General features: G+C 39.4%; 17 protein-coding genes across 23 annotated transcripts; 8 read left to right on the forward strand and 9 right to left on the reverse strand.

Annotated features, from left to right (window-relative positions):
* The first annotated feature begins 3836 nt into the window (after positions 1-3836).
* Positions 3837-8277, forward strand: LOC6567650 (G-protein-signaling modulator 2). The gene is made up of 3 exons (XM_001993754.3): positions 3837-4705; positions 5162-5743; positions 6312-8277. The coding sequence occupies exons 1-3, from the start codon at positions 4025-4027 to the stop codon at positions 7035-7037; spliced, it is 1989 nt and encodes a 662-aa protein (XP_001993790.1). The 5' UTR covers positions 3837-4024; the 3' UTR covers positions 7038-8277.
* Positions 8278-8874: 597 nt separating this feature from the next.
* On the reverse strand, positions 8875-18421 carry LOC6567649. The gene is made up of 5 exons (XM_001993753.3): positions 18334-18421; positions 13190-14265; positions 12589-13021; positions 10842-12503; positions 8875-10386 (listed from the first exon to the last, which is right to left on the reverse strand). Exons 2-5 carry the CDS (start codon positions 13997-13999, stop codon positions 9077-9079), a joined length of 4215 nt encoding a protein of 1404 aa, XP_001993789.3. The 5' UTR covers positions 14000-14265; positions 18334-18421; the 3' UTR covers positions 8875-9076.
* Positions 18422-25219: 6798 nt separating this feature from the next.
* LOC6567648 (attractin-like protein 1) lies at positions 25220-35619 on the reverse strand. Its single transcript, XM_001993752.3, has 8 exons — positions 34966-35619; positions 30719-30955; positions 30484-30641; positions 29360-29507; positions 26389-29227; positions 26239-26325; positions 26093-26174; positions 25220-25780 (listed from the first exon to the last, which is right to left on the reverse strand). Exons 1-8 carry the CDS (start codon positions 35409-35411, stop codon positions 25623-25625), a joined length of 4155 nt encoding a protein of 1384 aa, XP_001993788.1. The 5' UTR covers positions 35412-35619; the 3' UTR covers positions 25220-25622.
* A 1203-nt stretch (positions 35620-36822) lies between these two features.
* On the forward strand, positions 36823-72139 carry LOC6567646 (tubby-related protein 4). 3 transcript variants are annotated; one of them, XM_032740104.2, is made up of 11 exons: positions 36823-36853; positions 44562-44800; positions 64909-65073; positions 65137-65596; positions 66373-66905; positions 66965-67193; positions 67758-68023; positions 68086-70074; positions 70140-70481; positions 70546-70737; positions 70960-72139. In XM_032740104.2, the coding sequence occupies exons 2-11, from the start codon at positions 44705-44707 to the stop codon at positions 71074-71076; spliced, it is 4389 nt and encodes a 1462-aa protein (XP_032595995.1). In that variant the 5' UTR covers positions 36823-36853; positions 44562-44704; the 3' UTR covers positions 71077-72139. The 3 variants fall into 3 exon arrangements, with proteins under 3 accessions (XP_032595995.1, XP_032595996.1, XP_043070753.1); XM_032740105.2 differs by having other exon boundaries at positions 68089-70074; XM_043214818.1 differs by lacking the exon at positions 36823-36853 and having other exon boundaries at positions 44493-44800.
* LOC6567647 lies at positions 56478-60082 on the reverse strand. Its single transcript, XM_001993751.3, has 4 exons — positions 59706-60082; positions 57576-57981; positions 57186-57313; positions 56478-57109 (listed from the first exon to the last, which is right to left on the reverse strand). Exons 1-4 carry the CDS (start codon positions 59934-59936, stop codon positions 56651-56653), a joined length of 1224 nt encoding a protein of 407 aa, XP_001993787.1. The 5' UTR covers positions 59937-60082; the 3' UTR covers positions 56478-56650.
* Positions 72137-73364, reverse strand: LOC6567645 (probable enoyl-CoA hydratase). The gene is made up of 2 exons (XM_032740075.1): positions 72497-73364; positions 72137-72310 (listed from the first exon to the last, which is right to left on the reverse strand). The coding sequence occupies exons 1-2, from the start codon at positions 73362-73364 to the stop codon at positions 72189-72191; spliced, it is 990 nt and encodes a 329-aa protein (XP_032595966.1). The 3' UTR covers positions 72137-72188.
* An 80-nt stretch (positions 73365-73444) lies between these two features.
* Positions 73445-77475, forward strand: LOC6567644 (ras-related C3 botulinum toxin substrate 1). Its single transcript, XM_001993748.3, has 5 exons — positions 73445-73829; positions 75421-75558; positions 75630-75862; positions 75936-76096; positions 76177-77475. Exons 2-5 carry the CDS (start codon positions 75443-75445, stop codon positions 76252-76254), a joined length of 588 nt encoding a protein of 195 aa, XP_001993784.1. The 5' UTR covers positions 73445-73829; positions 75421-75442; the 3' UTR covers positions 76255-77475.
* Positions 77476-78735: 1260 nt separating this feature from the next.
* On the reverse strand, positions 78736-101825 carry LOC6567687 (microtubule-associated protein tau). Its single transcript, XM_001993747.3, has 7 exons — positions 101083-101825; positions 87252-87295; positions 85041-85230; positions 84772-84977; positions 83643-83828; positions 81530-81688; positions 78736-79222 (listed from the first exon to the last, which is right to left on the reverse strand). Exons 1-7 carry the CDS (start codon positions 101339-101341, stop codon positions 79157-79159), a joined length of 1110 nt encoding a protein of 369 aa, XP_001993783.2. The 5' UTR covers positions 101342-101825; the 3' UTR covers positions 78736-79156.
* An 817-nt stretch (positions 101826-102642) lies between these two features.
* LOC6567686 (myosin light chain alkali) lies at positions 102643-105343 on the reverse strand. Of its 2 annotated transcripts, XM_001993746.3 has the most exons (6): positions 105253-105321; positions 105070-105097; positions 103691-103996; positions 103534-103620; positions 103175-103221; positions 103029-103080 (listed from the first exon to the last, which is right to left on the reverse strand). In XM_001993746.3, the coding sequence occupies exons 1-5, from the start codon at positions 105253-105255 to the stop codon at positions 103178-103180; spliced, it is 468 nt and encodes a 155-aa protein (XP_001993782.1). In that variant the 5' UTR covers positions 105256-105321; the 3' UTR covers positions 103029-103080; positions 103175-103177. The 2 variants fall into 2 exon arrangements, with proteins under 2 accessions (XP_032596222.1, XP_001993782.1); XM_032740331.2 differs by lacking the exon at positions 103175-103221 and having other exon boundaries at positions 102643-103080; positions 105253-105343.
* A 2371-nt stretch (positions 105344-107714) lies between these two features.
* LOC6567685 (protein unc-80 homolog) lies at positions 107715-125095 on the forward strand. Of its 2 annotated transcripts, XM_043214956.1 has the most exons (31): positions 107715-107757; positions 108551-108769; positions 109834-109860; positions 110173-110193; positions 110249-110390; positions 110511-110701; positions 110765-111064; positions 111124-111258; positions 111322-111638; positions 111697-111899; positions 111967-112148; positions 112376-112488; positions 112676-112693; positions 113189-113333; positions 113392-113815; positions 114019-114216; positions 114857-115199; positions 115431-115536; positions 115596-116213; positions 116325-117057; positions 117208-117348; positions 117414-117712; positions 117878-118053; positions 118123-118696; positions 119253-119807; positions 119862-120165; positions 120654-121603; positions 121666-123132; positions 123655-123823; positions 123875-124545; positions 124601-125095. In XM_043214956.1, the coding sequence occupies exons 2-31, from the start codon at positions 108563-108565 to the stop codon at positions 124826-124828; spliced, it is 9957 nt and encodes a 3318-aa protein (XP_043070891.1). In that variant the 5' UTR covers positions 107715-107757; positions 108551-108562; the 3' UTR covers positions 124829-125095. The 2 variants fall into 2 exon arrangements, with proteins under 2 accessions (XP_043070891.1, XP_032595911.2); XM_032740020.2 differs by lacking the exons at positions 107715-107757; positions 108551-108769; positions 109834-109860; positions 110173-110193; positions 110249-110390 and having other exon boundaries at positions 110500-110701; positions 123884-124545.
* A 683-nt stretch (positions 125096-125778) lies between these two features.
* On the forward strand, positions 125779-132480 carry LOC6567684 (eIF-2-alpha kinase GCN2). The gene is made up of 11 exons (XM_032739762.2): positions 125779-126134; positions 126194-126366; positions 126969-127474; positions 127557-128187; positions 128246-128830; positions 128901-129113; positions 129176-129384; positions 129440-129735; positions 129812-130858; positions 130919-131868; positions 131933-132480. Exons 1-11 carry the CDS (start codon positions 126078-126080, stop codon positions 132057-132059), a joined length of 4794 nt encoding a protein of 1597 aa, XP_032595653.2. The 5' UTR covers positions 125779-126077; the 3' UTR covers positions 132060-132480.
* LOC6567695 (polyribonucleotide nucleotidyltransferase 1, mitochondrial) lies at positions 132463-135238 on the reverse strand. The gene is made up of 4 exons (XM_001993743.3): positions 134996-135238; positions 134516-134935; positions 133238-134458; positions 132463-133168 (listed from the first exon to the last, which is right to left on the reverse strand). The coding sequence occupies exons 1-4, from the start codon at positions 135112-135114 to the stop codon at positions 132646-132648; spliced, it is 2283 nt and encodes a 760-aa protein (XP_001993779.1). The 5' UTR covers positions 135115-135238; the 3' UTR covers positions 132463-132645.
* An 8802-nt stretch (positions 135239-144040) lies between these two features.
* Positions 144041-205750, forward strand: LOC6567694 (G protein-coupled receptor kinase 2). Its single transcript, XM_001993742.3, has 12 exons — positions 144041-144058; positions 171606-172133; positions 200618-200713; positions 200790-200910; positions 200979-201551; positions 201618-201723; positions 202474-202663; positions 203636-203884; positions 203961-204118; positions 204198-204407; positions 204470-204733; positions 205252-205750. The coding sequence occupies exons 2-12, from the start codon at positions 172082-172084 to the stop codon at positions 205342-205344; spliced, it is 2112 nt and encodes a 703-aa protein (XP_001993778.1). The 5' UTR covers positions 144041-144058; positions 171606-172081; the 3' UTR covers positions 205345-205750.
* A 2046-nt stretch (positions 205751-207796) lies between these two features.
* LOC6567693 (lysyl oxidase homolog 2A) lies at positions 207797-208987 on the reverse strand. The gene is made up of 2 exons (XM_001993741.3): positions 208142-208987; positions 207797-208068 (listed from the first exon to the last, which is right to left on the reverse strand). Exons 1-2 carry the CDS (start codon positions 208893-208895, stop codon positions 207836-207838), a joined length of 987 nt encoding a protein of 328 aa, XP_001993777.2. The 5' UTR covers positions 208896-208987; the 3' UTR covers positions 207797-207835.
* A 414-nt stretch (positions 208988-209401) lies between these two features.
* Positions 209402-214496, reverse strand: LOC6567692 (methylthioribose-1-phosphate isomerase). Of its 3 annotated transcripts, none has more exons than XM_032740116.2 (6): positions 214478-214496; positions 212464-212647; positions 210597-210832; positions 210291-210520; positions 210051-210214; positions 209402-209966 (listed from the first exon to the last, which is right to left on the reverse strand). In XM_032740116.2, the coding sequence occupies exons 2-6, from the start codon at positions 212593-212595 to the stop codon at positions 209637-209639; spliced, it is 1092 nt and encodes a 363-aa protein (XP_032596007.1). In that variant the 5' UTR covers positions 212596-212647; positions 214478-214496; the 3' UTR covers positions 209402-209636. The 3 variants fall into 3 exon arrangements, with proteins under 3 accessions (XP_032596007.1, XP_043070964.1, XP_001993776.1); XM_043215029.1 differs by lacking the exon at positions 214478-214496 and adding an exon at positions 214203-214305; XM_001993740.2 differs by lacking the exon at positions 214478-214496 and adding an exon at positions 212708-212922.
* Positions 214497-214646: 150 nt separating this feature from the next.
* On the forward strand, positions 214647-216428 carry LOC6567691 (isochorismatase domain-containing protein 1). Its single transcript, XM_032740117.1, has 3 exons — positions 214647-215037; positions 215099-215308; positions 215396-216428. Exons 1-3 carry the CDS (start codon positions 214900-214902, stop codon positions 215675-215677), a joined length of 630 nt encoding a protein of 209 aa, XP_032596008.1. The 5' UTR covers positions 214647-214899; the 3' UTR covers positions 215678-216428.
* A 49825-nt stretch (positions 216429-266253) lies between these two features.
* Positions 266254-271709, forward strand: LOC6567688. Its single transcript, XM_001993736.3, has 6 exons — positions 266254-266730; positions 267991-268151; positions 268298-268499; positions 268629-269818; positions 270385-270600; positions 271065-271709. The coding sequence occupies exons 1-6, from the start codon at positions 266288-266290 to the stop codon at positions 271157-271159; spliced, it is 2307 nt and encodes a 768-aa protein (XP_001993772.1). The 5' UTR covers positions 266254-266287; the 3' UTR covers positions 271160-271709.
* Positions 271710-288358: the final 16649 nt, after the last annotated feature.

Below are 288358 nucleotides of genomic sequence, written 5' to 3' on the forward strand. Positions count from 1 at the left end.
CGATAAATTAAGGCTTGTTAGCAAATATTTGATAACCGCATGTGGCCTTTGCATTTATGTAAATTTTAGCCCACATTAACATATTTAAATATATATATATACATTCATGTGTAAGTGCGGAAGAAAATATAGCATCAAAAGAATAATCAGTCTTTGTTAGATGATATTTTTCAATAACACACACCTATTGAGCTTGTAAATTAATATAATAAACTCCAAACATTAAGTACTCGATTTGTTGGCCTTTGAACAATTATTTTGTACGAAATTAAATATTGATTTGTTGATCCCCTTAAATTATATACGAAAATACTAAATCACAGCTGACAATTGATAACAGGCCTATTTTTTGTGCCGGCACTGTATTTGTATATCACTCGAACACTTCACACAATTGTGTTAATTTGCAGCGGATCTGGCAGCACTGGGTTGATTTGAGTAACTGCTCAATCGAAACTTGTTAATTGGACGAGAGCAGGTTCGGCATTCAGTCAGTCAATCAATTAGAACCCGTTCATTGTTACCCCTGTCGCGTGTGTGTGTGTTGTCCAATTGGTATTTTAACGGAAATAGAACAAACGTCCAAAAATGGAGCGCCCTCTGTGGGCAGGTGGGCAGACACAGCAAAGCAAGGCGGCCACTTCCGTTTCGTTGTGTTTGTTCGCTCGCTCTCTCTCTCTCTCTCTCGTTCTCCTTTGCGGCTCTCCGTTGAAATAGGTAAATAAATAAATAATTGGCCTACCTCAGATTCGCAGCGGAATTTTTATTGAAATCACTTATTCACACACTGCAAAAACCGATTTTATCGTTAACGAAAAAGTTGCACTTTGTTCGCATCTGTATTTTCTGCGTATGTTTCAGTTTTTTATCCCAAATGCGCGCTTAAAAGCAAGGCACGGCAGGCAGACAGGGAAAGGGGATAAATGCGACAACACATGTAAAATACAAGCGACGACTGTGACGGCGACTGCGAAACGACGTGGGCAAAGACGTTGAATGGCGACGGGTGGGCGTAGGGCAGGCAGCAGCCAGCAGCAGTCGTCGTCGCACACAGATCTTGTTAAAGCGAATGCGGTGCTAAAAGCAATAAGACGAGAAGCGAAAAGCAAAACACAGCAGCAAATTATGAGTGTGCGTATGCCTGTGTGTGTCTATGTGTCTGTGCTCGTTTTGCATGTGTGTTTGTGAGTATATGGTAATAATGTAGGTGAAATATAAGAATCAAATACGAACACAAACAAAAAATGCCAATAAGAATGACGACGTGTGCTAGCAAGCAATGACAGCAAGACAGAGCGAGAGAGCGCACGCGAGCAAGAGTGAGAGAGAACAAACACTTTAAGCAGAGCAGCTGCTTGAGAAGAGATCGCAAAATCAAAAAAAAAAAAAAAAACGACTTTGATTTCAATTTGTAGACACTAATTTTTTTTTTATATACATATTTGTATATATATATTTTTTTTTACACGGTAGTTAGGTAACGTTTTGTCTACATGAGTTATGCTGCTCATAATCTTAACACATTCTTTATAGCCTGTGACGACACACACACACACATATAAGCACACACACACACACACATACACGTACACACACACACATACACGCACACACACACACACACGCATATAGACAGGCATATATACTAGCAAACATACAAAAGTGTGTGGCTGCTGCTGCTGCTGCTCTGCTGCGAGCAGCCAACAAAATCGATATTCTAAAAATAATATACTTTGAAAAATACAAAAAACAAAAACAAAAAATAAAAAGGAAAATATAAAGCACAAATGAATTTCAATTGTTGCCAGCAGCAGCGACTGACTGCCGGTTGCCCATCTATGTACATATATACATATGTATGCATGTGTGTGTGTGATTGTATTTGTAATTATGCAGTACATACAAATTGATTTACACTTCTACAATTTAATTGCGCACTTAAGAAGAGATTTGCATTTAGTTTTGTAGGATTTGCTTGCAAAATATGTTTAGCTTCTTTTTATATTTGATATTCTCTTTCGGATTTCGTGCACCCAACAACCGACGACGACAGCGACGTACGGCAACTAAAACGACGTCGCGACATCGCTGCTGCTGCTGCGGCACAAAGAAAGCCGTTTTTTTTTTTCTTCTTTTTCGGTTTGCGCTCTCTGCTGCTGCTGCTTCTACATGCATGTATATGGGAGCGTGTGTATGTGTGTGTGTCTCCCCTAAAGCTCGAGAGCCACACACACACACGGAACGGGGACCAAAGCAAAGATACAAGAAATAGAAAAAGCACTTGGACTAAAGAAAGAAGAAACGGAAAGAAAGAAAGAAAGGAAAAAAAAGCGGCAGCTACGCGAGTTTATTTATTTTCATGTAATACGGTAACACTGCGAAAGACACAGTGCCGTGTTTGGCGACAGGTGGAGAAAAAGAAGAAGCAAAAGAAGAGCAGCTGCACTCGTTCTTGTTTTTGTTGTAGTGTTGTATAGTAAAAGTAGCGAAATGTGTAGTAGAGATAATTTGTTGGGGTTGTTGCTTTTGTGAATCACTAACACTAACACACATACACACACACACACACGCATACACATGCAAATGCTGAGCGAGCTCCAAAGTGGTGTTCTCACCACTATGTGGGGTGTGGTGAGTTCCAATTGAAATAACATCTGAATATGTATAGTATATTTTTCTTGGACACAAAACATAAGAAAACGTATGCCAAAAAAACACAAACAGGTAGTTTTAAAAAGCTGAAATCTAAATTTAGCTTTTAACACAGATTTTTTGCTTGTAAGTTATAGCTTAAGTTTAGCCGGTCGGTCGGCAATTAAAATGTTTTAAATATCATCCTGGCAACAACAACATTCACAGCAACTCACCACAAATGATTGTTTCCGCTCTCCCGAACTTTAGTTTGAGCGTATGCGTATGCGGGTTGTGTGTGAGTATGTGTGCGTGTGCTACTGCGCGCAATCTCTTTCTCACTCTTGCTCTTTTGGCTGCTCCCACTTGGCAGAATTTGAACACAGGGCACAATTATTTGACTTATTGAGCTTCTTACTTAATTTTGTATATGATTAATTTTAACACAATCCTGACAACGTCGCTTGGAAAGCAAGAAAAATACCTTTGCTGCATTAAATGTTTTTGTACATGTTGCGAAACACACGAAATATGAAATATATATTAATACAAATTCACACCTTTAATTTTTGTGTTAGAGCAGCGCAGCTGCCGTGCAAAACGCGGCGCACGTACACACTCAAAGCGGCGACGACAGCGACAGCGACAACGACAGCGACGACGACGACATTCGCATTTTTTCACAGTGCGTTTGGCGTTTGCTCAACCACTTTTTTTTGTTGTTTTTCGTTTATGATTTGCATTGACAATGGCGAACACACCTGCCACAATTTCAATTGAAAATCATTCCTGGCACTTTCATTTACACTTTGCGACTATTTAGTGCAGCCGGTGATTAAATTTTATGCCAAAAAATTTCAATTTTGTCAAGCGGCAACTTGCGATTGTTCACACAGACACAGTAGAAAGTGACGCCATCTTTAAAGGGGTCGCTGGACGTTCAGTCTTGTGTTAGTGTTGGTTATTACGCCGCAGATTTCTGAGCGGCTGTTTGCCCTCTTAAATATCGATATATGGTATTGAAAGATATTTTGAAAATATTAATTAAAGATAAGTAAAAGTTTGTAATTCAAATAGTATTTTCAACTTGATAACAAATAATCAGCAACAATGTGCACAATTTAAATTGCATCGATCTGGCAGCATCGTAACGCACGAACTCGCTGGCAACACCCTGTTCGATAACAAGTAATCGACTGGCAAAGTGAATCAGAATGAAATAAACGAAACTCAATTGATTAGCAGAAACGGTAAAAAAAAGTGGTTAATTGGAGTAATTTGGCATAAAGCAGCAGCGCATTTTGAGCCAAAACTCTCTCGGCGTGCCCCGCAGTTGAAAACGGTTTTACGAGTAGCCCGCGACGAACAGCAGCAACAGCAAAAAACAGAAAAGATGTCCTCGCTATCCGCATCGGCGGAAAATGTGTCCACAATGGGAATTGGCAGTGGACCCGATTCCAATTCGCATCATGGATCCGATGGTGGCTCAAGCATGTGCCTGGAACTGGCGTTGGAGGGTGAGCGTCTCTGCAAAGCGGGCGATTGTCGGGCGGGCGTTGCCTTCTTTCAGGCAGCCATCCAAGCGGGCACCGACGATCTGCGCACCCTTTCCGCCATCTACTCGCAGCTGGGCAACGCCTACTTCTATTTGGGTGACTATGCCAAGGCGATGCAGTATCACAAGCATGATTTAACACTAGCCAAATCGATGAACGACAAACTGGGCGAGGCCAAATCCTCGGGCAATCTGGGCAATACTCTGAAAGTCATGGGCCGCTTCGATGAGGCGGCCATTTGTTGTGAACGACATTTGACCCTCGCTCGCCAACTGGGTGATCGTCTGTCCGAGGGACGTGCCCTCTACAATCTGGGCAATGTCTACCATGCAAAGGGCAAACATCTTGGCCAACGTAATCCGGGCAAGTTTGGCGACGATGTCAAGGAGGCATTGGCCAAGGCAGTTGAATTCTATCAGGAGAATCTGCAGCTGATGCGCGATTTGGGTGATCGTGGAGCGCAGGGACGCGCCTGTGGCAATCTGGGCAACACATACTATTTGCTCGGCGATTTCCAGGTGAGTTTAATGACTAAAATTACCAACAATCTGTCAGGACTCAAGTACAAAACTCCTCTTATGTAAAACTTTTTTAAATGAATTTTTGAAAGTATTTGAAATTGGTCTTTCAATAATTGGTAATTTATTAAAATATTCATATTCAAGTCTTCAATCTTAAACTATTATTTTGGAAATATTTTTTTAACTTCTCTGTTTGACATAAGTTTGAACCTAGAAATTTTCCAATTTCGTTTGGTTTTTCATGCAGTTTTGCAAAACATTCTAAAATTAGTCTTTACTAATCGTTTCATTCAAAATATTCCTCATTCACTATTCGCCTTTAATTTTTGTAGATTTGGGTCAGCTACAGAATTGACTTAAATATATAAAAATCATTAACTTGGCTTTCTCAGTCTGATTATTTATCTGCTTTGCTCTATATATTTCGCTAATATCCTCTCAATCTCCACACAGGCTGCCATTGAGCATCATCAGGAGCGTTTGCGCATCGCGCGTGAATTTGGGGATCGGGCTGCCGAGCGTCGAGCGAACAGCAATTTGGGCAATTCGCATATTTTCCTCGGCCAGTTCGAGGATGCCGCCGAGCATTATAAGCGCACACTGGCCCTGGCCATGGAGTTGGGGGAACGTGAAGTGGAGGCGCAATCCTGCTACAGTCTGGGCAACACTTATACGCTGCTGCACGAGTTCACCACAGCCATTGAGTATCATCATCGGCATCTGGCCATTGCCCAGGAGCTGGGCGATCGCATTGGCGAGGCGCGTGCCTGTTGGTCGCTTGGCAATGCCCATTCAGCGATTGGGAACAATGAGAAGGCGCTCCAGTTTGCCGACTCACATCTGCAGCTGGCCAAAGAGCTGCGCGATCCCGTTGGCGAGAGCACGGCTCGTGTGAACATTTCGGACTTGCGCAAGCTGCTCGGCTTGCCGGAGGCGGAGCATACGCCCACACAGGAGGAGGAACGCTCCACTGCCTCAGATCACTCGGCCAGTGGTCATCAATCAGACAGCTCAGAGAACTCGCAGACTCGCATGGTAAGTGCTGGATTCGATTCGAAGTCGCTTTGCTTAAAATTTGTATTTGAATTTTATTTGCTCAATTTTACTTCACACTTTCGTTTAGAAAAAGTAAAAAGTAACTTTATCAAGATCTTGGCTTTGTCAACTTTTTTTTCTTTGTTTGTTTATCTGTGATTCATAATATAATTAAAAAAAAAACATTGCTTATCTAAAATTGCGATAAGTTTGCTTTATATCAAGCCGGAAACTAAAAATTGAGTTTCTGTCGTGGCACAGTTTACTGATTGCTTGCAATAATATTGCATTTTGTGTTGCTTATTTTTTAAAACGAAATATTTAAATTTAAAAAAGCAAATCAAATTCGAACTAATAATTAATGATATTGTTAAACAACAAGTAGACGGAGCTATCTACGAATGGGCAACAATTTTGAAAGCGAAAAGTTTTTATGTAGTTTTCGAACTTTCCAAAGTAATTTTAAATTTCAATCTGAATGAATTCAATGAAATTGCTTATTTCAGCAACATCAACTTGTCGCATTCGATTTCTCAAGCATTATTAAAACAATTCTATTTTTGTTTAGGTACGCGTTCGTCGCCAGAGCATGGAGCAATTGGATCTGATCAAGATCACGCCGGATGGCAAGCGTTTGCAGGAGGAGAAGAACAAGGCGACAACGGCCGCCCACACAAAAGCCAAAGAGGATGATTTCTTTGAGATGCTCTCTCGATCGCAATCCAAGCGCATGGACGATCAGCGCTGCTCGATCAAAATCAGCAGTGGAGCAGCTGGTGGGGCAGCAGCGACTGGCGCCACACGCAAGCCGTTGGTGCAGCAAAATTCGCTGTTTGTCGACCCCACCAATTTGCCGGGTCTGAAGTCGCCGTCGTCGACGGTGGCGCCGAGCAGTGGACATGCACCACTGACGCGCAGTGCGACGACCACTCAACAACCGGATGATGCGTTCCTCGATATGCTGATGCGTTGTCAGGGCTCACGTTTGGAGGAGCAACGCTCCGAGTTGCCACGTGCACACGTTACAATGGATGTGGAGGCGCCACAGCTGCAGGCGCCCGTGGCAGCCGCCGCGACTAGGAGCAGCGGCACCACCGTGCCCGACGAAGATTTCTTCTCGCTCATCATGAAAGTGCAGAGTGGCCGCATGGAGGATCAGCGTGCTTCGATACCCTTCGGCGGCTTTAGCAATGCTCAGCGTAATGCGCGCAACAACAATAATAATAACAACAACAACAATAACAACAATGCTGGCCGAGGTGGTGGTGCAAGTGGTGCGGCTGCCTCCAAGTAAACGCTGTCCCAAATTTCTGTCCACGTTTTTTTTTGCTGGCAGCTGCTCTTTTATCATCATTTTGTTATACATCGCGTACATTTGGGCCATTTGGGCCGTTCTTGGCTAAGATTTATTTTATAAGATTTATATACATTGAAATTGAAACAGTTTTTGTTTTAGCAACTAAACAAGTAACCAAATATTTATATTGTTTGGGTTATGAACTGTGCCCAAATCGTGTGCATCGCTGCTCTTCCACATTTCGATGCATTTGTTTATTACTCATACCAACACCCATAATCGCACACACCCACAACATAAACAACATTTACATAAGATAATACATAAATATGCAATTATACAGATATACAAAGCTATACTAATATGATATTGACTTATTTCTCGAGCATGCTTCTTAAATGTCCACACACAATTTTAAAGATATTAATGTTTGAATTGCATGTAACTAGTTGTTAAGTCAAAAATAGTCCAAAAATATCGCATTAGAATGCAGCATAATCGATTATATACAGTGATCGCTAGAAAAATGCATCTTGCAGTAATTCAAATCTATGTGTTTTAATCAATCTAAAATGTTTTGTTTTATATCTTTTAAAATATGGAATGATTCGATTTTTATATATATATTTTTTTATTGTATATAAATGATAGATTTACGGAAATTTGTATAACTAACACAAATCGAAATCGAAACTGGTTTCATTTTCTAGCGATCACTGCTCTTTTGCTATTCTTATTGAGATAATCGCGACTTTTTCCAATTGTAATAACTCTTTAAAACTCTAAACAAATCCAACAAACTACTTTCATCCAGATAAGCAATTGCATTTTCAAATACTTTCCAATTGTAACAATGAGTATTGCATTTTTCTATTGAAACATTTCTCTCGAATATACTAAAGAAATTTACATATATTGTATGAATTGATGTATTTCTTTTTTTCGAGATATTGACGGTATGCTTGGAGACTGCTCTTTGAGATCCGGCGCCGTTTTAGCATATAGCCTAATATACACATATACATATACAAATACATATACACATACACGGATATATAATTATCTATATACAAAGAAAAACAGATCGATGATGATCAATTGATTGATTTATTGATGAAGTGAAAGCCAAATTTATGAATGTTATTAATGAATGTATATTGAGAATGATAATTGGAATCAGATCAGATGAGTACGTAACGTATTATTAATTATTAAAATCAAACTTGTTTGCTGACAACTTGGATGTTTTTCTTTAATTGTAATGTTTTCTAATTTGCTACCTTATAGCAGCAAGAGCAATAGAAATATTGCTCTGATATTGCTACTGCTGTGAACTTCAACAGAGCCAACTGAAATGGATGCTCTCAAAATATACAATAGCAATAGCAGTAGCAAGAGCACAAAAATATCCCTTCTGCTCTCTGCTGTTGTAGCAATAAGCAATAGCACTCGGAACGAGAGCAGAGCGAGAGTTTGTGCTACTGCTACAGCAATACCTTATTTTCGTTGCTCTTTTGCTCCACGTAGCTGCTACTTTTTTATAGTTTTTTAAATTTTTAAATAATAATAATCCTGTAGCAGGGAGCAAAATAGAAATTTATTTGCTCTTGCTTCTGATATTTCTCTGTCAAATTTCAGAGCAAAAAGAGCATTTATTTCAGTTTTCTGCTATTGGCTGGGCGATTGCTCTGCGAGCAGTAGCAATTGTGAAACCAAAAACTGCAAATCAGCGTAGCATTTTCAATCAGAATCGTTAAACAACTTTCATTTCTTAGGCGGGGAAAACGGGTGAAAACTGTTGGAAAACACATAATCAAAAAGTCGATAGTTCGTTTTTAAAGCTTTATTCATAAATTAGTCGTCTTACAAGCCTAGAAAGTACATACAAACATACATATATGATAAGTGCCTGGCATGCCACCAAATGCAGCGTGGGGCATGCACCACTCGGGTGTGCAACGGAGTGGCCAAAAATTTATTTACAAATTGATTTATATAATTTAAATCTTAACAACAACAAGTGAATCAAGTTTCCCCTACGCCTTGCCACCCTTAATACTCTCCGGTTGTGTGTCCTCCAGCACGAAGATGGGCAGCGAATACTCCAATGGCTTCTCACAGCTCGTTGCCACGCCCTTGGGATAATCGTAGGCGTTCTTCTGGAGCGTCTTGTGCCAGCCCCGCTTCAGCATTACATAGACCACAAAAACGCTGACGAGAAACGCCGAACAGCTGGCCATCACAAACATGGCCAATTGCACGGATTCATCCGGTGCGGTGGCCGCTTGTGCCACTGGTGGGGCAGCGGTGCGATGTACAAAGTGTGAGCGCGTTAGATCCGCTCGGAAGTGACCACCAACGAGTTGAAAGCCACCCGAACTGATGGCCGTCTCGATGGCGAAGGCCATGTCCACCTTGGCCTCATTGTGCAGCTCGAAGCGCACAATGACCGATCCATCAAAGTTCTCCTGGACACGCAGATTCTCGACAACATCGCCCAGCAGCTGTTGCAGTTCACGCCGTATCACATCGTAGACATTGCGTACACTGCTCCCCCTGCTCCTGTTCGTCATGTGCAGCTCAATGGAGACGGCCTCGATGGGCACATGATCGCATCGCTTGTCACCCTGCCCGAAGACGTGTGTTGCCTGCAATTGATTGCCGGCAGCATCGACGCACCAGCAGCTTCTTCCGTTGCACTGCAGCGGCCGGAAGGCGCCCGCCTCATCGCAGTCCACCGGGAACGTGGCAGTCTCTGCCATGGCGCGACAACGTGTCGTGTTCAACTGCATCGGTGCGATTTCCACGGAGAGCTGTGAGTCGAGCAGTGAGTTGGCCAATTCCATAACTCGTTCCGTAACAGTGGTCGCTGTTGTTGTGGTCTGCAGCTTGGTATCCACTTCATCCAGATCCAAATCCTCGTTGGCCACATCGTTCAGCTGTGTTAGTTGGCCAATGAGCTGCTCCATCAGCGGATCACCCAGATCGTAATTCTTGCGATTGCGCGCCTGTCGACTGTTGCAAATGGGCTCAATGTCGCGGGTCAGTGTGCCCTTGAGTGGTGCACCCTTGCGATCCGCACACCAGCACACACCATACGGACTGGGCGGCTGCTGCTCCTCCTGCTGCTGCGTTGTCGCCACTGCCATGGGACTGGCAAAGGCGCGACTCACAATCTCAGTGGGACGTGGTGTGCTTGGCAGAGCGGGCTGTTTGCCCAGGCACTGCACGGGACTCCAGTGGCCGGTGATGGGATCACAGCGTGGCTGGAACCACACCGAAGAGTGTCCACTGCGCTGGGCCGCCAAGCTGTTCTTCAGCTTTAAACGTTCGCACGGGGTGAGCACTGGAAGGGGAAGACCGGGTTTAAGGATCAGATAATTTATCAAAGTAAACAATTTTGTTTTTAAGTTTATTCCTTTTGGTTATAAGTATAAAATGTATTTGAATTTAATTTAAATTTGATTTAATTTTATGTATGAAAACTGTTTTATTTTTCTGTATCAAAAATTGCAAAAAGCTGTTAAATTTAAATGAAATTTTATTTTCAATTTAATTAAGAATTTTATTGTAGAAATTAAACTAAAGAAAATCTTTAACAATTTTTCATTTAATTTTAATATGATTTAAAAGTAATACTTTATGGAATTGATTTAAATTTATATGGAAAAATATTTGTTTTCACTGTATTAAAAATGCTTTAAGAATTTGTGATTTATTTGAAATTTTTACAATTTCTATCAAATCTTCTTCACTAAATGTCCGAAAAGAATAACTGAAAATTTATCTTGTTTTTCTCACCTGGACAGACGGAGTTGCAGGCAAGTTCATTGTGGAATAGATTCTTGGTCTGGCAGGCAGCCGCCTTCGCATCGATGGCCACCTGGACGCACTTGTTGGCCTTGGGACTGAAGCGATAGCGAGTGGAATTCAGCTGCGTTGCGGCGCTGGCGAGGCACAGATTGTCCATGGACTCGAAGCAGACATCGCGTGTCTTGGAGCAGCAGACGCCACGATTGCTGACCGGATTCAGCTGGCAGGTGTGCGTCGTGGGACACGCCTCGTGCTCGTTGTGCGGACCACAGCTGACATCGAGATCGCCCTGCTGCAGCGGATTACCCTCGGCACAGACCGATGCACGACGCGGCACACAGATGGGCATCTTGGGGCAGGGACTATCCACGCACTCGACACTAATAAGTTGGCATTCCTCGTCGCTGGCACAGCTCACTTCATCGCAGTAATTGCGACACGAGCAAGTGGCGCAACCATTGGCATCCAGTTGGTAGCCGCTCTCACAGCTCACCTCACACTTGGACTGCGGACACGCGTAGCTGGAGTTCGCCCGGCAAATGGGTGTGGCCGGTGACTTGACCCTTGTGCCCGCCAACGGCTGGCCCTGTTCATCCACGCACCAGCAGTGACCATCTGGGGAGCATTGCACCTGCTCCCATTTGCCGGTTGCCGGCTCACATTGAGCCACCGTCATTTGGCGAGCGGGTATGCCCAGCTCGGAGCTCTGATGCAGTTGTATCGACTGCAGATGCTGGCAGGCGGTCTTCAGCTGTGGCTCGACGCACTGCGTCCCGCAGCCGTTGGAGCAGCAGCGACGCGAGCCCTCGCAATGAGCATCCGTGCGACACTCATAGGCACAGATATTCGCATCCAGATTATCAGTGGGACCGGGTGGCACCAGATACGGACACTGTCCCGGCTTGCGCGGCAGACAGGCGGGCACTGGTGGGCAGTATTCACCTTCGCAGCTGACATCCACAATGCGACATTCCTTGCTGTCGCCGCAGGTGACACCGTCACAGGGATCCCGACACTGGCAGGCGGGACAACGTGTATTCGGATCGAGTGCAAATCCATATTCGCAACCCATGCGACAGGTGAGATCCAAACAGTCCAGTTCCTCGCGCAGCTGCTGGCAACTCTCGTCGCTCACATTGTAGCCCCTCGATTGGGGTATCTCAGTGCCAAAGCTATCGACGCACCAGCACTGCTCCACCTCCATCTCAACCAGATCGTCAGCGTCTGCAATGGGCCGCTTTGCTGCTGGCGCCACCTTCTTCAGATCCGTCTCGAATAGCTGGCCCAGACTCTGCTGTCGCTCGGCGCCCATGTCAATCACCTTGGCACTGCGTCCCATTGACATCGCTGGCGCCACTTGAACCCTGAGCGCACTATCATCCACCCGGTAGAGTTTCAAGCGTTCCGCATTGCGTTTGCTGCGCTTGCTGGACACGCTCTGTGCCGTGCTCAATAGCATCCTCATGCGGCGTATGGTGTTCTCCTCGAGGATCTGTCGCTGTTCCGCTCGCGTCACGCGAATCTTGCGCAGCTGACACTGTCGTCCGGCATAGTCACCCTCATCGGTGCAGCGAGGCGCTGGCATTGCCAACTGCATGCCCGCTTCGGTGCCCTCCATGCGCTCCGAGAAATCACGCAGATATTCACACACTGCACAAGGAATAAAGAAATGGGAAATTGTAATCGATTTGTTGAGGATTACTATGGCATTATTCCATATCCATTGAACACTTACTGGTTTGCTGGCGTGTCGTCTGCTGATCTTCGCCAGCTGTGCTCTGGTCCGGCACCGGGCAGCAGACGCTCTCCGTTTCACGATGCAGTTTGGTGCACTTGTATTGTTCGGGGCACATGATGTGATTGCTCATGGATCGGCCCTGCTTGGACTCTGCCTCGGGCTCAAAGAAGGCGGTGGGCTGGAAACTTCTCGCCTGACGCTCCTCAAAGCAATACATAACCTCGCCGCTGACGGTGTCCGAGAGTGGTGTGCCAACGTCACAGGGATTGGAGTAGGCCAGATCTGGCTTACAGACGGGCCAAGAGGCGCACAGCGAGGAACCAGACTCACACAACGGATCGGTGGCCACCTCACAGTGTGAGCCAAGGGCACACTTGAAACCCTCACAGGGTTCCGAGCATTCGCAGGTGGGACAGCCATTGTGATCGTTCTAGAAGGGGAATCGGATCGAATCAGAGGAATATCAATTAAAATCTGTCTAAAATATTGGCTTAAGTTTGGTAGTAAATTTAGTTTAGTTTTAGTGGCAACTTTATGGAATTATAGGTTTAATTTGGGCCAACTTATAATCTATTTTTAAGCCTGCTTTTGGACTCACCTTGAATCCATATTCACAGACGGCAGCACAGATATTTGTGTCGCACTGTTCCATCTGGAAGCTGCGGGCATAGGAGCGACTGATCATGTTCTCCCAACCATCGCAGTTCACACTGTTGGCGGCGCCCATGGACTCCTTGATCTTGTGGCCGGTGCGAGGATCGACACACCAGCAGACGAGCCCATTCCGTGAGCATTGCCTGGGCGAGTACTGGCCACCAGGTCCATTGCAATCGGGCACATAGCCGCGACCCTCGCGCTCATTGATGGCCAGTATGTCGGAGAGGGCTTTGGCCTGATGGCATCCAGTCACATTGGTTGCCTGCTGACAGTTGAACTGGCAACCCTTGGTGAAGCAGCATTTCTCCATGTTGGCACACTCGAGATCATGACTGCAGGGCGATCCACACATGTAACCAGTGCTCTTAGTGAAATGCGATTGTTCCGGTGCCGGGCAGACTCCCGGTTTGTGGAAGGTCAAGGCGCTGGGACAGCAGACGCCATAATCATTGCCCGACTCAACCATGCACTGATACAACGGCGGACACTGCGGCTTGCCCGAATCCTGTCCACACAAAAAAGGTCGAACACTATCCTCGATGGCCAGCGGCAGTCCGGCTGGACAGTAATTGGCCAGGGAACGCGCCTTTTTACAGGTGGGCAACGGTGGACATGGCTCCGATTTGCATTGCACCTCCTGCAGCTGGCAGGTTTGTCCGTTGGGACAGTCGAAACCATCGCACGGATCCCGGCAGCGACACACCGTGCAACCGGTCTGCGCATCCCTTGCAAATCCCGAGGGGCAGAACATGCGACAAGCGGAGGCAGCACAATGCGCCGGCTCCTGGCACTGCACTTGGGTGCGATTCGTATTCCTAGTGCCGGGCAACTCCACGCCATACTCATCGATGCACCAGCAATCCTGGCCAGCTCGTTCATTGCTGCACTGAATTCGCTCAAATTCGCCAGTCTTCCTGCAACGCGGTATCCGCACAGATCCTGCGGCTGCCCCAGATCCAGCTGCCTTGGCTCGACGCGACTCTGCGCGTCTCAGATGCTGGCAGGCAGTTAAATTGGCTATATAATTGGGGGAAAATGTGAATTATTGTTTTGTTTTTTTCTTTTTTTTCATAATTAGCCAAAAGCTTAACTTTCATCTGTGACCCTAAGACTAATTCTTAGTTTTTAGTGCTGCCTAATTATATGAAATCACTAATGAGAAAGTTAAGCAAATAAAAGTAGAAATCGAAGAAGTTTTAAATACAAAGCAAATTTCTAAAATGTTCTTCAAAACTAAGAGTGTTTTTAACAAATTTTCTATCAGACTTGGCTGTCAGCAAAACAAAGAAAAATAAACAAGAAAAACTATTATTGGCAGTAATACATCCAAATGGTCAACTAGGTCACATCTGAGTTTAGTTATTAATTAATTCAATGATTGAATACAAATATGACTCAGCATTTTGAATTTCACTTGAAAGTTTCGCTCCACTTGAAATAGATAGGAAATAACGAGTATTTTACCAGAGTCATCTAAGTTTTGATATACATTTTGTTTGATATATATATTTGCATAATAACCGACATATTCTTTCGACTGATGCTCGTCATTTTTTTATCATTTTTGGTTTGGCTAACTTGGTAAACAAAAAATTGTTTCATGCAGTTCCAAAATATCTGCAAACTGAGCAATCTTTCAGATGCGGATGCTTGTTGGTCAAACGTGAGTAGCTGGTTTATTTGAACACACTTGACAAATTGGAGAAAAAATGTGTAAACTTTAGGCTAACAAGGATGAAGACGAGGTACTTAGCTTTGGTTTGGCATACTTTCGTGTTATTCAACTGCAGTTAACACAACACAGCATATGAAAAAAAACCCAACAGCGACATCAGTTTCACTTTTCGCAAACGTGACGCGTTCATATTGACAGATACAACAACAGTAACAGCAACATCTATGAGCAACAACAAATTGAAATTAAAAATTGTGTATAAATGGCAGCAGCTGGCAGCGTCAATTGGTTGTTTAAATTGTTGCCCGTTGTTGTCGTTGTTGTCGTTGCTGGTTGTCTCAGGGCCAACATTGAGCGCTTTGTATGCGCATGGCGCGATCGCATACGGGTTTGTCTCTTGGCCAAAGCGGCGTATGCTCAATTTGCTGAAATGGTCCGAGCCATTAACGCCGCTGAAGCCATTTTTTCATTTGTGATTTGTATTATTTTTGTCGTTCATAAGGCACACTCATTGTGTCTATTGCCTGGCCAATGCTTGTGTAATGGAGTCATCATACTCTGCCCACCCACCGACCCCCCTTTCCTGCACGCAACGCTGCCTTTAAGGGGCTTTCGCAAGCATCGACGATGCGCTCAGTGAGTTTTGGTTCTTCGTTGTCCACTTGCCACTTTCGATGCAATCCAATTCATTCGCCATGCAGTCTGCAATGCAACTGGAAATCTTCGACTGCCACTTGACTCAAATTACTTGTGTGACCAATAATTAGCCCTTATGTCATTTGTAATCAAATAGTAGCAAAGTCAATCAAAATACGATTTACTGCAATTCCCATCAAAAATAATCTAAGCAGCTTAGTTTAATGAGACTTTGTGGGACTTCGAGATGTTCGGCAGTGATTACAATTCCCACACTGATTTTAATGCCTCTTATACAAATGTGTAAATATAATTACCGTTAATGATTAAGCTCTACACCTCTCTACCATTCACATGTAGACACAATTCAAAATTTTTGCTCTCAGATTTTTCAAAACTTAACTGATTTCCAAAAGCAATGACTTTTTGAAGCATTGTTTTTTAAAAACAAAATTTCAGCATTTAAATACAAATTTCAATGAGTTCAACTAAATTAAAAATATACCAAAGAATGGATTATTTAAAAAACTCTTCAAGTTGAACTTGTGAAGAGTGTTCAAACCTTAAGCTAAATACATTTATTTAATTTTTTCGGCATCATAAAATATTGAAAGGGACAAAAAGTTAGCTAGCATTTTTGAATAATTCGTTGACAATTATTATAATTATTAAATCACTTATTTCTTTTTTTTATTTAATAACCATCAGTTAGGCATTATAAAATATTGATGGAGTCAAAAGTTAAACAAGTATATTTTAAAAAATTCCTTGACAATTATCAATAGTGTTCCTAAAATGTTACTTTCTATAGAAAGTATACATTATATTTTCACATCGGTATATAAATAACACATTCCTTCAGGCAATAAAGTTCACTTTATACTAAATACCACAAGCTCTTCTTATCATCTTTATGTTTTTCTGCATACGCGCTTCTCTTCTGCTTTAGCAATATATCATCGCCTTATCTTACAAGGAGATATTATATTATTGTCATATACAAACATCCGGCTTGCATTTTCACTGCTATGTTAATTGCTGTGTTTTAACCATGCCTTTTTTTTTGCTTGCAAGTTTGGCTTTTTGAGCTCTTTTCACCAGAAATTAAATGAAAGTTTTATGTGTGTGGTTTTTTGGTTTTTTTTTTTTTTTTTTGGCAGCGCCTCGCATTCATCAGCTGGCCACAAAAGCAACAATTTGGATTAGGTATTTCGTATCGAATGTCTGTCGCTATTCCAATTTCGCTTCATGAATGAAAACAAAAACCAATTAAATGAAAATAATAATAATAACAACAGAAACAGCAACAGCAACAAAAGCCACATGAGAAACTTGATTTATTCTACCTACCTGGTGGTAGAGCGAAATCAAGTTTGTCGCTTAAGTCTTTCGGTCGAAGCGTAACGAAAACGAAAACAAAACCCGCATAGAAGAATAACAACAACAACAACAGCAGCAACAACAAGAATTGGCTCCCCGGGGGCAAACGTGTTGTTAACTATGGGGAGCAGAGGCAAACCTGACCGACTGACACACTGTTTGCGGCACACAGTCATAGTTGCCTTTTATTTCTATATTTTGTTTTTTGCTGCTTCTGCTTCGGCGGCTGCTGCTGCTGCTTTTGCTTCTGCTAGTAACGGTTTTTCGGGCCGTCTATTTCAAGTTCGTGCACCGTGGAGTCTTTTGGGGCGGGCTAAGCGTTTTTTAATGATTGCGTGCTATATTTAGCGTCAGAGTTCTACAACGAATTTCCACATGCTAATTGCCAGCATGCATTTTGCAATTGCCATTGCAATTTCCATTTAACGAGTTGCGAGCGGGCAAGAGGTAAGCCTCTAACTTGCTCCACATACAACTAAGCGGTTCATTGACTTGCCAAAAAAAAAAAAAAAAAAAAAAACAAACTAAAAGACAAACAAGAAAAAACTACAGCAACAAGAAGAAGTCATTGACTCTGCCGCGTGTGCTACATAAAAAGGGTCCCATCCTGCTGGGCGCGCCCCTTTTGAAGTTTTACTCAGTGTTGCCAACTTTTTGAGTTTAAAATGGAGATAAAGGTAAAAAAGGCAATTTTCATGTCGAAAAAGTTTGAAACCCAGGTAACTCAGTTTAAAAACAAAGATACATTTTTGATGAGGCTAGAAAACAAGTGCATGATATTTCGCTGCCCTATATACATATATACTTATTTATTCAAAGAAAGAGATACGACTTAAAGAAGGCAGTTTTCATTTTGAAAAGGCTAACAAACTTTAAAAAAATAATTTGTTCAAAAATGCTTGAAAACAAGGGCATGATAAAGATAAAGCTAAAATAAGTCAGAGTTTAATAAAAAGTTTAAAAACTATACCCTAAACAGATATATATTTATTGAAAATAATAATTTGCAAAATTATTACTGTGTATCATTATAGCTATCATAATTTGAAATTTTTTGTACACTCAATTAAATCAAAATTAGCTATTTTCCAAACCTCCCAAGTTATTAGGCAGTAATTTCGTTTTTTATTTTGGAAAAAATGTGCTAATAAAGTTACCTAGTTCTAGATGATTATTACTGGCACTCAATTAGTTAAATTGTATCTACATTATAGTCATAATTTAGCTATTTGAAAAATTCTCTAGCAAAATTTGAAAGCTTGAAAAAAACAAAACTCTTTTTTTAATTCAGAACCCGCAAAGACTTTTTTTTTTAATTTTTCCCATCACTTAACTTATAAAAAATCAATTTTTGAGTGTAAAAAAGTTGAATATAAAATGTTGATTCTACATACCATTTGTGCGCTTTGCCTCAGCAGCTTGCAACAAGAGCAGCGAGAGCAGCAACAGCAGCAGCCAGCTTGAAAACAATTTCAGCCAGCGTTGTTCACAATTATGCGGCATGATGTTGATTCGCAGGCATTCAAAAAGTTGCCAAAAATGATTTCCTGTTTTTTTTTTTTTTTTTTTGTATAGCAGCAGCAGCTGCAAAAGAAGAGAGTTCATATTAAGTACCATATATGTATGTTAATGTGTGTGTGTGTGTGTGTATGTGAGTAATGTTTTGTGGCCAGCGTCGATGGTTTGTCACGTTTGACGTCACACGCTCGGGCGCTGCGCTTATGAGACCGAAACCGGGCACATGAGAAACTCAAAAAAATTCAAATTCAAATATGCATACAAAATACTTTCACTAGTCTATGCTTATATATTTTATTTTATTTTTTTTTGTGTTTGTTTGCGGCCAAAGAATTCAACCCAAAACATGTGTAACATCGAAAGAAAAAAAACATAAAAATAAATTTGGCTGCATAATATAGATGCTCTTTGATTGCGCAATAGGCGGAAGAGTTCAGTCGGAGAGCAAGACCGAAAGAGAGAGAGAGAGACAGAGAGAGAGGTTACAAGTACAACTGGGGTCACGGTGCTGCCGCCATTGTCTGCACTTTTTCGGCGCTTCCCATAGCATTTAGCAGCTGTTGTTGTTGTTGTTTTAGTGCTGCTGCTGCTGCTGCCGCTGCCGCTGCTACCATTGGAGGCGAGTGATTAATCTGCGCTTTCACTTTGGCATGCGGCAAGCAGCAAGACAACACCAACTTCAATTGCCGCAAGCGTATACAATTTTTGCGCCAGCACTGTTCGAAAAATTCACTTTTTTTTTTCGTACGTTTTCCGGTCCATTGAAAACGACGTCGTCGCCCAGCTTTAATCACACACAGCGGCTGCTCAATCTTCTGGCATTTTCTCTAATTACGTTGGCCACGCAGCTGCTGGCCAACAATGGCAACAGCTGATCGGCTAATAAAATCCAAAGCACGCCAAGTGCTAGAAATGATAAGTTTGTTGCCTAAGTCTTTTGTTTGCTTTGCCGTGTTTTGTTTTTTTTTGGGTGAAAAGCGTTGCGGGCATAAAAATGTGGCAAACGATGTAGCAGCAACAACAACATATTTTTACAGTAAAAACTGTACATAAATTTTTTTTTTTGGCAGTTATTATTTCTTTAATTTTTTGTGGGTTGGTTTTTTGGGGTGGTCGTGCAAAAAGCATGTCAGCTAACTACCTACTCTTGGTTCGCCTGCTAAAACAAATTTCTCACAACTTTTGTGAATGAAAGCAGTCTCAGCTAACTTGAACTTGAAGGCAAAAATGTGATTTCTGTCGAGATTCGGAGATTTCACCATGACCAAAAAACAAGTCAAGCAAAAAAATCAAAACCTGGTTGTTTGTCATTGAAATGCAAGCAGGCGAGTTGAGTTAAGTGCTGGGTGGTTTGACCCTGTCACATTAGCTCCTATGATATGCCTGGCCCGGCTTAAAGCGTGTGACAGTTAGTAGAGTGTGAAGGTTTAACGATTGGTGAAATGGGGTCACATGTCAAAGTCATGTTATGCCTACTTACACACATGCATGCATTTCGCAGGCGTGGGCAAAAGAATCTCGAGTGCCCATTGACTAAATGTACTGACAGAAATGCCACTTTAGCTCATTGAGCTGTCCAAACTCTCTAGTTTACTTCCTAGGCTCCAAGCACAAGCAGTGTATTTTTAAGCTGTTCCACTTTCGGAGCCTATACAAAAGCTGACTCATATCTTGATTTTCGGCACTTTTCGTTTTGTAAAGCTTTTTTCAGCGCTGGTTTTTCTGCACAGTTTTCTGCTACAGTTATTATTGCGTGTGCACTCACTTGCGAAATGTTCCAAGCTCTGACTTGGCTTTTGATTTTTGTTGGTCTTGGTCTGCCTAACGGTGCTTAGTGCTGGTCTTTTTGCGCAGTTAAAGTCTTTTATTGTAGTTTTTTTTTTGTTTTGTATTTTGGGTACATCTGAAATTGCGCACATCGCTGTCTTGACTCCCTTTTTAACTGAAAAGTACTTAACGCTGCGCCCATTTACAGTATTTGTTTATTATTATTAGATTAGATCATAAGACCAAATGATGTGGGCTTATGATGTCAGCCACGAAAATATTTCATTCGTGCATATCGATAAGGAAGTTCGAAAAACTCGAACATGTTTCTCCAAATCGAAACTTTGGTTGAACACCTCAAAAACGCCTTTTGAAAAATTGAATGAATTGGAAGAAAAGTGAAATCTGCATATCAGTAATATAAATATGAGTTCATATATATTTCATGCTGGCTTCTGGTTGAAAAATAGATTTGTATTATAAATATAAGTCAGCAAACAATAAAAAATTTGAATTTGTGCAAATATGAACTTCGAAATCAAATTTGGTTTGGTAAACTTTAAATGTTAAGCTTAGCAACTATTTAAATGAAATCACTGCATTGAAGTATAAATGTAATTTAATGCTTAACATAAAAAAAATATATATTTTGTGCAAGCTTATATGGGAACTATACAATTTTAGGAAAAAATGTGTGAAGATAACCTTTGCAAGTTTCAAAATTTTCCAAACTTTCCACACATTATGTGCACCCCTCGTAATGTGCGCAAATATTTATCTCGAAATTCAAATGCGAATTTGTTAGTTTTTTTTTTTGTTTATTAATTTTTTTATTAAGCCCGGGGGGGAGGGGAGACTGTGTTATTAATATATGCACAACGCATCTTCATTCAGAACGCCAAAATGCCAATAGTTTACCTTGAGCTGTCAATTAGGAGATCATAGATGGAATATGTTGAACTTTACATTTGTCATGTTTATGTTTCACATAAATATAAAATCGCAGTTTCGGATTTCAATTTACGAGCTAAGAGTTAAGAGGAGACCATTGCTCAACAAACCTGTTTAATGTGGCCCAATCAGACGGAGTCTCCACTGGCAGCAGCTAATCCAATAAAAAGTGAAATTACGTCTAGTCAACAAATATATATATACCTATATATATATATATATATCCACAAGTCAAGCGCCCGTACCGATTTTAGTGCTTTAATCCAAGTGCACGGCTTGAACGTTGGGCTTTAAATTTGCAATTTTCACAATTTCACTGCAGACACAAACACTCAAACACACACACAAATTTGATTTTCACTTTGAATTTCTTCGTCGTCACTTAAAAAACTCTCTCGTAACGTATTTTTTTCCACTTTTTTTTTGCGGCTGCACAATTTGAAATTCGCGTGCGACTTCAACGACGATCGCTGTTCATTTGAGCTGTAGAAGGCGTAGCAGTGGTGCTGGTAGTGGAGTCGTCGTTGTGGTTGGCAGTGCTGTGGTTCGATCCAAACATGTTGCAAACGAGACGAATTTTGAGAAAAACCTTCAGCAACAACTTACTCATTTGAATATGTTTAATGCTGTTTGCTTTGGACAGTTTTTCGCTGTTTGGGAATTTTGTAGTCAGTGGAGCTTTGAGGTGCGTCCACATTCATTCATGCTCCAATTGCACGCACCACCGCACCGCTCTTTGGTTCTGTCCCTCGATTCATAGAGTTCAGTTAATGACATTACTCTACACAGAGAGAAGAGAGTGCTAGACTAGCCAGTCAGGAATTGAACTAAGACTTCAATTAATTAAGCTGAGCACTTTGCTTTTATTTTAAAAATTGCAAGTGTTTTTAATTGAATAATTGAGAGCACAAAAGTAAGACTATATTCATTATTTAAATTATATTCCAAATTTTCGAAAAATTTGTTCAAGAGAATGTTATTCAAACGATCGATTCGAAAACGTATTGATAATTTTATAATAATATTTAATAAATCTATGACGTGTTTCAAGAATTTGCGAGCAAATTTTTAGTAAATCTTACTCATGTCAAGTATGATTTCCTAGTTGTGTCATTCAAACTTACCCGTTGTACAATATTTTTTCGCTTAGTGCATTGGCCCCACTTCATCTAGTGCGTGACAGCCTTCGCTGGCCAGAATTAGCTTGGCTACGGGGTAAAACCGATTTATGTCGATTTACCCGATGGCCCCTGTAGACCCCTTGGCACGTCTTGAGTCCGCTGAGTCAGTGCAACGTCAGTTGTAGTTACGGATATCGCCTCGTGGTCTTAGCCAAGGGCAATGATTTATCACCGAACGTTGATTTTTGTCAAATTATTTTGTTGTTGTTGATGCCATGTCAAAACAGTTTTTGTTTTGTGCTTAAATTGCAGCTTCCGCTTTGCATGGGTTTCGCACGCTTTTGTCATAATTCAATGACTTTCTTTCTTAATTTCATTAATAAAAGCGAGTTGCCCCAAACCGCACCTCCTCTGAAACGGGCTTCATTAAATTAAGTGCAGCGCGCGAAGTTCCGTCTCACGAAAAAGATACGCAGAAATATTGCGGCCAAAAAGATACAAAAAGCGGGAGAAGAAAGAGCCGCTTTGATGATACTGTACGCAATTTTTGGGCGGTCTTTACATAATGTAGAGTATAACTGTAAAGTTAACCCGGGGCATATTTGCAATGGCAGACGTTTAGCGACAGCACTCTTTGCTCATAAAATTAAATCATAGATTAGATGATATTTGCAAATTTCAATCATTAAGCCATTAATCTTGCAGCTAAGCCTTGACAAAAGTAAATATTTGTTTATGTAAAACACTTTTCAGCAAATACATTATACCGTTTTTCACATAGTTGCAGTGTATAAAAAATCTGGTCAGTTTTCATAAAGTCGTAAAGTATTTGGAGCCTTGAATTTTATAATTATTTTCCAAAGATCGCATAAGTTACTGAAGAGCTGACAGTGATAATGCTTTTGACCCCTGAATTTATTGTGTTCAATAATACAAAAATAATATTAACTTCCTTTAAAAATTGGGTATTCTCAGTTAGCTCACCTATACAGAATATATATCTTAACTTTAATTTTAAGTTTGTATTTTTTAAAAATTGTCGACTATTTTCATCAAATAAATAAATAATCATGCGAATCGAGCGATTTATGTTTACACCGTTCATCAATAATACAATTACATTCACACTTTTGTTGAATACATATATTGTTCCGATTCGACATCGACTTCAATATAACCTTAATCCTAAAGCTACTAGTTTCCATAAAGCCAAAAAGTGAGCAGACTAATTACATCGATTTCTAATACTGATCAAGTGACACATACAAATAATTTGTGTGGTGTCGGAGATGTTTCCCCATTGCATTACCCATTTTCTCTTTGCCAACCAAAAATCAATAAATTGATGGAATTTGTTGTAAGCATTGTGTACCATTTCCACTCAAGTCTTGGTAAACTCTTCGAACAACTTCAGCTTCCGAAGCACATCAGTTCGAGATCATCTCAACAATTTGGCCTTTTTTGTTTCGGCATCGGATCACAGTCAGCGCGTCATACTTGCGCCTCTTTAAGGCCACGCCTTCAGCTTAGCGGCCGTAGTGAAAGTGAAAGTTCTGTGAGACCGTCTTTAATGACAGCTACACAGCTACGCTCAGGCATCGCTCCGATGTGACTCGAGTTGAGGCGAGTCGGTCAATATCAAAACGATGCTAACGAGTTGTCAAAAGAAACCCAATTTGCATATACATAATAATATACATAAAAGCCCTTCGTGTTACATCATTTTTTTTTCAGTGTTTTATTTGCTCACATATATATATATATATATATATATATAAATATATATTTATTAATGACTTTTATCTAAATTTATGTTGCTGTTCAATAATATTTAAAACAAACAAGACTCGATTTAAATTGTTCATTTATTTCCTTTACATTTCTCACTTATGTCTTGGGAGTGGGTGGTGGTGGCGGTAAGTGGGGAGTAGGTAGGAAGGGAGTGGGGCAGGGAGGTAGGGAGTCAATCAGTTGCCATTTTACAATTGGATTTCGAAAACGTATCGTGTGAGTTAGAAGAACTTTACAATTAGCTGTCAACATCTGAAGAGTTTTTAAGTTTTCTATTTAAATATATAATATTAAAAGTGGTTTGACAAGTGTCTTTTGATTCTGTTTCATTGCTGTTTCTAGTTACAAAGTGCATTCATTGTTTTTGTTTGTTGTTCTTGTTCTTGTTTGCTGTTCAAATTTGTTATCCAAGTGGAAACCTTACGCTTAGCTTCGAGTTTGAGTTGGTTTTCTTGTTCTAATCAATTGAAATTGTTTGTTAATTAAATTTGTTGCATTTCATAATCTAAATTACATAACTGATTTGTTTTGGGCGCGATTTCCTCTATATGTACTATACATATGTGTATATAGTCTGTATATTTTACGTATGTATATATATCTATATTTATATATATATATATATATATTGTTTTTTTTTTTGTATTTATATGGTATATATTTACAGACACATGTATTGGTTGCTGCCATTGTATTTGTTTTCGCTTTATTTTTTTTTTTTTTTATTAATTCTTGTTCGTTCTTTGCTCTTTGTTGTAAATATCTGCACAGAAACAAAATACTTCTTTTTTTTGTGTGTGGATTATTATCAATTATGAATGAACACAGTATTTGCAGAATATTCCACATCCATCATTTTTGTTCTTCTTGTTCTCAATTCTGTTCTAAACATCACCATTTGTTTGCTTTGTTTTTTTTTGTTAGTAATGAATTAAATGTCTTTTGTTGTTCCTAGCAAAATCGCAAAAAAAAGGAAAACATTATTAATTGGATAAATAAAGTCTAACAACACGCTTAAGCTATATATATATATATGTATATATATATATGTCTGTATGTATATAGAAAAAATGATTAGACATTGCTGCCGTTGCTAAAAATTAGTTTACATTTGCTGTATAAATAATAAATAAAACATTTACAACTATTTGCAACGCTACACGACCTATGAACTATATCAAATTGTATATATAACTCGTATATAAATATGTCCTTTTGCTAAAAATTATCGTTATTATTAATAATCTTTTCTTTTATAATTATAATTAATATTATTATTATTATTATTTGCATCGTTCTCTCTCATATCTCTCTTTTTAGGGTATTAAACTAATTGCATTAAAGTAGTAATAACTGCGGATTATCAACTTGCTAGCTGCTGGCCATTTGTTGTGTGGTGTGTGTGTTAAATAGATAAATAAAATCAGAGCAAATATGCTAGGGTTCTATTATCTATTGTTTACAATCACTATCTTTTTAATTATTATTATTATTATTGTGTGTGTAATGCGTGTGTGTGTGTGTGGTTATCATTATTATGTACAACTGTCTGGATGTTGGCTCTGCTTGCGTTTCGACTTTGGCTCCTTCGGATGCTGGTCGATCGACGGGCGACGGGGGTTGCCAAGCGTGACTAAAGCACTGGCCACAGCCAGTCCGGCTGACTGACCAGCAGGCGCTTGCGAAAGGCCACCTAAATACAGAAGAAACATCATTAATTTAATATATCTTCAATATAGTCACAGGTAACTTCACCGAAACCAAAATCTAAAAACAAGTTTTTATGTTATATCAAAATTTAAATCCTATTTTGCCAATTCTATCAGAAATCTTCGTAATTAGCAGACAATATTTTAAATTGCATGATATTTAAATGGTACATTAAGGAACTCTATATACGAAACTATTTAAAAACTCAAGAAAATGTTTCTCAAAATTAAGCAGTTAAAATTTCTGGTGTTTTCTAGTTAAGAGATATCATCACTGTATCACATTCATTACGCACCCGTGGGCAGCCGGACTAGAAGCGATAGCACTGCGGCTCGATTGCCATTGCAAGGCTCCAAAGCTATGGGACTGGGACACTCCTGGAACATATATATAAATAGATAAGAAACATTTCAACATTATTCCCACATTTCTTGCACTCACCTTCTTGCGTTTCTTGGACATGTTGCTGATGCCTTCCAGCGTCAGGCTCAGATCAATCATTTCACGCGCCTCGATGTCGACCAGAACCTAGAGAGTAATATGCAAGGATTAGCAATCGATTTAACTACATGCTTGGTGGCAGCACAGTACCTGTGAGAATGGTCTGCTCGCCATTTGCTCCATTTCGACAAACAAGCGCTGGCGACGTCGGAACATGTCGTATTTCTGTTTGATCTTCCACAGGACGGCGGCCATGAGAAGCAGCAGCAGGAAGCACGAGGAGAAGGTGATGAAGAACTGTTGCAGATTGAGTTTGGGATACTGCGAGAAGGCGATCTGTATCCAAATGGGCGGCTGAAAGTCGTGCACAAACACATAGAATGTGGTAAGGGAGCTATTGTCATCGGACTGGCCAAACTGGTATTCGGTTTTGGGGAAACGATGTCGGAACGTCGAACAATTGATGCCCACCAAAATGAGGCGTTCCGGCATCCCGGCACGCTTCACCGATATGTCCATTTTGGCCGGGACACTGCACGTGATCGTAAAATCGGCATCAATATCGGGTTTACCCGGCGAATTGCGAAAATTGATTTGCGTAAAATGACGGTCCTCCTTCTTGGACAGATTGAACGTGAACTGATAGTCGATGGTCAGTTCGTAGTAGCAGGAGCCACGCAACGGATCACCAATGTAATGATTCTGTGAGTCACACTTCTCGCAATGATCCCCGACAATGCCCTTGGTATTGCAATAGCATTTGCCCGTATCCGGATGACAATAGTCGCCCTGATTGTTGCACTCGCAACGCTGGCATTCGCCGCCATTGATCGCATTGCCCCAGTACCCAGTGCGGCATTTCTCGCAGTGTGCGCCAATTGTCAGATTGTTGCACGGCTGCTCGCAGTGCTGCTGATCATTGCAATAGGAATGACCGTTGCAATTGCAGCGCGGACACGACGTGAAGAACCAGTGCTTCAATGCACACTCGCTCTGATCGTACGGCGACAACGCGCCGCCAACAACACACTTGCCCAGGCCGGTGTTGGAGCCGTTGTCGCACCAGCCGCACGCCGGATCATCCAAGCACTGCTGACAGCTATTGTAGTAGCCACACTGGGCACTGGATAGGGCCGTTGTGCCACCAGCACTAATCGAATTCGCTGGCGCCGAACGGCACTTTGAAATGAATGTTGTCCACTCGCGACACTGGCCATAGGGGAAGCTAGCCGTATATGCATTGCGATCGACGCAACGCTGCTCATTCTGACACCAGATGCACTCGTCCTCCGTGCAATTGTGACAGTTCGTCTGGGACGCACAGTTCGGACGACAGAGGCTGTCGTCGTGGCTGGTGCGATTGAAGGGCGCACCCGAGGCGGAGATGTGGCTGCGACAGCGATTCGGTTCGACATCCCATTTGCAGTGCGGATTCGACATGCACGCCTGGCAGCTGTGCTGCTGCTCGCATATGGATTGCACAAGGTAATCTTCGGCTGCGGGACAACTCTCCAGTCGCTTGGCATTCAGCGGTGGCGTCACTGTTATTGGCGGCTGTGGATGTCCGCCCTGTTGCGTTGCTGTTGAGGAGTCGGCATAGAAGATGGATGCCACCGAGGTGGTCTCACGGCAACGTTCCTTGCTGCACACCCCATTGCCACAGTAGGTGCAACCAAAGGCGGTCGAGACACACGAATGGCAATTGTTTAGCTCCTGGCAGCGCTGCACATGATGCAGATGCTCCGATGTCATTGTGATGCGACTCTTTGATGGACACGCAACATAATCGTATTGTTCCCGTCCGTAAATCGCCGAGCGTTGCACACGCATTATGTTGATGCAGCGCATCAGTTGCACATCCCAAATGCACTTGACACCCGGCCGGGCACTCGTGCACTTCTCCTGCTTGGTATAGTAGCTACACTGTCCGGCATCGTAGCGCAGCATATCGTTCAGCAGCTGGCCATTGAAGCCACCATAAATGTACAGCGCATCCTCAAACACGACAGAGCTGTGGCCGAAACGTGCCAGATCCGCCTGCAGGTGAGCGGGCATCTGGTGCATGTGCCACGAATCACAATAGACATCGTAGATGAGCAGATCCTGACTGTAGCACTTGGCCCCGTAGCTTTGAGCCGTATCATTATGGGTATTGCCGCCAAAGACCATCATCAGGCCAGGATTGACAAAGTTAGCCGTGTGCAGGAGCCGTGCGCTTGGTGCCGACGACAACAGTGTCCAGATGCGTGTCGCCGGCTCGTAGGCAAAGAGACGTGAGCTCAACACCTGACTGGGATCGCTCTCCGAGACGATGCCACCGTAGACGTACAGCTTCTCCGTGAGCAGATCGTAGGCGGCACTGTGTCCGTAGCCACCCTTGACCACATAGCCGTAGGTCTGCACAATTCTCCACTCGCGTGTGCCAAAGTTAAACTCTTGCACCGTGTTGAGGTAGCCGTATTGTGGCGAATGTCCAAATATCACCACCATATACTGATAGTTGTTCTTGTCCCCAAATCCGGGCACCAATGTCGCCGTATGCCCCGCCACATGCAACGGACCGCACATCGCATGGTGTGTGCTATTACACGGATCCGTCTTTACGGTTATATTCTCCCAGGTCTTGGCGGACACATCAAAGGCCCACAGCTCATTGGTGATGCCCTTCGATTTGATGACGCCGCCATACATGAATATCTTATCACCATACATGACGGTGGAGGCGCCATAGCGTTTGTCGGGCGTGGCGCTGCCATCCTCCGGATGCATTGTTTCCCACACATTGCCATTGAAGTCATAGGTGCTCATAAGCTCGCCACGCCCATACGCCTCGCCGCCAATGATGTGCAGGGTGTCGCGCCAAACGGCGGCGCCATGTGAAGCACTGCCCGATGGCGCCACCGAATGCTTCGGATGCACCGTACTCCACACGCCGTGTGCCCGCACCTGACCACAATCGTCGCCGCCAAAACCCTCGTTGCATTCACAGCTAAACAAGATTACAGAATGTCAATGTTGATAAATAAATGGCATTTCTCTCTCTCTCTCTCTATATATATATATATATATATATATATATATATATATATATATATGTATATATATATGTATTAAGACTTACCGCTCCTGTGCACTCTTACAAATGCCATGACCTCGCGACTCTGTGCAGTTATTGGGACAGGCGGCCACATTACACGCCTCTCCTCGGTACATCGGATCGCAGAGGCAGTCGCCATCGTTGCACGTGCCATGACCAGAGCACTCCACATCTGTGAATTGTGCAAATCCATTGGATTTCAACTTCAATTAGAAACTTAGCAATCAATTTATAAAATTTTATTAGTTCTAATAGGTTTATTACCACCTCCCTTGGCTTCTTACGCTCGTTATAAAATAAATAAAGCGAATGTTAATTGCTACAAAATGAAAATACTATTATATATACAGATTAGAGCACAATTTACGTGTAATAAACTAAAAACTTTTTCTTACAATAAAATATGAACTCGACAAAAAGAAAAAAAGAAAACAATTAGCGGAACCTAATTATTATTGTTAGGAAAGTACACATTTTTGAACACGCTTATTTATTTCTCATTTCTCATACACATTATTTGTTTGAGGTTCTCTCGTAAACAGAGACATGAGTGTTTCTTATCTTGAGTAGTCTGAAAGAGGCTCAATAAGCTCTATCGCTGGCAATACTATAAAAACTACTTGTGAATCACTTTGGAAATATTAACTCGTTTCTCGAATGAACGAAATGCATGAATAGAATGTAAATAAAATATTATAAGATAATATTATAGTATATGCACATCTATATAACATTAGCGTAGTAAATGGTGTACAAATATAGGAAAATATTTAAATATTTATAGATTAGCTAACAATTTTCATTAACTTAATAATCTATAATATAAGAAATACTCATAGCTTATAGTTAGTTTTGAGATCTATAGTTTTTTTTATGGAGTACCACAATTCGTTGCCGATTAATAAGGATAATTGCTAATATAAAAGATACTCCTGGTTATATGAGCAAATTATAGTTCTTAGATCTATATTCTAACCTAAGGATATATGCCAATAAAGAGCTCGTAAGGAAATTCCAAGAACAATATTGCCAAGCTATACTCTAGTCCTGTTTAAATGTCTGCTATAATTTTTTGTGGCAGTTAAAAGAGTCTCTGCCCAGTCAAACTTATTCGTGTTGATATTGATGCAGTTGCAATTCACTCTTACCATCGCTATCCGTTGGACAGCCGTTCATTTTGTATGTGAGATTGAAGCCGGACATGTTGTAGGCATCATCGCTAAAGAAATGTAGCAGCGCAGTGCCCGATCTGGCGATGACCTGCGGCACGCGTCGTATCGAAAAGTTGCCCCTGTACATGAGGCCACTGCAACGACGAAGACGAAGACAAAGACGAAATGATTAGCAAATAGATGTGATTTGTGGTAATTGCAGTGCACTCACCTGAAGACCGCGAGTAGCGGTGAATCGACGCTGTCACCATCGTATATATACAAATGATCCCAGCCGCATTCGGTGGCAAATTCGCGCAGATGGATGCGTATGTTGGCGGCGCGCGACGGATTCACACTGTGCCGGCGACCCCAGTGCGGATGATGGGCATCGATTAACCAGCTGCACTTTACGCTCACCGAATAGTTGCCCCAGCCATCGTGTATCGTGCCCATGGGATGGTACATCCTAGATGGGAATAAAAAAACAAAGACATAAACAGATTGAAGAATGAAGAGATGCAAAATGTGCTGTTATAAATTGAATTTTTGTGGACTTTTTGAAGTGGCATCACTTGGCTTCAATTCAGGCTCACAATTACATATGTAAATTGTGGCCAGATGCGCGTATTGCAGCTGCCAAGATAATTGAATTTGCCAAGCTTCATTCAATTGATGCACACACTCACAAACACAATGGGTATGTGTACAAGTGCAGGGGAATAGTGGGGAATGTGCATCAGTGCCAGCTGAAGCACCGCAAATGCCACAACGTCATTCCACTTTCAACTCATTGCCACAAGCAATCCGCCTTTGTTATTGTTATTATTATTATAATAGCCAGTCCGTCATTTCGTTAGTCTGTCCGTCACTTCGTTTCACATCCGTTTAAAAATAACTGCTTTCTTTTCATTTGCCCCCCCCAACCACTTGGCCACAACACTTGGCCCCAAACTAAGATATTGATGATATACAACCACTACGACTACGACTACTACTACAAGTTGTTGTTTATTTATAAACTTGAAAAACAATTGACTGCCATTGGCCCCCAGACGCTAAAACGCAAACGCAACTAAATACTACACACATAGAGTAAACATATAGAAAGATGTTGGTTTTCCAGAAAAACCTTGCCAGTCGACCACCCCCCTCAGCTGCTCACCTTACAAGTGCTCTTTGAACTGTAAGCAAACACCCAGCCTGATGAAACCAAATATAAGCACATATCAGATTGCAAAAACAGTCAAAGCTCGAATTTAAACTGACAAATAATAATTTGAAATTTTGAAAAATGTACAAATTGAATATGAAACTTTTTGTTGTTCATTCATTAAAACTCTTTTTCCAACACTTATGTGAAAAAAAGCTTTTGAGTTTGTGGAAACTTTTCTCCTCTCTTTGTGTGGAAAATGTTTTCAAGTTTGCTTGGCCTATTTGTTTGAAGAGTTCGATCGTTATTAGACTCATTTTGACAGCTCTAAATAAAAAGTTAATAATGGAATTAAGAACTTTAGAAAATCCAGCCGCAATTTGAACTGGTCAGCAACTATTTTCTAAAAATGCACAGAGCATCAGTCAAACTTTTATAAATAGCAAAAGTTTTAGACAATCCACAAACGAATAGAGGAAAAAATGTCGGATGAGATTAAATGAAAGAAACTTGAAGCGTATGCAAACTAAGCTTAAGGAATATATTTTATATAACAAAGTATGCATGAATCAAGGTCAGAATAGTTTAAAATGTAAATGACAGCATATGATGTAAACCTAAGCCGTAACAGGCACTTATACATTTGGCATACATATATGTACACATACATACATATATGTACATACATATGTTTTATAAAACACTTGCTCCAACTATATCTATGATGATCTTAAGCTGCTCGCTTTCACATTTTGTACACATTTTATCTAAGTGCAATAAAAAAAAAGTACGATAAACATATCTTAAGCTAAAAGAGTCTCGACAGAAACAGAAAGGAAAGCTAATAATAATGGCAAAAACAAATAAAAGTCGACGCCCAAAGATAAATTTCATATTGTATACGCTTATAATTCGCAACTGATACAGGTGCTGATTGTATGAAGTTGTTAAAGGAATTAATCACATTTTAGAGCTTGTTTGGTTAAGTTTCGTTTAGTTTAGTTTACTGGTTCTTTTTTGTTTATCAGCTGTTATCTTTTAATAAAAAAGTTGTGCTATCTAGTACTCTCAACATGTAAGTAAATCAATTCATGATCTTTTATTCGCAACGCTTTCTTATTATTTATTATTTGGCCAAGATCATCCTCATATGGGAAAACCAGTTTGTAGTTATTGGTGAATGGGAATCATTTCAGATGTTCTCTCTTAAAATGGCGAATTATGGGTATTAAATATGGGACAGGTGCAGTTGACGAGTTAACTGTGCTGGCCAAAGCGAAAATCGTGATAAGCGAACGCTTTTTGCTATTGCTGATAAGCTGGCCAAAGTGGGTCTACACCATATCAACTGTAAATCATCAAACTACACATATATATATAGTAGAAATATGTATGACTATATATAGCAGCTCTCTCCCTCTCTCTCTCTCTCTCTCGCGCTGCCTCTCTCGCACGCATATCTTAAGAATGGCAATCGGTCAATGGAGACAAGAAAGAAAAAGCAATGCCAGCTGCTTTCAAACTACCAACGTGCAAACTGGCGCTGACTTGTGACGGTGCCAGTTGCCACAAAAACTCAATAAGAGCGTTATAGAGTGCTCGACGTTTGCAATACTCTGCTTACAATTTAATAACAACCAAAAGGCGGCTTGACTTGATCACAATAGAAATATATATATAGACAACGTAATTAAATAAAACCAATAAACTTAATTCTGTTGCAGAATTAAGATTTACCTTAAATTATTTTCTGGAATTTATATAAGTTATATAAAAAACAAAAACTCTTATTCATAAAATCAATTTGGGAATTTTCATACCTTCAGGTTTTAATAAATGTGAGCAGACAATTCGAAAATTATTCGCCTAAGCCGATGTATTCTAGTTTATCACCGATAAATGTATACTCTTTTTCCACTTTGCTGCACAATTAAGACTTGAAAACTAGATTTTTTTCAAATTATTTATTTATTTCAAAAGCAAAACCAAAACTCTTCTTCATAAAATCAGTTTGTTCTTAAAGAAATTTGAATAGAATAAATCGGAAACTTAAATAGCGACCCGAACCGAAGCGAGCTAGTTTTCTAACGACAAATTTGCACTCTTTGTTTTATTTTGCTCATTTCGAGCACAGAGCTTCAAGGCAGTCAGCCAAACAAGCAGTTGTTGGTTGGGTGGGCAAGTGCGGGCGGTAGGCGTGAGCGTAACGGTTTTGCGAGCTAAATACATTACTGTCAAGATAGTGAATGCCCTTATCGAGTGCGCGCTGAGCAAATACCCGTTATTAAGAAACATAAACAATGACGACTTATGAGCTTTATGATGAACGTTTTCGCTAGCAAAAACTTCTGATTAGACTAAACGTTGACTTGTCAAGAACTACAGTTTGTCGACAGAGAACGACGACGGTGAGGGGGGAGGGGATGGAGGGGCAAGTTCAAAGCCAAGTCAGGTAATTAAATCATGCACTCTGATTGGAAATGCAATGAGAAATGAGAGAGAAGAGGAGAGGAGAGTCGCATCAGAAACGGGAGTGAGCGTGTAGAAAGCAAGCTGAAAGAACGGAATGAATGGAAAGGTGAAAGAAGACAACAACAAAGTTAAGCAAAGTGAAGAAAAGAAACGAGAACTGAAACTGGAACCTGTCTAACGAGAATGGGCAGCAGCTCAAACTAAACCGTTGCTTGACACAAATCGGACAGAGGAAAAAGAGTGCAAAGCTTATTGAATAATACAGTGGAAGCTCCAAAAAAAAAAGAAAAAAATATAAAACGTTAATACGATTATAATTCGTGCATAATACCCATTTCTATAAGCCATTTTCCCAACAACAATAAAAAAGTACGATTGTTAAACGAGTATAATAATTTAATGATATTCACAGACGACTTTTCATAATTATGCAAATACAGTGAACGCTCGATAATTAGACACAGACGCTTGCTGGTGTATTGAAAAATAATATCCAACCAACGATGAATTATCAATTAATGAAATGTTAACAAAAATATATATTTTAATGTTTTATAGGCAAGAATTATGTTTTAAGAATTAAGCTTACAGGTATTGAATTCAAGTCCTAAAAGATTTCTATTGGCCAATCAATATTAATTATCGAGTGACCACTGTAAGACAACTAGACAACTAAGCGTTGATTTCTATGGTTATTGCCGTTGTTCTTGTTGTTGTTGAAACCATGAATCATGCTGCGAAAGCGATAACTAAATTGGCCTATTTGGCGAAGCAAGGAGAGACAGAGAGAGAGAGACAGTGGTGCGTAGGGGGAATGGGGTGAGAATAGGATTACTCATGTAAAGAAAACTTACCGCACTTTGCCGCCACAGAATTGGCAGGCAGGTCCTTGCCAGCCATCGGCACAGATGCACTGCCCGTCCAAGCACTGGCCATCGTTCTGGCAAGGATTTGTGGTGCAGTTGTAGGCACTGGCGCTATGCAACCCGCTGAAGCAGCCGTGAAACAATAGCAGTGACAGCAGCAGCAAACATTTTCGCCTATATTTGGCGTTAAATGTGGGCGTCGTTGTGCTGTCACAATGTTGATGTTGCTGCTGTTGTTGTTGTTGTTGCTGTTGCGTGTTTATATCGAGGACGCCAGTGTTGTTGATGTTGTTGTTGTTATCGTTGCGATTTGAGCAGAAAGTTGAGGAAGACGACGACGACGACGTTAGTTGTTGTCGTTGTTGTTGCTTTTGTTTGTTGGTTGTTGTGGACGAGAGCTTAGGCTTTTTCCCCGCATGCTCCACCAAGCACATTTTCTCACTTTTTATTGAATTTTCACACACACGAATGCGAATGCGAGTGCGACTTCTTCGATTTTCGCAGCGTTTGCATTGTGAACTGCGTATTGCACAAATTTGAAATGCTGCAGCCTGCAGCAACCTGAACGCACTACAAAAAACACATATGCAGCAGATGCAACGCCAAAATGAACACACACAAATTGCACAACCTGATGGCGTATAGATGAAAAGGAAAACACTGCTGTATTAACTACGCTGAGCAAAAACAATATATGTACTAGTCGATAGAGCTGCACGACAGTTATCGACGATTCATTCATCGTGGTGGTGGTCAATCGACATGCATGTTATTATTCTACGATACTTTCAACACTGGCACTATCGATTAACAATAACATGCATATCGATGTTAGTGCAAAATGAGGCTTATAAAAAAATTGATCGGCGTTACATTTCCATAATTAAAGGAGAGATGTTGGCAAACGATGTTATACATATAACGTGCTTATTGCTTTCCGTTCATTGTCTACTTTGCCTGCAAATATTAAATAAGTCAAATATCAGTTTCCCCAAAACTTAATATCGATAGCGTTGGCGCTTATTTAAAATCCATAACAAGTTCGCTGTTAACAGCTAAGGAGAAAAATGTAGAATGATCTGATTATGAATGGCGCACAGATAACATAACATAATATAAACATGAATCCAATGTTATCGAGCTAGTTGCGCTCCAATCAGGGAATTACATAGCTCATTTATGCAGTGCAGCCCTCGCATGCGTTATAAACGCAAGCGAAATAGCAAACAGAAATATAGGCTGGAATAGATTTTGTGTAATTAGTGTAATTTCTGACTGAATGTAGAATTTTTTACGATGCGTCCGCTTAATGTGCATGCAATGCCGATTATGAACGTGCTCTAAAACACCTGCAACCGCCTTTTAAACATATCATTAGAGAGTGAGTCCAAAAACATAAAATCAATACAATATACAACAAAATTGAACAAACAGTGTGTAAATTCCGTTAGTTTGACAGTTTCAGTTTTGCCAGCAGTGATAAGAAATGCGACGAAATGCAAAACGCATGCGCTCTCAACGGTTCACGAGCGACGACGAGCTCTCTTCCTAAATTCCTGTTGTAATGGGCTCAAAATAGTCGATGCTCGGAACTCGATGTGCACGGTTGCCTTGTGCGAATTGCTAACGGTATTTCGCGTCAGTGCCGCTGCATGTGCGTGTACTGTCTGTCTCTCTGTGTGTGTGTGTGTGCCATCAGTGAGTGAAAAAGATAGAATAAATACACACATTAGCTACAACGATTGCCCAAAAACACAAGAACAAATAAAGCCTAATTGCTGCAAAACGTTAATAATTATATTGACAAAAAGCTAACAGCACCAAAGGAGCAGCAACCGCAACAGTCGCAGTCGCCGTCGTCGTCGTCGATGCGCAGGTGAGTTGCGGAATTTTTGTTTCAATGCAGCAGCAGCAGCTCACTTGAGATTATTTTGGGTGGTGGATTTTCACCCGCAGCCCAGACGAATGTCTATACAGGCGATGTGGGAGCTTTGCTCTTATTGTTGTTTGAAATGAAGTTCGGGGTTTTTTTTTGTTGCTATTATTTCTATCAGCATTTGTTGATTTTAATATTAACATTTCAAGTGCAAAGCCTTTTCGTAGCATTGCAGAGCCAGTTCGATTAATACGCTTAACATTGACAATGAAAATCGATTGGCATTGGAATTCCGTTACCTTTTCGTATGCATAATCGAACAGTGGTTTATAAAAGGCCACGCACAACAACAACAGCAACAACAACAATATCAACAAAGGCAGATGCAATATTTATGCGTGAAATTCTTGCGCTGCTTGGGCGAAAAACATAATACACAAAAGCCGCATTTAATTTGCAGTCGACGGCAGCGGAGGCAGCTGCCACCCACTAATTTGCATACACACACACACACTCCTACACATGTAAATGCACACAAACATCTGCGTGTGTGTCAGTTGCGTCCGGCAATTTCTCACTTTGCATAATTTCAATGGCGCTGTGGACGCTGACGCTGGCGGAGATGGCGGCGGCGACGCCAACGCATGGCCGCCATTTCTTGCTCTTGATCTGCTTCATTCCGCGTTCTCCGTCTTTGAGAAATTATTTTTAAATTTTTGTTGCTGTTCTTGTTCTTGTTGCTGTTCTTGTTCTTGTTGCCGCTTGCCACTCAAGGTCGTTACATTTGTTTTATTCGATGTGTTTGCTGTTGTTGGCTTTTCTGTTTTCTTTTTTGTTGCATTATATAATTTGAGTTGCTTGGCGGTTTCTCTGCGGCAAGTTCAAGTGCAATGTGTGCCAAAGCCATACGCCCCTTCTCTGCAGACGCCACCCTATCACGCCCCGCCTACGAGGCATAGGTTAGCAGCCAATGTTTTGCCAATATTTTCGCCAATAGCAATAAGCCGCTTCACAACCTTGTTTTTTTCTAATTGTTGTTGTTTTCTCCATTGTTGTTCTTGTTGTTGTTTGGGGATACTTTGGTAATTTTTACATAAAGCGTCAATAACAACATCCAGTGAATAATGTAATGCAAATATGTTTTTTGTTGTTGTTTTTGTTGTTTAGTTCAGAAACGTGCCACACAAAGATTATGCTAAATCAATTGCAATTTACAATTGATCGACTGCGGTTTATCCTGTGAAAATTGAATGCTATTAATCCAGTACAGCCCAAAAAGGAAATAGGAAGTAATAACTATAAATTCTAATATAGCACATTGCAGACATAAAAACCACATTTCAATATATCTTATTATTTTTAAGTCATTACATTTCTTTTGAAACACAGATATTTTCAATACTTTTTTTTATTATAGAATTTTCGTTAACCCTATGAAACTGCCTTTACCATAAAAATTAAGTGAGTAACAAGCCAAGTTGATATAGCCATATCTGCCTGTCTGTTTATAAGTGGCTATAAGAAATCAGTCGAACGATGAGTTTTAAATTGTGTGATAGCGATACAACTGATAAAATATAACTATATCAATCAAACACTCATTTCACAAAAAACATAATACTCGTCATAATGTACTTATATTAAACTTGACTTTTAAAAACGTTCTTAATATTTGCTTGAGCTATAGATAAATTTAAGTTTCTACAAGCATAAAGTTTCAGTTATTCCATGGAATATTGATATTGAAATTACGCTTTGTTTTTAACGATATGCAAAGTTTAAAAATTGAATAGATTTGTTTGATGCAATTCGAGAAAATCGCGCTTTTGGCGTTTTTATAATGGTTAAAATTCTCATTTTCAAATCCTCGGAAAAATTATTCGATATATTCAATTTTAATCAGTGTTTTCTTTATCTTTATTAAGTCTACCTTCAAACTTGATAATTACTTTTTTCTTTTGATTGTCTTGATAAAAATCGCGAGTCGAGCGATTTTACCAAAGTTGAAATTCGCATTCCCTTAATCTTGGGACACACGTCAGCTAATCGATATTTAGTTGCAATAATTTCAGCAACTTATAATTTATTTAGTAGTACAAGGGCTCTCACGTAGCAACTGTCATTGAACTATTAACCACATAATGGTCGCAGTGATTGCAGGGTATATTAAAAATAAAAAAATCGGACACGCAACAGCGACAACAACAACAACAACAACAAATTCGTGTTTATTTGTGTGTGTTGTTAGCGCCACTGAGGCGCACAATTTTCCAGCTTGCGACAGGCGGAGCAAGGAATGGGGAGGAGAGTGGGGTGTGGGGTTTTTGGTTAAAGCAGAAACAAATTATAGGATACCACACCCCCGCACAAAGTCAATAAACAAGAGACAGCAAAAATAACAACAACAATGGGGCAGCTTTTGTATTTCCCAGCGCTCTCTTGTGCCGCAAAGCTCAGTTCACAACAACAACGACAACAACAACGACAACAACAACAGATTTAACCTACCCGACAAACACACACACACACACACACACACACACACACACACACACCAGAAACACAAAACCCACCCAACCCCAGCTCAAACCACGCAATTCAGCTGCGCCTCCCCCACCCCAATTTGTTGTTGTATTTCTTGTCAGAGTTGCTTTTCTTTGCTGTCATTTATTTCGTCATATATGCAAAACTTTATTGCTTTCTGTCTGTTTTGGACTTGGTTTTGAGGGGTTTTTATTGTTTCATTTTTCTTTTTCCCAGCTGAGCTATTTGGCTATTGGCCAGTTCAAGTGCATCAATTAAGTGCATGCAACGCATTATTTATTTATTTATTTTTTATGTTGTTTTTGATTGCTGTTTAAGTCAGATTTGTTTTTTTGTGCACTGGCGTGTGGATAATGAAAGTCCAAAGGCAACTTTCAACTTCAACGAAAAAGCTCAGAACAAGAATTACACAGAGTGAAAATATCAAGTACATATTGGCGTACTTGAAATATGAGCAAAAATATAATTTGCTAAAGTAGAGCATGAAGTCTTCCAATAATAACAATAAGTACTTGCTCAGCTTGAATCAGGACTTGAACAGATACAATTGGATTATGGTTAAAGTTACGATTTTACTTCTTAACATATAAAGTCACTTAACTTTATTTAGACCAGAATTGGACCATTGTGCTCGGATACTCCTTTGTTTTCGTGACACTGGCTAGTAGCAAGGTGATCAGAAGGGGGTTCCACCTGATGTGTTAATCAATTTAGCAATTTTCGTTTTTCATAGATTTGATAGATCGGCTGGAAAGTGGCTTTTCTTACAGGAAAGTGCCAGTATCTTTAAGATTTTCTTTGCTTGTTTTAAGATATTTGTTTTTAATCATTATGCGTTTGTTGTTCTTATATCAAGTATACTGTAATGTCAATATTATTCTCGCTGTGTAGAACACTGAAACAAGAACTAACTGTAAACGTACTTGAACCGATTGCAAATTAGCACTTGGGGCCATTTTCAACTACCACATTCGCCTGCGCTTTGAACTCCTTTGAGTCAGGCCAACAACAACCAGAGCCAAAGTTAAGATAATTATGCGCAAAGGCGAAACTTGAGACCTAAAAGTGAGGGAGAGAAAGGTAGAGTGCGAGTGGGACAGCGCAAGAGTTAGATCCTTGTCGAGGTGGCAGCAATCTTAGATTCTGTGGTAACATGCAACCATGTAACAAGAGCAACGCACACGAAATGGTCTACAAAATTTGAGTTGTTTTTGGTTTTGTTTTAGCCTTTTGCTTCTTTGGCCCATGCTATTATGTTATGCATGGCTGCATTTTCATTACGCAGAGCCTGAACTAGTTTAAAGCAGCTCAAGGACACGACTCAACATGCCTCGCTTGACATGTTGTCATCATCAACATCAACATCCACAGCAGCAACAACAACCACCACCATAATAACAACATCAACCAAATATCTAGCAACAATGGCGCCTTGTAATTAAAAATGAAAAATAAGTGCATGTCATGCGAACACTAACTACTCAAAGACCATAAAATTAAACGCAGCTACACGCCAATTAATATGCAGCAAGGAGTTTAAGATCGAAAGATTATACAGCAAATATGCATATATGTAATGAAAGTTATTTGACATGGGTAGTTTATTTTAAATATGTTCCTTTGTAAAGTGTTTTTTTTGTATCATTTAATATCGATATATTTTGAAACTCGTCGGAATTTGTCTTCAGGGAGAGACTCACAGCGTCCGTTTAGCCAGATCTGTAAGAAGTTAGTTTAAAGTTTGTTGCTGTTTAGAGAAATATTAAGTGTCTATATGCCTTTGATTGCCCATAAAGTATATCGCTTGATTTTTGAAGGTTACTATTTATTATATTTACTGCATTATATTTTGTACAGAGTGAGAGAGAGAGAGAGAGAGATACAGATAGAGTTTTATGACATGTAAGCACTTTAGCAAATAATAAAGACTTTTTAATTTAAAGCACTCATACAGCTATTTATAGTTTATTGATTAGAATTTTTGGGGGCGTATGTAAATTAAACAAGAAATTACGGAAGCCAATAAAAAACTGGCAAGCATACATCATGTGTATATATACCTTATGTAATGCCTTAATTGCTACGGGGTATAAACATGCGTTGCGCATAAAAATTCTTTGAGTGCCGAAAGGCGCCAACGAAGTCGCTCAACTTGCCTTTTTACAACAGCAGCAAACGATGAAAGTAAGCAGTTGGCATACGGCAACAAAACGAAAATAAGCAACAACAACAACAACAGCAGCAGCAGCAGCAACAAGAACTTAAGCGCCTTAAACGCTTGCTATGCGTACAATGGGGCGTATGCTTAATCCTATTTTGGCAGTTTAATTGCAACGAGCGAGCGAGTAACAAAAGGAGACAGCTAAAGCGAGAGGGAAAGTAAAACTAATGTTAAACTTTGCTTGCCTTTAATTTCAGAGATTAAGCGCTTGTGTGCATATGTGTGAGTGTCTATGTGTTTATGTGGTTTTGTGTGTGTGTATGTGTGTGTGTGTGTGTGTGGCAGCGTTTCCACGTAATTAACTTTTAATGGCAAGGCCATGGTTAAAAATGTTGCCTGCTTCTGAGCGTCGCGGCGCAAATTTTCTGTTGCCTACTTTTGAACGTCGACCAATATTTTAACTCAGCCAACTATTTTTGGGTCTCTTTTGGACAGCCAAGGACAAGGTTAACTACCAATGCTGTTGTTGTTGCACCTTGTTTAATGCACATTTCATGTAGTGGATGCAACAGCGCACACCTGCAACAATCGCTACGTGACGTGACAAGTGGCAACTGCTTGACACTTCGACAGTTTTTGTGACGGCGGGCTCATGAATTTTGCCAACTTTTCATGGTTTTGAGCCACAGCTCAAAGCGATAGACAGCCAAACAGAGAGATAGAGAAAGACAGGCAGAGAGCAAGAAAGAGAGGGAGGGAGAGAGAAATGCGAGCAGTTTGTGCAATATTAAAGCAGTCAAACAATGGTTTTGTGTTTGTTTGCAAGCTCTTGCACTGAAAAAAGTGTACCATATCAAGGCATGACTTAAGTGAATTTCATTTTTATTTTTTTGTAATAACAAGTACTAAATGCAATTTGGTTGTACACATCCAAAAATGAATAATTATGGAATATTTCAGACGTAAAATTACTTGCTACACATAAGAATATTTTTAAATCATATTTTGACTTGTTATTTTTTTTCAAATTCGTTATGAGTTATAAATCGTGTTGAATACGCCTGATATTTGGGATTTAAGGCGCAAATAGGGCAATAAATGTCGATTGCAGCTTGAAAGTCTATTTGATAGCTGAGTAACACAGAGAATTAGTAGCCAATCGGCTGAGAGTCAATTTTTAGTAATACATGATTCAAACTATCATTAATTACTTTGTGTTTCATAAAAGTATATTTTAAAAATGAAATAATTGAGTCTAGAAAATTTGTGTTTGAATCTCAACATTTTGGTAGCTTAACCATAATTTTTTCATTATCTTTTTTTTCTTCTGTGTAGCTTGCCTGCACATCTCAGTCTGTCAGTGTGTTTGTGTGTTTGCCATGCAGATAAAAGTGGCTAAAATAACACGTACGAAATATGGCTCGTGGCATATGTGCAATCATTCGTAGCATTTGCGCCGCTTTTGGCTTTGATTGTTCGACGCTCACGTCCTGCTTGACTGGCAATGTTCTTGGCTTGTAATTGAAATTTAATTCAAAGAACAACAATAACAACAACAACGGGAAATAAACTACAGTTGGCTTTCATTCATATTTAAGCCGTCAGCCTTTTAACAAAAGGACAACAAGAAGAGTAGTCTGCCATCTCCCACTGCTGCTGTCAACATTTCCAAATGGCATTAGTTGCCAACAGAATAATGATGTCTCATAGGGGTTCGGGTTTGGGTTGTGATTGGGGGTTGAGTGTGCTACAGCAACCCCAGGCGTATACGCAATCAAAAATTGTATATCATATGACAAATTCAATCAGACAAAGGGCACAACGTAATTGAAGTGTATGCTTTGCCTGTGGCTCGTCATTGCCAAAGACAAATGTTGATGTTGACTTACTGCCTAGACACACACACAAACGCACACGAAACAAGACTAAAAGCCAGACAAGAGAAACAGTAACAACAGCAGCAGCAACAGCAGCACCAGCAGCAGCATCAGCTCAGCAGCTTATCAATTATTCAATCATATTTTGAAACATTGTCGTGCTAAGTGCTATGACACAGAAATCACAGGTATAATTGACTATGAGTTACCCTGTACTCAGCTTAAATCCGTTTATTTCATTGATTCTCTCTTCTTTAGTAGTTCAGAATCGTAATTGTCAATTTTGATTTCAAATAATTGATTTCTAGCATTCTTATATTAGTGAAATCTATTTTTTATCTGAAATACAATACAATACAATCGGAAATAAACCTCTTCTCAATTTGCTAATATAGGCATGTAATACATATATATATATAAATATAAACAAATGTATTTATATGTTTTTATCGGGCTGTTGCTCACATTTGCATACTTATATTTGATGTAATCAAAGCACACTTTTAATTAGTGCAGGGTATAATCAGAAAGCTGATGGGAACTTCAGTTGACAAACTTTTTGAATTATTAAAACAAGCGAACAACTTTTCAACAATTTCTAGAATTTTAAATAATTACTTCAATAAAACCTTAAACTTTCAACTTGTCTGATTGAAGTTTGTTGATGACTGTGAGTCTGACAGTGTGTGTGTGTGTGGATGCGTGCAAGTGGGTTATCTGTTGCAATAGCAGATAGGACATGCACATGCTGACATGTACTCTGATTACTTTGGCTCTGGCCTCTTTTGCTGTCTGGGGGCAACGTCATCCACTTACCACTAATATCCAATTAGCGTACATCGGTCGTGTCCTGGAAAGTGTGCGCTACAAATTATATTTGCTGCGTGCTGCAATTTGTCAACCCTTAAGCGAGCGTAATGGCAGGCAAGCATATGCCATAAAACACACATATGCACACACACACACACACACACACACACTTACACACACACATGTATATGGGCTGTGTGCTAACTGATAAGGCAGCTTCCATAGCATTAGCTTTTATTGTAAATTAGTTATTGGCTTGTCAAACTAAACGATAATAACCCAAAGTCTGAAACTCCATTCTTCTGCTCTTATCTAGCAACATGTGCGTGGCGTAAATCTGAAATAGAAACGGAGCAGAGCGGCAGAGACGCAGAAGGCTGTGTGGCAACAACAGCTAAGTAGTTGGCTACCATTGTTCTTGTGGCGGAAGCGGAAGCGGCGGCGCTCGTTACTTGTAAAATGCATTTACACTTTGAACGCAACATCAACACAAAATGCGACTGCACAATACTATCGCTATCGTGGATGGGCAAGGTGCCCGATGATATACCCGAGGTAAGTCAATTTACTTTTAATGCCGGTCAAAACCTATTAGTCCAGTCAGCAGGCAACTGCTGCCAGTTAATTTGTGTCATCCTACATCCAATATACAAATACAATAAATACAGACAATGTCCATTAAACTGTCGAGCACTTTAAATTGCCGCCTGCCGACACTATTAACGAGTGGCGGCGGCCCAGGGCCATTAGATGAGCTCAACTTGAGTGGGCGGAAGGGTGAGCAGGGAGCAAATGGATGAGTGGGCTGGTTGGCGGTCAGTCTTTCAGCTTTAACAGCATATGAGCGTGACAATGTATAAAATAACTGACTAATGGCAATGGATATGTAAAATCTTTGCACACACAGCATTTTACCTTTAAGGCGAACGACATGCATACAATTAAAGGATTAAGAGCATACATTTTTAAAGCCAAGTGGAAAAAGTTGGTACACAAAAATAAATGAAATGGGAGCAAGGGATTTAAAGATTATCTACAAATAGATTTCCTCGAGTTTTAGAGTACAAATTTAAGTTAAATATGCCAGAGTGAATAATTGTGTTTTCAAGATATTCCACAAATCTATTTCCCAGAATTTTAGATAACAAGCAAAGAAGACTTTCAAAAATGATAACATCAAATTTGTTAGACAAGTCGAGCGCAAAATACAGATTCAGAATTGTTCACAATTATATTTCCCAGAATTGTAGATTGCAAGTTAAGCGTAAAATGTTGTTGCTGACAAACAGAAAGAATTAAACAATATATATTACCAGGAATTTAAATCGATACTCAAAGGGCGAAGCATGAAATTTGTTAGACAAAGATGACAGTTTAATGCCGATAAAAATGTTCTCATTTGAAAACTTAACAGCTTATTAACTCTTTGTTAATATTTAAGCAGGGTATTTGGGCTGCAAGCGAAAAACGTGCCACAAACTTTTTGACAGGTTTCGTTTTGTTATTGATCCGGTTTCCATATCACTCGGTTTTTGTTGATTTTTTTTTTTTTTTTTTGTTGATACGCCTGAGTTCATTTCAGGCATTTCTCAAGTGGTTCCAATTTTGTTTGTCGCAATGGATGCGCACACACAATGGCCACACAGGAAGTGCTGGATTGAGTGGGCGTCCAGGAGCTCATGCCTATTTATAGGGCGCCAACGCGTCCAGTTTGGTTTTGTTGTTTGCTTGCCGCTGTTCGAGCTTAAAATTGATTTTATATGCGGTGGGGCCGGGTGGACGCCTGGGCTATGGCATTAAGTTTGATGCCATGTCTGAGGTCTTAGCTTTTCCAATTATTATGAACGTTCAGTGCCTGCATAACAGACAAACGCCATATAAGCCTTTTTATATTGAATATAAAAATCCAATCACGTTCAATGCGTCTGCGTCTAGAACTGAGCTCATGTGACTGTAACCTGTATCCGGTTCCCGTATCCTGTGTCTTGTGTCTTGTGGCGCCAAATTATAGTCGAGTGGGCGCCTCAAGTGGTGCACCTGCACCGCCAAGACCAACAGCAACTTTACCCTTCTATTGGATCTCCCCCATTCTATATATATATATATATATATATATATGTACATATATAGCTATCTGTTTGTCATTCAGTTTACCCATTCGTCTGGGCAAATGTTTCCCTATGCATAGGAGCAATAGCAATGATTTAATGAACAGTTTTCAATTTCATTTTCAATACACTCGACTCAGTCTGTGTGTGTGTGTGAGTGTGTGTGTGTATCTGTGGGTGTGTGAATTGAAGAGCTCGTGTGTGTGTTTTGTATGTGGTTAAAGGCACGTGTCGGGGTTAGCGCGTGTCGATTCTTGTTCACATACCATTCCCATTCGGATTCCCATTCCCATTTCCAATTCCATTTCCATTCCCAATCCCTATTGCCCATTGCCAAGCGCATGGAGGCTTTCGTTTCATTTTCTCGTTATGTCTTTGCGGCAATTTACGGCCTATACCCTGTTACCGTTAAGATGCGTTGCGTAAGAAGGCGTTTTCGATAAGTATTCGAAATATCGTGTGGGTAATTTCTGGAAATGTTTTAATCTTACGAATTAGATATGCCAAAGTTAGGGAACTCGGTATGTGGATACTCTCGAATTATATGCACCTGATGACAGCGATATCTAAACGAAAAACGTACTCTAAAAACTGATCTTGTCTATTATCTTGGGAAAATGTGTCTTCTTATGAATTGATAAATGAAAGATTATTACTGTTATTTGGCCTTAATATCAGATATCATAACAGCTAGAGATTTAGAGAATTCGACATTATTTTCAAATTTTATGAGAGCTAAGGATTTTTTATTTAACAAATGGGATGCCACTTTTAAGTATATGTATATATTTTTATTGAATTATCGCATTTGATACATATATATAAATTAAATTATATAATAAATTAAATGATTTTGATCATGATATGATATATTAACTCAATAAATTATCGTAATTGAATTAGAGTTATAATAAAAGAGTCCCATCTCTGCTTCTTATATCAATTTCATCTGAATGATTTGCTGTGCATATAGAGTAACCAGGCATTGTAAGATGGCAGCCGGAGGTAGTATGACTTTCCACCTTACATCTAGGTGATATTTCCGAGTTTGAGTTCACGTGGGAAATGGTTGAAGCGTAATATAAGAATAATTATTGTTACAGGGCATCTTTTAGTCTATCTTACTCAATGCACTTGCACTTATTTATCTGGTGATAATCAGTTAACGCAGACGCTTTCAATTCAGTAAATGCTCGAAGCCGCTGGGAGTTGTGACTTTGTTTTCATATAAATCATCTCAGCAGAATGCTTTGCGCTGCTCGACGCTCTTTAAATATTCCCTCAGCGCATGCATTACATCAAAGTATTCGTCAAGTCGCGTTAAGTTTCAAATATATATATATATATATATATATATACATATGAAAGTTACACAAATATATACATTTTTATATTTTGATAGCTGGACTTGGTCCTGGCTGTCATAATGTTTTAACAGGCACATTTCATTGCTGGCGATTTCAACTTGAACTTTTACCGACTGATTGCTTCTATCTCTATATGTATGTATGTGTGTGTGTGTGAGTGTGTTTGCTGTGCCATCAAGGGCCAAGTGTCAGAGACGATCATAAAACTCTGGTCTGTCGCCATGGCAATCAAATTGCCGGGCACAATAGACGAGGCCTCAACTGTAGGCACTGCCAGTGTCAATCTCGAAGTCAAGTGCACAGTGAACAGTGAACAGTGAACAAACTGCACACACATGGAACACACCCTAACCCCCTCTCTTACCACTACCCCCTCAACCCCAACACTAGATCTGCTTAGGGGTTGCAAGTGGCTCAACGGCATTTCACATACATAAATTGACACAACAAACTGATGCGGCGTTTACGTTTCTGACATGCCCCGAAATTAAATCGTAAAATGAAATTCAATACCATTGCATATATGTATTTGTATCTGTATCTATATCTGTGTATGTGTATAAAGCATGCCATGTGGGTGGATGGGTTTGAATGGATGGGTTTCCCCGAAAATCAAAATCAAACTCAGTCGAATGTTGAATTGCATAAAATGCCATTGTCATTGCCTGTCGCCTTCATGGTCATTATGCAAATGCCTGAATGCGCCCAAAATCTGAATTTTAAATGAAATGCTGCCTATATACACTGTTTGTTAGAGAAAAGGGGTTTACTGCTTTCCAACTCACTTTAATTCTTAACATTTCGCTTGGCAATTTTTATAATTATATTGTATAGATTTTGTTCTAGACAAGTGTGTATTACTTGTATCAAGATTAGCAGAGTTGATACAGTGCAGCCATTAGAGAACCTCACAGCCTGTCACGACTAAACTTCAAATTCCAACAAGAATATTTAAGTAATCTCTCGTGTCAAGGAATTTTTAGAGTAGAGGTGGTATTTCACAGTACAACTGTGTGTAACATTTTATTAAAGAGTATGTCATGCGTAAAGACTTTGGACATATATCTAGAATCTAGACAGCAATAGTAGTTCAAAGTGTAAACTGTATATTTTATGAAATACTAATCTGTGCATTTAGAGAAACATTATCTGAGTGCTTTCAAGCCGATAACTAAATAAATTCCCATGACAGGACTTAGCTGTTCTTTGTGTCGGCTGAATTTTAAATTTCCTTTGAACTTGCCACAGAGTGTTGCCCAGTCGCATAGTTCTCACATTACGACACTCGCATTAAATTCATAAATTCATAATTTGAAGGCATAAGCGAATTGTGAGTGGCTTTTCTGTGCGGAAAGGCTTTTCCAAGCCGTCTGCTCAAAATGTATTTTACATATTTATGGCGCACTCGAAAGTATGCTACAATTTTTGCTCATACTTAAATGCCCTCAGATTTTTAGATTTCTGAGCTGACGGCAACTTTTAATAGGGCAAATAAATTGCAAAATACGCCAACTAAGCCGAAGAAATGCCATCATCATCAACTGAGCTGAAGATGAGAGGCCAAAATGCTTGGCATCGCTTCCCATTATTAACTTGGCAAACTGTGCTGATGAAGTTCACCTCGCACCTACTGCAATTATATGTATAGTCGAGAGTCGCTCCTCGGCTCCTGTTTCCTGTTTGGCTTAAGTATTAGCTGGCGACTTAGCAGTAGCTTCATTAACCAAAGCACTGACCCAAGAGCGCTAAGCATCATTAATAAGTCCTTTTTGCTTACGTTGACTGTTCAACTCTCCATGCTCTCACTCACTCTGCATTTATCTCTCCCTCTCTCTCTCTCTCTCTCTCGCTCTCTCGCTCTCTCTCACTCTCTTTCGAGCTTTGCACTGTTTTAATTATGTGCCGTAAAAAATAATCGAGTTCTTAGTTCCATTCAATCCGAGTGCACGGCAAATGACAGCTGAGAACTGGTCACTGACCAGTGAGTAGGGGATGGGCTTGTGGACGAAGGGAGGGAGAGGGAGAGGAGGGTGTTTGTGGTAGCCAATCCCTCTCAGCATTTCTTGCTAATTATGTGCACTAGACTGTGTTGCTCATGCTGGCGGCATTTTTATTTCATTTCGTTTTGTTTCATTCCATTTTGTTTTGCTTATGGCCAAGGGGCGTGGCTGCTGCTTTATTTATGTTTGTTTCATTGCGCGTGTTTTTATTTAATTTCACAACGACCATAAAAATGACAAGCTGCAGACGCTGCTGCCGTTGCCGCTGCTGCTGCTACTGTCGCTGTTACCTTTGGTTGCTGGCTTGCGTTTATTATACTCGTAATGAGCTCCGTGTACCCTGTAAGTTAATCCACATACAGGGTGCTTGAGTGGCTGGATAACTGAATGGTAAATGAATAGAAAAAGTAGCTAATGCAGTTACTCTTTTTAAATTGATCATTTAAACGACATGATAAAACAGAAAATTATATATTTCATAAATAGCTAACTATTAAATAAATAAACTAATAATAATTGTTAAATGGTTTTATTACTTTACTAACGAACGATAATATGAATTATCTATAGGAATGGATATAAATAAATAATAATATTTATCATATTATATATCTAAACTGCTTTACTTATGACATTTATCGATATTAATCGATTGTCTCAATTTTACAACAATGCTGCAAATAGTATTTCATGTTATTGATATTGCAAAAAATATGAAAAAATCAACTTCTTCGATGTCAGCTTACAAGCAACGACTTACAAATAAGTTAAGCAATTTCCTGCCACTCTAGTATTATATATAGGGTATTTTAATAGCTAGACTTTATGGCTATTGCTAGCTTTAAAGCAAAAAGTTTTTTTTTGCGTTTAACAACCCTGAACAAAAGTTCTGCACACCATGTTACCAAACTCAGCTGCCCGTACACACACACACACACACACACACACACATTTACGCATAGAAACACACGCATATAGAGCTCACAGCTCTCGCTTTATAAATGTGTTACGTGAACAGCCCCACCCGGCCCGCACCCTGCGCCCAGCCATTCACAGCTTCGGTTGCCACGCTTAAGCTGATTTAAACATGACGCGCCGAAGGGCTTTTGTTCGGCTTGTTGAACAGGTGCCGATTACAAGAGCCAATTTCGCTGCTGCTGCGAGTTAATTGAAAACTTTTTAATTGTTTAGGCGAAAATAAAGTCGACTTAGTTTTCAGATTAGGCAGCAGCCTGATTTATGGTCACGTCTTGCCTGCTGCTGACAGTTTCAATTAAGAGTCGGCACGCGCATTGAATCTTTGTGCCTATTGAGGTGTATACATGCCTCGATCTCTCCCTCTATCCCCCACTCTCTCTCTCACACACACACACATTCTATCTCCCACTATTGCAATTCAAACCAGGCGGTTGACCATACATAAAGTCTGCATTAAGTCAGCTCTAAAAAGTGTAATTTTTCTGTGAATATCCTAGTCGCAAACATACTCCTCATACACACATTAATACGCACACACACATACACACACACACATTTACACACAAATCACACTCAGCTGGCTAGTTCAATCTTGGCCAATGTCTGCTCCCAGCTGCTCGTGCTCTTTACACTTGGCTAACTCGTTGTGGCTTTCAGTTGTGTCCTTGATTGGTTTACCCAGCATTTTGTTTGTTAGCTTTGGCTTCGGCACAGTGGCTGTCATTGGTGTTGTGTGCGGTTTTTGTGCCTGCCACTTGCCACTTGTCACTAGCCACATTGCCGCATAGACACATGGCCTGGCTATGTGGCTAGCCTCACAATGGCCGCACACATTCAATTGTTGCACACCAAATCAATCAATTATGTAAGTGACCAATCTTAACCATTGCACAATGTTTGCTTCTCGTCGCTTAAGTGCCATTTATTTCGATAATTTGTTTGTCTTACTTCTTTTGCCTCTTGTTTTTTTTTTAAATTTCTTTTTACCAATTTTTCACTTTGAACTTTGGTTTCCATTAGATTAATTGAGTATTTTTTAGGCAGCTCTTTTTAGAAAAGTGCTTTCTTTTCTTTACATTCTCAACTGAGACAACAAATTACGCATTTTTTCTTGAGTGACATTTTCAAGCGTTCAACTGGCAATCCTTCTCTGCTTTAAAATTGTTATTGTTGTTGGCTTTCAGTTTATAAATATAAAATATACACTTCTTGAACAATCAATTGCTTTCTGTACGATTTGCGATTCACTTGAAAATCTAAAAAAAACTATCAAGGCGAATAATTGATCAGTTTTTTTTGTTTAAAATATAAACATCAAATATTATACTATTGTTATAATTTAGCCTTTGTGCGGCATCCTTAGGAGCTTTACTACAGCTCAGCACATCATTTCTGGAAACAGCATGCATCTAGGCTTTCTTATACACATATATATGTATATGTACATACATATCTCTTTAACTTTTCATCTGCTGACTTATGTGAAGCTGACAGCATATGTGAAGCTTGCTTTTTTTTATTAATATTATTTTACTCTTTGCTCCGTCTTATGCATTGTTTAGGTTTTCGCATGGTTGCCATCTGTTTCCATGTCCATAAGCTTCTTTATTTTCAGAAATTGTGCTCTGGTTGTTTCTTTGGTAATTGCTTTAATACTGTTCGTATCTGCATATGTGCATTGTAGATTTCGTTCTGCCCTTCTATGTTGCATTACGCATCCGCCACGTGCACGTCGCTTTGACAAGCAGCAAAGCATAACATCATGTGGATTGGATTGGGAATTTCGGAGAAAGGGTTGACTTGTGGCGTTATATATGCTACGAATATAACGGCTGCTACGAATATGCATGGCTACTGACATAACATATATCTCATGCTCCATTTGTCAATGCTGGGGCAGCAACATGCAAAGCTGCAGCAGCGACATGTGAAAACCATTTGCAACTAACGTCTCTGCATCTATCCATGTCTGTGCCCCTTATTTTCCTCTGTTGCTGTCTCATTCTGTATGTAACAAAAGATGAGTTGCACTTGAGCATGCTAAAATGCGTTATTAAGTGCATAAATATGCAATGAGCGGAGCTTTTGCCACCGCCCTCCACCCTACACATCTAGCTACCGTTAACAATGACGCTCAGGTGAATAGGGTCGTCCAGGTATGGGGAGAGGGGTGCTGGCAAAATGTGCGAAGAGCTTTTGAAATTTAATAAAATGCAAATGCAAATGCAAAGCCTGTGAAACAGACATATGCAATTTAAAATGCCCCGCCCTTAAGCCCAATGACCCTGCTTGCCCCATTCCCATCCCGCCTCCTTTGTCACGCTAATGAGTTGGCCCCGTCTCGTTGCACACACAACACACAACGCCGGCCAAAAACGACAACAACGACGACGACAACGACAATGAGCATTGTATGAATTATGCAGCTCGCAGGATCAAGAAAGGATGTACTGAAGCGCTTGCTCCCCGCCACCACAAATTTGCGGTAATGGCAAAAACATGTCCACAATTACCTAGAGCCGAGTGTGCCAAATACTTGTATTCAATTATTTTAAATGCAAATGTGAAAATAAACTAAGCGACGCAACCCAAAAAAAAATTAACAAAAAGCTGCAGAAAAAAAAATCGATAATTACAACTTTTATGGCTGGCATGGAAAAGGATCAAAAAGGTGAGCACGTGCACACCGCCAGCAGGCAAGCACACACTCAGATTACACACACATACACACACACACAAACGCAGACACCTGCCAGTCGTCATGAGCACGAACCAAATGGGTTGGTCTCTCCGAGCCTTTGGCTTTTTGAACGAGCTAAAGAGCAAGAAGATAGTGAATATGCTGCAACGCGACACAGCATATCGAAACTGAATTACTCTTGCCAATGTGAATGAAAATAATTGCAAGCAGAAATGTATATATTTAGACATATAATAAACAACAAATAATTTATTATTGTAACGTGTAACGTGGCCATAATGTTTAAATGTTTTCAAGGTTGCGGAAGTTGAAAAGCTAAAAGAAACATTCCTAAAGCATTTATAAAAGACATACTCTTCTTAAAAAAAAGTGTTTAAAATAGTTAGAAGAATTATTATTATTATTTGTAATATCGGAAAAATAATTTTAAAAAATAGCCCAGCTATTTTTTTTTAACGGATGTCAAGATGTTATGTTAGGAGAAACACTCCTCCATTATTTGGGAACTGTTAAAATGAAATCTTTATCTAAAATGATAATAAAAAAACGGATGTTAGAAATGGATTATATTACTTTATTGTTTGGAAGGGTAAAGTAAATATATAAATTTATTAACATACATTAAGGGAGAGTAAAGTAAAAAACAGTTTTTATCATTATGAATAAACTTATAATCCAAATCGATTGAGATAATTAAACAAGAATACAAAATTGGATTGCTTGAAAAATGTTTCAGTTCTTAAAAGGCTTTTTATATGCTTATTTCATGTAATAAATATATTATTTGTTGTCCATATACTATAAGCTCTTCAACAAAAATACGACATCGTTGCTATGGCAAGAGTATAAAAAAAGAATTCCACACACGCCCGTCCCCCTCCCACTCTCCCACTCTCTCTCGTCAAATGCTCAATTCACAAATTCACTGCTAGCGCTCAAGTTGTGAGCCCTGAGCCCTGGGTTCATGGTTCTCAGCTGTCTGCTGTCGACTGTCGACTGTCGAGACTGTCAGGTTGTCAGGTTGTCGGTTGGCGGCTGTGCCAAGCCTTTTCACACTTGGCCCAAGTGGCAAAATGTTGTTACGTGAGCATTAAACCATATTTTAAGTTATTAAGTTATTGACAAAAGCACACGTCACCCCTTTACTCTTCATTTTTTTTTTTTTTTTGTTCACCATTTGCCAAGGCTCGCCTCGTGCGCTCGTCTTTGTCAGTGGATGTGAATGGGGGTGTTGGTGGTGCTGGGAGGGGGCTGGGGGTTGCTTGGTGCCCCAATGGCAGCCAGCCAGTTGCCAGGCAGAGGGCAGGGCGTGTATATGGATGACACTTGTGCGCTGCTTATCCGTTGTTGTTTACAATGCCAATGCCACGCCTTAGAGCTACAGCTCTACACACACACACACACACCCATACACACACACACACACATACATATAAGACAGTCATAATGCCTGTATTATATATGTCTGCACATAAAAACTGTAAGCGGCACGCATAAAAAGAAATTTTCAATTTGGCCCAAGCTGCCGCCATAGGCGCCTCCAGTCCACCCCACTGCTCCCTGTTTGTTTTTTTTCTGTTTTGGCTTCGGTCTTTTGGGAACTGCGGCAAATTTGTTAAATTTTTACAAATTTCTGTTTTGAATTAAACATAAATATGGTCATAAGTTACTCCCTAGGTACAACTGCCCCTGGCTCCCTTCCTCCTTCAGACATAATCATCTGCTTTGCCTGGTCTGGCTTCATCTTTCATCTGGCTTATGTCTTGGACAACTTTGCTGCTGCATTTTTTTCTGGCGCTCAGTGGATTTTCTGGTGTTTCTTTTGCCTTTGTCACATCGCATATCACCTGCATTTTATTACCTTTATACCCATGTGGTGTGGCAAGGAAACAGTTACAACCCTAATGGTCATCTTGTGGTTAGCGGATTTCGTATTTTTTTTGTGCAAGCAGAGTCAACTTATGCCATCCGCAGACTGCTGTAAATAATTTAGTCCTTAGAAAGTGTCAATTTCTGTAGTTGAAAAGTTTTCATCTTTGCTTTCTTGATTTTTTTTTTGTATATGTTTTGACTTGTTAGATTAAAAACGTGAGCAAAATAACTTTTCTTGATACAACCATTCATGCAAAGATGGATTTTATAAATGAAATTCTTCTTCGTTTTGCTTTTATACTAAGTTTCAGTTTAGCGAAATATTATTCAAATAATTAAAAATTTACTTTGAATTTTTTCTATGGGAACTATATTATAAATATATAATAAAGTGTCCTGATTGTGAGCAGTTGAATAAAATACCCACGATGCTTTAGACCTCTATATAGAGTATCACCAAGTCGGGGCGAATCCACTCTACACAATTGTACTTGTTTTATATCTGCTCGGGTCGCCTGCAAATGGCTGGAAACAAAGCGCATAATATACAGTTTGGGCAGCACACTTGGACATGTTTTTGAGGGGTTGGTGTCGTCATGGGTGGATTGGGGTTTTGAAATAGTTTTGTAGAGGCATCTGCGATTGCCTGCTGGTCGTGCTGGACATGACGGCCTTCACAGCAGCCGCACCAGCAGCACATTGAGTTAATTTTGTATATGAAAGCAGCAGAGGAAGCAGAGGTTTTTAAAAAGTTTTTCACATGTAAGTGGCAAGTGGCAGCAGTGGCTGCCGGGAGGCACTACGAAAGAGGGGTAGGTGCAGGCAAATAAACAGTCAACAGTGCTGGTCAACTGCCGTTTAGCAGTCCAAAGAAAAATAACTCTATGTTGTGTGTGTGTGTGTGTGTCTGTTTGTGTGTATGTGTGTGTTACATACGTCAGCAGAGTTTTACACTTTTCCTTTTCCTTTTCTTGCGCTGCCAAATCAACCACCGTCGTCGTCGTCGCAGTCGCAGTCGTCGCCGCAGTCGCCGTCGACGCAGATAATTTGCCAAGTAAGAGCGAGAAGGAGTAGAAAGAGAGAGTGAGAGTCGTCTCAGGCGGGGAGGGGGGGTGGCGTTGAAGCGAATGCCATGACCTACTTTTGTGGCAACTTTTTCAATTTGTTTGTCATCGAGTGCGCGGGTGTGGTATGTGAACACTGCTATTAACTTGGCCAAAACCAATTCGTTTATTTGGATTAAAGATTACAGAATATGATACATATATATATATAAATATATATATGTGTTTAAATATATATATGTGTTTATATGCCCCTAAACACTACTCAAAAAGCTTTTTCTAACTAATATACCCAAAATACGAACGCTCATCGAATTATGCAACAGCAAATAGCATTAGACCCAACATTGAGGCATACAGTCGTTGCTGCACCGGACGCTGCTGATCCAAACCAGCATTTGGTATGCTCGGCACCATGTCCTCGGCTCGTATCGTATGCATTACGCCATCCTCCTCGGTGTCCTCTGAGCTATCCTCCTCATCCTCCAGCGGAGAGAGTGTGGATTGTCCTGTCAGCAGGAGTAGCTGCATTCGCTGCAGCGGTGTCAAGTGCGCCGTGCGCGGCACACCCGAGCTACTGCCTGGTTCAAGGAAGGGCCTATAGTCTGGTGGCGGGACATCGAGCCCCCGATACCCATAGACAAACATTTGCACAAACAGCGAGCTGGTATTAAAGTCCGTAATGGTCGCTTTCAGGGTGCTTGGCGAATAATGACTGTACTCGGCAACGGGTGCCATATAATCATCAGCGGTGGCTAACTTGTTCGTAAAGTGCTACAGATAAGAGGCGAAAGAGTTTGTGAATTAACTTGTTCAAAGTCATCATCATCATCACCATCAGCCTACTCACATCGAAGATGACAAACTTGATGTAGGTGATGTAATCGCTGTCAATGTAGTAGAAGAGTACGGTGCGATTTATCTGCCCCTTGGGCTCATCCGAAGATGTCTGAAATGTTTCATACAACAAATCGTCACCTATTAGGGAGAAACAGAGAAAGTTATTGACAAAATTAAATGAAAACTTAATATGAAATTATGTTCCACACTTTAAATATCTAACTCTTCTATAAAGACAGACGACAGATCGATTCGGCCGATAAAGAATCTTGATACTTTCTGCCTGTTATGTGCTTTTACTCTTTTTAACTATTTGCAATGAGTTCAGTTTATAACAAGGCTGATTGTTGGAATTAGTTGGAACTCTGAAGGAGTAGCTCGAAAAGCATATTGTAGTTACCCTCTTGCCGTTCGCCAATTTGAATGATCTTGTCCTTGTGCTCAAAGTCCGGTGGAAAGGTGGGTGATTCGCTGCTATCGTCATCATCATCATCATCGTCCTCATCCATGTCCACTAGCAGTTGCTCGCGCTTGGCATTGTCATAGACATCGTCGAAGACCTCCTCGTACTCATCATCATAAGGCTTCAGCACGCCCTCGAACTGTGTGTCCCGATTGACAAGCAGCGCTGGATTCACATTCAGCATGGTCTGATTAAAGCCAAAGATATTGATGATCACATCAAAGGCCGACGACAGATCCTCAGTATTAGTCGCTTCGATCTCACTCTCATTGTTAGCCAACATACGGACCACGCCCACAACTAGACTGTCCGTATAACTGAATTTCACCTCGGCCGAAATGTTCTGCAAATGAGATGATTGATTATCAAGTTGTTCAATTAGGCGATTTAATCAAGCATGCCAAATGATGCTTGCCATGCCTCGCTGACATTCGCATCTAACGTCAGCAACGCTTTTTTCTACTGTTTATGTTTTTCCAAAAAAAGAAGAAAAAAATTAAAAGAAAAGAAAAGAATATATATATATATATGCATATATACTCAGTCTCGCATTATAAATACTAGTTGGGGCATTGTACATATATTGCACGGTTTTCTTGCGAAATCTGGCGTCATGAGTAGCTCAAGTATTGCCTTATTTAAAAAACATTTACACTTAATGTACATACTTATTTGCATTATATATATATACATATATTTGTGCAATTTCCTCTGCCCATCTCAGAGTGATGCGGTCCGAGACTCAGTCCCAGTCCCAGAGCCAATGCCAAAAAGTCAAATAGCCAAATTGTCAGCTGATTTGACATGTGTACTATATACTCATATATATATATATATATATATATCCTAAAAGAGGGTATAACCAAAGTGTCACGAATTGTGGAAGTCTTTGAAGAAAATTAAAGGATAATAATTATTCTTTGACAGATTTTGAAATAACATCCGAAGCTATCTTCATTAATTTTGACACATATTCATATTTATACCGTAGGAGGCTGTCGGAACGGATTACTATATGCAGCTGCCATAGGAACGATCGCTCAAAGACAAAGACTTTAATGAAATACATTTTGGATATTCAAGCAAAACTTTCGCCTTATGCGTATAAATATGCTTCTAATATTTGGATAAAAAATCACAATATCGAAAAAGGATTTTTTGTAAACAAAATTTTGTTGTTTACCCCGTAATTTTTTTACCAAACACAGTTCAATAAAAAGATCATTGGAATCGGACTACTATAACATATGGTTCTCAAAGGAACAATTGAGTTAATGTGTGAAAAAGTTTTTTATTTAACAAATTATAACCAAATCATGAGTTATTCTTGTTATTATGCTCTTCACAGTTGCACCACATATCAGATTACTATAACTATGTCATATAGCTTACCTAGGAACAATCGGTTGGCTTTTTACATTTAAAGTATAATTAACTTTTCGACAATTTGAGTCCGTCTACAAGAAACTACGAAAACCCTTCGTTCTTATGTGTACTCAATTATTCTTAGGAAAATATGATTTAAACTGTTTCGATTTTAAGTGTAGTCTGGCAACTATGGAATGCACATATTTCGAATTCTGTTTAACCTAATCTATTTGGTAATGAAAATTTTTTATGGCTAATATTGTACAGCATCTGGCACAGGCAACTGCTTTATATAAGCCCGAAAAAAACATTAAAATCGAGTTAATATGCATATGTTGTTATATTTTTATTTTTTAATTAGTTTGTCGCATTTGCTCGCCCATGTGGCCAATTTGTATCCAACTAATAAACGAACTCGATCCTAAGGCAATAATCTGCGCATCTAATGGCCAAACAAAATGATATGGCAAACATTGGGCTGCGAGTGCCGCACAGACGCCGCGTACTAAATATAAATAAATACATATCTATATAGTGTTCTATTTGTTTTTTTTTCGTGTTGTGTTTTTTTTTTGTTTTTTTTTTTTTTTGTGGGCACTTTTCGTGTGAAAGAAAAAGCCAAGCGAAGCAAAATTCGTTTCTATTTTGGTCTGGGAAATATGCAAAAACACATCGAGGATTCAGACGACAAAAACTTACTTCCTCCGAGACGATTTCAATGTAGGTTATCGGCTCGTTAATGTTATAGTTGAAACTAACACTAGCTGGCTCACTGATGCTGGCAGGACGCGAATGTTGCACGTCCTTCAACAGCAGCTGATCGCCCTGAATCCGCTGCCCGACGCCCAGGTATCTCTTGGCCTGAACACCACTTTGGAAGAGCAGCGCTTGACCCGTGATTAACAGCAGCAATGCGATTGCTGCAGGCATTTTTCAATTAGTATTTTTGTTAATTATATCAGGAAGTGGAACGCGCGATTTTATGAATAAAAGTTCTTTGAACGCGCCGCGGCAAACGAACGCTGGCAACTGATTTGGAGATCTTGCCTCGAGCCTACGCTGAGTACGTGTTGACTGATCAGCAAGCATTTCACTTTCAACCAGCAATAGCGACACAGAGAGAAAAAGAGTGGGAGAAAGAGAGAGTACATGCGCAGAGAGAGAGAGAGAGAGATAGAGAGAGAAAGATCGACAACTGCAGGGCATTTGGGAGCGCAGTTTTTACTTAAATTATATATACACTCAGAGGAAAATGCTTTTCTATTTTTTCGTATTTAATTGTTTTCAGATATATGATAATATATATCAAAATACAATTTGCAATGTTCTTTTCTTAATTATTTTTATTTAGAATACACTTAAATAAGTATATTGTTCTTGATGTCAAAATTATTTGACGATGTTACAGGAACAAGCATGTTAGTCCTTAAAATATTTTTAGAACTTATTTCCTAATTGAATTTTTTAAAGAGGATATCAGGATTGATTTTGTTAAATAATTGTATATCTTAAATACTTGCTACAAATAGATTTAGTTTTAATTTGAGATACCAGGATTAATTGTAATACTCTTACAATTAACGAAACATCAAACTTCAAGAAAGAAAATTGTATTAAAAAGCTCAGTATTATATTTATCAATATATTTTAACATTTTTTTTATTAATATATTATTAGACCTGCTTTTAAAAAGTTTGTACTTTATGTCAGAAAATAATGCTCAATTGTTTTTCTTAGTGTACTTAGCGCTCTGCGTGCACTTTAGGCATTTTGTTGCTTTTCGGCCATTTCTCAGCTGCCTTTTTGGTAGAAGACGTCGCGTGTACTTGACCTCATATACATATATATAAATATATATATATATATAAACATATATATGGATGTTTAACGTTGGGCAACAAAACGCAACATAGCCAAAAGAAAATAAAATCTGGAGACACCCACCCAAAGAGCCTGTTTTATAAATGACCGCCTGCGACCCCAAAAATAGAAACTGCTGACCAACAACCTTTTGCGCGTAGCAAAAATAGACACCAAATTAGCATGGAACATGAATATATATATATATATATATATATTAAGTTTATATTGCTTAGGGTTATCGCATAAATATTTAATAGCTTTGTGCCAAACGCACAAATATATTTATTACAAGCGATTCGCAAGCATATATCGTACAGTGTATATATTCCTTGAGTAGATATTTCATATTTGCAGATAGATATGTATGTAGTACATATGTTGTGTATCTTTCATATGTTGATTATATTTGTACGTAGATACGTATGTATGTAGTATATCGTTCCCTCAGTTATTTTTTTTAAAGGTAATCAAAGCATAAGTGTATTTTAATTATGTCGATTCTATGGAATTGATTTCAATGATAAATGCGGTCATCGCTAATAGCACATTAAATTTTAATTCATTTTCCTGATAAAACCAATATAACTATTATGCATTCAAAAACATAATTGCGCATACGCAACGTTCAACGAAATGTTAATTTGATTTATTTGTGCTTTATTTATTTACTGTACATTAAAATTATGCTTTGTTGTGCGGCGGGATTATGTAAATATGCCGCAGAGTCTTGTTAAAATTATCAAACGATTATACACAGGGATTTCCACTATTGTGGCGGCTCTCAGTGTGTGCAACATGCAGAAAGTGGAGGGTTAAGCGGGAGATGCATAATTGAAAAATTCAGGTATTTTTTAATGAAAAAAATTGCAAAATTAAATTAATTCAAATTTGTGTGTGTTGAGCGCTTGAAAATGGAGCGCGATGAAAGGAAGAGCAACATCGATGCTGCAGTATACTGTGCAACCGCAATTTATGGCTGCCACACGGACAACAACATGCCACATGCTGCACCCAAAACAAACGAAAAAAAAAAAAAAAAAAGAAGAAAAAGCAAACACACTGCAGTTGAGCTGCATTGAAAAGCATTTGGGTGATTTGTGTTGCATTGAAACTTTGTGAGCCACAATCTAAATGGGAATCAGCTGAGCAAGCTTTATGTTGCCACAAACAAGTCTAGGACCAATTATGTAGCCAACAAGGACAACGGAAGTTTTTGCTGATTCGCAATCAGAGCAATTTCCGCATTACACTTCGATGAGCGCAAAGGCAATGGCAACGGCAAAGTCAGACGCAAGCTGTGGCAGCTGTTGTTTGCAAGGCTAACAAGTTGCAAGTGGCAAGTGGCAAGTAGCGGACAGCCTGTTGACGTCTTGGCCAGAGCGTCTATGCCCCGCAGCTGCATGTTTATGAAATTCAATTGCAACATTAACGCAAATTGCATTTAATGTTGTCAATAAAGCAAGCCGTACGCTGGCCAAGACACTTTAAGGCCACATTAAATGATTGGCCAACTTTTCCATCGATTCCTATCTTTGCTGTGGCCAAAAGCAACATCAGCAGCAACAAAATGTTCATTTTCATTTCATTTTTCATATTTATTGCAATTGCTTGAAATGAGTCACTTGTTTCAAATTGTTCGCATCGCATTTCGTGCTGAATTTGTAAACAACATAAAATGTTTGAATTTGTTTGTGTTTTATTGTTGTTCTCCATATTGACATGCTTCAATATGCATTCCCCAATTGCATTTTAGTTACGCTTATTAAACATTGAAGAGCACTAAATATTAAAAATACTGAATTGCACACAATCATAAAATAAAGCCATGAAAAAATCGAATTCGAAATCGAAATCGACGCATTTCTGATTGTTTGTCCACAAGTATTTTATTCAAGTGTGGTTTGTATACCCTGTAGATATGGATGTGTAGAGGGAAGCAGTTCATTATGAAACTGTTCAGTTTTTTAAGTTACACAATTCCCTAAAATTTAATAACCTTGAAAATCTAGTGAAATATAGTACTTAAAGGCTTTTTGGATACTCTTTGAATGCTGATATGGAGTGGGTATGCTAAACCTGTTTAAAATGTTTCTTTTGTTGTATGTAATTAAATATATTATACAAAATAAATATATATAAGAGTTAGAATAATAACTACGAAGGCCTACTACTTTTTCTGTTTCTTTTGGTATTTAATTAATTACAGAAAAGAATAATATATCGTACTACAATCTCAGAATGAATGATTATGAATCAAGTGTAAAATGTAATCACAATTCAACACAAAGGTTCAATTGTTTAATATGTTTTCTATTTATTGCTTGAGTTAATTACAGATTAAGCCTTAATCATGTCACTTACATATTTTAATCATCATCTAATATATATACCAATGCTAGAGCTGCCTAACTGGGTATTTCCCAGTTGAACTACTCTGACGAAAATACTTACAATTCTTGCCGCCTCAAGTGTTTATATATATGTGGCATTGGATGTTGAAATATATTTACATACTCATGTCTCTCGAAGTGGACCGCTGATGGGACACGCAATGTCTTCATTCAAGTGGCCCAATGAAAGGTTAATAACACTCCACAAAGAAATGCGCCTTATAATTGGCGCCGTCATTGAGTGCAGCCGACTTTCAATGGCATTTCAATGTGCTACAAATGGCGGTGATTTGCTGCTTTGCTAAAAATGGTCCATTGAAAAATGTGCGCAAAATTTCAATACGCATGGGGAATGAGGAAGGGGGTTGGGAATGAGGATTGGAGATTAGGGATTGGAGTGGAGATAGATAGATACAGCCAATGTCCATTACGTAATTGCATTTGAAGGCAGCGTGCATAAAACCGGCTAGTAAAGCAATTAAATGGCGTGTGTGTGTGAGCGAGGGGCGTGTGTGAGAGAGGGAGGGGATAGGGGAGGGGGCGTGGTCAAACTGAAATCAATAAAAAGTTATGCACGCTGTCCGCTGCTGGCCAAGCGGAAATTACAAAACAAATTGTTGTTGGCATTTTAATTTATGTCTGGCAAATTGGATTTGCCGTTAAAAATAATAATATTGACCGTTTTTTTGGCTTAGCGGGGATTAGCTCGGCGCTTGTTTGGCCAGGCAAACGTGGCTAATTTCCAACAGGATTAACAAATTGAATTGAAAATGAACTTTGCAGCTTATCACCTGACTGACTGGCAGTCGCAGTCGCAGTCGCAAAGTCAAAGCCCTAAAATGTAGGCCACACTTTGTGAAAATAATCATCAATTGAAAAGCCGGTCAAAAGTTCGAGTTTGCTCTTTGACGAGTGAGTTAGTGGTGCGCCTGATGTGGGTGGTGTGAGTGGTGCCAACGGCAATATGCTGCATTCACAGACTGCTTCCTGCAGATAAATAGCTCAAGTGGCAGATAGTAAAATATGTTAAGCTATTGCCGGCGTGAGTGTGCTCGACTTGCATATACCCTGTTAACTTAAACAGTTACCCAGTGGTTATTAACAGAGCTCTTCTCTTGGATAAATATGAAGATAGAAATAGAAGAAGTTATAATCATTTTACACATTTAATTTGATTTCATAAATTTTGTAAAAATATTCGAATAAAGAGTGCCCGTTTAGGAAATACCCTGTACTACCTTTAAAGTAGTTCAACTTACTCTATACTCAGTGCTAAAGTTAAACTTAATCTGTTTCATACCAATTGACTAAGTTTAGTCAACAACTATTTGTCCGCTAATATAGTCTAAAGGGTATAACGAACAGCATATTGAGTGCCAACAACTGTCAGTTGAGAGTGTTGAACGCGGTGCAACAAAGTGGGGCAGCAAGCTGCAATCAAAGGCAGCCAAAGATTGCCAGGAGGGATAATCCATTTTAGAGGTGAATTTACCGCATTTGAAGCTCAATTGGCGGCTACTTAGGCGACTTGCCAAGCTCAGCCTGACACGGCAGCTCCGTGTTTGTGTGTGTGTGTGTGTGAGTGTGTGTGTGTGGGAAAAGATACTCAATTTAGCTGTGGTTTTTTCTTTTTATTGACCTATTTGCAGGATGAAGGCTGGAAGCTGAACCGCACGAACTACTACCAGGAGGGCTGGCTGGCCACGGGCAACATACGCGGCATTGTGGGCGTCACATTCACCACCTCGCATTGCCGCAAGAACATGGACTATCCACTGCGCACCAACTATAATCTGCGAGGACACAGATCGGATGTAAGTGGTGCACTTTGCACATACGATATAACTACGATTAAACTATATCCTTGCCAATTGTAGGTCATACTCGTCAAGTGGAATGAACCCTATCAGAAGCTCGCCTCCTGCGACAGTTCTGGCATCATCTTTGTGTGGATCAAATACGAGGGTCGCTGGTCCATTGAGCTGATCAATGATAGGAACACACCGGTGACGCATTTCTCCTGGTCGCATGATGGTCGCATGGCGCTCATCTGCTATCAGGATGGCTTCGTTCTCGTTGGCTCGGTGGCTGGGCAGCGTTATTGGTCGTCGATGTTGAATCTGGAGTCGACCATTACGTGCGGCATTTGGACGCCCGACGATCAGCAGGTTTACTTTGGCACCACCCAGGGCCAGGTGATTGTCATGGATGTCCATGGTGCGATGGTGTCACAGGTGCAATTATCCAACGATGTTCCCATCACATCCATGGCCTGGTCCTGCGAGAAATTTAAAATGGAGGAGGGCGAGGAAGCGGAGCCCGGTGTAACCAATGCCGGTAAGTGAGAAAGGATTACCCATAAATGAACAAACAAATAAATAATATTGTAGATATATAAAATTAGCAGATTTCTTGAGGGTTAAGAATGGATTATGGATTAATTATAAACAATTATACAAACACATTTCGATTAATTGGTTTAATAGAGCTTTAAGCGTTATTTTAAAGCACAAACTAAATTGGATTAATGATTATTTACTTTCGTCTACAACCTCCAAGAAAATTGAATCGATCAAAGGTCAAATCATAATTATATTTATATTTATAAAGCGCTTCGCTGATGACAAGTTTACTTTTGATTTGACTACAAATTTTAAAATGTCAAGAACTAAAATATTTTTATTTATATAGTTTGAGACATATTTGATACATATACTCAACAACTTTTTATATAAGTTTTGATTTAAAAATAATTGAAATGTGGAACACTTGCAGAATCATACAAAAATGTATATATCAATAAAATGGATAAATTGAATATTTTTAAGCGAATTTGCAACTTATTCTCCTAAGAATTATAAAGTGCGTCATTAAATGATTTTTTTGTTGTTGAGAAAATCCACTTTCTAAATAACTAATCAGTCGGCAACAAGCAAATTTGTTTATTTAGATAAATATGTGTATATTCTGTGAAATCGCAAGCCCTCAAAATCTTTTTGATGTATATAAAGAATATGTATTCATATTTTTAGCACTCATAAATTCATGTTTTTTATCAATGCTATCGTTTCCTGTCTTTGGTTTTCTTTTTTATTTATTTATTTATTATGTAGCCAAGCGCTCGTTTGTGCTGGCGGTTAGCTTCCAGAATGGATATATCTATTTGCTTAAGTCGTTTGACGACGTCTCACCCGCACATATCAACACCTGCCTTAATGGGGCCCTGGGCATGGTCATGGAGTGGAGCAACTCTCGGGAGCTGCTCGCCGTCGCTGGCACATTGCGCACCAGTAATTCGAATGGTGTCGGCCTGGATGGCAAGCTGGATGATCTGGGCACGGCCAGCTGCTATAACAATCTGGTCAAGTTCTATACGGAGTCGGGCACGTGCCTCTACCAGGCGCACATACCCTGCAGCAATGCCACCGTGTCGGCCATCACTTGGGGCCACAACGATAAGCGACTGTTTATTGCCACCGGCACCCAGGTGCACATCGCCTGGATATCAAGGCGGGTGGCATCCTTGCAGTTGCTCTGCCGGCTGCAGATCCAGGCGAGCGTTGGCTCCGAGCTGCTGTTGCCGCTGCTGCCGTTGCCTTCTAGGATTAAGTCGCTCATTGGCAATCTGTTTGCTCAAACCATTCGAGTAAGTATCTATCGCTCCAATAATTTGAAGATCTCCAGCTAATCTCAATTCTTGCCTAGTGCTGTGTACCTGATCTGAAGTCGCTGCGCGATTTTGTGTCGCGTCCACCGCTCTGCTCGACGCGACTGCATTGCACCATGATACGGCACGATGATGATTCCAATCTCAGCTCGGGCACATGCTACACTCTCTACTTGGAGTATCTCGGTGGTCTGGTGCCGCTGCTCAAGGGCAAACGCACCTCGAAGATCCGACCGGAATTTGTCATCTTTGATCCACAAGTTAATGGTGAGTGGATAAACCTACCAATAGAATTTATTCATCTGTCCAAAACAGAAAATTGAATGAATATTGAAATGATTTGAGAAAACTCTGCATATTTTTGACAGCCTTTTAGCTTTATTTGTGAAATCATAAATTATTATGTTTATTTCGCTTATAGGCAAAAAAAAACTTGACTGCAAAATGATTGAAATACATTTTTATTTGTAGAATTTTTTATATCTTTTATGCCATTTTTTATGTGATCGAAATGGTTCTTTTAGCACATTGCATAAATTTAAATTCATTTTTGAAGACCTAAATTGCTCGTATTCAATTTTCAAAAATTTCATATTGAAAAAATTCAAATTCAACATTTGTAAAAAGGCAACAAATGTTTATAGAAGAATATATATAAAACTATGATCTCTAAAGATATTTATGATACATAAATCATACACATACATTCTAAACTAATGTTTACTAACGAAATTCATATTCTCATTTAATGAACTTTGTCATCGAATTAGTTCAATTCAATTGAATTTATGCAGCTCAGCTTGTTATTATCGCAAATTTGTTTCTTTTTAGACAATTCGCTGTATTTCCAATATGCAGCGGAGGCGAAGAGCTCCTCGGGCTCCAGTCAGTCCACGACGACGGGCAACAGCGGACGCACCGATTCCTCCGACAGTGATTTCGAGGAGCGTTCTCGTTTTGGCTCACCACGCACGCCCCGCAAGCGTCGTGTGCGCCCCAAGCGACGTAATCAGAATGGAGATCGTGCGGCGAGTGCCAGTGGGGGCAATGATCCGGATAGCCTGGATGAGCTGGCGTATGTGGATACGCTGCCCGAGGTAAGAGTGAAGAATAAATCCATTTGTTGCCTGCGTTGAATTTGACATCTTCTCCACCCAAGCAGGAAGTCAAGCTGGTGGAGGTGACCTCGAATATATGGGGCACGAAATTCAAGATTCATGGACTTGCCAAAACCGTCCCAGCCAATTTAGGCCAAGTAACTTATAAGACGTCCCTACTGCATTTGCAGCCGCGTCAAATGACGCTGGTCATCACGGAGCTGCGAGACGATTTTCCAACCGGACCCGATCCCAGCTTCAATCCAAATCTCTTCTCCGAGGATGAAGAAGAGCATAACAATTACAATCACAGTCATAATCAACACAATCCGGATGCAGTGCTGCCGCATGTGAGTGTCACCAGTGCTGCGCCCGATGCCGCTCAGTTAGCCGCCATGAAGCCACCAATGATGCCACAACGTCGCCTCAACGAAGGCGCCTCTGCGCCGCCCATTGCGCCCATGTCGCCACGTCCCAATCGCATTCTGGCTCGGCACAAGAACTCGCATTCGCTGAGCGTAAATAGTGGCAGTGCCTCCTCGGTGGGTCTGAGTCCATTGGCACGTGCCGAGAGTTATGACGATGACTCCTCCAACGAATCTCAGGAGGCGGCAGCGGCGACGGCCAGCACCACAGTGCTGCTCCACCAAGCGCCGTCGTCCAGCTCGAATGCCGGACCAAGCTGCAGCAAGAACCTCACACGGCCCAAGACCATAAGTAGCTTTAAGAACAGCTACAGTCGCTCCAGCTCCAATTCCAGCTGCCAGTCACGTCATGCCATTTCGCCGCTCTACTGTGACGGATCCGTGCCAACGTTGCAGTCACCCAAAAATGCTGTTGCCCCCTCGGACATTATATTCGAGCGACCGGCTGTGCCGGCTGCTGGTCAGACCACACTGATGTCGTACTCGAGCAATGCGGACTATGCCAACAATGTGGTGCAGGTGAAGAATGCGTTGATGTCGGAGCCGGTGAGGTCAGCGAATAGTCATGTGAATCCGGTGCCACTTAACCTCAATCTCAATTTGGAGCGCATGGACGCACGGGCTGCCAAGTGTGCGACAACGAAGCGACGCGACATGCTCTACATTGATGAGGAGACGCAGTCGCCGACACCCACCAACAACACCACTAGCACCACCTCAAATATGAAACGCACTCCGACTGTCGTTTCCATTGCGCCCGCTCTGCCCGATTCCATAACGCGCAGCTGCAGCGTTGGGTATCTCGATTCGGTGGCCATAACACCCTCGGATGAGGCACTCTCCGCCCTGCGCAAAGATGCGCCCAACAAACGCTTGATACTGGTGGACAAGCGACGCAATCGCAATCGCAAACGACAGCAACAGACGGATGCGAGACGCCAGAAGCTGCAGCAGACGGGCAAATCAAAGAGTCTGGACTCCTGTGATCTGCTCTCGCTGCAAACGAAATTGTCGAGCAAGGAGCACGAACAGGTGGTGCGCAAGCTGCAGGAGATCTCCGATAGCAGTGCCTGCAGCAGCGCTGCCAACACGCTGTGCTTCAAGTGTCGCAACAACATGAATCCCGCCAGCGTCTGCAAACGTTGTCAGCCAGCTGCAGCTGATAGTTCGGCGCTTGACGAGATTACCACGGTTGCCGCGTCCATTGTCGTTGAGCCCGCCAAGGAGGCGACTCCAGTGACACCAGCTGCCGCTGTGCCAAGCAAACCCACGCCCAAGAAACGTTTCGATGTCATCACTAGCTTTACGGACAGTCCGCTCTTCACGCGCAAACATCGCTTTGGCTATGGACGCAGCAAGGATCTGGCCACAGCTGCAACGGGCAGCAGCACAGAGAACTCCACGCCAATCCTGGCACGCAAGCAGGAGAACACTTTCAGCTTTGTCAAGCAGCTGTCCGAGGTGCGCTGGCGCCGCAAGGAGCCCACTCCAAGCCAGAGCCAACAGCAGGGCGCTAGCAATGCGAGCACTCTGGAACGGCAACATTCCGAAACGGGCAGCGTTGCCTGCGGCACTGTGGAAGCCACACCGGTGGAGGCCAAAGCATCCGTGTCGCTGCACACTCAGGTAAGAGCTGCGATAATAATTCCAGCTGGATGTACACAAATGACTTCTTTCATGTATCATTGTAGGCTCTGACCACGTTGGAGAACATCATCAGTCGTTTGCGTGATTTGGACGAGGGTCGCTTGACACCGCCATCGACGCCGCAGCGTATGCCGCGCAGTTCGCCCGCCTCACCGGCGGCCAGCAAGAAGAACAAGCGGCAGCAGAGCAACTCTCCGATAAGGCACATCTTGAACTCACCGCTGCTGAATCGCCGGCAGCGTAAGAAGCCGAGCATCATTGAAAGCTCCGACGATGAGGGCAATCAGACGAATGGCTCCGGCGAGGAAATGGGCGGCGCCAGCAATGGCAACGGCAAACAGTATCGCGATCTGGAGACATTCCAAAAGGCACAGTTGCGCCAGAAGGTGAGCTGGCCCTCAATATTTCAAATAGTCAACTTGTCTAACTTGTGTCTCCAACTTTGTGCAGCTTAAACGTGGCAAGATCGAGCCAAATGGCAGCGCCAGTTGCGCCATTTCGGCGCCAGTGCGTCGCGAGTTTGTCATGCACAACAAGGCGCCCATGTGGAACGAGATGAGTCAAGTGTATCAGCTGGACTTTGGCGGACGCGTCACCCAGGAGTCTGCCAAGAATTTTCAAATTGAATTCCGCGGCAAGCAGGTAACTAAAAATTGCTATGTGTAAATTTAGATATAAGTTTGTACAACCAAGTTGTGTCAGGATATCAAAAATCTAACGTTTATATTATGGTTTTAAATCCATTTTTGAAAATATATAAACTATGAATTTGAAGTCTTGCGGATTTGAATTTGAATTCTGCACAATTGTATCTACTTTATAGAAGGTGTATGAGCTTAAACTAATATTCTCCATCTATTGCAGGTGATGCAATTTGGTCGCATTGATGGCAATGCGTATACCCTGGATTTCCAGTATCCCTTCTCGGCGCTACAGGCATTTGCCGTGGCGCTGGCCAATGTTACACAGCGTCTCAAGTAATTTGGGTATTATGGATATATGGTTATTGCTGTACTATCGTATCGTATTACACATATATTTGTACATGTATGCAAGTACTCTTATATAGCGCATATGCACCACTCGCCGCCAAGCTAATGCCGCAACAGCAACTGCTTCAATATTAATATTTTTTATACGGAAGAAGGTGGAGGCGCCTTTCGCTTTTTCATTTGTAAATATGTATGTACTTATTGTATTGTATTGTGGTCTTTAGGTTTCTGAATACCGTAACATGTATATCGATAATCCGATATGAACTCATACCACCACTTGATTGAAGGTTTAGCAATTTGATATTGGTGTGCAAAAACTCACAGTCCGATCCATTTTTTGTGCAATATTTGTATGACAAACTTTTATGGATTAAGTAAAACGATTGTAAATGTTAAGCATTAAAATGATGTACGCGTAAACGTATTTATATATATATACATATATATGTATGTGGCGTATGTGTCACGATTTTTTCAATCGATTTTTAAACTAGTTTGTACAAGAGCAGCCTTTTTTGCATTGAGCTTCGTTTGTTTTTTCTCGACTTACGTGCAATAAACGACAATTCCTTTCGTTATCAATTTTTAGCAGTTAAGGAACTAAATAATGACAAAACATATATATCTATATACATATATGTATGTACTTATTATCAGCATAAATCGCTTAACACAAAAACCAAAAGGAAAAAAAAACAAATTGAGCAAATCGCTTAGCCTAACATTTAAAACATTTGAATGTGTGTATACAAGTACTTAATACTAGCATATTTTTTATATTATAAACTAATTGCGAATGTTAAAAAACACATACATTCACAAAACAAACACACACACAACATACTTTTGTGCTTTTCCTCTTACTCTCTTTTTTGTAGCTAGGCTTAATTTCAAAGGAAAACTTCGTTATTGTAATTGTTGTGAATATTGAAATAAACTCGAAACTCAAATCGTAAACGATTTCAGCATGCAACTAATTAAATAAATATGTTGTATGTGAATAAAGAACAAACAACGTCAACAAAAAAAAAGAAACAAAACAAAAATAAATAAATCAAAAAATACATTCTTATTTACATATTTTACATGGTATCGCACTTAATTGAGATTTGTCTTATCCTTATTTTGTTGCTCTATTTCGATTTCAGCTTTTTCCCAGTCGGGTATCGATTTCTCCTTGATGTGCCAGGCATCAGTTTTCGGGCCTTTTATTTCAGCTGCTTAAATAGAGTTTGTGATTATTAAAGATAAAGCAATTTATAAAGCAGTCATCGCTCGAAAATTTCCACTCTTAGGTTTTTGGTGATACAAAAATTGTATGATTATGACAATAAATTAGAATTAAAATTCTTATTTTAATTTATTGAAGTTCTTATTTTCGAGTGATCGCTGTAATCTCTGCTTACATGTCTTGAAGCGTTTAACGCCCTCCTGCATATCGGCCAGCAAGGCCGCAGAAACACTCATTATCTCGTTGTTTACGGCTCTATAAAATCCAGGGCGGGCATAGACATTGGCATTATCCAGGAGCGCATTGCGATCGTGTTGCAGTGAGGAAATTGGAAACTTGGCAATGGAAAAAGCCAAGTTAACAGCTTGACCCAGTGCAGTCCCTGTAGCCACAATCCGATTAACAAGTCCAATGCGCAGCGCTTCTCTTGCATATACACGCCGGCCCGTCTCAATGATGTCAACGGCATTCGAGTAACCAACCGCTGCAGCCAAGCGAACAGTGCCGCCATCGCTCATGGGAACACCGAGGCGTCGATTGAAGAAGCCCAGCACTGCCGTATCCTCCATGACGCGTAGATCGCAGAGTAGCGCCAATTCCAAGCCACTGGCCACACAGAAACCACTGATGCCGCACACAATTGGCTTGCGTAGGTGTCTTCTGGTTGGGCCCACTGAACCCTCATGACGCAGCAGAAAGTTGAGACTGCCCTGTTGGGCCTCCGCTTCCAGCTCTTTCAGATCGTAGCCAGCTGAAAAAGAGCCACCCACGCCATATAGAACACCCACGGGTGAGGAATCATCCGACTCGAACTGATTGATGGCCTCGCCAAGTTTCTCAGCTGTGGCCGCATCAATTGAATTGCGCTGCTGCTCCCTGTTGATGCCGATTAACGTGACGTTTGCATCTTTCTCAACCAGTATGGTTGGCTCCACATTTTGGCCCGTTTCACTGTATTTTGTTGCACTCAAGCATAATTTTCGGTTGCTCTGAATCACTGTATTAAATCTACTTAAACTGTTGATAGTAAACAATTTATTCATTTCAGCTCAGCAGCATTACAACTTGTGAGTGTTGTGCAACGTTCAAATCGCTCATTTCGTTGGCGCGCTATACAACACTGCTTGTCAGTGACGCGCTGTCAAAAGAAGGCGTGTGTATGTGTGCGCGAGTGTGTGCTGTGTGAAACAAAAAAAAGCAGATCAAACGAAAATACAAAAGTAGAAGGAAACGCAGCGCTGCCAATTAAACATATATTTATTTAGTAACATCAAAATAAAACACTACAAAAGATAGTTGAATTGGTGATCTACGCGTGTGTGTGTGCAAGCGCATTGCATTTGTGTGTGTGTGTGTGTGTATGTGTGTTCGGTACACACAAATACAAAGATCCAGTGATATAAGCAAAGTACAAAATAAGAAGAAAGAAAAGGAAAGCAGCTCGATTAACATTCACGACTTGAAAATCATCCGCTGGCACCGCGAGACAAAGGATTGTTAAGAAAACGGTAATAACCTGGTTGCTTACATTCAATAAACACATAAATGCTGCACAACTGCTGCAAATGTGCGGCAGCTGCGGGCTGTGCTGCGGTTTTGCGGCACCCGCTGAGAGCCCAGCACTGCACAGCACAAAACAACAACAGAGCGAAAGTGACGAATGTGTGTGCGTGTGTGTGTGTGTGTGTGTGTCCAGCCAGCAATAACAATAGAAAAGAGAGCGAGACTGTCGCCCAGCCCTGCCTGCCCCGCCCCGCTCTGCTCTTGCACACATTGCATGTGGCCAGATGCAATGACTTTTATTTCACTTGAACCGTAATTGAATTGGCATATAAATTACGGTTAAAGCCCGCCTGCATTATTACAACTTAATTGCATCTATTTTTAACAATGCGCATTTGTCCAACATTTGGGCGCATTTGTCTGTTGGCTGCCGCCTAACCCTATCTCCACCTCTCCCTCAGCCTCTACGCCTTTCCATCGTTCGTTTGTTTAGGCGCACTCAGTCTCCGTCTCCGTCTGTTTAACGTGCTTCATTGGCGCCCCGAGGGGCTCTCTTTTCGCCGCCGTCGCCGCCGCCTATATTGCCATTTTGCGTGGCGTACGTGAGCGAGCGAGAGCAAGAGGGAGGGAGAGAGAGAGAGTGAAAAGGAGAGCGAGATTGAGTCCTACAATTATGTGACGAAAGATGTCACAAAGAAATGGAGACATCATTTCCTCATTCTCAACTAGCTGGGGAGGGGCTACCATAAATATTTTCATTTATGATATCATGTCAATTGCGATTGCTGCTTTCTATGAAAATCTTAAACGAGAACAATCCACATTCTGTAGATCAGACAGACAGCTACACACGCAATTTTCCTATTAAGAAATGTTTATAAATGAAATACTTAATTTATGTGCATCATAAGAGAAAGGGTATTTAGACAATGGCATGTCAAACTTTAAGTTTACCATAACCGTGATCTGTCGAAAATAAAAAATTGCAGAAATTAAATCGGTCTCTTTTGAAAGAAGTTCGACTGTTGTATTATGTATAGTATTATTATTATAGTATTATTTATACGATGAGAAAGGGTATTGTCATGCCGTCTACATATCTGCTCCAATTATTATTTACTATGTGTTCCGCAGTCTCTGCCGTCTCATGATCTATTTTTGTAGATATTATTTGCAAAAAACGTAAAATACAACAAAAAATTCCCGTAGCGAACATAAAACTTTCGTTTTATTATGCTTGCGGTTGGGACACACCTTTTGATGGCACTGCCAGTCCCCAGTCTTTGATCGTCTATATATATATATATATACTACTTAAGTTTATATATATACATTTATTCGCCACGGCACTAAAAGTAATTAAATTGTGAGTGTGTACGTCTGTGTGTGAGTGGAGATATATATTTTATTGTGTCGCCAGATAAGATGGTGCAGAGTTGAGCTATGGAGAGTTTATTGCCTCAAGTACAGCTTAATTAATTGAATTAAATGCGCACGCATTCATTCACAAAAGATACAACATTTTCAGTGAAGAAAAGTACACACACACATTCATATTTTCATATTCACATTCACATTCACATTTCGCTCATTCAGCAAATACAGTCACGACTCGACGATGTCAACCGGAAGGCCCATAAAATGTGTCGTCGTTGGTGACGGTACCGTCGGAAAGACATGCATGCTAATCTCCTACACAACAGACAGTTTTCCCGGTGAATATGTGCCTACAGTGTAAGTGTATTTTCCGCTTTCAAAAACCAATAGAGTTGCTTTGATCTTTAATTCGTATTTCGATTTCACAGTTTCGATAATTATTCGGCGCCCATGCAAGTGGACACAATACAAGTGTCGCTGGGGTTGTGGGATACGGCCGGACAGGAGGATTATGATCGCTTGAGGCCGCTCTCCTACCCACAGACAGATGTCTTCCTGATATGCTACAGCGTTGCGAGTCCCTCGTCATTCGAAAATGTCACCTCCAAATGGTATCCGGAGATCAAACATCATTGCCCCGACGCGCCCATAATACTAGTTGGTAAGTGCCACAGCTCAAAGTATCGCTATCGGTTCTCGAATCTCAACTGTGTTGTGTTTTTTTGTTTTTGTAGGCACCAAAATCGATTTGCGTGACGATCGAGAGACATTGAGCGGCCTGGCCGAACAGGGCTTGACGCCGCTTAAGCGCGAGCAAGGTCAGAAGCTGGCGAACAAAATACGCGCTGTGAAATACATGGAGTGCTCCGCCTTGACGCAGCGCGGCCTTAAGCAAGTAAGTGGTGGCATCGATGACACACCCACCATAAACAAAACGAAAACTGACGATCCGATTCTTGTTTGTGTTTCGATTAGGTGTTCGAGGAAGCGGTCCGAGCGGTGCTGAGGCCGGAGCCATTAAAGCGACGCCAGCGAAAGTGTTTAGTTATGTAAATAAGCTGCGTCAACCGGCAACAGAGAATATTACTCAGAAGCAGTAGTAAAGAAAACAGAAACAAAGAGAGAGACACACAAACACACACAACATACAAACAAACCAACAAACATATAAACCAATGGAGCGCCCTCATCTCTACCTAAGCGTGAACAAATCAACAACGTGGAAAACATGGATTCATTGAGCATTATCATTTATTTTTATTGTCTTAGTTTAAATAGGATTTGCATAATTCATAATTTGAGAAACCGCATGGCACAAAACTATGACTCCCTCCCATTAGAACTAAAAAGTAATTAACAAAAAGCAGCAACCGGAGATAATCCATAATTCGAAAGCAGCTAAACATATTGAAATCTAGTCAATTGAATCGAATGTATTGCACTAATTTTAATCAACAACAGACAGCCGCAACAAATTATTAAAGAAAACGCTGGCAAAAAATATAAACAAAATGGAAAACGAATCGGAACAGTTGGTTTCGCATATCAGTGCTAAAGTAAATCAATATTTAAGCAATTCCTAATATTTTTTATTAAATGTATTATAATTATGTAGCCAAGGCGTTTCCTAATTTCAACAATAACCAAAAACACTGGACGATGAGCTCTTAGAGAAAAACAAAAACCTAATTAATGCAAAGAACACATTTATACGAAACTTTAGCATAACCTTTTTTTCAAACTATTTGTAATAATCGCAATTAATTAACTGACGCTCGTTTGAAATTGTCTTTTCAAATTGTAACAACTGTTGTTTATTATTTTTATATTAACTTATTTATTGTCCTAACTTTAATAATGCAAATGTATAAACAACTTTTACGGCTTAAGTATAGCGAAAAGTGTATATGGAAATGGAAAAGGATATGGAAATGGCAAACTGCATTTAAATGTGACTTGACTCGAATCAAAAAAAAAAAAAAAAAAAAAAATTACAACTAAACATAAACAAACCACAAAAAATGCACACAATTTTGTAAACACTTCGAATAGCAAACCCAACAAAAAACAAAACAATTTTTTATATCGATTATATAAAGTGGAACAAATCTAACGAAAACTCTCATGTAAATGTCAAATGTAAACGAATATGGGCTCGCGATCCTTGATCCTTTCGGGATTGAGCAGCAGCAGCCGAAACAGATTACTTATGAAAAATCAAGAAATATATATACATACATGCTGTAATTAATAAAATCAAAAAAACTGTTCGATTTGTGTGCTCAACATTGCTAGTTATCAAATTTTTTTTTATTTATTTAAATGCCACGTTTTGTCATTTTTTTTTTTTTTTTTGTCATCAACAATTAACAATTTCGGTTTTAGGTTTCAAGTGCCTCGTGCCTCGATTTCAACTCGTTAACAATTCCGTATATATATTTATATATATATATATGCAGTATAGGAGATCTTTTCGGTGCATCGATCGTGCAGCGTGGTGTTGCGACTAGTGGGAACGAAAGGACATCAGCCTGTCTCTCTCTCTTTCTCTCACTCAATACAAACGGAAGGGCTTCGGATGCATCGCTTGGCCAGGCTTCTTTTTGGCACCGGCACTCTTCGGACGCTTCGGCTCGGAGTTCAATGATGGCATCGATACGGATAGAACCAAACATTCCGCTGGCAAGGACATCGATGAGGTCAATGTTGTGGCACGTTGTATGCGCGGCGCTTTCCAATACTGTAGAGGGGCAAGCAAACAGAAGATTATTATAGTAGCAATATTAAAGAAACCTAATGCATATCTGTATCTGATTATGAAAGTTCAATTGAGTAATTGGAAATTTAAAGATTAAACTGACTTACAATTTGCGTTTAGCTAGATCAAATTTTTGTTCACAGATTTTTTGTTTTACCAATGTGGTTCCAAATGTGGTTGATATTTTGTGCGCTTGTGTGGCTTTTGCGACGTGGGCGTGGCATTTGCTTGCTACCAATATAGTTACTCTTAAATGCATCCAAATTAGCTGTCTGAGTTGAGAGAGGAACTAAGTGCAACAAACGCCAAGTTTTTTTGGTAAATGAAAAAAGATTTGTTTTATTACGCTTGAAAAAATTGCATTTGGTTTCTTACATTTTGTAACAGGAGGGTGTAAATAAATTGTGAGAATGATGCATTTTACCTAATATTATTATGGATACTCGTACAAATTATAAAATATATATATATTTTTTATATAATAATATATAGTATGCTCAATCGGTTCATTTCTAGTTTTCGATATTTTTTGTGGCAAAAAAGTAAAAGTATCTAAATTTGTGGATGAATTTCAAATCGTATCCGATAAATGTTAAGTTTATAGATTGAATTTACGAATTGTTCAACACATTTAACTACACGTAAAGCACACAGATAATACATATATATGCAATCATCTAACGGAATATGCTTTGTATAATTTTCTTAATTCATTAGATACTTTTTTTTTTTGTATTTTGTTCATTTTTGTTTTTTAAATATGTATTTGTAGTATATGAAATTTGCATATTGTATGTATATATATATATATATATATTTATATAGTTATGCATTTGCCTTGGTATCTGATTGATAAATAGTGCATATATCAACTAATCATATACTTTTTTGTTGTTCATTTATTATATGCTGCATCGGAGTGTGTATCTGTGTGTGTGTGAGTTCTGTGTGTGTGTGTGTGTGTGCTTGCACAATTCAATTATCAAATTTGTGAGTAAAATACTCGTATTGTGTATGGTAATTATTGCATTTGATTTTTTTTTTGTTTTTTGGTTTTTTTCATTTTGTGTAACTTTTTGCTTAAAATTACATTTCAAATAAGCTTTGTTTTCAAATTGTTGTTGTTGTTGTTTCTGCAATTTGCGTCAAGAAAAATAAAAGGAAAACTTCAGCTCAACATGCAACTTTGGACTGGATTTAACTTTGTTGATTTAAATTTTCATCAGCGCCGCTTGTTGAAGCCGTCATGGATGGTTGTGGACTCTGCGTTCAAAATACAAATATAATTGCATTTAATTATGGCAAAATTAAAAAATCAACAAGAAATTATACAATATATTAAACAAAACAAAAAAAAAGGGCATAAAACTGAAGGGATGCGAATCGAGCACAGCAAGCAATTTTTCATATGAAACCAGGACTCTATATGGGTTGATCAAATCAGATTTCATATGGATTTTTTCGTTTATTTTCTTCTTTTTTTTTGTGGTACGGTACGGTTCGGTTTTTGGTACGGTTAGACTATCACAGCACTGTTAAATGAGAAACGCAACGCACACAGTTTTCAACTCGCACGCAAAACTTACGGGACATCATTGTGAGAGAGTAGTACTATTTCGAAAGTATAGCATAAAATCGCATCGTTTAATTATATAGTACATATATATATATATAGTCGAAGTCGAGGCAATAATGGACGTAACATTTTAGTGTGTCTTGTAGTAAGTACGAGTATACAGTATTTCAAATTTAATGCACTTAGTTAAACGATTTTCATTTTCGTATGACTATGACTAATAAAATGTATACACATATTCCTATAATAAATTCAAATGAAACAAAAAAAAAAGAGATAAATAATTGAAAAATACACAAAATGATTACAAAATTAATTATGATTATTCTTACATATGTGGATGAGTTCAAGCCAAACCCAAAAATTCGTATTGTAGGTTCGTGTGTGTTATATGTATGAGAGAGCAAAGCATTTTGCACATTCTAAATATATGGTTTAAATGCTTGGCAGACTTTCACAATCATCGTTAATACATTTATATATATATATATATAGATTGAGCATTTGTGTTGCTAGTTTCCACATCAATATTAATAAAAATTTGTACTATTCTACATAGTATAAAAGTTTTGACAAATTTGCCATAAATAATACTCAATTGGCATTTGCTGTTGCTTATTTTAAGAACCATTGCCTAAATAGTTAACGAATTTAACAAAAGTTTGGCTAACATCTTGAGAGTGAATTTACCAAACTCCTCACAAATTCATACACTTTCCAATAGCCAGCACAAATGGTGATTTTTTATTGGAAGGGGTATCAAATAATTTCAGCTAGCCGAAATTAACAATATTTGTTGTAGTGTATTATTTTGTATGTGGTCTGTATACATAATTTAAAATAGAAACTCTTGCAAACTCATTCGAGATTTTTCATTTGTCTTCGGGTATAAATGTTAATATACTTGTGTCAGTTTCAGTTTTGGATCTGATCTTTAAAATTCTAGGTACAGTTAAGTAGATATTTTTGTTTGTTTTTGTAATTGGTTAAATTTTGAGTAAGTTTTTTTTATCGGGTTTTCGGGTTTTCACTTAAAAAGCGAGTCAAATATATCGTTACACACACAGTCAGAGTTACAAAGACCGAATTCTAGGTGTATGGTGGCAACCAAGCGACCCTGCGCCGCAAACTACAAATTCCAGATGGATCGAGAGTTAAGAGAGCGAGAGTGGGCGAGAAAGAGAGAAAGAAAGAGAAGTGAATGTGTGTAAAATGGTTAACACACCGAGTGTGTTCTGGTATTCGAGAGTATTTTTTTTTTTATAATTTGTAAGTATGAATATGAAGCACGCTTATTTTTGTTGTTGGAATTTTTAGATTCGATATTCGATTTTATAGCCAATCTATCTCAGTTTGAGTTTGAAAGAAATTCATTTTTAAATGTAACATAAAATGTTGTAAGTACTCAAATTAATCAAAGTCAAATCAGAAAATAAAGTGAATACTAAGAGAAAAACAAATACCCGCTATAATATATGTATAAAACTTGGTAGTGCCGTAAAATACGTTGACTCAAGTATTTTAATATTACGATTTCGATGTTATTTTCGTTGTCTTTTGTCGGGCATTATGAATTGCTATTTGGGTTAATTTATTTGAAAGTGAAAACCAGTTAGTTCGAGCTGTTTTTTTTTCTTTTTTTCTTGGGTTATTGGGTGGTTTGCAAGCCATTATGGGTGCTGTTTTTTTGTTTTTGGTGCGGTGCTCTTCGGATATTGATATGTATGCCATATAAAATACACGTTAATAATGAAATGAAATCAACAATTATAATTACAATAAAAAAATGAATTTCTTGAAGTAAACACAAAATGGGATATATTATTTGTCGAATGATTTATGATATATGTATGATTAAATGGCATGTTCCTTTCGTATACTTGTAAATGAAATCAAATTTAATAAATTAGGCTTAAATGGAAATCTACTGTTGTTATTTTATTTTGGTTTTATTTTGAGCAATTCTACTTTTCGCTTAGGTAGACGTAGTTTACCTGTGTTGGTGGTGTTGTCAGTGCAACAGAGTGATCAACATTTTTCAAATAATCCTTATCATCGAAAATCTTCTTTTCACCGCCACCGGGCTTGTGCTTTACATTATCCAAAGAGCCAACTTTGCTTTGTGCCTTAATTTCTATTTTTTGCGATTGTATCTGAAAAGTAGCAGCACCGGCAACGCACAGAAAATTAATTAGCAACTTTTCGATTGATTTTTTTATTTTTTTGTATAAGGAATTTTGTATTTGGGCTGGTGGATTATGAACACACGATAATACGATCAATCATAAGTCCAATCCTTGATATAACTGCAATTTAGAATTTTTTTATACTGCGCACACAACACATACAACTAAAATGAAAAACATTGATGCCACATATTTACAACACAAACATTCTACATACATATTAGGTGCTTATTTAAATATTTCAACTTTCTAAAAAGTGAGGTTATGTGCTCAAAAATACCAGAAAACTGAATACAATGTTTTTTACTCATAGAAAAGCACATCAACAATACAATATAAATGTACAGAGAATTAATGAAAACTACTTACATCCTTTGTGTTGTTATCCTTTATTATTTTTTTTTTTTGGTAAATCATTTGTTAAGAACATTTATTTGATGATTAAAACAAAATACACAATCCATAAATTTGTTTAGTTTCAGTAAAAAATTAAATTCAAAATCAAAATTATAAAATATTGAGAACAAGTTTAAACAGTTGCCAGATAATAGTTTTGATTAATATTTGGAAACGGTTTCTGAACTTCGACAAGCCGAAGTCAGGAACTCTCCAAATACATAATAGAGCTATTTGGTATGAATACTAGCTAACCCAAAACAATTTTAGGTACAATGAGGTCCTGTCAATAAGATGATTGATTTTTATTAACACCATTTTTTAATATTGCAGCGATTTTAGTCTTTTTTAGCGTTACCTATCCAACGTACCTCTAACCCAACTAATCGTCTTGGTTATACAAATTCTCATCCAGTCGCCTGTTATATGATATCATATTCATCATGTGGTGACTGACTATTTTCGAGCCCTCGCCATAGACTATGTTGTTAGGGAATCTATTTGAGTACCTCTGTAAATTTGTCAATTATTGTTTTGTTTTTTTTTGTTTTTTGTATACAGTTCATTTTTGTTATGGAATGTAGATGGTATTAGTTGTCTGATGTGATGTGAGAGATTATCGAACATGGGCATAGCCAGCAGAAAACAGAGCATTTATCTCACCTTTTTTTCTGGTTGGTTTGATGGTTTGGAAATCTATTTACAGGTGATTTGGTTCACGGAAAGGAGTTCGGATTCAAAGCCGGCTTGCAGCCTTGTTTGTAAGGTTCTTTTGAGTTATCTACGTTTTGACTTGCCTGGGCCCCTTTTAGCTAGGATTCTGGCTACGCCCATGGTACATCGAACACCTTAAAGCTACAAGTTGAGAGCATGCCATATGAGAAGAACTAAATGAACATTGCAGCAGTCATGCAGTTAGAGTCGGAACTGGAGCGACACATGCCCATGCCAAAGTTAAGATCAAAGTGGAAACTTATACTATTTGTTGTAGAGCAACCACATGCGTTGCCACAAAATTAGTGTAACACTATTAAACAAAAAAAAAACCTTAAAAAAATGCTTAACTTTTGATTTTAGACTCCGAAATGAAATATACACTAAGAAAAATCGCTCTAAAATTACCGAACATTTTTTGGGGCTCTAGGAATCATTTCTAAAGTTAAGAAATACATGTTTGTAATTCTCAACAAGTAGAGAACTGGCTATAGGATATCTCCTAGTCGATTACTCTTGCTTAGAACACTCTTGCTGCTTAGCAAATGTATCTCTAAATTTAGAAATGATAGCAACAATTTTATTTTAAATTCACTCTTTGACAATGTAAGTCGAGTTCAAATTAATGCGACTTTCGAAATTGTAGAGCATATCTTTCTCTGAGTGTACCATAGAAGTAGCAATTATAGTTAAAGTAAAAGTATTCAATGGCACTCGTATATGTTGTATGTATGTCTCTGGGTCAAACTCAAAAAATAATAAAAAAGGCATTTGGTAAATAGAAAATATATTTGTTGAAATGTGGATTTACCTTGATGTCACCGCCACCGGGCTGATACTTCACATTGTCCTTGGAGCCGACCTTCGGCTTGGCCTTGTTATTGAAGTCCATTTTGAGGGTCTCGATCTTTTTATCGCCACCGCCGGGCTTGTGTGCCGCATTCTGGAGCGAGCCAATTTTCGATTTCGCATTCCACTGCAACTTTGTTGTAACTATCTACAAATTGGTTGGTTTTTTTTTTTTTTTTTTTGCAAATGGTGATTTGTAGTGGTGTTCGTGGTGGATTTTAATTGCAAATAGATACAAGTTACGGTAAAACGATTAAAAGTCAAGACAATTGCAACAGTTGCTATTTCAATGTCAGACGACGCGCCCATCTATAGATCTACTTATAGATATCGTATGTATATATGTATGTATGCTACATAAGGCCATCAAATTATGCTGCTAAGTGTGTAATTGCATTTTTCCTACTACAGATGCTAGATACCAGAGATTGCAGTAAGAAAACTAAATACATACATACTTATTTATGACTATGTATATCTTGAATCGCAAGTCGACCGTGAAATTGAATTTCTAACGAATACTTTTTTTTTGTACGTTTTTGTTTATTCATTTGTTTATACAAGTAAGTCTCTCAATCAAAAAACAAGAAGAACCAAAAAGATTGAAAGAAATGTCTGTTGAAAGATGAATAGATCATAAACAAAGATATACACATTGTTTGTGGGTGCACTTTGAGAAAATGTGTAGAATTTTGTAACGATACTTATAATTAAGTCCAGACAATACTAAAAACCAGAATGAAATTCTATTAATTCTACAATTTCTGTGTGTAGAACACTTTTCAACTGATTTCAAATCAGTTGGTTTCTCCAAATATTTCAAAATGTTTCCTAAATCAAGAAATTGTTATCTGATTTCTGATTGATTTCATCCAAAAAGATAAATTCTTCAATTAAGAACTTGAACGTTTTATTTTTAAAGTAGAAAGATGAATACTTAAATGAGTTGTACTCAGCAATGAACAAAACGAAACGATTGGAACCAGGTTGTTATTGAATTTCGAATAACGTTCTTCTCAGAGTGTATAGATATATATATATATATCAATATCTGTAGAGATACCCCAAGTCTTAGTCAACATAAAACTTACCTTTTTCTCGCCGCCCTTCGGCATATACTTGTCATTCTTGGCCTCGATGCGTGGCCCTGCACCCTTAATTTCAATCTTCTTGGACTCGATCTTGACATGACCGCCACCTGGCTTATAGGTGGCATTATCCAGCGAGCCAATTTTGGAGCGTACCGCCTTCAAATTTGGCGAAGGGGCGTGTCCAACCTGTACCTTGTTCATTGGAACTGAGAGGAAAAGAAGGGTTTATTTTCAATTCTTATCTTCCGGTTTTTTCTTGGTGTATTTACGTTTCTTGGCCGGCTCGGGTTCGGGTGTCTTGAGCAGCAAGCGATTCTTGGATGCGCTGCGCGACTTGGATGTTGATTTATTTGAGGGCGTGGCACTCGGTGGGCGCGATGTGCCCGACTTGTCTTGCTTCGATGAGCTCGATGTGGGCGTCTTTACCGGCGAGCTCGGCGAATGCGGTCCGTTGCGATCCTTAAATTCAAACATAAATATGAGTTCCACATTAAATTCTAGCGTAGAATGGCCTCATTTACAATGAGATAGCTCGCATCTGCTATTACAACCAAATGCATGTTTTGTCTTTGATTTAATTGACCACTTTACGACCGACAATAAATAGGAATATTATTCCGCTGCCTGTCAACGTTATGCCATTTATGACTCTGGCTCTACACAGAGAGGACCTTCTGTCTATCTAACTGAATATCCTGCCTGGTGCCAGGTGCGTCGTCTTTACGGCTTTCGTTGTCTTTGTCGTTGTCGATGTCGTTGTCGTTCTCGACACGAAGCCTTCACATAGTTTATGCATTGTTTTATCGATTGTCGCGGCCTCCGAAACTTCGTGTCGCTTTTTGGATATTTATTTACCTATATATTTATAGAGTCCACAGCCCCCCCGAAAAAAAGAGGAAAAACTTAGCTTAACTCCAAGCTAAACTATTCCGTGTTTGGCTCTGGCGGCACTTATCTAAAAGGAGGCCGCCTTGCCAAATAAATCGCATTACATTCGGCAATTTGTCAGTACAGTCGTACTTAGCTACAATGAACTCGTAGCCGATATAATTGAAAACAAAATAATGCAAATCATCCCAAATTTACATGCTACTTTGTGTAGACTCATGCCCAAAATCAAACAACTAATCATTTTCTTGTGGACTTGTTTTGACGGGGGCGGAGTTGAGAGCACTTTGACATTAATTGAACTTGTATCTTGGAAATGTGTGTGGAAATAGAATAATGGAAATAAAAACTGAGTTCTCATTTTAACCAAACTTGACCAAATTTGTAAGTAAATAAAAAAAATTTGACTGACCAAAATTCGAATTTGCGGTATTTTTTATTATTAGATAACAGAATTCCCTGAAATATTGTCAAGCATATTATTTGAATTGTTTCAATCTCAGACGAGAACTCATTTTTTGAAAAGACAAATAGATCTTTTATATTAATAATAATATTAAAAAGTGACCGATTGTTTCCCCACTTCAAGAAAGTAAGTTTCGTCAGGATATGTAAGAAATTAATAACATTTTTCATAAAGGAACTCATATATCAACCGATGGTTCCTATGGCAGCTTTATTTGGTAAACCGGTTAAATGTTAATCAATTTTTGAATAACAATTGGGATTAGAGTAAGGCATGTCACTTGTAATTTTGGTAAATATAACTTGCCAAACAAGACCTCAATACTCAAGTGCTCATTTATTTGAGAGTTTAATGATATATGCTCCGATTTGGTCTTTCTATTTTTATCTATCAGATTAAATGAAAAGCGATAGAAACTGCAAAACATCTGCGGGTTTATACCTAAACTTATAAGCTGCATTCTTAACTGATGATGAACAAAAGATGTTGCTTCGAAAATGGTCGTTTTTAATTTATAAATTTTTATAAACGAGCTGTTCGTTATAGGAACGTTTGACTGTGTTTTGGGATTGTTTCGATTTCGGCACTGCGCACCTGTAAACTTCTGGACCTAGACACACAGCGATAACACACGCACACACATATGTATAAATTTGTATGTATTTGTACTATATATATATATATATAGAGTAGTGAATTGAGGTATCTTTTGGTTTATTCCGATGCGGCAACTGACTTCTGCAAAGCGACAACTTGGTCTGAACTTTTAACGTCTGCACACGAGCTGCAAGCAATGAGTTATAAATCTATATGAGCTATGTGAACTCGTCGAGCTCTGGAGCAACAACTGAGCTGTCCACATAAGTTGTCTAATGGAGCGTGGAGAGCTCGATGTGAAGGCGGGCAAACTAACTAACCGACTGCCATTTACAGATATTTATGATTTGTGAACACACAGAAGAAACATAACGAAATGTGGAGACACACACAGTTGGCGGTCAACGGAATTAAATTAATTTGCTGCCAGTTAATTTCCTCTCAATTAAGGGCAGCGAACCAAAAATTGAACACAACACAACACAACCCAACCAGTTAGTGGTTGTGTCAGTTGGAGTTGGAAACTCACCTTCTCCTGAGTGGACTCATCCACGCCGCTGTCATTGTCACCTTCTGCAACAACAAACAAACAAATATAATTCATTAATTATGTTGTCTAAAATCAAACTTGCTTACAACATTTTTATCAGAATTGAATTGGCTTCATTAATCAACACAATAAAAAGAGACTTTATTCGGCACACCGACTACCGATCTACCCTTGCATATTGCAGTCATTAATAAATTTGATTATAAACGAAGTTAAATGAAATACAATCTAAGAATCATTTTAGAACTTGACCAGCGAGTTTGATCTGAATTATATTGGAAATCAAAAAAGTTGATCATACAAGAACTCATCCTATATGATATACTTCAGGTGTTAATAATGTTTTCGATAATGGTTAGGATTAAAATAAAGCTTGTCACTTGTGATATTTTTGTAAAGTTGTTTTAGACGGTTATTCGTATAGTTATATATATTCTCTGATCTTCACTATTGGATAAGCCTACCTCTATGTTAACTTATAAGTTCAACTCTGTCTGTTTCAAATCGTTCTGCACTTCACAAGAAAATTATAATACCCTCTTTGGCTGGTTAGAAACCAATAACAAGTCTTACTGTGACCACTCAGCATTTTGAGTGGTGCATCCATTGGCGATGTGTTGGTGGTCTCAAATGGTGGCTCCGTTTCCTCGAGCAGTGGCGAACCCATCGGATCTCCCTTCAAGCCGAACGTCTTCAGGGGAGTGAGGGCCTGACCTATGATGACATCATCATCATCTTCATTGTGCACACTGCTAGCTGATGGTGGGCGTAGCTGTTGTTGTTGTTGTTGGTGCGGTTGTTGTTGTTGTTGTTGCTGTTGTGGATGTTGTTGCATTTGCTGCGGATTGTAGGGTGGACGATAGGGCGCCTGCAGCGGTTGTCCAGGCATCGGACGAGCAAATGTCGGCGGCGGCGGTCGCGTCATATTCTGGGGCGGACGAGCACCTGGCGGCAAGCCGGGTGCTCCAGGTGCTCCCGGTGCTCCACCTGTCCAGGGGAAGCCACCCTGCGGCCGCGGTGGTCCCTGTCCGGGTGGGCTAAGTGGTCCAGCCGGATTTGGCAGACGCTGCGTCTGCGGGGGCGGCATTCCTGGTCGCATGTTGGGTCCCGGCGGTGGACCCATGAGCAAGTTGTTCTTGCTGTCTGTTGGACGTAGGGGCGGCGGCATTCCACCCCTGATCGCCATGTTGGGCGGCATTGGTGGTCGTGGCCCAACGCCAACCATTGGACGGGCGCCGGCAAAGGGTGGGCGTGGCTGGGGTGGCGGGCCCACAGCTGGACGCATCTGCGAGTGTAAAATAAAGTTTGGATTGGCTCTCTCTTTGAGCACATAATCGGTGCTGTTGCTGTTGCTATTGTTGTGGGTGGTGCTGTTGTAGTTTGTGTTCAAGGTGCGTTCTTTGGTGGGCAGCTGCTGGGGCTGCTGCTCCACTTGGAGTCTGGTCTTCGACCGCACTTGCTGCTGCCTGAAGCGTTCTGGATCGGTGTAGTTCACATTTCCCTGAGAGTAGTCGGGATTGGGCTGCTGACGCGGCTGCATGAAGCGTTCGGGCTCGGACTCCATATAAGAGCGCTGAATGGCGTCAGGATTGGGCAGCTGATTCGGCTGTACGAATCGCTCGGTGTCTGGTGTCTCCATATGGGAGCGCTGGACATAGTCAGGATTAGGCAGCGGCTTTGGCTGTTCCTGAGCAGAGTAGCTTGAAGTTGGTGTTGGACTTGGATTTACTTGCTCCTTGGTGGCGTACATCTTGCGGTCGAACGGTGCGCCCTGAACCTGAACCTAACGCCTGCGGTGTCGGTGCAGAAATGTGCAAGTGTCGGGTAATCCAATACCTGGCAGCCCAGCAACACACTCAACCAACCAACAACAGTTGGAGGAGGAGCAGTAAAAGGCGCCTGGCGGCCATCACCACATCATTTGCATACGTGCCTGCATGTGCGCCAAGTGTGGGTGCTGTTGTTGTGTACAGCTTGTGTGTGGCATGCAAATGTGTCTGTGCATACACTGAGAGAAAAGTGTCAAGCTTGAGTGAAGTCGAACCGCAATGCTAGTATGCTAAACATGAACGATTTACATATAATCCTAATAAAAATCGTATATAAATAATAAAATATCTTAAAATAAGTAATCATTTCGAATTACTAGAAATAAATATAAATTCTGAAAGAATCACACAACAATTGTTTAAGATACATTTTAGTACATCTCTGCTTTACTTTTGTTCCTTAAATATTACTTGGATTTATCAATTTACATATATTTTTGTATTGTGATCAGCTTCTTGAGATCGCACCTGATAAAAGTCGGATAAATGTTGGCAATTATTAGCTGACTTATATGGAGTATAATCGCGTATATAAATTTCTTTCATAGCTCCACAATTAGACTCCCATTTATACAATCTTTAAAATTGTACATTTTTACAATTTCAGTATTGAAAACTAAACGAAAAATCTACTTGAATGAAGATCTCTTAAGAAGCACTTCTTATACTAACCTTTTAGTTACTATTACCAATAAAAAAGTACTGTAAGTCATGAAAATCATACATCAAAATGGGCAAAGACTAGATTTTAGTAATGTCAAACTCAGTAGATACTGGTTTTTCTCGCCGTGTATATGTGTCTATATGAACACACATAGACCACCAGCAAAATATAGAATGAGTATTGTCTGGTATCGAGTGGAGCTCTCAAATTTGATGGCTTCTTCTTCTGCATTTGTTTACAGTTTATTGTTTTGGTTTATTTCGGATATTTGGTTTTGGGTTACCATTAGGGATATTTGTCATGAATTCCGCTCGCTGCTTGCAATATGACCCAAATCGTTGCTGTCGCTTATTGATTCAACAAAAGTTCGACAGTTCTAAGACCAGAACCAGACCAGAACCAGACCAGACTGGGCCAACTAAACTAAATCAAGCTGAATACTCAATGCGCCATTGGCCAAATTGTTGTTTGATTTTTGTTTTGCCAAAGGGTTTCCGAATTTGGTTAGTTTCAGTTCAGCGCACGGTGTTTGTTCGTTTTATTTATTGTCTGGCTGGTTGGTTGCCACAGAAATTGTCTCGACATGTCTGGCATGCCACTTGCAACCGATTTGCAAGGTCAAAACTATAATAAGTACAAATATTAATCATGTTAATCGAACTATCGAACACCATTCTCAATTTCATATTCATTTCGATTTTGATTTCAATTGAACTTTAATTTTTTCTAAAGGCTAATAAATTGAGATTAATTGATTTGAAAATTGATATTAAATATGCTTTTCCAATAATTACTTCCAGATATTTTCTTTTGAGCATAGAAAAGTGTTTAAGAACTTAAATAAAGGGGTTTAAAAGGGTCATAGATTTCTTTTACATACAATATTTTCGAAAATGTTTAGTTAAGAATTTGAAAAAAAAACGTGACGAAATTTTCAATTTTTATTATGCATATGCATCAATTAATTTCACCACAAGATCTTTTCTAATTGTCCAACAATATTTACGAATATTATCTTTTTGGTAGTCAGCTTGATTTAAGACAGGAATAAGTGTTAACAAAAATGATGAGGCTTATACAGGTTTATAATTTGAGCAACTTGTTCGCTTAACAACTGCAAATATTTAATAAGAAATTACTCAAGCTAAGCCGTGAAATAGATAAACTTGAAATCAATTGAAATTCCGGCGAAATGAGAGCGAAATTGAAACCCAGAAGAGGCTCTACTTATGCAAATTGTGTTAAATTAAACGATGACAAATTGTCTCTTAAATGGTTTGCTTTGCATAAATTCGACGATTTTGGTGCCTTTTGTCGTGCAGTGTTCTTTTTATTGCAATTACAAAAGCAACTTGGTAACAACAACTAGTGCAAATACAGGAAACTATAACTCACCGCATCAGTATCACTCATATCAATGTGTTTCGGTTTCGGTTTCGGTTTGGGTTTTTGGTTTTGGTTTTTGGTTTTTTTTTTTAGCGGGTTCTCGGCACTACCTGGCAATTAACTTTGGGCAAACGCGAAAAAAGAAAATTTTGTGTTGGAATTTGTTTTTTGGCAAATCGATAAAAAATGCACACTGAAAATGTTCGCAGCACTTTAAAACTATATACTAAGTAGTTAGTCGAACTAAACGGAGCTGTGGCCTTAGCACGTGCAAAGTCACAACTGAGTGCGGCAACAACTTTGCGAGGCGCCTCGCCTTGGTTGGTGCTGCAACCCCCAAAAACCAACCGCCAATTAGTGTGGCCCAAACTGATTTGTTTTTTGCTGCAGAAATTCCAGCGGTAAAAATGAGCGCAAAGCATTCAACGTTCAACGTTAACGTTTTTCATGTCAACTCTGTAACTGTAACAGTAAAATAGAGGACTTCTGGCCAAATTGATTATCAACAACAATTTGTGGGGGCAAACACGGTAAAGTCATATACTCGATGCCCTCGCAATGACTGCGCATTTGCTTGCCACACAAACATACACTCAGCGAAATGATTGTGCATTTTGTATTCCAATCAAGAATTTAAAACGAAATTCATTTTTCTGTGCAACTATTTTGGGAAAAGTGCGGTCAGATTGGTTTCCCTTCCTTTGAAAAACAGTTTTCATTCTTAAAATATTTCTAGCATCAATAACTTGATTACTTGAAATAAGTTATTTAGTTAATATATCAAGTACTAACACTATTTATTCAATTATGATATTCATCACTGCATGTAAATAAATCAGCTTGAATAAGTAGTTCAAGTTCTTCAATTAAGATATAGAAAGCCTTAAATTTATTTTAAGTACAAAAATACCTAATATAATTTGATCCTAAGATATAAAAAGTTTTACACTTATTTTAAGTACAAATATTCTTGTAGTCAATTGAGATTTATTTCATTTTTCATTCAATTTCGTTTTTTTTTTTTTGTTTCGTTTTTAATTTCTATAATCAAACACTTTTTACTGGTAGTAAGAAAATTCTGTTAATTAAAGTAAATAAGCTTTAATCAGTAACTCAAATTTTTTAATACAAATCTGGAAAATTGTTTGCTTATTGAGTGCACAAAAATTCTTGTATTTAAATCCAATTGATTCTACATGTTTTACGCCAATAAACGATCAACTTTTGTATCAAAAATGATTAGTAGCTATTCGAAAATAATCAAATGGATTCGGTTTTGAAATTGTAAATATAAAATTTGTATAAATTCGAAATCAGTTTTTCTGCAAGTGCACAAGAAAAGAGGGTTGGGCACAAAAGACACCTGCGCGTCACCCTTGCGTTTTCAATTAGAATTTTCTCGCACTCGCAAAATGCAAAAATGTTAACAAACTTTGTCCAATTGATTTCTGTTGCCAAAGTTTTTTGTGCCCAGGCAATGCAGTTGCGATTTTATCACACACACCACAATAGGCAGAGACAAACAAAAGCCGCATGCCACATGCCACATGCCACACGGTCTTATCATCAATTGTTAGCAGCTGGCAGTCTGCAGTTGGCCATAAAGCAGCGCAGACAAAAAACAAGAACAACAACAACAACCATATCAACCACAAATCGTTGCCTGCAATTTTTATCGATTTTCCTGGCCAGAGGGCAATAACTTGGCCAAGAGTACTTTGCCACAGGCTAATGCACTTTGCACTTTGCGCTCTCACCGCAAGGATACGCAGCACTTCTTTTCCACTTGCATGCCCCACAAATCTCTAACACACATACGTCTACAGTTATTACACTGGCTCCTATATATATATATATATATATATATATTTATATATATGTTTACTGCTGTTTTATTTGGTTAAGCGCGCCCGCTTTTGTTCTGTTTGGCGCGAGTGTTAAAACTCGACTGCTTTTATTTGCCTTTGAAAAATTTGGAATTACAATACTTAGAATTTGTTTTTTTGATATGAATGTGAACCGAATGCCAAGTCGCCTAACTTTCGACGGCTGGCTGCGTTTTGGCTCGTAAGCCCAGTCTTCTTTTGGCTGGCCCCAAAATGTCCTTGCGCAGTTCGTTCGCTCGCTCATCGGGGCGATTCAGCGACTCGGTGCTCGGCCGTCTGCTCCTTCAGTATTCTATTGACATACAAACTTATTAGTTGGGCGCCGGAGCCAAATGCAAATTCAACACGCCAACAATGAATGTGGCAATCTGGCAATGTGGCAATGTGGCAAAGTAGGGCTCCTTTGCCTCTTTCCTATACAGTTGGAATTTCGGATTTGTTTCTTTTTTTTTATTTGTTTTTTTTTTTTTGTATGCAAATCTCATTTGACTTGATTAATTTTATGAGCACAAGGAGCGCATTAGACGTGCCCCTGTGCAATATGCGACGGGCTCGGTCCTTTATTAAGGACAACATCATGTTTAATATATACGAATGTTGTGCATCTAGCGAGGGGAGTTCGTCAAGTAACTGCCAATGCTGAACTGATTTTATCATTTGTTCATTTCAAAAGTTGCTTTGATATATGGAAAGTATTTGTGAGATGTAGAAATGAACACTATAATTTTCTTGGCAAGCATTTTTTATTTAAGAATTTTTATTTCGTAAATTTAGAAATCATTTCTACAGACCAGAAAATCTTTATGGGTTTCAGGGCGTGTTTCGTCTGGATTATGTGCTATTAACTTCACTGGCAGCCCTCGCTGGCACATGAATCAGCGAGGTGCGCTCGTCAGTTGGGCCACCGGCACCGATTGCCACGCATCGTATATATATATATATATATATTTGTATTATTGTGATTGTTAGTCGAGAATATTTATTAGGCTTTGTCTATTATTCTATTGTGAATTTAGGTGTTGTTGTCATAGGTTCCTTGATTCGCAGCTAATTGTTGTATATGTATACAAATCGTATATATATATATATATATGTATCTAGATATTTAGATTTGAGCTGCACGCAAGCTCCAATTTTATGTCGTGCTTCTATCTTTATACATATGTATACACATAGAGTAAAGACAATCCATGCTGCGTTGGGGGTTGAGTAGTGGGTAGTGGGTGGGGAAGGTACTGGGGCGAGGTTATGCCAGTTACATTGGGGTGTCTATTGCATGTTGCGTTAACTTAATGTCTGACGATTTAGTTCGACTTTGTTATCGCTTAGTTGCTTAGTTCGATTGTCAAGGTTATTATGTCTGCCAGTTCACCTTGTTGCCATTCTAACAAATGGGATTTATTACACACATGCACCAAAGTTAATTAAGGGTTGAGTTCACTAACAAAACTGTTTTCTAATTAATTTGTTATCTTCAATTTTTTTGATTACGTTTCTTCACATTTAAATACATAAGTTTAACTTTATACTTTTTAACTGAACCATTTGATTTATTTTTAAATATTTTATATATATTCCAATTAAAAATATTTTAAATATAAAAATATTATGTTTTCTGCCCACAGTTAATATATTTTACTTTAAATATAGATTTATTGATCTGTCTTAGAGGTATATTTGTTCATCAATCTATAATTGCTTACATACCACTTTAATGAAGCCATTTCAATAATAAATCATCGATTTTTAAATAATTAATCAAACCTGAAAAGAAATAAATACGATTTTCCGTTAGCATACAAATTCAAAAAGGCGCCTCGCTGCGTTAGGAAAACGTACTATATTGCATAGTACCATTTGGGTTGTTGTCCAAATAAAATAGTGCTAAAAGCTCAGCTGCTGGTACTAAAAGCTCAACGAAAGAGGGGTAATAGAAACTGTACACACAAAAACAAAAACAACACATAACTGATGATGGTTAAGGCAGCAACAACATAAGCAGACCACCCACATACACACCGGGGGTGGCTCTGCCGCTGCGCTGCTGTTGCTGCTGCTGCTGCTGCTTTGACTACTGTTAAAACCGCCAGCAAATGTGTGTTTTCTGCCTCTCTTTTGAGCATTTGTTTTGCTTGTTGTTGCTTTTATTTTATTTTATTTTATTTTTTTTTTGGGTGCTGCCAAAGGGGGTTGCGTATTCAGTATCTATCGGCATTTTTGTTGGCTTCCCTTTGGTCACATTTATATAAAATGTTGCCACACACACCCAAATAACGGCACACGTACATAAATATCTATATACAATATTATACATACATATCTATATTAATTTTCCTTTCACTATGCTGTGCTCGTTACAGGCTCATTGATTATTTTCAAACAGTTTATTCTACATTCTCGCACAAATGACACTTGAGGAATCTCTAAAGATGAGTGCCACCGACTGAGTGTTCTCCACATACATACATACATCCATCCATATAAGGCATATATATATATATATCTGTTTGTACATATGTATTTATGAAAGCTTTTGTGAAACTGCGCATGCATTCGGCCAACAGCCCTTTAAGCCTGCGTCGCAAAAGATGAAAAGATGAATCATTGCACTCAAAAAAAAGTAGACCTCAGATATACGGAAAATATACATCAATTCGGTTGAAATCAAATCATTGAGGATGGGATTGTCTTCAAAAATATATACAAATATTTTGAACAATCTAAAGAAAGTTCTCTACATAATAAAGAATGTTATGCTTAAGAAACTTAATGTATTTTATACATTTGTTTTCTGTGTACGGCTTTAATTATTTTTATCTAAATTTGTTAACTTGTGTACATTTTGAAATTAAAAAAAAAAAAATGTTTCATTTGGGAAAAAACCTGTATAGAAAGTCTTCCCAGAAAAAAATAAGAAATTAATCTAAAAAAATTAAATAACCTGAAAAACCTGTATAAAATGTGGAAAGTTTTCTACATTAAAAAGAAAATTTTCTACACCAAAAATTAAGTACAAGAAACTCAATTTAACCAATATATTTGTATTATCTGCCTGTCCTTAATTTAAATAAATATTTAAAATTCTCTAAACGATTTTCGTAATTCAGAAAAACTAAAGGAAGACATAAAAGATATATTATCAGAGAAATTTGTCTGTGCAGAAAGTTAAGACGTAAAAGGAATCGAAAGATAAAGAAGAATCGGCTAGCAATCAATCAACCTTTGACTTTATAGTCAAATTGTATTTATAGCCCTCTTGGTTGTGGCTAACTTTAACATTTGTAGTTTTTGACGCACTTCGGTTATTGATTGCCACAAAATGTGGCAACTGCGGCACGCACGCAGTGTCACCAAATGTGGCGACATGTGGCCACCAATATGGCCAAGCCAACAACAAGAATAACAAATTATGCGACGGCTACCAAATGAGGCAAGCAGCATTGGGTAACCAGCAGAAATATGCGATCCACAATCTCACAAACATCCAACAACAATCCAAGATCTCACGTTAAATCTGCTCCGAGCGAAAGTGATGCCTTTAAATCCAAAATGAAATCAATGCAATTTCCAATCAATTTGACCGAGTTTAATGAACTGTCAACTGGGTGTCGCTTTTGGGTGGTTGGTTGGCAGCTCTTCGAATGGAAAAGGGTCCGCTTCGAAATTTGCGTGACAAGCGACACTTTGTTGTTAGCTGAAAACAATTAAGCCAACACCCAGACACATGCAACCACCCCCCCAAGACTACACTAAGAAAAATATAGAATATTCTCTTGCAACATTTTGCACATTCAAAAATAATTTTATATGTGAAAAACCTTTTATCATCTACAAAGTAGAATTAAGCAAAAATAATACAGCAACAAAATATGTTTTTAGATTTTATTATATATAATTGTTATTTAGTTATGTTAAAAATAATCTATAAATTATTTAATTCTTTATATAATTCAAGCAATTTTCAGAAACATTTATTGCTCAAGATTGGAGATGAGTTTTAGAGTTCTAAAAACAAGACAAAGTCTTTTCACAGATATCTGATATATTTTAAAAGTGTAGCTGAAAACAATGTGTTATTATTTTTTCTCTGAGTGTAATTGCTCACATTTGACGGGTTTATTAATCAGCAAGTTACATTTTATTGATCAAACATTTAAATGCCAGGCTCTCAAATAAAATTTAATTAATTAATAAAGCAACTATGCAACTATGCGGCATTCCGCAGTCGCCAGAATAACACACTTCTCAAATTAGCATTCATTACACACGCACACTCAGTGCTCAGTAATCAGCAATCACAGCTCTTAATAAATGAACATGGCGCGCCTTTCCCCATATTAATTGGTGCACCTTGTTGCATCGCATCTACGATAATCAAGTGCAATGCATTTGTAATCCCCTCACTCTTTCTGAAAACATTGGGGGTCGCTCTAAATTGAATCAGCGCATACTTGCATTCAAATTATGTCTTGTCATCAAGGGTCATTCCACACACATAAATACACTGTGAATTGGCAAAGATTTCATGCTCTTGTCAGATTCGGCACACTTTTCTAGTTTTCACAGACTTTTACAGAAAAAGAAGACGATTTTTGACCGAAAGATACTCGTCTCTTCCTATTTTCTAGTAAGCTGTAAGTTTTTGTCAATTATATATAAGACATTATTACTGATTTGAATCGAAGGCCTAAGTAAAGACTCTCAAATTCGACACATTATGCTGATAAATTATAACTTGTAATATTTGCAGTTTTATCTAGTTAATAACTATTTTTTTTAAATCTAAAAATTCTTCATTAAAATGTAGATAGGAAAATGGATTGGCGACATTCGTTTGATTTGTTTTTCATTGTAAATTTTCCAAAAGAAACATTATGTTCTAAGTTTGGATGTTGGCAACAATTTTTACTATTTCCATACCAAAATAGAATAAAGCTTGCACATTAAGTTTTCCTACCAAATCCACTTTTCCAATTATTTGCAGGCAAGCCAAAGCACAATTGAATAAATCAATTAGTCGACTTAGCACTAATCGAATTAATCATTAGTTCCATATAAGGGTCCATGCATGGCCAGGAAATAGTAATCAAATCTTTGATTGATTTTCGTGCTTCAGTTGCTTGCAACTGGGCGTGGCAGCAGCTAACACAAACGAATATGGCGCTAAATATTTGGTAATTGCGTTTTCTATTCAAATATGTGAAATGTAGCGGAAACCGTAACAATTAGCAGAGTCGTTCGTGCTTCGACTATTTTTTACATTTCTTAAAAAAAAATAAAAAATAAAAAAAATTATCTAGCACGCCCTCAATAAAGCGACAAAAGCGACAAAGGCGAAAGAAGCGTAGAGAAGAGTTGGAGGAAAATCAATTGCAATGGCAAAAAGGTAAAAAGGCAAAAAGGCAAATGCAAATGAAAATGGAAAATTGTTGCTCAGCTTGCGTTAATTAAAAACCAAACACTAAACTAGAGAGTAGGTGACAGAAATATTGTCAATTTGATCTATTTATAAAGTGCAAGAGTTCTCTCGCCACCAGATTAACAGTTATACCACAAGAGAGCTTTTCAAATGAGCAGGCAAACAGCAGCAGTTGCGTCACAGAGAGAATGACAATAGGAGAAAAGTGACCAGTACACTCAGAGAAACTGCATGTTCCCAATATAAGTGCAACTGATGTAGAATTTTGAAATAAAAACAAATCGTACTCAACTTAAGCTGAAAAATAGTATTTCTTTCTTTGAAATTTGAGTTTCGTTTTCTGATTTAAGACTCTGGTCATTTGTATTTGATTTGTGTACAAATTCTGTATGATTTCTCTGAGTGTACTTATCTAACCCATGCAGCTAAACAGTATAGCTATATAAAACACCTGTTATCTGTATGCGTATATAATCAATATGAACTATTTGCTATATACTGGCAATATTATCAAGCCTCTGCTTTGGACTAACAGTTGAGCAGATGTAGGTGAAGCTGACGTCGACTCTGCTGATGACTTCATGGGAATGACAGCAAGGCGAACCATTTGAGAGAATGACAGAATGAGTGAACGAGAGAGAGAGAGAGAGAGAGAGAGAGAGAGAGAGAGATCACTGATAGCTATCAACAACAATATATATAGTTTTATTATTGTTTTTATTTTTGTCAGTTTGTTGTTAGTTTATGTCATTTAGCACTAAGGTAAGACAGCACCAAAAAAACAAAAACAAAATTCTGCTGCTGTTGCTGTTGTTGTTGCTGTTGTTGTGATTATTTAACAGAGCCGGTTTGCACTTGAGTTAAGCATTTGATTTAATCAACGGCAGGGGTGTAGAACTATGAATATTTGCAACTATATCACTGTATCTGTGTATATCTGTGTGTGAAACAAAGCAAACATTTTAAATCTCAATTTGTGTCAAAACTCACCAAAAATACTCTAAGACTGGCAAATTTATGGCAAAATTTTAATTCATTTAAGGTAATCAAATACTATGCAACTAAGAACGACTTTTATATCAACTCATTACAGATATCTACAGAATCTAAATTTATATTTATATCAAGTAAACAAATTTTTGTCTATTTTTATCAACTCATTAAGAAAGTCCACATACATTTTGGATAAATATGTCACCTATTTGTCATTATTCTATATTTTCTTTAGTTTTCCAAACGTTTACGAGAGATAAAGGTAATCTTACATTCGTCTCTCTATAGAATCCGATGAATCTATAAAGTTTATAAATTTTTGGTAATAGTGTTTATAAGTTGCATATTTTCAATGGGTGTTTATATGTCTCAGACTTGCAGTAGTTGACTACTATTCACTACTAAATTTAACCGGCAGATTATATTTAGACAGATAAGCTGACATTTTTATGAGCTAAGCAGACATTTGAGTAAATTAAAATGTTATTTAATTTAAGTTTGCATATTCAGTTTCGTTTTCAGGTCACCTTTTAAACGAGCGTAGAAAAAAGCCAGACTGCGATTTCGTTTAGATTTAGTCTGAGATAAACACATGTGACTAGCTGAGTGACAAAGTTAAGATACCATCGCCAAAATGTATTTAGCTTAATTGAAACGAGGTCAAATGCAGAGCGACCACAAACAGCAGCACTATTTGGGAGCGTGGGAGGGGGCTGGGGCGAGGGGCATAGACAGCAATCTAAGCTCAAGTTGCTAATAGCTGATAACAGCGCATGTGAAATATGGGAACTGGGCATTAAAACAAGCGTCTGGCTTGCAGGTCCTTGCTCCTGCGAGACAATAGCCCAACATCCTTTAGCCCTGGCTTAAATGGGTAAGTACGGCTCTTCAGACAGACGTGATAAGCGCAAACAACTCTTTTAGTTGCCGTTCGACAGTTGTGCAAACAGCAACAAATAAAGTAAGGCGCAAATCTATTTGCATAAGTCGCAAGTCGCTGAATGACGTGACTTACTGTTGATGATGGTGCTGCATGTTCGACTGGCATAACCATCACTTTCCTAGGGTGTGCCTGTTTGCCACACTTTGGCTAATTGAGCCATATAATAGATATATGCACTGCAAATAAATCTTGCTCTTAAAGATATACAACTCTTTGCCCAAAAACAGTTGCCATGCCTGTCAACTTCAATTTCACACAACAAGCACACATGGAAAAAGACTCGCCTTATTTTTGTATCTCAACTTATTGAAAGACAACATTTTTCAATATTTACCGACGGCCCATGGTATTATTTATGGTACAGTTTCCAAAATTTAAAAATTCATTTTATGAATTCTAGAATATTTTATTAAAGACTGAAGCAGCTTAAATATTTCAAAAATTTAAGACCGAAACTTCTAATATAAGACATCAAATTTGAAAAGGTAAAGAAAAAAATAAATATATATTTGCCACAAACATCTTTGCGATTTGACTTTTAGTGAATAATTTTTTCAAGTGTAGGCTTGCTCATTTTCAGATTTTATTTAAGGATAATGGTATTTTGAATGCAGTCATAGTTTTAACTAATTGATTTGCCTCAAAGTAAACCCATGGCGTATGCTTGATGGCAAAGTCATTAAGCCTCACCTTTTTGCTCCTGTCCAGCGCTTGCCGCTGGTACCGGCTCCGTTTTCTGTTGTTGTTGTTGTGGCTGCGGCTGCGGCTGCTGCTGTTGTTGTTGTTGTTGTGGCTGCGGCTGCGGCTGCTGCTGTTGTTGTTGTTGTTGTTGTTGCGGCACTTCCTGTTGCAGTTGTGCCTGCACTGGGTGCATGGGGCTCGTATCAGCGATTACTGCTGGCAGAGCAGCAGCTTCCAGCACAGAGCTTTTCTCCATGACATCCGCCATATTGAAAGTGCCTCTGTATGTGTGTGTGTGCTTAAGTGTGTCTGTGTGTGTGTGAGTACTGCACTCAGAACAGGACTTTTATGTGTGCGTTTTAACTTTTTGCTCGTCGTGTGTATTCCACAATTTAATATATAATATATGTATCTCTGAGGTATATCTTGATTTTTTCCTTTTGCACTTTTCACCGACTATTTTTTTGGAATGCTTCTTAGTTGCTTTTTCTAATGCACTTGCCGTTCGAGAGAGAGAGAGCGAGAGAGAGCAACGCACTGTAAATCGGCCAAATAATATGTACTATATATTTAATAATAATAATGCTGACAATATTTCGCTTTTGCTTCTTGCACTTTTTTTTCACTTGCACTCAGCTAAGAAGGCAAAGCTGATTTTCTATTATTATTTTTTTATTAAATTCTTGGTTTAACAATGCAAATTTGAAGCGTTAGCGGAGCGCTAGTATCTTTTGGGTTTGTTATCTCGATTTCAACTGATTTTCAGTTCGTTGAAATTCCTAATTAACGTACGCTCGGCAGACGCGCAAGCTGCGTTTATGCTTTTTAGTACACTCGCAGGGGTAACGTAGAAAGAGCTTTTTCATTAGAGCTTTGATGCATGAGCGCCATCTGTTGTTGAGTTCGGATTGCTGTCTTTCTACACTCGGCAGTATTAATACTAATACTATGATTTTCATTTTGAAAAGTATGTTGATTTTTTAACAACAATATGAAATATTTGAAATTCAGTTGCCAAAGATGAAAAACTGAATATTGTATTCATAATTAGGGTGCGTTCATCTATCATACATTTTAGCTTTAGAAAATATATTGCCTAGCAATAAAAATGTCATTTGTTTTTATAGTCGACACCTGAGCTATTTTTATAAACAAATTTTATAGGCTAACAAGTTGTTTGCCAAAAGCGCATTTTATTTTGATTCTAAATTTCAAAAGTATGGTAGTATTTTAAGCGTGTTTTTTGTATCCCAGATTAATTTAGAATGTTCATTTTCACAACGTTTTTTCGATAATTTGTATTCGAAGAAATTTGTATGTGATGACAAATTATTCCAAGCTGTCAATCATGTTTTGCACTAATAGAAGCTATATTTTCTTTATCCAAGTCTTATTTTTTCAACGATTTAAGAGTCTATAAGCCGACAGCCCCAGAGATCCCCTGTACAACATTTCTGTATTGTTTGCATATAAAAGACTTAAAACCATTATCCGACTAAGCACAAATGTATACCTATTTTTTTATATATATATTTATACATATATCCCGATGTTGTTGCAACAGTTGAATTGCTTTTGCTACTTGGTTTATTTGCGTCTTTTCAAATGAATAATCATAATTAATGGTTTGCATGTATGTATGTAACCAGAAAACACAAAATAATCATAACTTAAAAAAATTTCATGAACAACAAAATAATTAGCACGAAACTTAGTAGTTGTTTTTTCAGTTTTTTTTCGTTATTTTTTTATAATTTAAATTTTTTTTATTTTTTAAAAAATAATATTATCTTGAAGTTCAATTTTTGCAGTTGTAGTAGCAGAAGTAAAATTTAATTAAAATAATATACGAGAGAGAGATAGAGAGAGTTAGCGATGAATATAACATCTATGGAGAATGGCTGTTTGCTATAAATTTGTTGTTTGATGTTGTTGTTTTGTTGTTGTTGTTTTTGATGGTATTTATTTATAGCGCATCTGGTCTGTCACACATTCTTGCAAGGAATGCTGTGAGAAGAGAGATAAAAGATTATTATTAGCAACATATTAATTATGAGATAAGAATGACATCTAAACGGATAGAGACAAGAGGACAACTTACTGTTTAGTCGAAGACAACGGGATCGCTCATCAAGCGCTGGATGAACTCTACAGGTTCAAACCACATCACAAAAACACGACAGAGTGGTGCATGGTGCGTGGTGCAGGATGATGGTGTGTGGTTCACACAAAAGAACACATTGACAGATTGAGTGGTGTGGAGGAGTATTGTGCAGGGTGCAGATTGTTTGATTGATTGATTGGTTGATTGTTTTATTGGTTGATTGGGTAACAAATATATATGTGCGTAGACAAGTGGGTGCATGTAAAGAATACAAATCACATTATGACATATCACAAATATACAAATATAAATGACATTGGATTTGAGGCAGATTCAAGTCAGCAGTTTATACTTACGAGAGTATGGGATCATGCCCTCATCATCCTCGGGATCCATGCAGTCGGCGAACAGATTCTCCACTTGCTCATCATCCAGACACTCACCTGTCGATCAATATAAATATGATAAATAAGTGGATGGATTTTGGAGTGATCTATGGGTCTGGGCACTTACCAAGGGACAGGAGGGCGTGCTGCAATTCAGCGAGCAGCATTTGACCGTTCTCCTCCTTGTCGTACAGTTTCAAGCACTCAATGAAATCCTCATAGCAGCCCTGCTCCTTCTCCTTCTTCACTTGCGAGTAGATGGGCAGGAATTCGTCCAACTTGATCTTCTTCTCGTTGCGCTTCTTGGTGCCGCCCATTTTCTCGATCAGCGCCAAGGTGGGGTTCAAGTTCAGAGCGCGCAGAGCATCGCCTAGATCGACGGCATCAATGCCCTCATTGGGGGAGCCCATAACTTCGAAAACGAATTCGACATCTGCATAAACACAATTATTTTGCAATTAGTAATTGATGCAATTTCGCCAATTTAATTATTAATTACTCTAATGGGATTCAATTATTATTTTATTTCGTTATTATTTATTTAAGAGAAAGAAAAAAAAACTATTGAAAACTGTTTTAAATGAGGACAAATTCAATAACCCTGAAATTTAGGGTACGCACATTTTTGGTCATCACGAAAATCTTGACATGGCGGCGCATTAGTTACGTATCTGTGTGCATGTCTCTCTGTGTGTGTGTGTGTGTGCGTGGGAGCGTTGCCAACACGAAGAACATACATATACGTATACGTAATCCGACACCCGAACGCCTTCGTCTATGCTACACACACACAGATACACAAACATACACGCATCTGCTCTTTGGCCATGCGTTTCAACGAAAATAAATTCAACGAAATAACTTGGCCAAAATTAGATCGTGCGCTCTTCCCATATACTACGATATACATACATATATACACAAATTTTCCATTGTGAGCGTATTTTTCGCTGATGATTTCCTCACAATCTTTACACTAGATTATGGATCGAGTTTTTTTCTTTTTGCCTTTGAATATCGCATATTTTGGTTAATTTGAAAACTTTCCGCTAATCCCATTTATATGTATATACACTTAGTTCATATATATAAATATATATATATTTATAATATGTATGTGTATTTGGTGATTACGAAATAAATATTTGACATTTGATGTATACTTTGTGGGTTGCACCCACGCATTTCTGCATAGCATCATTCGGATGGGTTCTACTTAATGTCGATTTTTTTCTTTTTTTTTTATATATATGTATATATAACACACGCGCACATTATGTAATCACTTTTTTTTTAGCTACATTCACAATGATAATTTGACCTTTTTCATGGCAATGACGTTTTGTAATGTTTTATTTATGGAGCTTTGTAGTCCTCGAACAGCATCATTATTTAACCATTTTGCATTTGTATGTGCAGATATTTTGTTTGATTTTATTTTTGAGGTTAGAATTATAATCCTTTTTGTTTTGTGTGTGTGTGTGTGTTGGATGTGGCTCAACTTACTTTCAACTTCACGCTTTGGAACATCAGCCTGTCGAAAGAAAGTAATAGTTTGTGGAATTTTTTAAAAATAAAATCAAGTTTTTTTCAGCACATTTAAAGATTTGCTAATGGCAAGGAAAACTCTTTAGGAACACAAGAGTTTATTTTTTCCCCCATCAAGCCAATGGGCGACTCGGCACTCACCATTTTGTCTATTGAATGCGAAAAGCAACTGTATCGCGGATGAGCTCGGTCTCGACTGAACGCTATTCGTCAGTGGCAGTACGGCAAGGTAATTCTGAGGTGATACCCAGCAGCGATTTTGGCCAACTCACACACATGCAGCAACGCACACGGACATGCACACACAGATACACATGAGAACATCATGAAAATGCTCGCAAGGCTGTTCAGATACATATAGATGTATATATATTTATATATATATATGCACATAGAAACATATGCTGGCCAAGAATTTACTTTCATCTGGGCAACATTTTCAAATGGCAGGGCTCTCTCTCTCTGTCTGTCTTTCTCTGGCTTTCGCTCTCTCTCTCTCTCTCTGTCGATGATGATCTCTCTTTTTTGTTGGGCTCTCTGGTTGGGCTATTTTTAAGATATATATAAATATTCGTTTTTTTCTTTTTTGTGCTTGCAAAACAATAATCACTTGTGGCATTCTCAGCCGCATAGTGTTGAATATCATTTGATGATGTTACACATGATTTTGCAGATAATATTTTAACATTGTGGGATATTATTGTTTTTATGCGGGCAATCACCACACAAACATCATATATTTAAATATATATATATATTTATTCTTGATCTGTATATGCATATAGTTGTATATTTAAATACGTAGCGACCATGATCCGTCTCTTTGGCAAGATGAGCGCATTTTATCGCCAGTTTTGAAAGCTTCGCATTTTATCATTCAAAATGTTTTTGGCTGCCGGGTTTTTAAAAAAAATAATATAAAAAAAACACCTGAATAGCTTTAAAAATGCGTAATTTGAATTTACTTATCTTTCTTCATATAATTTCTTGATTTTTCTTTTATGCTTTTACGAAGGAAGCTATTCCTGTGTTGATCTCTCGCTCGCACACTCGCTCACTATAAAGTGTGTCTGTCGCTCTCATCTACATAGAAGGCGTATTACTAGCCATAGCTCTATGTAGTCGCCTCTGGCATCCAATTGTATTTGTGTCTACAACAAATTTTTTGAATGTGTGCTATTTATAAAAACTATGACACAGATACACCAAATGTATTCAGAGCATTCATCTACAACGCATATACTCATGTGGGGCCATTCCCACTATATACCCACATGCATAAATATATATATATATATAAATATATATATATATGCGCTAATAGATCTAGCTTTTTATATAGAACTTGGCAACTTAAAAGGCATAAATTCCAGTTAGGTAATTACCTCAATTTCTATTTCATTCTAACTGCAGTCCTTGTCCTTGACATCAGAAACGGGCCCTTCTTTGACCCACTTTTATGCTCAGCTGTTTAAGCCAAGTCGTGTTCAATTCTCAATGGCTCTCATCTCAAAATATCTCTTCTCATCTCTTGCCGAGCTTCGTTTCGGCCTTTTGCTGCGCAGCCTCATACAAAGCACAACCTGTTGCCCGCTTGGAGTGGGTGGGGCAGGAGTTGGGGGAAGTAGTGGCAATTGATGCATGTTATTTGGGCCGGCTTAAATAAAATCAGCTGTTATCTGAGCAGCTGATAAGTGGTCCAAAATCTGCGCAGTTCAAAGTGCGCAGTTCATTGATAAAGAAATAGAGAATAAACAAAAATATTGTATGTTAGTTAAGTATAAGTTTAATAATAATTTATATTTTATGATTATCTAAATATTTATTTTTATTATTGGGTAAAAAAAGTTTTGCTTTTTATAGTATTTTTTAAATTTGAAACATTTCCAATGTCGAAAATGTGTGAGAAATATTCGCATTAGATACAAAATTAAGTCGAATAATTTATATATTGATGGAGCTGTGTGAAGCTATAATTATCATTAAGTTGTATGAAATTTGAACTGTATTTAAGTCGAATAAAAAGCAAAGCAAATGTTTATCTAAATATACTTCAATCACTTTGTACAATAGAGTTTACTTAACTCAGACTTATTCAAGTGCATCTGGGATGGTATCGACTGCATATAATATTTTATAGCAGCTATTACAACCTATTTAATGGTTTCAAGTTTCTTTAGCCGAAACACAATAGTAGCTTTAATGAACAGAAGCCAGGGGAGTCAAATAAAGCGATGTTCGAGCAGCTAACGCACACCGACAACGTGACGTATACGCAATTTTCAACCCTCACAGAGACAAAACGCCACTTGTGTTATCATTGACAAGTGCGCTAAATGTACAGGGTGTGTGCGTTGAATTGAAGCTGATGCGTGGTTGCATCTACTGACTGAGCACCCTGTATAAGCATAAGCCCTTTTTGGGGGTGGCTGTGCGTATACTTAACGGCGAATGTGTATACACATATATGCATTGGTATGTGTCTGTATACGCACTCCTGGCCCACTGGCAACGACGAGGAGCACGAGAAGGATAACGATGACGATGAGAATAGCGTCGTCAGTTAACGACCGCGACGCTTTGTCCCAGTTGCATCCGAACGCTCCAGCCGTAAACGTTATCGAAACTGGCAACGCGCAAATCAAGGTACAAAAAACAAAAAATACAACAAAAAATACAACGCACCTCAAAGAAAAAGTAAAAGCAATATCACAAAACAAATTTGCGCTAATTGAACTAATAAAAATCAAACAAAATTAAATACAGCGCGCAATTAGTCAACGTTTAAGTTGTGCCCAGAATTCTGAGCATAGCTGGTATATTGGTGTCCGCAGTCCGAACCCTTTTTGGCTGATTGTTCTGTTTGTCGACTGGGTGCGGTCTCAATTCAAACGAATTGCTGGCCATAAATATGGCAAAGACAAACGCTTGATTTTGAGTGCGTGTTAAATGTTTGCGACAATTGATATGGCAAAGAAATAGTAAATTCCGAATAGATTCCAAATGTGGTTATATAAGTGTGCCAAACTGTGAAAATTTTCTTTTGCCCCCCCAACAAAATTTGCATGTATAACAAAAAGCCCCAATTCTGTATCTATAACCATAAGCAGCGAAGCTGCGGAGTCTGCGTTCTGCGCAGCCGAACGTTCCAAGGAGCAGCAAGGACAAATGAGCACTCAGAGCACACAGCTGCTGCGAGATATTTGTCGGGATTTTGTTTTGTTATTGTTTGGCTTTGGCACTGACCTATGTAGAAGTCTGTAGTGGGTTGCAGCGTGGTTGGGGCAAGGATTCCGTTGCTGAGACTGCGCACGCAAATACTTGTTGCTGCGGCTGGCATGCTAATGTCGTCCGTGTCTTTTTTTTTATGAATGACTCGCTCAACAGTTGCATGTCATTGAATTTCATACATGTGTGTGTGTGTGTCCTTGTTTTCCAGCTGTTGGCCACCATGGTGACCAATGCGACGAACAACAACAATCTGCAGGCGAACAACAACAGCTCCACGCCAAACAATAATAACGATGACTTTGACATTGACCAAGACGATGGCCTCCAGGATCTGGGCTTGCCGGTGTCCGTGCAAACATTCCTGTGGCGTCAAATAGCGCCATTCATCAGACCGCGACTCGGCAAACTGCATGAGGCCAGTTGCATGGTAAGTGTGTCAGCCAAAAAAGTTTAACAAATGAGATATTTCTGAATATGTGAAGCTAACTTTAAGCCTGGCCAATTTATTGGCTAACATAAATCTTGAAGTGAAAGTGCCGCCTAAGACAGCAAAAAACAAATTGAAAATAATCTTCGGCTTGTCGAAGCTGAAATACTCTTGCACATGCATCATATAAAGAATAATAATAATAATGTTGTGGACAACATTGAAAAGCTATTGCTTTTGCTTTGAATACACCAAAAATTGCTATATGCTCATAAATAAGATATAGACATAGAAAGTCTTTTCATATAACTAATGCTCGACTTAAGATAATAGTTCAATAAATCCATACAAAACTGAGAAATTGATCACAATTATTTGCCACGAGTACTGTTTTGTACAAATTAATTGATATTCTGATTTTAGCCACACAATGTCGATCATTCTATAACAATAATAATATTTGATGGTTTTAGATTATTTTAGATTATATTGCCAATAAAAGATATACAGATTTAGTTGTCCGATTTGGACACATACACAAAATTATAATAGCCACTGCAAGTGTATTTAATTAAAGAAAAATCGGTCATATGAAAACGATAATGAAAATGTGCTGTAAATTCGCTATGCGTGTTTGTTTTTGTAAGGATGGACTGTGTATAACTATCTGTACGATTGGCACAACCAATTTGGAACTACCATATGAAATATGACATATCTATATGTAAATTTTAAGTTTGTTTTCATTTTCTTTTTTCATGAAAATCCTGCTCTCGAAATTCGATAATAAATTCGATTTATATAAATATATTTAAATTTGATGTTTGATGTTTAATTGATTCATTTTGCATTCGATTTTTGATTTGTTTTCCACAATTTACTAACACGCCAACCAACACAACAAACTAAACACACATACCTCTAACCATCTATTGACAATATAATGCTTTAAATAAATTAACGATAAAAACAATAACAAACGAAAAAAACAAAAAAACCAACAAAACAAACTGTACAAATTAACATTGTAAAATCTCTCGCAATTTGTCTGAATCTGAATGTAGTTTTGTCAACACGCACCGGGACACCATGTAAGTTATAAATGTTCTGTGTATGTACTACTACTACATGAATACTAACAAATCAATTTAAAATGTATAGAAATTATGAGTATTAAACATTAAGTATGTCTACTAATTTGTAAAATTTGTTGTTTTGCATGCTCTGAGCTCAGTTTTAATATTATTTCGAACTGCTTATATGTTTGTAGATATTTGAAGAACCTTATTTTTGTTGCTGTATTGTAGCTAATTTGAGTTGAAGTTGAGCATCAGTTCATCTCACTTATATTGAGCTAATCTTTGTTTGTAAATTATCTCTTTAATTGCCCACACAAATCAAAGGAATCGAAAGAAGCCTGCAAGGTAAGAAATACACGATTTATCTTTTCTATTAATTTATAATCATTTCTCCTTGCAGTCCTTTGAGAAGGTTCTGGTGCAGAACATTCAGTTTGGTCTGTCCCCACCACTGACCAAAGCTCTGGGCGCCATCCCCCGCTGGCGTCTCCTACAGGGCGCCCTACCTCATGTCATGCACGCCTGCGCAGCTCTTCTCTTTATATTGTAAGTTTTCGTCGCTTTAATTTTTTCAATATATTTCCAATTATTTGTTGCTCTTCCAATACTTTTTATAAACTGCCAATAAATATTTTGTATTCTTTCATCTGCATTTGTTTCAGGCCGCGTGAAGGACATGCAGGCAATTGGGCCAGTTGAGACAAAATTGCTGTATACCATGCAATGGATATTACTGTATGCCGCCGAGGAATGCGCCGATGATGAGGGTGGCGATGATCTCGGCCTGGGAGATGCTGCTGATCCTAAGCCCAAGGTTTTGGATCAGTATTTGTTCTCGGTGCCAACTATAACGGTATGTTTTCAAATGCTTTCCTTTTGATGTGCTGGTCCCCTCCATGATCCCCCCTGTTTACAGCTCTTTGTGTACTTGTTTGCGCCCATAATACATCATCTGAAAGAATCGGACTTTCAAAACTTTCGCCTTGAGAATGGCATTAAACTGTGGCAGGGCATGTGGGATAATCGGGCACCAGGCGCACCCTGTTTCACAGCACCCGTTAAGCCCAAGGCGCGCAATTTGCTGTGCGCACCCACTCCAAAAGGTTCGACGGATGTGTTTCAGGGTCGAAAGCATTCGCTGGGCCCCGATGCCGCTTCACCCAAGGCGGACTCGCCTCAAAGCGGCATCACCGACTATGGCCAGCAGGATGATGAGGTATGGCAATACATGATTATTCCCCGATCCGAAATAGAAAACTAACTGGTTGCTTTTAGGGTTCCTGGGTGTCCTCGCCCAAGGAGTTCTTTCCAGAGACCATTCCCGAAGAAGCCTCCAGCATTGAAGATGAACGTGTCGTAATCTTTAGGCTGCCCTCAGCACCACAACTCATGGATAACTCCTTCTTTACGGTAAGCAGCAAACTCTAACCACCGAACACAGCTTCAACAACAAATCAACTCGATTATTTTCAGGCCGATGCCAGTTTGCTGCAACAGCAACAACAGTCACAGAGTCGCCGGGGAAGCCATCAGTCGATGAATTCACGGGAGAAGGATAAGGTGCCCTCGACCAAGTTTGAGTTCGACCAGCAGGAATTGACACGTGGCGCCTCCATGAAGGAGAAACGCAGCGCCTCCATTGAGAAAGAGTCGGATACGGTCAATTCGGAGAGTGCCAAAGCTGATGTTTCAGCTGCCACCTTTCTGGATGTGTCCGTAATGCGTTGCCTGTTCATCTCGCACTGGCAGGAGGAGGGGATCTTCTGGAGCCTGCAATATCTTTACAACAGGTGTGACATCTACGACAAATTCATTGGTTAGTTGATACAGCTTTGCTTTGCTTTGCAGACTCACTGAAATTGGCGATGAGGCAGCAATAACATTAAATCAACCGCGAAAACGTTCTAACTCGCTGCCCATACCACAAATTGAGATCTCCCTGTACCAGGGACCCGGCAGCAACAGTCGCGATAGTCCGGGCAGCTCCGTGGTCAAAGACTACATTGAAATACCCGAGGCAGCGGCAGCCCAGCCTACAACTACACAAGTTGGTAAGCTTATTATTTGGCTGATTTCCTTGTCAAACCAAACATCTTTAATATTTCTGAATGTTTGCAGAGGAAACGCAGAGCAATCCTAGCAATTCGGAGCGTCGAGGTAGCGAGAAAAAGAAACGCGTCAAGATGGCTGATCTGAGGGCCTTTGTGGAGACGAAAATGTTCTCGAAATCGGAGAAGAATCTGGAAAAAGTAGGGCTCGATACAAACTCTGCCAATGGCAAGATTCCACTGCAACATGCAGTAAGCTATGAAAGCTATCACTTCAACTTATTAGTAATACCTGGCAAATACCGTTAGCACGCGTTCGTTTGATTATGCTCTTGAAGGTCTAGCACCCCGCCCCGCTTAATCACCAAATATTATCTCGAACCCTTTCCATATGTTGTTACTAAAGTTAATTGTTAGCTAACAAAGCTGATGGAAATTACTGGCCACTAACAATTCTCATTGATTTGCTTTTTGCCTAGGAATACCATCGCAGCCTCGATACGGGTGAGAAGAAACTGTCACGATCTGCTTCGATGATCACCCGAGAGCCCTCCAGTAATCTCATCAAGGGAAAGTCTATGCCCAGCTTAAGGTAAGCAAATCCACCAAATGCCACCAAACTCTGAATTAGGCCACTGACACACAAAGAATACAGCAACAGTCACACAAAATTCAACTATCCACATCAATACCAAAGACTACTCCTTTATCTATATAAATTTATAAATCTGTGTATACATCATGTATTACTTACTGTCTTTTATGAACTAAACAACCAGCTGTCTGCTTGATAGCGGGTGAGTTTTGGTCTACAACCTGGTTACAATGTCTATACGCCTATTCATACACAAAGTTAACTTTCTACTGTGTCTATGCTATTACTATATTTATCTTATCTATGGTTACTGAATTTCCACTTTAAAGTTTGCCTGATCACCCACCCCTTGAATACTTTTCCTTACTAGCTATCCTACTCAAAGTGTTTGTAAATACTGAAAACCCGTTCTCTCATGTCTTGTTGTAAAGTTCAGGGCTGTTGTGTCCTGGAAGATAAATGTAAATAAATTATTATGCTACTGCAATCAGCAGGTTTGCCTAGTCATATTTAACTCAGCAAATAAAGATAATTGCGACAGCATATTACATTTACAATGAGCGTGAAAAAACGGGCTCATTTTAATAACTATTCCAAAATCCATCAAGTATTTGCTTTTGCCGTTGAGTTTATCGCACGCCGTTTTGACTAATGCCAATGCACATACGCCTCTCGCATATGTTCTCCAAAATGCCAGATCTTACAGATATGTTGAGCCACCCAAGGCAACCGCCAGGCCACCACTGGCCACGTGCCCGCGTTCCGCGTTCTATCCACGCAATCCAATTATTACCGTAACAGAGCACACGCCCACACCCTCACCGGACTACATGAAGCGGCAGGTGAGTTGGCAGTCAATTCGCCGGTTATCCGTTTACTAATGACACGTCTCTTTCGAAGGGCTCCATCGATTCGCAATTGGATGCACTTAGTAATGGCGGCAGTGTTGCCGGTGCGGGTGGCAATGGTAGTGCTGGTGGTGGCAGCTCCACCACTCGCTACCGTGGACCCATGCTGCGCTCGCATACGGATTCCCATATTGACTACACAGGCGTTGATGAATCGGAGGCGCCGGGCTCATCCTTCTATATAACGCGCGATGGCGGCATTGATTATGAGATTGTTCTGCTGGCCGTGAGCAGCGTGTTTAAGCGAGATCCATCGCAGCTCTGCTCGCTGCGCGTGCTCGAGGCAGGCCTCAACATCTGTGAGCTACTCATCGAGATGGGTGTGCTGAAACTGGGCGAGCATGCCCACGAGATCTCCATGGGCATAACACGGCGTGCTCTCCAGGTCCTCGGCTGCCCGCATGGCTGCAACGATGGTGAGTTCTCCTGTTTAAAAAAATGGTATGGTTCCAAGGCTGCCAGACAGCGACTGCTTTGCAGGGTTTAGAAGAATAGCTAAGAAGCTGCAATTATATTCTCATGTCTTATCTCATTCATCTACTTATTTCACCATAACCAATACCTGTACACTTAAACCCATTCCTTTAACTGTTTTTATTTTGGCCAATACAATTTTAAGGTGTTCGAGGACCGCCCGCTGATTTTCTACGCAATCAATGCCAGAAGATTCTGTCTAGGATGCTGCGACAGGCTGGTCAGCGCACAAAGCGTTATCTGCAGGAGATGGTGAAGACCTCACCACTACTGGATCTCATCGATTACTTCCATGCGTTTCTGGCCTTCTGCGTGGATCCCAGTTCTCTGTTGTCGCCCTTGAGTAAGTGACACCAATTCCGTTTGTTAATCAAGTTTGTGTGTGGAGAGCAAAATTTCGATAATGCACCAATTAATCCCAATTGCAAATATTATAATTTACCAGCAAATTCCTTATTCATTCGTTTCATTATACCCTTGCAAAGATTTTGTACCATTTCTTCTTCGAAATTCCGATTTGGAAAACAGCCAAAAAAATATCCGATTTTAAAAGCTTTGCGTCCTTGTCAATGTTTTACTAAATAACATATTATATATATTTTTCAATAAATGTTTTATTCTAAGAATATTTTATGTATTTTATTTAAGTAAAATAATATTTTAAAATTAATTTTAAGCCAGATCTATAAAATGTGGAAAACCGATTGTTTAGTCAACATTTTTCTTCGCAAATCATCGCAAACTTATCAGCTGCAAGGGTATTTAATATTCGGTATACCGAAGTGAATTGCTCTTTTTAATTCTTCATTTGCAAATTATTCGGTGTGTGGTTTATCTGCGGTTTCTTCTTATTGCATGCGACGATTTTTGCTAATGCTTTTGAGTTTAACCCCCTCTTGCCACTGATCCACCAACAACAATTACTCGTACGTTGTATATATATATATATATGTATATGTATGTATGTATGATGATGCAAATAGCTCATAAACGTCAGAGTGGATATAAAAATGTTAACACCGATCTTGGCGGTGTACCAGGTCAGGGCGGGTATTCCACAAATTTTAGCGGCGGCATGAGCGGTGGCGCCGAGGGTCAAGTGGTTGGCGCCGTCTTCAAACAGCTCGTCAGTCGATTCGTTGAGGCCAGCAAGGATCTGAAATCGCCCGAGAATGTTGCGCTCTATGGGGACATCCGACAGCTGGTCACCTACGTGAAGGGCGCCCACGGCGGACCCTTTCGCCTGGTCGCACTCAGCGGCATTTTGGCAGTGACGCCGCGTCCACACAAGAAGGGACCCACGGCACAGACGACCAGAGTGATCAGGTGAGCAAAAAAGCATACTTGCAATGACATTCAAATTAGAACAAAGCTAGGATCAAAAATGAGAGTTTACTTATTTATTTTTTTAATTTTAGAAATGCATTTGAAAAATATCAATTATCTTTTTGATATACTTTATAAAGTGAATTACAATAATTCCTTTTTTTATTTTTAAAGTTACAAACTTCAAATAATTGCTTAAGTGATTTAATTATTCATAAATTTCGTCTTCAGGCACATACCCCAGGCAGATGTGCCGCATGTGGTGCAAAATGATGACAAAAGCTCGCAGCGGCGTCTGCTTTTAAAGAAACGGAGCACATCCTCCGCCTGCGCCGTGGTGAGTCTTGTTGCTAGCCATTAAATAAATCACTGATCCGCCTCATTTGATTTGCGCAGAGCCTGCTGGAGACGGAGCCCTGCGAGGAGCACTACAAGACGAGCCAATCGCCGTTGAGCAACTTTAGGCGTCGCACCACCGGAGTGAGGCCAACGCTGACACCGCGGCACAGCGAGCGGGCGCTGCTATCCGATTCCACGTCCAGCTCGGAACGCAATTCGCTGGGACGGCTCAGCGGCTTGGTGCGCTGGTTCCGCGGCACACCCAAAGAGGCGTCGTCGATTGATTTGGAGATAGGCTCGCTAAATCCAGAGATATCGTCCACATTCATGCGGCACGCCTCGCTGAAGATCCAACGGGGTCGCTCCAGCGATGGCATCGGCCGTTCCATTCAGCGCGCCAAGCGACGCGTCGAACGACGGCTGAACCGTTTCGGTGGCATTGTGAAGGGCAAGAAGAAGGTGGGCGGCATCGAAGAGACAGCGGACTACAGCCGACGCAGCTCCTCCGACATGTGCGACGGTCCACGCGAGTCCGAGGTGGTCATACTCAAGGAGCGCAAACTGGTGCCCATTGAACCGGTTCGCATCGGAATGCTCCGACTCTCGTTTCTACTGGAGACTTGTGCGCCTGGTTCATTTCCCGATCCGCAGCTGGTCGCCGCCGTCTTGGATTTGGTAAGTACAATTGTAGTCTTAATTGTACTTAGAATTGAGAAGTTTTGTCGTCTATAAAGAAAATTGTTGTCAAGTTTGCCACTGAGTTTAAATTGTTTACTCAAATTTCAGCCGCAAGCACCGCTGGTGACGCGGGCGACTTTTCTGCTGGAGTGCGCTCATTTTGTGCACCTGTGCAACAAGGGGCAGTGGCCCATTTGGATGAAGCAGAATGTGGGCGGCTATCGTGCCTCGGGCGCCAACATCAATCCCGCCCAGATGCGGCAACAGGTCAGCCAGTCCAGCGCCCGGCGCACCCACATCCTACTCCGCGCAGCCGGCAAAATGTTCCATCAATGGGCAGAGATGGTGGGAGCGCGTCTCGAGGAGATCTTGTTTACCGAACGACTACAGTACGAGGCGCTCAACGCGAGCCTCACCGATCCGGAGAAGCAGCGCGAACTACTGCAGCAGGATGAGGAGGAGGATTTCCTGGACGAGACCTCTGTCAATCCGCATGGCAATGACTGTCCGCATGCCTTGAAACTGATCGCCTGCGTGCTGCTCTTCGAGATCACCGCCTTTCTGCGGGACACCTACATCACGCTGCCCAAGACCTCGAAGATGTTGCACAGGGACAGGCCCGCACCTTGGGAGAAGGTGTATCGCGAGGCCAATCGCCGCTGGTCCATGGCGCTCAGTTCCATGGGTCACTCGCAGACCTCGGCACAAAGCCTGCAGTCGATAGCAGCAGGCAACGATGGCGCTGGCCAAACGGAGCGCAAAATATCCTTTGTGCTGCACGAACCGGACAACGAGTCCGAGAACAGCAGCAACACCACTCTAACCAAGGAGGGCGAGGAGGGTAAGTGATGCTAATAGGTCGATATTGTAATATACATATATATATATACATATATCACAATCTTGCCTTGAGGAAAATACTCATAAATTCATAAATTTGTAATCGCAGCTATTATTGTATATTTAATCATATTTACTTTTCGACCAACAGTAGCTCGACGTCCCACTGCATCGGCGGTGCGACCATTTTTGTTGCGACGTGGCACAGCCACCACAACGGGTGGTTCCTTCAAGAGGCGCTCCCTGAAGCTGCGCCGCAACACCAAGGACAGCAAGGAGATCGAAACAGATTGTATGTCGATCCGTTGCATGTATATAGTTGAATATAATTGAACATTTTATACTTGCCACACATAGTCAATATGGCGTCGAGACGTAAGGTTTCCTCTCTGTCGGACCGCAGCGATACATCGGAGCAGGGTATGGTTAGCGGGGGCGAGGAATCGCCGGGCATACTCAGCGATGATCAGCAGCCGGAATCGCCGACAGACTCCAATGAGAACGACGACACGGCCAAGAACATGCCCTGGCTAAAGGCAGTCATCGACTTGATCACCAGCTACAACTACTACTGCACCCACAAGGGTTACTGTCATCCCTTCTGCTACAAGCGTCACATGCGCTCCTGCACGAGGCTTATTAAAGCAACCCGCAAGGTAATCAAATTAGATGTATTAATATTAACATAAAAATATGTTCGAATAGAGAATATATTACTTATACAAATTCGAATCTTATTGTAAGAGCGCTAAAATGATTCTTTTCTGCACATTAAAATGTCATTACTCTATGTAAAAAATACATTGCTTTGCATTTCACAGATTTATGGCGAGGAGTTTGGATTCACTTTTGATGCAGATCATCCCACTGTGGAGCCTACGGTAATAAGTACCGCGAAGCCATCAGCTCGAGCCCGTTCGACGCGCAAGGTATCGGAGCAAAGTTCAACGCAAACCTCTCCGTCTAAGCGTAAGGACAGTCTGTCCCGCAAGGATCGGTAAGTCGAGCTTTGGAATATCATCTCTCTCTTGGAATATCATCTCTAATGTGGTCCTTGTTTGAGCAGCATTAGCGACGATCCGGACATTGAGATGGCTGAGAAGCTAGCGCGAGCCTTCCGCCAGGAGAAAGAAAAAAAGCTGCAGGAAGAGCCACCAATATTGAAATTCATACGAATTCACATACGCAATCTGTTCCACTTTCCACTGGCCACAATGCTAAAGGGAGCGGTGGTGCTCAGCGAGGAGCTGGTCATCGAGGCCATGCCCGCCGCCTGGGAACTGCTACTGGAAACCAATCATGACACGGCCACCTCCAGTGCCGCCGTCTTCCTGATGGGCTCCGTGAAGGCGCAGAACTTCGCCTTTGACATTATGCAACGGGCGCTGAAGCACAAGAATCCTGATATACGCATTGGGGCGATTCAGCGGTATCTGGTGCTATGGAAATGTCGCTTCCATGTCTGGCCGCGCATGGAGGATAATGCACATGATGCCACCTTCAAGGTGCCACCGGGCGGCATTGAGTTTACACTGCCCTCACCCAAGATTGGCATCGAAAGTCTGCCCGTTGTTGATCCACCCTGGATGCCCGTGCAGCAGACAAAGGACATGGACATGACACTCAACCAGGACCGACATGTAAGTGAGGTCATCTGTCATCTGACCAGAGTTTGTTGCTTACGTTAATTATTTGGATACTTTAGAAATCGTAAGATTGAAATACTTTTAGGTAGTCGAAAAGTCGGAAATAAAATTTACAAAGCATTACTCACTCCAATTTCGCAAAGTTCTACTAAAAAAATTATATTTATATATTTAAAAACCCTTACAACATTTTAAATTGAATTAGGTATATCTCAAGTGATTGAGAAATTCTTTTACTGTGACTTTTATGAGAATTTAGAATGAAAAAAAAAAACTGTTTCCGAAAATAGAAAGTTGAGTTTAAAAAGGATTTGATTGATTTAATTTCTTTTTATTCTAAAAATATATCATAAAGATATACTTTAGAAAATATTAAATAGGAAATATCTTTAATTCAATTAGTGAGCGACAAATTTTTCTTACTTAAAAAAAAACTATTTTAAAAAATGAGAAGTTAAGATTAAAAAGGAATTAATTAATTGCATTTCTTGTTGATTTGAATTTCGAAATGCTATCAGCTCCGTATTAAACTTATCTTAACTTTCCACAGCGTTCCTTGGTGACTGCCACAAAGAGCCGCAAGATGCAACAAACGGAGGCGATACGCAACGCTCTGCGACAGCAGCGGGACAAGCAGCGTGCGGAGCGACACAGTTTCCTAATCACAATGATACCAATAAGTCAACAGGCCTCCCATGAGCCGGGCATGGAGCACGAGGATCACGAGATCGAGGAGGATCTGGATGGCACACGCACCTCTTCGCATCTGCATCACGCCCATTCGCTGTTCCCATCGGTGTTGTGCTCCTCGGTCATGCAGATTGTGGGTTGTTTGGATGATGCAGCTATTGGCTCCGATGGTAATGCTGTGTATGAGGTGGCCTATCAGGTGATCTGGGTGTGCCTGGTCGAGGAGTCGGCATTGTTCCTGCGCTATGTGTTCGAGCGACTGACTCGCGATCGTCAGGATCAGATGTTCAAGTTGCTGCGACATCTGATTCGCTTTGTGCCACGCCTGCCGCAACAGGCGGCCTTTGCTCTGTACAACTCCATCATTGGCTACATCATGTTCTATGTGCGCTCCTCCAACGAGCTCAAGCAGGAGGTGAGTTCGAGTACCAATATTTAAATAGTAGCTGCTAATCTTATAAGTTTTTAGCTTGTGGGCTCTGCTTTGTCGGTGCTGTGGATGGTGGTGCACTCGGTGCATGGCATCATGTTCAAGGATCTGAAACAGATACTGCGCAAGGAGCAGTGCGATGCATCCATTCTGCTCACAGCCAATGTGCCGGCCGCCAAGAAGATCGTGGTGCATGGCCCAGCGGATGATGACTACAATATACCCTCACAATTTCCCGTGCAGGAGGACACTTTGTTCTGTCAGCTGCTGAAGGAGGCACTGGACTATTATCCCATTGATGAGAAGAGCATCACGCACTACTGCCTGGTGGACTACAAGAGCAGTGAGTAGAGCCATCGGCGTACGCGGGGGGAGGCAAGGCGAGGGGGGCATAGATGCCACCTCCATTCTCTCAACTTTACAAAGACGCAAAGTGGTTCATATTAAAGTTAAAATGAATGAGAAAATATATCCTTTAATAGAGCTGTACCAGATTGATTTATTTCATCTTGCTTACCACGATGATATTTTCTTAAAGTTATTTAAATAACTATTAATGTTATTTATTAAAACTTCTAGAATTCGATGATAATCAGATTAGCTGAACTATAAATTATTGATTTATTCTCAATTTATGAGCTATCTTCCTTTTTTAATCTATTTATTTGAAAATTTAACTAATTAAATTCGTACAAAATCGTCTTAAAAATAATTAGCTTATTTGTAGAATAGTTTCTTAATTGAACAGTTTAACATTTATTGCAATTTATACCCTGATTAACTATTATGTAAAAATGTGTGGATATCCTCTAAAAATTCAATCTATTCCAGGTAAAATACTAAATCCCAATTGGTATATAAGGGACTTGTATTTCTTCAAGCGCTCCCAGTATCCGGAGGTGCGTCTAATGCTCATGCGTCCGGAGGAATCATTTCTGGCGCTCCAAAAACAGGAGTTGACCAAGAAGTTTGTCGAAATTGGCAAGGTGCATCTGACGTGGGCGATTCTAAAGAATGTGGACATGGTGGTGCAACGTGTTGTCTTCCTGCACGAGGAGCTGATGAAGCTGCCCTCGTTCCCCCGAAAGGCACTCGAAGTGGACCTGGATCTGCATCATGGCGGCGAATATGGCCAAGTGCTGCTCGGCTTGGATGTGCTGCACAAGTTTATGTGGGTGCGTCTAATTGCCCGCATGTTTGAGGCAATGGCCGGAAATTTTGCCTACTCGGCGGACATACAACTGTTCCTCAATGTGCTGTCCGGTGCGTCCATACTGCATGCTGAGGATTCGTGCATTATGCGCTATGTGATGGCCACATTCATCAATGCCGCATTCAACTTTAAGAACATCTTCTCCACAAATGGCTACTTTATGATTATGCCCACATTGCTGCAGGTCTACTCGCTGCATCAGACCAACAAGCTAATTACCACCACCATCGAGTATGCCGTCAAGCAATTCTATCTGCTCAATCGGAAGCCCTTCATTCTACAGATGTTTGGTTCGGTGTCGGCCATCCTCGACACTGACGAGGATGGCACCTATGGCGAGGCGCACAAGGTGCAATCGAGCTGCCTTTTCAATCTGCTGCTCAGTCTTGAGGATCCCTCACCGGATCCCCTCAACATTGCCGAGCTGGTCAAAGAGCCCAAGCCACTGAAGGCCATCGATTTCTGTTACCACGATGAGGACGACGATGTCACCGTGCTCGACTGCATCACCTTGTGCGTGATGGTCGTCTCCTATTCGGCGGAGAGCACACGTGGCTACCAAATGCTTGTGAGTATTACATCTTATGCTTCTCCTCTTTAGATGCTTCTCTTACTCAACATCTGCCTTAGATCATTCTGGAGGCCATATTACCCTGTTATCTGCAACAGATTCAGTCGCCCAGCTATATTCCGCTGCAGGGTAAATCGGAGCGAGACATTATACTCCAGTTGGCTGTGGCCATACGGACCATGGTGCATAACTGCGAGGGTCTGGCCAAGAGCTACAACGGACCCTATCGCAACAGTCCGGAGCACAAGGGCTCCTCGCAGCGCAACTGCAGTCGCGGACCGCCATGTTCCCCGGGCATGGACTTTGAGGAGGAGTCGCACACAAAGTACGCAACAGATCCGCGCACCAAGAACATGATGGACTCCGCCGAGGATTCGGAGATGATACGCACCGAGTATCGGCGGCCACGAGACGTGCTGCTCTCCGTCGTCGCGGATTTCCTAACCAAGTCCACCACACGGCTGGGTGAGCTGGCCAAGAAGCTGCCGGCTAACGATAGCAAACTCAGCGAGGTGCTGGACGCCAAGTGTCACATTCGTCTGGCGGATATCGCGCACTCGCTGCTCAAGGTGTCACCCTATGATCCGGAGTCGATGGCCTGTCGGGGCTTGCAGCGCTATATGCAATCGGTGCTGCCACGGGCCGAGTGGTCAAATGATACACTGAGGAATGCACTTGTCACTGTGCTGCGTCGCATCGATAAGGTGTTCCTGAAGATCTCGAAGAAGCCATCGATTCGTCGCAATACGGATTGGGAGGCGGCAGCCGGGCTGCTCAAGGGTATACACGAGACGATCATCCGGCATCCGTATGTGCTGCACTGGCAGCAGATGAAGACGCTAATATCAACGGTGCAGAATTTGATTGTCAATGAGCCGGGCAGCGGGATACCGGAGGGCGTGTCCAGTGCAGGTGCAGCGCTCATGTCTCAGAATCCGCCGGCCTTTTTCTGCTCGGCCGTGGTGCGTCTGGTTGCCCTCCAAGTGGTCAGTCCCGTCGACTGTTTCTCACTCGTCCAGATATGTGGCGGCAGCGCCGAGTTTGCCACGCAGGAAAAGGCCGAAGGATTTCTAATGCATCTGATCATGCCACTGTGCTTGAAGGTCTGCTCCGGACGCGGTGTCTCCGATGTCGGTGAGCTCAAGATGACCGATGTCACCTTCCTACTGAACGCCGTGCTCAACGCCATGAGTCCGCCAGCTGGCCGCACCGGCCAGGTGGTCTCCCAAATCAATCGTGTCACCGGTGATCTGCGCGCCGGCTCCCTCACCTTCACCGGTAGCCGGGATGCTAAGCGCCCGGCTCGCATCTCCGGCTCTCTGTATCAGGCCGCGTTCCTCGCTCTGCGCATCGTCTGCATCTGTTTCGAGAATCGCCTGTCCAGCGATTGGCCGCGCATTGTCCGCGTAATGCGCGACTTGGGCAGACGCAACGAGGCTGCTCCCGATCTGTGGAGCTTCATGGAATTCGTGGTCACCCATCGCACGCCCCTCTACATTGTCCTGCTCCCCTTCATTTTGCACAAGGTATGCTCACACACACACACACACACACACCTACAGTGTTCACTCGCAAGTGTCAACCATGCCGCAACTCCAATTATTACTAATTAGAATCGCTATTTTTATATATGCAAGTAAAGGTTTCAGACAGAATCGGAACCTATTTTTCACGTGCAACGCTGTTGAGGCAGCTATGAAATCATTCGATTTTAAATTTAATATATTGCATTTATACTTAAAAAAGTACGCTCAGAAAAATGAAAATCGCTCTGAAAACCAGAAAAATATTTTGATTTTGCAAAATCATTTCTAAATATAGAAACAAAATTCGAATTAAATTTATAATATGTTAAATTTAAATCCTTAATATTTAGAAAAAATACTTTTAAAAATGCAGAATGAAATTAAATAATTTGCGATTTAGAAAAATTGTCGAAATTTGAGAGCGATTTTTGTCCGAGTGTATAAATATTTATTTGCAAAGTTAAAAATTGTGCTTGTGTTTTACGTAGTATATTGGAATATTAAAGTTTGATTTGTGCACAGATATCGCAACCGCCAATTGGCGATCACGAGCGGCACATGCAGTTCATCATCAGGGAGCGACTGCGCGGAACTCCGCCCCAGGGTGGACTCAAGTCGAAGGGGGCGCTGCTGCTGGAGCTGGCACGCGAGCTGCGCGACTTGCGGGACGAGCTGGAGGACAAGCGATATGGTATGCTATAAGCGAATCTAGGCAACGACTTGTCTCTAGGCACCGTTTCAGTTTCCACAGATCGCGAGAGTTCCGAGCAGAAGAAGAGCGATACGCCGGCAGCAACCAGTGCAGCCGATGCACACAAATCGCAGCAGAGACCGTCGCTGATCTCCATTTTCACGGGCACCACAACGGGACAGGCCACACACTCGCACGTCTCGGCGGTGCCCATTGATTCGCGCAGCGGCTCGGGCGGCATATGTACACCGAGCGATACGCTCTCGCAGCAGACGTTGCATCCACCGCGCGAATCCCTGTCGAGCAGCTCGACGGGCCGCGATCCGCACACCACAACCAGTGAGAGTCACAGTGGCGAGGGAGCTGCTGGCTCAGCGCCCACGCTGGTTGGTCAAGCGCCAGGCAGCGGACCCAGTGGCTCCGGCCATGGCATGAACATTGCATCGGCCTTGCCACCGGGCGTCGCCTCACAGCTGTCCCACTCGCAATCATTGCAACAAGCACCGTTTAAGGCACAGCCGCCGAAGCTGCGCTTTGTGTCATCGGTGGAGTTTCGACACTCGTCGGGCGAGACCTCAACCACGCCGCTGTCACCGGAGAGCCCTGCCGAGGACAGTTCCGGGGATCACACACGCTCGCGCCTGCAACGCTCCAAGGCGGCCAGTCGCAAGACTTTTCGACTCAAGCGCAGTCGTCTGACGCCCATGGAGCCGCCCAGCATTGTAAGTTGATCGGTCGCATTTTAGTCAATTCCATCTCAATGTTGGCCACATGCAGGTAACATCACTCTCCCAGGAGGAGCATCAGCCGAAAGCACTCGGCGAAATATCTTGGGACTCGGTCTCACAGACGTCGTCCACATCCGGCTATCGGGATAACAACAGTCTGCAGACGGGTCTGCTTTCGCCAGACGGTTCGCTCGGCGGTCTTACTTTGGGCCGTTCGCCCTCGCAGCACTCGCTCCTGATGGTCTTCGAGGGGCAGGACGAGGACACACTTATTTAACAATCACAGAACGGCGACCGGGCCTACGAGCTTTAGGACAGCCTAAATTAATACAAAAATATAAACTGAAATTTAGCACCGAACTTTTAGCTAGCCTTAACAATTGGTAGACATAAATATGAATATAGAAAGTTGATGTTAAGTTTTACATATAGCATAGTAGTTGTTTCCCCATTATGTGCCCAGATTTTGTACGTTTCTTGTGTAGCTGAATAAACAGTTCAATAAATAAACTTCGTAGTCGTTCTAAGAAGCCAAATGTTGCCATATACTTGTTTTTCTTAAAGCCGTGCGTCGAATTTTGTACTTCATTACTGGTGGCAATATTGCAGTTAAAAATGCAGCCACAACAAACATTTGCCGACTTATTTCAAGCAAAAACAATTTTTCGAATTTTGAAGACCAGACAGTGTAAGCATCCATGCCAGTGTATGTATGTATGGCAACATTGCCAGCGTGTGTAAGTCCCCCTTCATTGGTGCGTGTGCATGCTATCCTATACAGAAACCTTCAATCTAATGATGCCTTAAAGTATGCTGCAATTTCTTCTGTTTTAGTTAATAAAGCAGCCCAGTTGGTGTTACTGGTGCGTGTACATGCTATACCCAGCATGAAAACAAACAAATAAATATAACAAATAATAATACACGAAGTATTTGTTGTTATTTGTTACTTGTAATTTGTGTAATTGTTGCTGTAGTTTTGCTTGCAAGGTTTTTTGTTTGTAAAGCAGATATTATTATATTAAACAGACAAGCAAGCAAAAGGAACTAAAACACTATTACAAAATGTGCAACACTGTTTGTAATTTATGAAATACTTTAAAATACCAAGATAGTGCTATTTTATGTTATCTAACAGCGAGTGTTACTGTAAATGCTGCGACGGCATGTTATGTTAAGTGTTATACGACTTCTAAACTACGCACGTCAAACGCAAGTGAAAAATTAATGAAAAGAGCAACAAGTTGTAAATTTTGCGCAATCAGACTGTTGCCTGTTTAAATAATATTTGATGTGGATCAAACTTTAGCCAAAGGCAATCATCAAAGTGATGAAGAACGCTGCCAGCGATAAAACAGCTGCCAGTGCAGAAGAAACACACCGGTCGCAGTATTCATAACAAACCACATAGACACACACACATACACTCGCACATACACACATACACACACAGACTCGCACTTGAACAATTTTCTCGCAGACTTTTCTCGCTTTTGTTGGGATTTAATGAACAAATTGATAGCTTAATGGCTGCGAAAGAATCATTTCGCGACAGACAAACACAAGAATTGGAAGTTATAAAGGTGAGCTCACATTTTCTGTTATCTTTGGATGATGAAATAAATGCCGGCTCTGTTCACAGTCCATATTCGGTGTTGACGTCGAGGATCTGCGACCGCAGAGCACTGCCGCCATATGGAAGCCAACGGACATTCGCATCCTGCTCACCCCGTTGCGAGACTCCGCCAGTGGACAGACACAGGCCTATGTCAGCACCAAACTGCATATCACCTGCCCCTCCAAATACCCAAAGCTGTAAGTGATAACTGTTGACGGGGGGAGTGGAGTATAAGGCGACCTTGCTCCAGGGTGAAGAACCGATAGTTTTGTTAACAGATCATAACTTCGTCAATATTAATTATATATTCAAAAATCAAAGCTTTTTGATCATGATTTGATACCTGGATTAGTAGTTCATGTAAAATTGAAAACGATATTTAAAATTATAATCTTAAAGAAAGGCTGTCCTTCCAGAGCTATAACTTTCTCAAAATGTATCCGATTTTCAAGAAGCAGGTGTTTTTAATCATGATTTGACAAGCACATACAAAATCCACATTTAAAGTTTGCGATTTTGTATATAATCCCAAGTTAAGCTTTTATTGATGGCTAAATCTTTCCGAAGTCGTCAGTTTGTCAAAAGAGATTCGATTTTCAAAAACCAGTGTTTTTTACTAATGATTTACTATAGATTAATGCTTCATCTAAAGTTCATTCTGGCTCATGTTAAAATTTATCTCATTGTTATGGCTATCATATAAATAAGCCAAATGTAAAATGATTCAAATTAATAGAATTTTAAGTGCCCTTGCAGAGCTTTCAATAAAGTTGTTTAAAAAAAATGTTTTTTTTTGCAGTGCACCTAAAATCGTGCTGGAGGAGTCGAAGGGTATGTCGGATCAGCTATTGGAGGCGCTGCTTGGTCAGCTGCAGGCCCAATCCCAGGAGCTGCGTGGCGAAGTCATGATTTACGAGTTGGCCCAAACGGTGCAGGCCTTTCTGCTGCAGCACAACAAGCCGCCCAAAGGCTCATTCTACGATGAGATGCTGCAGGCGAAACAGAAGCGCGAACAGGAGCTGCTCCACATGCAAAAGGAGAAGGAAACACTGGAGCGTCAGACACTAATTGACGAGGTGGAGCGTCGCAAGGAGATGTTCAAAACGGAGGCAAAGCGACGAGGCGAACCCAGGCGCAGCATGAGCGAATCGAATAATCGACATCCGAGCTCATCGGAGAGTTCGGAGAACTCGTCGCCATACTATCGAGGGCATATGTATCCCAACAAGTGTCTCGACCATCGAAACACCGAAATCCTCTACTTCCACAAGATGGGCAGGCAAATTCAGCGCGGCTGCTGTTTAGGTAAACAAAAAACGGATACTCTTCAAATGTGAAAAAGATCTTCAACATCTTCGTTTTGTTTATATCAATATCCTGTTTGCAGGACATTCGCAGCGCGGTTGCATTGCGTACTCTGGCGTCGATATGCACAGCGGTCAGTTACTGTACATCACCGAGTGGAGCATCAAGTATTCGCAGCTGGAGCAGCCCTGCTGCGGCAATGGCATCTGTCATTGGAGCGTCGAGTCCAAGTGTGCGGGCAATCATCGCGTCGAGGATCTGGTCGCTTCCATAGAGAAACAGGTGGCGACACTGGCGCAGCTGCAGCACAAGAATCTAATTCAGTACGAGTGCGTGCTGTGCATTAAACGCAAAGAGGGATTACTTATCTATCTGGTGCAGGACTTTCTGCTCGGCACCAGCGTCTTTAGCATCTCCTCATCGCTGGGCTGGTGCATGGACGGCGCTCGCATGGTTGCCCGTGGCGTCCTGGAGGCTTTGGTCTTTCTGCATAACAAGGGCGTCGCGCATAGTCATCTGTTGGACAGCACCGTTTTTATGGACAATACGGGAAATATTCGCTGTACGGATTTCTCGCTGGTACCCAGTCTGTTGGAGCTGATTGGCGGAGATGGCCAGTGCAGCAGCATTCGTGGCGATTTGCCAGCATTGGGCGCCCTCGTCGAGGCTCTGATGCCCACCAATAGCTATGAGATGCGCGACTTTATCGACAAGTGAGCAACGATGCTATTTCAATCCTTTCCCAGCTAACAATTCTTTCTGCCAATTCAGATGCAATTCGGATCGTACTCTGTCCGCATCGGAGCTGCTGGAGCATCCGTTTCTGCGCCTCTATGACAACGGGCAACAGCAGAATTTGACGCTGCAGCAGACGCATCATCGCAGCTCCCTGGCGCCGCCATCGGATCAAGCCATGTTGGTTCAACGTGCCGTTGTCCCCTTTCAAATACCCACACTGGCGCTAAGTCAATCCCGGCTGCGCACCGAATTCGAGGTGCTTATGTATCTGGGCAAGGGCGCCTTTGGCGATGTGCTCAAGGTGCGCAACATTCTCGATAATCGCGAGTATGCCATCAAGCGTATTCCGCTGCCGGGTCGTAGTCGCCAGCTGTACAAGAAGATGACGCGCGAGGTGGAGCTGCTTTCCCGCCTGAATCATGAGAATGTTGTGCGGTATTTCAACAGTTGGATCGAGAGTGTCAGTGATGCGGACGCCGCTGAAATGGACAAAGTACTCGGCGGCGATTGGTCACAGAGCCAGGATCTGAGCATCAAACCGGCCAAGTCACCACAATTGGGTCTCGCCGTTCACGAGGAGGAGACGGAGAGCTCGTCCAGCATGTGGAATGGTTACATGTAAATAGCAATAAGAACGATGAACTTGAGTATGTTATAATCTGTAACTTTTGTGTATTGTCTATCCTAGGAACAACGGCGTGGATGACTCCGACTCGGATGGCATTGAGTTTGTTGACTCGAACGGGAAAGTGGCCGTTTACGATGACGATGACGACGATGATGATGATGATGATCACAACCAGCATAAGGAGGATTCATCGCAACGTAAAATCAACTCGCCGCGTCCACAGATGCAAGTGATGTACATTCAAATGGAGTTCTGCGAGAAGTGCACTCTGCGGTGAGTTGTAATACCAAGCAGACACCTTCGCAGATTCGCTCAATTCCATTGCTATTCTGCAGCACTGCTATTGATGACAATCTGTTTGAGAACACAGATCGATTGTGGCGCTTGTTTCGTGAGATTGCCGAGGGCCTCTCACACATTCATCAGCAGGGCATCATCCATCGCGATCTGAAGCCGGTCAACATCTTCTTGGACTCGCATGATCAAATCAAAATTGGTGATTTTGGACTGGCAACCACCAGTTTTTTGGCTCTGCAGACGCATGGTAAGTGGAAGAATTATTCATGCTTTGAGCATCAACTAACTTAGATGTATTTTAGCGGAATACCCAACGCACTCAGTGGCACAACATGTAACAAGCACTGAGGATGGCACCGGCACGGGAAAAGTGGGCACAACGCTCTATGTGGCCCCAGAGCTGACGGGCAATGCCTCCAAGTCGGTGTACAATCAGAAGGTGGATATGTACACCCTGGGCATCATATTGTTTGAGATGTGCCAGCCGCCTTTTGATACGAGCATGGAACGTGCACAGACCATAATGCAATTGAGAAATGCTTCAATTGTCATCCCAGAGAGCATGCTGCAGGATAGCAAATACGAGAAGACAGTGAAGGTTAGCATTGGAATATATCTATCTATACATATATCTATAAATAACATCCTAATTATAAATACCCATTAATGACCAGATGCTGCGCTGGCTGCTCAGTCATGATCCCGCTCAACGACCCACTGCCGAGGAGCTGCTCGTCTCGGATTTGGTGCCGCCTGCCGAACTTGAGGCCAATGAGCTGCAGGAGATGCTGCGTCATGCGCTGGCCAATCCCCAGAGCAAGGCGTACAAGAATCTGGTGGCACGCTGTCTGCAACAAGAGAGCGACGAGGTGTTGGAGCACACCTATCATCTGAGCAGCAGTCGTGCCATGAAGTCCTGGAACTCGGCGATAGTTATCGATGACATTGTTTCGCTCAATCCACTGATTGAGTTCGTCAAGGCGAAGGTGGTGAATGTGTTCCGCAAGCACGGCGCCATCGAGGTGGATTCGCCGCTGTTGTCGCCGCTATCGGCACGCAACATCAACGTCAACAACAATGCCGTCCATCTGATGACGCATTCGGGCAGCGTGGTGCTGCTCCCCTGCGATCTGCGCACCCAGTTCGCCCGACATGTCACCATGAACGGTGTGAATCTCATACGACGCTATTGCGTCGATCGCGTCTATCGCGAGGAGCGTGTCTTCAACTTTCATCCGAAGCAGAATTACGAATGCTGCTTCGACATCATCACGCCGAGCACCAGCAGCCAACTGGTCGATGCCGAACTGCTGTCGCTGGCTTTTGAGATTGCCAGCGAGCTGCCCAGTTTGCGGAAGCGTAACATCGCCATACGCATGAATCACACGAATCTGTTGCGCTCCATTCTCATGTATTGTAATGTGCCCCGATCCCAATATGGGGCACTCTTCGAGGGCTACATGGACTTCATTGAGGGGCGCATTTCGCGCTTTCAGTTTCTATCCAGCATTATGTCCATTGTGGAGAAGTCACGCAGCGCCGCACAGAATCTGATGGATATGTTGCTTGCCAACTTTCTGCTCACCGGCTCCAGGAGCAGCGTAGATGAATCCGCGCTGAAGTCCCTGATGCGTGGCAAGGGTGAGGCAGCTTCCTTGGCATGCGCTGCTCTGCGCGAACTGGAAACGGTTGTGGGATTAGCCTACAGTCTGGGAGTGACAGTAAGTCAGCCATGTCCACAGCATCTTTAGTATAATCATCTTTCGTTTTTTGTTTTTTAGTGTCCCATTCACATTTGGGCTGGTCTGCCCATCAGCTTTGATCGTGCCAGCACTGGTGGCATCGTCTGGCAAATGACCGCTGATCTGAAACCGAATCGCTCGGGGCATCCATCGGTGTTGGCGATGGGCGAGCGCTATGATGCGATGCTGCACGAGTTCCAGAAACAGGCGCAGAGCTATAATGCTGCGCTGCCGACACGTGGAGTGCTCAGCGGTGCTGGACTCTCGTTCTCGCTGGACAAACTGGTGGCTGCGGTGGGCATGGAATATGCCAAGGATTGTCGGGCCATCGACATTGGCATCTGTGTGTGTGGCACACGACCACCGCTCAAGGATGTCACCTACATCATGCGACTACTCTGGTCCGTTGGCATACGCTGTGGAATTGTGGAGACTGCCAGCGGTGGTGGCGACGAAGCGCAGGATTTGGCCCGACTGGGGGCATTGCATGTGATACTTGTCGCCGAGAATGGCTCGCTCCGTGTGCGCTCCTTTGAACGGGATCGATTCCAGGAGCGGCATTTAACCCGTGCCGAACTGGTCGAGTTCATCCAGAAGATGCAGCGCAGTGAGGCGATTAGCGGAGGCGTGGTCGGCTCTGGCGGAGATTACAGCAGTCAGTTGTCCAATATGAGCAGTGGGCCAGGCAACAACGGTCTCAGCTTGTCCGCCTCGAATGTGAGCATCAAGAACAACTATAGCCAGCTGCCCGATGTCCAGGTGACATTCCACACCCACGACAAGATGACGGCGAACTATAGGCGACGACTAGAGAATCAGGTGGCACAGCAGATGAGCTCAACGCTGGCCCAGTTTAGCAAGAAGGAATCATTTGTCGTGCTGGTGGTGGAGATGCCGCCGTCCGTTGTCAATGCCATCGTTGGTGCCATCAATCCGCGAGTGTTGCGCAAAAAAGAGACTGAACCCGAAATTAATTTTGTGATCGAGAGGTGAACGAAAATCTCAACTCCCAGCTGCACTTGACTTGAACTAAATTTTTGTATCTTTTGGCAGATTTCCAAAACACAAACGGTATATATCCGAAATACACGAGGAGATTGTCGATTATCTGAGCGAGGCCAAGACACCCATTTTGGCCATTTATAGCATTTCCGATTCCTATTATCGTGTCATCATTTGAATTTCAATTTGGAGCAACTGCATCGAACTGAATGAAGTCTGCTCAAAGCGCCTACAAAAATTAGTTTAAGCCTTTGTTGCCTTCAATTAATGCAACACTATGTTTTTTCTTAGATTTACCAAAAAGAATGAAAATTTTGTAAGACTTTCGAATATTGTTTTCAAAAAGTGCCAAGCAGTTTTTCAAAAATTGTCTCAATTAATTTTAAACGATTCTTTACAATTTACAATTAACGAAAGTCGAATCAATTAAAAGCCTTATGCAAGCTGAACTCTGTTAGAATTAGAAAAAAATATAGTTGAATTTGTTGCAGCGTTCTAAATGCTAATCCTAATTAATTAATTAATTAAAATCTCCAAAAAAGGAGTACCCCTAATTAATTATAATAAGCTATTTTGTCACAAACTTTACATACAAAATGTATTTTTTGAAAATAACTATTTTTTACATGGTAATTCACAATTAGCTTGATTTCTCTCATTTAATGTACATACCTACAACAATTTAGAACTTAAAATATAGTTGCATAACAACAAAACAAACGGTTAACTGTACAACAATTGATCCACATCACGCATTGGTTTAATCAGGATGTGTCCTCCGCTTTATTCAGACTGCGTGCAATTCCCAGCGCCGGGCCCTGCAGCACCTTGCGTGAGAGACGCATGAAACCGGAGACGGGATCACGTCCAAAGTACTTCACTTGCAGCTCCTGGCCCACCTCCAATCCCAGCGCCGACGGATGCGCAATCTTGCGCTGATCCAACTGTGAATTGTGCAACAGCGCTGGCGGCATACTCGGATACAGTATGACCATAACGCCCGTATCCCGCAGCTCGGTTATCTTCGCCGTATAGATGCCACCGAATTCCAGTTGCGGCACACGCTCCTTCAGCATATAGCCATCGATGAGCTCCTTGGCCTCGTCGAGCGCCGCTTGCGAGGGTGCAAAGATTGTGAAACTATTGTCATCGGCAGCGGTTAGAGTGGTGCCCGTCTCCAAATAGATGCGCTTCATGTGCAGACCACTTGGCCCGATGAGCTGGGCTCGCTGATGCGGCTCCACGCTCAGAGTTTCGCTGACGGGCCAGCATTCCTTGCGGTACGTGCTGTGGGGGAAAGCAAGCAGACGAAGGTGAAATAAATTCTACATCTGATAGAAAGTCCATTGGACTTACCGGGGTTCCCTGATGGTATCGGCCATGATGTCCAATATTTTAGCCTTGGCATCGGTGGCCTTTTGCAGCGACTCCATGACGACCTTGAGCGGTATGCCCGGTATTTTGAGATCCGCTTGGATGGCAGTGAAACCTTTTCGCGTGCCCGCCACCTTCATGTCCATATCACCCATATAATCCTCAATGCCAAGAATGTCAGTGAGAATGCGATAATCCTGCAGATGTTTGGTATCCTCATTCTCGTACTTGGTGACGAGGCCAATGGCAACGCCGGCAGCTGGCGCTATAATGGGCACACCTGCATCCATGAGTGCCAAGGAGCCACCACAAACGCTGGCCATGCTGCTGGATCCATTCGACTCCAGCACCTCGGAAGTCAAGCGAACCGTGAACGGATAATCGTGTGGCAAGGTGGGAAGCAGCCCACGCTCGGCCAGCGCTCCATGACCCAACTCGCGGCGGCCCAGTGGCCCAATGCGACCCACCTCTCCAGTGGCGTACGGCGGGAACTCGTAGTGGAGCATAAAGTTTTTGGCCTTTAGGCCGCCGCTTTCCAGCGCCGCCAACGTGTCCAGCTTCATGGCGCTCTCCTGCGAATCCAAGCTGACCGTGCAAAAGACTTGCGTCTGACCACGTTGGAACAGCGCCGATCCATGGAGCGGTTTATACATATCCACCTGGCAGTTGATATTCCTCAGACTGTCGTAGTCCCGGCCATCACAGCGACGATTGCTCTCGAAGATTAGCTCCCGGAATATGCTGCGACACGCCTTGTTGAACTCCTCACCAATTGTGGCGGGTTCTGCGTCTGGATAGGAGGACCACACCTTGTCCAGGACATTCGCACGCACCTCGTTGACGGCGGTGTCACGCGAGATCTTGTCGTGCTGTGCATCCTGAAAGATCTCACGCAATCGCATCTCACACATACTCCTCACAGCCTGCACCAGTTCCGGCTCCGATTCGGGCAATGCATCCACATCCCTCTTTTGTCGGCCATACGATTTTTGTAGGCGTTCAATTTCGTGTATGATGAACTGCGCCTCACGCGTTCCCTGCTTGATGGCCTTGAGCAGATCCTGCATGAGGACCACGTTGCCCTTGCCCTCCAGCATCACCACCAGATTTTGTTTAGTTGCCGAGACGACCAAATCCAGTTGCGAGGATTGCAGCTCACGGCGTGTTGGATTGATGAGCACCTCGCCATCGCACAGGCCAACGCTGCAATCAGGGATTGAGGCTAGAAATTTGATTTATATTCAAGTCGAAGGTGCTCACCGCACGGCGCCAATGGGTCCATGCCAGGGTATATCGCTCACTGAGAGCGCCATCGAGGCTGCGTTGATGGCCAGAATGTCTGGCGAGTGAACTGCATCCATGGCGAGCATATTGCACACCAGCTGCGTCTCATTCCGATAGTCCTTGGGGAAGAGTGGCCGCAACGAGCGATCGATGAGGCGGGCCGACAGAATCTCTCGCTCCGATGGACCCAATTCACGGCGCATAAAATTCATTGGTATGCGACCCGAGGCGGCGTTCTTCTGCCGATAGTCCACCACCAGCGGCATGAAGTTCTGGCCCGGAGTCGCCTTCGCCTTGGCCACCGCTGTGACCATCACAGCTGTGTCGCCCATCTGGCAAACAGCCGTTCCATTGGCAAAGCGCGCCAATTTGCCAGAGCTGAGCGTCATGTTGCGACTGCAAGTTGCAAGAATACCCAATTATGAAATATTCTCATTGAATTTCAATTTGACTTACCCATTGCTGAACTGCACCTCCACAGTGGGTGCATCTCCGCGAGCGCTGCTCTGCAGGCACCGGCGATTGCATTGCAGTCGATGATTGAGTAATTTTAATGCTTTTCGTGTAAAAATCATAGTAGAAAAGCGTGCAAGTTACCCAAAAAAAATTATGCCGGTTGTCTTCAGCTGCGACGAACCGCGTGTAACCTTCACACACAATACGTACACAACACAACAATAATAATTATCAATTGCAAATGTGTGCAAACACTAAAAAAAATTCTTAGTTACTTTTCAACGTAATTAAATAACTTGTATATACACATTTTAATTAATAAACTAATAATCTAAATAATGCATGCACTTGTGACGTCCCATCGATAACAGCTAACATGCCAATTTGAGTGATAAGAATAATGTTAAGTAACAGTAGAATTCAGGAACTCGACAACATTTATCGAAATGCAACAGAGCTGCTATGCTCTCGATAGTGCTGTAATCTTACACGATGTTAGCATACGCAGCCTGTTAATTAACAGCATTTGTGTTACGAACGGACGTGGGTGTATACCTCTTTTTGCCAAGCGCGGACGTATAAATTATTGAAGTAAAGCAATTGTTAATTTCAGATACGCGTGTGTTGCCGCAAATTGATGCATATTGAACGTGCGTGTCTTCTGCCAGCCAATTAAATCAAGTGCATACAAATTTTTTTGGCATTTTCTCTGTGAGTGTGTGTGTGTGTGTTTTCGATCGCCGCCGTGCTCTCGCTTGTGCTTTCAGTGTGTGTGTTTAGCTGTGTGTGTGTTGTGTGAGTGTGTTTTGCTGCGCGCAAGTTGATTGTGTGTGCGTGTGTGTTCTTGTAAGTGTGCGTTTTGTTGGCCAAAAGCAAAACGCAAAGAGAGCCGCAGCAGCAGCAACAACAACGAAAACAACAACAAAAAGAAGAAAAACCAAAATCGACAAATGCGGTCAAATTAAAAAGAAAAACAAAAAATCATAAAAAAGTATTGGTGTCGGGGCAGCAGCAACAATAACAACAGCAACAACAACAGAGAAGCAGCAGCAAAAAAGCAAACCCAAAAAAAAATAAATAATACAAAAAATAGGCAAAAAGCTAAATCAAAACTTGCCGAGAAAGCGTGCCGCCTGAATCCGAAGCCGAAGCCGACGTCGACATCGTCGTCAACGTCGCTGCCAGCGTCGCGTGTGTGAAAAGCCGGAAAATTGCTTCACTAGGCGTTGTCGTCGTCGCCTCTGCCTCAATTGCTTCTGCTACGAGTTCTATTGTCTGATTCGCTGTTATCACAAACGCAACACAATTCTTATCAGTCAAATAATATTCTGATTGTTGCAGAAATAGAAACTAAAAATTGCATAAAAACATATACTAAAAAGCCAAGTTCAAAGGAAAAATCAAAAGAGACAAAAATATACAAGGTAAGCATAAATATTTTTTACCACAAATTATTGAATGTATTTAGGCTATATTATTTCTGCAATTTTTAAAACTTAAAAATTAAAATTCCAAAATAGAAAAATTGTTTAAGAACTGATCAATTCTAAACTTTATGCTTAAAATGAAAAGAACCGTAGATGCATAAAATTTCTTGTAATTTGCTTCATGATGTGTTGCAAGGAGAAATACAAATTTGATCACAAATCGAAATGCAAAAAGTTTGTAGGAACTCGTTGAAGAAGTTTTCTTTTATTCAGCTACAACATCTTCGATACCCATATCAAGATATTATTTTGACAAGGGAAACAAAATGCATATTTTATAAGTTCTTTTGCTAAAAAAAAAATAAAATTCATAACTACAACATACATATTCATGTTTGTCTATTCTTTGTGGTTTTCTTGTTAAAGAAAATATTAGATTCCTTAAATTAAACAATTTAGAAATATTGTTGTTGAACTGAATTTTGTAAGGGTATTCAAACTTTGATAGCTGTGCGTTGTTGGTTTAATTGTCACACTTCATTAGTCGACTGCATAAGTGCTTTAAAGTATTTACCGTAATTAACACGCTGTCTCTGACACTTTGCCACTTTGCCAGTCGCGACGTTGCGACTGCAATTTCATTAACTTAATCGATGCCCCTTTAATGTTGTTATTGCTGCTGCTGTTGCTGTTGCACATGCATTGAGTGCTTTATGGCCTTTCATACAAGCATTCTTCCTGTCTCACTCGAATACGCAAACACACAAACACACACACACACGCACGTACGCATACACGCACACAGCCAGCTTTAGCAAGAGTAAAATCATCCGCGCTGTCTTTAAGCTTATTCTTATCACTGCTCTTGTTGTTGTTGTTGCTGTTGTCCATGTTATCTGTAAGGCCTTTTCAACCTCTTTCTGGACCTCGCTGTCTCGCCAATCCAAAAAAAAAAAAATATATTATATATATATATACATATATATTTATATGTATATATATATAAATAAATAAAAAAGAAAAAAAGCAGACACTCATTATGCTATGCGCACTTCCGGCCGTTGTCTCCGCTTGTTTGTTTTTCAGCCTTTGTCATTGTTTCTGTCTGTTGCTTAACATGTTGGCTGGGTGTTAATCGATAAAGTTTACTATACGGAATTTATATTTATATATAAGCATGCGTATAAATTATTATTATTTTCTCTTTTTTGCTATAAGTATGCACGAGCTACTCAATGCAGAATATATTTATAGGAATATATTCTTAAAGAAATCCCAATAAAAAATGTGCTAATGCTTTCAAAGTAAGCCACAAACATTTTCAATCGTCGAATCTCCTGAAAATTATTAAAGCGTGTACGATAGAGTTATGCAAGTGTGTGTAACAGGCATTTCCGAACCATTAACTATATATATTCTTGATCAGCATCAAAAGTCGCGTTGATTTAGCTCTGTCCGTCTGTTTGATGTCAGAGCTTTTAAGTTCTTGTTTACCATACGCTGATCAAGTTTATGTTAACTATCCTATCATAGCTAAGGACTTGAATTCTGGTTATCGTCTAAAGCGTTCTTCAAAATAGCTTTGACTTATTGATTATGTTCTAAGTAGATGCCAGATTAGTTTCTGTATATTAATGCTGTTAATATTTTGACACTCACTTGTAAGTCAATTCAAAATGCACATAAACATTCAATTGACACTGAAATCTCATACACACAACATAAATTTTATTATCAGATTAAGAATAATTATGCTCCGAATTTGAGTAATCGTTTGAATAACTAAAAACATTGAATCTGTTTTGACTCAAGTGGCTAAATGACACAAATAACTGAAGTTTTCAGATGTATGCAAATATCAGATTAAACATATCTTACGCTCTAAGTCGGAGTAATCGTTTGAACAACTCGCGGAAAGTGCTCAATATTTATTTATTTTTATGCTGTTGCTGTTGCGTTTGCGTTACTTTGTTATCTTCAACTTAGCATTTGTTGTTGCTTGCGGTTTGCTGTTGTTGTTTTTGCTGTTTGTCATTGTAAGTCACACTGATTGCCGATTGTCGATTGCCACGACTTCGGGCCCGTCCCAGCCCGGCCCGATCTGCATAATTAGGGAGAGCGCTTTGCATGATAGCTGATAGCGTCAGTCGCTTCCGCTTCCATCACTCATCAACAGCAGCAGCAACAACAGTTCAGGCAGCTGCTAAGGCAGCAATAGCAGCAGCAGTTGAGGCAGCCGTCTATGTTCCGTTTTCAATTTCAAATAGCATTATTGAATGTCCAGCGTTCTGTTGGCCACATGTGGCGTGTCCGGGTGTCCTGTTGTCCTGTCGCTGAGTCCTTCGTCATATGCCCATTGGTATTGCCATTAGCAGCGCGACCCCTTCCACTTAGAGCATATTTTGCTGTGTATGTGTGGGTGTACATAAAAAGCATTCAAGTGCTGTTCGTTATGCGTCACACTTGCGCACAAAAAAAAAAGAAAATAATAATAATGGAAATATTTGTGACTAGGAGATACCCCGTAATCAGCGGAGAAATTTACGATATATGCATACAACTGGGTTTTTATCAAAAATTACTTGTTGCATGATGGTTTTTTTATTTGGATTATTTTTGCCCTGAACCCATGAAAAATGGCGAAAATTGTACAATACTACCAACTAATAATTTTAAATGGCCACAGGGTATATGGAAGAAAAATAAAAGTAGAAAAACATAATGTGTATATTGTCAGACTGCAAAGACAATAAACCATCAATGAGCAGGACAAGAAGAGCTGGGGCAGGAGGTGAGAGCAGGAGTGGGAGCAGTACTAACAGCGACCAAACCCCAAAGCAAATAAAACTCGAATCGAATCGAATGGAATGGAATGGAATATTATTATCATCAACAAGGACAACGACGCGCCCCAAGAACAGAACAGCGAACCCATTGCGGACTTGGGCAATTGGGGATTGGCCACATGCTGCTCAACGTTTTGCACGCGTCATGAGGCGCGACTGCGACTACCAACTAGAGTGTTTGAAGTTCGAACACCAATCCCGACCCCGAACCCAACCCCGAACCCGACCCCGACCCCACCAAGTCCCGTTAGTAATTCCAATTTCAATCGTCGGCCCACTTCTCTCACTGCTCTCTCCACACCTCGTCCCTTGGCTTTGCTCTCTAATTTGGCGCGACTTTGACACTTGTTAGCCAATATGTTTTGGGTCATGTTAATGGCCAAAACGGAATTGATATTAATTGCCGCAAACGCCCACATAGCATAGCAGTGGGCGTGGTCCCGTTCTTCTATTTCGTTCCCGTTGCTAAGCGAACCGAGTCCATTAGCCGGCCACAAAAATCGCATGAAAATCAGCTTAACTCATTTGTGCGGGGAAAACCAAAAAAAAAAAAACATTGGCTTATACACTTTACGCCCATTGTATTTTTTTTGTTAGTGGTCGACGCACCCAAAACGTTACACTCAAAGAAAATTATATTAACTGAAAAATTACAACTGTGAATTTTATTTGTAGAATGGAAAATCTTCAATGGTGAACTTTATAACTAAGAATTGTTGTCCATATGGAAAACCATACTCTGAAACTGTGAAATGTTAGAAGTTTTATTCTACTTTCGAGTAGTCTTTTTCTCGCAGTGCATGACACATTTTTATTAATTCTTATGGATTTGTTGTGTTATTAACTCTTGAATGAGTTTACGAGCGCAGCTACCTGAGAATCCCTTTATATGAACATTTATGCCACGATTGATTTTATAGTTTTGGCCTTAGCTGGCATTTCTTTATGTTCTCTTTGTGTGTGTGTGTGTGTGTGTGTGTGTGTGTGCGTGCCCCTTGCTTGTCGCATTGTGATTCTTCAATCGAATTAATCCTTGCTTTTTGGACTTGCCGGCAACCCCTGAGAAATTGATCTTATTACGCTTAGGCTGTATAAAATACATACCTAAATTACATATTATATATATCTGATTGGATTTGACATTTTCTTCGTTGAAGTGCTGCTTGTCATTTACACAAAACAAGTTCTTTCATAACTCAAATTCAATTATAGTTTCAAGTGTGTGCGGCATAAAAAAAAGTTGAACTGAAATGTGAGAAAACTTTTCGGATGGGAAGTGCGCAAGTTGATTCTAATACGTTTCCAAACGATGCCTCTTGGCGAAGTGCATCCATCAAAAACAGACAAGAAGAGAAGGCATTTTAATTTTTTTTTTGGGTTGCCAATGCAAATATATATGGCATATATATTTGGCATCCATACATATGTTTTATAATATTTTGAAATTTAAGTTTTCAGTTTTTTAAACTTTATGAGTTCGTTCATGTGATACAATTTTTAGCATGAACTACGAAAAGAAGAAAACATTTTCATTAAAAATCGTTTGGTTTTTTGCATATTCACGAATTCAAAACTTCTGCTCCACAACTATAATATTTGCATATAATTTGTGATGAAATTAAAATACCATCAACAAAGGTTTAAGGCTTCTAAGATAATTTTCAACTTTGTTGTTTTTGCATATTCACATGTTTAAATTTGCCACCCAACAAGTATAATATTTGCATATAATTTGTGAGAAAATGAGTTTAACTTCTACAAAGGTTTTAGGCATCTGAGTTATTCTACAAAGGCAAAATTTGTTTCATGCAATTCCAGTTCATAAATTTTTCTTCCGAACAATTATAATATTTGCATTTAATTTGCATTTTCCGAGAACATTTTCAGTTTGTATTCTTTTGTGTTTTCTTCAACTCCGTTTAATCTTAGACACAGCACAAGTTGTTCTCGACGCAAGCGTCTCTTTCTCTATCGTTGTAAAATTGATGATTATATATACGTATATATAAATCTATATAGAAATATGCTCTACTTGAATGAGCGCTCTCTTAAAAATCAACTAAAGGACGCCTTATGTTTCACCTAATTTGCTGTATTTACGAAACCAGCTGAAGTCCAAGTACTTTGGACTCTACCTGGTCGTCATTTTGATAAGAAAAAATAATAAACTGGGTTGGGGCATGACATGGCAGGGGGACGGAGAGCAACCCACTGTAATGACCTTGATAAACTTTTCCGTCTTAGTCTGTCTGTCAGTCAGTCAGTCGTTCAAGTTGGGTGCCTTTTGCTTTCTTAGGATGTGTTCTGGCTTTCTGCTTGGCTTACGGTCCTTTTTATATTCTCTTGTAAGTGACATTATTATTTTGTCGTAAAGCTTGCAACGCATTAACGGAGTCGTCTACCATCGCGAAAAGAATTTATATTCTTGATCAGCATCATTATATTAAATAGTATTCATGTGAGCAATCTTATGTGAACAACGTTTTTGTTTAACAAGTTATCACAACCAACGTTACGCATATTTTTTTTATACTATTAACTTAATTATTATCAAAATCGGACTTTCAGAAAGGGTATTTAATCTACGGCCAGCCTAAGATAGCTGTTTTACCTTGTTTTTATTGATTGCGCATATTTGAAAACATAACGTTTTATGGACTACCTCGTAAAAGATTGAGAAGCGTACATAAAAAATATCTATAGATATATATTTTTGCACATATTGAGGAATATGCTTACGAGGCGTATATTTATTCGAACATGAATACATTATAGGTATTTAAAGTTTAATTTCAGTTATGCATGTGTATACTGAGAAATTGAATTACTTGAATAAATAAGCGTATGTTTACATTGTGTATTAGTAACTACAAATGTGTAAAGTACTTATGGTATTATGTTTAAAAATAGTTTGTGATCTTTAATGCACATAAAGAAAATACATAATTCGAATGAAAGAATACATAAACAAAATATAATCGAATAAAGTAAAATTTTATAAATAAAACTATTCTATTCTAAATATACTACCTAACAAAATAACTACAACTAAAAAGGCCACCAGTCAAATTAGGCTCGAAGAACATAAAATAAAATGTGCTTGTGGAATACCACTAATGGAATATTATTTAATACATCTACAAATACGTTTAAACAATTAAAATATGCAAGAACATTTTGAAAAAGTTCTAAATCTGTGCACACTTATTTTATTGCACACACTAAACAGGGTATGAAAAAATGTGTTATACATTTTTTTTATCCTCTCATTTTCTGCGTCCCTTTGTCGGCTTAGGCTGCCAGGACGGATTTTGTTGTCCGGTGTTTTTATTTACATTTTATTCCCAGTATTTTCCTTTCACTCAATTTTGATTAAAGACAAACCCTCGTCCCATTTGTCATTGCTTCGGCTGAGTGTTATTGCCACTTTGACACGACACAACCTTTAAACTTTGCACCCATTTTATGGCTCTGCGCTTCACCTGTAATTGAATTTCACTGTTTTAGTGCCAACAAGCAAATCTTATCCATATGCGATGAACAATCCTTCTATCCCCAAATAAATTATTATCCATCAGCAAATGCTGGCACAAAAATTATTCAAAGTGCCATGGAGAGTTTATTTTTTGCGGCAACAAAGGATCACCAAAAGTTAAATCATCAACCGACCTTTATGCTCTCCGGAGTGGGTTGGAGAGTATAAGGGTCTCAGCTCCAGCCTCTCAGCGCGCTTAAAAACCAATCATTTGTGCGTTGAACCCCATCCCAGAATGTTGACAATGCAGCGCCATGTGACCAACACCTTGACACCAAGTTACGGACCTGGCAACAGAAAAAATAAGGCTTAAACTCAACAACAAATAATCTACAGTCATTTTATGCAAAAAATAAAGGAGAAAGAACAGCTATCTTGATTACACCGAAGTTTTAATACTTTTGCAGATTTAAATTTGAAAATGAATTCACGTAACAAAGAACCATTGTGCTTAAGAATAATTTAAGCAAATAATAAACGTTGTCAAAATCCGACCATTTTATAATGGTCAAAGAGGGATCATAACTATAATTAAAATATGTATAAATAAGGCTTTGTATTTTGAATCCCGCCGGCATTTGTCTTCAGGCAAATATTTACAGTGTTCATCCAATCAGTGCAGTGTAAAAAAAAATAAAATTATATTAACCTAAAGCTATCTTCTTGACAATGCGTTACACTTTTGATGACAAAATTTGAATACTCTGAGCAAGGGTAAAAAATTGCGCCAGGCTGCCGCAAAGTTGGCCGCGAAACAGGCTCATGAAACGCCGTTGGCTGTAGCTCTGGGCCCTGTTGAAGCAGCCAGCGAATGTGTAGAATTCATTAACAATAATGCGCAGCGAAGCCGAAGAGAATGGGAATATTGTGAGAGGGGACTGAGAGGTGAAGAAGGAAGCTGGCTTACTCATTGTGCTTGCCGCTTTGGTTACCAAGAATTCTCCGTTTAAACTGAATTCTGGGTGGTCTCTTTTGGCTTGACTGCACTTTGTTATGTGAGTCGTTGCCATAAAGGACTTTATATTTTTTTTTCCAATATGTTTCGGTGGCAAAATGGCTAAAGGGCCAAACAGCTAGCGCAGAATTTCATGTGTCCAGCTACTCACTATTTTGATAAGCATTGTGCATTCGACACAGTTTTGTATCTTTTTATTGTTTCTTAATTTTGCACAATTTTCTTGTAGTATTTTCCTTAATTGGCAACATTTTTTCTTTACTTGCAGATACATAAAACTTGTTCACTAAAAAGCTCGAGGTAAGTTTTTATTGCATTTAAATTTACTTAAAAATGTATATATTTTAATACATACAGTTTTATTGGGTAAATCATGGAGCTTTTCCATTTGTAATATTATCATATTAATAAGGAATTAAGAAATAAAGTTTTTCTTTTATTTGTGTAAAGATATATTGATTTTATGTATGACATTAAAATTTAATAGCGCTCATTTCCAGAGTTAAAATAAATTCCTTGATTGGCGTGTTCATTTAAGCTGATGTTACGTGAAATACAAAAATGTAGAAGGATTGAAATATCTGATTAATTGATTGGATTGTGTTAAGTTGGTTAGACAGGATAAGAACTGTACGACTGTTGTTGGGTAATTGGATTGCCATCAAAGAAAAGTATTAAGTGATTTGAGAGAGTGTTCGTCAAGGAAAAGTAGAGCGTGAAGGGAGTTGCTCTGGTTAGATTCATTTAAGTCTTCTTCTATTTCGACCAAGTGAGTGGAAATGGCGTTGACGTTTATTAAGGTGTTTGCTTCAAATTAAATGAATTGAATTTAATGTTAAGGTATCTATGTTTAATTGAGTTTCTTACTACCGACGGGTGTCCTACCAAAAGTACGTTTATGGCATCGACTTGAACTCTGGTAATGTGATTTGTGCCTACACTCTCCAAATAGCAAGTAGATAGATATAGGTAGAATCGTAGACTTAAATATGGTAGAATTCTCTGTCAAATCGACTAGGAGATACCCTGAAGCCAGTTTTTAATTACAATTTATTTGACAGTACGCTAAATATGCGTGTTCATATTATTTAATATCCATACTTTTTTATATCCTGTTAGTTTTTGCTGTGGTGTTAGTGGTGATGTTGGTGGTGCAGCCCTTAATTAATTTTTAACGCTTGCTGTATAACAAAATCCCGAGGTGGGAAAAGCCAACGCCTGTGGCCCATTTGCCAGCCTCAGCCCAAAATGCCAAATGCAGCGATCAAATTTTCAGAATATTCAACAAAATATTTTCTAAAGCCGAAAAAACTAACGCGTCTGACAGCAAGTCAAGCACCAAAAAAGTGAGAAAGAGATAGAGATATATAGAAAGAGAGAGAGAGAGAGATATGGGCGGCTATGAAGAGAAAGAGGCAGACACAGGCACAAACATTTGAAGTGTTTAACTTTCTGCTGCTTTTTCTAGCTGTTTTTTCTCTTTTTTTTTTTTTTTTTTGCCTAACATTTGTTTTCCCATAAACTTTTGCCTTTTGTTACAATGCTGACATTTTGCGCACTCCTTCAAACCCTTAACCCCTTTGAACACATTTGTTTGTTTTTTATTACAAGAGGAACAACACAAAAACTGCATTTGTTGGTTTTGTGCACAACTTTGGCTAAGGTAATTGTCGAGCAGTCCCGTCTAAATTGTGGTCCAATATTTGCGGTATATATATATATATATTTATAGTTTTCAAGAAAGTAACAAAAAACATATGTATATGTGTGTGAACTATATATATATAGTATATTTGCTATATTGAGACTTCTAATAAAATACAACCTCTTTATATAACTATGCCTTTGTAAAACTCTTCTATACGGGTTTTGAACGTTTGTATAATCCAGTAAAATCATATTCATTTCATAAAACTAATATACCTTTCTAAAAATCAGGTTCAGTCTAATATAAAACAAAGTTTTGCCGGCTGCGACACTTGACTGCTTTCAAACAGCAAATCCTAATGTATATGTAGGGAAATATGTATATGTAAAGAACTTTCATCATGGATTACATGGGAAAGGGACACAAATGCTAAAGCTAACTTTTAACTCTTCAATTTTTACACCCTCACTCATTGAAAATGGTGAAAAAAGAGTTTATTGAATTTGTGTACGTCCAACACTATAAATATAGAGATTTTAAATTCATTCAGTTGAAAGTTATTGCATTTTATCGATTTCCTATTGATTAAAAGTCAATTTCAACGATACAGTTGGTATGAAATACAGTATGTTGATCATATTTAATTGTATGAATATCTAAGATTCGGGTTCAGGATACCTCACAGTCGAGCTCTCCCTAACCGTGCATATTTACTTGAATTTTTTGATATTTGCAGCCACTTTTAAAATCGCACTTGACAAGTTTATGGAAACGGGCGAAAAGTTGAAAGTTGTTCTCCCACGTTTGTCACTTTTTGTATATTGCGTTGGAGACGCGAAAACTGAGAAACTGAGAAACTGCTCGACTGCCGTTAAGTGCAAGTCTCGCAGGTCTTGCACAATTGCCGGCGACATCAGCTGACGGTTGGGCACTTTATCATTATGAGTTTCGCTTGAAATCTTTATGAGCCCATAAATTTTTGTCAATCGATCGAAGCTGTTCGAATCTCCTCCTCTACCTGTACCTGTCGAACACAAAAAACAAACATTCCATTTGCTATTCTCCTTGCCTTACCTTCCCTTCCCTTTGTTTTTTATGGACGACTGTCTGACAACTTTTGGCACTGTTGTTGTACATCAAATTAGGACGTCTCAAAATGATTGAACATTTGCATTAAGCAAACGAACACAATGCCGTAAAAATAAGTTCTCCGAATATGAGTACATGACGGCATGAATGCTCTTTTAATGACTTCTAAGACTTTTCTCTATTATTAGTGAAATTGCATTTTTTATATGGTATAAGTGAAGTACTTTAATGGCAATGTGGGCTCTGCGAAAGCAGTCAATTTATTATAGAATGTCAGATATATAGAAGGACTAAAAAAACACAGATCAAATATGCTTTATATCCATATACATAGACATACACATAAATCTTTTTTTTCTACGCGGCTGAACATTTTACATATTTTATGTTTGTCTGCCTGAGTCCTGTGGGCAATTTACAAAAAGCCAAAACAACAGTCCTTGACAGCGGCGGCTGCAAGACTTTGAGCAAATATTGACTCTGATTTTTTTGTGGTTTTTTTCTTTGCATTTTTTTTTATTGTTCATATTTCCACCCCACACATTTTTTAGCTGCTTTTATTTTGTGCATAAGGTAAATAAAACATTTCACTCTGCATATTGCATAGAATACGGACGGCAGTTGTCTCTCTCTCTCTCTCGATAAAGAGACCAATGTCGTCCATAGTTGTGTCCTTGTTAGTCGTCATCATCGCTGGCTGTGGTCAGGCTCTGTCTGTTGGTGGCCTCGGATCGCCGCGTTGCCGCCTTTTGCCTGTCAGTTAAATTTGCTTAACGACCAGGCCTGGTGTGGTCTGGCCTGGCCAAGGGCTCCGGGTCGGGGCCGAGAGTGAGGCGGACTGGGCCCAGTTGATTATAGAGAGGCTTAGTCAGCTCGCACACATCTCAACTTGGTACTCAAAAGTGCTGCATCATAATATTCATTTAAAATATATAAATGCATTTTTGATCGTCTCTATGAAGGTCAGAATTTAATGCTTCGCTTAAATGTCAATTGTAAGTTAAATACTACATTATGTGTACAACTATTTACCAGGTATTTAAACTTTACAAAATTTACGACAAAAGATGGCTAGAATGCACCAGTCGAGAAAGATCGACTTGGATATACTCTGAACTCAGCTCTTAAATAAACAAACATTTTAAAGAAGTTTTTTCGTCGCCTATAATAATATTCCAAATATATGCAATGAACTCAAATAGTAAAAATGTTGCATACATAATTTGATTTCTTAATGGATAGTGGCTTATTTTGCACATGAAAAATCTAAAAATTATAGTTAATATTGGCAAAACTTAACTGCTCTGATGCGTAGCTTATTTTGTTCATAGTTTGTCCAGTAGATCAATTCTGCATCTTAAAGTGCAATAGTTTAAATATTTTCAAGACTTACAAATTCTGCTAATCTGCAAAATAACATCGCTTTTCGTTTTATTTGGATCTACAGTGGTGATCTTAAAATTTGTCATCATATCTTTCAATATTTGTTTAAAAACAGTGTAAAATATTGTAACTTCGGCACATTGTTTTCTCAGAGTGTCGACCCAGTATTTCATAATTTTAGTTGTCTGCATAATTTCATTTGTAGTTTTTATTAAAATCAAACACATGCAAAAGTTTATCTATAAAATGGGGCAATTAGGCTTAACTCTTATGTGAGTAACTCTTCTCTATAGAAATTGCTGAATAAGCTGAAGGAATAATCCAATTTAAATGCCTGGCTACGACTACGTGCTCAATTGAATAATTGGACAACTGGATACCCAAGGGACATGCACTCATATGTATATCATATTCATATTTGTGTAACTAAATATAACTGACTATACTATAGAAATGAATGTATGTAATTTATTCATTTGATGTTTGTGATTGCAATTGCAATCGATTGATAACTTCGTTAGTGAGCATATGTAAAAAGAAATTTTTTGCACTTCATTTTGCATTGCTATTTACAAATAACATTTGTAAGGCAAATTTACTCGAGTCGGACGTGCAACCCAATTTGATTTTTGCTTGTCTGTCTATATGTATAAATGTACATAAAAAATGAACTAATTAACACAATTATTAAGAATGAAAATTAAAAACTATACGTCTAAACAGTGCAAATTGAAAGAGCTACTCTATTTTATGGCTTTAAAATAAAAACTACTTGCCACAAATTGTTTTTGTAATGAAAAGAAACTTTTTATTAAACATCGAAAAATGTTTTAACATCGAAAAATGTTTTAAGAGTTATACTTACTCGGTAAATCAGCAATTAAGTGCATTTTCCAATACACAAAGAAAAAGTCAAGCAACTCCAACAGCAGTTCTTTTTTAAACAGTGCTCAGATCGAAAACCATTTCGCTTACTAACAACAAACGATTTTTTTCGATGTGAAAATTTTGCCGACAGTTTTACAGCCTTTTTTTAAATGGAGTTTTTCATTATCGATATTTTTTTTTGAAATCAGAGAAATGGACTTTAAGCTCGAAATGAATAATAGTGCTAATTTGTTGCCTGCACTGTACATACTATATATCGATAGATATCGAGTGTTATGACATTTGAATTAGCAGTGTTTGTTTTAGTTTGTACCGTTATTTGTTTATTTGCTTATGCATTATACGGCCTAATGCCGAACACGAAAAAAGAGACTTGACCAACAACCATTCATAAAGCTGCAACAAAAACAACAAACAGCCACGAGCAGTGTTCATTTAACGTAATTGTTAGCCTTGTGCCAGAAAGCGGCAAATAATAATAGTAGTAGTAATAATGCGAATATACGCAAAAACAAATAAAGAAAAAGAAAAAGCCAAAGCGAAAGAAATCAAGAAATACCGACGCAAATAAAACGAATCACGAATCAAAATAATAATAAAAACCGCCGCCACCAGTTTAATGAACATTTTAAAATTGCGCCAGCACTTTTGTGTTGGAAATTCAATTAAAATGGTCGGCGTAATTAATGCAAATGGCAACCGAAATAAAACTAAATCAAGTAATAAGCCAGTTGCCGATTGCAACAACAGCAACAGGAATGAAAAGCTCCCATCGGCATTCCGAAGCTTACATACCCTCTTGAAAAATAATCGACGAGGTATATGTCATAAATGTGCATTCTAACGATCAGCTATTATTAGGCATAATACACAAACTTAAGGTAATAAATTAATTGATACATAATTCAAAGTGAGTAAATAAATTTAAATTGAAAACGAAAATATTTGACTTAAAATATATATTAAAATGTAAAATGGAACAATATTTATTGCAAGGATGGGATTCATACTGATTTTCGGAACTTCTCACCAAGGGTTAAACTTGACTGGATGGGTAGGTAGACAGATATATAGACTCGACGAAGTATGCTGATTAAGAATTAAAAATGCCTTATGGAATTGTCATCTGCAATCTGCGATCTATACTGCCCTCTATGCAAGGGTATTAAAAATGCAACTGGATGACTGATGAGAGGAGGAGAGCGTGGCACGTAATGCATTGCAAATGAAATGTAAACACACAAAAAGTAGTGCCAAGTTAATAAAAATATTTTGTTCATGCCAAATCTACAATATTGAAATGAAAATACAAAACACAAATAAAGCGTCCATTATAAATATGAAAATATTTGCACAGTATTGTAAGAATTGTAAATAATAGCCAGAAATTGCAATTGTAACAATAAAAAGGCCCCAAATAGAAATCATTGTGTAAAGCATTTTTTTCCAATAAGACATGACGAAAATAAATAAACAAACGCATAGAAAACCAGTTATTGACAAGACAACGCTTAGACACATTTTTTTTTTTAATATAATGATTTAGTTAATGTTTATGCCTTGTTATTGCCGTCGATATATACATATATATGCGCAAATGACGTCACAGTGACGTCAAAGCGATTCGCTTTTATTTATAGCAGGTGCTCCGGTGCAAAAGCGGAGCGCAGTGAAAGGCAAAAGCCAAATTAAAACATACACCCAGTGTCAATAAAACATCGTCATAGTATTTAAATGAGGTTTGACAGACACACAAATACAAATGTGTATATATATATATATATATGTGGTGTGTGTGTGTGTGTGTGTGTGTGTGTGTGTGTGTGTGTGTGTGTGTGTGTGTGTGCATATTATAAATAAATACTTGTTGTATTGATACAGGTGGCCTTACTCAGGCCCAGACCCAAACCCAGGCCAGGCCAGGCCAGGCCAGGCTAGGCAATTCGTACAGCTTTCGGGCTGGGTCAAATGCGGGCCAGCCTTGGCGCAATGCGGGTCTGTCTTATTAATATTGTTGTTGTTGTTGTTGCTGCTGCTGCTTTTGCTGCTGTTTGCTTAATACTCCATGCCTAGACACATATTGAACGGACACTTTCCAGCAACACATTTGATTTGATGGATTTGACATGAGCCAAAAGGTGTTCGTTTCATTATACGTAAGTTTTTTTTTTTTTTTCTTTTCTTTTTTTTGACAGCCCTTGTCAAATATGCACAATTATTGGTGCTAAGTGGAATGGTGGAAGCTTCTTTTTTCATAATTTGTGTGCGTTATCTGCATTTATCGCTTTAACACACATGTTAATATTCTCTATTTCTGAATGTAAAGTCTATTAGAAATGTACTTAATTGGTCGTACTACTGGAATCAGTATCTCGAATACATTTTACTGCGACTGTTTTCAAATAACAAAAAATAAATAATAATCAATATTATTAAGGCATTGATGCGTTTGAGAATGCTCAGTTTGATACTAGTTTTCAATACACTGACATTAAGCCTTAAAGTACATGAATAATGTGCTGTTGAATACGCAGGAGAGCATTTTGACAGGCGACCCACATAAAAAAAATGTACACTCAGTTCAAATTAAAAACTGAACATATTTACTGGCTTCTAGGTCTGCCATCGCGAATCAGCTTCGAAAATATAGTAAGTTTTTCCAAGCATGTCTTAATGACAATGGAAATCTACAAAGACTGAATGAACCTTATAATAGAGAATAAACCTCGAAGATATGGAATACTATGCCTTGTTGTATTTCCCTTGACTCACTGGTGTAAAATCAATACTGTCATGATTATTGTATTAAAATTTGTAATAAAAATACGAAAAAAAAAAACAAACAAAAAAACGTAGTAAACAAACATTCTCACAACATCATAAAATTTGTTTGACCCATTTTGAATGTGTGCATAGTAATAGAATGGTGTAGGTGGTATGTGCGAGCCAAACTAAAACACGATTGAATTTTGCATATAACCATTTCAAATTGTGCCCAACAAAAAAATGGTTTAACTCAAGATTGTACTTTGTTGCGATGCGAATGAGGCGCACTGTGTGTAATTCAGTTGGATTCGATTGGCGCAATATGGCATCGGAATGTTGTATATGTTTATTGTTATTGTTGCCCCCTTTGAGTTGGGTTGCGACTCGTAAGAGCTCTCTTCTATCCGTGCTGAGCGGTTCCATTCATTCGTAATCAGACAGCACACACAGCGCATTCCACTGTGGCATACTTCATTCAACGGGCGCGTCAAATGTTTAGAGGAATTGTGCTTCTTCTTGTTAAGCATTAAATTGAATTGAGTAAGTTATTCTAATGGCAGACCGTGTGGATTGGACAGAGAAGCCGACTCTGCCTGTGAAACATGCCATTGCTATTTGTATAATTTTATAATTCACTAATGAGCTTACATTTCCATTTAATATACACATGTTTAATTATTTTCAGTAAAACCGCAACATGTATGTTAATATTTAAATGTGATACAATAAACTGTGTTGTTAATCAGCGTTTCATATTATGCGGTCATAATTTAATTTTAAGCTTTTGTAATCATTAAATAAATGAAATATGTCGAGAATATTTTTTAAATGAAAAAGTCATATCTGAAAAATAGAGTTAAATTAAAACGCAGTTGGGTGCCCAAAAACAAAAACAATATCTGAATAAAAATATCAAATATATATAATATATAATATTAAATATTTGTGATATAAATATGTTCCGTTGTTTGGAATTCATTATTATTTTGATAATGTGTGACGTGTACTAAAAATATTTTAATGTTATACTGATTGCCACATCGTTATTTTGAAACATGTATATTAAATATAAACATATTTATAATGACAACAGTCATAAATAAAAATTGGTTTAGCTTGACTGATTTATGCACAGACTAACAATTGTATTCAGTAACTACTCGACCGTGAAATAATTCCCACTGCTTTAGTGACATACTGCGTTGTTCACACCCACGTTCTACGTAATCTTAACAATAAGCTCGATGGTGATAATAAGTACATAAAAAATGCCTTATTCAAAGTGACCCAATTGCTTTTGGCTGTATGTCGTGCGATGATAATTTTCACACCATGTAAATTGGCAGGCAGTTTTATTGCGCTTTGAAATTCAAGATGCGAATCGACTTTGTAGTTGCGCCGTTTGTAATTGGACATTTCAATCGCTGAGTCACACACACCCAAGTTAAAATAGAATAATAGAATACAAATTATCACATGGTTATCATATGATGTGTGCTTTTCGTGCTTCAATCGTCTCATTTGCATTTCTTATATAACATCGTCGCGCATGCTGCTCTTTCTGCCAGCCATCGAGGCCGACTTCCCTTGATTGATGTCTGCGCGTCAAGCAATCAGCCCTAATGGGCAATGCCAATGTCGATTTCTGATGGGTGCGCCAGGCTCTAAAAGAAACCAAAAGCACAGGGAGCAGCAGTGAAACGAAGAGGCCAATGACTTCTTTTCTTCTATTTGAACCCCCAATGCAAGCGACGGCGTCGTGTTCTCATTTCATCTAAACACTGCATATTACCCAAAAAAAAAAAAAAAAAAAAAAAAAAAAAAAGAAATGTGATGCACACTGAAAGAAAAACGCCAATGGTAAGCACGCAACTGGAATAATCATTTTATTTTTTGCGAAACATTTTTAACAGGTTGTTAAGCCAGACCCGAAATTCAACACGTTTTAAGTATCAAATATAGGACCAAATAAAATTGCATACCCTTCTGATCTCGTTCGTTGTCCTAACCTATCTACCAATAAACGAATTACGCATGTTTCTTCAACTTGTATTTCGTATCGGTACGTTCCAGTACTGTAAGATAGCGGACTACCGAAATTGATTTGGAAAAAATGCACATTATTTACAAGAACCGTTACATATCATATTACAGAACCGGTATCGGAAATTAAATTCGTTTTGGTGTGATACTTTGAATTTTACCAAAGATATTTTGAAATACAATTTTTTTTTTATTCCGAGATTTTTGACTTTCGACGAGTATCGATTTCGTTTAAAAGTCGTTCTTCCAGTGTTCAAGTGCAACTCGGGTTCCGCAGAACTTGGCCAAAGTTGCTCGCCATTTCTTCCCCACATCTTTTGCTCTCGTTTGCTGATGTCGCTTCTTTTGTGCTGCATACAAAAGATTTTTGCTCAACCGTTGTTGTTTTCCAATGTTGTTTGCTCTTCCATTTTTTTTGCTGCATATTTGTGTTCATTTGCAAGATTTCTTCCCTTATTTCGAGCTGAGGGCGCGACTAGAGGTGCTGGCAAGAAGGACGGCACATGTCCTCAATGGCGAAGTGATGCTTGGTGTAGGTGGTGTGTTTTATGCCATTGAAATGCAACCAAGCATCTCAGCTGCCAGCCGCCTGCCCCAAAACTCAAACTCCTCCAGTTGAAAGCAAAGAACCGGTCTCGATCCCGTTGCCGTTGTTGGGAACTATGCTTCCTGCTGCATAAATATAACGCTACTTGCGCGTGCTGCATTTCACTGCAATTTATTTGGTTTCAGTTCCCAGACCTGCATCAGAGTAGCCGAGCAGCCAGGCAGCCAAGCAGCCAAGCTGCCAAGCAGCCTTTAGCTGCAATGATTTTGTGTCGTGCTGGTAGCGCTTAAATTAAATTTTATGTGAGATTCTATTCTTTTTTTTTTTTTAATTTTTTGCTGCAACGCACACTGAATTAATGCCACAGAAAATTGCACAGCTTCAGACTACACCCAGTCTAGAAATGTTTGCGTGTCGATTTTGTTTTTCCACGTCACGAACGTGAACTTTTTTCACATGTGGTAATGTTTATCTATTAATTATTGAATATCTTTCTATATTACAGCAACACACAAAAAGTCATTTAAATGAATGCAACAGTCAATGAGTCATTTTTAAATATCTGCTTTACTTTGACCAAAAATAAAGAAATTCTATATTATTTATTTGAAACCTTGACATTTGATATTTCCAATTGTGTACCTAACATATCTGCTGTTTCTGGTTTATTTTTAAATATTATCTTTTGAATAAAACTTGTTTAATTTGTATTCGAAAAAGTGCTGATAAGCACCTAATTAATTGTTAACTTATGAAAACCGCTATACTTAAAATCGATCATATATTTTAATTTCCAAATTAATTGTCTGTCTTTAAATTAATTTATCGATAGCTGAAATATCGATTGAAAATGGATATATCTAAGATGACTGTTCTATATTGATTGTTTTTATATATTTCCTAATATAAAAATATAGATTATATATAAAAAAAAATCGTGCTTTTCACGCGTCCTTCTCTAGTCGAAAATCCATGAATCGTGGCTCATGACTCTGTTGTGCTGAGTGCACGCATCAGAGTCAACTGTCTGTCTGCTCGTCTGCTGATTAGCAGCCAAATATACGTGTGCAGCTTCTGCTTTATCCACGCATAGGTAGACCAGGCTCGAAGAGGGCCAAGAGAATACAGTCAGGCAGCTACCTCATAGATGCATCTAAATTGCAAACTTTGGTTGGCTTTTCCCTGACTGCTGCTGCTCTGTTTTGCTCATCAATTTGGGCTACGTGCAGCTGCTTCCAAGGTGCATTCATGTTGGCTCATCCTTCTGCACATGCAACTAACTTTGTTACCCACCTTAATTGCATATAATTATCGTGTTGACAAAGGCAACTGCTCTAAATGAACAAACTATGGCAGCTCTAATGAGAGTTACTGCTACTGCTACAGCTTCTACTCATTGGAGTTCAACTCTGAAATTTGCCGAGTTGATTAAATTTGCAAGGGGTTTTAACTTAATACCACTATTTTCTGCAACTGAAATGCTGTGTATATTTAAGTACTTCATATAGCCTTTAACTGTCCATAAAGTATTAAAGCTGCTTAACTGTTGGCATAATAAAATGTCTATTATCACTTTAGTCATAAAAAGTGAATGAAAAAACATTTTTTGTTTTAATTTCGTAAAGTGCTGCTTCAAAAGTAAATATCTCTGTGTTAGTAGAAACTCGAAAAAAAGATATAATTGAGGAAAAAGGAATTATTTTTGAATAACTATTTTTTTTATACGTTATTTATTTAAATTTGTGTCATTACTATATATTAATATTTAACCTATATTTATTTTTAATATAATTTATGAATATTTTAAAAGTTATACCATAATTTTTTCTTCAGAATTTGTACATGAAAATTGTATATGCTCGCAATAAAATATTCATCAAGTGGAAATTTATGCATTTTTTGTTAGATTTTGATTTGACCTTTCATATGTAAATTGCTATCCATTAAAATTTCAGATTTGCAAACAAAGCTAAAAAATACTTAATATGCACTTATTACGATAGCAAATTAAAATATGAACCAGAACCTTTATGGATTTTTATATTTTTTGCAAATGCAATAACCGCAAAGGAGTCACAACAATTTATGCATGAATAAATTAAAGTAAATATTGCATGTGTCAAAAGCAAAAATGCATTTAAACGAAAGCGAGTTGCACAGAGTATTTTGTTATGATACGGGAATGTGACCATGTATACAAGTTGAAAGCGATTTATGTATGTGCATAGGAGATGTGCTTTTATGCACAGCAGCCAAGCAAACAAGCCATGGAATGCAGGCAGCAATGGCAATAAAACTAAAACTAATAAAAATATCCATGTCGGTTGTTATTTTTCTTGTCTCGCAAGCGCCGCAGACATAGAGACGCCTCTGCAAAGTAGGCAACACATAATGTGTGCAACATCAAGGATTATTCTCGAATGGGGAGCAGGATTTATTCTTGTGTTCGTTGCATACAAAATGCGGGTCATCAATAGTGGGCGCCCCATTAATGTTGTCAACGCTGAGCGCAATTTATGCAACTGCTGCTTATGGCCATGGCCCAATTATGACATGGCCAACTCTATCCGTTCCCCAATAAAAATGTAACACTTACTCACCTAGCCGTCGCCCCGTAGCAATTGAGTGGCGCCACTGAACTGGAACCCTTCTGGTTAAATAACAAAATGGGTATTTATAGTGACCATTAACTGACCAACAGTTATGCAACATGCAATTAAAAACCAGCAACCTTTTAAAATGACCATTTAAATGCTTCTGGTCGTAGTGCTAAATGAACGAAATGAACAAATCGATTTAATAGTTAGGTATACACGAATAACTATGAAACGAGCTGCTATTAATATGTCGTTAAACTTACTTCATTTCCCGTGGAGATATTTTTAAATAAACTCTTTTGTTCTGCAATATTCAATATAGAATTTTATTGTAACTCGTAAGGGCTGCGTTGTTTTATGAACCAACACCCATTAAGAGCTCGCAAAAATATAAATTATTGCATTGGATTTTTCATGATGTTATTGGCTTCTCGGATGCGCGCAGAGTTGCTCTGGGTAGTGAGCCACAGCCTTGGCCACCTTTCTTGTATCATATTTCAGATGTTCGTCTGAACTCTTAAAATTTGATTACATTCAACAGTCATCTAATCATATCTGGCGATTATTCCTAATTAAAGTTATCGCTTCATACATAAAACAACGCTTACGAATTTTACACAAGAAAGAATTAAAACAATGCAACGCCAACTATTGATTTTGTTATTAAAAGATGTGGAATGAATGTAGTAGTGTTTCTGTTTTATGGCCACATCTTGTAAATCGTTTACGAAAGACACACAAAGAGGAATATCAAAAATTATGAGGCAAAAGTGACTTATATATATTTACATGAAATAATTTAAAAGTTTATTCTAATTTTGTTATGGTCAGTTGACATTCACTTTTAGTTTTTCATGTAGTTTACAAATAAAAATGTATCTCGCCATTTGGTGCACACACGCACACAGATAGTAGCTAAATAGTAGTAGCAACTAAAAGTCGCGTAATTGAGTTTTGTTGAGTTATCAACAAAGTTACGACACACCGGGGAGCACACACTGCACCGAGCAAAGCACAAAATTAAAATTATTGCTGTGGAAGTTTTTGTTTTAAGCGCCACATTGAAAACTGCAACGTTAAAAATTAGACAAATAAATAACGCAGGGGTGTGGTTTTTAATTTTTTATTTTGCATAGGGGTAACAGTGAAAAGGCTAAAAACTTTTCTTTGTAGTGCTTACGCAATCTGCATGAAAAGATGTTGTATATATATAAATATATATATATGAGATATACCCACACATAGTGCTCCACTGAAAAGTCAACTCAAGTTGTTGGCCATTTAAGTGCCCGCACAATTTTGCCAAATTAAATCCAGTTCAATCGTAAAGCTTCGAGAGTTGCAAGAGCACGGCAACCGATGACGACAACGACGACGACGACGTCGACCACGATGGCATCAACAGCCAGCCAAGTAAATCCTCACGCTGTTTGGCTTAAATTGTCTGAAAAAGGGTTTATAGTCATGCCGGTTTTATATACTGCTACCACGGCGACGACGGCTGGCCAGCAAAAGAGAACCGAGCCCTAAGCACTTATCTACATAACATAGTGAAAATATTTGCCAGACTCGACATTTATTCTCTCTCTCTCTCTCTCTCTCTCTCTATCTATCTATCTCTATTTCATTCTCTCTTGGTCTTTATTGTGATTGCCTGGCCAACAGCGCTCTGCGTAATAAGCATCTCTGGGCGCTGGTAGCATCTTGGAATTGTTTTCATCATGTCATACAACTGCCAAATTGTCTGTGCTTCGCCTGCAGCTTGCCAAGAGAAGCAAAGTCAATGCTTCTACTACTTCTAGATCTTCTTCTCTTTCTTCTTATTTTGTTTTATCTTCGTGTATTTCTTTTGCGTTTTCTTGTTTTAGTTTTTGCTTTGTTCTGTTGATTACAGCCACATGCCCTGTACATTTCAATTAAAATGTCGCCCACAGCTTAAAACATTTTTTTTTTTGTCTCGGCTTCCAAAAAATTAGAATATGTATTTACACTCGCGAAAAAATGTGGGATGTATGCCGCCAAGTCAAGAAGAGAACGAAGCCCTTATTTCGAGAACCAGCACAAATTGCACTGTGAACAAGAACAAGAACAAATCGATAGAAACTCTACTCCTGTTGGATTTGCATATGGGACACCGGTTTTCTCTGACTGTACTCATAACTAGGAGGAGAGATTTTTGTTAGTCTCTTATGCCTGCCTCCCATTCATTTTCGGGGCATTCTGCACAGTTTACAATCGAATGCTCGCCACAGTCACAGACACACTCAAACACACACAACCAAACACACACACACAAACTCTAGTACTCCATTGAGTTAAACCTGTGGGCGAACAGAGAATGGAACAAGGACATTTCGCATGGATGGGGAAGGTACATTCAAACATGTTTCCGCTTTTCCCCAATGTCTGTCTGTCTGTCGAATTCATCTGTCTGTCTGTCTGCTTCTATTTGTATCTGGCATTTGCCATTGCTGCTACATGTTTTTCCAATTTTCATATGCACTCATGGAATGCCAAAGCGTGGGTTGAGACTGTTAAACGATTTCAATGTCTGCCAGCTGGCATATATATGTATATGTATATATATGTATACATATATATATGTATTTATTGAACGTACTTATGATTATAAATGGCTTGCGCCTGAAAAAGTTGTGCTGTCTGTACTGAAGTTGATATTTTAAGGAAACTATAGAAAAGAACGGGAGGTCAAATCTTTATTTATGAGTATCATTATTAATATTGTTGATTTTGTTGCGGTTTCACTATCAATTATGAAATTTACATGCAAATACCACTCATGGCTAGAGAGAGTTATAGATGTCAAAATTGAAACATTCGTATTCTGGAACTTGAAACTGAATTCTTATTTAGATTTATAGATACAAAACATTTTTTTTTATTAAATTCTAGTTACTTTAAACGTATGTTGAGTCTTTAAATACTTCATATGTCTATCTGTAAGAGTAATATCTGAGTATCTGTATAGTCTTTGCGCAGACACAGGTTTTTGTGCTCGTTACATATAGTATTTATCCCCTAACTTCTACTCAGAAATATGCTAAGAACAGCATGCCTACCTAGAGTTATTAAACTTAATATATGTATTAGCACGAACTGAACATAACTTATGTTTACTACACATATTAGTAATTCCTATCCACACTCCAGAAATATGCGAAATACAATTTGTTGCTTGCCTATCCGTCTGTCGGATCTCAGACTGTATAGAAGGTGGAGTTGAACATGGTTCTTGTTTACAATAACATTTTTTCTCAACTCACTCGCACCTTAAAAACATGTTTTTGGTTTTATTGTTGCTGTTGTTGAAATTATGCACGTGCTATTTGTTATGACAGGCAAAGCACTCGAAATGCTTTGTATAAGTAAAAGCTGCCGCTTTAACTCAAAGATCTCACTTGTGCATGTATTTAAATGTAAATACGTGTATATGCCTGAAAAGGAGGCAACTTTGTTGTATTTGTTGTTGTACAACATTTAGCGTCGTTTTGTGTGCGCTCATGAATAGTTAAATCCGCTTGCCATTGCCAAAGTTGGCCTGGTCGAGAGCGTCTATCCGTCTGAATGTCTCTGCCTGCTCTGTGCTATTTTCCATTTTTTTTTATTAATGAAATCTCCTGGCTCAATGAAGCGTAAATGTTGCCCCTAGTAAGCAAACAAAGTGTTGTGTGGCAACAACTAGACAGGCATTAATGTCTCTTGCTTAGAATGTGGCAACATTTTTAGTGGGCAGCTAGGGCGGGGTGGAGGTGTCATAAGTGGCAGCTCCAACAACTCAGCTAGCTATTGCGCATTTTATTGATGGCATTACATTTGTATTTGTATTTGTATTTGGATTTGGATTTATGTTTATACTTGGATTTCTATTTGTATTTGTCATGGTATCAAAAATGAACGTGGTTTCATATAATCAACACCAATAATATTTCGCTTATAATGTGATTTGCGCTGAGATAAACATTGAGAAGTGTTCTCAATACGAACATTCTTGGAATGGAATTATTTTATATAATCCCGAAATGCTTATATGTAAATCACTTTCAGAATGAACTAAGTCAGATTATTCTCATTTTACCACAGTTCTCCAGATTCTTTGAGCAGCAACTTGATAACTTTAATGGCGGGAGTTTGTTGATTTTTCAAAAAGTCACGTTTTGAAATCAATTGTTATATAACCAAATAATAAAGTTGAGTTCTTAAACGACGTTTGACACTAATTTGAAGAAAGTTCTTAAATCAATCCAAATATAATCTAGAATAAAGTTGAGCTCTTAAGCCAGCTACTGGAACTTTTGACACAACTTTAGAGTATTGCCCAAATCAGTATACAAAGACTTAAGGAATACTGATTTGGGCAATACGATTTTTATGTATTTAAAAATGAGGTTTTCTCTTATTCTTCTCTCCCGATTGTATTTGAATTAGGAACATTGTATTACGCTGAGTCTGTTAATTGAATTTGATTCCAATGGTGTCAACTTTGGTTATTGAGTGCTAAGGGCAATTTGTCTGAGCTGACAGGCTAATCAGCATCGAGCCAAGCGTTTTGGTGGTTAAAGCCGTCCGGTAGTCGGTAGTCGGCAGTCGGCAGTCGACAATCGGCAGTCAGCAGTTAGTTTTAGCAGCATGCAATCCTTTCATCCATTCGACGACCAGCCGACAATTAAAGCAAATAGACTGCAGCATAGCAACCGCACAGTCGAAACGGGACGAGAAGACGAATGGATGAGTTTCGTCTATACGCACGACTGCTATCAAATAGATTGAATAACTTTGTGGTTGGCAGGATGGCGAAAAGGACGAGAATGAGGATGAGGACGTGGACGTGGATGATGTCGACAGCAGCGCCTGCGGTCTGAATAAATGTTTCATTGTCTGTATTTGCCTATTTATTTGCAGCGAGCCATGCGGCCAGTCAACAACGGAACCACTTCGCATTGCGCACTTCTCAACCGCAGATATTTTTGACGGGTGGTGCTCGAAACATCCAACCACCCACACAACCGACTCTACAATCATCTACAGCGTTGATTGTTGACGGAGCGGTGCCAATTTTACAGTTGAGTTCATTATGGAACTCGATTTAAAATGGCGAAGGTAATCGTAATATTCTCAACATTAATACTACTTTATGGGGCCAGTCATAAAGTAAGTCTAGCCCCGTGGAGAAAATGCCTAAAACATCTTTAGCCGTCGCTGTATTCGCCATGAATTTGGACTTAAATATTTAACAACCAATTGTTTAAGCTCTTACACAAAGAGAAATCCTTAAGTTTAAATATTTAATATTAATCATTCTTGATTTTAAAATCGATATTTCTTTCGATCTAAGAACACATTTTTGGCATTTTTGTACTTAAATTGTGAACTAAAATGCTATATTCTAGCTATCAGACTACAAGTAAATTGGTTGTTGCTTAAGGAAATATTTGGATATGTGCTTAAAATAAGTAAAATACATTAATTAGGTTAATTTACTTATGTCTACAGAATATATTAGCATAGCTTTTGGAACTAATTTGCTTGAATGATGAAATTAATATCTTACTTAAGCAAGTGTTTGATATAAGAACATAACTTTTTCACAAAGAGAAAAATAAATTTAAACTCGTTCTCCATATTGGGATAAGAAATTCGAAATTTTTTTATGTTTTCTGAGTGTATACGCAGCTAGCCTTTATTTTGTAAATCATTTACGCTTCATGCCTTTCAAATGTTTCGCATGCTAGGCGTCACATTCCCCAGGGTTCAGCGGTCTCTCTCCCTATCTATCCCTCTCTCTCACTGTCTCTGTCTATCTCTCTCTCTGCCCGTTTTATCTTTTTGCTTGCTCTGGCCTCTTATCTACGGCATTATTTATGTTTAATGCAAGGTGTTGGGCGCCACCCTGTCGCAATTTTAAAAGTGTGTCCCAAGTGCCTCAAATTTTGTGTAATTCACTTAAGTCTGGGCACCGCTGACAAAAAAAAAAAAAATAATAAAAATAAAAAATCATAAATTTTGGAATGGAGTCAATTTTTTTTTTTTTTAATTCAAGTGTGCTGAGTTTGCGCATGTTAACGTTGTTATTTGTATTTAATTTACAGTCTGCAACCCAATAAATAACTAGCCTTAAACATACATTAATTATTAATAAAGCGATAAATTCAGTAACAACAACAGCAAAGTCCAATGCGATTCGAATTGTTCATGCCACATGCTATGTATGTATTTGTGTATAACTCTAAAACAAAAAAAAAAGTATCCATTATTTGGCAGTTCATTGAAAAATCGAAAATTTTTATTTCGCTTTCTCATTATTTTCCCTGAGCTTTATTTTGGGAGCTGTACAATAAATTCTTGATGTTGTTTATGCTTGCACGAGTCCTGTGTTTACTTGGCCCACGGCAAGTGCACGTCAATTTAATGCCATTTATATGGCTCCGAATGCTTTTTGATAGACTTTTAAGCTATGTGCTTTATTACGGACTGCTGTTCCTGATCAAAGGCAGGCAGCACCAAAAAAAAAAAACATGCTGCTTATTAAAATTTAAATGGAAAATTCGGTTTTTTTATTCTTCTTTTCTTTTTTTTTTTGTTTTCTTAAAAATTTGAAAGACGTTTTGCTGCAGGTTGCTGATGCGTGTTATTTTTTCCACTCCGCCTCTTCTCCTACTTGTTTTTCACTGAGTTCTCGAAGCTTCTTCCGGGTCAAAATTTCATTGGCTTATCCCGGGAATGGCCCGTCAAGTTTTTCTTTCTCATTTTTCGTGTTCGCTTCTGGTATGCAAATTAATCCATTTAAAATAACGTATTTAAAATATACGCATTGAAATGTTATCTTTTGTTTAAAAAGTTTTGGTAAATGACCTTTGGCTAGTGGCCAGCGGCTTGCGGTTTGTAATTAATGTTTTGTCTTACTAAACATGTACGCTTAAAAGGGTTTATTTCAAGTTCCTGCACAAATTCTAGCTTTAGGATTGAAACTCATAACTCAACTGTCAAAACTCAATTGAATTTCTAATACATAAATATCTTATTTCAAGTAAGCAATTGATTTTCCTAATCATATTTAATAATAATGGCATTCATTTTGATAATTATTAATATATAATAAATAAGTTACGGGGTATCTCGTTCACATATCAATGCCCATTGGTGTGGCTGGTTTTTGCTTTTTGTTTGTGAGTGTATGTGTCTGTGTGGTAACAATATGTTTGTTTTATATATTTCACTTTGCATGTTGACAGCTTTGACCCACAAGCATAAATCATAACTTTTGTGCGCAGCTTTTTCATAGACAAATATTGAGAAATTGATGGCATAGAATTTGTGCTGTATACAAAGTTACTTGCAATCGAGTAAAGTCCCATGTTGTTGCTGACACAGCTGTGGGCTTTGATGTTTGCACAAGTTTTATTTAATAGAAATACAATGAAAGTGAAATGTGGTCGACTTGAGTTTTACATATTTGAGAATAACAATTTAAATGGGTCTTCTCATGCAAACAGAACATGCTTTAATTGAAATGCAATCTATGAAAGGCATAAATTAAACACGAGAACTGAGAACTGAGACCGTTCTCAACGCTGTGTCTAAATCTAGATCCAAAAAGGTATGAATATGAATATGAAACGATGCTTTTAACAAACACAGACAAAACCGGACAACATTCACACTCGACACATCTCTATCTCTATCTATGTTGGCATATGTGAATGCAAATTATTCATAAACACACTGTGGAAACATAGCCGAAAATATATGTTGTGGAGGAAGCATCAGGAAACATTCCACAGGATACAATAGAAATCAGATGCCTGAATGCGCTAGAAAGCATGCAACAGCTTTTGACCAAGGCGAGACTCAGGAACTTGTCACTTACACAACTCAACATTTGTTTTGTTTATTGGCAGCATATGTCAAATGCTAATGTCAAGAATCGTTGCATTCTTATTGTGTCCTTTTATAGATGATGCAGCATCATGACCTGATGCATGCTGCCAACTGCTTCTTGGCTGCGTGACAAAAATCCATCCTTACATATAAAAAGTAAAAATAAAATCTTAGTTGGCATTCCTCGACTGTGCCACACTTTGCTACTAGTGTAAAATCAGCACTTAACAAGGAATTTTGTGGTTGACAATATTTCTTATCTACGTTACAAGTCATTACAAAATTCATTCATCAGAAAATCAGCTAACTAAACTGTGACTTTAATTTTACCTGCAGAGTCTGCATAATGGACGTGGCAACAATATCTTTTTAGCTATACAATTACATATCCCAAGTTTGAAATCTTTAACTTAGGCTGAACAAAATGGACAACAACCAGAGATGACTACAGCGAAACTAGTTTCGCCTACCACCAAAAATACTCTTTTTTTGTTCTCCCTTTCGAGTGCATGAATATGTATATATAGTATGAAAAATGAAACTACTCTCGCCTGACTGTTGCAGCCAGGAGCTGGCCATTGTCCTTGCGGCAAACTGGGTCAGTTTTGGCCTGGTTGTTTTGTGGGCTTATTGATTGCCAGGATGAGTGGCGCTGACTGGCTGAGACAACGATAACAAAAACAAGAACTGTGCGCGAGGACACGCCATGTCCTAGGGCATATTTAACATACTCGCCACTGCAGCTGTTGTGATTTTAAGCAGACAACAAACTCAACAAGCGGGCAAGAGCTCAAATTAGTAACAGGCATTGGAAATGTCCTCAAGGAGAACTTTGCCTTATTCAAGAGGCATAATTGACATTTAGTTGGACTGCATTTGACATGTGCTTTCAGGCATAGTTACATGAGTATCTGTTAAATAATACATACGAATGTGGGCCTAAGTAGACTGCAAAATTTTAAGCTGTCCTAATGTTAATGGCGTTGATAACGATGATGCTTTTAGGCAGAGGTTGCTATCATTTCCGATTATCATAAGTCAATCACATGACCGAAAACTAACCACTAACGCCTATCGCATTTATGTGGCTTTACTTATCTCTTATTTCTGTCTCACTCATGGCCTGGTCTCTTACCTAAGCGTCATCTACACGTCTTTTGCGGTTAACTAACGCTTGTGTAAGTACCTATCTGTGTGTGCGTCTGTGTGTTGGTGTGTGTGTTTTTGTGTGTGTGACAGCTGAGGTTTTTCACATCTACTATGCTTTACTCTCAACCAACATGCTCTTAACAGTATCGTATTCAAGTGGTATTAGCAACGGATTGTAACTGAGCCAGAATATTATTATATTCGTTGCTTGTCTGCTTGAATGATGTGATAAATACAACTGAATGTCGCAATGATATATAGGCATGGAATTCATTAAGACTCACTTAAAGTCGAGCTAGAATTATGTTGGAAATATAATAAAAATTATAATCCGTCACAGATTTTCTCTTTTATAAAGAAAATAATCTTAACTGATTGTACTAACTGGCTGAGAGATTCTCTAAGTGATTGACAGACTTTGTGATTGACTGAATAAGTGACTAACTGATTGACTGAATGAATGTTTAAATGATTGACTGAATGACTGACTGCTTGATTGATTGATTGAATATTAGCTAATTAAGGGACTAAAAGATGCATTTACCGACTGATTGGCTGATGACTCACAATCAATCACTTGATTGACTGACTGATTGGCTTAACTAACTAACTGATTTGCTAATTATAATAATAATATGAAGTTCGCAAAATCATTTGTGTTCTTATTTAAGGAAACGAAACTTAAAAATATTAAATATACAACCATCAGCTAAAAGTAAATACTTTTACTTGGCTTTGCAATCCATCTTTGAGTTTAACAAAGCACTTGGCTGCCAGAGTTTCTACATAGTGGCCATTCAACAATTATGATGCCAATGAAAAGACCAGACCACTTATTGCGAATTATATATGTATATAAATATATATATATATATATATAGAAATATATATATATATAGTAATTTCGCTCTCGAAAAGTTAATCGAGTAAATTGCAAGCAATTGCACTGATAAATTTTCAACTTATCGCAAACTTTGTAATCTTGGCTGTGTGCGCATAATAAAATGCTTTTAATTCATTGACTTGAACAGCAACAAGCTGGGAATGCTTACAGTGGAGCATGCTCAACCAGCAGATACCTGTAGCCATGAATTTGATTATGAAATATGCTGAATTGTTTTCACATTTGGACTTAAGAAAGTATGTTTAGTATGCAAGATAGAACATATTTAAAAGTCGCGAATTGCGTATACTTAATTGTAGTCAATTAATCTGTGGCTACAGGGTATAAGCAAGACATGCATTCCCTTGCATATGCATTTGTTTGAGACAGAAAATATATGCAAATATATTTTGCAGGACCTGTGTCATTCAGCACAATTATAATGCACCTTTTTGCAAATGGATGACATAATAAGAGCTGCTTAAATTTTGCAACGACTGCAAATTAAAGTGAAAACAATTTTAAGGGCGTCTACACAAAATGCACGGCAGACACATGCATTGCGTTTGTGGCTGGGTGCGGGCAGTAGTTGATCCTTTGAGCTCTCACACCCACACGCACACATACTCACATTCGTGCACCCACATACACATACACACACACACACTGACACACGTCCAAGTTCAACGCAAATAAATTGCGCATTCAGAGCAAAAGTCTCGAATTAAAAACTAGCAAGGACAGCTTTCATGGGCACGCCGAAGTTTACATACACTCACCACTAAATTTATATACCTATGGGAGATATATATATGTATATACACTCACAACTATGTTGTGAGTGAGTATATGACTTGGATCCAACTGGTAAATTTGATTAGCATGTCCTTGCTCAACAAAAATGTTATTTATCTATATAATAACTACACATTTCATATAGACTCACACAGTCTAGAATATCCTGAGTAAGGGTATACTAAACAAAAATAGAAAGCGGCAACATAACGAAGCATAAAAATATATGAAATCCACAAAATGCGATAAGAAGATAAATAAAAGCCTTTTGCCAATGCCATATACAAAAGTGGTCAAAGTCTGTACCCAGTTCTCTGACCAGCATTCTGGGCGATTCTCTTTTTGGACACAAAACAAGATGCAGGCTGACAGACGGAGAGGGAGGACAGCGCCAAGAAGGGGAAAACAACTTCATAACAAATGCGAGAGCAGCGGATATCCGTTTGGGTCATTGGACATCTTCTTGATTGGAGTTACTCAGTGCAGAGAACTGCTCTCAGTTCGAAGCTCAAACTGTTTTAATAACTGGGCACACACACATATATATACATATATACAATCTAACGGAAGGTATTTCTTTTTTAAGCCCACTTGGCTATTCAGTCAGCGTTCCACTGACCCGAAAGCCGCGCCAGGCATTCAAATTGACAGCATTAAAATTGTCTATCTGGCTGGGCTTTTGGGATCTGAGCCCGTGGCCGACAGGGGCTGTCAGAAATGTGATAAGGGCTGGCCGAATACGTTAACAGGCTTTGTTTACCCCATATTTCCTGGCTGCAGCTTAATTAATAAGTCAATAGCTGCTTGCTTAAGGCAGCTTAGTATCTGAAGGAGCATGGTCTTAGCGGCAAAGTCACAGCCAAATAGAAAATAACTAAACATATTCAGTGAGCCCTGATATAACCAATTTGTTCTGACAGAAACACACTAATGATGCTGTAAAGTGTGCATGACTTGCAAATGCCCTGTTTTTTTTTTTGTTTTGAGTTCTTGAAATTCAAAGTTTTGTATAGAAAAAACTACATAAGGGCAAATTTAGTAGTTAAACTATTAATATATTTTCTTGGCTTGATGGCAGAACAGTAAGATACCACTTAAGCACAACTCCAAAAATCGTAATCTACTATTTTTTTTTTGTTTGCTATACTGTACGTATGCTTCCTGCTTGCAACATGGTGTTACAACAACGTCGTCAACGAGCATAACAGTATTAAACGCCCTCCAGACACACTCGGAAAAATGTCAAGGCAATGTCGGCCATCGGTTTTTATTCTCCGTCTCGTAGTGTAGTTGTTCTTATTGTTGTTGCTGCTGCTGCTTAATTTTGTTATGAACTTTATGCACATTTACGCCATTTCATAAAATTTTCATAATGGCTGCCCCGCATATGTATGAATGAGTGTGTGTGTGCGCGTGTGTGCTAGTGTTAGAGTGTGTGCCACAACGAGTGACTGACTGACAGCGTCGTTTGAGTTTTTATAACGTCATCGTCACGGGATCTGCTGCGTCCCGTTGCCAGTCCTAATGGCGCAAATGTTCAATAAAGTGGCTTTTAGCGCTTTTGCACACACATAAGTAATCACACACATGCACATACACACTACCACACATAGAGTGACACACATCAGTGGGCCGGAAGGCAGAGCTCATGTGTTCGTTTGAGTTTGTTTTGGCCTCCTCAGAATCTGCGCCTCATTCTGTATTTTTAGGAGGCACTACACGCACATTATGTGCTTTACCTTTTCAAATAAATTAAATGAGCATATTCATTTAATGCATCACTGTGCTGTTGCCTTGCCGAAAATAAAAAAAGAACCACTACCAATCTTGAATGCTGCAGAATGTCGGCACTTAAGCACTTGTGTAGCCGTTGATAAGCACTTTATAGCACAGTCATTTCCTTTTAAATTTAAAACTCAAGATAAGATTTTCAGCTGAGTGTTTCTCAAAAATTACATTCAGTCAAAATCTATTGAGATAAGTCAACTTAACTAATTACTGTATATATAAGCTAATACCTGATTGGCTGTATGTTTGTAAAACTTAATACAAACTCTATTTTAATCGATGTACTAATTAATAACATTTCTTATTGTTTTAAATATTTTTGACAAAACTGACCGATTTTAAATATACTTTTCAGCTCTAACCTTATTTGAGAACGTTGCTTTAATCATTTGTTAATTTTTTTTTTGGATGCAGAAACAAATATTTTTCTTATATATTATTTTGCATTTGTGTCGAGTTGCATACAGCGCATTTGATAGTCGCTTATGCCCATTGCTTATTTGTCTATAGGTTTATTTGTTTGGTAACGCATTCGAAAAACAATTAATTTGCCTGCTTGATTGCAAAAATTTGTCTGTGCTCGGAAATTTGTTTTGAATGTAAACACACTCACATGGTCCAGACATGACCACAATTTTATGCTTTGCATGATGTGCGCCGGCTTCCAGTTCCAAATCCATCTCCAGCTCCGTCTGGGCACATGGTGCGCTTCTGTTGCCCATTATTATTAATGTATCGTCGTTTAACATATATATATTTGTATTTGTATATATGTATATGTCTGTACATAAATTTCTATAAAGCATTCAAATTGCTGCATAGCCATGAGTTCATTTTTAATTAAAAATTGCCTACAATGGACAACAAAGGCGACGGGATAGATCACTCAATAAAATGTTGAAACATGACGCACGGGCAAGTTGATAAGTGAAAATAGCTGAAAGCGTTTAAATTTAATGCCAAACTATTCTCAGAACTAGTTGAGAAAATAATGGCGTATATAAATTACTAAGTATACGCACTGAGAGATTTTGAATCTTGCATGAAATATAAAAATAAGAAGAACTTAATTGGTTGAATCAAGTTGATTCCTATATGACTGTACATAGTACTAGATTTATTATAGTACATCAATGTGTCTGGTATATAAGCAATTGGATGATGATGCCACCACCAGGACAACTTACACCACCATATCCTGCCATCAGTCTTGGTTGGTGAGACTTATAGAAAACTTGTGTCATTCAATTATATCGCTATTAGTTATTCGTGACGCACCACTTGAGCTAAGGCATAACCTCACGTACGCCATGCCCCTAGCTTACCCGTCTCCACCCTTCCCTCCTCCTCTGTTGAGCTGTCTATCTGCGAGCCCCATCTCTGGTTACAGCTGTTGCCAAGCTGTTCTGCTTCTCTGCCATTTCCATTTCCATGATTAATAAATGTCGACCGCAACATTGCCGACACCTCAACGACAGCAGCAACAAAAACTTCGCGTCGTTTGGACAAAATATGTTGCGGCTTTTTTCGAGCCAAAGAGCGCCGCACTTAGAACCGCTTTTGCTGTTGCTGCTAACCAGGTCTCAACACAAATACTCACTCACACACACACACACAGACCGATATAAACTCTAAGTGCACTTTGGCTGATACAAACGTACGCAGCTCCTTTGTCAGAGTCAGAAACAGAAAGAGAAACAGGTGACAACAAGTACACGTATTCGCAACGTGCAACAACTGCCAGGGGACGCAAGAGGCGCAACCATTGAACTGAAATTTTAGAGCAGTAGAGCAATATGTATTCATGTTATTTCATATATGTATATGAATATGTATGTACTTGTACATAAGCAAATGCCTTGTCACCGGCAGGCTTCGTTGTGGTCGCCATGCGGTCTTTATTTGTTGAATCCTGCAATACCTTGGGGAATGCATAACGAATTTTAATAAGAGATGCGCAGTTCTGTATTAATGTTGAGTGTCAAGTAGAACTTTAAAGAGCTAAACATTAAATCAATTGAAACCCGAGCTTCGTTTAAAAACATTCTACCTTTTATAATTAAGTCGAGCTCAATTTATTTATATTATTCCGTATATATGACTTGTCTAACATGGAATTGAACTGATCAATATATCGAACAATAATCGGCTTGTTACAATATTTTCATATAGAGCATTTATATATATTGCATATATACAATATATACACTATATTTAAGTCACACTCAAACTGAAACTAACAAAATTTTAATACATGCCTGCTCTTGATGAGATAATTTATGAGCACGCATATTATTTGTATAAATTTTCTTCCTCATTTTTGCCCTAGTCAATTAATTAACACTTGTATCTTTCTATCACATATTTTATTACAGATAATAGCGTCAACCTTTCGCCAAGCCTAAAAAGAAAAGTGGGAAGATAGAAAATAAGAAGAAATCCAAAAGATCCAATCAAACGCTGCAAAACTTGACAAACATCAAAGACACGTAAATTCCGTTCTGTTGGTCCCAAACCCAACCTTGGAAACTAAATGAAGCCTGTGTGCGTAACTTGGCCAAATACCGCAACGCTGGATCTTAGACGACGGCAACAAATTAGCCAGCTTGCCATAGACTTGCAAGTTTGAAGTAAAAAAAGCCAGCCAAAAGTACGCAAAGGTTTTATCGCTTGCTTAGCGTCAGACTCAGCTTCAGGTTCATCAATAGCTGAACTCGGTTGTGTTTGTGCTGGAAAGCAAAGCCAACTGTTTTCATCCATAAAAAAAAGCCTGCAGGCATACGAGGTGTGTGTGTGTGTTATTTTTTGAGAGCGCCAAAGGATTCATTAAAAAACCGCCAACCTGGAACTAATGGAATTAGAGAATATTGTGGCCAATACGGTCTACTTGAAAGCGAGAGAAGGTGAGTCCAAAATCCAACCCCAAAAAAAAAAAAAAACTATTCACGAAAAATAACGAGAGCTCTTAGGCATCAAATCCTTGGAGGAGCGCGAGTGCTTCCTTCGTGTTGTCACCTTGTCTGCCAGAACTGAGCCACATCGATTTTTGTTACTCTCTCATACTCCCATCAAGGGTGGGTGTTAATTGTACATCAAGCCAAAAGTTACACTCTGAAAAATGAGGGGAAACATCAAACGAAATGCTTAATTCGTTTAATTTTTTTTGCTTCCCCCAACTGTTGCGGGTTAAATTAAGCAAAGTCTTACACAATTTCGTTCTCAAAACATGTTGTAATATATCTAAAATAGACAAGTGAATTGCTTGTAATTTTGTCCTAGCTTTTCGACCTACTTATGCAAAATTAATAATCGATTTTGAAATGCAGAATGATTTATGGGTTTTTAATGTTTGAATTCTCTACCAGTTGTCCTCGCATTGAGTATGCCATTTGTTTTTCTAGGTGCATACCACCCAGGTTCTGTTCGCTTTTATGAGCTTGACATTTTTGTGTACCAAGTCCTGTTGTTGTCGTTGTTTGGCGCCTGGCACTGCGCTTTATCTAAAGTTAATGAAGCGTTAAATGTTTGCGCTCCAGCAACTTATTCATTTTCATGCTTCATGTTACAGCTTTAAGTGCTCTATTTGACTCCGTATTCTATACTCGATAATTCTGTTACGTCGAGGTCACACTTCAATTGCATGACCATGTCCAGTGTCCTGTTACTCATCGTCATAGTCAAGTTCAGTGTCATTGTTGAGAGCGTCTTATGTAACAGGACGAGGCAGACAGACAGTCAACCCCAGCATTCACGCAAAAAGTTATTGTTGAATTGTGCAGAGAATTTCTTTGAATATTTCAACTGGCTGAAGGTGACCTTCATTCATACCCAATAACAGCAGTGCGTGTGTGGAAGTGGTTGGGTGTACGCTTAAGAATATATGTTGATTTTATGGTTGTGTAATGTATCTACAGATTGCATGCATGATGACTTCTAATGACTGACTGCACACGTGAAGGAATCGCTTAAATTACAACAGCAACATGTGCTTATCACTCGCTTGTGCTCAATCAAATGTATAATTTTTCTGTTCACTTTTAGGTTGAAATAACCAAGCGAATCGAGCGGCCGACAAAATGTATCCATCAGATACTTTTGCACGACGCTCAGCCGCTCAACAGATTTAAATGACAGAAACGTGCACAAAATTTCAATTTCCTCCAGTAATGTAATATTTGAGAACAGTTTGTTAATAGTAGAGGGGAATGAGCAAAGGAGAGTGAGAAGAAAAAAAAAATATATATATATATATTTGCAATAGATTTAACGAGCCAAAAAGTGAGTTTTTTATTTATATTTGATAGCAGCAGCAAAAAAGAATTTCGAAGAAAAAAAGTCCTTTTGGCCACAAACTTTTCTATTTGATTTAGTTTTTTTTTTCTTAGAAAAGTTGCTACTGAACAAATGTTACTTCAAACCTTTACTTTTTAATTCTGAAAGCAAAGCCGAACAGAGTTGTGCCTTAATACATATTTATCGTAACGTAATCGAACCCAAAACAAAGAAGAAATGAAAAAGGAACAAAAATTTATGAAGGCACAGTTGCCTTTGTTTGTTTAAAATGGAAAAGTGTAAAATTTAATTCGCTGCCTGAACTTATTGAAAATGGGTAAATAAAGTTGTGCAAGAAACGGCCTGTGTAGTCAGTATATATATAAAGTATATATATATTATAATTCATCATCGTCACCGCAGTCCATTTAGCAATGTCCATCTGCCTGTCCGCATGTTAGTCCGTATAAGCTCGCCGATCTCAGAGATTATAAAACGTAGGGAAATCAGATAAAAGTTCTATTTTACTTTGATCGATAACTTCCTTCCTTTCTTAAATATCAATACAAATCGATAACCGATAGCAAAAGAAAAGCCACAGTCATAAAAATATATATTGCTAATTCAGAATGAATACGAATATGTATAGTAGTCCATTCCGCAATTTGAAAAAAATGACTAAAAAACATATATTTACATTTTTCAAATCTAAAAGGTGTTCGACTTAGAATATTTATTGACTTGACTTCAGGGTATCTCTTAGTCGAGTGCTCTTAAGTATGGCACCCTTATATTTTTGGGGTATAGCTAAAGGATACCAAAGTTCACTTTTTTCGCCTTCTTTGTGCTGAATTTATCTTTACCAATCAAAAAATAATATTGCTGTGTTCATGTCTTTGTGAAATATCCATCAGTATTGCTTTTGAGTGGTGGTCTAACAAACTTTTTTTCAACCAATTGCGGGTCTTCTTTTTAAAAGTAAATCAACAATCACGAATCAATGAGTCAATCAAAATAACTGCTTATATAGATATTAATTTTTATATATAGATATTAATTCGGCAATAGATTTTATTGAATATATTCACTCTCTTAATTATAGTCAATTGAATTGTCAAAAAGTTCAATCACTTGGAGAGCTTTAAATTCAATCACAGTCATTTGTAAAAGTCAATTAAAGCAGAGGCATTCCATTAGATCCATTACATAAGAGGAGTATCCCACTTCTGTGTACCGCTAACGTTTTTGTAATGAATTGAAAATTGATGAAAACGCGAACGGAGATATTGCCTTTTATGGTGAAATCCTCTACTACTCTCTGTTCAATGAGCTTAATATGATAAATGATGCACTTGCAAATGAGATTATATAGGACTTTACAAATAGGACTTCTATGCCTTTATGGCATTTGGTCAAAGCTAAAATTTAACTCGCTTCTATATTCCATTGAAACCATACAAAGCAGGCAGGCAGGCCTAAGTTTGCAGCTTTCAATTCTGTATGTACAGTATACGTACACTCAGAAAAATAAACTAATTTTCTACTCAAAAGAAGTGCTTGCCTTAAAAATGTTTCAATCCTATTTATGCATTATTGTAACAACAAATATGAAATGCTATCCAAGAATATTCAAGAACGATTGTAATTGTAAATAAAACAGCGTATTTCTCTGAGTGTATATGCCACATACATCACACGCCTGACTTATCAGCAAAGCTTGATGTTGTTTTTGTGGCCTTTGATACTCAGCTCAGCGCATTTCAATTCGCTAGGCTAAAAGTTATCAACAATTTCAGACTAATCACTGACTGACCACGCCTCAAAATGGAATCCGCTTTAAAAGCATTTCAATGCATTCCATTCTTAGTCCGACTAAGCTCACAAAGCAATGGCTTTTGAGAGTTTTTTTTTTTTGTTTTGTAGAAATGATGTTTGCATTTCAATTTTTGCTGCTTTTTTGTTTTTTTAAATTTTTGCATCAGAAAATGAGGACGCATTAAAATGGACGCAGTTAAGGCGAAGGAGAGAAGCAAGATAGGATAGAGTGAGAAATAAATGTTGTCGCCTGCGATGACATAAATTTTGCCTTAATGCGCTGCCATAATGCTGATTATATCTGGCAAGGAAACTGCGAATGTAAATGCGAACTGAATCTCATTCGAGGTTAGAAAGAAGTGAAAAATGTAATTTGATCGTCGCTGCTGGTAAATAAAAATTGAAATTTGTAGCCAATAAAATGCTGTATGAAAGTAAGAATCACATATCAACGTCGTGCAAAGCGAAAAGCTGGCATTTAAAATTCTTTGAGGCTGAAAGAAATGGAACATGTTGCAAGTTAAGGAAAATATTTGTAGCCAAATCACTTAGTTAATGAAACCAATAATGATTTGTTTTTATTTATATGTTATATAAATATATATATATATGTTCAATGTTTTGTGGCTAATTTGTAGCTAATTTAAGTAAATATTCCAAGCCTTTGGAAAAGGAATCACTTAGTAATTGGCCTTTGCAATTTAATATCTTATAGAGCCGTCTAATTTAATGGACCTATTTTAATTTAATGTAAATATTTAGCCAAAGCACTTAGGCACACAAGTGGGGTAAGTGCATCCTGTTTGGTAGCACTTTGCTGCCGTTGGTGCTGTTGCGCCTCTGTTGAGGCATCCACGTTTGCTGTATTAGCCCACTTGAGTTGTGTGTGCCCCCGAAGCCCGGAGCCGTCGAGTTTTGGTTCAATGACCGCTGGTCAAGTCAACAACTCGAGTCGGCAACTGTTGGCAACTGCTGCCTACTACAATACACGCCAATTCATTTTCAAGTGGGTGTGCATGTGTTTGTGTGTGTGTGTGTGTGTGTGTGTGAGTGAGTGAGTATGTTGCTGTTGTTGGCATTGTACTCTTTATCAGGCTAACAAGGCTTTAGTTATGTTATATGCTAAGCAGCTAAATAAAAAAAAATATATATTTAGAAAGCAAAAAAAGTATAAACCAGTTGTTAATTATCGCACGCAATACAAATGCAACAAAAGCAGAGGTGTGTGTGTTGTCGGCTATGTGTGTGTGTGTAAGTGTGTTTGTATGTGTTGAGGCTGTTCTAGTTGGTCGCACATTTTCAACACGCTAATTGCTTGTAACAGTCCGTTAGTCAAAGGCGTCAGTCTGACTGACGTTTAATATTTCAGTTTGCATTTGGAGTCTTCTTATCAACAAGTTGCGGCCCACAACAAATCCTAGCCATATAATAAATATATAAGGCAGCACGGCAGGCACTCAGAGAAAAATGCCAGGATCGAATGTCGAGTACACTTTATTCTTGACTATGCTTAGATAAGTATCAATATAAATCATTAATGATTGGTATTAATTACATTAATACAAAGCCGAAGCAGTGAAGTAAAAAGAATTATAAGCGAATCTAAATTTAAGAATTATTCATTTTGATATATTTTACACCTGTCTGAAGAGTATTTTTATTTTATTTATTTAATGAATAGATGGCCAACAAATTAATTATTAACCCAGTATTGATTCTAGTCGCACTAAATGAATGGGTGATCCAAGAGGGTATTCTTGTTTTTTTACTATTTCTTTTGTTGAGTGTGTCTATGGGCAGCTCCTGCAAGTGGGTGGCCCTCATTGCGGTGCCTTTGTGCTTATCTGCAGTCGTCACACGTACCATTTATAATTGCACAGCTGCATCATTTGCAGTAGCAGCAGCACCAGCAGTAGTAGTAGCAGCAGCACCAGCAGTAGCAGCAGCAACTGCCACATGCCCCATCTGCAATTACAAATGCAATTGCCAGTGCCCCTTTTACATCCGCATGCGTAATTGCAATCAAAGCACTTGTTGTTGTTTGCAAATCGCAGACTCGTTGATTGCCACCAAATGTCATCAGAAGCCATTCTAATTATATGCAAAACGCAGCCAATAAAATCAGCTTTACACAATCGAAATGCAGCCAAGCTTGAAGTAATATGGTATTGTTGAACATTTCCGCTGATGCGCAGAATTTCATTGTGCCCTTCATTCATTAACACTGGGTGTTATTTATAAAGGCGCGAGTCTGTTATTGTTGCGTGCCCAGGAAATACAAAAATACAAGCTCGATTCAAAGCCAGTCTATTTTGATGCCAATTAGAAGCTTAGCGTTATATTTTTTGACAGCAATCGAATATAGATTTTATTTGAAATGTCAATAAGTCAAAACGGCTATTAAACGGTTAATGTCTTAGCTACGCAGACATCAAGGCAACAAATTCGAATTTAAGTTGAATTTTTGTGCTGTCTTAACTGTCGATAGTATATTTAATTATGTATTTATTTTATACCAACAGTTGGCACGGAAAAATAAATCATTTCAGCTATTATTATTATTAAATAAAATTCAAAATTTCTTAAGAAACCCAAAACAAAACCAGTCGCATTATATTTAGGATTAGTCTTTTTTGTTTATCAAATTTAGGATCAAATTCAAACATGCAAAAAATCAGTATATACATTTTAATATATATGTATTTTTTTAACAAATAAGAACTGTGTGATTTGTTGAGAGTATTTAAAGTTCGTTTACTTAACTTGGGCGATTATCATTTGCTTATTTTCGTTTCTTTGAAGACATCGGCGTCAAAAACCGGTAGCCCCTTAGCAGATGTTGATGCTACTTCTACTTGAGACTTGCGACTTGAGACAAGCACTTTGTTGTTGTGTTTTACTGTTTGTTGACGTAGGCAAATAATAAATACTAATACATTTTGGACAATACAAAAAAAAAATGATAATAAACACCGCAAAAATATGTGCTATGTGACGCGCTTGCTGCGTCAGCAAATGAATATTTAATCGGCATATTTAATCAGCGGTCCCTGGCGTATTCGTAATCTGCAAATTATGAATACTAACTAGCATGCTTAAACAGCTTCAGCATGGTGCAATAAAAGCTATGAAACAAGTTTTGTAACTTTTGTATACATGTATATGTAGGTTAGACGTGATCAGAATTTGTGCTCTAAGATTATCTTTAAAATTACATATTGAATTTAATTCCAGTTTTTTTTTATTTGGGCCAAGGACTTATTTGTCTTGGTTAAACAGCAGACACCTTTGATAGTAACTCTCAACAGGAAACTGTTCCTGCTCCTTTATATATGATTGATGGGTAGAAGGTGCTGCCGGCTTTTGGGGTGTTTTTACGAGCACTTAAACATCGAGGCAGTGGCTGGAGTTTAGATGCCGTTAAATAAAAGTAACGCCCATAGTTTGCAGCTCATATACAGAGAGCATGCTCATGCATATATGTATGTGAGTGTGTGTGTTTTTGTGTGTGTGTTCATAAATATGCGAAAGCACTTCTCTTCAGTTCATCCGGTTTCGACGTGTTTTATGCGGAAACATAAAAAAATTACAGGCAAGAGAAGGACATCTATCTAAGGCAAAACGAAGATCACATACACTTTCCTGTAGCTAAGCTATAACCGTACATTAACGAGAGATATTGAAAATAGGATGTCAAATTGATACTCTACCGATTGAAATATAGAACAGAAATTCAACATATTTTGTAAGAACAAGTTACAGAAACCAATATTATTATTTCACTTAAAATCATTTGGAACCATTCCATAGCCTTTACGGGAACCTTTACACTTTACGTACCAGAACCGGAACCGAGTTAAAAATCGATACAGCCTGCAGCGAAATTAAAAACCTATTCAAATAATTCAGCATCGACTGGAACAGTGATGCTGTTCAAGAATACATATTTACTTTGTAGGTTCGTAAACAGCTCCTTCAATACGCTACAGACTATAGAACGCAATTACCCTCGACCAAGAGTATACAAAGTGAAAACTTGGCATATTTTATGCTCGTGCCCAAGTCATGAAAATGTAAGTGATGTGCTCTAAACAATTTTGCTGATGAAATGAAATTGAGTTATTCCATGCGGCACACTGGCCCTCGAAAATAAGCATCAATTTGAGATATGTATCTAGGATTTTTGAATGCTGTATTGTTTGTGAACGCATATTTTGGTAACACTGTGCAACAGCGTGGCGTATGCGTAATTTTGCAATATAAATGACAACATTTCAGGTTTATGACAAGTATGCGAATCGCATGCGCGTTACGCATATCAATTTCAATTCAATTTTTGACAGCACACATTTCACATGTGTGCAACAGCAAACAGCATTTGCCAAGACGCATTTTACACTTTTTTTTTTTTTTTTTTTTTGGTGTCAGTTATTCCAAATGTTGTCAACAACTTCGCCAGTTGCTTCGGTAGCAACCATTCCCCAGGGCAAATTCATAAATGTCGACGGCACAACTAACACGAATGCGGCATGCTTTGGGCTTATGTTGTTGTTGAGCCTAAAAATCAATTATAAAATGTAAAGGCAGTTTCATATTGGTACACTCAGAAAAATTGAAGAATTTTGCTCAGAAAACTAGTAGAAATGTGGTTTAAATAAGTTCGACATTTATATTATATTTAAAATGCTCAAATTCCTAAATCAATGCTGATTTAATTTCATTCATTCATTATTTATTCAAGTTTCTCAAAGTGTAAGTGTATCTTCTATATTCATTCGTAAGCTTTTGCAATTTAGCAACTGAAATTGCATTTCTGCTTCATAAGCATAAGCACAATAGAAGTAAACACATACAAATAAACTGTATGCAAGTGCTTGCTGCTGTCAAGTGGGACGCAATGGACCCAAATGAAGAAGAAATAAAGAGAATCTGTTTTAAATTGATTTTATTTATTGATAACAAACATAACAGTGTGACAAAGCGACCTCAATCTCTCTCTCTCTCTCTCTCTCTCTCTCTCTCTCTCTCTCTCTCTCTCTCTCTCCCTCTCCCTCTCTCTCTCTCTCTCTCTCTGTGTCTCTCTCCCAATCACTGTCGCTCTTTACAAATGCAATTTTCAATTAAATTCTTGAAATGCAATTTCAACAATTTCAATGCAACGACGTCAACGCTTTGGCGGCCATCGATGATTTGTATGGCTTGTTGGTTTGGCTCGTCGGATATAGTCGAATACGATTGATTGCTTGGCTCTCCCAGTTGGTCCCATGTGGCCACACTGATGCCGTATATATCAATATGTATATATATATATGTGTTCAAATACAGCAGCAAATGCTGCAATCGCAGCTGCTAGTTCAGTAACTAAAACTGACATAAACAATAACAACACAATGGAAAATTTTGAATAGTTCTGTGACATAAAAAAGTTTCTGCATTGCCCGTTATAAATGGGAAAATATATGTATATTGAAGTTGTAAATATATGTGTGACAGGCAGAAAGAAGCATCTCCGACCACATAAGGTATATATAAAAACATATATCCTTTATCAGCATCAAAATCTGTGTAGATCAAGTCATGTCCGGGCTTTCGTCTATATGAATATGTCAATCTTAGAGTAAAGTATACTAAAGATATAGCCTTCCAATCGATATATAGAATATAAAAATAAATATAAAATTCTCTGATTTATTATTAAAATGTTAAAATTTATTGTTGAAATGTAATTAAAATTCGATACGAAACACAGATTTTGTCAATTAAAATGTACTTTCATATTTAGCAATCTGCTTGCTCTTTTTCAATTTGCTAAAATTATGTTTTGAATTTATAATTTATGTTAATCTCAGCTTCATACACTAAACATATTTAAAATAGCTGCAAACAGAATCAAGCAACAAAAAACTTACCAAAATATACACATAAATATTGCAATAATTTATTATCAAATTTCCATTAACTTTGCCCAGAGTGCACTCAATATTTTTGCATTTCCCTAATGGCTATCACATATAGAAAAATAATTTGTTTTAGCTCTGAATGCATTAATCTTTCTCTGCTGTTGTCTTGTGCTCTCCCTCCCTCTCTGGCCTATTGCAATGTCATTGTGGCATTTGCACAACCAAATGCAGTGAACATGCAATCAAACATAAAATGTTAACATGCCACTGCGGGATGCAACCTACGCTGTTGTTGATTGTTGGGGGAATGAAGAGTATGTTGGGGGCAACTTGCAGTCTTGCCACATCCCACTTGGGCTCAATCGTTCAGTTCAGTTGGTTGCTTTAGCGCGAAAGCTGCTGTCATCGCCATATGTGCAAGTTGTGCGGTGCGCTTGACTTGAACTCTGAACTACACGCTCTGCCATATGGCTGTATTTGCTTTGTTGTTATTGCTATTTGCTCGGCGCTGCATCATGCAGAGTGCATGTTGAAAGACAGTAGCTGTATTTGTAATTCAGTTGCCAATTAATTTTCATTTTTGTTTACACCCCTTACACAGAGTATTTTAGGTTTTCTGTAAAGTGTGTAAGCGTTTTAAGGAAGACATAGGTCACATATATATCCTTGATAAGCAGTTTATGTTTTAATATACGATTATGGTAACTATGACTATGTTGAGATTATCTTCTACGCCGTAAAACTATATCATATTGCTGCCACAAAAACTATCGACTGCTGAGATGAGCTCTTGCGTGAAAGAGGAAATCTGGGACAACGTTTTGACAACGTTCTGCAAGTGCATTTAATATTCGGCGTGCCAGATATAGCTGCTTTTTCATTTTTATTTTTTGGTTTTGTCATGTTTCCATCGCAAAGGCTAATTGGTCTTGTTGTGTGGTCTATGGTAATGCCGTGTGGCATATATGGTATTTAAGGAGGATGCGCATTTCAATTATAATTCAACATTTCGATAGTATGCTTGACCAGGCACAACGTCGGCGTATGAGCGATTACGTATTACGTATACATATACGTGAACGTATTCTCATTCATTCGACAGGGAGAGAACGATTATGCGACTTTAATTATAATTACGCCAGGCACGCTAATGCCATTCTGTGGTTAAATGTGGAGAAGCACTTATGGGTGAGTCGGTATGTACAAATGAGCAGGATAAGCCAACTGATGTAATTGCTGCACGGCTGCACAGCGAGAAAAATCTCACGATTTCAATAATGATTGTTTCGAATATGATTTCAGTTGTGCGAAAATTTAATTACATAATATTTGAAAACTGAGAAAATTGTCAAAAACTTAATAAAATATCATCACACATTGCAAATATTTCGCTCTTCTTTATAATAAATCGACACAATTATTTTCCATCCGATTTTTTGGTCTACAATCAGTTCTCGTAATCAAACAAGATGGCTTGAATTGCTAGCTCAATCAAAGATAACTCTAGCACCAAGTTTTTCTCCCAGTCTACATACTTGTGCAAGCTTTCAGCCAGTTGCTCCACTGATGCATAAGCGCCTTTTGCCGAGCACTGATAGCATTGTGACGTGGTTGGAAGGCAGCTGTCAATGCATTCTGAATTGTCATTTGACAGCAGACGTCAGACAATTATACAGACAGAGAGACAAACAGGCAAATAGAGAGCACTGGTCGCATTGTCAGATTGCCAGTAAGCGATTTGGCGTGCTCTTTGCCACATTATGCTAAATATAGCGCACAATGTGAACGCAAATAAGCTCAGGCCCAAGGCGACAATAAATGTCATAGAGCACATTTACCGGTCACAGTTTGATAAGCGTTTTTCGCTTTCAATTTTAAAGTACAACACTTTGCGCCTGGCAACAGGAGCCTACTAACTGTTTGCATCTTATCTGTTATCAGTCGTACGCACTGCTCGGAAAAATACTTACTCTTTTATATACAAAAGGTATTTGGCCACAATTCTTATTTCAATTAACTTTGCTAAGGGGCTTACATTTTGCGTGCTCTTAACGACTCTTTTTTTAATACAGATTAAGCAGAAGAAACGATGTTGTAAAACGGACGAGGAATATTTAAGTTGAGGTCGAGATTAAGCGTTTATTCACAGTTTTGAATTGAAATTTAAACAAATTTATTAAAAGCATCATTCCTTTTTTTTTTTTTTTGTAGTTTTCTATAGTTGTATGCATGAATAATTTCAATCAATAGTAAAGCTTTTTCAAAGAGCAATTTGAATTGATTGCAGATGAAATGTAGTGAGAGTGAGTGCTCGACTAGTGGATGCCATGTTTAGCAATAAATTTGTATAAGAAAAGTATTACCGAATTTTGATTAAAAACAAAATACGAAAAATAAGATTGATCTAGAATATTTATTAAGGCATTTATGAATGTCTCTTTCTGCATATTTATGTAATAATTATATTTTCAGACATTTACACAGTATCCACAAACGCAAACAAAGAGCTGATTAATCTGAAAAGTCAATTTAATTAATTTTGTATAGCAAGACGAAAGTCGAGAAACTCTGCAATCGAACACAGCTTACAACAAATTGTATTTGCACGACACATGTGGCAACAAAATCCAGTTGCATGGCACATGTGGCAAACGAGCGCCATCAATTAAGTCGCTTGCACAAATCTGCAGTGAATGTTTTTTTATGATAACGAATGCAAATGCAGCAGCAACAAGCAGCAGGCCGAACAAGGCAAAAGGCAAACAGTTAACAGTAAACAGTTAGCGGCAAACAGTAACCCGTTAACATCGATCATGTTGTACGGCTGTCAAATGAGGCCAAAACAACGCAAGCCACAAATGCGTGAGAATGCGGCATGTGGCTAGAAAGAACCTGCTCACGAGCGCATTTATAACTATTTATCTGCTTACAATCTATACACTCGAAAAAGAAATCAATTTATTAGACGAGAGCATAGTATTTAAATAACAGTAATGAGGAATTTTTAAATTAAGCTTGAGTCGTAGTTAATTTTAAATATTCTAAAACGAATTTCACTCGAAACGAAAGAAATGATTTGCAATGAACTGAACTTTTCTCGAAGTGTGCGGACAGTAGTCAGTGTAGTCTAGTCAATTGGCCAGCTTGCAGTCAGCCAGTTCGTTAGCCATTTAGACCATCAGCTGACTGATTTGGCTTGTTCGTATAAATTAAAAGATAAGACGAGAGAACAACTCAAAGTCGTATTTCAAGAACTTTTCTTGAAATCAGAAATCGAATATGTGTAAATTTTTTTTTTAATATTCTAAAATGAATTTTATTTGAAACGTTATAAATGCGATGCAATGAGGTGATCGTTTCTCTAAGTGTGCGTATAGTAGCATAGTCTAGTCAATTGGCCAACTTGCAGTCAGCCAGTTCGTTAGTCATTTAGTTCGTAAGTCAGCTGGTTGAGTTGGCTTGTTCGCCTAAATTAAATCAAATGTTGAACAGAATGTAGCGCATTTAATTGACTAACAACAAGTTGGCTGGCGGCGCCCGGCGTTGCAATTAATGTCAAGTCACTTCAGGTTGCCACAGTGCGGACGCTGATGAGTCGCCAATGAGGGCAACTAATAAAATTCATTCATAAATAATTCAATGGAATGTCTAAACAGCAGCAGCAGCAGCCACAACAACAACAACAACAATAGCAACAGCAATTTATAACAATTTCGCATATGCCGTCAACTTAACGACAACAACGAGAACTGTGCAGCTTAATTGATTTGTTTTGCACCCAATAGCGAGACATTTGTTTACCAACCAGTACATACAAACATATTATGTGCATGTCTATAAATAACTATTTGAACTTCTTTTTTTTTAATGTGTGAATGACCATTGCCAAATTGACGCAGATTGAGAATAATTGTTTATTTATTTATTTTGACCAGCTGCTAGCCATATCGCTTTTTATCTTTTAACCAACTAACTGTCTGGCACCTGTTCATTGGCCTACGGGATAACAGTAAACCTTGTCGCAATTTATTGGAATTTTATGCACCTGAATTCGAGTTAATAAATACATAGAACAACATAATGAAAACGCCAAAAGGATATATATTTAACCTATTAACTTACCCCTTTTGTCTGCGATTGTTATTAGTCTAAGGCATATTAGAAATAAGTTACAGCTGAGTTCGCATTAATTTCAGCTTATTGCTATTTTGGTCGATCACAATTGATAACTATCGATTGTGTCATTTTTATCTAGTTGAATTTAATTTATTTTCTGTCGACGGTCAGATTTCTGACAGATAATTATAATCACAATTATCGATTGGATGATTTGTGATAGTAAATATAAATATACTATAACCGAATGGATATTGATTTTCTGTTTTTCAGATTATACTAAAGAATTATCGATGGCGTGATTGTTACTAGTTTATAACAATCGATAATTATCGCCAGTCAGTAATTGGCATCTAGTTATTTTTCTAATTGAGTCGTGATTTGTGCTCGTAGCTCATAAATCATTATTATGATTGGATTGTTTCCGCATTTGCGATAAGCATTATTAAGTGATTTAGTAGCATTTGATAGTCAATTATTATTATTGCAGACATACATGTAGGTAGATTTACTTTTTAAATACAATTAACAATTTTTGTATGTGGTTCATAGTTCTAACTGAAATATACACATCCCCGGTAGTTATTATGATCTTCGATAAATGTCAGTTAAAGGGTTCCAAAATGTGTACGGTATTCGGTTCCGTCAATTGATTATTCAAACATTTTTAATTGCTTTTCTGAATTTCTATCAGTCAAGTTGCGGTTCCGATTTCACACAGTGAACTTACTAATCATTGAAAATAATCAAAAACAATAGAAACAATTTATAAATTAAAACTTTTATAATTATTCAACATGCAACAACTTAATTTATTTATATAAAAATCCCATTAACCGCTAGCTCACAGCTCATATTATCTTATTTATTTATATTTTGTATTTCCGACTATTAACCAAAAATAATTCATTAAATAAAAAAGTTCGAGCCAATATTACACAAAGTTTTGCAATTTAACATGCAGAAAAAAACTGTTATTTTTGTATGTTTTGCGAATTACATTTCACTAGGCAACTAACTGAATGTTCAAACAAATAAATAGTGGAAAACTAAAAGTCAATTGCAATTAGATGGCAAACTAGTTTGGCCAACACTAGCCGCAAAAATGCCAAGCGTGGGAATATCAATGCATCTACATTTGTATCCATGTTCATATATCAAATGTGAAAGTAACAAGCAGCACAACAACATCTGGCCACAGGGGAAATACTCATTTGTGAATTTTAGAAATGCAATTGCTGACATCGAAATATGCAACATTTTGACAAATGCTTAGACAAATGCAATGCAACTGTGCAAAAGGCTTCCCAGCTGCTAGTTTTGGTTTTTGCCCCGGCCAAAAAGCTAGCACACTCATGAAAAAAATCTAGAATTCTCAACCAATTTCTGTTAAAATATTAATTACGTTTAAGTTATTTGATCACAATTCCAATCTAGCTATAAGTATACTGCTTATGATTCAAGCTATCTTTTTTATCTCTTTAACACTAGCAATCGATTTTCAAAGATGCTGAGCTTGAGAATAAGAACAAATGGCACATAACATTTGAAGATAAAAGTGTGGGAGATTCCTATTCGATTGAAGTGGAATTTATAACAACATTTTTTCGTTGAGTGCAGCCAGTCAGCTACCCAAGTGCGTTTGGCCATTCCAAAATGCTAGCATTTCAAATCACAACGCTGTGCTGTGCACGTTCAAACTGTCAGCACTTGGCAAAATTATTTAAATTATGTACAAACTGCTAAAGTTGAGCGCCAAAGTTGAAATTCGAGACACGCGCCATGTGCCAAAGTATTTTGTTGTATTTTTTTCCTTTTGGTTTTGAAATTTCCGACTTGTATTGTTGGCCGCAAGAAATTGCATTTTAATACATCAGAAAAAAAAATAAAACAAAAATTACTTGCGTATTGACGAGAGGAACGTGCAATGTCTTTGATGTAATTTGCAATTCAAGCTTTTCGGCATGCCAACAATATGTTGTGTGTGTTCCAATTGTTGTTTTTGTTGTTGTGGATGTTGTTGCACCCACGTAACCATTAAAAAGTTTTTGCGAAAGGGTGTAATAAAGTTGTGCCAACATTTTTGAGCAGCTAAAAACAAAATTAAAAGTTTGTTTGATCATAAAAAGTATTTATTACCGAGGGAAAATTGTTTAATAAATAAAATGCCGTGCAGTTTTTGTACGCAAGGAAAATTGTTTACAATTTGAGCTAGTGAAATTTTATATCATCTCTTAAATAAGTGTTATTTCTGATGATTTTTATTAATCATAATATTTCAGCCAAATGAAAAATAAAGTGTTAAAATTAAACAGTCTTTTCTGAAATTTTATTAATGTAAATCTCTTTTATACCAGAGGCAATCAACAGGGTAGCTTTCAATCGTGCTTTACAGTACGTTCTAACTTGTTGTTCTTACTTAATATTTTAAACGGTCGTTGTGCCATTTTTGAGGGCTTAAGGAATCTTAAATTTTCACACAAAAGTCATGCAAAGATCTTTGAAGGCCAGAGTCTTTGATGTGCTTTCTGTTGATGCTAAACTTCTATGAGAGGCTGAGATTCTTGCGGGCCAACTGGTGCCTAGTTACAGCATTCCACACTTTAAGGCCAAGTTGGCAAAAGGTTGACGTTAAGCAACGGGTCCTTTGCAACAATTTGACAAGTACGGAAATTACATTCAATTCCATTTCGACGTCACGCGCGTTGTATGATTGATAAAATTGCAAAGCTGCAACAATAGAGTGAAAGCGGTGCACATTATTAATTTCGACTGTATTTGCATTAAATGGGGAATGGGGTTTTTCAGGTATTTCATTACATTAGTCAAATTTGAGGCTTATCTATTTTTATGTTACTCTTTAAATTGTGTTTTGCTCTTCATTCAAGCTTGTCTAATATTGTAGTCTTTGCAGGGTATTCAGCATTCAAGCATTCTCATTCGTTTCTTTTGTTTTCCCTTTTAACTTTTTGCGGCTTGGCTTTAAATTTGATGAGCGTCGCCGTCGACTTTTCGGTTTTTACTTTCTTACTTGACAGGCAACTTGTGTAATCATTTTTCATATTCACGCCTTCACATCCTTTTTCAGAGGGTGTTTTTTGTTTTCTTTTTTTTTTCAAATTTCTTCACATTATGCTTGCTGTCAGATATATGTTACGAGTTTGTTGTTGGTCCGCTTCAATTTATGCGTGGTTATGGATGAAGTCTCATACTTTGTATTACATTAAATATGAGGGTAAATATAAAATAACATCGAGGGATTTTCAGATACTTGGCCAGTTGCCAGCCATAATAAAATCAATATTTACCCCAACAAAATTAACAGTATGAAAAGTAGTTCACGTAATTGAGCCAATAAAAAGCAGCGTCGATTATTATTATTAGTGCACAGAGCAATCTGTTACAAGAGTCAAAGCTGGGAGCACTTAACAATGCGAAAAAATGCATAAATGACCTGACAATGAGATACCCTGCACTAAGGAATAAAGTTACCCAAATCTCATAATTTTTTACTTGTGACTCATATACTACGAATAAGAACTGATTTTCTTGCATCAAGTAATCAAAAATGGCATTAACAAAAAGAAAATTATTAAAATAAATATAAAATCGAAAAGTTGTGAAAAATTCGAAGAGCTTCTACAGGTAATTTAATTCACAATTAACAACATTTTTAGGCTCTGCTTAGATTCCATTTAGTTCCTTGTCTCTGTTACCGTCCACCTTTTGTATATGAATCTGGGGTAACGAATATACACGAGAAAAAAATGAATGGACAAGGTGGACGCGTTGGCCATAATTTCCGTTTCCGCAATCAAAATGAAGATGGGAAAACATTTGTGGGAAGCAGCTGCAAAACAGCATACAGAAAAAGAGTAAGGAAATCATGAAGAAAAAAAAAATGGGAAAGAGAGGGAGACATTGAAAGATAGACTAAGAAGGGAACTAAGAAATGTCACAGCTTGCATTTGTTAAAGGTTGGTGGCCACGGAAACTTGATTGATTGTGATTGCGCTGCTTGGAAATAATTCTATAGCTATTTGGATTAGAATCTTAACAAAAGGAACTAGCAGAGAGCATATCGGTTTTTAAATCTCAGCTTAAAAGAAAATATAAATCGGCCATAAATCAAGGGTTTTGGTGGATGTAATACTTTAGTTAAAATATTACAAACAATCAGTACAACAAGAAGAATATATTAACAATTCAATTTTGTTTTACATTTATCAATACCTATAGTATAGAGTACACTGTCGTTGGCATAGTTCTTACTACAAATTGTATCTTTCATTCCAAGGTCCTTCTTGCTTGTGCTTATCTCTGTCATCTTCTTGTTTCCTTACTAACGATGCTTATCTGCAGGCCAGCTGCTGTAGCATTGAGTAAATACTTACTTAGTTGCTGTAATTGCGCTGCAAATGTCATCAAAAGTACACTCGCACACAGACACACACACACACTCAGGGACGCACACACACACACATAGAGGCACACACACACACACAGGGTTCACCTGAATTACTTTAAAAGTTTTGGCAACTGCTGCTGGCAGAATCTGTGCGCTGTCGCAGCGCAATGCAATTTATGAAACTATTTGCTATTTGGGAGGAAATTGGAAAACTTGAGACCAAAAAGAAATAGACACACAACCAAAATGTTGCAAGCAGCAGCAAAATTGAAAGCAATGAATGGAGGTGGAGCAGCAGGGGAGCCATGTCGATGTGAAGTGTAATAATTGCAATTGCAATCGAAATGTTCGAAAACTTTATTTGCAACGGCTAACAGCGAGTTACGCACAGCAGATAAGTATGTGAAAAAATATTAATTTTATGATTTCAACTAAAGTGTACCACTTTTGTAAGCAAAAGTTCACATCAAATACTTTCAAATACAATGTCAGGCACATGAAAAGTGCAGCAGTTTTCCGGCATAGCTGCTGCTTACTTAACTTACTTAAGCTATGTCAAATACAGTTGCACACTGTGTTAGCCATAAAACTTGGGTCAGAGTAAAAAAATAATAATAATGTAAGACTGCTTCTTATATTTTTCATCTACAATGTGGCATTGGCAACATTATTTGCGTGACATCTTCAGTAAAAATAATAAATAAGCTTAAAAAAAATGATTAAAGCCACAATTATAAAAATGACAGTGCCTTATTAAATGACCAACACTGTATAAAATACACTCGCACACATAAGCAGCAAAATCTCAAGTCGCCATCATCGTCGTCGACCCATTCAAACATGCAGCGACAATTTTTCTGAGTGGAAAATGAGTAGCGTTCACTTTTTTTCGCAATTTTTTTTTTAGTTGCGCTCGTGTAATTTTTATTATAACAACAACAGCAAACGCAAGAGCACAATATTATAACGCGAAATGCACTTCAATGTTGCAATAACGCTGAATAGGGGCGTAGCCTAGGGCGGTTGATGGTGTGGCATTTTCTGGTCTGGTAAGGAGGTAGTTAAGTGGGTGGTGTAAAAGTATTGCGCTTATAATACTAATTGAATAAATTAAAAACTTGAAAGTTATGCTGGAAAAATGTTTTTCCACCGTAAAAGGTAAGGGCATTTGAGGGGTTAAGGATTGGCCGGGTTAATGGAAAGTCTGAAGAAAATATACAAAGTTTTCGGTGAACGGCAGCAGGAAGCGAAAAAGTAAACTAAGGGAGAAGCAGATGAAATACGTAAAATAATCATAATAAAGATAAGGAAACTACTTAATAAGCAGCAGAAGATAAGCAAAGATGAAACGCACGTACGTAATTAAAATAAATAAAACTTTAAAGCAAAAAGGAGAGAAATATCCTAAGTAGCAGACGGGTTTCACAAAAGATGATTAAATTTCTCTTAGTAAAAATAAAGATTTGAAGATCAAATGAATAAAAGGTATTGATTAAAAGCATAAAAGATAAGAGTGCTCCAATTCGTAAGAGTGGTAAATTGTCATATCTATTAATCTATGTCAAATGTCCAATTTACACTAAAACATTTCTTCAGCCGCTGCACAAAGTCAACATACATGTTTTCCTGTACCTGTTTTCCATCCTACAAAAGTTGTGTAATAATCTGAAAATGTTGTTCATAGTGCATATCAGATATTCACACGCAATTACAGACTGTTTGTTGTATTAATTATACCATTTAATTGCTCAAAAATACAGAGGGCAAATCGCTTCTTGGCCCAAGTGCTAGATTAGTCATAAATCCCAAATGCAAGAGTGCCCTTAGGCCTCTTCATATATATATTTATATATATATATATGTGTAATCCTAGTTGTTTACACTTGGCTTTTGGCTTCAGGTGAAGGCGTCTTGTCTTCTGCGTGTGTGTGTGGAGGCATGTTTACATCTGTCCCGGCCCTCTCTGCCCTGCTTCCGAGCCCCCGTAGAATTGCCATGTCAGTTGTGTCAATATCTATTTAGTATGGACTCGCACACAGTGCGTGTGGCTTGTTTAATTAAAAGCGTCACATGGTATAAAACTTGCTCGGGCCACAAGCAACACACTTGCCATACACATACGCACTTCACTGCTCACGAGACGTGGTTGGGTTGCTTTTTACAAGTTTTTCAGATACTTTCAATGAGCACGTCAACTAACATTGCGAAAAATTGATACAAAGTTCAAAATTCGAAAACAGAAATCTTAATTCTTCTGTCAAGTTTGATTTTAAATGAAATACCGCTATTTATAAGTGCAACACTATTTCGATATAAGTTAAATACTAACTTAAGCAATATGGTTTTATTTATTGGTTTTATTTTTTGAAGACATACTGGAACCAAGTAAAAACTTGGAGCTAATAGTAAGTTAAGGGTTATGTCTAATGACAATTTTGGGCTGAGTGATTAGCTAGTGGATTACAAAGTGGGTAAGAATGGATGTTATTACAAGGTTCAATTTCGGTCGTATTTGAATTATGAAGCATTTTTCTCTGAGTGTACAGCATTTCAGAATTTGTTAAGCGTGTTCAGAGTGCTGCTCTTGGCTCTTGGAAGTTTCGTTAAGTTGACCCCAAGTACATATATTGTACATATCTATGTATGTATGTACGTATGTGCCGGCCATTGTCTTTAACTCTCGACACTGGATTCAGAGCTGTGTCGTTAAACAATGGGGCGATCTCTGCTCATGAGCCATATTCTCGCAGGTAACTCACATGGGAGCCATTACGCATACGCAGCGTTGTTTACGTTTAGTTTATTGTGGTTTTTACGACAACCAGTGCAGCATATAAAGAAACCCCAAACGAGGTTTACTTTTAGCCAATCTTCGCACATTTATTGTTGTGCGAGTAGCAAAAGATAAAAAAAAAAAACAAAAAAAAAAACTTTAAACTAATAAATGTTGAAAAATTTTATAAGCAGCTTACAACTTCTTACAACCCAGCGCACTATTCTAACAATGCACAATAAGAAAATACAATTTTATGCAGGTGCAGCTGTAAGTAGCACACCAGCCACGTAGCAATGTGAAAAATGTTATTGTTATGATTTGTTGAAGAACCAAAGTTGTTGACTTTTCTGCATCAATTGAAAAGTACTTGTATAGCTACGTAATATCTGTTAGCTGCTTATATTGCAATCGCATTGTAGACTCAGAAAAAAACTCGCACAGTCTTATTTACAATTTTCGTCATTAAAGAAAAAAAACTTACTTGAAGTGAGAATTTTGTCTCAGGTCTAGAGTAATCGACCATTGATAGATTTTGACAAGGTTGTTTAATTGTTTTGAGTACGAAATTCTCTATTTAATATCTGTGTTTACACTATCTAGCCACAAGCTATGTATTTAGCTGCAAATGGTATTTGTGTCACTTTTATTTCAATTGATGTATATTTAATAATTTAAACTTTGTGCTCTAATGCATAAAGTTTGCTTCGGCCATGTCTGAGCTATTAGTTAGTGGACACAATCTATCTTACTCTCTCTCTCTCTCTCTCTCTCTCTCTCTCTATGTTTCTCTGGCATTAGCCAAAGTTAAACTTTTCATTCATTAGTTCTTGGATTGTTTTGGCTGTGTGCCGTCATTATGAAACCGACACTAGACACCATTATTGTGTCTCGCTGTCAAATGGAGCTTGAAAAAACAATATCAAACAACGGTTAAAGAGGCCACGAGGCCCAGCAGCCAGTAGAATTGAAACGAATTAATAATAATGCCCAGCAAGTTGGCAATAAAATGCTTTATAACGGCTACAGCAAACATCCCGCTGTTTTATGCCCAGACCCGACTAATTTAACTATTGCTCTACTCTGAGTGAAGTGGCCCCAAACAATTTGCATACCCACTGAACCGAAGTGTGCGAATGTGTTTGTGAGTATGGGGATAAGTGGGGACGATTTCTAAAGGCGAGTATGCGTGAGTCTTGATACCCTCGACATTCGAATTCATTAAAGGGGGTTGATAGTGCAGAGCTCTGCGCTTCTATCTATAGTTTTTGGAGTTCTGGTTTGATTTTTTATATGATATGCATTTAAAATTGAGCTTAACTTTCGCATGAGCAAAAGTATTTTATTTTCTTATATTAAGAATCCTCATTACAGGTCATCTTTAAGTCAATCACACCCGCCTAGAGCATTGTTTTTAACTTTGAATAGCCATTAGGAATTTCGCTATGCGATTTTTATAGATTCCGGGCCAACGCATGGAATTTTAATGAAGAAAAAATTCAGCAATTGAATTTGAAATTGTTGTTGAAGGCTGGCAGCTCGTGGCTCTCGTTGTTGTTGTTGTTGAATATGGCTGCTGCTTAAATTCTGCATTTGTTTTATGTGCAGAGCTTTATTGGCCTTCAGACTTCAATATGCGTTAATAACTTAAGTATAATTAATTTGATGGTGGTCAACAGCGCATCTTCATTGTTTCATTTACACTTCCGGCGGCTGATTCCGTTCTATTGCTGTAATAAATTGCATTTAATGACCTTTGCTGTCCATTAATTGCTTTCAATAAGAAGCGAAACAAATGTACACAGTACAAAATTAAGGTGTTCATAGACACAAAATCGTGAATCTTAATTCCAGAATGAAAAGTCTTAACGTAAAAGTTGATTCAAGCCGGTTGATTCTAGCCAAAAAGGTACTCGAGCTACCTATATACTTTTGTTAGCTTGTCATTTTTCTCTGTGTATGTTGTATTACATTGTAGCTAATGCGGCGTATGCGCAATATATAAAACTTTGATTGTGTAATTTGGGGGCAGACTAAAATGAATATTTAAATTGCTATTATCAAAAGTCATGACATCGGATAACTGTTCACGCGCACATATGAAACGGTCAGTTAAGGGGCACAATAAACTTTGATGGAGCCAAGGGGGCGTGGCAGTTGGACCACCCACTGCGAACTGGTTCCCCAAGGAAACCCCAAAACGTTTTTCGACTGCTAATCAGCTTTTTTTTCAAATAATTGTCGATGGTCAGCGGTTTTTTATTGATTTTTTTTTTATGGATTCTTAACAGTAATAATTAATTCAATGTACTTCGCTGTAGGTAAATGGACTGTGTGACGTCTGTCACACCTCCCTACCCCTTCTACTACGCCAACCATTCCACCACTAAACCCGCAGCGGCGGTTGCCTCCCCTGTTTATTTGCTTTTTCAGTTTTGAAATTTCTATGAAAGTTTACCAACTTGTGCACGTTGTTATGATTAATTAATGAATGCCGTTCGCTGGTTTTTTTATGATAATGGTAAAGAAAACGGCGGAATATTTACAGAGCAACATCAGCAAAAGATTTAAAATAAAGAGCGTTAATAATGTAGCAAAAGGCTGAGCAAAAAAAGCATAGAATAAGCTCAGTCAGAAAAGTCAAAACTTTTTACAGATTCTGCTAATTATTGATAAATATTATGAGAGAAATACGATACTTATTCTGATATTTACTTTTACTGTATTATCAATATTACTGTAAAATCAGAACCTTTCTAATTTCTATTTATGTGCATAGGAGCACAGTTAATTGAAAAATAGTAAAGGTAGCCTCCCACTCACTTTGTCACACTATTTAGCATATTGCGTATACGCCACGTTAAGTCAATTTTGAGTTGGCATCAACTAGCAGCCACCTCCACAGCCACAATTGAAGGCTGTCAGTGGCCTGTGGGCCAGCTGCTTATTAACGCGCATTTAACCTCAGTGCGCGTTTTGTCTCTGACTGAATAACGAGCCGCCCATAAATAATTGCAGACAACTACTGCTCTCTCTCTCTCTCTCGTTTGGCTCAGCGGAGAGCTGCGATGCTGCTCATCATACTGAAAAATGAGATAAAATTATACAAAAAGGCGCTGGCCGAGTTGAGTTGGCAACAATTTGACACTTATAAATTATGTCACATACTTCTTGGCGCTCGGCACAAGAAAAATTGATCGAATTGCCAGAGTGGCCAGAGTGGAGAAGTGGCCAAAGTTGTTTGGCCAAAGTTTTAATGCTTATCGATAAATTTGGAAACTCTTAAAGCGCTGGTCACAACCTCGTGATCTATGCGACTCACTCAATTGCTCAACTGCTCGCTAATCTAGTGCCAGCTTGTTGAGCTATAAATAAAATGTGGTCCTCCTGACAGTCTTCTGTCCTGTCATTGCATACACTTGACGCAAGAACGTGCATTGAATTCTAAATGTGTTTTTCTAGCTTACGAAAATTAGTTCTTGCAAAAAGCATTTCGTTCTGTGGTCTAGGAGTGGATGCTCACAACGTTTTTACTTGATTCGTAAGGAAAGTACCATACCTTTTTTCTCTGTGTATGCGTGCATGTGTGTGTGATTTTCGTTGCCATTGTATTCTTTAGTTTAGTTTTTGTCGCCGCCAGTGCGACTAGTCAATTAGCCGCTGGCGTTGCGGCCATTGCAGCTGCCTGGCGACGACGGTGCTGACAAATTGCATTTGTTGCCAGTTGACATGCAGACAGCTACTGGCACTGTGGCAGTGCAGACAGTTACTGGCACTGTGGCAGTGTTGCTGTTTTAGTGGTTAAGTGCTGCGCAGGTGGTGGTGTCAACAGGAAGCAAACGCAATTTTTCCCATTCATTGGTTTTAATTATAGAAGCCATCAAACACAAATTAGCCTTGCGTCTTCATTAATACTTTTTTTATAGTCACTCACATTTATTACACTCACACACACAGACACACACACACATTCAGCTTGGCACCTAGCTCGATGTTCACTTTTAGCATCTAGTTGCCAAAAAGGAAAAAAAAAGCATTTGTATGCCACGATTTATTGTTGTTGTCAAAATGTTTTTTACGTTTTTACATTTTTACTTTTTGCTTATTATTGTGTCGACAGAGCAGCATTGAAATCGGAATCTGTTGCTTCTTTCCACTATATGCAAAAAAAAAAAAAGAAACCTTTACAAATGCTCACTGTTTTTGTTGAATTTTTTTAAATGGGTGCTGAGGATATAATAATGTGGTTTTGCTTTAGCCAAAAAAAGGATTTTCAGTACTATTTAGTGTACGAGTATATGTAGTGAGAAGCACCAACTGCCGACCTTAATGTAAATAATATATATTCCAACGATCTTTAGAGATAGAGGCGGTAATTAAATATTGAGTTCATTTAATACGTCAGATTCTACATTTTTTATTTCATTTCTTTTTATTGTGCACTATCTGAAGCTAGAAAATAATACATAATTTGTATTCAGTCCATATTCAGTTGGAATAGATTTCTAAAGTACCTCTAAGAGGCATCATTCTTATGTACATAAAATATTTGTGAGTATAATTGAAATTTGCAAATTGACTATCTTCAAGTCGAGCACTCTCGACTCTTAATCTGCTTACTTCACTCTCTATGTTTTTTTGTCATTTGTCGGCACTCAGTATGGTCGTTAGAGCAGCTGCCTGAAACTTTGTTGACTAGCTCCTGACTGTCAAGAGTGGCAAATGCAACTCAGCCAACAGATAAATAGCTAACAATGTGCCGCTTGCTACACACATATTAACGAGCTTGATTTCACCCTTTCTCTAAATTTCTTCTGCAAATTGCTTCCTGCCTAAGTGACAGGCATCCCTTTTAGCCTTATAAATCATGCATTAGATCTTTTGGATTCCTGAGAATTGAATACTTTTCCACTTCCTCTTTCACATGCCTTTATATCTACCACATTTCTATTCCAAATTGCAGACCTCTCGTGTCATTTCATATTTACTTTAGTTTTTCGCTCTCTGTCTGTTAATTGTTATTTGTAAAACTTTCTGGGAGCTCGTCACACCCACACTGCTCCGCACAGCCACATCGACCACATCCTCCGCATCCTTAAAGTGTCTCCCAAGGCTTTACTTAAGTTTATCAGCCACTTATCCTTCTTACTATGTTGCGAGCTTAACGCAAAGTTTTTCTTTTTGGCCAAAACATTTCATTTCAGTCGCTGAGCCAAGTGAAAAGCCAAATCAAGACTCAACGCAACAGAATTGGCCAACTTCCCACGCCCCACAATCCCTTCCAATCCGCCTTCCCCCCCTTGATTGCCCTCTGATCTCTTGGCTTTTGTTGGCCTCTGTCTGTTGCTGCTACTGACCAGCTCGCTCGTACAAGTTTCTCAAGTTGATTTTACATAATTGCACTGGCACTAAATTAAATGCGCACGCACAGCAAGCAGTCGGGCCACGCCTCCTTTCGCTCATACGCCCAGCTAAGCCGGCAAAGTTTTAGCGAGCAACTTTAAAGCGCCAAAAAGTTTGCGAGCAGGCGCTCGTTAACTAAGACCAATACCAAATGCTTATTCATTCATGTGTGTGAGGTTGTGTGTACTTTTGTGTGTGTGCTAATTCTGCTACCAGAAGCGATGAGAATTTGCTGTGCAATTTGTGCTTTCTGTCAAGAAATATTCTCGTGAAATCAATAGGGAAATAAAGACTTCCGCATTAGTTTTATTTAGAAACATGTTCCATGAACACATTTTATTCATAAGACAATAAGAATTTGTACTACACAAAATTTTTTTTTGTAAATTGTAGTTTCTGTAAATCTGGTAGGATATAGATTTTTTACTATTCGATTCGGAAACTATCAAAAGAATCTTTCAGTAGTAAAAGGTTCAAATTGTTGCACATTTTTTCTTTTAAATCTTTAACTGCATTTGTGTTAAGAAATTTGAAACAAATACGTAGTATATTGTGTGCTAGTGTATGCTTTGGAAGAACAAATTAATCGTTTTAGAGAACAGGGTTTTTAAATTAAGATATACATGCCATATATATAGTTATCCCAAACGAGGTAAATCATCACACATAACTCGATGCTCATCTCTAATTGCAGTCAAATTGTTCAGTCAACTATAAGCAATGCGTCAAATTCCAGCAATAGTATACGTGTGTCAGTTTCACATATCTGATAACGTGTTCTATGATGAGTTGTATGGGTTTTATGACAATAGCCACGCCCACATTTGAATCACTCGCAACTGAGCAAAGCTGGGCAGCATGCTGAAGGCATGGATTAGATGCATACGTAGTGGTACACATATATTTGTGTAGCATACTTTTCAGTGCTCACAAATGAAATGGTGTTCAATTGGCTTTTTGATCGCTTTTGTTTTTAGCCTGGCATTCTTACACACAGACACACCCACACACACACAAAAACACACTCGATATTGTTGCCAAATTGGAACACACACGCACTGAATTTGATTTGACTGCTTTTGACATTTATGCCCTGCTGCTGCTTCTGCCACCATTGATTTTGACTGTGAGCATCCTTTTTCTGCTATCCACATCATTTTCTTGTTACATTTTATGGCTCCACTATTATCGACAGGCCAGCGAACGAGTGCTAGCCTTTGATTTAGTGATTTACCCATTGCAAATGTATCTTTTGTGTGGTCTGTTGTTGTGAAACCATATTAAATCATCTCAACTGAGCACTCAAGTTCAATAGATAGAATAGAAATTCTACCGTTTTGTTCGTCAAAGTTCCGCATCAAATCGTTCTTCAATTTGTAATGGAACTTGCTTGAAATCATTTTCAATTTAATGCCACAAAAATAGACCAAAATTCTTCAACTACAAAGTACATATTAGACGCATTTTTGTACTTTAAAACGTGCTCGGTTTTATTTTTAGACTTAAGTGTTTGGCTCAAGCTAATTGAGTTGTATTTAGACCTTAAGTACTTATGAAAGGAAAATAACATCCTACTTCAAGTTTTCCAGAACTTACCCCGAAAAGGACTTGTATTAAAAAAAAAGAACATAAGAGGTAGAGGTGTTTCAGTTAGGCATTTATTTTGATAACGTTTCTACTTGATTCAAGTTAAAGTTACCTTTTTTGACTGTGTGCGAAATTTGAAGTGTTTGAAGTTTAAACTTCAAATATATCCAAGGACTGAATTTATTTATTCATTCGCTTGCAGTCAGCTCACTTAATTGGTACTTTGAAGTCAAAATATTCTTTAATGTGCCTTTCGCTGTTGTAAGGTAAAATTCAAAGACGAAGTCAAACACTTTAAATTATCGAGGGACTGACGGCAATTTGCTTTTGAAACCACGCCCACTCACTTGCAAGCCGCCCAGTGCAGTATGCCCATTTAACACCGTGACCCCCACTCGCACCCATGCACCTGGCAAGGGTCTCCGGGTGTCAAGTGTCAAGTTCCACAAAAGACACATCATGCCAATTCTGAGCTGATAACTGAGAACTGACAACTGAGTAGCAAAGTAAATTTCAGCAGATATCTGTTTGCAACTCAGGGCGTGACTCTGCGACTATACTCTCGCCTTGATTACTTAATAATATAGTATTATTATTCGCATAAATTGCTTTTATTGGATATTTCTGTGCTCCATTGTGTAACAAATATGTTAATTAAATTGTCGTTGTTCAATGAACGGGTGTGTTGCTGGCCATTGCCCTCAATACTTGATTATAACCAGTTGCTATTTATGTTACCTTTGCCAAGAACTATCATCAGAAATATCATTGAATCCAAAATAGACACTGTTCCAAGAATAGATCAAATTGGCTTGTATAATTATATTTATAAATATACACAATAAATTTGATTGCCGAATATATATAAATAATGCTAATTAAGCCCGAAATAACATATTTCGCATTAAAATCTGTAGAATTTTGCCTTGAAACGGCATTTAATGATTAGTATTTATTTGTCAACATTTTTGTCAATTTTTATTGCTTGGCCAACATTGAAATTAATCTTCATTTATATACAATTTTATACATTTCTGACGCAATATAAAGGAGACATTAAATCAATGCAAAAACTGTTTCATATTTTCAAATTGTTATTTTTGAATGTTTCAGGTGGTTCGGACAGCAACAAGGGAAAAAGTAAAAAATGGCGCAAAATATTACAATTTCCACACATATCGCAGTGCATCCACCTGAAAGACAAATTAGGTAAGCACTCAAAGTGGCCTTCAAAGAGTTTTCAATTATCTAACTACCATTTATCGTTTATCGATAACAATTGCAGACATAAGCTATGGCTACGTGATAGATATGCAGCCCATTGGTCGTGAGTTGTTTCGTCAGTTTTGCGAGAACAAACGGCCCGTTTACTTTCGCTACATTACCTTCCTGGAACAGGTAGTGAAGTAAGTGATTTCATATTCATATTCAAGTATCAAATATGATGTATAATATATATTTATAATGTTTGCAGATATGAGATCGAGTATATTGTGAATCGGATATTCATGGGTCATGACATTGGGCGACGCTTCTTGGACATTGAGCCGCTGCTGTCCAATTTCGAGGATGGAGATGAACTGGATTTGGAGACGCGGGAGGAACTGCTGCATAATAGCAGCAATGCCAATCCAACTGAAACAGCTGAGACTGAACATTGCAACAATACCACCGCCAACAACTGCAACAACATCAACAGCCGCAGCAATCACAAGAAGCTGCAACAGGATACACACAATCACAACGGTGAGGATTCAACGCTGAATGGTGTTGGCGTCGTCGATGGCAGCGCGGAGAACGATGGCGATGAGGGTGTCGAGTGCGAGGGCAGTCAGGATGCGGACAAGGGTGCGGGCTCTGGATCGGGGTGCGGTTCGGGCTCCGATGAACTGGTCCTCGACGTTCTCAACGATGATCTCATTGCACAAGTGCGCCGAAAACTGAACAGCGGCGGCAAGGATCTCTTTGTCCATTGTGTGAAAGCAGTGAAGGCCTTCCTCGCCGGCGAACCCTTTCGCGAGTTCGAGAACTCCATGTACTTTCATCGGTGCGTACCTGTCGTTAATGTAATCCAATCATTTAATTGATACCCAATCTACCTCAAACTTTGCAGCTACTTGCAGTGGAAGTGGCTCGAGGCACAGCCAATTACATACAAAACCTTTCGCATGTACCGTGTTCTTGGCAAGGGCGGATTCGGTGAGGTGTGCGCGTGTCAGGTAAGTTGGCAATTGGATAACATACCCACTGCACTACACACACACACACACACACTGATACATATACAAAATCTCCTTCATCCCTACCATTTTTTCATTCTATTTTCTCTCTCTTGCACTCTGATGCAATTTGAGGTGTATTGGTTTTAAGCAAATTGGTGTGTGTCAGAGACCTAAAACTAGCTAAACACAGTCAGACCTTGTCTCAGTCTCAGTCATGGTTTTAATTGTTGTTCGCCTAAGTTTGCTATAGAAATTTCAGAATTTACAGATAAAAAACACTTGAAAGACATAAATATACGAATAATTATTTGTATATTTGTCTCTTTTTAGCTAGATAAACAATTCTATATATTCCCCCAATTTTATTTATTTTATTATTCAGCTTTTTCTCAAACAAAAATGTAGAGTGATGAAAGATATTTTTTTTAAAAGTCACTTCATATTTTTCTTTTTCATCATTTCTTAGAAAACCAATCATGTGTTGTGCTTAACATAACAAGTTTTAATTAACTCAAATTCAAAGAATTTCTAAGAAAAACCATTTCCCAGAGCTTGGATAACAGATGCCCCATAAACCTTGTTTAAAGGTCCTTCAAATACTTTCATAGGCAAACACACACACATATATATATGTAGAAGAGAGTTCCTTATTAGCTTTTATTACACACTGTTATTAAAGTATAAGCCAGTCGGTTATTTGCGATTGGAATGTTCTCACTTGTTTTTATTTGATTTTTGTAATTGCAGGTGCGCGCCACTGGCAAAATGTATGCGTGCAAAAAGCTGGAGAAAAAACGCATAAAAAAGCGCAAGGGCGAGTCCATGGTGCTCATCGAGAAGCAGATACTGCAGAAAATCAACTCACCCTTCGTTGTCAATTTGGCCTACGCGTACGAAACAAAGGATGCCCTCTGCCTGGTCCTAACCATAATGAATGGTGTGTATTATCCCGTTCGCAGTTCTATCCCATCCCCATATCTCATGCTCCCTGTCCTGGAATGAACGCAAAAAAAAAGAAAGAAAACAATGCAAAACGTTCGATTCGCTGGATACCACTCGGTGGTGCTCTACCTTTTAATCCACAGGCGCGCTAATTGGTTCTACAGAAATGAACACTCTCTCTCACAGACACACACTGACTTATACACACACAGAAATAAACACACACACAAATATACGTACTTGTAAAATATATTTACGCTGTCCGGCAATCATTAAACCTAATAAGCGCACATCAATTTCCATTTGGCTGCATTCATTAAACAGATAACGAACGTAATGTGAATGTGATGGGCATTGGGATTGGGATTGGGATTGGATGAAAGTCATCAGCCTTTTATTTATTTTTTTTTGGATTTACCCTTGTAGAGGTTATTATAATTAAATTACGAAATCCTTAAAGCATTTAAAAGTATACTCGTATAAGATAATTGCCTTGGTCAGCATCTGCTACTGTTCTAGCTCGCTATCGAGTTTTTTATTATATATGGCTTAAAATTGACATAAGTCTGAATTTCTGCTGTATCACATAGCTGTCGTAGATAATATCGATTCATTAAATGAGTTCTTATACAACGAAAATGGGACTTCCACTAACATTATAATGAACATATTTTTTTTGCAGTCCTCAAGGGTATTTAGTCTTCGGCAACCTATGGATAGAATTTCTTGAATTTCTTTCTGCTGGACAGTTTTTCATTTTAATTAAATTTCAACATTTATCGTATTCATTTTGCTCATCACTCAATACTCAATCCAATTCGCAGTCCGAGCTGTCATTCAGCACCTAATTGAATTTGCATACAAAGAGCCAATGTCCATTTGCTTGCTTCTCATTTAATTAGCAGCTTTGTCAATAGCCCTCGGACGTACTCTATTTCTATTTATCTATTGCATTTATTTGTCGCAGGCGGGGATTTGAAATTTCACATTTACAACATGGGCGGCGAGCCGGGCTTTGAGCTGGAACGGGCTCGATTCTATGCCGCCGAGGTGGGCTGCGGACTGCAGCATCTGCACAAACAGGGCATTGTCTACAGGGACTGCAAGCCAGAGAATATACTGCTCGACGATCATGGGCATGTGCGCATCTCCGACTTGGGTCTGGCTGTGGAGATACCTGAGGGTGAAATGGTTCGTGGACGTGTCGGCACTGTGGGTGAGTAACTTAAGCAAGTTATTAAATGTGTATAGAGGAGAAACTCTATTTATTATTATGATTTTTATTCCCCTAGGCTACATGGCGCCGGAGGTGATTGATAATGACAAATACGCTTTCTCGCCGGATTGGTTTAGTTTCGGTTGCCTGCTCTATGAAATGATCGAGGGTCAAGCGCCATTTCGCATGCGCAAGGAGAAGGTGAAGCGGGAGGAGGTGGACAGGCGTGTCAAGGTGCGTATAAAGCGAATTGCAAATGTCTACAAATATATGTATGCCAACTATAATATATTATTTTCTTGCAATTTGTCAGGAGGATGCCGAAAAGTATTCGAGCAAGTTTAATGATGAAGCCAAATCAATGTGCCAACAGCTGTTAGCTAAATCGATAAAGCAACGTTTGGGTTGCCGCAATGGACGCATGGGTGCCCAGGAGGTGATGGCCCATCCATTTTTCCACTCCACACAGCTGAACTGGCGACGCTTAGAAGCCGGCATGCTAGAGCCACCATTTGTGCCAGACGTAAGCCATTCCAATATAGTCACTACTGATCACTTATCTAACGTTAAATTCAACGACAACAGCCGCACGCCGTTTACGCCAAAGATGTGCTCGATATTGAACAGTTCTCGACCGTTAAGGGCGTCAATATCGACGAGTCCGATACGAATTTTTATACGAAATTCAATACGGGCTCCGTATCGATTTCATGGCAAACTGAAATGATGGAAACAGAATGTTTTCGCGAGCTGAACGTCTTCGGACCCGATGAGTGCCCAACGCCCGATTTGTTGATCAATGCCCAACCGGAACCAGACAAGGCCGGCTGTTTTCCTTTCAGGCGCAAGGTACGTCAAGCAAAAAATATCTAAATGTTCATTTTTAACCATAAAATAAACAGGCATCCTCCAATTTGCGAAAAAGGAAAAGCAAAAAAAAAAAAAATATATCATTTTGTCTTAATTAAAGAAGTTGAAGTGGAATTGATACTTTCATCGCTAACAAAATTATGCGCAAAAGCGGAATCGGAATATTTTTGTTAAAAAGCGGAAACGGAAAATTGATGTGCAATTTGATAGTCTCGAAAAATGAATCACTTAGGTTTTAAATTTAAATTGAAGTTCGTTTTCAGACAAGAAGATAAGTATCTGCTAAAGAAGGATAAATATGTTTTGAAAAGAGACCCTCTGTCAAGAAAAACATTCAAATGACTGGGTATTTGAATGTTTCCCTTGACAACACATAATCTGAATAGCAAACGGGTAACAAGCAAATGAGTCCTCTTATCTGATTGTTTCTAATCACTAAAATATGTATTTCTATTTAAGGTATCTAATAAATCGTTCTTTTATTTTGTCATTCACAGAAGAAGCAGCCGGCTCGCACACAGCCAATACCCATTCCTGAGCACCTGCTAACCACTAGTCACAGCGTGTCATCGACGACAGTTGAGAGCTGATAGCATAGATTAGTAAAAGCCCAAAGCAACGCCTAACTAACGTAAATAGCACAAATTGCGAACCGCAGAAACGCACAGTTAAACCCGATTTGCGGGTGGGAAAATGATGCACAACTGAAACTCATTGCAATTCACGAACAACCACATCATCAATGACGAAGCATGTTCGAAACAATTCCTTACATAATATATAAAAATATATATATATATAAAGGCATATACATACATATACGTGTGTGAGTGTATTTTTCACATCAATTTTCTAATGAAAATAAATTGAGTTTGAACAAAATTACAAATTGCAAATTGGAATGCAAGAAAATTTCTAAAAACTTCAAAATATATACAGCAAGTAATTTATATTTATAAATGTTTTCCAAAAAAACAAAAAAAAAAAAAACAGAAAAAAAAAGACTCACACAAAAAATTAACATAAACACACTGAGAGAAAAAAGAGAGAGCGCACATTAGGTCGTTACTTAAATGATATACCATATATCATACTATATATATACAATACTTACTTATTATACGAGTAGGTTTATATATGGTAAAATTCAACCGTTGAAAAAGCGAATACTAAACAAATAATAACAAAATAAATACAAAAAATGGAAACTTAAAGTAAAATAAAATAAATTAAAAGCCGCAAGCCAAATTGGCCGTCAGTTTGTCATAGCACCTAAAACTAATGTTACTTAAAATGCGTATGCTATTTAAATATGTATAATACTTATATGCATACACACACACTCACACATACATCTCTATATAGACGGCAATCTAGAGGCAATGCCAGAGTAAACAATGTAATATTTGTAAAGTAGTTATTGTGCTCAACGTGTTTTTGCAGGGGCTGGGGTTCGGGTGGGGCGGGAGGGGACGTAAGTGTTTTTTTAGTTAGCATGTTTAAGGCAGTTAAGCAAATGACATAAATACTCGAAACAACTTTAATGCATTTTTATTGAAATACTTAACATACATACATACATATAAATACATACGTACATATAAGTATATATAGCTATATACACAATCTATGTAAATGTATGCATACATACATATATGAATGTACATTTCTTCTCGTTTTTTTTTTTTTCGTACTTCTTTTTGTTGCCGCACACTTTTCCCTCTTCAATTCTACAATTCTGTTGCCTAAGTTTAAGTTGACTGCAATTTGTTCATTAGGAATTTTTGAGAACGTGATTACTGATATATATTGGTTTGTCATGCAGTACATACATACATATGTATATATGTATATGTATTTGCATACTGCAAATATTGCCAGATAATTGCTAACTGAGACGTCAGCTAGTGTTTAAGAGTTCTGTGTATACATGTGTAGTGTAGGCATTTTTGTAATTAGCAAAGAATAACTAAAAACAAAACAAACCTTACAACACAAAACAAAATTTGAGAATTTATTATGTTACACCTCATTACAAATTGAAAGATCATAAGTTCGTTTCACATTTAGGAGAGAATGTCATTTAGTTACAATTCAATTCGATTTTTGGCACAGCTAGTAGCTAATTGTTAGGGTATACAATGACAGCAAATAAACACGCATCCAATATAACAAATGAAAAAGCACAATAGCATAATAATAATAAAAACCAAAAAACAAAACAAAACAAAAAAAAAAAAGAAACGCCACAAGCTCGATAAAGCATAATTGAATTTTAGCACAAAACAAAAATGAAAACAAAGAAACAAAGCAAGCGCCGAAATATTTATCTATAGTAATTAAAGGCATATTTATAGATCATAATAATAATAATGAAATACCAGATATACATACATAAAAGTCTACTGTATAAGAGCAAATAAAGCTGCAAAACAAAACAAAACACAAAAAAAAAAACAACAAAACAAAACATAAACATTCAAAAAACAATAAACGTATTTAACTACAACAATTGAGAAATGTCTTTCTTATTTCAACAAAAAAAAAATCTTTCCGATCGATTTAAATTCTTTGCAGACGACTAATATAATCAAATGAACTAGTTTGAAGCATACTTTTAGGATTGGCCAAAAGACTATTCCTATACCCTTGCCATATCTTTATCCTTACATATTTTTGAAGAGCATAGTGCGTTAGGATCACAAGTACCAACTCTATCGATTGGCAGTTAAGGATAAATGATTTTGGCAACCAAACACAAGTTAGAGCCGACCTTACTATAATACTGAGTATCACAAGTTCAAGTATGTGTGTGCTGTTAAAGTCCGTAAGGATATTACCGAGATATGACTACACAGAAATATATTTTGTATGCATTTCGGACATGTTTTTAAATTGTTCATAAGCATATAGTTCGCTGGGAGAGCAAGGACATGCGCAGGCTTTGAATTTCCCTTGAACTCTCTACTTGCTGAAAGCTAACATAATTTTAGACAGCTAATATAGTAATAGAGTTTAATTATATTTTAAATTTATCTTCGAACATGTTTTAATAAAATTTATTCCACATACATTTGGCAACTAAGCAAACAAGGGCTTTCTTCTACAATTGGTAACTCTTGTGGTTAGGTTGTCGCCCGTATAATGCAGGTCACACTCGGCGCCATTATTCTCAAAGGACATCTCACCCAGCATAAACTCGGGATTTAGAGCGACACGCAGGATATATGGTCGGTTAATGGGCACGGTGGTCACATCGACCCACTGGCAATCTAGGACATGACTATAAACATCCGCGCAGCCAGGAGTGATACCTACCAAAAAAAAAAAGGAAAAACACTCAATTCTAATGTGAGATGATCAGGTAGATAAAAAGCAAAAATGTACCCTGGGTAAAATTGCCACAGGTATGTCTGGGCTGCACGCCCACATTGCACTCGGTGTCCATCAAGCAAAAGGATGCCTTGTGACCCTGAGCGACCTTCTGATAGCGCCGATTGAGCACATCGAACGTGGCAAATACGTTCATGCTGTGATAGTGCTGGTGGCATTGATGCCACTCCCAGTCTCTGTAGTTTGCATAGGGACTCACATCCGCATTGCCCACGTTGGAGGCCTTCACAGAGAAGCGGAGCAACTTACGCACTGCACGCGGATTTGTTCTCCGTATCACATACGCATCTCGTGAGACACAATTCTCCTCCATGGCGCAGGTGAGCTGTGTCATAGGTACATCCGCCAGATATGCGCTAATCTCAATATCAGCTAGGCCAAGCTCGAGATCTGCAGATCGGGCAACACATGCCACAGTGCTCACATTACGATTGGCGGCATTGCAAACCGTTGGATATGTTAGCTCTCGTTGACACTCGGAGAGTTTTGATTCTGTGCCGCGACACAGGGTGCCAACCAAGGCCCAGCGATTAGCGCGACTGTTGCCATGTACGGTGCTGGGTCTGGCCATGGATGCGTATCCGAGTCCGAGCTGCTTGCACACAACATTGCCCTCCCTCAATGACCAGCGTGTGCTGCAAATGGTGCCCCACGTGGCGCCTTTGTCAAAGCTAACCTCTACGCGACCCTCATGCCGGGGTGGTCGATGGGATGTTGTCCGTTGTGAGCTGGCCAAACGCACCTGCATATTGCTAAAATTGGGGTGCACAGTCCGATTAGCGTGGCCCAGGCCCACAAAGAGTGCGAAAATTAGCAGCAGCAGCAGCACATTGAACTCCATGTTGGTGGCTAGTGAAGCACTTGCTGTGAGCCCGCAGCTTTAAAGCCAAATTTAAACAAAAGGCGACAACAACATCAAAACAAACATGGAAACACTGCTGTCTGCAGCACTCCGAAGATTGAATACTCTTTGGAGAACGTAGTTGAACTGCCTTCATTTAAATATTTTTTTTCGACGTTTGTGTTTAAATCTAAATATTATTATTTTCTTTTACTTTTGAATTTGTTTTTGAAACCTTGGTAAACAGAAAAGATGCTTTTATCTTGCGAACGATTATTGCTATGACAGCTTCATGATATAGTGGTTCGATTCTGCCGACTCCGTCAGATGTACGCACCTGACGACAAAACTTTGAAAGACTCCGCCAGAGTACATAAATAAAAACATCTGGCTGAGCTTTAGCAGCCCTTTTGTATTGTTGTGATAATAATGTGCATTGTATTTTTTTTTATTTTTTATTTTTGTTTTTTCATTCACAGCCGACTCACATATACAAAAGCCAGCTGCCCGATTGCCCCTGCGTGTGCCTATGTGTATCTGTGTGTGTGTGGTGCCTTTCACAACTGGAGTGCATTCATTCAACGCAATTATTAAGAACAGCAATAAAAGCAGCAACAAGGAGAGCAAAAGCCTTTATCAATGCAGCTGTTATAACTCAATCAGCTTGGCAATCTCATCTTTTAGGGTGGACGGCTTGAAGACGCCGTGCTCCGTTATGATGCCAGTGATGAGGGAGGCGGGCGTTACGTCAAAGGCGGGATTCCAGCAATTGATGCCCGGCGCCGCAATCCGATGCTCGCCGACATGGGTCATCTCTCTATCTGGTCGCACCTCGATGATAATGTGCTCTCCACTGGGTATCTGCAGATCAATCGATGTCAGGGGTGCTGCCACATAGAAGGGAACACCATGATGCTTGGCCACAACGGCTATTTGATAGGTGCCAATTTTATTGGCCGTATCACCATTGGCAGCAACCTGCAAGAATAGCAAAGAGATTTGAATTGGGATCTCAACTGCTGCAGCGGTCTGCTGGTCTGGCCTAGCATTAGTTGAACTTACCCGATCTGCACCGACGACGACAGCTGCCACATTCTTAACACGAAATAGCGCCGCTACCATGCTGTCCAGCACCAGGGTGGCGGGTAGCTTCTCGTGCACCAACTCGTAGGCGGTTAAGCGTGCGCCTTGATTATACGGCCGTGTCTCAGTGCAGTAAACGTGCTCTAGAAAAGGCAAAAAAAAAAAGATAAGAGTAGTTAAATAATTGCTCTCACCCGATTATTGATAATAAACACTTACCCAGCTTCCCCAGTTCGCTGAGGTGCCGCACCACGCCCAGCGCTGTGCCGTAACCAGCTGTTGCCAGGGACCCCGTATTGCAATGGGTCAGGACACGCACAGGACTCGCCGAGCCGGGTGAACCAGTTGCCTCGGCCACGCGCTCCAGTATGGCCTTGGCTCCATTTGAGCCTATAGCCCGATTATCGGCAATATCTTTTTCCAGCATTGCCTCAGTGGCGTCCAGGAATCTTGAATAATATTGGGATAATGGCTGCGCCATGTGATTTTTTGTTTTATCCACCCTAACACAAAATGTTCTGTTACCTTTGCTTCATGTTGGCCACCGTGACGTCATCATTCTTGCTTAGCTCATTGGCCAGCGTAATTAGCTCATCCGCAGAGATTTTCATGTTCACAGCCGTGGGCCGAGCTGAGACCAAATAGTTGAGCTTCCCTTCAATTTCCTGGCGCAGGGATTTCTTCGTTTCGAACTCCTCCGGATAGATCTCAACGGCCAGGGAAAGGCAGCCGACAATGGCAATCGCCGGTGCCCCTCGCACCTGCAAAAAAGTAAACAAACCCCAAATTAATGAACAAGTGCAAATGAACAAGTACACTCAGAGAAAGACAAAGACAATTTTGAGCTAATATACTTGAGAAATTTCTGATTCAAAATCTTTTAAGATGATACTTCAAATATAAGTTGATTATTGAACTGTAAGTCAATGAGTTTTTGATTTAAGAGATAACTTTGAAATTATTTCGAACTTTTAATTATTTGACCCAATATAATCAAGTTTTCGATTTAAGAGATTAAAATTTAAAATTCCAACGTAATAATAAATATAATGATAATATAAATAATGGATTAATCGATGTTGAAATTAGAATTTCATTCTCGTCTAATGGCAACATGTGTACTTGAATTGAGTGCAAAATTCCTTAGTTTCTCTGAGTGTATAATCAACTGCTGCTGCTGCTGCTGCTGCTGTGTGCACGTTCTTATCTATCTGGCCATAAACACTTTATAGTAAGATTATATAATAGCTCGCAGTCCACGTGATGAGCATGCGTGCTGCTCTTTGCACAAGCCGGGGCAACAGCAGCAGTGGAAGCAGAAGCAGGGGCATGAAGCACCCAGTGGCAGCAGCAATAGACATTACTGTAAACAGTTTGGAAATTATCTCTCCCGTTCGCCGATTCTATTTGTTCAGTAGCTAGAAATGGGACTTATCTGCACTGTACCGAAGATTAAATACGCTTGAAGGCTAACATTTTTCTTGTCTTAGCCAATTAACAACATTTTTCCAAACAAAAACACTTTCCTATGTAAGCTATATGTACAGATCATTAACTTTTGCTTAAAAGCGATTGTTGTGTATTTGGTGAGTTTGATAAACATATGTTGTTGAAAAAATTTAGTTTTTCATAGAAATCGATTTTTTTTTTCGACGTTTTCTTACTTTGAGAACTGCCTGCAGCAAAAACAAAGAAAAGAAACGATTTTCTTCCTTTATCATGGTGAAATTGGTGCCGATGAACAATATTATTTCAAGGCATATTTATACCTCAAACTAAAACTATTTTATTATAATTATAAAAATCTAAATCGGAAATGAAGGAAGTTATCAATGAAATATAATAAACTTGATCAGCATATATTTAAAATTTGAAGAGTTTTCCAATTATAGTCTCTGAGACTAATGCTGATCACGAATATATTAAACGTTTTGGGGATGTTGCCAATGCCTGTTGCACACTTTTGCACAACTTCATCATAGCCCAGATACGTTGAATTTCGTGATCATTTTAAAATGCAGACCTAATAAAAGGTATTAAGTAAGAATGCGATTAAAAGTCGATGTACTAAGTAGAGTGCAGTCCACTTAAATAGTTGAGATGAACAAAGCGCCAACAACTTGTGATTTCTATTTATTTTTTTTGGGTGGGGGGATAATGCATTAAATTCTTGATGATGATGTGGCAAGGGTTTTGTGCTTGGCAAACGTTTTACACTATTAAATTCAAATATGTGTAGCGAATTTTTAATTACGTTATTTTTAGCAAGCGACAACACTAAAAGTGACAAGAATATTTTAGAATGATTTGTGAACTGGGTATGCAGACAGAAATTTAATTGGTAAAGCTGAAACGCTGATTGGTTCTGTTTAATTGATAGATGGCTGCTTACCTGCATTTTGTTGATGACCTTCCAGCCATCCTCGACGCCGCGCACCGGCAAATACTTGGAGACGACGGGCAACAGGAGCTGATCAAGGATCTCGAGACTCCCTCGCTTATATTTGATCGATTGTAGGCTCATCTTCTTCTGTTGTGTTGTTGTTTAGTTTTGCAAATTTGTACTATGCGACTAACTGTAAGAGAGAGAGAGATGTATGAGAGACGTTAACAAATTGTATTCGGCCAAAACAAACCAATTCAAAATTTGGTGGGCGTTGATTTCGTGTTGGACCTGCAACATTTGCGACTGTCACAATTTATGGCCAGTGCCCAAATCGAATGTATGTATTTATCAATTGATCTATATTAATCAAATAAAACGTCAAACTGTCGAAAATGGCTCTCAAGCTCGGTGCAATTTTTGCAGTTGCTGTTTGGCAACGTCCGACAGCCAAATGCTCCCCTTTGCAACTGAAACGATTTCAACTGCGAATGGACCGCGACCAAATTCAAACAAGTAAGAGTGCTCTAACTGAGAGCAAATGCTCGACTAGCAGATACCCTACTTTTGGGTATGGAAATGGGTAATATACAATTTACAATATTGTTGAAAATATCTACAAATGCTATTATCAAATACTTTCTTGTAATATGTCAATTTACTAAGATAATTTTTTAAATAGTCCACAAATTCTTAAAAGTTAATAAAAGACAAATTTAAAATGAAAATTGTAGTTACTAAATAATTGAAAATAAAATCAATAAATTAATTACAATCTAAAATTAAAATAAATAAATACATATGGTAAAATGTGGCAACATTTATTGCAAGGATTGTATAAATATTGAAAATAACCCAATCAGACCAAAGAAAATAAATATTTCCTTGCGATATTTTAGTCCTTGTATAAAGTCATTTTAAAAGAGATATTCGCAGCTGATTAAATACTTGAAAAATACACACAAACAAACAAACAAATCAAATTTAAGCAAATTGTTTCATATAATTCACACGTTGAATTGGGTTAGAAATTGCGGGGTATAAAAAATGTTGGCAGAAGAGAGTAATCAGCATGTAATAGGTAAACTGAGCAGAAGAGAGTGAGAAATTCTCTCGCACTGTGTGTATAGCGTCTAGATGGCTAAACGATTAATTAAACTTGTCACAAAGCTTGTGTGGATCCGTTGAAAATTGATAAAGGCAGGCAACGATGTCAACGATGACGCCGAAGCTGACGTCGGCGCTGGCGCAGGCGCAGGCGTTGACGCCGGCGTCGCTGTAGCTGTCAGCATTTTGTCGAGCTTTGTGTTATTTGTGTTTTTATATGACAGCCGAACAGTAAAATGGACAGCAGCGCGCTTATCTTCAAACTGAAATAAACACATATATTTTTATGTATATATGTGTATACACATGTATATGTGTGTGTGTAAAAATAAAATCCAATCGTAATGCCTTGATAATTCTCAGAGAAGCGTAATTAATGCGCCAGCAATTAGTTGTGCGCGTTGTAACTGTTAGCAAAGAACTTGCAACCTGGTGCATTGCCAAATGTCTGTCTAAACAAAATTATTGCACACACACACACATACACACACACACACACAGAATAACATAAATGTAACTGTAAATATCAGCGGCATGCAACTGGTGGTTTGGTTGGCCATAACATTGATGACAACCGGCTGACGCATTGGCAACAGCTGCAGCTCATACACACATGTATTTAAACATTGATTTTCACTTGCCTATTTTATATAATTTCGAAATTGTGTGTCAATCACTTTCAATTCACCTCACAGAAATTTAAATCGCAAGCAAAAAAACGTAAACACAAAAAAGGTAAACAAGCTAAATGAAAAATGTTAACGCACAGTGTGACCATTTAGCACAGGCCTGTTAAGTTTATAGAGGGCAAAAACATCTGATTGTCGATAGACACCGCTTCTTACTTAAACTAATTGTCAAAATGTTATAAAACACGCCGGCTTTTCCTTTTCTGGTTGTTGCTGTTTGTACTCACTGCTATCTTTACGTATTTGACGTTTTATCAATTGTAATATTTGGCAATAACTTTTTGCTTAAATCATTAATAAATTCGTTTAGGCAGCAAATGGTCAGAATTTATTCTAACTTTTCTTTTCAAGTTGTAAATTAAAGCTTAACGCGTCGCTAAACCGTTCGAAAAGTCCAATTAATTAAACACAAAAGTTGTGCTTTGAAAAAATCACAGCGTTTAGTTGAATGAAATTTTTTAACACGTAACAGTGCATTAACAGAGCGCGTTTTTTAGTATTGATTGTTAACAGTGGTGTCGATAACGATAAGGTGGCGCAACATATCAGCTGAACGGAAAAGTGCCCATGAATGCCAATAGAGGGCGACTACTTTGCGGGAATATTCAAATTGAAGTTCAAAATTTGTAAACCTAAATACTTTTGAACAATGATGGAGCAAAAAATAACACATCGCCTGTACCGTCTAAACCCGTCTAAAACCTTATTTATGTTGTGCGACCTACAGGAAAAGTTTAGGCCAGCTATACCAATGCTTGACGCCGTTATAAAGAATTCCAAGAAATTGGTAGGTTTATCGGGAATCAGCGATAATTAAAGCTTACAGTGAATGAGAATTATATCCGCAGATAGAAGCTGGCAAAATATTCAATGTGCCACTGGTGGTCACCGAACAATATCCGGAAAAGCTGGGCAGCACAGTTTGCGAACTGGATGTGAATCATGCCTGTTGCATTTTACCAAAAACACAATTCAGCATGTTTTTGCCACCCATCGAAAAGAAAATGAAGGATATCTTTGGTGAGAAGCCAAAGACAGCGGTGCTTTTTGGTATTGAGGCAAGTTCAAATCCATTTGAAAAGGAATTCGATCTGTACTTATATAGATGAACAGCATTTTCTCACAAATCTTTCTCTCTTACACAGACGCACGTGTGCGTGGAGCAAACTGCATTCGATTTGATCAACAATAATGTGGATGTTTGGCTGGTTGCCGATTGTTGCGCCTCTCGGCTCAATCAGGATCGCGATTTGGCACTGGAACGATTGCGACACATCGGCTGTACAATTGCCAGCTCGGAGAGCGTCATCTTCAATCTACTAAGCGATAAGGAGCACAAGGCCTTTAAAAAGATAGCGCCACTCGTGAAGAAAGTGTCGGCAGATATGAAACTTTGGCTGCCCACACCGAAAAAAGCCAAAACATAATGCTCTTTGATGTCGACCGATTTTCGTATTACATTTCTGGAATTTCTCAGTGTCTCTGAGTATAGCTCATAGGAAATTATGAGGAAGTGGAAGGGGGAAAGATAGGGCCTTGCTGTGCATCGTCAAAAGTCATAAACATTTTCGGTCAACCGGACAGTTGAATGGAGAGCGGTTCCTTATATGTTAACGTTGCCAAGAGTAGCATTCGCTGGCTAACCTGCTGCCTACTGCCTGCTGTCTGCTGCCTACTGCCAGTTTATGCAAAAATGCTCGGAGCGCACAACTTGTAAATACCGATGCAGTTAAATTTCATGATGCAATCTGTGGCAAACAATCTGCGCTTGTTGTTTGCCTACGCGCCTCGAGGCAACAACCCATAGCTGTGTCTAAAATCTATAGTCCCTGTTCGGTCTGTGGTCCATAGGTGATGGTGACAATGTTACCAGGCAGCACGCGTCTGTCTGATTGACTCATAACAGGCAAAAGCGATCACAATCTCAGTCAGCCAGTAAGGCTAGCAATTTATTTGCCCAAGTCCTGCTAGCTGCCTAAGTGAAACTGATGGCGATGACACTCAAGCACGCGATATGCTAAAAGTTACCACAAAACACTATATCCAAAGCAATTAAATGCTCCGATTCTAAACTAAGAACAACAAAATTCATTTTGTATAACTTACATAATTTTGACTTCCTTATTGCAAGAATAATGTATGGAATTAGTAATTATTTCACACTTTTCCCCTAACTAAATATTAAAAAATAGTTGCAATTTAAAAATTGTTTTTAGATATTCAATTTATTGAAAGTCGCCTTCTTACTTAAACAATGTTTGCAAAAATTCTTTAGAATAGATACTATTCTATGAGAGCAACATCGCACAGCAATCTTTTTATGATGTTTATATATTCTTGTTCGGCATCACCTGCCGAGTTTTTATAGCTCGTCTGTAATTCTGTCTGTTTATATGCACACGAGTCTCTCCTTCTTGAAGCTCTCTTCATAAATCTTGGCATATGTCTGTCTTTTTGCTGAAGCACATATCACATAGCTGCAATAGGAACATGTTTCTTATTTACCAAGTATAAATAACCAAACTACAATGAGAATTATAACGGTTAAACAGATTCGCATTTCATTAAGTCGGATTTAAAATAGAAATCAAAACAGCTGCAGCGTAAAGTGGCGGCTTGCTCTGTTTTTTGTCATTATCATTTGAATGGGCAGTAGCAATTCTCTTTGAACTTGTTTGTTTGAGTTTGGGGTTTTGCTAATACGTCAACCTTAGAAAGACATAACTTTCCGTTTTAAATATATACTTTCTGAATTATAAGTTGGGTTGCCCTTATTTCTAAAATTTAGACCAATATTTTTGTAGTGCATGTATAATCAAAGAAAATTTCATTGGTCAAATGCCATAAATATCAAGTCGAGCGAGCTTTCGAATCAGTATGATTTTGAGCCCCTACTTGCAATGAATATATTCATTGCCCCGATTCCAGCTATTTGTTTAGCATCAGCTTTTCGGCTTTCGATAGCTGATAAGACGAGTGTACATATTTAATAGCTGCACTTACCCATTAGTAGTACGGCCTTAGTTGGAAATGCGCAAAAAACCTTGATTCGTTTTAAATATAATTTAAACAACAAGAATAAAGCTAAACAGTAGAAATTATGACATTTTGCTCATCTCAATTCCACAATATAGAATTCATCTTTCTACCGATTAGGAATAAGAACATTTGCAGCCAAATGATGATGATCCAATCCGTCCGGCTCCGACATAAGTACTGCCGGCACCAAAAATATGTAAAAGATTCAGGAATATAGCTTGAAACTGTTTTAATGCTGATCAACAGTGCACTTCATGTGGTCTCGTCAAAAACTAAAGCATAATTTAAATTGATACGTTTTCATAGAGAAAAATCACGCCTAAATATAACGAATTGGAAGCAATTAGGCACTCACAGCTCACTTAACCAATCCCCATTAAAACCCAAAGCTGCATTTAAGCTTGGCACGATACACGAACTGCGTAAAACTTGGCCAACGGTAACATGCGTAGAAGTTTGGCTAAAAGCTGCCAGCTGCTACGGGCAATATGCTGTTTTGCAACGGGCCATAAATTTGCAGAGTCGAGGCTTGCAACTGGTTTTTTTTTTCTTGGCCGGCGCGGCAAACGCGGAGTGGCATATTCATAAATTTTGGCTTTTGCAACCGACGATAAAAATGATAAATCTGTGAAATTGCAGCACCATGTGCAAATTAACAGGCGATCAGAAAGAACAGACGATGAAGAGCTGAATGGCTGAGTCTGCTGCCGTAAAGGATATTTATGTGTTTGCCGCCAGCCAAGTGGCAAGTGCCGAACTGCAACTGCAACTGCAACTGCGTCTGGGCGCCTAAACCAAATGTCATGAAAACCTCTAAGCGAACTAACCGACGCAGCTAATACACTAACTCAGTTTAATTTATTACCATTTGTTATCAAAAAAAATATATAAAACACTTCCAATTTAAATTGAAGTTAATAGTAATTATTAATTTAAACAAACACGATTTTTGAAGTGTAATACAATTATTATTCACATCAATGAGTAAAGATTTAAGTTGAATAGAATTAGTATTAAATTAAACAACTAGGAAATGAGTAAAGGTCCTTAATTGTGAAGTGAAGTTTAAGAATATAACATTTTAATCAAAATTATTATTCACATCAATGAGTAAAGCTAAGTGTTAAGTGTATACAAATTGCTAGTATAAGTGTTAGTGCATACAAAATACAACAGGGAAATAAATAAAAGATAATTAATTGCCAGGCAGTGAACGCCTCAAGTAAATAATAAAAAAAAAATTAATATAATAATCAATTATATGGCTACATATGCTTGACACTTGTCAGGCTTCTAACTGTTCTTATAATACCCTCTGAAGCTTAAGGTTGGGGTTGTTCCTGTTGCCAACCATTATCAACCATCCAAATGTGTCCGAAGTGTTTTGACAAATGTGAGAAAAATTAAGCGGCGCTTCAAAGAGCCGTTGGCTCCTCTTCTACTTGCTGGAGTTGCATTATTTATGGACTGTTGTTGTAGTTGCCCAAATTAGCCAAATTTCGCCTAGAGGGCAACAGAGAGTAAAACAACAGCAGCAACTAATGAAAGATTGTTTAAATTTGGAATCAGTTGCATTTCCCACAGTGTAAGAGATTATTTAGTCATTTAGAGTGTTTCACATGCAGCAATTAGTTTAATAATTTTATGCTAATTATGCGCTTCACAAAAAGCTTTGTTCTTAAGCACCGCCTATTTAGGGGGCGTGGTACCGGAAAATAAGTAAGTAATTTCCGCGTCACCTGTTAACCCAGTAAAATGCAAGAGTCGACCATTGACCAACAATTAGTGGGTAGCCCCCTTTAAGATATGATCTGTATCTATCTGTGTACAGTGAGTACCACTTACTGAGTACCATCCAATTAGCATATGAGTTATACGACTACAGACTCATAGACTCTTAACTCTTGCCTCTTGGCATATTGGGGCGTCCACTGGGTGTGTGAATGTTTGTATTCTCGTCTCCTCTCGAGTATTATAATTAAGTTAGAGATCAAGCTGCAGGGCCATGCTAAGTGGCTAGCAACTATCAGACAAATATTGATGGGCGGCGAAAACGATGCCGTACAGTTAGATGATTAGCTAGGATATGAGAATTTCCGGTTAAGAGAATTACGGTTAAGCAATGAAGAAAGGGGGCAAGCTGTTTGAAATGCATTTAAAGCTTGAATGTTTTCTTGATTTGGTTTTATATTATATATAATTCTAGTAAATTTGCCCGATTTTCTATAAATGAAACTTTGTCGTAGTTAAAGATGAATATATGCATGGATATTAAGATATAAATCAAACTAATACTTGTTCAAATCTATCAATATTAAATAAGTTATGGTTCGTTGAGCTACTCGTACAAATATCTCTTGTTAATATGCAAATAAGCGTAGAAAGTAAACGTAGTACAATGCATGCATATTTAATTTGCTTGCCTAGGAGCCTGCACCAGTACTCCCCTGAAGCACATGCTACTTGCTACTTGAAGTATACCCAAGACGGCATAAATTTGCGAACTGTGAACAAGTGAAATTCGCCAAATTTGGCAACTGTAACTGCATAACTGCAAGTCAAATGGGATTCAAGTCACTTTGATGTGGCCAACAGCAAGATGGTGAAGAAGCCGAAGGAGAAGAGGCTGAGGAAAAGGAGGAGCTGTAAACCGGGTGACTGAGATAAAGCACGCAAATGTGTTGAAGTTGGCCAACATTTTGGCCAATTGCCCATATAAATGCTACTGCTAACTGCGAACTTTTAGCATAAATTTGTAAATCTTTTCTGACATTTTTTTTCTACTTTTTTTTTTGTCATTTTGTTTTATTTGACAACAAGTCGACGCACATTTACGGTAACTTGTCGCAGCCAAAATACAAATTTAAGCAAATTACTAACATATGTAAATACATATACAAATGGATTAATGTGTGTGTATGTGTGTGTCTGTGTGTGTGAGTGTTGTATATTCTTTTAAGGCATCAAACAAACGGACAATATACAAACAAAACAGAAAAAAGAAAAAAAAACCGGAACGTTTAGCTGTTATAGAATGGAGCAGCCTTTCACAATATTGTCTGTTGTTGCTATTGTTATTGTTGTTATTGTGTGCTTTGATAAAAAGTGAAGATAGCACTCGGTGGCTGCGGAGAAAACATTTAAAGCCTTGGTGTAAACATCTAGCATAACATACTATGTTAACTGATCTAGTTTCAGCCAGCAGTTCAAACAAATAACACAGATAGAGATCGCTGACAGCTGCTCTGGTAGCTGATGTTTATCTACTGCACATGATTATTCAATTCAAAGAGAAAACGAGCTTATCCTTAAACAGGTTAAGGCTTTACTCTGTACTTGTTACCCTTGTACATGGCATCTGCTCGTCTCAAACATTTCTGTCTAGAGGATACCCTCTTACTTTAATTGATTTCTATACCTAGTTGCCTTTGGCTTTTAGTTAAGTCAGTCGCTTTCTTTCGTTGCCCAACCCAGTTGAGAAACTCTTTTGGCCAATATCCATTTGCCGAAATGTCAGAAGGCAGTTGATGTTCAATCACAGACCGTTTGGTGTTTTTCCGGCTCATCCATTGCAAGGTTTTCAGCTTGTCAGTGGCCCAGTCAAAGCATTGTGTCACGATTTGCCATAAACACCTTGCAGAAGTGACTAACCCGAAAAGCGCATTTGCCCATGCCAATCGATTATGATTTATCAAATCGATGTGATTTGTGCAGCGTGGCACAAAAGAAGCCGCCGTTTTAACTCTGGCTAAGTCAATAAATAGAAAGTGAACTTGTGTCTGCCAAGATTTGCAAAGCAGCAGGTCAATCGATGGACTCAAAAGCAAGACGCCAGCATACAAACGGATTCACTTTTAAGACACAACAAGAACAAGGAACATCTATCCCAACCAAGCCGAAGTTTTCATACACTTGCAGAACAAAATCCACCTGCTGAAATCTTGTGTGATAAAGTTTGAAAAACTTGTTAAACGAAATAGCATTTCGTTACACACTTTATGACAAAATTATAATACCTGCAGGCAAGGGTAGACAATAACGAAAACCGAAAACCAGAAAACGGGCTAATGATAATGTTTGAATTATTCCAGTGAACCAGAGCCAACACCAGAGCCAAGCTCAGCTCAGACTCGGCTCAGACATAATGAATGCTATTACATTGAGTTACCGAAATTTGGTGTCTGCTCCGATTTATAGACCCACACGGCTCCCACAATGTTCGGTTGCTGTCAAATGCAATCTATTAAGGTTAATTTGCAGTCACTTCCCAAATGACGAGCACAAATGGGACTGGCTCTGGCTCTGGCACTGGGTCTGAGTCTGGACCAGAAGCAGCAAATATATGTGTCAGTGGCATTGGCCAAAAACCTTTTGCGGTTATGATTTGTGAAATTTAGATTGCTCTGCTGACCACAGCTCGGCACATGCCAACACTCTGTGGGCCGTGATTAATGGCGTGTAGAACATAAATTTGGCACAGGTTTTGTCTTGTTTCTTACATATTTTTTGTTTTTGTTGAATTTGTGTGCTTCAGCCCGGAGCAATCTTTGCGGATTTGAAAAGCCGATCTTGTATGCGCCTCATGCAATTGCGCACTTTGATTTTAGCACAAAAGCTGTGTCCAGTATTGTGGTAGTTAGGCCAAGTTGGCTCGCTTGTAGGCCTGTCAACCCGCCTGACAAAACTGACAGCCAACATTGACAATGGCGACGACGACGACGACGGTGAGAGAGCATGGACAATGGGACAAGATCAACAGCAACCCGCAACAGCAACAGCAACCTCGACAGCGACATTGGCCAAAACGGTAGCCCATGTCTGACAATCAAATATGGGAACGGTCTGCTCTGGCTACTGTTATTGTTGTTGTTGTTGGTGTTGTTGTGCTACCTGCGCCATGACCTATATCCGACGGGTCTTTTTTCATTTGGCAAAGTTCAGCAGGTCGTGGGCAGGCATTTAGCATATGGTATATGGTAACCTATATGCACATATTTGTATGTATGTGAAAAATTGATATATGTATATCAATGCATAAAAGGAAAAAGAAAGCATTTTACTTTGCAAATTAAATTAGATCGGTCTAGCTAGTGTGAAAAAGATAATATTGAAATTAATAAGTATATTTATTGATAAAGATGCGCAAGTTTGACTTTTCAATATATTTTTTCCTGTCAAGCAAATTCTTGTGGTTTATGATTGACTGATTTTGTATTATTTTTAATATTTTATTACTGGTGATTAAATTTTGTAAAATTATTTTAAGCTTATTTAAAATGAAATGAGACATTATTTTAAATTAATATCACGAGGAATTAAGATTTTGTCTATTGTGTGGCGGCGTATGGAAAGTGAAATTTTGCGGCCGACCAAAATTGAGTTTAAACAATGGCCAACATGTTGGTAAGACTCCAAGATTGACCCCAATGAACGTCTAAGCTGGAGCACTTGATTGAGTGAGCGAGTGAGCGAATGAATGAATGATAGCCTGCCAGAGCCACTTGCCGAAATGCCAGTTATACGTTTGATTATCAGGCAGGGTGTTCTGTCTGTTGTTGTTTTTCGTGTTGTTGCTGTTGCAGTTTCTGGCCGGTTTCGCTTGGCATATAAAATGTGTTGACACGAAAGCGCACACCAACCAAAAACTGGGAATACGAAGACAACAGCCACGTTGGCAGGCAGTGAAATGCTGAAATGCTGAAGCGCTTAAAAATCTTATGCTGATTGCCAGCCGTAACAGCTGCCTGTATAATTTGGGGCTGGCTGGCCAGAAACCAAAACCGAAAAAAAGTGAAGGCGTCTCCAAAAGCGCATCTTTCGTTGCAGCACTTTCATTAAAAACCACTCGCTGGCCAATTCGAAATCACTAAATTGCTGCCAGAATTTGGCGCAGTTTGTCTTTTTTTGCTGCTTCTTTTGTTGGTCATGCATCAACTTCCCGGCTAAGAAAGTAAAGACACAAAAAGTAACACAAAAGACAAAATCAAACCACTCAAATGAAAACCACTCAACGCTTTTGTATTTGCGACTCCGAAACGAGTTTAAGTGGCAACTGCGAGCAGAATGCTGGGCCTCAAGCTGGACTCGGGCTTTCCATCAAGTGTGATGCTGCTCTTTATTTTAATTTGCGCACCTAAGTAAATGCAGCCGGCAAAGTGCTAATGAGACATAACGACATGGACGTCGCCAAGGCCAGATGATCATTTATTATTATTTTTAGCAAATAGCAAATTCCAACTACGCGGATGTGGATGCTGAGTTTGCCAAAAGCAATGGGCGTAGTCAAGTGGGGTTAACTGAGGGGGCAGAGGCTATTTAGCAAAATAGATACAGTCTAATATTATATTTAAAAATGTGCAAATTATTTCAAATTATTTTACTTGCAATGCAAAATTTGTTGTATATGCTGAAAAAGGTAAAAAATTAATATTTCTATTATAGAACGCCTTTGCTCACAAGTAAATAAATAAAAGTCAAATTGAATCAAAATAACTTACAATTGATACTCTCTAATTTTGCGCTTTAATATATTTTCCAGATTTAGAAGTCAGATAAAAATTTGGCTATGGTTTTGTTTAGTCGAAGTAAGCTTCGAGACTTGCACTTTGCTTTCAATGTAGGCACACACACCACGTGCCTTAGGGGCTTTGATGATATGGCACCCCCTGCTACGCCCATGTACAAGTCTTCGCAGCATTTGGCATGCCAATATTTTCTAATATTCGCAATCATTTAATTTAATGTTCTCTCATTTATTTTGCGTGCAGAAGTGCAATGAGTTCTAGTCCTCGACGGAGTCCTCGTCGAATCGCAGCGTTCATCGGAGCTGAGCAAACAAAAACAACAAAAACGGTACAATCCCACGATATTCCCTAATGAGCCTGGCCAAAGTAATGTGGGCGGGCCGAACGCGCCTCGCCTTCGTGAGCCATCAGCGTTACTACACTCAGAGAAAATACAACGATATGTTCAAGTACAATCGGCAAATAATTGCAAATTTTTGATTTTAAAAATATACACTACAACTTGCATTGGAGTATTCTTCATTTACTATAAATCAATAATGAAAAATAGTACTTAAGAACAGATATTCCTAACTAAAGCAGATTTAGCTTAATTTCGAGATGATATCTGCTAACAAGTCACATGAAAGTTAAATATCTTAATACAAAATTACTACTAATCCAATACTTATTTTTATAATCATTTCTTAATTATTCTATTAAGTATGTTTTTAGCTGACTCTACGGCTTACTGAACAGAATAATAACAGATTAATAATAAAAAATAAAATACATTTAAAAATATATTTAAATTATTACAACAGGGCACCAAACAATAAACATTTATTTTTTCAGTGTACCAGCATCAAAAGCAACAACAAACAATTCAATTTTCATGGCCAGCCGGACGGTCCGAGCAATTTATTACCTAATGCTGGCAGCGTGCGTTAGATTGCACTCTAGATTGTGGCCAAGGACTGCGATTGCCTGCCAGGGCTGGTAAATATTTATGAACGGGCAGCAGCTAGAGTTGGAGACTCTTGAACCCAAGGGCGCTTGCAATTTGTCACTTAACTGAAAACGAATGAAATGGATTGCAAGTGACGCTAAAGAGTGTGAGAACCGTTAGATGCATTTCGGCTTAAAGACTTCTTGCCGCCAACAAACAAACAGAAATGAAAATGAAACGTGAAAATGAAATCGTTTGTTGCAGCGGCAACAAAAGAGAAACCGCTATGCAGTGTTTTGGATTCGTTTCAAGTGTGATGGCAGTCAGTCAAGCGCTCGGACAAAAAGACAGTCAGACAGGCAAACAGCAAGACAGCCGACTAGTCGGGCGGCCAAAGAGTCCAGCTAGTGTTTTCTTTGGCATTTAGGGCTGGTCGCATTATGTGGGTCAACTATTTGCAGCCACTGCGTTATACCGATTTGTGGCTAAACGTTGAACGAATACCAAAAACAATGCAAAAAAAATACAACTAAAAAAAAAAACAGAAAAGAGTATTACTTTAGCATGCCGAATTTTACACACCCTTTGGAGAAAGAAGTCATCGTATTATTCCCAATTTTTGTTAATAATATATCTTGGTAAACATAAAATCTTTGCATTTAAGAATTCATATTTTGATTGAATGTTTCAGCTTATGATATAATGTTTTGTGTGCAGAAAAAGTAGGGGCACATCTCAATTTTCAATAAGAAAGTTTGTAAGAAAGCTGGATAGATGTAATTCAGCTATATGGACATAATGCTATTGATGTCGATGCATTACACACTTCACTTCTCAAAATAATAATATCCCCCACAAGGGTATACAAAATTGGTGCGTCGAAACAAAAGACTTAAGACACGAACTTGACAAAAACGCACTTGCCGCAGCAACAGCAATAGCAGCGAGTTAGTCGCTTGGATGGGTTGACTTCAAAGTGGCCGCGAGTGAGAAACGCGTCATAGCCCACTTCTAACAACTAAAAATCAACATTAAATTATGGCAACAATAGCAAAAGCAACACCAGAACAACATTGATGCTCTATCAGCCTCCTCCCCCGCCACACTCACACACACTCAAACTGCCCACCTCTACCCAATGAACTGTGGATGGCACGCTGTGAAAGTCTCTGTGAGTGAATGACAAGAAATTCTACTCTTCATAATGAGGCTTATAAATGTTTTTATGGTCGCTGCTCAGCTGTCAGAATAACAAAAATACACTCGCTAACATTAACAATCGCATGCGTTCCACAACAACAACAACAGCAGCAACAATAACAACAACAATTTGGCATGTGCACATTTATTAAAGCCATCGTCGAGATTTATAAAATTCGCTATGTGCTGATGCGGTTGTGTGGCAAATTGGTTTTTTAATTGCTCCGTTTCATCTTTAGTTTTCTTTCGTATATTATTTCTCCACGTCGATCTTTACCCTATTGGTTGCCATATCCCCGACAATTATGCAGCTGTATTTGAGTGAACTTTTTTTTTCCACTAATCATTTAACAGATTGAAATCGTTTTTAGTAAACTAAGTCAATTGGTCTAAGAATAGAAAAATATTTGTGAAATTGGTAAAGAAAGAAATTTGTGTTAAGCATTTAAAAATTGTGAAATGACATGTGTATAATTTACTATTATTTTCATCTATCTATCATTCCAACTTCTCCAACTTCTTAATAGCACTATCTACTGTGGCCTTCGACTAAAACATTTTCGACATACATACAATCATATTTTATTGCACCTAAAGCTTTTAGCTCGCTTACATTTCTATTTAACAGAGAAGAATCCGTTAGGTTTTTAGTACTCAAGTTGGGATATATAGATGATGATATTATGAATATTATATTCCGACGCTGTAGACTCCGCCATACTCTGATTTTATGGCAGAAGAGCTAAATAAAAATTGATAAGTGCCTTTTTAATTACAGAGATGGAGTGGAGATATTTCATCATATCATATATCGTATTTCTAGGAGGCAATAAAATTTGTCAAATAATATCAAATTTGATAACGTTAGTTTTTATCATCGACTTTTAAATTAAAAAGAAAAAACACAATTGTAATAAAAATATTATAAAAACTTATCTTACAAAAAAAAAACTTGATGGAGAGCTATAATAAATAAAAATACTAAAAATATTACATTTTGCAATATGAGTCTCTCAGTTACGCAAGCAGGCACTGGATAAAAAATCAATCAGGTTATAAAGCCAGCAAACAGACCCGTTACAAAACGTGTCAAAGGTGACAGCAGTCGTATTAGAAATCAATTTGAGATGAGCTACGGCAGCTAACAGTAAACAGTAAATACAAAATGGCAAATGGGTAAATTGCGAGGCCTCAGAACGGAACTGCAAAACAAATCAATCTCTATGTGTGTGTGTGTAGTAGTAGTAGTAGTAGTAGTAGCAAAAGAATAAGTATAAGACATAGATGAGAAGTCGAGAGTCCAATTCCAATTGTGATTATACCATAGTGAGGAGGCTGCTGAGGAGGCAGTCAATGCACTTGGACTTGGCCACCTGCTGGCCCACCAAGCCAACTCAATCTGAAGAGTGGGCCAACAAGGCAGCTCTTAACTCTCGTCGTACGGTTTGCGCAAATTGTTTTCAGTTGCCAAGCAGCCAAGTTTTCCACAATCAGCCTTGTGGTCAATGCCATTTGCCTGGGTGGTGTTAATTTTTCCACAACTAATTCTTGAGCATTATTCGCCAACCAGCTTGCAGCCGCTGATCGTCGCCGGGCCTGTCAGCCACAAAAGTCATAACCCAGGAAGCCAACACACAGCTAGATATCAACTCACATTAACTGCTCATTGTGATGTTGTTTCTCTGCTGTCTGCCAACACATGCGGAAGAAGTGGTCAAAACAGGCAGTGGTTCAGGCCCATAGGGAAACCAACAATTTGCCTGGTAATTACTTGGCAATCTCTCGTGATCACCACTATTATTATATAGTGTTGACAAGCACTGGAATTGGTTATTTAATTGATTATAATATAATAAATATCTCTCTGGCAAATTCTTTAACAAAAAAAAATGCACGTGAAATTAAAAAATAAAATAATTGTGTAATCATGTACCTTGAATGCAGCTTTGTTTAAGAACGGCTTTGAATCAAATCTCAAAACAGGCAACTACTCGTGACCTCTCAAAATAAAAGCAGCTGACTATACGCAATTTCTCTACGTGGATTGAATTCCTGGAAGTCAAAGTGTCCGTTCATTGAATTTAACTGATCTATAAGCGAACCTTAAACTAATCACATGAAATATTTGTGCTTTTCAATGCTAAAAAAGAAACAGAAAATTCAATTCTGGCGTTTGGGAGTGGAATAGGAGGAGTTGTAGAGTTGTAGTTGAAGCGTTTACAGCTTCGTCACACGATTTGTTGCGAGTCGTTTTCCTTTGGCCACACAACTCCAATGCAATGGGGCAATCGTTGTAATCGACATGTAAGGCCCTTAAAAGTCATGTTTGTGGTTGTGGCCTGCTTTGGCTGATCTGGGTGGGTGTGGCATTTGGGCAGGGCAAGGAAGGGCAGGGCAGGGCTCAACAACAGACCGCACAGCGCAAACGTTTTTGGCAATTATCAAGATCATGGCTCTTGCCTCCTGTTCTTCTGCTTTGACTCTTGTCTGCGATAGTAGTTCGTTAGGCGTTCGGACCATGGGTCTATTTTTTTTATTATTATGCTTTTTTTTTTTTGGTAGGCATTTAGGCACGGGTGCGCCCTTGAGACTCTGCGGTGAGTGGTGTGCTTCAGTTCTGCCTTCTGTCTGTTATCGTGGGGCCATTAGTGTGAAATCGTTAAAGTTTTAAATGCCACCACGTATTCGTATCTCTCGTTGCTGTTGCTGTTGCTGTTTCTGTTGTTATTGTTGCTGCTGTGTTCTAATTCGCTCTCTCCTTCATCACACTGCGAATATCATACCAATTAAATTGGCCACAATAAACAACTACCAGTCATTGCGGAGTACTAGCTTTAGTTACATTGCAAGTGCTTTTGCCCTTGCAGAGGGTATGATAATTTGGTCACGACATTTGCAACGCAACGCATTAAGGAATACACATATCGACTCAAAATTACCTTCGCTTTAAGAAAAGGAAACTTGAAAATACTATATCCAAAGGCTAAGATTTTCACATCAAAAATACTAAACCACTAAAAATTCGATTTTTACGCTAAGAAGCCGTGTAATGAATTTTAATGTAATATACTAAAATAAATCGCTAAGGCAGTCTAAATAGTAATAAAAAAAACAGCCATTAAATAGATAAATGACATATATTTAATTAATTAAATAAAATTACAACAGTTGTAAAGAAGAGAATCGCAATAGTCAGAAGATATTATATGATTATATATCACTTTTCTGGTAGCATCCTTCAACTGTGAATTACAATGTAAGTTTTTTAAATATTCAACCAAATTTGAATATGAGCAGGTTGACTTCGATATGTAAGAGTATGTTAACTTCAGTCAAAGATAGGTCTTCTTTCTTGATTTAGTTTCCTTTCTGCGTTGTTCGGTTAATTAGGCAATTAAAGTGTAAGATCGCATTCGTCTTGCTAATAAATCAACAAAAAATTATAAAACAATTCAAATGCGAGATGGCTACTATGTCCAAAAAAATAAAAGTTAATTGTGAGGCAATAAACAAGTGATGGCTCGCGTAGCAATACCATCAGCATCAGCAGCAACATGTTGCTGCTTGTCGCGTGAACAATGCTGCCAGAGCAACTTGTGCCGCCAATTTGCTCCGACTGCCAATGTCTGTCAACGGCTACTGTCGTCGGCCCTTGGCAATTGGCAATTGGCAACAGGGATTGGTATTGGTAACTGGTAACTGGCAAACTAGCAAACTGGCATTTGGCATCTGTGGCATCTGTGGCATCTGGCAATTACATGCAGCTCACGTGCTGTCAAAGTTGAAAGATGACAAATCAACTTGACAGCGACAGCGTTACCAATTTGCATGGCAAAATGGCCAAAGCAAGAGGAGATTCAACCGAAGTGATGGCAGAAATGCAAAACGAGAGCAATGCACTCAACTCATATGTGTGGTGCAACCATGTTTTTGTTGTAGTTGTTGTTGTTGTGGTGCCAAAGCAACTTGACGCCTGGCATTGTGTAATAATTGGCAGTTCGTGGAAAGCTACGATTTTGATAGCGATTAATTGGCTCTCTTGCTTAGAATGCAGCTAAGTAAGTTGAATCTCCCCTTCGCCCTCCACACGCCAGCCTACGTCAACTTGCCACTTAAATTAGCATATTCATTTATGGCAATTGCACCCATTTCACATTTCAAATTTAATGCTCCTCTCTCTGATGCAATCCTTAGCCTGTTTAGTAATTGCAATTTGATGGTTCCATCATAGTAAAATATTATGACATACCATATAAAAGCGAATTGAATTGGGCCACCGCAGAGCGCCACTGGAGAGAATTCGACGACAGCTTCCGTCAATTATATGGCCGGCCGATCGCAAGTTCTTTTATACTCCTGGCGGAGGCGACTCAGCAGGAGTAGCTAACTGACAGCATCAGCTGGTGGCCAGTTTGCCGCAAACTAACTGCACCCTCTGCCACATTTCGCTACGAACTTGACTTTGCGTATCGATGCCGATGCCGATGTGAAATTTAAATCGCCAGCTAACATTTATTACCAAAGCAGCTAGCATGATAAAAACTTATTGTGCAGATGGCATCTTAATGTATAACAAGAAAGAAGTGCCAGACACTTCTTAGATACACTACGCGGCTGAGGTCCACCTGCTCACAGCTAAGTTTCGTAGCTGCTCGTAAGCTAAGGTTAAGATATCTTGATAAGTAAAAATAGAATAAAAAAAAAAAATCTAACGTACATCATATTTATTGAAAGCTATTGGAAAGTGCTTGGTGATTATTCAATATAATTAATATGTATTATTATTTTTGATTTATTATATCAATCGGTTAAAAATGCTTTTTATCATTCAGCCTAGACAATAACATGGCCTAGGTCTTTACTGCTAACTAGATATGTAGCTATACATTTCTTGTATTTGCTAAAGTTTATATCTTCCATATTTGGTCGACTAAGACTAAGCTCGAAGCTTTAATATCAATTTGTGGGTGAAGAATACATAAAAAAGAGTGAATTCCTTTTTTGAATTTCTCATGTTCGAATAGTTGTTGGAGCTTTCTTTAAGTAGATTTATTTCACATTATAAATCGTTCATCCCATTTCTTGCCAAATACTTTCTTGTTTTTTTTCTTTTTAGTTGGTTGTTGGCTGCTGCTGCTGATGCTGGTGCCTTTTACTGGACTTTGTTTGTCTTACTGGCCTGACTGTTTGTTTCTTTGCCTGTTGTTCACACGACTTTCATGTTAACAGGAACTTGCTGTAACAGTAAAAATCAATAAGTACCTGCAGTTTATTACGTCGCCTAACCACTGAGCTAAATAACTTTGCTCAGAGTGCACAACATGCGGTAATCATCATTTAGTGATGATGTTGTTGTTGGTTGCCAGCCAGTCTCTCGTTGTTGCTCTCGTTGTTCGTTCGTTTAACAAGCCATTTGGCATTAATTTTTGCCCATATGCAATGCCCACAGGAATACACCAGGGACTGTCTCTCAGTCTCTCACTGAGCAAATATGTCGCACAACTCCACGACTCGCTGGCGACGACAACAACAGAAACAACAACAACAGCAACAAGAGGCACGACAACGTCAGCAAATTAGTGACATAACTCGGTTTACCAAACACGACTCGAATGAACTGCAAGCTGGGAGGCCAGTTCACAGCCTAAATAAAACAAAAAATACTCTTACCTCACAAAATGCACTAATTTCTCAAAAATAATAATAATAATCCAAACATTGCTCGTGCGCTCATATTTGTCTGACCCTTATGGCATAGCCACCTTTCACCAGGCAAGAACAAGAACAACAATAGCAGCAACCAGCCAGTCAACTGGAGCCTCGAGCTTTTTAGCTTATGTAATATTGGTAGAACCTCTATTTTTGGGGTTAAGTGCTCATTACAAAGAATCTTGCAATGGTCAGTTAAATAACAGCGGCTGTAATTTATTTTCAAATTATTTAAGTCGAGCAGCGATTGCCACTAATTTAACCAAATTAAACTAACATAATGCAAGACGTGTGGGTGGTTCGAGGTCAATATAACCACCAACTGCACCACTCAACAAGTTAGTCGTGTGGCTGATGCCGCTGCTGCTGCTGCTGGAGCCACAAGTTAGTTGCTCTAATTTGAAAAATTACTTGAGTTGAATTGAGCCGATTCACATAAAACGACACATAACAAATTTCAAATGACTTCGGTTTCACATGGGAACAAATCGTAGGCGTGTTTTTGTTTACAGATAAGTTTCGTTGGAAGTTGTTGAGAAATTTCAGAGTGCATAATTATTGAAAAGCTGACAAGCTTGTCACATCACAAATCAAGCAAGAGCTGAAAGAACTCAACTCAACTCGATGTGATCGAATGCATCTGAAGTTGTCCGATAGGGGTAAGGGGGCAAGCAGTAGCAGCAGTAAAAGTAAAAGGTTTCTATTCAAAAATGTTGGAAAATAGAAAGACATGATGTCCACAAAATTATAAAGCTCAATCTTAGGTGTCTTTATTAGATATTGTAAGCAATCTTATACACGAATTTCGATGTGGGTCTAATTAAATAAGAACAAGCAATTTCACGACAAAAACAGAGCTAACAAAGTAAAAGATTACGCTACTAAAGATTGAGAAAGTTATCGCAATTTTTTCACAGAAGCTTTGATCATATTTGTAATGTGTTTAATAACTAAGAAAAACATATATTTTATTGGTTCTCATATCTCAACTGAATACCAACAGTATAGAATTCGGATTAATTATAGCCTTTTACGGCTCACTATAAAATTACTCCAAGTTCTCAGAGTCAGCTTTCATTTCGAAGTACCATACTACTTAATCACCAAAAATAGGTGTATCAGTTTCAGTTCTCACTGACGAAACATATATCAGGTATTATGTATTATTTTTATTACTGCATTATTTTTAGTGTACAATCACGACCTTAGTTTTATTAGTTTTGAATTTCATTGTTATTTGAATACCCGTCAAGTGGCACTCAACAACTTTAGGAACGTAAACTTAACGGGTCGTACATACTTGAGAATGCATTTCAGTCTCGTAAAGATGAATGAATGTTTGCCCCTCAATCATGTAAGTAGGACAACGAAACTCGGCAAAATATGAATAAACCTTTCTCGCAACAGGCATATTTTTAACTCACAGATGACATGTACACAAGAGGTTTTGTACTGTTCTAATAGCCGGGTCATTATATGAAATTGTTGAAAGGCGCCATGAATACATTCACTCTTTCAATGGGCACAAGCAAAACGGGAGCTAAGCTATATAAGCTCTTAATTAAGCACCTACGTCAAGTTTTTGTCTTCCATCCTCTTTTTTTTATGAAGCCAAAGAAAAACCAATCCAAGTTCGTTGCCTACGTCTTTCGTATTGACTGCTTACCCAAGTAGGTCAGCTGGCTAAATTTATGCCAGGCAAATTTTCTTGTAAAACTATTTGCCGGACAAGAGCCGCTTGAGCATGTGCATGCATAAATAAATATCATATGCGAAAAACTCCGAATTTGGCCATGGCCAAGTCTTCAACGTTGTGGCCGGGTTATGATTTCCAAGCCTAGAGCGCAGTCATGCAAATGGAAATAAATATGCCGGCTGTTTGTTTTGCCAAGAGAGCACAATTTATAATCCGCACACATGCTGCGCCAGCCAGCAGGTTAACAGAATGCCAAATGAAAATGAAAAGAAATGCACTCCAAACAGAGACTCCTGTCAGCGGATCAACTCTACGGCGGCCCCCAGTTGCTTGATATGCCAAACTCAACCGCCGCAAGTGGTCAAAATAACAACAGTTGCTGCAACACACTTGGCAAAAATTAGAGAAGTTTGCAATCAAATCAACTACAAACGATGTTAAGTTTGCATTTCGAATTTATTTACTTTTGGAATGTGTTTTGTTTTCAGTGTTTTCAGCGAGTGTTTTTTTTTGTAAGCAGTTGAATTCTTAAAATATATTCAAATATATTCAATACCTTATGTAAGAAAAGTAATTCTGGTTTAAAGTACTCAAGTTCTTCTAATTCAAGAATTTTGACTCTTATTTTAACACATTTTAAATCAAGAATGACTTATATTTATTATTATGCTCTTATTTACTTATTTTCAAGATCAAATTGTACTTAAAGTGCTTAAGAGTTTTCCGAGTGTATGTCATTATAGGTACATGATTTTGTCGGTTGTATTTACTTTCAAAAACATTACGGATACTCTTTGCTTAAGCTTTTGTATTTTATTGCTACCATTTCACGGGCATGTGAAAATCATTAGCCTGGAATCATTAAGGTCAATCAAGTTCGTGGCTGAGAATTGCTTAAATTTCGCGATTGGTCGACGCATGTGTCGCAAAACTGGGCACTACTTTCAAAGTAAAAAATTTCGCTTGAAAATCCGAAAAATGAAAGCGTTTTGATGTGAATGACAACATATTAGCATAGGTTCAATCACACTCAAGAAACCGCTATTAGTTTATTATCAAGAAGGCTGCCACTTAAATCTCAAGTTGTGGGCCTTTTACTTTTCATTTGTTTGCTATGCAAATTGAGGTGAATCAGCAGGTTTTAGGTTTAGCCCATAAGCTCCCAACAATAGTATCACTTGGTGCCGTGATAAATTGTCACAAATGTTAAAATGTTGACGAATTTCTCTTTTCATGTTCTTAATGTGCGTACTTCTTATTCTTTCGAGTGCTTTTCATTTAATGTGCGTTTTTGACAACTCTTGGGCGTTGTGTCTTCTCTTTATACCCTAGCCAAGGCTGTTATAATAATTATTTGAAGTGTGTAACACACTCGAAAAGAATTAGAGCTACCTTAACGAATCTTGGGTTATAATCATCTGCCAGCTGTAGTTAATATTTGCTGGACCCCTCTCAATATATCATTTACCTTCAATTGGAATAAGAGGTTGAGAGAGGAGATTTTGTATGCGAAACTCTTTTGTTTTCTAACCAAGGGTACTTAATCTGCGGCGTGACGAAGTTTAAAGTTCTTTTGTGTTTCTTTGTCGTTTCAAGGTTACTTTTTGGTGTCTTCGTGACATGATGTGACACTTTCATTTCGAGCCGCCCAACAGCGAAAGCCGCATTAAAGCAAAACCAAAAAAACTAACATATTTGTCTCTAAAAGTGGAGTTTCTTATCAACTTACTGTTTGTGTAGCTTAACGCGTAGGTTCCATATCGGTAGCTGATGCCGTCAATCCTTTCACTTTCGAGCACAATGTGTAACGGTACCTGCAGCGATAAGCTTATTGAATACACAATAATAATCAAAACAAAATACAAATTAATCAGAAAGCAATATACATATGAATAAAAATACAATGTGATAGAGTCTCATTCCGCATAACATTATAATTTGAAATTTCTCACCAAGAGTTATGAGGCTCATCCGTAATTAAAATCAGGTAGCAGAACTACAACAACAACAACCCAACGAGCTGTCTAAAGTGGGCGTTCGGTCCGACTCTCAACGTCTTACAAATTAATCAACACATAAACGGTGATTCGGTTCTGGGACTTGAGGCCTGAGGCCTGAGGCAACCAGGTAGATTGAATCGCACCTGAGCAGCCGACCTTTGTGCCAGTTTTTGAGAAAAAAGCACGCCAGCTTGAGACGCGCACATATGATGCCTAACTAATGGCTTTTTTATTGGGTCACAAGGCGACGTTATTCACACAAAACACCCACTTCAGACACACAAAGACACTGAGAGAAATAAGTGAAGAATGTACAATTTTGATTCAAGATTGATCTTACTTTTCATTTTCGTTCTCATTTTGAAGAACACGTTCTTTATTTGATATTTGTTATTTGCTTTCTGTCTAGATATTTAAGTTGATGATCCCAATTTACGTTCAGTTTGAATCTAGAAATACAGAGCCTAATTAAATTGTTTAATGCACCTTTTTAATATTTTTATAAAATAAAAAAATATATGAAAATATTCTTCATCGTCTGTTTGAACAGTCAATTCTTGATTTGAGGTCACTTAGACTTAATTTTAGCTCGACATTTTTCTCTCGATACAGACACAGACACCTACACCTGCTGCAGACCCACATTTGAAATAATAGCCTCTTAACAGTGAGTGTCGTGAGGCGTGCCACAAAATCACGTTGGGAGTAGAGTTTAAAGTGCAACAGAGTCAAGTAGCGCTACATGCAATATGAAAAAGGCACGCTAAAGTTGTCAGGCAATTAAGCATAAATCAAAAATATAGTTCGAAACCTCATTAACCGCATTCGGAGTTTGACAGAGTATGTGATGGAAAGAAGACAGCTTAGCAGTTTTGAGACGATGAGCAGTTGAAGGAATCTGTGGAATCTAAACCAGATTCTGGAGTAGCAATTAAGCGCAATATATACTCTTAACGATGGCCATTTCAAGCTGAACATGTGACCAGGTATGGCCAACATTTTGCTGCACTAATTTGCTGTAAAACTCAATCAACAATCGGCGATGACAGGTTAAAGCCCCACTTCTATGAGAGACTCTATCAACAACCAAACGAATCCCAGGTAATTTCCCCCGGTCTGACAAATCTGTGGATCTCATTAGGAATGCAATGAAAGTGCATCATCGTTTTGCTACAGTTCAACTTTTCACTTTCATCTCTTAACCACACAACTGACCCGAACGCGGTGTCAGCTTAATGATGGCATTCCCATACAGGTAGCTCACATGAACTCATTTGTTAGACACAGTCGAATACAAATATGAAAATATATTTGTGTATACGGGATAACTCTCACTTACCAAATATGTCAAATCAGTAACTGTAGCTTGTATATAGGTTCAAAATTTATGTTTTGCTCCAAAGTTCTGACTTCAGGCAGTTAATAAACTCATAAATTTTGGGTGCTAACGTTAATTGTATAAACGTGTCTGGAATCCGCAACTAAATGAAGACATTTGGTTGAGTCTGGTCAGATGCGAATCAATAACGAAATGGCCATGCAAAATTCTAGACACAACAAACGGTTAAAAGCCGCCTCGGGGAATGCCGCCGCACGCCGCAACGGTAAATCTGAAGTGCTAAAGCCCAGACTCAGACTAAGATGGAGACTTCGACGTCGACTTCAACTTCAACTTCAACTCATGACTGCAGATACTCGACTTTAGATTAGAATGAATCATTTTCAAGCATCCTAATTGAGTTGACTGCGGCTGCCAGCTGAAAGGCAGCTAAAAGGCCAAAATATTAGCACAGCCGCCTTCACCAAGGTGTGAGACTATTTAGCCAGCCTATGACAGAGTCCGAGTCAGGGTCTGAGGTAGCGGCGATTAGTATGGTAGCTGAAAGCCGGGTGCGGCAGGGAAGGGCAGAGAGGATGACAAAGGTTCATTTATCAAGTAGGCAAAAGCGAGCTGCTCGTGTCTCGTCTCTCTGGGCAAGTTAACCGTTCTTCGACTGACTGACTGACTGTCTGACTAACTGACTAACGGACTCCTCGACTCCAGGGCTGCCTCCTTCGCTTTAATTACTCATTTAATGTTGGAGAGCTGATCTCTACAGCAGTCCAACTCCAAGAGTACTATTCGAAAGAGTGTTCAGCACACTTCTTCTGCTTCAGGAGAAATGTAGTTCTCTGGGTCAATGCGAGTACCTTAACTAATCAAAGACGAGACGAGAGTCACGCGCTGTCCCCTCCATTCTCTGTCATTCGCATTGTCAATAATAAGTAACATTTTTGCGCTTTCACAAAATACGAGCGAATATTTCAAAAGGCATTTTACGCAATAAACTAAATGAAAGGCGAAGAATCTTGAAGAATTTCGGGGCTTAAAGAGAATATGTACTGCGATAAATGAATTCGATTTGTTTGCCAGAGAGAACTCTGTACCATAATCAGCGAGTGACAGAAAAGCTAAAGAATAAATACTACATACGAACATAGTTAAATATGTTTGTTTATTAGGGGATATTCTTATTTACTGGAGAGCGAGAAGATAAAAAGTTCTCAAGTTTAACCTCACGTTTTGGGCACCATAAAACACAATGAAGCGTTGCAAGTTTGAGTTTGCGAGTCGGTTTGGGCAGGTTAACAAATGTCGCTGTTCTATTGTTCAATGACCATGGTTGGGTTGAAATTTCGGCTGCTTTTATGTTTATGCATGAATTCCAACATGAAAATGTATGAAAAACAAGGAAGAAGAAAAATCGGCGCCCATAAATCAAATTGGCCAAAATGCATCTTCTGATATTCGATATCCAAACCAGCCACGCAGTCATGGCCAACTGATTGAGCTGTCGCGTATTTGGATGAGATCGCCCAGTGCCAAACCTTCCACTTCTCCGCCCGTTCCCCGTTGCAGACTCCTATGTTGCATGCCATTTGGTTTGTCATTTGAATTTCGTGCCTGTTTTTACCTTTGTTGGCCAGGCCGACTGGCCTTTGGTAGCAAATCTTCCTTTTTGGTCAGTTAAAAGGAAAATTTCCATAGTTCGCCATTTGAAATCCAAGTCTGACTCTGTTTCTCTGTCACCTTGTGCTGCGACTTATTTGGCACAAGATAGCTACCATATTAACAGATGTTTGTCATACTTAGAGGCACAGCCCGCCCACAGATTTCATTTTGAATAACAGCGAAAAGCAAGTAGGTCAGCTTAGAGATCAGCGTATGGACAGGGACAGCAATTGTGCATCAGCCAGCGGAAGCAAGCTCAAATGATTGTATCCATATCTTATTAATGGTCTCCAGTCCAGTTAAAGGCTTGCAGTTCTCTCTACACTGATAAAAAGTTGATCTTAATGTTATTGAAAACTCAAACGAGGTCACAAATCCCAAGCAAAGAACTCAAGTCCATGATATCTAATATGATGTTCACATAAAACAAAGCTCTAATCGAGATAACGTTTTTCTCTGAGTGCAGAGAACGTTGCTCAATAGCAAAAATATGAAATGATTTCGTTGAGTTGATTCTTATTCTATTCTATTACAAATTTTATTACACTTAAGTGCAGTGAATAAACCCAAATGTGTGCCATGAATGGGGCAATATGCAATGGTTGTTGCAATGGACTCGGAGCCATGTCTAATCCCTGGCGGTCGCTTTCTTTGATGCTTTGATGCACTGCGATGATGAGCGGAGGTTGGAGCTTGTAGCTGATGTAATGTTTGCTCGATCTCTGGTCACGTTGCACGTAACCGCAGCGCCTTTTATTTAACGTGCGGTAATTGCATTAATGAAAACTTAATATCGTAAATTATATTGTACAAATCGTACAAATTGAGCTGCGTACAACAATGAAAGCGAAATTGTTTGATTTGCTGCGATTGGGTGCCGCCAGGCCGAATGATTTTCAATCAATTTACGGAAAAAATATAAAAAGTTGCACTACACTCTAAACATGTCAAAGATTATGAATTACTTGAGCGTTGTACTTCAACAGCTTCTAAGCCCTGGGCCCATAATGTTAGCTTATGACTTCGAAATATGCAGTTAATTTCATTACTGTGTAAAATGCTAGTTAAAATTTATTACAAATCACTCGTACGTAAAATTTGTTTGTGCAGCGTAAGCCACAGGTTAAAACTAGCAAAGTCGATATATGGGGAGCTCTTAAGCGGTCATTAGAAAACAGAATCCTTATCTGATAGCACCTGCTACTGTGAACCTTCCATGTTCTGCATGTTCTGCATTCTGCATTCAAGTATTCGACAACAATTTCAACTGGCATCGGATGCTTCTCTTTAAGTATAATTTCATTTGCATAATTGATAAATAACGAGCAGTGCTATTTGCATGGACTAAGAACTCGCTCTCTCTTTTTCTACTCGTTTTGGTAGGGATATAAAAGAAAACCAGCATCTACTTCCTGGAAAAAAACCAGCAGATTAATTATTCTGGTTCTTGGTTCAATTAAAATAATTACATAAAATGCCAATTCCTTTGCGAAAGTTATGATTTGCCAATAAGAAAGAGCATTTACTATTTTCATTGTAGATGATTTAAATAATAAATTTGATCAATTAATTTTAATATATTTAGATATATTTATATATATATATTTTTTTTAAATATGCCCAATCTATTTAAACTAAATTGAAAGAATATTCAATTAACCTTTTAAGAAAAATTGTTAACCTGAAATGATTGGGGAATTAAATCAAATTTCCAATTACATTGATTAATAAATATCTAACGTAGATAGAGGATAAAATAAGTAATTTAAAATTAATGTTCTTGTCTGTTTTAGTACGTATATCATAAATAAAAATGCTTGCTACGATTCGCACTGCAGCGGAAACTGGCAAATGGGGCACGGAAAAGTGCACCAATATATGGATACATAAATAAAAATAAAAGTGAATCAAGAGCGCAACTGGCAATAGTCTAAGGCCTCAAACGGGCATTGTATAGGTACATGCAGTTTGAGTGTCTATGCAAATCGATGTCTATTAATAACGATGCATTGAAAGCCGCTGAAAGCCGACGCAGAGCAGAGTGGGGATAAATGGAATGCTGCGGGTCGGTTGGGCATCGTCGTGTTTCGATGGGGCCGCCGGAAAGTGAGAGTCGATTCGTTGCCAGATGAATCGATTTGAATCTAAACAAACAAATGATTTATGTTTCGCTCTGTGTGTGCACAGTCATTGAAAGAATCATGTGAAAATTGTGAAGCCGCCTCCCAAAAAATGAAAATAATAACGAACTGAGAAGCGTCCGCTTCACTTTCATTGGTCTTCGTGAACCTCGAACCGTGTGGGAAAGCCACAAAACATATTTTCCAATTCAAGTGCAGGGAATTCGATTAATTTGAGGACCTCTACACAATTACCAGTTGCGCAGTTCTGACCCACATTAATTTGCAAATTGCTGCGCTCTGGGCTATGGCGGAAATTAACTAAGCCACACAGACACTGCAAGTAGAAAACAGTAATCCAAGCCACACTTAGAGAAAAAGGCGGTTCCTAAAATGCAAACGGAATTAAGGTTCTTACGATTTATATATCAAATTTTTAGTACTTATAGCTACGTAAGTATACGTAATTATTATCTTATTCATACATTTAGTATTTTTTATGTGTGGTCTCGAATATTCGAGCTCTTTTTTCCAAGTGCAGCGACTATAAACCGTTTTAGTTGCTGCTGCGCACGCGCCACCAAATCGACTTCATAACTCAAAAAGCTGGCGGTATCGTTTTTGTTACATATTATTTATTATAGCGGCTGCATCGTAACAGCCAGCCCCGACGTGCATGCACCCGTGGGCGTCTAACGGCTCTGGTCTATGTTGCATATGCAACAGCAGTTGGCAGTCGAAGTGGAAGTTCCTATGAAACAAGAGTAGCATGTTGTTGCTCTTGAATGGCAGCTTACAGCAGTGGGTGTAAATGGCAAGTTGGTAAGTCGTTCCACGGTCACTGGCTAAATTATGCAAAAATTTGGCGTCTAGACAGGTGGGTGGGCCTCCCAAAGAGTGGGCGAAGTCGCACAAGTGCAGTCACCGATGTTCAGGCTCAATGCATAAATCTGGGCTGTCTATTAATGCTGTTTTTGTTGGCACTCAAGCTGTAATTTTAAAACAGGTAGGCGTGGTCTTCTTAAATTTGCCCGCAAGATTCCAGAAATTAAATCATTTAAAAAAAACTTAACTTTTATTGTCGATCCGGAATAGTGTCGTATATATTGAGTGCTTTCCGTTGCATACACTTTGACTATTGGGTCAAAAGAAAGCCTTCTCAAGACTTAGGTTTACTGTAATAGAAAATCTTGTAAATATAAATAAGAAATATAAGAAATATAAATAGAAAATCTTGTAAATATAAAAAATACAATGCTATTTTATGACCTCCTTATCACAGCAATAACCATGAAAACACGGTGGACCGGAAATATTCCAAAACCCAATTTAAAAGCAATAAATATTCTCCCCTTTTATTCAATATTTATTGCAGATTAAGCATGTTTAATGGCTATTTTTATTAGTATTAAACCATCTTAGTGATTTCTCTTAGTATGTTCTATACAAATATTTTGCAATAAAAAAAACTTACTTGACTTTTTGGCGTAAAAGACTAATTTTTAACGGCTTAGCATAATTTATGTGAGTTGTCATCGCCATAAACTGAAACGCATTTTCAAGCTGGCTAAGAAACAGCTCATGTGGCCTGACCTAAAGGTCACTTCTAACGCCCATCAGTTCTCAGACGACATTTGTAAACGAGTTAATGAGACGACAAAAGTGCCGTGTCTTTAAGAACCTGTAAGAATGGGACTGACTTATGTGAAAAACTGAAAGTTTATAATTGAAAGTTGTCTAGAAAGTAGCGACGGGGTGCTAATAGGGGCTATTCATACTTACTAGATAAAAACGTGTGTGTTAAACACACAAATCTCTTAACTTTTATCAAACTGGTCTCTTTCTACAGCTCTCTGTTTATCACTCAGTTAGCTAGTCGCACAGTAGCATTCATTTAACGTGTGACGGACTTGTGTATCTGTTGTGATCATTAGCTTCTAACTGTTATTAATTTGAGTGAGCTTCATTCGCATAACAATTTATTCATTTATTCCATTCACAGAAAACTGCAGAAACAAACACAACTAATCATTTTCTTTTATCTGCTCAAATTATCACATTAGTTAATCATGTTTGTTTTATTCTATGTTGATTTGATTATTAATTTTGCCCCCCAGGGGCCCTTTAATTATTATAATTATGTATACTACTTAAAGCTCATTCATCATCATGTGTGTCCAAAGAATTAAATTTATGCATAATGTGAATGTGAGTATTATTATTTCTTTAGATTAAATAAATTGTACAGCCAATGACCTTTGGTTGCGGTAATTGCATTTATATAGCGTTAAGCTGTCTCAACATTTATATTCTCTTAAGTGTATTTTCAATTGGACAACGCGAGAACTTCTGGTTTTCTTTTATCACTTAGCCATTAAGCCTTCTTCGTGATTCTGCCTTTCATCCCTGCTAAAATAAAGTAAAGTATGTTAATTGGATCTTATATGGTACCTAAAAGATTGAAGCATCTTTGGCAGCCCATTAGGTTGAGCTGATGTGTCTTCAAATCGTTTTCATTTATATTCGGCAATTTTACTAATGATAATTTAAATTGCAAATTAACTTTTAATGCTCCAACGCAAATTCACTTGCTATTTTTTATTGAAGAGGTGTTAAAAGGATTACATTACAATTGGCCTGAAACACAAAAGTATTTGAAATTTATTAGGCAGAACCAGTGGAATTCAATGAATGAATTCAGGCCAATTCTTCTTGATCAATTAAAAAAAAAAATATTGTTCCAACAATTTGATTTCAAAATACAAATTTTAAATTTGAATTGCATTTATTGAATATTTACTGGTATTTATTCTATGCGAAAAGTACAGGCGACTCCATATAGAAAATCAGTAATCCTTTGGATATTGGGACAATGATTCAATGGCGGCAGAATGGATACTATTACAGCCTGGATGAGTTAATCACCGACTTTCAGCAGATGATAAGAAATCGTGCTAATGTTACTTGAAATAAATATAAAGAAGACCCAGTTGAGCTAATAAAGTATTTTCATACAAGAACTCCCTTTTCGACCGATCATTCCATTACATATTTAACCTGCGAAAGGACGGACATATTTAAAGTCATCAAAATTGATTTAACATTGGGAGACTAGTTTGCTTAGAATGACTGACGGACGGACGGAAATGGCAATATCGCCTCGGCTATATATGTTACACAGTTTCTATTTTATTAATAAATTACACGCCGAATTCAAAAATTCATATATGCTGCACTGCCTTCTGTCTGCAAGGGTATTTATACTCTGGCACCACTATTCATATAGCTATTGCTGCTTGATTTATATGTTTTAGATCCGTTAATTAAAAGCAGTTTCAAATTGGTCATGTTGTGTAAGCTGGGGCCATTGTGTAGGATGGGATGGCTATTATTGACATAGTCGGTCGGATTAGTTAGTTAAAGCTAACCGGCACAGCTGGAAGAACAACGGTTTGGGCTGCTGCCAGAAAACGGTTTTGGCCGCGATTTGGGGGCAGTCCCAAGTAGCCATACGGCCATAGAGTTATATTGCTGCTGGATCGTAATGGAGTACGAGTATGCGAGTAGTGGTAATATGAATGTAGGTAAACAAGCGTATGCTTGTTGCTTGTACTTGGTGCATCCATTTGCTCAATAACTCATTTAAAAGCGACGTCCGTATATACTGGCATCCAATAATGAACAAATAAAAGCCGAAATCTGCTGCATCGAACAATGCAAGCATAAAATGCCAATAAGCCAGGCCAGGCACTTGGCTCAGGTTTAGGCCAGGTCTATGGTAACGGTGCACATGTGTTCAGAAAGATAGAAAGAGATAGAGCGTCTGGCCAATTGACCGCATTTGCGGCACAAAAACAATGTAGCGAAAAAAGCGAAAAGGATGTCAGTCATAAGCAAGAAGATACATTGCCGCTGACTTGTAGGAGTTGGTAATATGATATGGCCAATATGATATTGCCCGCAAGCATAAATCACATATGTACATGTGCAAACCAGTCCCAAGGGAGAGAGAAAGAGAGACAGAGAGCGAGAGAGAGAGAGAGAGGGAGAGAGAGAGAGAAAGGGGGCCTGTGAGGGACTTGAGCAGAAGAGTTATGTCTGCACGTCGAAATGAAAATGTGCCTGAGAAATGTGCGCAGATTGCATGCTAAATTGAAAAGTTGATTATGTCCGATTTACATAGTAGCGAGCGAGGAGTACAATTCAATTGAGTTACGAGTCGCTCGCAGTGCACTCGTCTCACCTGATTGTGCCCTTAACCCACTTTCATCTTTGGCTATTTATTTATGACATGTCGCTCAGAGTCTCTCTCTCTCTCTCTCTCTCTCTCCCACATGCATGACACCCACAACTAATGTAAACCAGAAGACACAAGACAGGCAGCTCGTGCTTTAAATGATGTCGTTCCCTCCAGTCGTCCCTCCCTGACAGCAGCTGGTGGACCTTCGCGTTGCACGGCATTTCATGCATAAATTTCCCCAAAATGCTATCAAAAGTGTGCATCTTACGCCAGTAGTAAATGGTTTGTAGAAGACGAGCTCACGCTTAACCTACGTCAGAACTATGGCAAATTTGGTAGTACAAAATACTCCTTCTCCACCTTTGCCTCCACCATCTTCTTCCCCAGCACCTCTTTCGCCTCTCCCACGAACTTGCATGTCTATTTAAACCTCAACATGTCGCTGACAAAATGCTCAACAATGAAGACAACAGCAATAAAAGCCAGAATAAGTAGCTATCATTGGAATGCCGAAAATTGCATACCCTTGCAGACTGGAATCCACCTGCAACTATATGATACTATACAACATATATGCATATAGATTTTGACCCTTTTATTGTATACAGCAAAAAGATATATCAGAGGCTTAACACATTCATTGCTCTAATAATTCTGTTCTAGTGTGAATTAACTTTACTACACTTTCATAATACCCTCTGTGAGGGTATAAGATCAGCAGTTTGCCCGTTGTCTTAAAATTGTGCCAGTAGTGTTAGTCAGCGTTTGGGGCATCTAACAGGAGCAGCAGGATCAAGTCATGTTAGTGCTCTCCATCATTTGTTGCATGTTGCTTGTTCCCCGTTGTTGCCAGTTGCTGTTTAGACGATGGCTCAGCACTGATAGCCAACGACGCTTGCCGGGATTCGGGATTTGGGAGACTTGATGCTCGCTCGTAGGTATTCATAGCATTGGGCAACCAGTCAACTAGTCAGCCAGCTCCCAACGGGGCCCAAAGTTCACGACACTTTTCTGACTTCTTCTCTGTCTCCTTCTCTGAGGTAACTTTATTGTAAATTCTGCTTGTATGATGTTCTCAGTTGTGAGCCACAGATGCAAGATTAGCAAATTTGTGTAAGCTGATTGTAAGCATTCTTTTTGTACACATCATTAATCTAGCAGGAAGAAAACCTTTCGTTTATTTAATTGTTTGTGCGTTGCAATTAAACCCGAACTTAAAAGAAAATTCATTGCTGCGGTGCTGCCATTAAATCGATTACCTTTCATTGCGATTTGAATCGAGATAGTCTCAATTTCGGTTTGCCACATATCATTTAGCTACATTTATCATAAATCATTCGACAATACTCAAACGGAAAAGAAAAGCAAAAGTTCTCGTCCATAATTAAAATCTTTCACTGCGGGTCATTGTAGGCCAAAGCAATTTGAGCTGTGGCCGTTTCGCATAAGGTTTATGATTATTTGCATGAATCTTGGCTGGTAGTCAGTGAGCTGGAACTTAAGGGGAAACCCTCTTCAGCTCTTCAGCTTGCTCAGAGCCCCGGATCGAAAGTGGGGGGAAACAAAATGACATTCCAGGGTGTTAATGATACCTGATACTCTCGACTTTTGACTCTGTCGCTATGAAGCTCGTGCCGCACAAATTCTTTCGAACTGTGAACGATTATGGGCTATTAGCGGTTTCACTTTTAACAACAGAAAAATAAAAAAAAAACTTCGAATTGAATGGATTTGTTTGTGAAATAATATCGATTTGTGGAACTTTCAGTTCCCATTTCACAGTTAATGGTAATAGATTTAAATGTATGCGATGGCAGTCACCACATTTGACCAATATCAAATGGATGCGATTATCATGCAAAGTGATGCATCCTCGATGCTGATATGGTTCATCTTTCATCTGGTCAAAATCGTGACATGAATATGAGAAATGGGAACATCGCATCCAAGGATGTTTCCACTGTTGCCACTGAACAAGAGAGACCTTGAATGTGTGTCGCTGTTACATTTTGATTTACCTGAGAGCCGCTTTTGTTTGACACTCGGCATGAGTGAAATGCTCAACGTTGGAAATGCGACAAGAGAGAGAGAGAGAGAGAGATAGAGATTCTACTGCTAGCAGACATTCTCCTTTTCGATTGCCATTATTTCATTAAATTCATGTGATTAGAATCACTTTCGAGCTGCGACTTGTGAGTTGCGAGTTGCAAGAGTTCGCTGCAAAGTGAAAACGCACTCTCGATGGCACGTGAGACAGAGTTGAATGAGTAGACGACCAGATGACCAGATGACCACAATCACATGAGCTGACTGACTGACCACTGAGAACATGTGGAACATATTTATTGGCGAACAATGAAATAATATGGGAAAGGCCCTGGGACAGAGAATCGAGCGAGCAGCGAACAGCGACCAGCAGTTGCCAACTGGCAGTGAACTGGCAGCGACGCAAATAAATAAAATGAAAATTGCAATGAGTTTCACTCTTGTGTGAAGACGAGAGGCTCTAATCAGAGACTTTAGACTCATGGCAAGGGCAACTGGCAAACAGGCAGTAGGCAATAGGCAATAGGCATCTGAAAACGTTGCCAAAATGCAACGTGAGCCACATGCAACATGAAAGTGGAAGCGAAGTGGAAACAGAAACCGACTACTGAGTCAGTGTGGGGCAACTGAAAAGCCAAAGTGGCAACGGCCTGGGAATTGGGCTAATTGATGTTTAGTTGCACTTTTACCCAAAAACCGTTTACACAACTGCCAATTGCCAATTGCCAACTGCCAACCAACTGCAGCAAATGAGACTTCTGTAGATCCATATCCAAGGGCTCGAATACGAGGAAGAGGAACACACTAGCGTATATAACATGACTTTAAATTGGATCGAGTGTAAGCAGTTCCTCGGTTGCTGACCTCCCTCGTTACCCGTCAGCGACACGGATGCATCTTAATTAACTCAACTGGGATTGAGATCAGGCTTAAAGGCGGGCAAACGTGTTTTAATTGAATACAATTAATTATTGACACATTTCTCGTTGCAAGGAATTCCAAAGCGAGTTCTCTTCTTTCTTCTCTCTTTGTCTCTCTTAGTTTCTCCTCCCTCGCAGATAAGCGAAAACGTGAGCAAACTTTGTTGTGGAGTAAATTTAGTGGTTTAGACAATCCCGAGATGCGATGTATATGGAAATGCACTTTCTAAGGCGGCAGCTGTTCCTCCAATGAAAACTTTGCTAATATTATGGAAATTGGAATTTTAACCCAATTTCTGGGAATGTATTCACCCACTGACATACTGACTAAATTCTTTAAATTATTTCAATACCCTCTGTGTCGGTATGTCGTTGTTAATTGTATTGGAAGATAGCAAAATAGTAGTAGTAGAATATACTATTGATATTTGTTCTGTCTTCTATTTAACGGTAGCAGAAGTGTTTGTCTGTTTCATTGAAATACGCATTCGCATCTGCTGACAGGTGCCGTGGACATTTCTTACCCAACTCAATGGGATACAGTAAAGAAGCCGTCGAGGAGAAGAGAGAGAAGAGGGTAAGTAGGAGTAGGAGGAGTAGGTGTTGAGGAAAAAGACATTGGAACGTTGACAAAGTCGCGCAAACATTTCAAACATCTGCTGTTGCCTGTTGGCGTTTAAAGGAGAAGATTGAGCCTATGGCAACAGAAACGGCAACTCAACGGCAACAACAACACAAACAGCTTCAACTCAAACACAGCTCAAACGGTTTACTTTTCTCACCCAACCACGACTCTGTTGTCGACCACAGGCATCCACAGCAAGTTGGCCAACAATCGATTGGAATGCCAGTTGCGGGTGTCGTTCGAACCGAACCGAATGGAATCGAAGCTGAAGCTGAAGCTGCTCTTGACTCTACCTTTGGCCAAGAGCTGTGACAAAAGTGCAACAAGTGCCGCCCACTACTCCCCTCCAGCATCACCCGCATCTAGCGCCCCCAATGGTGTCATTTGAATATCAACATTTGTCATCGTGTGTCGTGTCGCATTCCGCGAGCCGTCGCCAGTTTCAGTTGCAGTTGCTATTGCGGGCCCCGAAATGTGCCCAAAAATAAACAAAATCCAATTAAAGTCAAGTGGAACATGGGCACCAAGAACAGCAGCAGCAACAGCAACAGCAACAGTTGCTGTTGTCATTCCCGTTGCTGTTGTTGTTGTTGTTGCTTCGAGTTTTTGGTCTTTTAATTGAGCATCTCTCGAGTAAATAAGAAATGCAAATGTGTGTGCCCCACACTCAGACTTGGCTACTGAGAAAGATTTTTGCATCGGACTGAAATGGCAACTACTTTGTCGACCAATTTTCAACACTTTCCCTTGCCAGAATTGCGATACGGGAAAGGGAAGAAAACAGATCGGAGCAACCCAATAAAATTCGGGCTTGTAATTGAAACGCATTGTGGCCAAATGGTAACAAAACAACGTTGGCTTTGTCAGCTTTGTCTCTTGGCTCTAATGGGCGTGGGCAGAGATCTGGCAACAGGACAACAGCTCTCAACAGCTCAAGATCTCACAAGCAGTAGCAACAGCAACAGCAACACGACGACAACAACAATGCTTGTAGGCGATGACAGGCAAAGAAATTGGAAATTGGAAATTTGAAACCACAGTAACTAAGAGAGCGGATTGAGGAAGGGAGTGAATACGCACAAGGGGCCAAGTTGGGAGATCTGTGACATTGTTGCGAAAAGTAGGTGAGGCAGCATCTAACGAACTGGATAACTGGAGACTATCCAAGTGCTGGACGGTATCAATGACAGCCAATCGGACATGGGCGTCGTATTGGCAGCCAGCAAAGAGCTCACGCACTCCTTAACCGAAAGGAGTGTGAGGTTAGTTGAGAGGGTGGGGGGGAGGTAAGAAGGACAGATCTGGAGCTGCCTGGCAGTTGGAGGCTTATAAGGCACAATGTGCTTAGATTTGCTAGCGATTTGCTTAACGCAATGGAATGTTTTTAGAATCACCCCTTTAATAAAATCCAGCTAGGTGGTCCACAGAAGCGTGTCGAAATGAGTTATTAATCGTTAGTTTTGCGGTATAGGAGTGTCCCCACTTGAGGTACTTAAATAAAAAAAAAGAGCGGCTGTTACCTTCCTCTCTTGATGAGTGGGCAATTAGTTGCGAGTAAAGCGAGGCTAACAGAGATTTCTACAGCTTGGAATTAAGACTCATCCTTTACATTTCTCTTTGGCGGGCCATTTGTGATATATATGAGCATTATAATGCCCCATCTACCAGTGTTTGAGAAACAGATGACAATAATTACCACTGGAGTCTGAGAGAAAGGAACATAGAGGTGGAGGAAGCATCCTCACTGACAATGGTCACGCGCATGAGAAATGAACGACTTAACCTTGTTTGGCATTTGAGAAGCAGATAAGAACGGCATGGGATGAACACTGATCATTGATGGTAGATCAGAAGAGGGACACGGACAGGAATCACAAAATCAGCAAAAAGTCAAAGTCGATAAATACCATAAACATGAACAATTAGTTGATGAAGTTGCTGATGATGATGACAACGCTGAGAAGTGGGGAGGTATTAATGAGGAGCTGCAACCTGATTCAGAACGTTGTGTTGTCGTGAGGGTAACGGAGATGCTGATGATGAGCACGACGGTGGCTTATTAGTGCCACCGAATATTCCTTGGATCGTGATGAGTGTCCCGCTTGTCATTTGTTGCCCGCTTCCAGAGCCACGAAAACAACACAAACAACAACAACTATCTTATCTGAAATGCCGTTTAAAATGAACCGAACTCACCAAATTTTCCAGTCCCACACGAAGATTCTGAAATCAGAATACGAAACAGAATCATAAATGAAATCTGAATTTAATTCGCAATTATTCTGACCCCTCCGCAACTCGTTCGTGGTTGTTTATCTCTGCTGAGAAAAACTGAGATCCCATCTACAACCGCAAAATGAATATAAATACAAACAATTGCCCCCCTCCAATGTCGTCACAACTCCCCGTCTTAGATGCTCGAGAGATGACCCAAATTCTGCATAATTGTTTCTCCGATGCAGTTTCTTGGTCGACTTTCGACTCTTTCCCACCAGCAGAACCACCTGAAGCACGAGACCAAACATATCGCACTGCGATACTGCAAATTCGTCCCAAAAGCGAGAAAGTCCATTAAGATCCGCCCCATCATTTCTTGCGGATCATTTGCGTGGCGTCGCGTCGGCGTTGCCTGCAAATTATCCTGACACCCGGTCTAGTCTACTCCGGTACCTTCCCGTCCCGTCCCGTTCGGTCCGGTCCGGTTCAGTCCATTTGTCGTGGTGGACGCACAAGTGGCACTTGACCATCCGACACTGCGCTTGCGTGTGTTTCACATTTCTTGGCTCGATTCGGTTTTGGATCTCGTGCTGTGGCCTTCTCCACTTGAGACTCCAGTTGAATCGAGTCGAGGCGAGGCGATGCGATGCGAGGCGTTATGTGGACTTTGATATTATAACTGCAATTAGTCGACATGGTCTCGAGTGCTATCACTGACATCTGCACTATCCACAATCCTCACTTCTTAGTCCTCCCCCGCCTAATTCACCGATGAGTGTTGTAGTGAGAGTTAGACTCGATTTGATTTTCTTGGATTCTGCACACACTCTCGCATGTCTCGAGTGTCAGATGATTGGACACAAAACATTTGCATTTGCAGAGTGACTCCGGAGACAAGGAAACTTTCGATTGGACTCAAGATATGCACCAATCTACGGGTCAACAGCATTCAAAACGGGAAACTCAGCTCGGATGGATGCCATTGAACCCATCCAAGCAAACAAACTTTGTTGTCAAAATGCGAACTCTTAATCTTAATCGAAGTATGCTGGCTACAAATATCGTACAAGAAGAGGGCGAAACTCTATTAAACAGTTAGATGCCGATTGGTTGGCTTCATAACAATTTCCTGTCAATCAGAGCAACAACTGAGACGATTGCCAAGCCCAATCCGAGACCCTCCAGGCCAGCCTCCTCTGTCTTTGAAGTCTCCTCTGCGCTTGGAGTGTGACCGAGTCAAAGCACGCAATTAATTAGCGGCCCTGGCCAAGAAGGGGCATTTTGTCCAGCAGTATGTCTGTCTGTTGCTGAAGTGAGGAGAAGCGAAGCCAACTGCCCCAACGAGCGATCCACGAAAACGGCAGCAGAGCTCATCAACCCACCTACGCTTACGGTACTTCTATCCGAGTCTCCAAGACTAAGACTAAGACTACAACTATAACGACGACTGCAAATTAATCGGACTGTGCAGTGTCTCGAAATAATGATAGACCTGAAGAAGAGAGGGGATTGTGTCCAACAGCCGGTCTCGCCGCGGGGCTGCCACACTTTTGACGTCTTTTTGGAAATGTTTCGCAATTTATCATCACTCTATTTGTTCTACCTATTTTTCAGTTCGTCAACTAAGAGAGTTTGCTCAGTAGAGGAGAGACAGAGATAAATATGTTAATTTGTTGTCCTGGGAAATTGAAAATGGGCCAGTTTGGGTTTGCTTTTAATTAATTTTGATTAAAATGTTAGAGCAAATGGCAAGGGAGCTGTTGGGGCTGCCTGATATGGCAAAGAAGGCGTTGGCGGTTTACCGTTTGCTGGACTCACCTGAGCGAACCGCTTCAGACTGTGGGTCTGTGGTTCTGTGGTTCTGTGCTTTCCGCACCGGACCAAAGGCCAGGCGAATTTTGATATTGAAATTGCTACCTTGGTACAGCAATAGCAACAACAAGAAGAACAACAACAAATACAAGAAACACTGAGGAAAGCTTCTGCCCGAGGCGAGGCCGTGATAACATCAGCTGAAGTGCTTGAATGTCAGGGTGGGGTGTAGCTTGAGAGGAGGGTGAAGGGTGGAAGTTGGGAATTCCAGCTCCCACAACAACGGAATAGAACCGAACCGATCCAAACAGAACAAAGACAACAATTCCATTTGGTAAACGTTTGCTTTGAACAGCGCCAAAAAAGAAGAGGGCGGGAAAATGCAACGCCAAGAAAACCGCACACAAAAAATAAGGTAAAACAAAATTAAGTGGAATGAAAAATAATCTACAGTTTGCGCTGGGCTTGAGTTAGTTTGTGCTTGACTTTGGCCAAATGTAACTACAATTTAAATGCTAATCTGGCATCTGTTGGCGGTCGTCGTTTGGAGGTTGGCGGTTGGCGGACAAAGCGCAAACAACTCCGCCCCGACAACGCTTCGACAATGCTCCAAGTGAGGGTGGAGATTGGGTAAACAAATGGGCAAAGGCGGGATGGGGAGATGGGGAAGAAGAGCAGCATGTTTGCTCATTAGTTGTGCGAGTGTGCTGCTAGAGAAATGTCCAACCCGGTTTGTTGGTGTTTTATTTATTGTGTAATTGTGGCTCCTGTCCAACCTCTGCTCAGACTGTGATCGCTCTGCTCTTGGGTTGTCTAATTAATGTTCACGCCTGTAAAGTGCCTACTTTATTTGTGGCGGATGCCTGTTCTGAATTCGGAATGCTTCCTAACCCAACACCAAAAGATTCGCCGCAAAAATGCTGCAGCAGTTCCGTTTGCCAGACGATGTTCATAAGTTCAACAGAACAAAGTACCGCTATGAGCTAACCTCGCCTCGTCTTCGCGTCTTCGCCCCCTCCCGTTAGAGAAAACCGCGTCAGCTCAGTTGGGGGACATTGTAAGTGGAAATGGAAGCAAAATCAAAACCAAAAGAACATTTGTAAGCTGCCAATTATTATGAAATGAGCAGACAGCAACAGCAACAACGACGACGACAACAACAACAACAGAAACAGCGACATTCGGACTTGGACCAGAAAAGTCTCAGACTTGGATTCAGACTTGGTCGGAGTCCCCTCTGCAATCGAAAAGCGCGTCACGCCGAAATCCGCTGTCTCGTTACCATTTCGAGGTTTGAGCGCCGGCAATCGGAAGAATAGACTCCCTCCCTTTCTCCTATCCCTAGTTGCTCACAGTTAGCTCATAGTCCAGTTGTTGTTGGGGCCGCCTCGCGTGCTGCCAAACCGCCAATTACCGAACATCAAAAAGCAGTTTCCCTCAGTTTCCCTCAGCTGCTTTGCCTGCCTAATAATTTGCTCTCTGACTTTGTGTGGCTTTGTTTGTACATTTTGGATATCTGCCCTCCCCCACCCCTCCACGACCCATCCCATATCGTACCCTTTCCGATCAGACAAAAAAAACCACGCTGGACACCCAAAAAGGTGTTCGAAATGTTAAGAATCTTTTGCCGAATCACGCAATGTTCTGAGCCCTGAGCCCTGAACCCAGAGCCCTGAGTTCCGAGTGAAGGAAATGAAAATGCAAATGCCAAATGCCGAATTCTCTCTCTTTAAGATCTTTCGTGGCTCACGCTTTGATACACTTTCGGGCAAGTGCCACGCCCACAAGCAGAACAGAACTTGGAGCTGAAATTAAATTAATTATATTGGGTATAATAAATAAAGAGAGTGAGTTACACAACACTCTCCCCTCTTTGTTGCGGGGTCACTTTGACATTGTAATCACGTCAGTCAGTGGCCTATTTACGAGGTGTTGGGTACTCTGCTTCTTCTTATTATTATTCTTCCTCTTCTCCTCGTAGTCACCGAGTCAACAGAACAATAAAGCGTGACAAACAAACTACTGCAACACGTTTCGGGTTGTTGGATCAACCAAATTAGAAATGAAACTCTGTAATAACAATAATATTATGTGACACGATACCAAAACATTCTTGTGTACAACATAATATTCAAGTGTATAAAGACAGTCATTAGAGATTAATGATCGATTCCATAATAAATGATTATTGTCATCATGTCACATTTGTAGTGATAATGATCAGTATCATTACAGAACGGAGAACATTCTTAGCAATCAATACTTGTATTACGATTAACAGTTTTGATTCTCAACCCACTGATCCATAAAAACAGACTGACTGACTGACTGACTGTAAATCAATATTGAAATCGTTTTCCGTTCTCTCGTTAGATCCCCAACATTGAGACAACTCATTAGAGAGGATAGTTTTCAACTGGCATCTCTTCGCATATCTGACCAAAGTCCTTTTATGATTGTCTTCCTTTGATGAGATCCGCTTTGCGTAGGCCCCCCACTTCCCACCTTCCAATTTGCAATGACAAACACGTTTCCAAACCTTGCAGAAGCTTTCATCTCTCATCGCGCATCGCTCATCTCGTCTCATCTCATCTTTCACGCCTGTGGTGCATCTGCCGCTGCGATCTTAGAGAGCGGTTGGCTTGCTAATGTGCGAAGCTAACTCGAGGATCGCGTGGGCCGTGGAGTGTTGACGCAACAGTGTTGACGCAGCAAGTTGCTGATTATCTCTCGTGGCTCAACAGTTGATTGGAGCAGGCTCGAAATGAGCTTTATACACTTAACTACTACTCCAAATTATGCCGCTATTCCCATTGTACCGCATGACGTCGTCGAATTCGCAAACATTTCTAAGACCTTTGAAAGAGAGTCGGAGTCGCTTTTGCTGGTGCAAATTATTGGCGCTGAATGGGAATGAACTAGTCTTTAGTATTCGGAGCATCCTGTTTGGATCGGGGCGATCGACGGGGGCTCCGTTTTATTGCTGCCTTGATTTATGCAACATTTTCCGCAATAAAAATGCCATCGTCTCGAAGAATTATTACATCATCACGTAATAGGCCTCGTCTCCAGCCTCCAGCCTCCATCTCAGCTTCAGCCTCAACCTGAACCTTTGCATCAGCATCAGCGCCACGCCCGTCTTTGGTCTGTTGGTAGTTGGCAGTTGGCAGTTGGTGGTGCCAAATTGCCCTCGGATGCGTCTATGTAGTGTTCTCCAGCGATCCTCGGTGGAATCTTTCGCGCTGTCATAAATCAGTCGCAAGCCTCAAGTTGCAAGTTGCCGAGGCATTAAATACTCGTACTCTCCTCTTAAATTGCAGGGCACGAACAGCTGGCAGAGCTGTGTACAAGTGTGTACAACAACAGGAGAAACAGCAACAACAAAGCGACTATTAAGTGTCGTGTCATCCTCAGTGATCCATCATAGCATAGAAGATATCTTCTCCTTCCTCTACTTCTGCATCTTCTCCTCCGTCCTCACTTCAGCGTGTAGAATGAAACAGAATGGAAAAATGAACTTGGCACGTGTCCATCATCTCAAATAGAAGTCGAAGAAGTTCTGCAGTGGGGGAGGTGTTAATGTGTGCAGAATTCAACGAAATGTAATAACTAGCCAAATTAGGCATCGGGAGGCGCGGGAGATTGCATCCCAGTCATAACCAGCGACATTCCTGTTTACTATGTGGCGGTTGCCCGATTGCTTCAAATGGCCCATTGTCCCAGCAGATAGAAATGAACCCAATGCGGAAGTCGAAGCTGAGGCTGACTCAGAATAAGCAGCAGAAGCAGCAGAAGCAGAAGCTGCAGCAGAAACACACTCCCCAAATGACCATTTCATATAATTTCTATTATTTTTGGCAGCTTTGCCAACTTGTGCCACCAGGTGACAGTTACAATGCAGAAACAATATACAACAATTGCTAATGCCAAACCAGCTACGATCCCACTTCGATCGCGACTGATCGCCACCGACTAAGAATCGCACTCAGAGACTCCGACTCAGAGTCAGAGTTGGACTCGAGAAATGTTCTTCAGGCATGCACTAAAATAAACTGTTGGATGTGGGATGTGGTCTGTGTTTTTGGACATTGCCACCGTGTAGGAGCTGGCACTGTCGCAGCCATAATCGCCGAAATGATCATCATAATCGTGATCGTTTTCGGGTTTTGGTCTTTGGGCTTTGGTCAGTCTTTGTGGTCCGTCCGAGGTTGCTGTCTTGTCCTCGGGGAGCCATTTTTGGTATGCGTTCAGCAGCGAACACTTCCTGTGGGAACTACTATAGAACTTGTTCCATTCTAGATGTTTTTCTTTCAGTTGAGCTCAGCTCAGCTCAGCTCAGCTGAGTTGTAGTTGTAGTTGCCATGTTGCAATGTTCCACGTCATGTTGCCTGACCATTTTATAGCTGCTCTCCATGAAGGCTGCACCCACAAGGAGTCCAAGGAGTTCCCCTCGCCACGCCTTGTCTCACTGCAACTATTACCAATTACCATTTTGATCGCTAAAGAGTTCTTCATACGTACTTTACCTCATATACCACTTGGGCATAAATCAATTAGTGAAGTGCAATAGTTTTCCAATGGGTTAGTTATATTCGCTTTGTCTTCCATGTTCTTCTTTTGCTGCATGTTGAACGCGAGGCGAACATAAATTGTAGAAGCTAATACCTCTTTTATGTTGCAGCAAATTGGAGCAGATTCTTGATTAGGCTCAAATTGATACCAAATCGAAGGGAAGAACGTGTTAACACCTGAACAACTTTTCGTTAACTAGGGCGATTAGTTTTCTCTCTAAAGTATCACCGGATTACTATCTTTTCACATCAATTTATCAGATGGCTCATCCGCAATTTAAGATGGAGCAGCTCATTAGGATTTGTGTGAAATTCAAGGTCGCATTTGGCTGGAATGGGACAAAGCTGCATATAAATGGAGCAACACATGACAAGAAACAGGTGTTTCCACTATTGACAGTTACTTGATTGCTTTGTGTGGCATGAGGCAAGCCTTAAGCCTGCTCGTAAAAGACTTCTCCACCTGGCGGCAGCATTATTTGCATCCACGCCTCCCTTACACGAGAAAGAAGACAACTGCATTTTGCGCTCAGGTTGTGGTCGCGTTGTCGACCGATAGAACTGGAAACGCCCAAAGCAAACACTGCTTGATTTATCCCTGTCCCTCCTCCTGTAGAACCATTTGGATTCCTCCCTAACAACGGGGTCTCTGTTGGCAAATATAAAATAAGAAGAGAAAGAGATTGTATGGAATGGAGATTGCATCATCATATCAGATGATGCAGAATGCATTGGCACCAATTTGCGAATTTATGTCCGGAATTAAACGATGACCAGGAAGATGAATGAACTAATGAGGATGAGTGCCAATTTGCATGTTTCGATGCAGTTATGAATGAAAGGTGCACCCTAGAAGGAGAGAGAAAAGCTTTCTACTTTATCCACTTAAGGAACGAGCGACCCAATCGATTTCATATGACACCTCTGCGTACCCATAACTCATAAGGTTCCTATTAAACCGGACTGACTATAAACAAGAAGAGCCACAGCAAAAAACAACAGCAATTAGAAGAGCAGGCAAAAGCTGGCGATGGCCGTTGGCTGGTGATTGAGTTGCAGCTCAGGTGGCTCGACTCCACTCCTTTCCCCGATCCCGGTTGTAATTGATGGCGGGACGCTCTTCTGGCGATCCTCCAACGGACCAGCGGGCAGGTAACAAACAGGAAAATTCATATTACGAAAAAACTGCATCGCTTAAGTGTCATTATTGGGACCAGAATCTTAACAAGTCGCTGCCGTTGTCGTGTCTTCAAATGAACATGGAGCTATAGCTGGAGTTGAAGCTTGCGATGGGGTTGCAGATGGTTGCAGATGGAGATGGAGATGACTACTTTCACCGCTCAACTCAGAATTCCTTTCTGCGAGCGTTGTTGCAGCCAGACATCGGTCAATCTGCGATCTTCTCTCCCTCTTCCCCTCGAACAGCTCCAATATCCGCTGGCCACAGCCAACACCTCCGCATCGTCTCTCCACGTTCTTCATTCTTCGCTCTTCGTTCTTCGTTCCTCTTTTCACTGAGGTGGGGCCATCGCTCAGCTTCAGCAGCTGCGCGAGTGCACCTTACTGGTATATTGGTCTGTGGCCTTTCTTATCTGTTCATTGCTTATTGCTCATTGCTCATTGCTCATGTGTTGTTGCCAGGCTAGACTCTGTGGTTTTTACACCTTGCTCATTTGTTGTTTTGAGTTGGGCTTATTTCTGCGGAGCTCGCGTCGAACAGATCGAGAATTGCGAACTGAGTGTTGTCGCTGGGCACAGTCGTCTTTGGTGTCTTGGGTGTCTTGGGTGTCTTTGGTTAAGGGCGTTAACTGGGTTAAGCGCTCGTTGACAGTTTTATGTTGACGGCAGGGAAGTTAAGAATAGACCACAAGGCAGGCGTTGACGACGGATAGTCAGTCAGTCAGTGGCACACACCAAACGAGAAACTTATTAAGAGTGAAAATTCTTGTTGCCTTCTGGTAGAATGAGTTTTTGTTTCTGCATGGAAAGCTGAATCGAAGAAGTGCCATAGCTGCAATTAGTAATGTGGCCCTGGAGGGGAACGGTGGTGGGGAGACCCATCAAAAAGTGAAATAAAACAAATCAAATGCGGTGCAATCAAGAGAAAGGTTGCTACAGTTCTAGATCCAGTTGAAGCAATCAAGTTCGTCGCCTCAGTCTTTCGATTTTATTTCCCTTTTCTTTGGATGTGGGTCGAGTCTGCGCTGCACTTTCAACTCAGCTGGCGCCTCTGATGGCAACTTTCATTCACATGTGCGATTCTTATCAGCAATTAGGCGTCGATTCCGAGTCGGAGATTCCCTGCGGATGTGTCCCAAAATCCGAAAACGCATCCATTGAGGGTAAATCTTCTTTTGCGAATTCTCAGTATTCCTTTCTCCCGTTGCATTCCAAGCGAAAGTATCGAGCACATATCGAGTGTCGTCTGTGTGTGTCGATCCACATCTAATGAACAACAACAGCAACAATCCAGAAACGGAGCCTGAAGTGAAGAACAGACAAACAAACAAACAAACAGACAGACAAAGTCGATCAATTTACAAACAACAATGCAACAATGAACGAGAGTTTGACTCGAGTCGATTGATTGCCGGAAATATAAACAGTCGACAACCTGCAATAACTCCTCCCTCCTTCAGACGCCCCTCTTCCTCACTCTTTTCCTGACCGACCTTCTCGGGGGCATCTCAATCAGCAAGAAAGCACCGAAGAATGTGCAAAAATCGAAAGGAAATTTGCATGTCACTCAATTTGGTCAAATCAGACCGAGAACAGAGTTACACAAATCTATTTCAGAAGGGTTTTTAGGGTATGTTTGCTCTACAAATGAGCTCCGAATAGATGTTGTTATTGTAGTCACTCTCAACGGTGAGCTTGGCACAGTTCCCGAGCTTTGGATTGTCAACAAATATTTGAATATCGATGTGACACTAAAAGCAAAAGCTGGCTATCTTAGTTGGCCTATTGAAATGACTTATTGACTTCCTCATAACGGTTGAAAACCACACAGATAAGATAAGAAAGAGCAAGAAACTCTTCACTTGACCCAAGAGTGACCTGAGAACTGAGAACTGAGAACTGCGATTCTTTAATCTATATCCAACATAATTCGGCAAATATTTGTGAGCAGACAGATTTAATTAATTCTAGGGAACAACACAATTTTTGGTACCGATCGGCTTTAAAGATTACAATTAGAGCACATCTTTTGCAAAAACAACCACAATTACTCAATCACGAATGAACAAGAAGACGAGGTTGCCTCGTGTCTGGGATTGCTGGGTTTTTATTGCTTAATCAATCTGCAGCACAGAACAGAACAAAACTCAGCCCTAGAAATCAGCAGAAATCAGAAGCGTAACAGCAACAGAACTCGATGAATTTTCATTCACACGGCAAGCGAAACGGATGGCGATTGCAGACTTCCTGCTGCCAAAACGCTTTTCCGAAAGACTAAATTTATATAATTGCTTTATCAGATTCATCGCTTATTGTTGAACAAATTGTATAATTCAGTTGAGGCGTCAATTATCAGGCACAAAAGCGACAAAAGCTGATGACGTCGTCGATTTATCGCCACAGAATCGGTCGCTTCGATTCGAAGAGTTGTTTGTTGTTTGCCCGAATGGAAGTAACTATATAGTAACTGAATGAAATGCAATTGCAAGTGTAACTGAATTGCATGAGAAATTGGGTGGAAAAAGTGCGACGAGTGCAGTTCGCTGTGCTTTCGTTGAGAGTCTTCGATAATATTTAATTGCATCATCAGCCTGTGTCCATGTAAGAGTGTGAGTGTTATGTGTTTGTGTGTGTGTGTGTGTGTGTTTGTGTGTGTGTGTGTGTGTGTTTGTGTGTGTGTTGTGTGTTTGTAAGTCTGCTTAGAGTGACATACAGTTTCAATCAGATTTGATACACGTGCAACCAACTGACTTGGGGCTTTCGTTGAAACATAAGTTTTGTTTGACTGGCAGTTGCGTAAGCTGCATGAAGATGACTTCAACTCTCTTTCCACTTCTCCTCTTTCAGCCTCTCCTGCTTATCCTCCTTCCATGCGACAATCGGTGGCCTCATTCATAGCTTTGCTTAGCTCCGATTTGTTATCTTGCATTTAATTAGCCGTGCGTTTGGGTTAATGATCATCACAGTTGTTGTTGTTGCTGTTGCTGTTGCAGTTGTGGTTACAGCTTTGGTCATTAGAAAGCTGCAATGTTCTTTTTTAGCTCGCTGATAAAGAGATAGAACGAAGAGCGCCTTTTTTGATGAGCTCTTTTGCTTTCTCTTTGTTCGATCAATGCACCTGCCTGCTTCCAGACTTCAAATTCGACGATTATGCATCGCAGTTCTCGAGCTAAAGATGAAGATGCAGCTAAGCCTGAAACTGCGTGCAATGGAATCGCATTAGAAAATCATTTAGCTCGACTGCTATAATTGCATTTTATTGCTTCCGACAGGTTGTCCGTTACAATCTTAGGCAGTGAGAGAGGGAGACAAAGAGAGAGAAAAGCTTTGCAGCTTCGAAGAAAGTGGCAGCAAAGAGTACGGCTGGAGAAGAGCGAGAGAGAGAGAGAGAGAGACGTTAGTGAAGAGCGCGTACCATTAGCTTTCTGGCCGGTGGTTTTTACCGGTTTGCGTGACTGCAGAGAGAGCAGCCACAAAACGTTAGTTAGTTGTAGCTGCTGCTGCTGCTTCTGCTTCTGCTTCTGCTGGCTACCAACTTGTAAAGTTTTCCGCGGCCTTCGAAGCGAACATTCAGTGTCAAGGTGCTCGAACTGGCAGTCGCAGTCGCGGTCGTCCCCGAGTCATAGAAGCTAACGAACTTTGGAGAGCATTTCAATTCCATTTTTCCCAGCATCTGTAATTCTGCGTTGAGAAGCCGCTCACATAAGAACCTATTGATGTGTTGTATACGCGGCAGTTAGGCGCTCCACTTTCTAGAGTGCAGACGGTCCATCGGTCAAATAATTTTTTCAATTTGCGTTCCTCAAAATACAAATTTGAAAACGAAAAACAATTTTTGTGTGTGTCCTGCCTGCGTGCATTGTGTATTTAAATCAATTATTTAAGCAACAAGTTTAAATAAAAAATAAATCAAAATTATTTGCTAAAGTGCAAATAAAGCAAGTAAAGGATTAAATTGTTACAAAACTAAACAAAACAAAGGTAATCAAATCTGAAACAAAAAATGTTTAAAAAAGTCAACATTAAATTCGATACTGTGCTTCTGCAACATTTGGTATCATATTCGTGCCATCTACAGATGACAAGGTGTCAATGCTTTGAACCGAAAAGATCTCAACAGGATGTGTCCACATGTCCGTCAATTAAACGAAAATGGTCAATCGACCAGCCATTAGAGAAAGCCTGGGGTAAATGCCAAGGCGAATAGACTAGAATTGCGCCTGCATGTATCGCCAGGCCGACAGTCCGTCAGTCCGTCAGTCCAGCAGACAGTCAGTCAAATAACAACAAGCCAAGTCATCCTCCAGTTGAAACGAGTCAATGTGAACCGTTAGCAAAATCGTGTGAGCGAAAAACTAAACGGAAAATCTTCTTTTTTTTTTGTCATCTATCCAAGACACTGCTGACGAAACATTTCCCAAATGTGCAGAATTTCAGAGGCAATTAAGTTTTGCCGGTTGTCAGCCACACGCAGTCACCAAGAATGAAAAAAATTATTCATTGCGCATTCCATTTGGGATTGCTGACCATTCGCTGATTTGGGTCAGTTGGGCTCGGTTGGTCGGGTCAAGCAACGGTTATGATACAATTGAAGACAATTAGCCGCACACAGCGCGATAATCTGGCTGGCTAAACAACAGTTTAAGTCTTTTTGAGATTCTATACAACAACTTTCGCTGCAGTTGAGCAGACAAAGAAAAGCGTTTCCTGCGGTTATAAATGTTTTGTTAACCGTTTTAAAGTAAGTTTGAAAAGCAGTCTTTCATATTTGCATATATTGAACATTTCTCACTTCAGTCTTTATCTTCTTGCTGACAAATTTGTTTGCTACGTGCAGCTCATCAATAGACTACAAACTGAAATAGAAGTGATATATAAGTCAACATTATTTCTTCACCTTATGACTATTACCACATTAGAAGCTATACAAAAAAAAAAAGAAAAGAATATATAAACTCGAAACTAGCCTCAAGTTCATTATTATGCTAAAAGCAGCTCAAGTTTTTTTTTGTAGATTTTCACTATCCAAATTCGTTCACAGTTAGATCTCTCGACTGCGGTAGCATTTCAAACTGAAGCGTGATCCGAAAAATCATGTTTTCATTTTATAGATTACATTTCTCGGTTGTTGTCTAGCTATCGCTTTCAAATTGGACACCTTATTTGCCGTTAGGTTTAACTTGTCAAATTAGAAGCTAAGCTGATAGTCCAAAAATAAATTGTTTTTATTCGTGAGCTTGAACACGTTTGTCGCCTAAGTCTTTTGTGTTTGAAATGTGCACAATTTCACTGCATTGGGCTATTAGTTGTGCATTTGTCGCATGGCAAAATGCCCGCACACACATACACACACATCTGTATATTTATAGATATTTCATGTAGAAATTGGCTCAAATTGCTAAATTTTCAATAAAAATAACTTTGGCATAGCTGACAATGTGGGTCAGCAAGTAGCTCCTGTGCGAATGGCCTGCGGGTGCACTCTCAAATTGCCCGTGCAAGCCAGGCAGGCAATGTGGAATGAAGATAGCCAGGCCACAAGCAGGCGGCATAGCTAAAGCCACAGCTATTCGTGCCTGCCTGACTGGCATGGCATGGCTTGCACATTGCTTACAGTTACAATGACTCGCGCCTCAATTGAGATAAGAGCCCGCGTTCGCGCTTGCCTCCGACTCTCGACTCGCGACTCGGCTGTTATGTCATTCATTCATTGCTGCACTCGCAGAAAAAGTTAAGCAGGTTGTACTTAAGTGCAAACACTATCAAGGTCTCAAATATTGCTTATTCATAAACAATTTGCATAATTCTAAAATGAATAAATTTAAAACTGAACTAGAACTTTTTACGCAACTGAAGCCCAAAAATTCTCGTCAGTGAATATTTTCTACTTTATTCAAGAATTGTCGTCGATTTTACAATCACGAATAATTATTATTTTACATTCTGTGTTCAGTGTACTTAAATTAAGAACAGCGGTTTTCACTGAGTGCGTTTTCCAGCCGATTCCGCGAGTGCAACAACCTGGCACAGTTTTTGCTTCAGTGGAAAATGAGAATATTTTTTGATTACTTGCAATTTTAATCAAGAAATAATATGAGCTTCTGTCCGCCATTCACTGGTTCACTGGGAGACAAGTTTGTATTGGTGTCAGCTTCGACACCTGACACTCTACTCTTTAAGATTAGCCAGAATTGCTACCGATGCTGATTCAGCGTATTAGTCTTATAAAAAAAAGCTTCACGAACGGTACTCACAATGGCTCTACATTTGCCTGGCAATAAATAATATAATAATAATAATAAAACAAGACACTCAACAAGCTGTCAATTTTAAACGTAAATAGTACACAATAAAAAAGAGAATGAAAACATCCAAGCGAAACAAGTTTGTCGTCAAAATCGATTTTGCCCCATTCCCCCCGACAAATAAATGTACACACCATCCATACATGTACATACATGTAAATACATGAATAAATCTGCAAGCGAACTTGAATTCAAATGCTGGCAGTGTCCTCTCAAGCAGCAGAAGCTGCAACAGCAACAGGCTTCAGCAGCAATGCCAAATGGAAATTTATGTGCCTTGCAACTGACCGCGATTACTACGTTTGTCTTCTACATCGGGTTGTGGATTTAGTTTATTGGCCCACTAAAGCGACTGACCCACAACGTTCAATTGTAATTTGAGTGGGTAAACATATTTTGATCTGCAGTTTCTTTTTTTTTCTTTTAGCTATCCTACTACTGAGAACTTGTTCATGTGAATATAAGTCAGGTTCAAGTTGGAGTTCGACTTAATTAGAATTCAGTATTGGCATCTAAATCTGCAACTTTTGACAGCACAGTGTGGTTTACAGACAGTCAAGTAAAAAGTACTGTTTTATTCTGAAAATTTCAAGAATGATACTCTTCAATAAGTTTAAATTAGATTTGTGACTTCGAAATTTACTGTTAATGGGACATCAAATACGGAGTTAGGATGCGTTCTTAAGTAAAATATCGCTTTTGGGCATATAGTAATGTAATGTAATTGGAATTGCTGTTTGAGTTGCTAGCTGCTGTTTTGTGATTAGATTTGTTGGCCATGTCATTGACCATTTAGAATGCATGAAAATCGATTTGCGTGGAAACAATTGCATAATCGATGAGTAGACGCCAGACAGAGAACATATTCTGAGACCGACTGTCATCATTAACCACTAGCCATCTCTAACTGCAACTTGGACTCTTAGTAGTATCTCAAGTGTTGTCCATGTCCAAGTCGATTAGTACGAAAATCAATCTGGTCGTCAGCACATTTGGCAGACTTAACGGGCCGCTGTTGAGTTGCTGCTCTGTGATTTAACGCATATTACACTTAATGCATTTTACATGCCGCTTTCCGTTAAAAACCGCAAAAGCCACTAACAAAAAATTCAAGTAGGAAAGTATTCATCTCATGATCATATAGGTGCAATTGCAATTATTCGGCATTATTTCGAAACCTGAACTAACTCAAGTTTCGTGTGCAGACTATATTATGAATTTGTCGTGAAGTGAAGAATTTATACGAATATACATATATGTATACCAGATCAGCATCAAAAGCTACGTACAGGAAGAAGTTTTGTAATTTTCGATTGTCAAGATATTCAGAGAGAACATTGTAGATACGAGTGTTTTTATGCTTTTAAAATTCGTACATAACGTGAAGAAAATAATTAGTTTTTAATTAACGAATAAATTTAGTGGTGAGCAGTTGGACTTTGTTCTGCAAAGGGTATGCAAGCTTCGGGTGCCGTTGTTGTTGTTGTTGTTGCCAAGAGTCGGTCTTTGAATGGTCTTGGGTGTGCGTGCACCAACTGCGTCTCATCATCAAGAAAATTGATTTTGCATCAGGCGAGCTCAGTGGTTTCGTAATTTCTGCACAATTAATCACAGACACTTCGTGCCAGTGGGCGTTGCTCTGTTGGGCTGGGAGTGTAACTGAAGCTGGATCTCAAAGCTTGGGGCTGCCTATTAAATCCATTAGACCCATTATTAAGGTTTACCTGTAACTGTAGCTGGCAATTAATCATTAGATAAGCATGCAGAATTGAAGAAAAACTGAAATGCTAATTAAAAAAACAAAAACACCAAGTTACCAAATCATTTTTGCCATCTTACAGCTAGCAACAACAGCAGCAATAAAAAATGCAGCTACGGTCATTGACAACAACAAAGCGAAACGGTCGAGTCACCATGATGACGAAGGCAACAGCAGCAACAACAACAACATCAACAACAACAATGTTGTATCTGGTGCTACTGGTCGGACTGCTGCTGGTGGACAATGCCGCCTCAGCCCGCAAGCTACCCAAGCGGCCGGCAAAACCGTTGAAGACATTTCCGCGCAACAACGCAACGCCGACAATTGCAGCAGCCGCAGCACTTGCGGCCGCAGACTCTTTGAGCGGAAGCGAGCTACCAAAACCGTTGACACCACATGCGAGCGAACAACAACAGCAGCAGCAGCCGGCATCGGCATCGCCAGCGGAAGCTGCTCTAGCGGAACCTGGAGCAACACCTGTCAATGGCGAGAGCAAAATCGATGATCTCAGCAACGCAACCGCTGCGCCTCTGGGCACCAGCCAGATCGACGAAGACTGCGAGCCGGATATGATTGGCTTTGAGCTTATAACTGGGTAGGTGATCAGCTCTTACACTAGACACTATACCTGTATATATATACATATATCTATATACATATGTCGCCTTATTTGTGGCAATTATTTGCGAAGCAGGAACATTGCCAAAGTCGCATAGAGTCATTAATTAAACAGACACCTGCTTGAGCATCGTAAACATGTTTGAGGAGTTAGCAAGAATTTGAATTGATTGCATGAATTGTAATCGATTGAAAACTTCAACTTTGACATATATATGTTGTGTGTATATTAGAATTATGCATTATATCACATGATGCACACGTATTGAGTGCTGCATTTACTCAGATTCATTTGTAATAAAAAAAAATTTGGGATTTCATAATTTCGGCTTCAGGAATCTAAGCATACTTTTTAAACGAATTATCTTTTGTCTTATGCAATGATTTACAAGATTCAACTCAATTAAAAGTATACATTTTTGTATTCAAATTAATTTGTTATGAACAAACCTGTCGCACCACTTCAACTCTTTTTAACAACACAATGTCCATTATCCAAAACAAAAGTATTTTCACTTTACAACATCTTCAAAGAATATGCCGCACAAGCCATTTGAGCTTAAGGTACAAATTCCAGCTGATTAATAAATTTGATCATTAATAAAAATAAAAACAGTTATAAAACATGAGAGTGTTTTGTAAACTTATGAATAATTTAAGTTCATGAATTTTAATATGACTCTAATGAAAGATTTTACCACTGATGTTGATAAAATGAAAAGAAAATTTTTAATTGAATATAATGAAAAAATACTTAAAAATATGGACATTGCAAAGAATCCATAAAATTTAGTCAACACAATGATTATAATATTTGTGTAGAAATGAATATAAGATTTAGAAATTATTACAATAAATGTGTGATAATATTTTCAATATAGCATATTATGATCAATAGTTCTTTATATATTGCAAAGAAAAAAAAAGACTTGTGAAAATTTAAAAAAATGTGCGTATGAAAATTACAACTGTAAATCGCAACTGTAAATCGCAACTGTAACTTGTTTAGTGTCAATTAGGCGTAGCACAGGAACATTAATTAAAGGCACGCCTATTCGCACAATTTTAAAGCCTAACGGCGAGGACAGCCCGTAGAATTGGCAAGACGCCACCTTGACTGTCAATTTATTGTTTCGAGTTCCTTTAATGTCAACCAGCAAAAAACTAAAAACAAAAAAGAAAAACCAGTTGTAAAATTAATGTGGTGTATTTTGTGCTAACCCGAAATGGCCGACAGGTACGTGCTATCGGCGCCATCGAGGCAATTGGAGACGTTGCCTGGCACACTGATGCTGACCGACTGCTTGGAGGCCTGCCAGGCCAATGAATCTTGCAATGCGGTTAACTATGAGACGGGTCTGTGCGTTATGTTCCGCAGCACTGCCGATCAGCTGCCAGGTTTGTAATACTTCTTTCTTCTGTCTGCATCTTCTTTGTGTGTGTGGGCCTGTGGCTTTTATTTATTTATATATCTATTTTTATTTTATTTTTTGTATATGTTTTGTTTTTGGTATTTGTTGGCAACGCCTTCTACTTAAATGCAGGTTCACTTTCGCGCTCGCAGTATCCCGTTTTCACGGTCTACGCACAGAAATCGTGCTTCGGTGTGCGTCCCTGCTCGAAGGCCTGGTGCATCGATCGTGTCCAGGGCTACCGTCTACCCGAGCATGCCAAGTCAAGCCAAAGTGTGGCCACGCGACGCGACTGCATCGAGCTGTGTCTGGGCGAAACGGAGTTCACCTGCCGGTAAGTGCTTGTCCCGTTACACGAATTCCAGCTTTGCCAGCTTGCCCATTTCGCAGCTCATTCATCTGCTTCGTCTTCTTCGTGTTCTTTTTCTTATTCTTGTTGCTGTTGCCTGTTGCCTGTTTGCAGTTCGGCCAACTTTTATGCGCACTCTGGCCTATGTGAACTGTCGGACATGGATCGCATTACGCTGTCGGAGGAGGCAAACATTTTGGCATACGATGGCGCCGAATATCTAGAAAATAACTGCGCCGAGGAGCCAAGCAAACTGTGCGAGTTCAAGCGCATCGCGGGACGCATTTTAAAGACCGTCGACTCTGTGCACCAGAACGTCCAGAGCATTGACGATTGCCGTGACCTCTGTTTAACCGCCCCCTTCCGCTGTCACTCTTACGATTATAATGAAACCGGTGAGCATGTCTGCCGTCTCTCCCATCACAGTCGCGCCACATTGAGTGATCTCTCTGAGCCCTATCTGAACATCGAAGAGGCGGCCACCTATGAGCAGTCTGCTTGCTACAATGTCTCCATCGATTGTCGTTCCGGTGAGATGATCACCAAGATACGCACCTCCAAACTGTTCGATGGCAAAGTCTATGCCAAGGGAGCACCCAAATCTTGTGCCGTTAATGTCAACAACTCGTTGGAGTTTGATCTGCGCATGCGTTATAATGATCTTGAGTGCAATGTGCGCCAGAGTGCCTATGGTCGTTATATGAATGATATTGTCATCCAGCATCATGATATGATTGTCACCTCCTCCGATCTTGGACTCGCCGTTAGCTGTCAATATGATTTGACTAACAAGACAGTTGTGAATAATGTTGATCTGGGCGTCACTGGCGAAATTGAGTCTACTTTGAGCGAGGAAATAATTGTGGACTCACCGAATGTGATAATGAAGATCACCGCACGCGATGGCAGCGATATGAAGCGCATTGCTGAGGTCGGTGATCCGCTGGCGCTGCGATTCGAGATCGTCGATGCAAACAGTCCGTATGAGATCTTTGTGAGGGAACTGGTTGCCATGGACGGCACAGACAGCGCCGAGATTACGCTGATCGATGCCAACGGCTGTCCCACGGATCAATATATTATGAGTGCTATGCAAAAGATGGCCAGCAACCGCAAGGTGCTGCTCTCACAATTCGACGCCTTCAAGTTTCCCTCCTCGGAGCTAGTGCAATTCCGCGCCCTGGTCACGCCCTGCATACCGCGCTGCGAACCGGTTATCTGCGACAACGATGAGAACGGTGAGCTCAAGTCTCTCCTATCCTATGGCCGTCGCAAGCGTTCCGTCTTCAATGGCACCGATGGCGGTAAGTAAAACGTTTCCATTTTGGTAGTACGACTACTGGTAGTGCTGATCAACCCAATCACTGTCCCATGATTTATCACTGTGACTTTTGGGCACTTATAGCACAATGGCGCAAATTCGCGAGGTGATCAAGTAATGGGAATTTAACTACATAACATATTTCCTTGTAGCTTATGTAACTGATAAAAGAGAGGTCCTTAGCAAGAAGTGTAGGAGCTTCGCTTCGAAAGATTATAATTCCTTGATGTTTGGCAAAGAATATTTTATTTTCGTTTTTTATTTCTTAATGATCTTTATAGTCTAATTCTAAATCAAAAAGAAAATACAAAAAATGTATAATTTGTGAAAATATATATTTAAATTTGTGTAGCTTAACGATTTATAAATATGAATTGGGTGGGAACTTTGAGAAACCTAAATGAAGAGTTCAACAACATTTATTAGCATACAGTTTGAGTTACAGTCACCGCTTTAGACATCACCATCACTTTGACCAATTGGCTCCCACACATATCGCGTCTAACAACGTTTCATCACTTGTTATCCTCTTTTGCTACCTTTCTATAGTTGAGATGGCTGTTAAGTTGCAACGCCAAAAACGTGATGTGAGTCATCAGGCGACCGATGAGAACATTTTGCTTGTGCAGTCCATACAAATCACCGATAAGTTTGCCTTCAATGGCGCCGATGCGCAGAACGCTGGTGCTGATGGTCTCAACGATGGACTGGCCAAGTTGCAATTGGAATTGGCCAACAAAACGGACACTTGCATAAACGGTTATGGTAAGTCTTTTAACTATCCACTACACTCGTACACTCAAAAAAAGACAGATAAACTTCTTATAAGTTGAAACGCTTTCCTTAACTGACATGGAAACAAATATCTTTATACTTTGCTCTACTTTACACATTCAAAAAGCATATTTCTAAAAGGATTTCTTAATAAGCAAATAAACGTAGTCGTTTAATGTTCAAAATAAGAAAGATGCTTAAAGTAAATTGAAAAAAAAATCAACTGCTTTCGAATGGTGGTGAATGCATATTTTTTTAAGTGCACTCAGCTTAAGTGCGCCAAAATTTATGACGCTAATCGCGTGCCGTCGAGAGATCTAAGCAGAAAGGCAAAGCCGCACTAACTGGCTGGCTGACCAGCTAATTAAATAAGCCCATAAATGTTACCTCATCTCACTCTTATCCTCCTCTCTCTCTTCCTATCTCTATTTTGCGTTTTACAACTATATTTGCAGGCTTCATAATTGCCGGGGCGCTGTTCTTGCTGCTGCAACTGACGGTGATTGCCGTTTGGGACAACATGCAAAAGCGCGCGTTACACAAGCGATAAACTGGCGGCTGGATGTGTGTTTTGCGGAAACTAGCATGAAATTCTCTTTAGCTGAACGAGTAAAAAAGAAAAACCAAGAAAGAAAAACAGAAAAAAAAAACTTAGCAACGCTCATAATCTAGTTAGTAGCTGTACGAACGAAATGGGTCCTCCAAATGTGGCAAGCGGCGTTGTGGCAGTTGTGGCATCTTCAAAGTCATTGCGCGCAGCGTAGAGCTGGACTTCTCTACACCACCAACACCATCACCTCCCTCTTCCCAAATGGCCAATGGAAAATGTGTGGCAATGACTGAACACACACACACACACATACACATAAACACAAGCACACACACACACATACACACATTTTGGTAGGGCATTAAGAACTGTAGCTTAATATTTATGCTCATATACATACATATGCTAAAAACTCTATAAGACTTACTGCTTAAGACTACTCTGAATATGTCGACATATACTATCAGCTTAAGACTCAAAAAGAAAGCTCCTTAGTCGTAGTGCGAAGAACCATTCAAACCTCTCAACTGAGCAGGCTGTTGTAACTGAAACCGAAGTGCATCTGTCTGCTGTCTGTCTCATTTAAGAGGTTTGACTGTCTAAATAAACTTTAAACTTAACATAAACTTATACACAACACCCTAGGCCTAGTAACGCAATGTAACACGAGACAAACTTCAGATGCTATAAAAAGAAAAACGTCTATAAAAGTAAATAAACGTATTAGAAATTAAACACATTTGCATTTGGCTTTTACTTTTTTACTTTTTTGTTGCTCCAATTTAGCTGTCAATTCAATCGGCTGTCTGATTTTAACAAGGCCAAGACCTCAAGTGGGCTCTGATTGTTGGTTTTGGCCTAATCAACGTTGATACAAATCAATCAAGAACATAGGGCGCAAACACTTACCAGGTGGAAAATTGGCACGAGAGAGTGAAACTGAACTGAAAACCAACTGCACTTCAATGCTGGCCAAGTAAAAGTGACAAACTAATTGAGACTGTAAAATGTGGACTACAAATTGCAGTTAAACAACTTCATTTTACTTTGATTTCACCTACTTATCAATGAAAGGACTTAGCCTTTGGCTCTTAGCAAATATTTGCAGCTGACTTAAGCGCAAATATTTATAGATCTGCGATAAATAGCAATTACTTACAAACATTATCTGAGAACGCCGCCTTTGATCAGCAATCTAATAGCATTGAGTGTGAGATGCGGTCTCGAAAGCTATCATTTCAAAGCTAGGTGATTTGGAATATGATACAGTAGTGTGTAAGACTTAAGCTGGGTATTCCCAGGGCAACGAGCTGAGTTTAGGTAGGAAATGATGTGAAGTCTTAAAGCGCTGATGTTATTAATTATGCAAAGTGGAGAGCGAATTCCATTCGAACTCAAAGATTCAATTTCCATTTGGGACTGTCTGCTAGATCCATGATAGTTTTTAGTAATTAATCGTCAAGTACTTCTTTTAATTTAGAACTGTATGGGAAGGGAAAAAGTTATCTATATCAAAGTCATCAATCTAAATAGCAGGCTAAGACGAAATGGGGCTTATTGAATAAAGTTAAGGTAGCAGAAAATTTCTATTCGTGTGTGATTACGATATTCTTGGATAGAGTTATAGTAGTCAGTACAAAAAATATACACAAATAAATCAAACATATATATTGTATATAGTCCGTACGGCAACAGAATGAGCCAAATTGTGGCTCAAGTGGGTCGGCGGGTAAGTTTCTTCCCCACCCATCGACAGCCCTAACCTAAACTTATGTTAATTTCTGCCAAATTTTATGAAATTTGTCGTAGATGCTTTAATATTTTAAATATATATAGAATCGACATCCTTAAATCTCACTCCACAGAATTGCTTTCCGTGTCTCTTTCTCTTCTTGAACTTTTACTCTTAGTATTAAATATTTATGAAAAATATAAATTCACTTGAATATTTGTTCATAATTATTTTCTGTTTGACTATTTGCTTGACAACGACTTTTAACGACCGTCAGAAATTTGAAAGGAAATGCTGTATATTATCTCTGAATGTGATGCTTTGAACTCTGCGCCACTTGCCACATGCAAGAAACATTTAAAAGCTTGCCAAGTCAAAAGCTGTCACCCGACATGACCGTCCAAATTTAGACAAAGCCTCATTGCTGGCCGAGGCCTCCAGAGGAGCCATGTTAGTTCCAAAGGAGCCTCCCAGCGAAAGTCACTGTTGTTTTTCATTGGGTTGGGGCTTGTGTGTTGTGGTTGTGTTTGTGTTTGAGTTTTGACATTGGCACGACCATAGAAACGGCCTCCGACTGTGGCACGCATAACATAAATTCTGCAATGCGTATCTCAAAAATTACTAACGCTCGCTGAAGCAATTGTGAGGAGTTAAGGAGAGGGGTAACCGGAGCGGTTCAGCGCTGTTCCTTGGCGTGTCGTGCGGCGCTTATAAGGAGCCGAAAGAGATGCCGTGGCCATTCAGATGTCCGCTGGGCAAATGTTTATGTCAAACGCGCTGCAAATAAAGTGCTTGGCTTGACAATGTTCGGCCGGGGCCAATGTCATCAATGCTCTATGCGGAGCTCAACTATGCTCTGTTTGGCGGCCCTTGGGGACCAATCTGGGTGGTTATTTTTTTCATATTTTTCATGAATTACACGTTGCGGCATGTTGCGACTTTGCCATTGAAGTTTGCTACCGTGCAAACCGTGCATGCTGTCAATTGATTTGGTCCAAACTGACGGAAGTCATCGACTCTCGAATGTACGTACATTTGCAAACCTTGAATTTCTCAATTCGCATTTCTCACGCAAAACTCATCACAGTGGCAAAGAAGAAACTGTCTAATTGGAAAACCTGTGCAGCAGTTGATAACAAATCACAATAACGCCACTTTGTAAGCGCACGCACAAAAGCCAAGGCCCAAATTAACTTAGAACGAGATAGAACGGTTATCTTAGGCCAGCCGAAGACTGCATACCCTTTGTAGATTGCAGTTAATCTGTAATCTTCAGGTTTGGCTACTAACTGAATATTCATTTGAGTTGTTATATTGTATTAGAACTGGTCACATAAATGTTATATATAGCAACTATGCAATAGCTGTCCGCCAATGATGATTATTGTTTGCAAAATGTGAAAATTTAGTCACTCGCATTTGGACAGAATGTCCCTGTAAAATATATTTTACAAGAAAAAATCTCTTGACCGATTGTTTCTATGACAGCTGGATGATATATTAGTTCGTTACGCTAGCCCGACGGATATATACCAAGTCTCATCAGGATAACTTTAAAACAGTTCAGACAGACAGGCAAACAGGTATGGCTACTTCAACTCGGCTAGTGTTGCTGATCAAGAATATATATACTTAATGGGATCGGAGACGTCTCCTCTAATGCGTTGCAAACGTGAAAACAAAATTAGCATACCCTCCGCAAGCGTATACAAAGAAAAACTGATTGGATCGTTCGCTCATGTGATCTGCAAATGTCGGTAGTTGAGAAATTATTGTTAGTTAGCATCGAGTGGCTTTTGCGGTTCTTCTGAAAGCAGCATGGAAAATGCATTACGTGTAATATGCGTTAAATCACAGAGCAGCCTCAGCAGTTCCCAACAGCTCAGCAGCTGCCTGTTAAGTTTGCCACATGCGCTGACGACCAGATTGATTTTCGCACTAATCGAATTGAAATGCACAGCATTTCAGATACTACTCGGAGTCCAAGTTGCAGTTAGAGTTCGAGCAGCTGTGCGCCATTTTGGTGCCTAATGGTTACTGATGAAAGTCGGCCTTAGAATATGTTCTCTGACTGACGTCTGACGTTTTCTGTATGCTGTATGTGCTGTGTATGTGAACTCATAATCAACGATTATGCAATTGTTTGCTCGCAAATCGATTTCCATGCATTGCAAATGGTCAATGACACGGCCACCAGCTGTAACCACAAAACATCAACCAGTAACATAAACAGCAGTTCCAATTTCATGCATGCACATACACTTTGAAAAAAGTTTTGAGCTTTGTACTCAAATCCGGACCAAGCTGAAAATCCTAGATTAGAGAATAATATTCAAATTATGACAGTTCCGCGATAACTTGAGTACAGTTGGTCTCATTTGATTTTTCTCCAAATTGAGAAGTCGATTCAATAGAATTAAAAGAAACAGTCATCATTGGATTTTTATATTGAAAATTGTGGTATGCTTTTTCCGCAAGTGTACTTTCAAATTCGCTGTGGACAACTCCGAGGCTACTAATAGCGGCACAGTTTGGTCAAGCATTCCGCACTGGGGCGTCAAAAGTCACAGCTACAGATGCAAATAGCATTCTAATTATCCCAGTTTAGTTATCCTAACTTGGGGCTGACTAACAAGCACGTGAACATGAACATCGGCTGCAACAACAATAACAACAATCAATAACAGGCTGCTGGCCGAAGAAATGCAGTTAAAATGTTTGCCCACTCAAATTACAATTTAATGTTGTGGGTCAGTCGCTTTAGTGGGCCAATAAACTAAGTCCCGCTTAAATCTCAGGCATGGGAGTCGCAGTTGCAGTCACAGTCGCCGATTCCGGCCACAATAAATTGCGGGTCGCACCAAATGTCCATTTGATTGTGAGGTGATTTTAAATTGGTTTGCAGGCGGTAGATTTTGAAACGTTTTTTTTTCAACTTTTTGTTGCAACCATTTGAATCCGAATTCGAACTCGATTGGCGATTTATTTAGGCAAATAAACAAATGGCATGTGCACAGTGTTAATTTATCAAGTTGGCTGCCGGGACCATTGAAATTAAGTGCGAGAAAATCACTTTGGAAACGGCGGAATTTTGCGGCTCCTGTCTATGGGCAGATTTATGGCCTGGCTGCCCATTTTGTCAGCTGCAACTGCCTGCCATATATCAGCTGTACATATCTTATTATTTTCAGAGCGGTTAATGTATTATTGGCTATGTATTTGGCGATGACCCAGCCGACATTAACAATGCCACAGCATTTTTCCACTCGATAACGCAATTCAAAAGACTTAGGCAACGAACTTGAAATCAATATTTCAATAACAGCTTGAGAACTATACAAATAAAACAAGTTGTGACTAAAATTTTAATAAATCTGAGAACATATTTACAGCTATTTTTGTTATTATGGCTATCCAGATTTTCTCTGAGCCTTATAAATGCTTTGTCAATCGAAATATTCTGCTATGCAATTTCCATATAAATAGAAACTTTGTAGATATACTGACGCACATAACCTTTTTAGCTTTGTTAAAGTAATTTGATGCAGGACCCCATATCGAATTTCATTAACAAATCTACAAAAAAGAGATAAGAGACTAGATCCCATTAAAGCAGCGGTACAAAGCTAAAAGATGTAAATACTATTTTGCCAAAGGTTACTGTGCAAATGCTAAACAACAAAAAAAAAAATAAACAAGAAAACTTTCCAGCCGCGGTTGGAGTATCAATGGCAACCGCAGGCTGATAAAATGCATACAAAAGGTTTTTGGTCGGCAATTCAATTGCAATATTTTTGTTGCCTGCCTTTTCAATTTAAAGGCAGTTTTATGTGATTGCGACAGCGATGACACCTAAACAAAAGTTTTTCGCTGCTGGCTGTCATAACTAACGGAATCCATTAAACCGAAAAAGTCTAGCAACTAAACTCTCGCTGATAAGTTATATGCTAGTATATCTCTATCTTTCAGCTAAATGCCGGCAATTGTTTCATAACCGTTGCCTGACCCAAGCCCGAAATACAGATAACCTAAATCGCTGGTCAGCGAAGTTCTCGACGACACTGAGAAACTATTTTGCTGATGAAATGAAATTTGTCATTCTGTTTTGTCAGCGTGTGCGGCAAAGAAATGGGCAAAACTTAATTGTCTTAGAATTCTGCGCATTTGGTTGGAAAAATATGTGCTGGTGTTTTTGTGTTTGTTTGTATGTTTAGATGACAACAGTTTTCCCAAAGTTACGCAGTTTTATCGCACGAAATGCCAACGGTTTTTACTTAGCATCCGTTGTCGAACTGGAAGATGACATTGCGATTCTGGATTCGCAACACAAGACATTCACCCATGGCCAAAGTCAAAGTCGACAACAGAGTCGAATGCCGAATGCATTCTGCAGCTTTCTCTATATAATAACAACAGCAACAATAACAACATGAACAACAAGAATCACAGCCCAAACACTGACCATTTGTGTTATGCGGCTGATCTTCAATCCCGTCTTGTTGTTGCCGGTTGCCTGCTGCCTGCTGCCTGTATGGTCAGATCCTACTCATCGTCTATTTGACGCACGTACGGTCCATGTCAGTCCAATTTGCTGACATGATTATGATTTTGCAGCCAACCAAACCGAACAGCCAAACAACCAAAGCAGGAGCCAAAGATGCCGATGTGACTGCTGCTTCAGGCTGTCGTCAAGTGAATGGCTATAACCAATTCCATATGTTCGAGACGAATTGCGAGAGTAGCGCGCAAAATTTTCGGATTACATATGTAGATCATCTTTAGGAAAAGGATTTTTATTGAGTATCATCACTTATGAAAATAATTTAAAGCACTTAGGAAATACATTGATTTATCATGGAAATTTGATTTGATTTGATTGTTTAAACTAGTTCTGTAATAAATGGTTCTCAGTGGATAGCATTTTGGCTGAACAGACAAGCTTTGAAGCTACTTATTCTAAAGCCAATTAAATATTCTTGTGTGGTGGGTAGCGATTTATATTAATACTGTAAAATTATCTGTAGAATTATTGCTGCCTTGCTGACATAACATAACCAGATACAATTACCATTGCCATTATCGATTACTTGAAGTATTAAGGAATTAATTGAATGGCCATGAAGTGCATCTCCATAGAATCATTTTTTGCTACTCAGAGACCAGATTTGTTAAGATTATGATAATGATTATCACAACATAACACAACAACATTAGTTATCAAAATTATATAAATATATGTTATTTCGAAGAAATTCTTGCGTGAATTTCCCAAGTTTATAATAATAATTTAAGAAAATGTGCTATCTGCTTTTATATTTAGAAGCTCTATAAATAAGATTGCTTCAATTTAAGATTATCGTTCGCTTTAGTACTCGTATACACTTTATAATCAAACAAAAGCTTTCAGGTACTCAGGGTACTACAATACAGCATCACAAGTAGACTCTCATCAAATGATAATTCCTATTCTTATTAATCATAATTTTTAAAGATTATTTTAAGTATTTTCACTTTTCCTACTATTTGGATAAATAGTTACCTAATTGGAGTAAATAGCATAAATTAATCTGCAAATGAAATTTACTTAAGATTTTAAAATATTTAAGAAATTGAAGTCGGCATGCCATAGCAAACTCCATACTACATTACTTATGCAATTTATCTTTATTTGCACTTACAAGCAAATAACTTAGGAAACCCCCCAAGGCAACCAGGAATGGAAAATTCTGAAATACTTCTGACTTCGCGGCCACATGCTGTTTGGTTTGTTTGATTTAGCGCAAATTTGTTGCCAACAATGTTAGCCAAGTTGTTGCTGCTGTTGTTGTTGTTGGCTAAAAATGTTTGAATCATTTTCAAGCAGCGATAAACCGCAATGCCAAGTGCGACTGGCGGAAGTCGCTGTCACATGTGCCGCTGACTTGGGCGTCGACATACTTGCATTTATTAATGCAAATACTTATTCCATTTGGCCATAGCCAAAGCAAAGTTCAACTTTATGAAAATTTGTAACTGTTCCACGGTCGACTTGAAAAATGAAAAATGCAAAAGCTTCTGAATCCAACGTTAGCAGCCACGTCTTCGTTTCGTCAACGACCAAATGTCTTAGAGGCGAAGGCCGTCAAGAAAACTTGGCAGTGACACGACAGCTCAGCTGCAGTCAACGTCGTACCGCACTCTCTGAAATTTACTCTTAAATTACTCTCTTAGATCTGGCTCTTAAATCTTTCCACAAGATAATTCTATACATTTGTAATGGGCAGCTTTGTTTCTCTGTTTTATGGTCGGAAGCAATAAAATGCAATTATAACAGTCGAGCTAAATGATTTTCTAATGCGATTCCATTGCATGCATCTTCATCTCTTGCTTTTAAGAATTGAGATGCGTAATCGTCAATTTTCAAGTCTGGAAGCAGGCAGGTGCATTGATCGAGCAAAGAGACAGCAAAGAGCTCATCAAAAGAGACACTCTTCGTTCTATCTCTTTATCAGCGAGCTAAAAAAGAACATTGCAGCTTTCTAATTACCAAAGCTGTAACCACAACTGCAACAGCAACAACATGATCATTAACCCAAACGCACGCCTAATTAAATGCGAGATAACACATAGGAGCTAAGCAAAGCTATGAATGAGGCCACCGATTGTCGCATGGAAGGAGGATAAGCTGAAGGAGGTGAGAGGCTGAAAGAGGAGAAGTGGAAAGAGAGTTGAAGTCATCTTCATGCAGCTTACGCAACTGCCAGTCAAACAAAACTTATGCCTCAACGAAAGCCCCAAGTCAGTTGGTTGCACGTGTATCAAATCTGATTGAAACTGTATGTCACTCTAAGCAGACTTACAAACACACCACACACACATACACATACACACACACACACACACACATACACACACGTACACACAACACTCACACTCTTACATAGATACAGGCTGATGATGCAATTAAATATTATCGAAGACTCTCAACGAAAGCACAGCGAACTGCACTCGTCGCACTTTTTCCACCCAATTTCTCATGCAATTCAGTTACACTTGCAATTGCATTTCATTCAGTTACTATATAGTTACTGTTACTTCCATTCGGGCAAACAACAAACAACTCTTCAAATCGAAGCAACCGATTCTGTGGCGATAAATCGACGACGTCATCAGCTTTTGTCGCTTTTGTGCCTGATAATTGACGCCTCAACTGAATTATACAATTTGTTCAACAATAAGCGATGAATCTGATAAAGCAATTATATAAATTTAGTCTTTCGGAAAAGCGTTTTGGCAGCAGGAAGTCTGCAATCGCCATCCGTTTCGCTTGCCGTGTGAATGAAAATTCATCGAGTTCTGTTGCTGTTACGCTTCTGATTTCTGCTGATTTCTAGGGCTGAGTTTTGTTCTGTTCTGTGCTGCAGATTGATTAAGCAATAAAATCCCAGCAAACCCAGACACGAGGCAACCTCGTCTTCTTGTTCATTCGTGATTGAGTAATTGTGGTTGTTTTTGCAAAAGATGTGCTCTAATTGTAATCTTTAAAGCCGATCGGTACCAAAAATTGTGTTGTTCCCAAGAATTAATTAAATCTGTCTGCTCACAAATATTTGCCGAATTATGTTGGATATAGATTAAAGAATCGCAGTTCTCAGTTCTCAGTTCTCAGGTCACTCTTGGGTCAAGTGATGAGTTTCTTGCTCTTTCTTATCTTATCTGTGTGGTTTTCAACCGTTATGAGGAAGTCAATAAGTCATTTCAATAGGCCAACTCAAATAGCCAGCTTTTGCTTTTGGTGTCACATCGATATTCAAATATTTGTTGACAATCAAAAGCTCGGGAACTGTGCCAAGCTCACCGTTGAGAGTGATTACAATAACAACATCTATTCGGAGCTCATTTGTAGAGCAAACATAGCCTAAAAACCCTCCTGAAATAGATTTGTGTAGCTCTGTTCTCGGTCTGATTTGACCAAATTGAGTGACATGCAAATTTCCTTTCGATTTTCGCACATTCTTCGCTGCTTTCTTGCTGATTGAGATGCCCCCGAGAAGGTCGGTCAGGAAAAGAGTGAGGAAGAGGGGCGTCTGAAGGAGGGAGGAGTTATTGCAGGTTGTCGACTGTTTATATTTCCGGCAATCAATCGACTCGAGTCAAACTCTCGTTCATTGTTGCATTGTTGTTTGTAAATTGATCGACTTTGTCTGTCTGTTTGTTTGTTTGTTTGTCTGTTCTTCACTTCAGGCTCCGTTTCTGGATTGTTGCTGTTGTTGTTCATTAGATGTGGATCGACACACACAGACGACACTCGATGTGTGCTCGATACTTTCGCTTGGAATGCAACGGGAGAAAGGAATACTGAGAATTCGCAAAAGAAGATTTACCCTCAATGGATGCGTTTTCGGATTTTGGGACACATCCGCAGGGAATCTCCGACTCGGAATCGACGCCTAATTGCTGATAAGAATCGCACATGTGAATGAAAGTTGCCATCAGAGGCGCCAGCTGAGTTGAAAGTGCAGCGCAGACTCGACCCACATCCAAAGAAAAGGGAAATAAAATCGAAAGACTGAGGCGACGAACTTGATTGCTTCAACTGGATCTAGAACTGTAGCAACCTTTCTCTTGATTGCACCGCATTTGATTTGTTTTATTTCACTTTTTGATGGGGCTCCCCACCACCGTTCCCCTCCAGGGCCACATTACTAATTGCAGCTATGGCACTTCTTCGATTCAGCTTTCCATGCAGAAACAAAAACTCATTCTACCAGAAGGCAACAAGAATTTTCACTCTTAATAAGTTTCTCGTTTGGTGTGTGCCACTGACTGACTGACTATCCGTCGTCAACGCCTGCCTTGTGGTCTATTCTTAACTTCCCTGCCGTCAACATAAAACTGTCAACGAGCGCTTAACCCAGTTAACGCCCTTAACCAAAGACACCCAAGACACCAAAGACGACTGTGCCCAGCGACAACACTCAGTTCGCAAATCTCGATCTGTTCGACGCGAGCTCCGCAGAAATAAGCCCAACTCAAAACAACAAATGAGCAAGGTGTAAAAACCACAGAGTCTAGCCTGGCAACAACACATGAGCAATGAGCAATAAGCAATGAGCAGATAAGAAAGGCCACAGACCAATATACCAGTAAGGTGCACTCGCGCAGCTGCTGAAGCTGAGCGATGGCCCCACCTCAGTGAAAAGAGGAACGAAGAACGAAGAGCGAAGAATGAAAAACGAGGAGAGACGATGCGGAGGTGTTGGCTGTGGCCAGCGGATATTGGAGCTGTTCGAGGGGAAGAGGGAGAGAAGATCGCAGATTGACCGATGTCTGGCTGCAACAACGCTCGCAGAAAGGAATTCTGAGTTGAGCGGTGAAAGTAGTCATCTCCATCTCCATCTCCATCTGCAACCATCTGCAACCCCATCGCAAGCTTCAACTCCAGCTATAGCTTCATGTTCATTTGAAGACACGACAACGGCAGCGACTTGTTAAGATTCTGGTCCCAATAATGACACTTAAGCGATGCAGTTTTTTCGTAATATGAATTTTCCTGTTTGTTACCTGCCCGCTGGTCCGTTGGAGGACCGCCAGAAGAGCGTCCCGCCATCAATTAGAACCGGGATCGGGGAGTGGAGTGGAGTCGAGCCACCTGAGCTGCAACTCAATCACCAGCCAACGGCCATCGCCAGCTTTTGCCTGCTCTTCTAATTGCTGTTGTTTTTTGCTGTGGCTCTTCTTGTTTATAGTCAGTCCGGTTTAATAGGAACCTTATGAGTTATGGGTACGCAGAGGTGTCATATGAAATCGATTGGGTCGCTCGTTCCTTAAGTGGATAAAGTAGAAAGCTTCTCTCTCTCCTTCTAGGGTGCACCTTTCATTCATAACTGCATCGAAACATGCAAATTGGCACTCATCCTCATTAGTTCATTCATCTTCCTGGTCATCGTTTAATTCCGGACATAAATTCGCAAATTGGTGCCAATGCATTCTGCAGCATCTGATATGATGATGCAATCTCCATTCCATACAATCTCTTTCTCTTCTTATTTTATATTTGCCAACAGAGACCCCGTTGTTAGGGAGGAATCCAAATGGTTCTACAGGAGGAGGGACAGGGATAAATCAAGCAGTGTTTGCTTTGGGCGTTTCCAGTTCTATCGGTCGACAACGCGACCACAACCTGAGCGCAAAATGCAGTTGTCTTCTTTCTCGTGTAAGGGAGGCGTGGATGCAAATAATGCTGCCGCCAGGTGGAGAAGTCTTTTACGAGCAGGCTTAAGGCTTGCCTCATGCCACACAAAGCAATCAAGTAACTGTCAATAGTGGAAACACCTGTTTCTTGTCATGTGTTGCTCCATTTATATGCAGCTTTGTCCCATTCCAGCCAAATGCGACCTTGAATCCCACACAAATCCTAATGAGCTGCTCCATCTTAAATTGCGGATGAGCCATCTGATAAATTGATGTGAAAAGATAGTAATCCGGTGATACTTTAGAGAGAAAACTAATCGCCCTAGTTAACGAAAAGTTGTTCAGGTGTTAACACGTTCTTCCCTTCGATTTGGTATCAATTTGAGCCTAATCAAGAATCTGCTCCAATTTGCTGCAACATAAAAGAGGTATTAGCTTCTACAATTTATGTTCGCCTCGCGTTCAACATGCAGCAAAAGAAGAACATGGAAGACAAAGCGAATATAACTAACCCATTGGAAAACTATTGCACTTCACTAATTGATTTATGCCCAAGTGGTATATGAGGTAAAGTACGTATGAAGAACTCTTTAGCGATCAAAATGGTAATTGGTAATAGTTGCAGTGAGATAAGGCGTGGCGAGGGGAACTCCTTGGACTCCTTGTGGGTGCAGCCTTCATGGAGAGCAGCTATAAAATGGTCAGGCAACATGACGTGGAACATTGCAACATGGCAACTACAACTACAACTCAGCTGAGCTGAGCTGAGCTGAGCTGAGCTCAACTGGAAGAAAAACATCTAGAATGGAACAAGTTCTATAGTAGTTCCCACAGGAAGTGTTCGCTGCTGAACGCATACCAAAAATGGCTCCCCGAGGACAAGACAGCAACCTCGGACAGACCACAAAGACTGACCAAAGCCCAAAGACCAAAACCCGAAAACGATCACGATTATGATGATCATTTCGGCGATTATGGCTGCGACAGTGCCAGCTCCTACACGGTGGCAATGTCCAAAAACACAGACCACATCCCACATCCAACAGTTTATTTTAGTGCATGCCTGAAGAACATTTCTCGAGTCCAACTCTGACTCTGAGTCGGAGTCTCTGAGTGCGATTCTTAGTCGGTGGCGATCAGTCGCGATCGAAGTGGGATCGTAGCTGGTTTGGCATTAGCAATTGTTGTATATTGTTTCTGCATTGTAACTGTCACCTGGTGGCACAAGTTGGCAAAGCTGCCAAAAATAATAGAAATTATATGAAATGGTCATTTGGGGAGTGTGTTTCTGCTGCAGCTTCTGCTTCTGCTGCTTCTGCTGCTTATTCTGAGTCAGCCTCAGCTTCGACTTCCGCATTGGGTTCATTTCTATCTGCTGGGACAATGGGCCATTTGAAGCAGTCGGGCAACCGCCACATAGTAAACAGGAATGTCGCTGGTTATGACTGGGATGCAATCTCCCGCGCCTCCCGATGCCTAATTTGGCTAGTTATTACAACATTTCGTTGAATTCTGCACACATTAACACCTCCCCCACTGCAGAACTTCTTCGACTTCTATTTGAGATGATGGACACGTGCCAAGTTCATTTTTCCATTCTGTTTCGTTCTACGCGCTGAAGTGAGGACGGAGGAGAAGATGCAGAAGTAGAGGAAGGAGAAGATATCTTCTATGCTATGATGGATCACTGAGGATGACACGACACTTAATAGTCGCTTTGTTGTTGCTGTTTCTCCTGTTGTTGTACACACTTGTACACAGCTCTGCCAGCTGTTCGTGCCCTGCAATTTAAGAGGAGAGTACGAGTATTTAATGCCTCGGCAACTTGCAACTTGAGGCTTGCGACTGATTTATGACAGCGCGAAAGATTCCACCGAGGATCGCTGGAGAACACTACATAGACGCATCCGAGGGCAATTTGGCACCACCAACTGCCAACTGCCAACTACCAACAGACCAAAGACGGGCGTGGCGCTGATGCTGATGCAAAGGTTCAGGTTGAGGCTGAAGCTGAAGCTGAGATGGAGGCTGGAGGCTGGAGACGAGGCCTATTACGTGATGATGTAATAATTCTTCGAGACGATGGCATTTTTATTGCGGAAAATGTTGCATAAATCAAGGCAGCAATAAAACGGAGCCCCCGTCGATCGTCCCGATCCAAACAGGATGCTCCGAATACTAAAGACTAGTTCATTCCCATTCAGCGCCAATAATTTGCACCAGCAAAAGCGACTCCGACTCTCTTTCAAAGGTCTTAGAAATGTTTGCGAATTCGACGACGTCATGCGGTACAATGGGAATAGCGGCATAATTTGGAGTAGTAGTTAAGTGTATAAAGCTCATTTCGAGCCTGCTCCAATCAACTGTTGAGCCACGAGAGATAATCAGCAACTTGCTGCGTCAACACTGTTGCATCAACACTCCACGGCCCACGCGATCCTCGAGTTAGCTTCGCACATTAGCAAGCCAGCCGCTCTCTAAGATCGCAGCGGCAGATGCACCACAGGCGTGAAAGATGAGATGAGACGAGATGAGCGATGCGCGATGAGAGATGAGAGATGAATGCTTCTGCAAGGTTTGGAAACGTGTTTGTCATTGCAAATTGGAAGGTGGGAAGTGGGGGGCCTACGCAAAGCGGATCTCATCAAAGGAAGACAATCATAAAAGGACTTTGGTCAGATATGCGAAGAGATGCCAGTTGAAAACTATCCTCTCTAATGAGTTGTCTCAATGTTGGGGATCTAACGAGAGAACGGAAAACGATTTCAATATTGATTTACAGTCAGTCAGTCAGTCAGTCTGTTTTTATGGATCAGTGGGTTGAGAATCAAAACTGTTAATCGTTATACAAGTATTGATTGCTAAGAATGTTCTCTGTTCTGTAATGAGCATACTGATCATTATCACTACAAATGTGACATGATGACAATAATCATTTATTATGGAATCAATCATTAATCTCTAATGACTGTCTTTATACACTTGAATATTATGTTGTACACAAGAATGTTTTTGTATCGTGTCACATAATATTATTGTTATTACAGAGTTTCATTTCTAATTTGGTTGATCCAACAACCCGAAACGTGTTGCAGTAGTTTGTTTGTCACGCATTGTTGTTCTGTTGACTCGGTGACTACGAGGAGAAGAGGAAGAATAATAATAAGAAGAAGCAGAGTACCCAACACCTCGTAAATAGGCCACTGACTGACGTGATTACAATGTCAAAGTGACCCCGCAACAAAGAGGGAAGAGTGTTGTGTAACTCACTCTCTTTATTTATTATACCCAATATAATTAATTTAATTTCAGCTCCAAGTTCTGTTCTGCTTGTGGGCGTGGCACTTGCCCGAAAGTGTATCAAAGCGTGAGCCACGAAAGATCTTAAAGAGAGAGAATTCGGCATTTGGCATTTGCATTTTCATTTCCTTCACTCGGAACTCAGGGCTCAGGGTTCAGGGCTCAGGGCTCAGAACATTGCGTGATTCGGCAAAAGATTCTTAACATTTCGAACACCTTTTTGGGTGTCCAGCGTGGTTTTTTTGTCTGATCGGAAAGGGTACGATATGGGATGGGTCGTGGAGGGGTGGGGGAGGGCAGATATCCAAAATGTACAAACAAAGCCACACAAAGTCAGAGAGCAAATTATTAGGCAGGCAAAGCAGCTGAGGGAAACTGAGGGAAACTGCTTTTTGATGTTCGGTAATTGGCGGTTTGGCAGCACGCGAGGCGGCCCCAACAACAACTGGACTATGAGCTAACTGTGAGCAACTAGGGATAGGAGAACGGGAGGGACGCAACGGGACGGGACGGGGCAAAGTCTATTCTTCCGATTGCCGGCGCTCAAACCTCGAAATGGTAACGAGACAGCGGATTTCGGCGTGACGCGCTTTTCGATTGCAGAGGGGATTCCGACCAAGTCTGAATCCAAGTCTGAGACTTTTCTGGTCCAAGTTCGAATGTCGCTGTTTCTGTTGTTGTTGTCGTCGTCGTTGTTGCTGTTGCTGTCTGCTCATTTCATAATAATTGGCAGCTTACAAATGTTCTTTTGGTTTTGATTTTGCTTCCATTTCCACTTACAATGTCCCCCAACTGAGCTGACGCGGTTTTCTTCAAGGGGAGGGGGCGCAGACGCGAAGACGAGGCGAGGTTAGCGCATAGCGGTACTTTGTTCTGTTGAACTTATGAACATCGTCTGGCAAACGGAACTGCTGCAGCATTTTTGCGGCGAATCTTTTGGTGTTGGGTTAGGAAGCATTCCGAATTCAGAACAGGCATCCGCCACAAATAAAGTAGGCACTTTACAGGCGTGAACATTAATTAGACAACCCAAGAGCAGAGCGATCACAGTCTGAGCAGAGGTTGGACAGGAGCCACAATTACACAATAAATAAAACACCAACAAACCGGGTTGGACATTTCTCTAGCAGCACACTCGCACAACTAATGAGCAAACATGCTGCTCTTCTTCCCCATCTCCCCATCCCCCCTTTGCCCATTTGTTTACCCAATCTCCACCCTCACTTGGAGCATTTTCGAAGCGTTGTCGGGGCGGAGTTGTTTGCGCTTTGTCCGCCAACCGCCAACCGCCAACCTCCAACCGACGACCGCCAACAGATGCCAGATTAGCATTTAAATTGTAGTTACATTTGGCCAAAGTCAAGCACAAACTAACTCAAGCCCAGCGCAAACTGTAGATTATTCTTCATTCCACTTAATTTTGTTTTACCTTATTTTTTGTGTGCGGTTTTCTTGGCGTTGCATTTTCCCGCCCTCTTCTTTTTTGGCGCTGTTCAAAGCAAACGTTTACCAAATGGAATTGTTGTCTTTGTTCTGTTTGGATCGGTTCGGTTCTATTCCGTTGTTGTGGGAGCTGGAATTCCCAACTTCCACCCTTCACCCTCCTCTCAAGCTACACCCCACCCTGACATTCAAGCACTTCAGCTGATGTTATCACGGCCTCGCCTCGGGCAGAAGCTTTCCTCAGTGTTTCTTGTATTTGTTGTTGTCTTTGTTGTTGTTGTTGTTGTTGTCGCTGTACCAAGGTAGCAATTTCAATATCAAAATTCGCCTGGCCTTTGGTCCGGTGCGGAAAGCACAGAACCACAGACCCACAGTCTGAAGCGGTTCGCTCAGGTGAGTCCAGCAAACGGTAAACCGCCAACGCCTTCTTTGGCATATCAGGCAGCCCCAACAGCTCCCTTGCCATTTGCTCTAACATTTTAATCAAAATTAATTAAAAGCAAACCCAAACTGGCCCATTTTCAATTCCCCAGGACAACAAATTGACATAT

Source organism: Drosophila grimshawi, unplaced genomic scaffold (assembly GCF_018153295.1).
Source record: "Drosophila grimshawi isolate 15287-2541.00 unplaced genomic scaffold, ASM1815329v1 contig_311, whole genome shotgun sequence".
NCBI classification, from domain to species: Eukaryota; Metazoa; Arthropoda; class Insecta; order Diptera; family Drosophilidae; genus Drosophila; species Drosophila grimshawi.

Excerpts from the sequence above, each read along its gene's own strand:
- LOC6567692 (XM_032740116.2), bottom strand. The coding sequence starts at position 212,595 with ATGAGCCTACAATCGATCAAATATAAGCGAGGGAGTCTCGAGATCCTT. Across the intron at positions 210,833-212,463 it reads AGGTCATCAACAAAATGCAG|GTGCGAGGGGCACCGGCGAT; the intron begins GTAAGCAGCCAT and ends ACTTTTTTGCAG. Across the intron at positions 210,521-210,596 it reads GTGGCCAACATGAAGCAAAG|ATTCCTGGACGCCACTGAGG; the intron begins GTAACAGAACAT and ends ATATTATTCAAG.
- LOC6567687 (XM_001993747.3), bottom strand. The coding sequence starts at position 101,341 with ATGGCGGATGTCATGGAGAAAAGCTCTGTGCTGGAAGCTGCTGCTCTG. Across the intron at positions 83,829-84,771 it reads CGAAGGGCGGCGAGAAAAAG|ATAGTTACAACAAAGTTGCA; the intron begins GTAAGTTTTATG and ends ACCAATTTGTAG. Across the intron at positions 79,223-81,529 it reads TGACAACACCACCAACACAG|AGTCCACAACCATCCATGAC; the intron begins GTAAACTACGTC and ends TTTTGAACGCAG.
- LOC6567650 (XM_001993754.3), top strand. The coding sequence starts at position 4,025 with ATGTCCTCGCTATCCGCATCGGCGGAAAATGTGTCCACAATGGGAATT. Across the intron at positions 4,706-5,161 it reads ATTTGCTCGGCGATTTCCAG|GCTGCCATTGAGCATCATCA; the intron begins GTGAGTTTAATG and ends ATCTCCACACAG. Across the intron at positions 5,744-6,311 it reads AGAACTCGCAGACTCGCATG|GTACGCGTTCGTCGCCAGAG; the intron begins GTAAGTGCTGGA and ends ATTTTTGTTTAG.
- LOC6567693 (XM_001993741.3), bottom strand. The coding sequence starts at position 208,895 with ATGCAGGTGCGTTTGGCCAGCTCACAACGGACAACATCCCATCGACCA. Across the intron at positions 208,069-208,141 it reads CTGTGGCAATTTTACCCAGG|GTATCACTCCTGGCTGCGCG; the intron begins GTACATTTTTGC and ends TTTTTTTGGTAG.
- LOC6567648 (XM_001993752.3), bottom strand. The coding sequence starts at position 35,411 with ATGTGCTTGGTGGAGCATGCGGGGAAAAAGCCTAAGCTCTCGTCCACA. Across the intron at positions 30,956-34,965 it reads TTCTGTGGCGGCAAAGTGCG|GATGTACCATCCCATGGGCA; the intron begins GTAAGTTTTCTT and ends ATTCCCATCTAG. Across the intron at positions 26,326-26,388 it reads CGAGCAGACCATTCTCACAG|GTTCTGGTCGACATCGAGGC; the intron begins GTACTGTGCTGC and ends ATTACTCTCTAG.
- LOC6567695 (XM_001993743.3), bottom strand. The coding sequence starts at position 135,114 with ATGATTTTTACACGAAAAGCATTAAAATTACTCAATCATCGACTGCAA. Across the intron at positions 134,459-134,515 it reads GGACCCATTGGCGCCGTGCG|CGTTGGCCTGTGCGATGGCG; the intron begins GTGAGCACCTTC and ends CCCTGATTGCAG. Across the intron at positions 133,169-133,237 it reads GATACCATCAGGGAACCCCG|CACGTACCGCAAGGAATGCT; the intron begins GTAAGTCCAATG and ends TTTCCCCCACAG.
- LOC6567646 (XM_032740104.2), top strand. The coding sequence starts at position 44,705 with ATGCATTTACACTTTGAACGCAACATCAACACAAAATGCGACTGCACA. Across the intron at positions 65,597-66,372 it reads GCCCGGTGTAACCAATGCCG|CCAAGCGCTCGTTTGTGCTG; the intron begins GTAAGTGAGAAA and ends TTTATTATGTAG. Across the intron at positions 68,024-68,085 it reads ATGTGGATACGCTGCCCGAG|CAGGAAGTCAAGCTGGTGGA; the intron begins GTAAGAGTGAAG and ends TCTCCACCCAAG.
- LOC6567684 (XM_032739762.2), top strand. The coding sequence starts at position 126,078 with ATGGCTGCGAAAGAATCATTTCGCGACAGACAAACACAAGAATTGGAA. Across the intron at positions 126,367-126,968 it reads CCCTCCAAATACCCAAAGCT|TGCACCTAAAATCGTGCTGG; the intron begins GTAAGTGATAAC and ends TTTTTTTTGCAG. Across the intron at positions 127,475-127,556 it reads TCAGCGCGGCTGCTGTTTAG|GACATTCGCAGCGCGGTTGC; the intron begins GTAAACAAAAAA and ends TCCTGTTTGCAG.
- LOC6567644 (XM_001993748.3), top strand. The coding sequence starts at position 75,443 with ATGTCAACCGGAAGGCCCATAAAATGTGTCGTCGTTGGTGACGGTACC. Across the intron at positions 75,559-75,629 it reads GGTGAATATGTGCCTACAGT|TTTCGATAATTATTCGGCGC; the intron begins GTAAGTGTATTT and ends TCGATTTCACAG. Across the intron at positions 76,097-76,176 it reads CGCAGCGCGGCCTTAAGCAA|GTGTTCGAGGAAGCGGTCCG; the intron begins GTAAGTGGTGGC and ends TGTTTCGATTAG.
- LOC6567686 (XM_001993746.3), bottom strand. Across the intron at positions 103,997-105,069 it reads TCCAAAGCGTGAAGTTGAAA|ATGTCGAATTCGTTTTCGAA; the intron begins GTAAGTTGAGCC and ends GTGTTTATGCAG. Across the intron at positions 103,222-103,533 it reads GGGCATGATCCCATACTCTC|AGTTCATCCAGCGCTTGATG; the intron begins GTAAGTATAAAC and ends TTGAACCTGTAG.
- LOC6567691 (XM_032740117.1), top strand. The coding sequence starts at position 214,900 with ATGATGGAGCAAAAAATAACACATCGCCTGTACCGTCTAAACCCGTCT. Across the intron at positions 215,038-215,098 it reads TAAAGAATTCCAAGAAATTG|ATAGAAGCTGGCAAAATATT; the intron begins GTAGGTTTATCG and ends TTATATCCGCAG. Across the intron at positions 215,309-215,395 it reads CGGTGCTTTTTGGTATTGAG|ACGCACGTGTGCGTGGAGCA; the intron begins GCAAGTTCAAAT and ends TCTCTTACACAG.
- LOC6567688 (XM_001993736.3), top strand. The coding sequence starts at position 266,288 with ATGATGACGAAGGCAACAGCAGCAACAACAACAACATCAACAACAACA. Across the intron at positions 266,731-267,990 it reads GGCTTTGAGCTTATAACTGG|GTACGTGCTATCGGCGCCAT; the intron begins GTAGGTGATCAG and ends AATGGCCGACAG. Across the intron at positions 268,152-268,297 it reads CACTGCCGATCAGCTGCCAG|GTTCACTTTCGCGCTCGCAG; the intron begins GTTTGTAATACT and ends ACTTAAATGCAG.
- LOC6567645 (XM_032740075.1), bottom strand. The coding sequence starts at position 73,364 with ATGAATAAATTGTTTACTATCAACAGTTTAAGTAGATTTAATACAGTG. Across the intron at positions 72,311-72,496 it reads CGTTAAACGCTTCAAGACAT|CAGCTGAAATAAAAGGCCCG; the intron begins GTAAGCAGAGAT and ends ACTCTATTTAAG.
- LOC6567694 (XM_001993742.3), top strand. The coding sequence starts at position 172,082 with ATGGAATTAGAGAATATTGTGGCCAATACGGTCTACTTGAAAGCGAGA. Across the intron at positions 201,552-201,617 it reads AACTCCATGTACTTTCATCG|CTACTTGCAGTGGAAGTGGC; the intron begins GTGCGTACCTGT and ends CAAACTTTGCAG. Across the intron at positions 204,734-205,251 it reads GTTTTCCTTTCAGGCGCAAG|AAGAAGCAGCCGGCTCGCAC; the intron begins GTACGTCAAGCA and ends TGTCATTCACAG.
- LOC6567685 (XM_043214956.1), top strand. The coding sequence starts at position 108,563 with ATGGTGACCAATGCGACGAACAACAACAATCTGCAGGCGAACAACAAC. Across the intron at positions 111,259-111,321 it reads TGGATAACTCCTTCTTTACG|GCCGATGCCAGTTTGCTGCA; the intron begins GTAAGCAGCAAA and ends GATTATTTTCAG. Across the intron at positions 120,166-120,653 it reads CCTGGTGGACTACAAGAGCA|GTAAAATACTAAATCCCAAT; the intron begins GTGAGTAGAGCC and ends AATCTATTCCAG.
- LOC6567649 (XM_001993753.3), bottom strand. The coding sequence starts at position 13,999 with ATGTTCTGCCCCTCGGGATTTGCAAGGGATGCGCAGACCGGTTGCACG. Across the intron at positions 13,022-13,189 it reads TCTGTGAATATGGATTCAAG|AACGATCACAATGGCTGTCC; the intron begins GTGAGTCCAAAA and ends TTCCCCTTCTAG. Across the intron at positions 12,504-12,588 it reads GACGACACGCCAGCAAACCA|TGTGTGAATATCTGCGTGAT; the intron begins GTAAGTGTTCAA and ends TTCCTTGTGCAG.
- LOC6567647 (XM_001993751.3), bottom strand. The coding sequence starts at position 59,936 with ATGCCTGCAGCAATCGCATTGCTGCTGTTAATCACGGGTCAAGCGCTG. Across the intron at positions 57,982-59,705 it reads TTGAAATCGTCTCGGAGGAA|AACATTTCGGCCGAGGTGAA; the intron begins GTAAGTTTTTGT and ends TCTCATTTGCAG. Across the intron at positions 57,110-57,185 it reads TCAAGTTTGTCATCTTCGAT|CACTTTACGAACAAGTTAGC; the intron begins GTGAGTAGGCTG and ends TCTTATCTGTAG.